At 40.1% G+C, this 247,900-nt stretch overlaps 3 protein-coding genes across 8 annotated transcripts; 1 reads left to right on the forward strand and 2 right to left on the reverse strand.

The window, feature by feature from the left end:
- The first annotated feature begins 3,157 nt into the window (after nucleotides 1–3,157).
- On the forward strand, nucleotides 3,158–20,543 carry INIP (INTS3 and NABP interacting protein). Of its 4 annotated transcripts, none has more exons than XM_060408910.1 (6): nucleotides 3,158–3,199; nucleotides 4,610–4,685; nucleotides 13,063–13,486; nucleotides 14,264–14,366; nucleotides 16,420–16,510; nucleotides 17,835–20,543. In XM_060408910.1, exons 4-6 carry the CDS (start codon nucleotides 14,329–14,331, stop codon nucleotides 17,928–17,930), a joined length of 225 nt encoding a protein of 74 aa, XP_060264893.1. In that variant the 5' UTR covers nucleotides 3,158–3,199; nucleotides 4,610–4,685; nucleotides 13,063–13,486; nucleotides 14,264–14,328; the 3' UTR covers nucleotides 17,931–20,543. The 4 variants fall into 4 exon arrangements, with proteins under 4 accessions (XP_060264893.1, XP_011968582.1, XP_060264892.1 ...); XM_060408909.1 differs by lacking the exon at nucleotides 13,063–13,486 and adding an exon at nucleotides 4,314–4,529 and having other exon boundaries at nucleotides 3,188–3,344; XM_012113192.5 differs by lacking the exon at nucleotides 13,063–13,486.
- A 13,390-nt stretch (nucleotides 20,544–33,933) lies between these two features.
- Nucleotides 33,934–173,992, reverse strand: KIAA1958 (KIAA1958 ortholog). 3 transcript variants are annotated; one of them, XM_027964113.3, is made up of 5 exons: nucleotides 173,732–173,810; nucleotides 109,628–110,819; nucleotides 79,514–79,597; nucleotides 60,725–60,897; nucleotides 33,934–45,776 (listed from the first exon to the last, which is right to left on the reverse strand). In XM_027964113.3, exons 2-5 carry the CDS (start codon nucleotides 110,793–110,795, stop codon nucleotides 44,970–44,972), a joined length of 2,232 nt encoding a protein of 743 aa, XP_027819914.1. In that variant the 5' UTR covers nucleotides 110,796–110,819; nucleotides 173,732–173,810; the 3' UTR covers nucleotides 33,934–44,969. The 3 variants fall into 3 exon arrangements, 2 of the variants coding, with proteins under 2 accessions (XP_027819914.1, XP_027819913.1); XR_009599114.1 differs by lacking the exon at nucleotides 79,514–79,597 and having other exon boundaries at nucleotides 39,327–43,039; nucleotides 43,850–45,776; nucleotides 173,732–173,992; XM_027964112.2 differs by lacking the exon at nucleotides 79,514–79,597 and having other exon boundaries at nucleotides 39,327–45,776; nucleotides 173,732–173,992.
- Nucleotides 173,993–182,125: 8,133 nt separating this feature from the next.
- On the reverse strand, nucleotides 182,126–239,699 carry HSDL2 (hydroxysteroid dehydrogenase like 2). Its single transcript, XM_004004010.5, has 11 exons — nucleotides 239,645–239,699; nucleotides 225,171–225,334; nucleotides 223,954–224,052; nucleotides 217,357–217,471; nucleotides 215,181–215,284; nucleotides 213,437–213,535; nucleotides 204,351–204,545; nucleotides 202,379–202,450; nucleotides 192,970–193,119; nucleotides 189,407–189,535; nucleotides 182,126–182,848 (listed from the first exon to the last, which is right to left on the reverse strand). Exons 1-11 carry the CDS (start codon nucleotides 239,659–239,661, stop codon nucleotides 182,736–182,738), a joined length of 1,257 nt encoding a protein of 418 aa, XP_004004059.2. The 5' UTR covers nucleotides 239,662–239,699; the 3' UTR covers nucleotides 182,126–182,735.
- Nucleotides 239,700–247,900: the final 8,201 nt, after the last annotated feature.

The raw sequence follows: 247,900 nt of genomic DNA on the forward strand, positions 1-247,900 counted from the left end.
GCTTTTAGGCCAGTAAAGTAAGTTCCACAGTGTCTATTACATTATTATATATTTTTGTAAGTCTGAATCATGTCGTGAAAGTGCAACCCAGACAAAAAAGTCTTTCCAGCATTTGGTTTTCAGGTACTCTCACACATGCTCTGAGTGAAAAGCAACGTATTACTTTCCTGTGAAGGCTGCAACAAATGACCACAGACTCAGTGCCCGTAAACAATAGAAATTTATCCTCTCCCGGTGTTGGAGATGAGAAGCCCAAAATCAGTTCGTGCTGCAACTAACGGAGGGGAGAATATTCTTGCTTCTTTCGGCTCCTGGGAGCTGTCAGGAATTCACTGGTTTGTGGCTTCATCATTGCAGTCTCTGCCTCCGTGATCACACATCTCTTCTGCCTGTGTCAGCGCTCCCTCTCTCTCTTATAAGGACGTTTGTGATTGTGTTCAGGGCTCACCTGGGTAATCCAGGATACTCTCCCCACCTCAGTACCCTTAATGCAATCACATCTGCAGAGACCCTTCTCCCATATAAGACAACATTTATATTCATAGGTTCTAGAATTCAGGATTACATACTGACCACAAGGCCTTGGGGGGCTTTCCAGGTGGTGCCCGTGGTAAAGAATCAGCCTGCTAAAATTATTTGACAAAAGGATTAGATGAGCTTTTAAAGCAAAAGTGAGATTCCGGCCTACACACTCAAAAGCATCCTATAGAAAAGGACAAATCATTTAGCCTGTATTTTTATTAAACTTCTATTGAATAAATGAATGGAAGGACACATTTCTGCTTCATTATGTTTAAAGATCCATCAGCAGGTGTACCTGCTTAGCACTCTTCTGGGGATTTTGAGGACACTGGCATGTACTGGAAACCTGGTCCCTTAGAGGTGACCACACTAGAGGAGAGGACATGAAGCGCTACACTGCATTCAGGCTGCCAGGCCCAAGGGGGGCTTAATGAAGTGTCGTGAATCCTCTACATAGCCCACTGAAAACAGTAGGGTTCAGTCTATTTAATTAAAGGGAAAGAACAGTGGCAAAATAAAAGTTTCTATTTTAAGTCAATCAATCTGGACTTCCCTGGTGGTCCAGCTGTTAAGAATTCTGCCAATGCAGGAGACACAGGTTTGATCTCTGCGTCGGGAAGCTGGAGAAGGAAATGGCAACCCACTCCAGTATTCTTGCCTGGGAAATTCCATGGACAGGGGAGAATGGTGGGCTATAGTCAGTGAAGTCACAAAAGAGTTGGACACAACGTAGTGACTAAACAAGTTATCATACTGGCTTCAGAAGGAGGCACCTCACAGACTGTTACCTGGAGTTTCCTTACCAGTTAACAGAGCCCCAGGTCTATCACACACATTCCTTTTGTCTTGGACTTTCCACTAGTGGATATGTAGGATTCACACACTTATCAAACCAGCCAATTCTAAAGGAAACCAACCCTGAATACCCATTGGAAGGACTGGTGCTGAAACTGAAGCTCTAATACTTTGTTCACCTGATGCAAAGAGCCAATTCATTGAAAGAACTTGAGGCTGGGAACGACTGAGGGCAGGAGAAGGGGGGTGACAGAGGACAAGATGGTTGGATGGCATCATCAATTCAACGGACATAAGTTTGAGCAAACTCCAGGATATAGTGAAGGACAGGGAAGCCTGGCCTGCTGCAGTCCATGGGTTGGAAAGAATTGGACACAACTGTGAGACTGTACAACAACATACTTACCTGAACTATTGACTAGATAGATGGGTGACACAGTGGTAAAGAATCTGCTTGCCAACGCAGGAAACTCGGGAGATGCAGGTTTGATCACTGGGTCGAGAAGATCCCCTGGAGGAGGAAATGGCAACCCACTCCAATATTCTTGCTTGGAAAATTCCATGGACAGAGGAGCCTGGTGGGCTATATATAATATAGTCCATGGGATCGCAAAGAGTCTGACATGACTGAGCAGGCACATTGACCAAGATATCCAGTAAAACACAGACCTTTTTTTCTTTTCTAAGAGTTTACATTTTGCAAACTTTATTTAACATTTTCCTTTTTCAAACTGTGGTTTCAGGTCTGACTATCCAATGTACTGATAGACATGCAGCTTTACTGTGCTGGCATCAGGCTATCCCACAAGGAGTGACTTCTTCATCTGAAATGTGGCATATCCACAAATACACATTATTGCAAGTGCACAGCAGTAAAAAAAAATTCCTACAAGTTTAGTGCTTATCTTATGTTTAATTAACTGCAGCCATGAAATTAAAAGACGCTTACTCCTTGGAAGGAAAGTTATGTCCAACCTAGATAGCACATTGAAAAGCAGAGACATTGCTTTGCCAACAAAGGTCTGTCTAGTCAAGGCTATGGTTTTTCCAGTGGTCATATATGGATGTGAGAGTTGGACTGTGAAGAAAGCTGAACGGTGAAGAACTGATGCTTTTGAACTGTGGTGTTGGAGAAGACTCTTGAGAGTCCCTTGGACTGCGAGGAGATCCACCCAGTCCATTCTGAAGGAGCCAGCCCTGGGTGTTCTTTGGAAGGAATGATGCTAAAGCTGAAACTCCAATACTTCGTCCACCTCATGAGAAGAGTTGACTCATTGGAAAAGACTCTGATGCTGGGAGGGATTGGGGGCAGGAGGAGAAGGGGACGACAGAGGATGAGATGGCTGGATGGCATCACTGACTCGATGGACGCGAGTCTGAGTGAACTCCGGAAGTTGGTGATGGACAGGGAGGCCTGGCGTGCCGCAATTCATGGGGTCGCAAAGAGTCGGACACGACTGAGCGACTGAACTGAACTGAACTAAAAGTAGAAAAGTATCCCCGGGATTTGTGTACATCAAGATGCGCAACCCCAAGAAGGTTGTTAAAGCTCGCTCTCCGAGTGCCAACCGCACCTCCGCCTCAGTCCCAACCTAAGTGGATTCACAGTTGCTGCCCTGGTGGCTTTTCTGCCCCCAGCGGTCTGGACGGAATAGCTACTCGCGGTGCTAGGGACCCATTCTGTCTCTGCCCCGCCCCTACGTCACTGCGCGCCCCGCCCCTTTCGGGCCCCGCCCCCGGCCTGCAAGTTCCCTGAGCCTCTCTGGCTGCCACTCTTTGGAAAGGAAGTGGCGTATGCATGAGGTTGGCAGTTAAAGTACGAATCACCGTGAGGAGCGGCAGTTGGGTCCAGGCGGGAGGCGGGACTTCCGCTCCCTCGTGGGTAAGTCACCCGGGGGCGGAAGAGCACCGGGGGCGGGAGGGTTGTGGAGTTACACGTTGAGCTCCAGTTGTGGGTCCTTAAGTGGTCGCGCCCCCTTGGAGAACGCGACCTGACGGCTAGGCGGTCCTGGCTCTTTCGCCTCGCGGTAAGTAGGACCGCCTGGCGGCACCGGTTATGGAGGTGTGTGGCCCCGGCGCTGACTTGCTGCCGCCATCCCATGCTATAGGGTAGTGGCTTCCCCGTCAGCTTTGCCTCCCAGCATTCACTCCCCGTGTTGTCCTGGGTCTCGGCCGCAGCCGCTGCGCCAGCCTCCACGCACGCCCCAGGGACCCTTCTGAGAGGCTGGTACAACCTTGTCACGTCCCTGCTTGAAGTCCCCCATCACAAGATGGCCTTCTTGTTCCTCCCTTCCTAACCCGGTTTTCGTCTGCTCTGTACTTAAGCCGCAGGAGACACCTAACATTATTTTGTTCAAAACCGACATGTGTTTACTAGCTCTTGTCTTTTCGTGCGCATCTTATAAGGCATACCTCGTCACGCCAGTAGAATCAGTTCGTCTCTGCTCACAGAGCGTTGTTTACGCCTTGTAAAAAGCGCGTATTAAACTTTTTTTAGTATTGTTCCTTGAATGAGACAATGAGACAGTGTTTTCCCACTGGATTGTACATTTCATGAGAGCAAGACTAGGGTCTTGCTCATTTGGGATCTACCCAAGGCCTAGTTCAAAAGCACGAAATTTAAAACTAACAGTATTCGCACTAGCTTTGTTACCTTGGGCACAATCTCCCCATTTATAAAGTGGTGATAAATAAAATAACTAATTTCAGTCATAAAGTGTAGAGTGCAGAGTATATACTGGAGAAATATTCGGCTTCTTTCCCTTTTTAGCCTTAAGTAGTATACACAGTAGTTATTAGCTAGGTATCTTAAATGAATCCAGAGGCACTATCGTTGAGTGATTTTTGCTTCCTAGTCCTGTAATCGCATTGATACTATCAATTAGTTGATAGATTTGGTAGTATTTGGTAAACATAACCTAATGATGTAATTAAAGACAGTAATGCTAACTGTCGGTATCAACATCTGCAAGAATAAAAATTTGACTTTCACTAAGTGGGCTTCCCAGGTGGTGCTAGAGGTAAAGAACCCATCTGACAATATGGGAGACATAAAAGACACTGGTTCCATCCCTGGGTCAGGAAGATCTCCTGGAGTAGGAAATGGCAACCCAGTATTGTCTGGAAAATCCCATGGACAGAGGAGCCTGGCAGGCTTTAAGGTCGCAGAGTCAAACATGACTGAAGCAACTGAGCCCTCTAAATAACTTGAGGTATTGCTTTAAGTTGCGTGCCTTTCAGACATATGTTTCTGAAGAGATGAAGATAAGTGTGTACACATTATTTTTCACAGGTGTTTGTAAAGTGCTGACCCCTGAACATAGTTGAAACAGAAAATAGGAAGATGGCAGCAAACCCTTCAGGACAAGGTAAGTGCATCCTGGAATTTCTTTTATTACTAGGAACTTTTGATAGAAAATTAATTTGGGTAGAAATTTAGCATAGGGTAGTCATTGTAGGCAGAATTAAAAATGAATAGCAAAAAAAAAAGACTAGCAAAATAAAATCGCATATTTGAAGCAATTCGATCATTTTGTCTATATGTCAGTCAGTTCAGTTGCTCAGTCATGTCCGACTCTTTATGACCCCATGAACTGAAGCCTGCCAGGCCTCCCTGTCCATCACCAGCTCCCGGAGTCCACCCAAACCTATGTCTATTGAGTCAGTGATGCCATCCAACCATCTCATCCTCTGTCGTCCCCTTCTCCTCCTGCCCTCACTCTTTCCCAGCATCAGGGTCTTTTCAGATGAGTCGGTTCTTCACATCAGGTGACCAAAGTATTGGAGCTTCAGCATCAGTCTTTCCAATGACTGTTCAGGACTTATTTCCTTTAGGATGGACTGGTTGAATCTCCTTGCTGTCCGAAGGACTGTCTAGAGTCTTTTCCAACACCACAGTTCAAAAGCATCAATTCTTTGGCTCTCAGCTTTCTTTATAGTCCAACTCTCACATCCATACATGACTACTGGAAAAACCATAGCTTTGACTAGATGGACCTTTGTTGGCAAAATAATGTCTCTGCTTTTTAATAACCTGTCTACGTTGGTCATAACTTTTCTTCCAAGGAACAAACGTCTTTTCAGTTCATGGCTGCAGTCACCATCTGTAGTGATTTTGGAGCCCCCCAAAAATGAAGTCTATCACGGTTTCCACTGTTTCCCCATCTGTTTGCCATGAAGTGATGGGACCAGATGCCACGATCTTAGTTTTCTGAATGTTGAATTTTAAACCAAATTTTCACTCTCTTTTTTCACTTTCATCAAGAGGCTCTTTAGTTCTTCTTTCTGCCATAAGGGTGGTGTTATTGATATTTCTGAGGTTATTGATATTTCTCCCAGCAATCTTGATTCCAGCTTGTGCTTCATGTAGTCCAGCGTTTCTCATGATGTACTCTGCATATAAGTTAAATAAGCAGGGTAACAATATACAGCCTTGATGTACTCCTTTCCCGATTTGGAACCAGTCTGTTGTTCCATGTCTAGTTCTAACTGTTGCTTCTTGACCTGCGTATAGATTGCTCCGGTTAGGTGGTCTGGTATTCCCATCTCGGTAAGAATTTTCCAGAGTTTGTTGTGGTCCACACAGTCAAAGGCTTTGGCATAGTCAGTGAAGCAGAAGTAGATGTTTTTATGGAACTCTCTTGCTTTTTGATGATACAGCAGATGTTAGCAATTTGATCTCTGGTTTCTCTGCCTTTCCTAAATCCAGCTTGAACATCTGGAACATCTAAATCCTATATTTTAATCTGTGTTAATATTGCTCACATTATAAACCTTAGGTCCTGCTCTGACATTTGTTCTCTTACTTTTTTACTTGAGATAAGAACCACTTTTAAAGAAGTTAAAATTGTCATTGGGCCATATCCATGTTTTTATTTTCATTTGCTTGAAAAACTTTCCATACACATTTCATGTGTGTTAAGAGCTCCCATAAGCCAATCAAGTTAGAAACATCCCAAGTAAGGAGTTTTTGTTTTGTTTAAAAATAAGTTTTCAAAAGCAAAGTTTAATCTCCAGAAAGTATCGGTTCCACCTTGTAAGTGAAACTTACAAACTTACAAACCTACTTGAAAAATTGAAACTTCTGTTTTCCTCTCCATATCAAAAGTAAGCGTCCATCTGACAGATCTTATTTTTAAATTAAGCGTAGTCGTGTTTCATTTTAAACATCATATAAACATGTTTCTGTCCTGCCCACACTCACTGTACTGTCTGTGAGAACCGTCCACCTTGTGCCGCGTGACAGTTGTTTATCTTTGTTATTGCAGACTAGTATTCCATTGCATGAATTTACCAGTTTCCTTATTCGTTTTCCTTTTTGGAGACTTTGGGGTTCTGTCAGTTTGGGTCATTGTGAATAAAGCTGCTTTGACTATTTGTAAGTCTTTTTGCGGATATTTGGATAAATAGCTAGGAGTAGAGCAGTGGAGTGTACTTTACGTTCCCTCTAGTAAAGTGTGATATTTCTGGTTGCTCCATATAGAGCACTGTTGGTCTTTTCAATTTTAGCCATTTTAGAGGGTGTAAAAAAGTGACATCTCATTGTAGTATTAACTTGCATTTCCCTGATGACAAATGTTGAGCACTTTTTAATGTGCGTATTGGCCATCGAAAATCTTTGTGAAGTGTTTGTTCAGACTTCCTTTTGCTCATTTTTTTAAAAACTGTTTTTATTACCAGTTTTTTTTTAAGAGTCTGGATACAGGTTCTGTGTCACTGCTAATTACATCACCTAGATCGTTTTGGAGTTGGTTTCTGTTGACTGCGTTGTTTTTTGTTGTTTTTTTTGGGGGGAGTATGGGTCACATTTGTCTTTTTCTTACTCTAAGTGAAAGTCGCTCAGTCATGTCCGACTTTTTGTGACCCCATAGACTATACAGTCCATGGAATTCTCTAGGCCAGAATACTGGAATGGGTAGTCTTTCCCATCTCCAGGGGATCTTCCCAACCCAGGGATCAAACCCAGGTCTCCCACATTGCAGGTGGATTCTTTACCAGCTGAGCCACCAGGGAAGCCCAAATTTCTTACTACACTTAGTGATTTGTTATGAAATCCTGGGTACTATGACTAATACGTTATAGAGACCCTGGATTCTGGTATATTCCTCTGAAATGTGATTTTGTTCTAGTAGATGGCTTGGCTCAAATTATACTCCAAACAAACTCTTGTTTCCTTTATGTTGGCTGTAGAAGCTGAAATCTTGCTCACTTTTTTTTTTTTTTTTCCGGTCTTAAACAACAGTCTTTATTTTTACACAAAGCAGTCAAAATGGGGGCAGTTCCTCAAAGGGTACTTGGAATTAGAAAATCCATCCTGGGTGTGAAAGTTTTAGTTGCTAAGTTGCGTCCAACGCTTTGTGACCCCATGGACTGCAGCCTGCCAGGCTCCTCTATCCATGGGATTTTCCAGGCAAGAACACTGGAGTGAGTTCCCATTTCCTTCTCTAGGGAATGTTTCCCAGGATTGAACCTGAGTCTTCTGCCTTGTCAGGCAGATTCTTTACCACCAAGCCACCTAGGAAGCCCTTTATAGAAGTGTGGTATTGTAAAAGCCTAGCTGTGGTGACAGCTTTACTGGGTGTAACCAGCTAATGCAGTTCTGTTCTCGCAAATACCCAAGAGTGATTTGTGTGTTCTGTGGACTAATTACAGGTCAGCATTCCCCTGTGGTCTTTGACCTCTTATTTTCAACAGGTTATAGGGATTCAGATTAAAATTTTAATTTGAACCAAAATGAAACTAAGAGAAATCCATTTTGGAGAGAAAATATGCTTCTAAAAGTCACACCGTGAAGTCCAAATGAAAACAAATATTTTTATCTTTCTGTTGTAATAGCACAGATATTCAAGATTTATAATTTTTTAAGCAGTTGGAATAAAACACAATCATTTTTACTGTTGCCTTGGATTGATTCGTAGTCAAATCCACTATGAAACATCCCCTAAATAGAAGCAAATTTAGGTTAGTCCTTTGACTTTTGTTGCTCTTTTGTCAGTGATTTTTTTGGTGTCATGAGCTGTTGCTATTAGACACCAGCAGAGGGAGTCCATATCATGTTCTATAGACTCTGAGACTCTCAGGGAAAATAAACTATTTTTGGAGTTACTGCATTTTACTCTTTATGTTAAATTACTTCTGTACTGTTTATGTGTATTGGGACTACTTATTATGAAGATTGAAGACAAAGTTCCATAATTATCTTACAATAACACCTGAAAGAACAATGACTTTTACAAAAACCTTCATCTGTGTGGTGTAATGTATTAGTGTCTCTACTGTAGGGGGCAGGTCATCTGGAGATCTAGCAGTCTGTCATACTGCAGTAGCCGTCTGAACTGCTAAATTTCACAAGCTCTTCAGACAGTTACTGAAGTCTCTCAATTCTCCTTAGCATTCACCATAGTGTGGAACATTTGATGGGTTCATAATAATTATTTGATCAATAAGTAACATTTTGAGAATTTAATATGTAGAGGCAGATTGTCAAACTGGAACTTGGCCAAGGTACCATTCCTATGGAAAGAGGCGCTAATGACTGGTAAGTATCAGAGTCCCGTGATCATGTGTTGGCAGTTGGGAGATGGCTCTAACCTGATTTTAGCTACACAGAGAAACCTGGTGAAACACCGAGTAACATCCTAGTTCTTTTAGTTCTATTATAGTTACCTCAGAATGCTTAGAGTAATAGCTAGAATTCCTATAATCCAGTGATGGGAACTATTGATTTGGGGCCAGTTTGGATGTTCTTAGCTGTGATTTCAGGATGCTGTGTAGGATTGGAGTAGCATAGCTCTTGGGACCTCAGACCCAGGTTCTTAAACCATCTATGGTCCAGAAGGAAAGCAAATTTACCCTTCAGGCTTGTGCTAAGGTATGCTACCTCTTAATTAAGAATTTATCCTAGTGATGCATAAAAATCACCTTAAAATTCTTGTATTTGTACCTTTTTTAAAGATGAGAGTGTGGATGCAAAGACACAATTTGGAGTTGGTTTTTTAAAGCTAGATTTCTAAATAAAGAAAGCTAGATTTCTTTTTGTCTCATTTCTCATTGTCAAGGCAAAGGCACTACAGTAGTTTTCTGATGCTTAGAGTAATAGATCGATTTCTGGAATTGATCTATAGGCCCAGGTTCAAATAGGAATGAAACTGAATTGAGGCAGAGTGTTATATAAACTAGAATGAGATTGTTTGTATAGTAAAAGAGAGCTTGTGATCCCCGGTCCATTGAGACTGACCTGGGAGGCCAGTCACGTGAGTGTAACCTTGAAAACTGTGCTAATCACTTGTATCCTTTGTAATGGAAACCTGTTTACTGAACGAGAATTGTCAGAATGGGGCTGACAAGAATCTAGTGAGGGGACTTGCCTGGTAGTCCAGTGGCTAAAACGGCTCCCAGTGCAGGGGGCCCAGGTTTGATTCCTGGTCAGGGAACTAGATCCCACATGCCTCAACTAAGACTCAGCGCAACCAAATAAATATATATATTTTAAAGAATCTAGTGAGGTTAACAAACTAAATGATAGAGAACACTGCTGCTGCTGCTGCTAAGTCGCTTCACTCGTGTCTGACTCTGTGCGACCCCATCGATGGCTGCCCACCAGGCTCCCCCGTCCCTGGGATTCTCCAGGCAAGAACACTGGAGTGGGTTGCCATGTCCTTTTCCAATGCATGAAAGTGAAAAGTGAAAGTGAAGTCACTCAGTCGTATCTGACTCTTTGTGACCCCATGGACTGCAGCCCACCAGGCTCCTCTGTCCATGGGATTTTCCAGCCAAGAGTACTGGAGTGGGGTGCCACTGCCTTCTCCGGATAGAGAACACTAAGTGATACTAAAAGTAATAGCTAGTATTTAGTAAGTAAGTAATAGCCAGTAATTAAGTAATAGCTAGTATTTAGTAAGCTTTGGAAGGACTGATGTTGAAGCTGAAACTCCAATACTTGGCCACCTGATGTGAAGTACTGACTCCTTGGAAAGACCCTGATGCTGGGAGGGATTGAGGGCAGGAGGAGAAGGGGACAACAGAGGATAAGATGGTTGGATGGCATCACCGACTCAATGGACATGGGTTTGGGCGGACTCCAGGAGTTGGCGATGGACAGGGAGGCCTGGCGTTCCGCGGTTCATGGCGTCGCAGAGAGTCGGACACTACTGAGCTACTGAACTGAACCACGTGGCAGGCAGTATGCTAGGTGTTTTTTTATATTTACTATATTTCATATAACCATCCTTCAAAGTTGTCATTGTTATGCCTACCGGTCCTGTATAGTGAGGTGATTTTCCCAATATTAAATACTGATAGTACTGAGATGAGAACCCAGATTGAATCTGTGCCCAAGTTCGCTGTTGATTGTTTCCCACACTGCGCTTTTGCTGTGGGTTTGAACATTGTAATTATAGCATCCAAGAAAAAATTGGGAGCTCTAGACTAGGGGCAAAAGACCTCACCTTTATTTTTGCATCTCTTATGCAGCTATTATTAAGCAGAAAATCCTTACTATAAACTCTAAAATATATCAAATCTAAAAATACTAAAGCTATTTACTATAAATAAACTCAGAGAAATGAGTTTATCTGTAAGAGGAAAAGAAAAGTGAGTGAGGAGGAAAGGGTGATCCAAGCAGAAGAGGTCTCATCATCTTATTTAGCCACTGATGAAGACAAGGAACCTCAATAGAAGAAGAGGCAGCAGCTTAAAGGGGTAAGCCCCCAGGGCCTAAGAGAGAGAGAGCTTGAACACAGGGAGATCGCCTGAGCAGACACCAGGGCTTATTCTTTTCCCTGATCTGTGTTTTCAGTAAATTCTAAAAGGTGGCTAAGAGTTGAATAATTTTTTAATCTTGCAAGTTATAGGAAATGTTTGCCACTAACTAGCTATCTAGAAGACCAGATACTGCTACTAATTAATTCAGTTAATAATGTTGTTATATTTTTTACTCTGCGAAGACTTAGACTCAGGCAATCTCTCCTGAATTAGTATAAGCTTGAACCACTGAATACATTTTATGTATCATTAAGGAGGCATAATAATATTCTGCCTGCCTACCCTCCAAAAACGTGGCAATCTGCTCCAGTATTCTTGCCTGGAAAATTCATGGACAGAGGAGCCTGGTGGGCTACAGTATGGGGTTGCAAAGAGTTGGAGATGATTATTCCTTATTCCTTACTTCATACTAATTCTCTCATTGTCCCCTTGATTTAACTGCCTAAAAAGCTCTTGGGTTTGGCATGTCTGTTCATTTCTCTGGCCATGAACAACCTCTCATCTCTAGCTTGTTCTACTGGCTTTTTTCCTCTTGTCTAGTGTATTCTCAGCCTTGTAGCTTCTCTGATCTTTCTACCAGGGGAAGGGTTATTTTGTCCCTCCACCCCTAATTAAACTAATTAATCTAACATTTCAGCTCAAGCACTCCTTCCTGGGGGAGACTGCTTTGACACTGCTCCCCCTCCTTCCCGTCTGAGTCCGGGTGATTCAACATTGAGTCCTACAGTGAATGTTATAAATGCTGATAGAATTTTATTTCTTTATTTCAGACTGCTCATCTTAGACTCTAATTATACATTCATCTGTGTAATTATTTGATAATTTCCTTCTTCACTGGAATGTTTTAAGAACCATGAGACCTAGAGTGAAGTCAGGTTGTGACACGTGGCTGCATTCTTAGCATCTGCCTTAGTGCCTGCATTTATGTAATTTATACACAATAAATAACTTAAAACATGTTAAACTAATAGTTTATTAGTAAACCAGTAAGCTAATTGGAGGAATGGACTCCTCCAATATTAAGCAGCTGTTTTGTTTTTTTGAGGACGGGACACACTAAGCGGCTTGTAGGGTCTCAGTTACCCAGTCAGGAATTGAACCTAGGCTATGGTACTGAAAGCGTGCAGTGCTGACCAGTAGGCCACCAGGGAACCTCCCCCTAAGCAGCTCTCTTAGGGTGATATAGTTCGATTCACTGTAGAGTTGTGAAGAGTATATAGCTTGTAAGATAAGTACTTGAAAGGATTTGAATTTTTAAAATATCTTTAAAAATAATCATTGTTTTGAAAGCAGTATAATAACTGTAATTGGAAAGTATATTATCCATAACCCCACTTATCAAACTAATTTTCATTCTTTAGTTTTAGATTTTTTTCAATAAAAAGATTTCCTATTAGTCCTTGTTAAGTGTCATAGAACTCTTCACACAATGTGAATTATTAGCTGTTAGGTTTTAAGTGCAGTTTGATGTAATGCTAGTTACTCCAGAATATTTTTAGTGACACAGAAATGTGTGGTATTAAAATGTTTCTGTAAATGAATGTGGAAATGAGAGTACATATGATTGTGAATGGAGACAGAGTTATAGTTCTGAAAGTGGAACTTTTAGAGTGTGCTGCATTATAAAATAATTTTATTAGGAAAAAGTTTAGTTATAAAGAAATAGTATTTCCTCCTGTACATGAGATAATATGTTTTACTACCCTCATGCTTCTAAGAATGTAAAAGTTACCTTTAACTTTAAGATACATGTAAAATAACATAAAAGTAAAATACTGAATTATGGCAAGAGATAGTTTGTGTTAAAAAACAGTTCATGTAGTGACTGTAACAGAAGTTAAATTTTATATATCTGTGTCTTTGAGTTAAGTTTGTGCAACCTTGACAGTGGGAGAATCTTGCTCTAGAAAATTACACTTAACTACTTCACATAACTCACCTTCCTGGGTGGCTCAGTGGTAAAGAATCTGCCTGCCAATGTAGGAGACTCAAGTTCAGTCCCTGGATCGGGAAGATCCCCTGGAGGAGGAAATGGCAACCTGCTCCAGTAATCCTGCCTGAAAAATCCCACGAACAGAAGAACCTGGAGGACTACAGTTCATAGGGTCGCAAAGAGCCAGACCTCATGCGAAGAGCTGACTCATTGGCAAAGACTCTGATGCTGGGAGGGATTGGGGGCAGGAGGAGAAGGGGACGACCCAGGATGAGAAGGCTGGATGGCATCATGGACTCGATGGACGTGAGTCTGAGTGAACTCTGGGAGATGGTGATGGACAGGGAGGCCTGGCGTGCTGTGACTCATGGGGTCGCGAAGAGTCGGACACGACTGAGCGACTGAAGTGAACTGAACTGAACTGAAGCATAATAATGTACTTCATGTAACAAATAGACTACCTAGTGTTTTGCCGTAAGTTTCAAATTTGAAATAAGCTATTACTGTTACTTAAGTTCTGTTGACTATATATGTCTATAATATAGTAAATGTTTTGTGCAAAAACTGCCATATAAATTATTTTTGAAAGGTCAAAAAGGAAGTACAGTTCTGGGACATCAGACAAGGTCCGAAGATAGGAGCCTGACAGACCTGACTGAAGCCTTTCCCTTCAGTTCTGTTCCATTTCTCTCTCAGAACTGTTGCTAGTCAGTTGCAATTCTTTGGCTTGTTCCTTGAAAGACTGTGTGTGTCATTTCTGAATGAAAGCTGTTGAGAAAAAGAAATACTGTTTTGACCTGAGTATATCTAATACTTTTCACGATCTCCACTTCCATGAAAGAGGCATTCATAAAGACTCCTAGAACTGAGAACTAAGAAAATCTCCACTTCAGAGATTGACTGAGCAAGGTAGAGATTGGTCCCTGCCGAATTTGGGGCCACAGAGATTTTAAGAAACAAATGCTGTTACCCATCTTTGGTGATTAAAATTCTGTAGAACTAAGTCTTAAAAGTCGTCAGTCAGAATTATACTTTGCTTTTATCTGCGTATAATGCTGTTACAGTTGGTTGAAAATAGGCAATAGAGAAGGAAAAGTGCTTACTAGTTTATTATCCTGTTAGAGAATAAAATTTTGCTTTCTGGATTTCTAGGTAGCCTAGGCTTATAAAGTAGAGCTTTATTTATTAGAGCTTATAAAGCTCTAATCTGTTTTCTTTCTTTCTCATTCCCCACCCCCTCTCTTATTTTAGGTTTTCAAAACAAAAATAGAGTTGCAATCTTGGCAGAGCTGGACAAAGAAAAAAGAAAGTTACTAATGCAGAACCAATCTTCAACAAATCATCCTGGAGCTAGGTATAGAAGAATAACCTGGTTTTTATATTTAGTGATACAAAAAGCATCTTGGACAGAATTAGAATTGGTTGGCAGTGATTTGTTTCTTTAACATTGGAATTTAACATGTGATGTTTTATTTCCTAGTTGGATTTGAAAAAATTAAATTTTAAAAAAATTGTTTAGATTTTAAATATTTTCATTCTAATCAGAATATTTAATTTTCTCTACAGGCTACTTGCAAAAAAAGAAGAGTTTTGTGTTTTTTGGTTGTTGTTATTCATGAAATTATTGTTAATGTCCCACTTTTTAAGCATTATGCCAAGTAGGTAAAATTGAGGTAGCTTAATGATCTTTATTTCATTTCTGCCATCTTAAATCTCTTCCTTGACACCCATTATTCCATTCGGCCACCACCTTAACTTCCCTTTCCCTCTTTCAGGCAGATCTCTTAAAGGAGTTGTCTACCTACACATCTCTGCTCTCTCACTTACTGACTCCCTAGCCCACTACAGTCTGACTTCCAGGCCTCCCCAACCTAGCCCCAAAGAATGGATTGGAGCCCAGGTCACTTGCAACTTCCTTGTGGCTAAATCTGATGAACCAAAGTCCTTTTCTTGTTAGACTGCTTAGCGTTATTTGAAACCACTGATTTCTTCCTTTTCAAAAATGGAGGTGTAGTTACTGTACAGTATTACATTAGCTGCAGGTTTACTGCGCACTGATCTGACCACTACAGGAAGTGACCGTCTGTCCCTACGCAAAGTTATCACAACATTGTCGATCACATTTCTTACGCTGCATATTACATTCCTCTGACCTCTTTATTTTCTAACAGGTTGGTGCCTCTTAATCCCCTTTACCTGTTTCTCCCACCTCACACCCCTCCCCTCTGTTAACCACCTGTTTATCTGTGAGTCTGTTTTCTTTTTTTTATTATTACTGGTTAATTTTTTGTTTTAATTTTTATTGGCATATACTTGATATAAATATTGTGTTAGATTCAGGTATATAGAAGTCTGTTTTCATTTTGTTTTTTAGATTCCACATATAAGTGAGCTCATACGGGATTTGCCGTCACAGATGACAAGCTTTTAATTTTTTTTTATTCCATTGTATACAGCTTCTTCCTCCTTAAAATAGTCTTCTTGGCTTCCATTCATTCACTGTTAGACCGTCTTGGTGTCTATTTTAGACCTTTCTCCACTGCCTGTCTCTTGAGTGTTGGTATTCCCCCAAGTTCTGTTCTAGACCAGTTGCCCAGTCTGCGTCTTTTCACTGGACAGTTGAATCCACTTTCACAGCCTGTTATCTATGTGCTGATAACTTTTACACGCTTACGTCTCTAGCCCATTCCTCTCTCAAGTACCAGACTGCCTCCTGGACATCTGCACTTTGATGTCCTGCAGGCGTTTCACACTTGATGTGTTTCACACTGAACTCATCTCCCCTCTCTACCTACTTAGTATTCTTGGCTTACTTGTTGCCAGGAGTGGTACAGATCCACTAGTAATCAAAGTCAGAAATGTGAACTTTAATTGTTTATTATTCCCTGTCACTTCCTTCTGCAAGCATCTATCATTCTCTTATGTTTAATTTCCTGGCCTAGGAATTGAATTTCTTGATTTCTTTCACGAGGCTGTACATGTCCTGGTACCTGCCTTCCTTCCTAGACTCATTTTTTGACAACCCACTGCTCCCCCCTCCAGACCTCCAGTCCTGCTAAACCATGAATTCCTTCCAATGTGTCAGGGTTGAATCCTGCCTTCATATGCTCCACCATCTGCTTGAAATAGTCAGCTCTTTAGTCTTCATCATAAATGTAACTTTACCTCAAATCAGTTTGAAAGCAGAAGACCATAAATCATTGATAAAAAGGAGATAATCTGAAGCACTAGTAAATAATATGGGCTTTTCCTTATAAATTAATGTAAACAGTGGAAGAAGGAAAGAAGACTTATTCAGGAAGATGTTTTGTTTTTTAAATAATCCCTATATAGAATATCTAATGAAAAATGTGATTCAAAAGTAAAGGAGTCTCTAAATAGTCAAGTAACTAAGATTCTCACTTTAGCATTGCGCTCTCGAGACCCGCCCTCAACAAGGACTTCCGGGACCACGCTGAGCAGCAGCATATTGCAGCCCAGCAGAAGGCAGCTTTGCAGGTGAGAAAAGTGTGACTGACATTCTTATCTCACTGGAGATTTCCCGGGGCTTAGAAACCAGCACAGTTCTTATTTTGTATTTCATTGGAGCAATATCAATAAAAATGTTCCATACATAATTGCAGTGGTTTGCTGATGTTCAGTCATGCCCAAAGGATTTGAAGGACCAATACAGGAGTAATGAAAATATCTTTTATGTTGTTGACGTGGTCATGATTGATTTTTTGCCGCACCTGGCAAGAGACTGCTTGTGCACAAAAGAGTGTAGGATATTTGGATGGTGTGAATGAACTCAAGAAGCTGAACTGGCTGGCTAGTTTAATAGTACATATATATTTTTCAGATTGGTCATGCTGTTATGTTCTTTGATAGTCTGATTTATTGTTGCTTGGATTCTTTTTTTAATGGTCAGCATATCTGTTTTGAGTGGTGCTAGTGGTAAGCCCACCGCCGGTGCAGGAGACATGAGACACACAGGTTCAGTCCCTGGGTTGGGAAGATCCTCTGGAGGAGGGCATGGCAACCCACCCCAGCATTCTTGCCTGGAGAATCCCATGGACAGAGGAGCCTGGTGGGCTGTAGTCTGTAGGGTCGCAAAAAGTTGGACACGACTGAGCAAGACTTAACTCTTAATATGGAAATCTGACAACCCATCATCTTAAAAAAATTGACTGTGATGAACAGTTTTAGTATTTCATTGATCTTGGATAATTTAAGATTCTCAGAGACCTTGGACAAGACATCATTACTGATGATTTTAAGCCTTAGAATCTCAGAATTGCAAGGAACATTACATTAAAGATCATCTCCCTTTAGACCACCTATAAACAGTCCTTTGTTTAGTGACAAAGGACATCACTGCTGGTTTTGTTATTTCCATTCCAGCATTCTCTACAAAATGTTGGCACCTTAATCACCAGTAATCAGCTGCCTTGCCCCTTCTCCTTCCAGCTTCTGCCCTTCTTTCTCACTCTGCTGCTTTATTGACCAAGAGCAGAGCACTCTGGGACCTTGTTGCTAGTTTTCCTCCCCACTTCCAGGAACCAAGTAATTCACGACTTTGACTCAATTACTGACTGATGGGAACCACAAGGAAGAGAGTAGGGAGGATAAATGAGTACCTGGTGCAACTTGTTGATGTGAATTCTTTATTATTGTAGATCTTCTGTGTATTTAAACAAAATTAGCAACAGCGGAACTGGCTTTTAAAACAAATTTGGTCTTAAGCACTCAGAAAGGGTAAGTAATTTTAATGCCTTGGTTGAAGAACTGTGACTCTTAATAACTAAATTGCCTCTTTTTCTTTTTTAAAACCCTTTCTTAGCATGCACATGCACATTCCTCGGGATACTTCATAACTCAAGATTCTGCATTTGGGAATCTCATTCTTCCTGTTTTACCTCGCCTTGACCCAGAATGAAGAAAAGATCTGTAATGGCAGTGACTTTGTAATGTCAAATGCCAAAGCCACTGTCATTCAGTGCTATACAAACTGTGACTTTCAGAATTTGGTGGACTTTTTTTTATATGTTTTGTTTCTTTAAAAGAAAAATATGTGTAAGTGAAAGCAAAAAAAGGAGACTGATGAAAGCTCTGGAAGCTGTATTATCTGGGAACTGATGCTGCTGCTCAGGATTATAATCTGTGTGTAAGGCAGTTTGTTTTTTAATTCTGAATCAGACCCCAGATTGGATGTGGTCACATAACCCACCTTCCAAACTAGTTGGACTGAATATATCATGTCTACAGTAGAGTTTCAAGAACCATTTAAAGTACTTTATAAACAAATGAGGGCGCTGTTTAAAAATGTGAACCAGTAGGCGTAAGTTACATTCACATTTGCTGTTTATAGAATTGATATCAGTGTACCTTTTGTGTTTATAGTCATCAAATCCTAAAGTATCCTTTAACTGGTAACTAGTTTCCCTATTCTCAATTTTAAAAGAAAACCCAAGATGTGAGTAAGTTACCAGCCAGTCGTAAATGCCTTTTATAAACCTATGCCTCTGTAAATTATGTGACTAAATGCTATTAAAAACAATAAGAAATATAGCTTTGAATTTTGTACATGCTCTTATTTAGTGTTACTACATAAATGGTGTACCTGAACAGTTTTATTACCCATTTTTGCTCTAATTAGAAACAAAGTTGAGCCGCTTTTCAGTTAAAGAGGAAAGAATTAGGTTAAGCAAGTTTCTCAACATGATGCATCTTTGAAAAGAATCCAGGATGCTTACTTAAATAGGCAGTCCCCACAACTGACCTTAGTCCTACGGAATTAGTGTCTCCAATTCAAAATAAACTCTGAAAACCATGGGCTAGAGAATTCAGTGTTCATGATATCTAAAAATCTACACATATGTAGGTCCCCGAACCTTAGAGGTCAGTGAGCTAATGGTATTTTTTTTTTTTTTTTTACTTTTAGTAGGACTGAAATTATGTTTTGTACTGTATCACAGATACAGTATTTTTTATAATTGACCTCATCTTGGCCTTAAGTCCCCATCCTGTCTGGTGGTAGGATGAGATTTTACACTGGAAGTTACAGTTTGAGTGAAGAATTAGAAAAAGTTCATGTCCCTTTTTGAACAGATTCTCCTTCATTTCCTTAGGTGTTTGTTCCGTACACTCAGCCCCATCTCACCTAAACTGTAGCAGGAGTGGACAGTTCTAGATACGGCTGTGCCATTTAGATTCTCTCTGTTGAGAATTGGGACTGGTTTTCCTCATTTGCGTGAGTTGGCAGCTGTCCCCATTGTAATGGTCACCGGTACAGCAAAGGTGCCGTTTCTCCCACTGCTGGCGAGCACCCAGGCCTTTGCCTCTGCCTGTCCAGTTCACGCAGCTTGCCTTGGCCCTCCTTTTCTTGAATCAATGTAAGTTACTCTTCCGTGCAATCCCTGAGCTACTGGCATCATTCTAAATCTACTGATGCTAGGGATGTAACATTTTTGGATTGAACAGTTTTTATACTACTGATGCTTCTACCAAACATGTAACTTTTATAACCTGGGTGAGATCTTTTTCCCAGTGGTATCTTTCTGGTCTCAGCCCTTTAAATAGATATCGCCTAAGCATCTGAATCTTTCAGTCCTGACTAGTAAGTACTTCCTCCACCCCTTTCCTTACCAATTCAGTTCAGTTCCATGTGTATTTACTAATGCCTGCTCTGTAAAGCACTGTCCTTTAAGGGGAAGAGATAGTTAAGACCTGCTGTTAAGCCGCAGTGCAGAGGAGCCCACTCTGGTGCAGCAGCGAGGAAACAACATCCAGTGCAGGGCCCGGGAGCGGCCAAACCTGAGCACACACAGTCTAGTCAGGCCTAGAAGTTACTAATGCGGTCTTCCCTGGCAGGGAGAGAAGGTCTGCCCCAGGCAGAGCTCAGGATTTCACCATCAAAGTAGGGACTGCGACAGCAGTGAGGACTGCAGAGGATAATGGGGAGGGTGGCAATGGGCTCCAGTGGTGCTTCTCTCGGGTTGCAGGTGTGGCCGACCCACTTAACCTTAAGGCTTACCTGTCGCTCTGTCTCCTCTGTAAAAGGGGAACAATACACACACTGCCTAATTCATAACTTACCTAGACCAGTACTTCTCAGAGTGCAGGTCCCAATACATTACCAAATTGAGAGGCCAACTAAATGGCTGAATGGGGTACGGCCCACTTTTTTTTTTAATAGAAAATATCAGAGTACATGGCATGTAGAAATAGGGGTTTTGGTTCACGAATCTTCCTTTTCTGTGTGTTTGTGAGTTTACTTTATCATGTGCTCCACCGGCATGTAAGGTCTTGGAGGGCAAGGGCGTTTGTTCTTCCTGCCTGTTTACTACTGTATTCTGCTGAGAATAGTATTTGGCATATAGCAGGTGGTCAGTACTTAATGAAGGAATGAATGAATATGACCTGGATTGTGATGTAAAGGGTGTTTTTTTTAATACCATGAGTCACGGCAAAAATGTTTTGAAAGCCACTTCTAAATAATACAGATGATAGTGCTTTGTATGACTCTGGAATAAAAACTGAAATGACTCAATAATTTCAAAGGCTGATTTTTTTTTCCTGAAAAATTTATAAGCTGTCTCATTAAGTTGTCTTAGGTCTTTCCTTTACTTTGGCAATAAAAACTCAACCTTGCTATGCATTTAAGGCCTGTTGGGGCAAATATTTTGGCAGATATGGTTACATTCAGAAATGGAATATCAACAGAGAGGACATCAGTTCGTTAGGGCAGTTGGTGCCCCTAACTGGAATCCCTTCAGCTGGCACGAGCCCCTTTTCAGGAGCATTGAGTCCAACAGTGTCTGCTCAGTGCCGCTTCCTCACCTCTGTGTGCATAGTAACTACTATGCAGTAGGCACCCACAACTTTTTAAATGAGTAAGTAGAGGATGAATTGTGCTGGAGAAGACTCTTGACAGTCCCTTGGACAGCAAGGAGATCACATCAGTCAACCCTGAATATTCACTGAAAGACTGATGCTGAAGCTGAAGCTCCAGTACTTTGGCCACCTGATGTGAAGAACTGACTCACCGGAAAAGACCCTGATGCTGGGAAAAATTGAGGGCAGGAGGAGAAGATGGCTTCAGAGGATGAGATGGTTAGATAGCATTACTGACTCAATGGATGTGAGTTTGAGCAAACTTGAGACAGTGAAGGACAGGGAAGCCTGGCGTGCTGCAGTCCATGGGGTTGCAAAGAGTCAGATACGACTCGAGCTGAACAACAACGAAAGAATGAACGTGGATGGAGGAGGAGAACTTCACTGTCCTCAAGAATCTGACAGTTTAGAGCAGGCGACACTAGTAGCAAAGGCTAACAGCACACCAGCGGTGAGGAAGGGATGAGTACGTGAGCGTGGAAGGACTAGTGAAGGCTCCTTGCGAGAACAGTCATTTGAATTTGAGATGAGAGATTCAGCCAGGAATGGTGGTAGACCAACATTCACAGCATAGGAAAAACCTGCACAAAGGCAGGCAGGAGAGCTGGTATAGAGGGCGGTGTGAAGCAACCAAAAGTCCAGTTTTGTTGGATTTGTATGGACAGATTTGGATAAATTGGTTCAGTTCAGTTCAGTCTCTCAGTCATGTCTGACTCTGCGACCCCATGAACTGCAGCATGCCAGGCCTCCCTGTCCATCACCAACTCCCGGAGTTCACTCAAACTCATGTCCATTGAGTCAGTGATGCCATCCAACCATCTCATTCTCTGTCGTCCCCTTCTCCTCCTGCCTTCAGTCTTTCTCAGCATCAGGGTCTTTTCCAATGAGTCAGCTCTTCGCATCAGGTGGCCAAAGTATTGGAGTTTCAGCTTCAACGTCAGTCCTTCCAATGAACACCCAAGACTGATCTTTAGGATGGACTGGTTGGATCTCCTTGCAGTCCAAGGGACTCTCAAGAGTCTTCTCCAACACCACAGTTCAAAAGCATCAGTTCTTCAGCACTCAGCTTTCTTTATAGTCCAACTCTCACATCCATACATGACCACTAGAAAAATTGGTATACAGCAATGATTAGAAATGAGGCCAAATACAGGCTGTACTCATTCTAGAGAGTCTGGAATTCCAGGGTGAGGCAAATGTCTCTAGCCTGACATAAAACAGCTGGGAGCAACTGAACATTGTTGAGCACAGACAGGTACAGAGATGAACCAATTAGGCCCTAATCAGCTCTGGGGAAAGGGGAACTAGAGGAATATTTACTCTCAATTTCTATTGAGAATTCAGACAGGCATGCTCTCGTTACACATCCATGCCTCAGCTCTAGTCCCATCCAGCTCTGCTCTCTTCCATTTAGTTCTTGGATCCTTAACCCAAATTTCTTGTTTCCTTACCTCCTTCCACCCCCATCGGCCTTTCTTCTCTCCCACAGCTCTTCTAGAGTGCTACCTCCAAGAACCTTTAAGAAAGAAAAAGCAAGGCATCCTTGCACAGTATTCACTCAACCTGCATGACGGCTCAGCTCATGAGTAGACATTCTTAGTAATCTACTCGTTCCCCCTTCCTAATAGTGTGTGCATGCTCAGTCGCTCAGGCACGTCCAACTCCGCAACCCTATAGACTGTAGCCTTCCAGGCTCCTCTGTCCATGGGATTCTCCAAGCAAGAATACTGGAGTGGGTTCCCATTTCCTACACCAGGGGATCTTCCCAACCCAGGGATTGAAACTGCGTCCCCTGTGTCTCCTACATTGGCAGGCGGATTCTTCACCACCAAGTCACCTGGAAATCCCATCTTCCTAACAATGCTTAGATTTTATTCAGCATGGCCCTTCCCCATTACAGGCAATATGCTGACTGTCTCAGCAACAGGTGGGCCCTACATGCTCCAAACTGATCAGGACAACTCCCTTTCGGCATAGCCAGTTGACACATGGGATCTCACAGACCATGAGAACTAGTTCAAGAGTGGACATGTTACCCAAATTCAACCCCAGTGAGACTGCTGGAGAGGTTTGCTGGGTGTATAGAGATGTGTTTACATTTTTCTGAGACTGCTACTAAAAGCAAGTCATTCTAGATGTGTAAAACGAAATTATGTATTTTTTCCCTGAGTATTCTTGGCAGCCACCATGTGACCATGAGGTGAAACCAGTGTTAGAATGAAGCCACCACCATAAAAGCTGCAACAGAGAAATATAAAGAAACTGGGTCCTTGAGGACATAACTGCACAGCTGAGTCAGTTCCTAAAGTGCTGCCCTTCCTCTTTGGAAGGGTATATATGGGCGTAATCAGCTCTCATTATTGTTTAAGCTAGATTAAAGAAGCTATCTAAACACAGATGTGGAAAATTCTTCAAGAGATGGGAATATCAGACCACCTGACCTGCCTCCTGAGAAATCTGTATGCAGGTCAAGAAGCAACAGTTAGAACTGGACATGAAACAACAGACTGGTTCCAAGTTAGGAAAGGAGTACGTCAAGGCTGTATATCGTCACCTGCTTATTTAAATTATATGCAGAGTACATCATGAGAAATGCTGGACTTCATGAAGCACAAGCTGGAATCAAAATTACTGGGAGAAATATCAATAACCTCAGCAGAAAGCAAAGAAGAACTAAAGAGCCTCTTGAGGAAAGTGAAAGAGGAAAGTGAAAAAGCTGGCTTAAAACTCAACGTTCAGAAAACTAAGATCATGGCATCCGGTCCCATCACTTCATGGGGAATAGATGGGGAAACAGTGGAAACAGTGACACACTTCATTTTGGAGGGCTCCAAAATCACTGCAGATGTTGACTATAGCCATGAAATTAAAAGACACTCACTCGCTCCTTGGAAGAAAAGCTATGACCAACCTAGACAGCATATTAAAAAACAGAGACATTACTTTGCCAACAAAGGTCTCAGAGAAGGCAATGGCCCCCCACTCCAGTACTCTTGCCTGGAAAATCCCATGGACGGAGGAGCCTGATAGGCTGCAGTCCATGGGGTCACTGAGGGTCAGACACGACTGAGCGACTTCACTTTCATGAACTGGAGAAGGAAATGGCAACCCACTCCAGTGTTCTTGCCTGGAGAATCCCAGGGATGGGGGAGCCTGGTGGGCTGCCGTCTATGGGGTCGCACAGTCGGACACGACTGAAGTGACTTAGCAGCAGCAGCAACAAAGGTCCATCTAGTCAAAGCTATGGTTTTTCCAGTAGTCATGTATGGATGTGAAAATTGGACTATAAAGAAAGCTGAGTGCCGAAGAATTGATGCTTTTCAACTGTGGTGTTGGAGAAGACTCTTGAGAGTCCCTTGGACTGCAAGGAGATCCAACCAGTCCATTCTGAAGGAGATCAGTCCTGAATATTTATTGGCAGGAGTGATGTTGAACCTGAAACTCCAATACTTTGGCCACCTGATGCAAAAACTGACTCACTGGAAAAGACCCTGATGCTGGGAAAGATCGAAGGCAGGAGGAGAAGGGGACGACAAGGGATGAGATGGTTGGATGGCATCACCAACTCAATGGACATGAGTTTGAATAGGCTCTGGGAGTTGATGATGGACAGGGAGGCCTGGCGTGCTTCAGTCCATGGGGTTGCAAAGAGTAGGACATGACTGAGCGACTGAACTGAACTGAAACACAAGATGTATGACCTTGCTAAGTGACCTCTTAGGCACACAGCTAGGGGGTGAGAAAGCAGAGCTCCTCCCGCCTCGCCATGGGTGCTGTCCCCACTGCTGGCCTTCTGCTCTCAGTCAACACCACAGTGAGCTGCCAGGACTTCCCTTCCTTGTGGTTCAGCCTCTGGCCATGCACCCACGGCCCCCAACCCTCCCACAATGACGTGTCCTTTCCTGATGATACCCTGCTGTGAGCTCTGGAATTCCTTTTGTTCAGTCACCAAAATACATCTATATGCATGAGCTCTTCCTAGTTCCTGCCTTCCTCTCAAGGTCTACAGGTCTCTGGTGTCTCTCAGGGGTGGCAGATCAGGGGTTCGCATCCCGGCTGCAGGTTCACCTAGTGTCTGGCTCACTGACCATTGCCACTTTAGAATATTTATTTTCTTTCAAAATTCACTTCTTAAAAAATGCATGCCCCCTCCTCCCCTTCAAGACTCCAACGTCGCCATGGCCGAGTATCCTGCCTGGGCGCTCCCTTACCTTCCTTAAGGTCTCGTGTCCTGCTCCAGAGCTGTCTTCTCCCCTGTGTTATCCCTGCTACTGTCCTGGGGATATAGGCAAACACTTCGGTGTGAGCTAATACCCTAGTCTCCCAGGGTTCCAGAGGACATCCTGGGTTCCAGAGACTGCCTTCCCCCTTCTCCAGTCGCCCCTTGGGCCATCCTCCTTACCTGGACGGGCCATACCTCCTTACCTTACCTTACCCCTCTTCCTTCCCAAGTTCCACTGCCATCGTCTCGTTCCAAGCCACCAACATCGCATGCCTAGACTGCTGCGTGTCTGCATGCTAAGCCGCTTCAGTCCTGTCTGACTCTGTGCCCGTACACACTGTATGTACCCTGCCAGGCTCCTCTGTCCATCCAGGCTAGAATACTGGAGTGGGTTGCCAGTCCCTTCTCCAGGGGATCTTCCAGACCCAGGGACTGAACCTGTGTCTCTTACGTCTCCTGCATTGGCAGGCGGGTTCTTTACCTAGAATCACCTGGGAAGCCCCTCTAACTGCCCTTCATCTCACCTCACAGTTGAGAATTTCAACACAGCAGCCAGAGTGATATTCGGCTGGCCAAAGAGTTCCTTTGGGTTTTTCCATAAGATGTTATGGAAAAACCTGAATAAACTATTTGGCCAACCTGATACTTTAAAAATGTAAGTAAGGCCTCTGAAAAGATGATCAGCATCTCTAATCATTAGGGAAATGCAAACGAAAAACCACAACGAGACCACTTCACACTCAGGACGGCTGTTGTAAAACAAAAACAAAACAAAACCCAGAAAACAAGCGCTGGTGAGAATGTGGAGACACTGGCGTGCTATTGGTGGGGATGTAAAATGGTGCAACTGTTGTGGAGAACAGTAGGACGGCTCCTCAAAAAGTTAAACAGAGAGCTTCCCGCGAGCCAGTGATTCCACTTCAGAAGACCTGAAAGCAGGGACTCGAACAGGCATGTGCGCACCCACGCTCATTGTAGCATTATTCCCAAGAGCCAGAGGCAGAAATAACCCAAACGGCCATCATCGGATGAAGGAACCAAGTATGGTATATACATACGGCAGGATATTCAGCCTTAAGAAGGAATGAAATTCTGATACATACTACAACATAGATGAACCCCGCAGCCATGTGCTAACTGAGATAAGCCAGACACAGGAGGACACATATCGTATGAGTCCTCTTACATGAGGTGCCTGCTGCTGCTGCTAAGTCGCTTCAGTCGCGTCCAACTCTGTGCGACCCCATCGACGGCAGCCCACCAGGCTCCCCACCGTCCCTGGGATTCTCCAGGCAAGAACACTGGTTGCCATTTCCTTCTCCAATGCATGAAAGTGAAAAGTGAAAGTGATGTCGCTCAGTCGTGTCCAACTCTTAGCAACCCCATGGACTTCAGCCCACCAGGCTCCTCCATCCATGGGGTTTTCCAGGCAAGAGTACTGGAGTGAGGTGCCATTGCCTTCTCCACATGAGGTGCCTAGAAGAGTCAAATTCACCAGAAACAGAAAGTAGAACAGTGGTTACCCAGCAGCTGGGAGAAGGGGGAAATGAGTTATTGTTTAATGGGTACTGAGTTACACTACGGGTGGTGAAAAAATTCTGGAAATGGATAGTTGTGATGGTTACATAATAATGTGAATGTACTTAATGCCACTAAACTGTAACATTTAAAAATGATTAAGATCGTAAATTTTATGTGTATTTTACCATAATTTTAATGTAAGATCATGTCTTTAATAAGTTTCCATCTAAGAGTAAAGCCAAAATCTTTATAATGGACTACAAATCTACAAAATGTTGTCAAATGAGTTTATTTGTTGGAACAAAGAGAATTTAGCTGAAACAGGCAATCAAAGTTAAAAATTTCTCCCTCTTGAATCTTAATATACTCCCTTTCTCCCTTACAGTTAGTAAGCTTTTCTACTGAGAGGCTGTTGATATCCTGAAAATGGCCAGTGACCAAATGACAATTGGAAATTTGAGCCAAAAGTTATATGTGCTTTCATCTCGTGAAAACTAACAGTTTAGTTAGTTTTTCTAACTTGTATTAGAACTAACAGGTTTGACTGATAATGAACGTTGGTCCCTGGTCCAGAGTGATATTCTCTGCCGCTTTGGTTAGACAAACTAGCCTGGTCCATCCAACATAAAATGGTTTGACCTGAGATGCTCAGCGGTTCCACTCTGCCAGAAGGTGGTGATATTTTCTCAGACCTTGCTGTCTGCCTTAATGTCAAGCAAAAGTAACTTTGAAGAGATCGGGATATCCCCCAGGTCTTCACTGCTGACCCCTCTGCTTGGCACGGTCTTCTTCCCTTTACCCACGCCTTTATCCATGTAGCTTGCTCTCAGCAGTCTCAAGTCTTTACTTAATGTTCTTTTCAATAATGCCTTCTTGGACCACTGTATTCAAAACTTCATCCATCTCAAAACAACCTTGCTTACTTTTTCTCTGTGATACTTGGCACCCTCTAACAGAATGTAATTAACTTTTTAATTATCTGCCTTCTCCCACTAGAATATAAGGGCTGTACGTGCAGATCCTTTTCTGTGTGTGTATTTGTTTGACTGATATATGCCCCCAGTGCTTAGGACGCAAGCATGCTCAGTCACTTGTCGTGTCCTACTCTTTGTAACCCTATGGACTGTAGCCCACCAGGCTCCTCTGTGCATGCGATTCTTCAGGCAAGAATACTGGAGTGGGTTGCTGTACCCTCCTCCAAGAAATTGTCCCAATCCAGGGATTCAACCCACATCTCCTGCATCACAGGCAGTTTCTTTACCGCTGAGCCAACGGGGAAGTTGTGCTAAGGATCAGTTCAGTTCAGTCGCTCAGTCGTGTCCGACTCTTTGCGACCCCATGAATCACCTCACGCCAGGCCTCCCTGTCCATCACCAACTCCCGGAGTTCACTCAGACTCATGTCCATCGAGTCAGTGATGCCATCCAGCCATTTCATTCCCGGTCGTCCCCTTCTCCTCCTGCCCTCAATCCCTCCCAGCATCAGAGTCTTTTCCAATGAGTCAACTCTTCCCATGAGGTGGCCAAAGTACTGGAGTTTCAGCTTTAGCATCATTCCTTCCAAAGAAATCCCAGGGCCGATCTCCTTCAGAATGGATTGGTTGGATTTCCTTGCAGTCCAAGGGACTCTCAAGAGTCTTCTCCAACACCACAGTTCAAAAGCATCAATTCTTCGGCGCTCAGCTTTCTTCACAGTCCAACTCTCACATCCAGACATGACCACAGGAAAAACCATAGCGTTGACTAGATGGACCTTAGTCGCTAAAGTAATGTCTCTGCTTTTGAATATGCTATCTAGGTTGGTCATAACTTTTCTTCCAAGGAGTAAGCGTCTTTTAATTTCATGGTTGCAGCCACCATCTGCAGTGATTTTGGATAGTGCCTGGCAAATTATAACAACTGTTCAAACATTTTAATGAGTAAATGAAATAAGTCTAATCATCCAAAGGGAAAACTGGCATCTTGGTCCCCAGCATGGACCCTCTCCCCAAGCAAATGTACACACAGACATACAAACTATGCCTATAATCTTAGGGGGGTTCCTAGACTCCTTGAAGCCCAGCCATGAGTGCCAGTTAAAATCCTTTGGTCAAAAGGAACATAGCTGTACCTGTTTGGATGATTTTTCAGTGCAATCTTTTGGAAACCATCTCCATGCCACAGATGTTATAACTACTGGGAGTCTCCCAGGAGATTCCAGAGCCTTGCAATATTGTAGCAAACACAGTGAAGCTGGCAGCCATAATTCTGTTAAGAAAACAGGAGTGTGTGCCAACCCCTCATTATTCATTACTGAGCTATTAATTCAAGTTCTCTTAGGAAAACATCCAACAGTGAAAAGACAGGCTGTAAGCAGCCACAAGCTGAAGCACAGCCTCTTGCCTGGTCTCCCAGGTTAGCCAATTCGTGGGGCAAAGGCTGAGCTGCCCCCTTTGAACACACCTGGCTCCTTGGGGACGGGAGTGGCCCTGCAGGTCAACAGTCACCAGCTAGTAGGTCTAGTTCAATGTTGCTAACTCCCGAGGCTGCGCATCCAAGAGCGTCGGCTGCTCCTTAGAGGAGGAGTTCACGTGTCCAGCATGCTGGATGAAAACTGAAGATCAAGACTTTCACAAAGGAAAGGGGTGAGGGCAGAGGAGTGGGTGGAAGGAGAGGGTATGCCAGGCAGAGGCGCTGGCCCAAGGCAGAGAGGAGAGAATGGGTAACAGCACACGCCAGCATCCACATGGAGGATATGGAGCTTTATCAGAAGGACTCTGGAGAGCCATGCGTGGGAAAATGACATAATACGTGCATTTACTGGGATTTTCCAAGGAAGCAGTGGAGGATAGAACGGTGGAGGCACGAAGACCACTCAGGTTGATATCTGTCATCCTGGGGCAAATGGTATGGGCTGACCAAGCTGGTGGCAGAAAGGACAATGGGAAGGGAAGGAATTCAAGGATTATTCCCTGTAGCCCAGATGGTAAAGAACCTGCCTGCAATGCAGGAGACCCGGTTTGATCCCCGGGTTGGGAAAATCCTCCGGAGAAGAAATTGGCAATCCAATCCAATACTCTTGCCTGGAAAATCCCATGGGCAGAGGAGCCTGACGGGCTACAGTCTTTGGGGCCACAGAGAGTCTGACATGACTGAGCAACTAACACTACTAACACTAAGGTGAGCGGAGTTATCCAGAGACGGAAACACAGTGGAGGATGGGAGGGGAATGGGGAAGAGGGAAGACGGAGGTCGGAGAGTAACCGCCAGGATTCTGCCTCGGGCAACACGGTGGGCACGGGTGCCATTTGCTTACGGAGACGTGCTGGTGGGCCAGGGGGTTGGGGAGCCTTTCTCAGCTGGGCTTCCACTAGAGCAGTAAGTGCTAAGGCCTCCACCATCTGGAAGGAATGAACATCTCTCCCCTGATCTAGAAAGGCACTAGCTCTCCTCGGGAGAACTGAGCAAAGAGGAAGTTGAGTCGAGTTCTGCATTCTGTGGTTCAGATGAAGAGCCCCAGTTGAGAAAGGTTTCGATAACATAGATCTGCTTATGCTCAGGCCCTGGGAGTGGATGAAATCACCCTGACCAAGCGTAGAAAACTGAGTCAGTATGAATGAGAGTCAACGGATGAGGTGTCGGAAAAAGAATCGCGAAAAAATTGGGAGACAGCGAGGCCTTAAGTCGTGGAAGCCAAGGAGAACACTGGCACTTGGGAAAGGAGAGGCTGGCCAAGCCACTTCCCACAGGGTGGCTATTGTGTTATGCTGGAGAGGATTCTTGGGGTGTATATGGGTGAACATTTTCAACTTCAGTAGTTATGTATTTTTATCTCAATGTACTGCAAGTAATACAGCATTTATGTGGCAATATAAATAACCAGGCATGCGTGCGTGCTAAGTCGCTTCAGTCGTGTCCAACTCTTTACGACCCTATTGACTGTAGCCCGCCAGGATCCTCTATCCATGGGATTCTCCAGGCAAGAATACTAGAGTGGACTGCTGAGCCCTCCTCCAGGGGATCTTCCCAACCTGGGGATCGAACCCGTCTCTCTTATATCTCCTGCACTGGCAGGCGGGTTCTATCATTAGCGCCATCTGGGAAGCCCATCAACAACCATAGCTAATGGTTATTATTTTTTGACAGTTACCAGGTACTGGTCGGAGAAGGCAATGGCACCCCACTCCAGTACTCTTGCCTGGAAAATCCCATGGACGGAGGAACCTGGTGGGCCGCCGTCTATGGGGTCGTGGAGAGTCGGACACGACTGAGCGACTTGACTTGCACTTTTCGCTTTCATGTACTGGAGAAGGAAATGGCAACCCACTTCAGTGTTCTTGCCTGGAGAATCCCAGGGACGGTGGAGCCTGGTGGGCTGCCATCTATAGGGTCGCACAGAGTCGGACACGACTGAAGCGACTTAGCAGCAGCAGAAGCAGCAGGTACTGGTCATTGTACTAAGTGCTTTATATATGTTAAAATCCTTACTTAATCCTCACCACAACCCTACAAGGTAGATATTGTTATATTCATTTTAAAGATGAAGAAACGGAGGCACAGAGAGGTCAAATACCTTGCCCATGATGACAGAACTAGTAAGAGGTAGACTTGGAATCTGAACCTGAGAGGTTTGACTCCAGGAACTCTGATTTTTGAAGAAGTGCTTATTTCTAGCTTTAAAATAAATTCAAGTTTTAAAAAATGGATTAAAAAAATAGTAAATAACAGAATAGCTATCACAAAGTTGTGGAGGAGGGACATGACTGACCGACACTTGGGCAACAGTGCCCTGTCTGGGTGGTTATGCTAAGGGAGAAATGCATGGCAGTGGACTGTACATAGTCTGCACATATCCTGAGACTACAGAACAAAAGGAGCCATCCAGATCATGCTGTCCCCTGCCTAGGGGGAGACTCAATTATGTCCTTTCAATTCTGGGCCATTATCCTAGGGACCAACAACAGCAACCACAAATATGATATTAACTATTAACTGTCGAAAATGTTATTTGCTATTGGTGGGGGTTAGATTCTTTAATAATGTCCTGAAAGATTCACGGGGTTCTTTAAATGTGACCGAACTCTTACCCATTATTACCATACTTAAGTGTATTAGAAATGTGCTAAATTACTTCCTTGATTGCATTTGGAACATTTCAACAGCTGAGTACATTGTAAATACTCCGGCAGGAATTTTTATTCCTCATCCTTATTTCTTTGGGATCCCATGAGAAATACAAGAAGCTTGTTTATTGCTGAAATACATCTTGTTTAATGTCTTTTGCGTCTGTCCCTGGTGTGTTCCCAGCAAAAATGGTAGTGAAAGTGGTCCTAAGCAGAGCAGGAAATAAAATGGAAACCGAGCAGAAACAGAAAAGGAAATGTGCTGAGGAAGGCAGACAGGCCGCACACCTGCTGGGGCTCCAGGTTCTAATCTGGGAGAGTGAGAAAAAGGAGGTGGAACAGACAGAAACAAGCCAAAAGGCACTGGTCATGAGAGAGATGCTCAGGCATCGAGAAACAATGTCTTGACACCCACCGGAAAGTGGGCGGCACCAGGCCACGGACCCCTCTGTGTCTGTCTGCCCTACACTTGCACCCTTGCTGGTCCTGGCCTGCAGGTTCTCTATTCTTCCAAGATTTTGGTAGCATGTAGTTTCCAGAGCAACACCGTGAGGAGTATTTGTCCTCCAGGCCTAGAAAGCCATGTGCCACCCCAGGCCCTTGGGACCCCAGCTCCGTGTGGCCGTCTTCACAGTACTTTCAGCGTGGTGGATCACATCTCCATCATTAGAGACATGTTGTACCAATCTCCATGTCATACCTAAGACGACGGGAATTAGGAGTTCCCCAGATCTTCTTTCTGTATTAAACGGAGAGACAAAAATGTGTTCCCATCTGGTAGAAATTTCACTTGTTTTTGCCCTTACCGCTCCAACTCAGCATTCTTGCCTGAAAATTTCCCTCGGGTATTATCTAGAGGATCTTTCTTATCAGCATCGTTACTCTCATATTTCCTTAGGTCCTTCTTTTCAGCTTGAAAATTCTGTGATTCTCTACAATTGGTGAGGAGGGTTGGGGAATCTCTATTGAAAGAATTTTTTGTGTGTTTGTTTTAAACCATGCCTTAGAGAAAATTTCAAATATCTAGAAAAACCCAGAAGAGTATAATGAATGCTCCTGTACCCAATGATCTGATTTCATAATGATCTACTCTAAGGCTAGTTTATGTACTATCTACACCTCCACCTTCTCTACCCCTCTGGATTATTTTGAAGCAGATTCTTAACTATTTTAGCATAAATCTCAAGAAGGTGACTTTAAAAATCTAGTGCAGTTTTTAAATGTGGGTTTATATGTGTAATGTTGCCTGCAAATATGGATCTTCTTCAGAAGATGACCTATGGTGCTCATCAAATTTTTTAACTGGTTCAGGAGTCTTTTTAAAAATTATAAGCAAAACAATGAGCAGAGATGAAATTTGCCTTAGGGTCAATAACTGTGAAGGAAACTTCTCATCTTTTCACTATTCTCATCTTTTCACTATTACATTATACTTATCCTTAAGTATTTTTCAGAAACTTGTTTCTTAGGAATGATTTTAACTCTTGTATATCTAGAGAGCAGTAAATTTCAACTTTAAAAGGCTTTAAGATTAAATGCGCTCCCTTAAAACCATAAGTGCCACCTGATGCAAAGAGCCAACTCACTGGAAAAGACCCTGATGCTGGGAAAGACTGAGGGCAGGAGAAGGGGGAAAGAGAAGATGAGATGGTTGGATGGCATCACCAACTCAATGGACATTAGTCTGAGCAAACTCGGAGATAGTGAAGGACAGGGAAGCCTGGGCATGCTGCAATCCGTGGGGTCGCAGAGTCGGATACAACTTAGTGACTCAACAACAAAGTCATCAATACTAATTTAAAGAGTAGAAAACCATTAGAGACATATATACAATGGTCAATATACAGTCGCTGAAATTTACTGCTCTCTAGATATACAACAGTTAAGATCATTCCTAAGAAACAAGTTTCTGAAAAATACTTCAGGATTTGAGAGTTTCCCAAATGGGCTCTCAGCCCGCCTAGTGAAGAAACTCAAGTCAGAGAACCAGAGGGAGAGTCAGTCAGGACTATTTCACCCACAGCAATAGCCAGGAGGCATAGAATACAGGTATAGAGCTGCTCAAAATATCCTAACGTTTTGCAAAATACAAAGGAAAACATATTTCCAGAAACATGCTACTAAAATAAAAAAATCCAGAAGCCATACATACTGCTGATTAAGTTGAAATGACTCAGTTATTTTAATAAAACAGACATAAAATATACATTAACATTTTATTTTTAAAAATCTGGGTTAAACAGTCAAGCTGCATGTACATAAACCAAACCAAACGATACACCAACAGCTTAAAAAAAAACCCAGAACCTTGCAAATCGTTAAGACTCCACTAGACTACCAATGAGAGGGCTGGGCTAAATGAACAAGGAACCCTGACACTCTTATGACAGAAAATCAAGGTTATGCACGCCTTCCCACCCAGGAGATCACGTGTGCACAAAAATAGGAGTATATGTGCAGGCCACACTGGAGGAAGAAAGAAAAAGTTGAAAACGGTACAATAAAATAATTCAAGGTACTGACCATTTCCTCTGTCATTCAGAATGATGTTCCCGGTGTTACGATATTACGGCCAGTGTTAAGAAATTATGGACAGCCTCTCTACGTTAAAAAAAGATCCAGGACAACGAAAACATCAGGACACAGTTTTGTTGCTATCTTTTGGAACATACAACTAGAGAAAGCATTAACATTTTAAATAAAATCATCCTGTTTCTTGTCCAAGTAGTTAAAGTGAACAGACTTTTGTCAGTTACAGCCAAGCAAGAGGAGACCCTGCGAAAGGTTACACTTGGAATTTATCCATAAGAGACTCCTTCCATCTGGAAGAGGTTTTGCTGTGCTTCAGAAGAAAAAGTAAACAAACGCAAAGCAACCCACTCACTTTTCTATCGCTAAATTTAAAGCAAACGTGCTAAGATTGTTGAAAATGTAAATTTCAGTTTCAATTGTCATGACCACTTGGGGGCACAGACAAAACCTTCAAAACACCAGGAAGGACCTGAGCAAGGTCAACGATACTCAGTATTACTGTGTGTTTTCAAGTCTGTCCAGTACAATCAAACGAAAACCAAAACGAAGCAACCCAGGTTTAAGTTCTAACACTGACACTGTAGACCCTGAAAGTAACTTAGTGAGCTCTTTTGTTTTTGTTTTTACTGCTTTTATTCTTACTGTCTGAATTTAAACACGATTCTGTAAAACTTCAAGTACAGCTGAGGAAAACCCCTCAACTGCCTCTGGCCAGTTTCCTGTTGTTGAAACTGAACTTTTCTGGCATTTGTACTCTAAAACAAGTTTCATTTCTCCTGGTCTCTTGTTGCAACACACATTTATCTTCTGTAATTTTCTACTTTTGCACCGGTTGTTAGTTCTGAGTTTGGGAATAGCAGAGAAGCACACAAAGCGGCCTCCACAAGCTCCGGTCTGGGCTCTCAGACCCCAAGAAAAACGTGGGGGGCCCTCCCTGTTCTCACATGGAAGCAAGGGCCCATCAAGACAGTGTTTTAAATGGTAGTGAGGAAAACAGAGCAATTATACTTGTAAAAAGATGTCTAAATATTCTATTTATACTATGAAAGTGAAATAGTGAAAGTCGCTCAGTTGTGTCCGACTCTGCAACCCCATTGACTAATAGAGTCTGTGGAATTCACCAGGCCAGAATACTGGAGTGGGTAGCCTTTCCTTTTTCCAGAGGATCTTCCGAACCCAAGGATTGAACCCAGGTCTTCTGCATTACAGGCATATTCTTTACCAGCTGAACCACAAGGGAAGCCCAAGAATACTGGAGTAGGTAGCCCATCTCTTTCGCCAAAGGATATTCCTGACCCAGGAATCGAACCGGGGTCTCCTGCATTGCAGGCAGATTCTCTACCAACTGAACCATTTGGGATCAAATGGAGGTGATGGAATTCCAGTGGAGCTATTTCAAATCCTGAAAGATGATGCTGTGAAAGTGCTGCACTCAATGTGTCAGCAAGTTTGGAAAACTCAGCAGTGACCACAGGACTGGAAAAGGTCAGTTTTCATTCCAATCCCAAAGAAAGGCAATGCAAAAGAATGCTCAAACTATCGCACAGTTGCACTCATCTCACACGCTAGTAAAGTAATGCTCAAAATTCTCCAAGCCAGGCTTCAGCAATACATGAACCGTGAAATTCCGGATGTTCAAGCTGGTTTTAGAAAAGGCAGAGGAACCAGAGATCAAATTGCCAACATCTGCTGGATCATCGAAAAGCAAGAGTTCCAGAAAAACATCTATTTCTGCTTTATTGACTATGCCAAAGCCTCTGACTGTGTGGATCACAATAAACTGTGGACAATTCTGAAAGAGACGGGAATACCAGACCACCTGACCTGCCTCTTGAGAAACCTATATGCAGGTCAGGAAGCAACAGTTAGAACTGGACATGGAACAAGACTGGTTCCAAATAGGAAAAGGAGTATGTCAAGGCTGTGTATTGTCACCCTGCTTATTTAACTTCTACGCAGAGTACATCATGAGAAATGCTTGGCTGGAAGAAGCACAAGCTGGAATCAAGATTGCCAGGAGAAATATAAATAACCTCAGATATGTAGATGACACCAACCTTACAGCAGGAAGTGAAGAGGAACTAAAAAGCCTTCTGATGCAAGTAAAAGAGGAGAGCGAAAAAGTTGGCTTAAAGCTCAACATTCAGAAAACAAAGATCATGCCATCTGGTCCCATCACTTCATGGGGAATAGATGGGGAAACAGTAGAAACAGTGTCAGACATTATTTTTTGGGGCTCCAAAATCACTGCAGATGGTGACTGCAGCCATGAAATTAAAAGACGCTTACTCCTTGGAAGAAAAGTTATGACCAACCTAGATAGCATATTCAAAAGCAGAGACATTACTTTGCCAACTAAGGTCTGTCTAGTCAAGGCTATTGTTTTCCAGTGGTCATGTATGGATATGAGAGTTGGACTGTGAAGAATGCTGAGCACAGAATTGATGCTTTTGAACTGTGGTGTTGGAGAAGACTCTTGAGAGTCCCTTGGACTGCAAGGAGATCCAGCCAGTCCATTCTGAACGAGATCAACCCTGGGATCTCTTTGGAAGGAATGGCGCTGGAGCTGAAGCTCCAGTACTTTGGCCACCTCATGCGAAGAGTAGACAAAGACTCTGATGCTGGGAGGGATTGAGGCCAGGAGGAGAAGGGGATGATAGAAGATGAGATGGCTGGATGGCATCACGGACTCAATGGATGTGAGTCTGAGTGACCTCTGGGAGTTGGTGATGGACAGGGAGGCCTGGCGTGCTGCAATTCATAGGGTAGCAAAGAGTCGGACATGACTGAGCATCTGAACTGACTGCCTGATTACTTCATGAAAAAATGAAGAAACATGATGCTGTGAGGTGGCGACTGGTTTTCATCTTCTTGTATTAGTTCAGTCCATTTAGTAAGTGAGGACTTTGGGCATTTTGGGATATGTGGCTTCTGGCCATATTACCTATTTAAAAGCAAACATATCTTTCCTCTAGTGGGTAATGATCTGATATTGCAGAGTCCCTTGAAATTATATTTAGTAAAATTTTTTAACCAAGCTTTGTAGGTTGCAGTATATCTTTATAAGAATAGTACATATATGGTTTATTTCCTGAATGTCATAACCAAGAATATGTCCCTTTACACATAAAATGTGTACAACATATAAAATGTTATCATATGCCAAAGTCACAACTTTTCCCCTCGGAATTTCCTATTGTTTCCTGGCACTTGGTGCAACAGAGAAGTCTGGAGTCAGAATGTTCTTTTGTTTTCTGATAGGTAACTTATTACTGTCTGACTGAATGAAAGGCTGCAGGATTTTTCATTCTCTCTCCTTGGTAGTTTAAAATTTTGCCAGGAGGTGATTATGGAACAAATTTCTTTCACTTTTGGCTTGGAATGCAGTGAGACCTTTCAATCTAAACATACAGATTTTCATTTTGTTCAGGGAAGATTTCATTTTTATAATGATTTTTTTTGTCAATCTGGTCTTTTCATCAGGAAAGCAAATGTCAGTGATATTAGCTAATGTTCTGTTTTCTGAATCCATTATCTTTCCCATATTTTCATCTCGTTTCTTTTGAAAGAACATTAGGAAGAAAATACCAAGTTTGTCCTTCACGTTTAGTTTTTTTTTTTTTTAAGCATCGGTATTATTTTCTATTTCCAATGTGGATTTTAATCTGTTACTATGTTTTTAGCTCCCCTGAAATCCTTCTTTCTAGTCTTTTTCACTGTATTCCGCTGTCTTTCTCGCTTAGTCCATCCCCATCTTAAGGTAGCATATTACTGCCGCACAGAAGCGATTCTTCAGTTCCTTCAAATATGACAGAATTCTAAAATTTTGTTCTCTGCAGTAGATCACTTTCATTTTCAAGTGTTCTGGAAGCTATTCATTTTCCTTGATTCAGTCACATTTTTTTTTTAATGCCCCATTTTTTTCTCTATACTCATCCTTAAATGCTGTCAACTCCGTATTTGCCTTTGGTTATGCTATCTGTCCACTTAAGTGTTTGTCAAATCCCTTCTTTTGGATGTACAGGTCGAGGGTAAACAGATGTGCATATTTCCAAGCCCAATTTCTACTTTCATACTTTTCTATTGAAGTGGCATCCTCTTCCTTTTTATTGCTTGGTTTTCTGGATCTCTGATCCTATACTGTAAGTGAAAAATCACAATATTTGCATATTCTGCTACTTGCTTATCTACCGTTTTTGTGTTTTTCTCACAATGCATGATGCCACCGATACACTCTCTCTGCTTTCTGCTCACGTGTTAGGCCTAGGACTTGGACTGAATGAAGAGGAGGTGGGTGGGGAGATGGAAGAGAGGGTGGGATAGACAATCTGGTTAAGAGAAAGGATAAGCCAGTTACTTCTCTAGCCAGGGCTTTGAGTAAGGAGACAGACATGGTTAATGAGAACAAGTATTAAATACCTTTCAGATTTTCTGTTTCACAGAACCTCTGTTTCATGAGTCAAAACAAAAGAAAGCAGTGAGCTACAACCTGAAACGTTTTTTCTCAGTCCGCCTCCAGATGCCTTGTAAATTGTAAGATTTCTCCTATATTCTAGAATTGAGAGGCAGCCTTCTTCTGGGTCTTTATGAGTGTTTTTCTGGGAAGGCTGGAATTCACCAGAGGCTTCTGCTAGCCAGATGTTCTGCCAGACGCAGTCCCATTAATGAATTTTTAAAAATCCAAATCTTCCCAGCTATGGTATAGACGGAAGATTCTGGATTAATTTTCTACTCTTCGCTCCACTACTTATTGTCTTGCTGACCTTGGATGGGCTCTTTAGTATCTCTGGGTTTCCATTTCTTAACGGTAAAATAGGAGGATTTGACTAGGCTATCTCAGAGTTAACAACCAAAACCACCAGAGCCTTTTGTTTTTTTAAGTCTCAAAACAGAAAAACATGTACTCATAAAGGAAAGAACAGAAAATAGCTTTAGCTTAACGATTATAAGAATTCCCTGATGTCAAAATTAAAAAGCAAAAGTAAAAACCCTGAGCATGTAATTGTGACGTAGGTTAGGAGGTCCTTTACATTTCAGCAGTAATACCCATGTCAAAACAGGTATAGTTTGTAAACGACTTGACTTTTATTAGACTAAACTGGCATGATCATCTCCCTTTAAGGTGGACAAAAGATAATACAAGTAATTTACCAGATAAACACAGAAGGTTCTCGATAGGCAGACAATGTCATACTCATTCAGAGAAAACAATCAGGCTTTCCAGGAATTATTGAATTATATAAAAATAATAAATTAGTAAGAAAGCACATACAAGGTATGATACAATATGGTTTGAGAAAGAAAATATTTCCCAAACAAGCAGAAACTGTTTAATTTTTCAAAAGCTCTGTGATAGGGAGTTCACAGGTGGTCCAGTGCTTAAGACTTGGGCTTCCATTTCAGGGGGCACAGGTTGATCCCTGGTTGGGAAACTAACATCCCACATACTGGATAGTGTGGCCAAAAAATAAACATTAAAAAAAAAAAAAAAAAAAAGCTCTGTGATAAATTGACCTCTTTGGGCCTGAAGAAGGTAGTTTAGGTTTGGGGTTTTTGTTTGTTTTTTTTTTTTGCTACCCATGTGAGATCTTACTTCCTGACTAGGGATCGGGGTTGGAGTCCATGTCCCCTGCCCTGGGAGCATGGAGTCTTAACCACGGACCATCCATGCCTCGAGCACTACATTTGGAGTGAGAAGCCTCGGGCTCAAACTTAAGTTCTCCAATTTACCAGCTCTGTGAGACTTAGGGAGATTTACTTAACTCCTCTGAGCCTTGGTTTCTCAGTTAATGGGAATAATTAGACCTAGCTTGCAGAGCTGTTGTGAGAATTAAATGAGAATACAAGGCAGCCGTGAGAAGCACTTACCATAGTCAAATCCGAATCTTTCAGAAACTTATTGGAGTCAATCAGTAACAATAACTATGGCTAAATGTAAATTAACCAAACCTGTTATACTGACCATAAAGTATTTAGGAGCCCATTCTCATCTCAATGTCAGGGAGGGATCTACCTACTTGCTTTTAATATTAATGGAAGCAATATGCATCTACATATAACCCAGTGATCTTTTTCCGGGTCTTAATAACTATTTCCTGAAATTATTAACTTCCAAATGAGCCACATTAGATAAATAATAAAGTATTTTAATTGAGCACAGAAATCTGATTCTGATCAACAATTAAAACACAACGAACTTCTCTGGATTTCTTGGGCTGTAAAGAACTAGAAGTGCTCAAAACCATCATCATAATCTGTGAACTTGGCCAGGACCGGAGACCTCCCCCAGAGGAGTTTCAGGAAACCCCCTGATGTCAGGATACATGGGTACAGAACAGAGGAATTTCCAGATAAACTAGTTCTTCATCTCCCTAAAGCCTCCTCTTCTCTTAGAAAGGGAGTTCAGCTTTCGGTCATCACCAGTCTCCCCCTCATGTTTTTGCTCAGATAATAATTTATATTGGAAAATACAGCAAAGATTCTTACCTAAGAACTCTGCCTAAACAAGTCTGTTTTCTCTTAAAATAGAGCATTAAAAGATCACCTCCAAAGTAAAAGCATTTAAAGATACACATGAATTTGAAACTTTTAATGTATTCTTCGACTCAGGGCTGTTGGTTAACAGTTACTCAGTATGTATGGGCCTTAACTTAGACTAAATTGGAGCTCCTTAGAGAAAATGAGGTAACTCTTCTTTGAGGTCTTCATTGTTTGTATTCCTGGATGGCTAAAGGTAACTGGTAACTAGCTCAAAAACGGTGAGCAATCCAGATTTCAATAAAAGCAACAAAGGGATGTATTATCTGATAACAGTAATATTTAAACATTTTAAGTGTTAACAATACATGTTAATTACCAACAGTAATTAGGTGTTAGCCTAATCTAAGAAAAATAATCAACATTCTGCTGTTTCCAGAGATGAGAAAATATTAATTTTAAGGAGTTGTGAAACTTGAAGAAAATTATTATTCCTAAAGAAAGCATTCCAGTATACTGAGAAGCACTCATTGAGGAGACTGAGTGTATGATCTTGAGGACTTAGGAATTCTGTCTCCTGGTTTTGCCACTTCCTGACTAGATGGCCTTAAGGAACTGCAGAGATATTAACACTGATCACTCTGGAGATGATCGAATCCAATCATCTCGCTGCACAGCTGAGGAAATGGAGTCCAGCACTGACCACCCGAGGAGAGAAGGTGCTGCCCATCTGGCCATCCTTCCTGTATAGCCAGAGGCTTCCGCTTCTACAGGAGGACTATTTTGTCTAGATTCTCTCCGCGGCTGTCTGTGAACATGCTGAAAGAAGTAGGCATAGTGCTTGATGTTTTAATAAGGCTGAATTGAGATAAAAATAAAAGTAACAAGAGTTTCACATTTCTACAAATACCATGTATCAGTCAGGGCAGGTGTAATACAGCACATAACCCAAGGAAAGCTGGGAAATGCCACACCACTGAGGAGAGCAATCCTTTCACAACTTTGGTTAGGTTTTCCCATAACACTCCCCTTGGCAAACACAGTAAACAATGGAAAGCTTTCTCATAAAGCCTCTCAGGGCTTCTCTGAAATTCTTTAACCATTTTTGCTTATATCTGAGGTATCCGGGCTTTGAGGTATAAGAGGTAGAATTTGATGTGTTGGGTATAAATGTGACCAGATTATAAGGTTTGGTTTCAAGTTTAACAGTTTAAAGGAGACTTTCCATCACGGAAGGAATAAGTGGTATAAAGCAGATTAGCTGAATATCATTATTGCTTTCACCAAAGACTGTAACTAAATAGGGAAGACTTATTGCATAATTACTGTGTGTCCAGTGCTGTGCTAAGCCTTTACATTTCAATGAAACACACCCTTCAAGCTGATGCCCCAAGTGTCTCTGGCAGAATAAACTTCCCGGGGGAGACTGGGGAGATTCTGGGGAGGAGGTACCAAGCAAGCAGGGCTCCCTTTAGAGCAGATGCAGAAATATTGCAGGCAAGAGCTCGCCCACAGGACTTGCTGGGTCCTCCCGAGGTACCTTCAGCCCCACCATTCCTGATGGGAGCCACGGCAACTTCTGCCTCTGTGAACACGCGAATTCCCCCTATTCAATTCCACTTATGAATTAAAACAACAACAACAACAACTACAGGTAAGTGGAGAAAGTACTCATAACCTTCCCCTTTCTTATTAGGCCAAGAGGAGAAAATCCCCGAGAACCCAGTGGGTATGATTTAGAGCTGGCTGAAAAGACAGAACGACGGCCTGAGCTCTGAAGGCTAGCGAGCCAGCTACGCAGCCCCCTTAGATCGTCTGACCATGGACGCAGCCATGTAGCAGGACAGGTGTTTGCCAGGTTAGCGGGTTTATAAGGTGTTCCTACCTATAAGTTTAAAGTGTGTGTACATACACACACAGACCTCTACACACAAATACACAGCGGATGGCGCAGAGCAGCACCTGATACCTGTGTTCTTTCTCACTCCCGTTCCTCCAGGAGGCACGCGATGAAGGACAGGACAGTTAGGATGCTGAGATAATGACTCTTTCCTTCCATCAGGTATCACTGGAGATTCTACCTCCTGACTCTAATCATAATCATCTCCTTCAGAACTCTGAGGGTTGAAAGTTCACCACATGGGTGATAAGCGACAAAGCTGAGGCAGACTGTTACTCAGCTGATGAAAAGCCACTACCGACAGGAAGATTATAGCCTCTGGATCAGTTACTACTACTTCCGGAAACGTAAAAATCTGAAAAGATCCCAGCGACACCTAACGGCAATTTTTTCTTGCATCTATTGAAAAGAAAAATGGAAGTCTTATTAATTAGGCTGCAGGCTCTGCCCAACTGTTTCACATAGGTTATATTTCTGTTTAACAGCAGTACTGACAAGAAAAATGACCATTTGCTTTCTTCAAATGAAACTTCCTTTGGGTGTTCAGCAAGTGAGGGAAACTGTACCTCAGGTTCTGTCTCTTTTTAATCAAAACCCTAAAACCCCTATAGGAAACCACGACAGAACAATAGCTTATAATACTGCTTATTACATACTACCTGTAATTTACATACAGACGGAGACATACCAAAGTTAATCTACATTCAGGAAAGATCAACTAATAAAATAAGTGTTGCAGGAACTAAAAAGGGAATAACCTGAAACCTTAAGGCAGCATTGGTTGAGTCTTCTCCATTAAAGGAAGTATTACATATTTCAAGGGTCAGTGAATGATTGTTTAAAAACGATTAATACTAGAACAAAATTTTGAAAAAGAAATATGACTAATTTTAGGACTCCTGCAAAATGAATGTATACTGGAGTTTTAATTGTGGGTTAGAAAGCACACATAGGAACAAAATGGTAAGGTTGTGACAGTCATTCCTAAGATACAAATAAAGATTCCCTAGCAGTTATTTTTATTAATTAGTACTCTTTGGGTTCCTTTTTCATTTATAATTGAGAGCAGTTATGATAACTTTCTGTTAATGTGTGAATAACATACGGTCAGATTAAATCTCACCTAGTGAAATGTGTTCACACTGTGTTAACAGCCTATCACCGTGGTCTGATTTTTACCACTATGTCCTTGATGCTGGGTTTGCTTACCTGGCAGGCTGACACATCACCGTGTCCCAAGCATTGGTGCCAACCTCAAATGATGACATCTCTTGTGGCTGAAAGAGTCATACTTTGACAAATATACTTCAAAACTCTTTAATATAAACACATTTGGGGATTTGTTTTCTCTGCAGCTTATTTTGTTAGTTTTTTTTCCTGGTTAGGCCTGAAAATTACTTTCAGTTGTTTTACATATCCAGTGCTATATGCTGACAGAACAACTGCATGACACAAAGAACAGATCAAAAAAAAAAAAACAAACCTCTAAACAGTGGTCAAACAAAAGCAGCTTTCACAGCACGCTGAGAAAGAAAATGTAGGCACTTCTGCTTCAGGAGGTTTTTCACGTTTTGATCACAGATCGCTTTTCCAAGACACTTTCTCTCACTGCAGGAAGTTCCCTCGAACCACCTAGTTCACTGGAAATCTTGTTCTCACAAGCACTGTTTGGTGTATTTATCTTTTTTCATAAAACTGTCTCCACTGATGCAGAGATCAAGTTCCTCCCAGGGCTAAGAGCAGCCCTGCTTTCCTATCAGCATGACTGAGTGGAGCTCCATGACCTTCCACCAAGCAAGGCTGCATGCTCTGCAGGATCAAGTTATCCACCAACAAAACATGAAGAGGAGTGCCAGGCGCAAGTTCTCTCCTGGAAGTAGTTAATCTGTCTGCCTCTCTCTTCCTAGATCCTCACTGTAATTCATTAAAGTGTTTAGAGTCTTCAAAACATTCTAAAGCTACTAGGCTACTGGGATTTTTTTTTTTAATGACTACTGAAATAGTTTTTTTTTCTTTTTTTGAGAAAATCTGTGCTAAAAAGGCACTAGATAAAATGAACTTCCTTGCTCTTGTGTATGTAGTTATTTATACATTGTATTAGATTCTATAATTTAACAGAGGTGACACACACCTGGATAAAACATTCTAAATCTTCACTTGTCTACTTTCAGTTAAAAAAAACAAATCTGAAGTCAAAGAAACAGGAAGTCCCACACCCTGACCATGAAGTCATGGTCATCCCAGCCGCCTCGGAGCTCTAGCCTTGGCTGCAGGGGGGAGCGCCCCCTGACCAGGATGAGTGGGGTAGTGGCCGGGACGCAGGGGACACTCACTGGCAGCAGCTGTGGGAGCTGAGCCTCCTGGACACCTGAGTGAATGAGACGAAGGTGAAGTTCTCACAGTTTTCCAGCTTGACCTTCTTGGCTAAGTTCGGGACAACTCCCCGAAGAGACCGCAGGCCCATCCTCTGCTCCTCGTACCACACCCTGCCCATGTCTGCAGCCTCCTTCCTGGCTGTAAGGTAGAAAGGGGACTTGGCCTCCATCTGGGTGGGCGGCCGGTGGACGTACATGTACTTGTAGAGGAGGCAGTAAGGACACTGTTTGTGGCCCCGGGAATGCTCGTGGTAGATCTTGCCGTGGCAAACGCGGCTGGAAGCGCTCCGGCTCTCCCGCTTGACGCTGTCTGTCCGGGCGAAGTAGGAATGGTTCTGTGGGTCTGTGAGCAGCTCGATGTCGCCGTACATCAGGTCGGCATGCTCCTGCAGCGTCCTCATGTTCAGGTACTGGCTGTTGTACTTGACCACAGTGGACAGGAGCGTGATAGGGCTGTCATCCCCTAGACACCCCGCCTGCCACATCTCCTCCTCGTCCGAGACGGAAAAGTAGACGATGTTGCGGGAGCGGGCCCCTGACATCCCTGCCTTACTCAGCACCCACAGCTTCTCCTTGAGTTTCTTGGTGGACGAGCTGAAGGTGCTGCTGGTGATGGAGAAGCCCACCCCTGCATTCTTCAGGATGCGGTCCAGGCCTCGGCGGATGGCGTGCAGCGACGTGGCCAGGAAGTCTGAGCCATCACTCTTCTTTACGGTGACGTAAAAGTTCTCGAGCAACTCGTTCAACTTCACTGCAGGGATCTCAAATGAGACAAACACTGAGGTTACACGTTTTGCGGACACCCAGGTAGCCAGACCCCTCCTTCCTTCTCCTGATCCTCACTAGGGGCTGTGCTGGGGACAACCATCTAGAGGGCTGCCTTCTTAGCATGAAATAATGGAAAAAACAGTGAGCCTCACACTGGGAGATCTAGGTTCCATACTAGGCTCTTTAGACATCAGTGTTTCAAGCAACCAGACAGGAAATAATAATTATACCTTCTCAAAGAACTACTGTAATGCTTAAATAAAGTAGTGGACATGAAAGGGTTTGTAAACTGTAATGAACACATATACATACAACATAAGTATATATACACATGTATTTTATTACTGGCCTTTGTAACTATTTGTCTCTGGAAAGCCCTTTCTTCTCTTTTCTAGCAAATCATTTCCTTCCATCCCCTTCAATAAAATCCAACCATCCTCTCTGAACCATGCCTGAATTAAACTGATCAAACTCTGAATCATTCCAACATTAACTTCCTTGATCTCTGCACTGTTTGGCACAGCTGGTATGAAATGTTCTATAGCGAAAGACAACTGACATGTCCAATTTGTACAGCAAGATTTTGCCTTGATTTTTTACCTGAATTTATCTGAATAAGTCTGGAAATATCTCTGACTTAATGCTCCACAGAGTTTCAGTACCAATATTTGCTCAAAAGATATGAAAAACTTAATGATTATACTGACAATTAAAGACTGCTCCTTAGGTATGGTAGGAGGAGCAGGAAGGTTGGCTGGAAAGAAAGCTTTACTTTCAAGAGGGAGTGATAAAGATAAAACCAGACCCTGCTTATTGTCAATTTAGGTTGAATACACGTTCTAGGACAAAAGATCGTCTCAAAACGAAATGTTTTAAAAGTAGAAACTATACAGGTAACTTTCATTCTTCTAAGAGCCCTTGGGTCAAAGAGAAAATAAAAACAGAATTATACATTAAAAATGAACCAAACTGAAAACATTAGATATCAATACGTATGAGATGTCACCAAATACATTCCAAAAACATCACAGCCTTAAATGACTTTGTTAGATACTTTATTGAAAATACGCGAACATTATTCAACACAAAAGGCTAGAAAAAGTAGATCAAATTCAAAAATAGTAGAGTGAATCAATAAAAATAAAACAAATTAATGAACTGGAAAAGACATGAATTGGGATAAAAAATGAAACTATTACAAACTCCTAGCAAATATGACAGAAAGAAAGAGAAAGAAGAGCAAAGGAAATATACATATAGACAATTTCAGAAATAAGAAAAACTATAAGTACCGAAAACAAATAATATTATAAATTTTATTCATATTAATTTGAAAGTATAAATAACCTGAAAAATTCCCTAGCAAAATGTAAGTTACCACAGTTGGTTCAATAAGAGGTAAAAGATCTGAGTCAAATGATTGCCAAAGATGTATGTCACTCATAAAGAAATGGCATTATGGAGTCAATTCAGCTTTTCTTTTGCATTTAAACAATTTCAGAGCACAAAAAAAAGAAGCGTTCTTCATTTTTTTCCCTAATCTAACTCTGACAGATATTATACTAAAAAACAAAGTATATGAATATAAATGTACTAAGTAAAATATTGGTGATTTCCGTTTTGCACGGCACAAATGTTAAACAAAATGCATACGTGTTAGAACCACGCAAACGAGGACATGGCTCTGGGCTACTTATGTTATCACATCAAATTCAGGACTGCAGGAAAGCAATGGACATTGAGACCAGCAGGGATTACGGCAGAGTGTAAGGACGATTCAAATGTAATAAATAAGGTAACTAACTTATTCCATATACTAAGGAAAAATAATATGAACTTGATAATTACTGAAAAATCATTTGAAAGAATGTGCTATCCCATTTCAAATTAAAAAAAATTCAAACCAGGAACTTCCCCGGTGGCACAGTATATAAAAGAATCTGCCTGCCAATGCCGGGGATCTTGGTTCAACCCCAGGTTCAGGAAGATTCCACATGTCTGGGAGCAACTAAGCCAGTATGCCACAACTACTGATCCAGTGCTCTACAGCTGAGAGTCCCATCTACCGGAGCCCACACACCTAGAGCCTGCGCTCCGTAACAAGAGAAGCCACCGCAATGAGAAGCCGGAGCACCACGATGAAGAGCAGCCCCTGCTCACCGTAACTAGACAAAGTCTGTGTGCAGCAACGAAGACCTAGTGCAACCAAAAAAATAAATTAAAAGAAAAAACATTCAAACTAAACTCAGGTTGGAGGAAAAACTATCCTCTTAGTATGATGAAGACTATTTTACAGACATGAACTATAAAAACTATACCCAAGATGAAAACATTAAAATCTTTTTTCACGAAGTGAGGAAAAGGATAAGAATGATGAATATCACTGCTATTACATAATACTGCTCTAAAGATTCTGACCAAGAGACGAAAAAGAAATTACACACACACACATATGTATATATGTATACAGGAAAGGAAACGGACAAAATATAACTATTCTCTGATAATCTAAATGTTGGTCTAGGAAACTCCAAGAGATTCAGTCAAAAAGCCATCAGAAAGAGGAGAGTAGCTGCACATAAAATATAAAAAGCAGTAGCTTTCTTACATACCAGTAACAGTTAATAAAACTTCCAATTACAATGAGCCCCCAAACTCAGCTGGTTTCAGATTTTTATGCTATCATTTGAAACTCCCTACTTGCAGGTATTAACCTCTCTTTGTATTAGCTGGGATTCCTGTGGTTACAAGAGAGACAGAGACCAGACCTGAACAAGCCTAGGCAAAGAGGGCTATCAGAATGGGTGGATTCCAAGGCCTTCAGGATTCCATCTGTCACCTTCTGCTTCTCTGTACAAAGCAGCTGTCTTTATGTAGCCACCTAGCATTCCACAAGGTTTATATCTCACAGTTTCAAATATTAGCAAAAGGCCACCACTTATTTTCAGTAGAACAAAAAATATGAAGGGAGGATTTCAACTGGCCCACTCTTGATCCCAACAACTGACGAAAGCGTGGGCCACTGTACTAGCGTAATGGCTTCTGGGGCAACTACGGGGACGGTAGGAGAGCCCTGTTTTCTTACATAAGAGGTTTTGAGCAGAAAATCACATTACCTTAGTATCTAAAAATAAAACAAGTAACTTCTGATAGCTTCCTGTTGCCTTTAGGGTAAGTTCCAAATCTTTCCCTTATATGCAAGTCTTCACAATCTGCTTCCATACAATAGTAGACTGCTTGCAAAGACAGACACCACGACCTCTCCCCATCCTATTCCTATCCGTTCAGTTCAGATCAGTTGATTAGTTGTGTCTGACTCTTTGCGACCCCTGGGACTGCAGCACGCCAGGCTTCTGTGTCCATCACCAACTCCTGGAGCTTGCTTAAACTTAGAGTCAGTGATGCCATCCAACCATCTCATCCTCTGTAAGTCCCGTTCTCTGCCTGCCTTCAATCTTTCCCAGCATCAGGGTCTTTTCCCATGAATCAGCTCTTTGCATCAGGTGGCCAAAGTAGTAGAGCTTCAGCATCAGTTCTTACAATGAATATTCAGGATTGATTTCCTTTAGGATTGACTGGTTTGATCTCCTTGCAGTCCAAGGGACTCTCAAGAGTCTCCTCCAACACCACAGCTCCAAAGCATCAATTCTTCAGCACTCAGCTTTCTTATAGCCCAACCCTACATCCATACATGGCCACTGGAAAAACCATAGCCTTGACTAGACGGACCTTTGTTGGCAAAGTAATGTCTCTGCTTTTGAATATGCTATCTAGGTTGGTCATAACTTTCCTTCCAAGGAGTAAGCATCTTTTAATTTCATGGCTGCAATCACCATAATTTCATGGCTGCAATCACCATCTGCAGTGATTTTGGAGCCCCCCAAAATAAAGTCTGACACTGTTTCTCCACTGTTTCCCCTTCTATTTCCCATGAAGTGATGGGACCAGATGCCATGATCTTCATTTTCTGAATGTTGAGCTTTAAGCCAACTTCTTCACTCTCCTCTTTCACTTTCATCAAGAGGCTTTTTAGCTCCTCTTCACTTTTTTGCCATAAGGGTGGTGTCATCTGCTTATCTGAGGTGATTGATATTTCTCCCAGCAATCTTGATTCCAGCTTGTGCTTCTTCCAGCCCAGCGTTTCTCATGATGTACTCTGCATAGAAGTTAAATAAATAAATAAGGTGCGAATATACAGACTTGTCATACTCCTTTCCCAATTTTGAACCAGTCCATTGTTTCATGTCTGATTCTAACTGTTGCTTCTTGACCTGCAGACAGTTTTCTCAGGAGGCAGGTCAGGTGGTCTGGTATTCTCATCTCTTTAAGAATTTTCCACAGTTTGTTGTGATCTACACGGTCAAAGGCTTTGGCATAGTCAATAAAGCACAAGTAAATTTTTTCTGGAACTCTCTCACTTTTTTGATGATCCAATGGATGTTGGCAATTTGATCTCTGGTTCCTCTGCCTTGTCTAAATTCAGCTTGAACATCTGGAAGTTCTTGGTTCACGAACCACTGAAGCCTGGCTTGGAGAATTTTGAGCACTACTTTGCTAGTGTGTGAAATGAGTGCAACTGTGTGGTAGTTTGAACATTTTTGGGCATTGCCTTTCTTTGGGATTGGAATGAAAACTGACCTTTTCCAGTCCTGTGGCCACTGCTGAGTTTTCCAAATTTGCTGGCATATTGAGTGCAGCACTTTGACAGCATCATCTTTTAGGATTTGAAATTACTCAGCTGAAATTCCATCACCTCCACTAGCTTTGCTCATAGTGATGCTTCCTAAGGCCCACTTAACTTCACACTCCAGGATGTCTGGCTCTAGGTGAGTGATCACACCATCATGGTTATCTGGGTCATGAAGATCTTTTTTGTACAGTTCTCCTGATGAGGTTGCGAAGAGTCGGACACAACCGAGCAACTGAACTGAACTGACTCTGTATATGTGCCAACTGACTCTGGGTATGCTTGCCATATCTTCTGCTTCTGTTAGGTCCATACCATTTCTGTCCCTTATTGTGCCCATCTTTGCATGAAACGTTGCCTTGGTATCTCTAATTTTCTTGAAGAGATTTCTTGTCTTTCCCATTCTATTATTTTCCTCTATTTCCTTGCACTGATCACTGAGGATCTCCTTGCTGTTCTTGCTCCTCCTTTCTTTTCTCTCCTTGCTATTCTTTTGGAACTCTGCATTCAGATGGATATACTTTTCTTTTGCTTCTTTGACTTTTGCTTCTCTTCTTTTCTCAGCTATTTGTAAGGTCTTCTCAGACAGGCATTTTGCCATTTCCTTTTTGTGGGGATGGTTTTGATAACTGCCTCCTATACAATGTTACAAACCTCTGTCCACAGTTCTTCTGGGACTCTGTCTATCAGATCTAATCCCTTGAATCTATTTGTCACTTCCACTGTATAAACGTAAGGGGTTTGATTTAGGCCATACCTGAATGGTGTAGTGGTTTTCCCAACTTTGTTCAATTTAAGTCTGAATTTTGCAGTAAGGCGTTGTTGATCTGATCCAGTCAGCTCCTGGTCTTGTTTTTGCTGAAGAGCTTGTTTTGCTATAGAGCTTCCCCATCTTCAGCTGCAAAGAATATAATCAATCTGACTTTGGTATTGACCATCTGGTGATGTCCATGTGTAGAGTCGTCTCTCGTGTTGTTGGAAGAGGGTGTTTGCTATGACCAGTGGGTTCTCTTGGCCAAACTTTGTTAGCCTTTGCCCTACTTAATTTTGTACTTCAAGGCTACACTTGCCTGTTACTTCAGGTATCTCCTGTCTTCCTACTTTTGCATTCCAGTCCCCTATGATGAAAAGGACATCTATTTTTTGTGTGGTAGTTTTCGTTATACTCTGCTTTCCAGCCTCACTGAATGCTGTGCCAGTCATATAAACCACAAGCCTCTTTCATGCTTCCAAGTCTCTGCATATGCTACTTCCTCTACCTAGAAAGCTTTTTCCCCCACTAATCTTCTCTATTTGGAAAACCTCTATTCCTTATTTCAGATCTAGCTCAAAATAGAAGACTACTCCAGCTTCCCTAAGCAAGTTACTGCCTCAAGTGGGATCCCACAAATCTTTTTAGAACAAATAACTCTACTTATTTATTTCGTTTTGGTTGTGCAGGGGCTTCACTCCTGCTCTGGCTTCTCTCTAGCTAAGAGAAAGCGGGGGCTACTCTAGCTGCAGTGTGCGGGCCTCGCACTGCAGGCGCTTCTCTTGTCATGGAGCACTGGCCCTAGGGTGTGCTGGCTTTAGTAACTGCAGACACGTGGGCTCGTGAGAGCTGGCTCCCAGGCTGCAGAGCACACTCTCAGCAGTTGTGGCACCAGGGCTTAGTTGCTCGGCAGCATGTGGGATCTTCCAGGATCAGGGATTCAACCCATGTCTCCTGCACTGGCAGGCAGATTCTTTACCACTGAGCCACGAGGGAAGCCCCCCCAATTTATAGGTCTGTCTCTCAAAGTGGACTGAAAGCTTCCTGAAGGCAAGAATGACATCTCATACATGACTGGTTCTTTAGGTTGAAGATCCCCACTAGCAGGTCTGAACTGTTCTCACTGATACCCCATGCACTGACAAACATGGGTTAAAGCAAGGAGTTGACCTCAGAGTCAAGAGAACCAAGCCGAGTTAGGGTGCAGATCATCTCTCTTGATTTATACAAGTTTCAAAGAAAAATTACAGCAAAAGCAATTCCTGGAGAAATGTCAAGGCACAACATTTATATTCTTTGCACACAAGAAACTCTTCATTCTGGCCCATGTTGGCTGCCTCCTTTGTTTTCTCAGATTGTGTTTTGGTTGATGGTCATTCCTCCAGGTCTTTAATTTTTTATGAAGACATTGCCAAAAACTATTTCCCTCCCTAAGCCACTCTGAATAGATTTACTACATTAAATTCACTATGAAAAAAAAAAAGAAAAAAAAATTCACTATGGATTGCAAACCTGGCTTCCTTGATGTGAAAATGACCAAAGAGAAGTAAGAGCTTGGTCACAGGGCAGACGACGCCAGACAGGAAAGAACAGTATAAGAAGACTGACTTGCTGATAAATCCCAAAGTTTTGGAGCTATGTAGTAATCCCTGGCAATTGAAAGAATTCTAAGACATGTAAAACCAAGAGTTACTTTTGGGGAATGCCTCAGACTTCCTTTTGTGATAATCTTGACCAAGGGATGAAGAAAGTGGAGAAAATGCTTGTGAACTAATACATACTCTAATAGGAAAACAAAACAAAATTTCAAGTAACCATTGCTGACAACAAAAATGATTTCACTATTGCAGTTACCAAATTTCCATTTATTGAGAAAGACAGATACAAACTTCAAGAGGCTCTATTTTCTCAGTGAGGCTAAGGAATATATAAATCAATGAGACAGCAACTCTGAGAAAGACGTATTAGTGAGGATTAGATCACATCTATGAAGAAAAAGCACTCTGTGGAACACATTGGTAGACCACAGGGTAATGAAAGAGTGAGACTGGCAAGGCTCACTCTGCTTATTGAGATGACTTGAAGTCTGATCTGATTTCTTGCTTTCCTCCTTAAAAAAAAAAAAAAAAAAGAAAGAAACTAAATTCAAGGTCCAAAGTGAAGTGTTAGCTGCTCAGTCATGTCTGACTCTTTGTGACCTTATGGACTGTAAGCCTGCCAGGCTCCTCTGTCCATGGGATTTCCCAGGCAAGACTACTGGAATGGGTAGAAATTTCCTTCTCCAGGGGATCTTCACAACCATGGATCAAAGCCAGGTCTCCTGCACTGCAGGTGGATTCTATACCATCTGTGCCACCAGGAAAGCCAGCTGCCAGACCATGGTCAACAGCTGCAACTGCCCTGTCTGCTGCTAGCTATGTCTATCTTTAGAGACACAACCAGACTAAAAATACCTTGCACTGGGACCAAAAAAGTGAGAGTAAAGACTGTAGACCTTGATGCCACAGTTCCTTTTAACTAAATACTGCTAATTCTCTAAGAGACTGGCTTTTCTTAAGAATTTATCATTAAAAATATTTAAGCGGCCCATGTGAGACAGAGGATTTAAATACATTTTCCTCTTCATCCACATTCCTCTAGACAACACAGGAGAAACTACCCAGAAGTGATGATAAGGCACACCCAACTAGACAGGTGAGGCATTTCACCACCTGGGATGGATGTATGCTACCTAAGCTGTGGAGGTTGTGGGGAAATGGGGCTCTTTCCACGGATTCCTGCAAGGAAGTGTAAAGTTTCCCAGTAACAGATAACTGTCTTCACAGTGACTTCACAAAGTCTGGAAGACAAGATCCTCCGGCCTAGAAAAGGTTAAGGTTAAGGGCTGAAGAAATGGGGATAAGGCCCTACGAGAATAGATGAGTTTTTATATTTTTATGAATGCAGGTGAACTGTTACATTTAAATTGATTTGCTAGGTTATTACAGTTAAGATACACATACAATTTACCATCTTAATAATTTACAAGTGTACCATCCAGTGGCATTGAAAGTACATTCGCAATGTTGTACAACCATCATCACTACTTATTTCCAGAATTTTTTAAAAAAGAAACTGTGCTCATTAAACAGTAACTCCACCTTTCCTCCTCCTGCCAGCCCCTAGTAATCTCTATTATACTTTGTATCTCTCTAAACTTGACTGCTCTACCTACTTTGCATGAACGGAACAAGACATATTTGTTCTTTTGTGCCGGAGATTTCATGTAGTATAACATAGTCAAGGTTCATCCATGCTGCAAGCATGTGTCAGTACTTCCTTTCTTTTTGTTGACAAATAATATTCCATTGTATAGATACGCTGCATTTTGTTTATCCATTTATCTGCTGATGGACCATCTGGGTTGTCTGGATTATATTTTGGCCATTGTGAATAATGCTACAACAAACACTTGTGTACAGGTTTTTGCATAGATATATGTTTTAAATTTTCTTGAGTTTGTGTCCCTGAATGGAATTTCTGGGGGATACAGTAACTCTATGTTTAACTTTCAGGGAACCGCCAGACTTTCCAAAGCAGCTGCATCGTTTTACTTTCCCACCAGGACCGTGTAAGAGCGGATGAAGGTTCCAATTTCAACACTTGTTATTATCTTTTTCTTTTTCATTCGAATCTTCCTACTGAATGTGAAGTAGAATCTCATGTGGTTTAGGCTTGCATTTCCCTGAGGTCTAATGAAGTTGAGCATCTTTTCATGTGCTTTTATCTTCTTCATAATAACGGCTTACTGTCCTTATCTGCTAATTCTAAAATCTGTGTCAGTTCTGGGTTGGTTTTGATTGATTCATTTTTTTAAGTGATATATTTTCTTGCTTCTTGGCATGTGTGCAAATTTTTGCTTATTTGCCAGACATTCTGAATTTTATTTCTTGGGGTCTGGATATTTTTACAATCCTATAAATGTTGTTAAGGTTTGCTCTAGGACATAGTTAAATTACTTAGAACTCTTGGATCCTTTTGGGTCTTGCTTTTTCTTCATTAAAAAATTAAGATGTAATTTCTATATAACACTGTATCAGTTTTGGTTATATAAATAATGTTTTGAAATATATATATATTACAAAATGATCACCACAATAAATCTAGTCAACAGCCATCACCACATATAGTTTAATTTTTTTCCTTGTAATGAGAACTTTTAAGATTTACTCTCTTAGCAACTTTCAAATACACAATACAGTATTATTCACTATAGTAAACAAGCTATAACATTACATCCCCAGACATTTTGACCACCTTCACCCATTTCATTACCCCTCATTCCCAATGTCTAGCAACCACCAATCTGTTCTGTGTGCTCTGAGGTTTTTGCTTTTAGATTCCACATAAAAGTGAGATCATGCAGTATTTGTCTTTCTCTGTCTGAGTTATTTCACTTAGTGTATAATGCCCTCGAGGTTCAAACATGTTGTTGCAAATGGCAAGATTTTCTTCCCTTTTATGGCTGAGTAATATGGTGTATATACACCATATATTCTTCATCCATCTATGGACACTTCAGTTCAGTTCAGTCACTCAGTCGTGTCCAACTCTTTGCAACCCCATGAATCACAGCACACCAGGCCTCTCTGTCCATCACCAACTCCTGGAGTTCACTCAGACTCACGTCCATCGAGTTGGTGATGCCATCCAGCCATCTCACCCTCGGTCGTCCCCTTCTCCTCCTGCCCCCAATCCCTCCCAGCATCAGAGTCTTTTCCAATGAGTCAACACTTCCCATGAGGAGGCCAAAGTACTGGAGTTTCAGCTTTAGCATCATTTCTTGCAAAGAAATGCCAGGACTGATATCCTACAGAATGGACTGGTTGGATCTCCTTGAAGTCCAAGGGACTCTCAAGAGTCTTCTCCAACACCACAGTTCAAAAGCATCAATTCTTCAGCACTCAGCTTTCTTCACAGTCCAACTCTAGCATCCATACATGACCACTGGAAAAACCATAGCCTTGACCTGATGGACCTTTGTTGGCAAAGTAATGTCTCTGCTTTTGAATATGCTATCTAGGTTGGTCATAACTTTTCTTCCAAGGAGTAAGCATCTTTTAATTTCATGGCTGCAGTCACCATCTGCAGTGATTTTGGAGCCCCCCCAAAATAAAGTCTGACACTGTTTCCACTGTTTCCCATCTATTTCCCATGAAGTGATGGGACCAGATGGCATGATCTTCGTTTTCTGAATGTTGAGCTTTAGGCCAAGTTTTCACTCTCCTCTTTCACTTTCATCAAGAGGCTTTTTAGTTTCTTTTCACTTTCTGCAATAAGGGTGGTGTCATCTGCATATCTGAGGTGATTGATATTTCTCCCGGCAATCTTGATTCCAGCTTGTGTTTCTTCCAGCCCAGCGTTTCTCATGATGTACTCTGCATAGAAGTTAAGCAGGGTGACAATATACAGCCTTGCCGTACTCCTCTTCCTATTGTCTGCTGTTCCATGTCCAGTTCTAACTGTTGCTTCCTGGACACTTAGGCTGCTTCTATGTCTTGGCTATTGTAAACAATGTTGCAATGAACAGAGAGGTGTATATACCCTTTTGAGTTAATGTTCTCACTTCCTTTAGATAAAGGATTGTCTGCTAGTTCATGTTTTGATAATAGCCATCCTAACAGATGTGAGGTGATAGCTCATTGTGGTTTTGAGTTGCATTTCCCCGATGATTAGTGATATCCTACCTTCTCATGTAGCTGGGTCTTGCTTTTAAGATTTGCTGGGTGGGATCAGAGCAGAGCTCAATCCATGGCTAATTCTTCCCCACATGTGATGCAAGACCTTTCTGAATACTCTATTGCGTGAATCCTGAGGTTTCTCCAGTATGGTTGGTGGGGAAAGGCACTATCTCCAGCTCGGTGGAGCTCCAGGCACTAACACCTTTCATTCTTCTAGGTACTGCTTTGCCCTCCTCTGGCAGTTCCCTCACATGCAGATACTGATCAGTATTCAGCTCAATATTTGAGATGGAATATGTTCAGTTCTCTCAGGTTTTCTTTCTGGGTAACTCCACTTTCAAATATTCTGTCATGACAGTCCTAGTCACCTGGGTCTCTCTGGACCCTTAGCTCCATTTCCTCAACTTAGCAAGTGTGCTGGGCTCTGCCTGTATGCCCTCTCCCTGCACCACAGCCCTGCAGACTCTCTCAAGGCAGCAAGGTGGGACACACCTAAGGCTCACCTTGTTTCCCATCTCTCAGACATCACGGCCCTGTGTGTGTTATATAGTAACTTGCATATTAGTTATATCATTTGTCTGCTTTTTTGGTTGTTTCTGGCAGGAGAGCAATCTCCTCCAACTTGGTTGGAAGTGAAAGATTTAACTAATTTTTCTCCTGTGTATGGGTTACATGTTCCCACTTCCTATGAATAGCAACTTCTGATTGGATGCTAGAAGCTATGGATTTTACATTTAATTCTGGATTTGTTCCATCTTTTCAATGAATGTTGTAATTTCTTTTTAGTTGTTCTCATGTCCCCATCCTCCCTGAGTTCTGATTTCTGTCTCCCCTCAACTCAGCAAGATTGCCAGGCTCAGTCTGGGTTCCCCCTCTCTTCCCTGCAGTTTAGATATTGTCTCCAGGCAGAAAGCCTGACAGGTGGTGGCACTCATCTTAGGGATCAAGTCTGTGTTGCCTGTTCTGTTGGAAGACTTATTTCAAACATTTTGCTCAGTTTTCTGGTTGCTGCGGAGGGTAATTCTGGACCCTTCTATTCCCTTACCATCGCAGGTGGAAATGAGCTGCTGGGTCATTTTGATTAGTGTGGTGTTGCTTGTTCATTTTTATAATTCTTTTCAGTCTTTCCACAAACATTACATACATACTTAGCCTATAATCTACTATCTGAAGTTCCTGCTGTCTAAATCCGTTTTCTGTTTCTAATTATTCTCATTCATGGTAGTTTATTTCCTTAAGTGGCACGTGATTTTTTTTTATGAGCACATATTTACTTGATCTTTATTAACTTGTGAAAAATTTGCACCTACATGTTGGATGTTTCCCTTCAAAGATTATTAGCATATGACTCTGCAAGGAGCTAGGGTATGCTATTGACTTAGAACTTCTTTAGACCCGTTCAGGGTCTTCTCAATAAAGGGTTCTTCAGTTTGGCTCCTAGTCGTTTCCCTTCCTCAATGGATGCTATTAACATAAGCCCTGAGGCGAGAGCCTGATTTTCATATGTGCCTACTGCTCACACCACTTGTTTCAGCCCTTGGATGACTCCATTTCTTTTTGCAAAGGTCCCTCACAGTATCTAGGGCACCATGCTTCCAGAAGTAGAAACTTGGATTTCCTATTTCATCTCTTGTTGGTACCCTAAACACAGGCTTCAACTTTGACTTCTATTTGCAACACCTCTGAATTTAGAATTCCAGCTTTAATATTTCCCCCATGTTTTAAACTCATGTTCCCAAATGCTTATTTGACATATACATCTGGTAGATTCTATTTATTATTTGTTTACACTCAACATATCCAAATCAAAGTACATATTTCTCTTTTTTTTTGTCTTAAAAAATGTTAATTTAATATAATTTTAGACTTACAAGAATAGTAGAGAGAATCCCCAACTAATCTTCACTGAGCTTCTCCTAATGTTAATATCTTTCAGAACAGTTATTGAAACCAGGAAATTAACATTGTTGCAATGCTATTAGCTAAACTTCAGACTTTACTCATATTTCCCCATTTTTCCAGTAAAATTTTCTTCCTGTACCAATATAGTCACACATTTCATTTAGTTGTCCTGTCTCCTTCAGTTCAGCTCAGTCGCTCAGTCATGTCCAACTCTGCGACCGCATGGACTGCAGCACGCCTTAGTTTCCTCCAAACTGTGACTATTTCTCTCTTTTAATATCTTCTGTGACCTTGATACATTCTTTGATACATTTGGAAAGTACCAGTTAAGCAATCTGTAGAATTTTCCTCAATTTGGATTTGTCTGCTTTTTTATCATGAGTACACTGAGGTTAAGAATTTTTAAGAAAAAAATCCCATACATGCAGTGTGTTGTCCTAAGCACATGGGAAATATTAATCTTGATCACTATTAAAGTGGCATCTGCCAGGGTTCTCCTCTGAATAGTTACTATTTCTCTCTAGTACATATTTAAGAGGGTCTTACATTGATGCAACACAAAAATCCTGTTTATCCTCACACTTTCACCACTAATCTTGCCATTACCAGTGGATCTTGCCTGAAGCAATTATCACTGTGGTGCTCTATGGTGATTTTATACCTCTCTTGTTCTACATTTTTAAAATTTAATTTAATTTATTTATTTTAATTGGAGGCTAATTATTTTACAATATTGTGGTGGGTTTTGCCATACACTGACATGAATCAGCCACAGGTTTACATGTGTCCCCCATAGCGAGCCCCGTCCACCACCCTCCCCATCCAATCCCTCTGGTTTGTCCCAATGCACCAGCTTTGAGTGCCCTATTTCATGCATCAAACTTGGACTTGCGATCTGTTTCACATATGGTAATAGACATGTTTCGATGTTAGTCTCTCAAATCATTCTACCCTTACCTTCTCCCACAAAGTCCAAAAGTCTATTCTTTACATCTGTCTCTTTTGCTGTCTCGCGTAATGGGTCATCATTACCATCTTTCTAAATTTCATATATGTGCGTTAATATACTGTATTGGTATTTTTCTTTCTGACATCTGTCTCTACACATCCTAGAATTTTCCCTTCCGTTAACAAATGTCAAACATTTCAAGTTAGAAGAGATTTTAAGAGCTTGTTTTAAAACTGGGAAAATTAAGAATCTACCAGATACATTTTTGCTCATCACTTCCAGTTAACTGCTCTAAAATGTTACATTTCTTACATTGCTTCCTGTTCAAAAAAAATTCAGTGTTTCCCTTTCACCTGACCCTTAAGACATCTGCAGATCCTATGGACAGTGTTCTCCCAATTATGACAGTCCCTTCCCTGCTGCTCCTATAATCATCTTTCAAATAAAATCTCTCCTTATAAAGAAACACAGGAAAAAACTTTAGTGGCCAATATTCACAAGGTTTTGGCTTGGCATTTAAGGGTTATCAGAATCTACCTTTATAGTTCATTGTTCCCATACACAAAGCCTCTGCTGCAGGCAGGTAAATATGTCCCTCTGAATTTTACTCTTTCTTACATGATTCATCTAGAAGACTCATGTCTTTATCCAATTCTCTTGAAACTCTACCTCTCTCTCAAAATACAAAATTAAGTTTAAGTATCAATTCCTTTGTCAGTCTCAACAAAGTCAAATTAATTTACCCATCTGGATTTTTTGACATTTAAATTCTGCTTTGTACTGTGGATATTTTTCTATTTTAGGGTCTTTTCAAAGTTTCCCCAGACAGAAAGCACCTGTTCCATGTTCCCCACAATGCTTAGCACCCTGCCTGACACAGGCAAGCTCAGTAAAGCTGGCTGTAAGAAGAAGTAAAGTCAAGAGTTTCTTACCTTGGTGATGTCTGTGTGATCTTTGAGCCCATTGGTCATGCACCAATATCGCCACACATTCAGGGCATACCGCGTGGCTTTGGTCGTGTTTGGGCTTACTGCACTGGTACATAGATCATTCAAGTCATCATTAATATTAAATACAGGAAATTTGTTGAGCTTAGTAGAATAGGCTAGAAAGAAAAACAATAAAAGGCATTAAAATAATTTGCCATTCCCATCTTTGGAGAATTAAATCTTTGGATCATGTTAAATAACAGAAAATTTCTAAGAGACAACCCTTTAAGAAAAGAAAGTTTCTATCAAGTATGTCTATATTAGAATATAGTATGAAATAATATTTCTCGCTTTAAATCATGCAGTATCCTTGGATTTAATCCCCCAAATATACTAACTGATGCACTAACGCAGGCATTTCAGTAACAGTTGTGGAAATATGAATGAGGAGAAACAAAGAATGATTCCAAAATCTTCACTGAAAAAAATAGCATTTCAACTAGAAAGAAGGGAAAGAAAAGGGAAGACAAGTTATACATTCTTTCTCTTTACCTTAAGCACATGAAGAACTGTTATTTTTCTGTAATAGTCTCAAAAGTGTTCTGTGTCATTCTGGGCAGCTTCAAATTAAATGGTATTAGCATATTTCTTTTCACAAAGTGATAGAGAGATTTCAACCCTGACTCCACAACCCATCTGCTAGCTTAGAATCTGAATGGAAGGTCAAGTAGAATATTAAGGAAAGAGAAGGGGTACACCAGACAGGTTCACTTCTGAGAGTAAATAGATTGTAAATTATAACCGCTAAATGATTGTAGATGAAGACTCACTCTTTTTCAATGGTTGCCAAGGAGACAGCTAAATCTACAACCATTAGCTGGCCTTTCTTCACACTCTGTGATCTACTAAAGCTGGGTTTAAACTGTTCAAATTGTTGTCTTTCGATAGAAAAAAAAAGTCAAGGTAAACACCACTGCGAAGTTACAACAATGCCAACTTGTACTCTAACCAGTGATTCTGACCCACTTTGGAATGTTTCCGTATTCAAACCAGGCTCAAAAAGGCTGAGAAATAGCAAAACCCAAAGCTAACACATTACCAAGGTGATCTGCAAAGTGCTTGTATCTGACTCACCTCACCTGTCTCTGCTCCCAGTGAGGAACCCAAACCACCAGCCTCCTGTTTTCCAGAATCCACCTGCGCCCAGGACACCATGTCACACCCTCTCCACACCCTGAGAAATCTCACTCAGGTCTTTGTGTCAATCAAATAGCATGTTTTTTCAATTCCAGTTGCAAACTCGTTCCCCATATAATCCAACTCCCTTATCCTGGCTTTTGGTATGAGCCCCACATTTGCTTTCTTATTCCTTAGAACTAATAATCTAATTGTGCCCGGAAGATCTCTTCAGTTGGTCTATATGCTCCTTAAGACTGTGTCTTCACGCTTTAAGTTGGCTTTGTATTGCTGAACACACAATCTGCTTTAATAAATGCTTAAAGTAAGACAGAAACAATGCTAGAAATGCTTTCCAAAACAGCTGAGATATGCAGGCATATTCCTCTCACCACCCTCCTAAACCGACACATAGCTTGTATTATTTCTGGGACTTGCTTGATATTAATCAAAGAATTCTAGTATAAAATGTACTATTATGCCCAGCACTAATTAAATGCTCACTAATATGCTAAGGATCATATAAATTATCTGCGTCTCTAAGCAATCCTACTGTTATGCCTATTTTACAGGTAAGGAATCTGAACCTCATACACTTAGTAAGTTCATACATCATTAATCCAGTATTTACTGAGGTACTCTCTCTGTACCAGGCACTGTGCTGTCTCAAGTCATGGAGTTGGAAAATATTAGAGCCAACTCCTGGTTTGCTCCTGGGTCCTGCAGACTGCACTCTGGTCACTACACCAAAGGAATCAGGTACTATAGGGATACAGCGCTTAGTAAGGAACACAATTTAGGTACTAGCCATTTGTGCTTCTGAAAAACATCCTTGCCTCCCAAATTTACTCAGGTTAACCTTCATAAGTCTGATTTAAATAACCACTATAGTTTCACTATAGCTTTTCTGAACAATACAAAAATGACTTATTTGCAACACAGCCTAGTCCCTATCACTTTAATATGCATAGGAGTAGAAAAGAGTACATCGTAAGACAGGATGCCTAAGTTTAATTATTACATTAAACAATTATCAGGGCTTAAATAATTTAATTTTCTATCACAGAAACAGAGTCTGTACACTGAAAATGGAAACCAAGTCCTAGTATATAAAGAAACAGGGAAAGAATGCTTGTATACTTACATAATGGGAAAAGAAATTCGTGAAAATAAAACAGCATACACGGTTCCTTCATGACTGTATTTAAGGATTAAATTTTGTCTCTTTAACTGCTTTTTAAAAATTCTGAGTATAAGTTGTAGTGTTGTGCTGGGGACATTTTTAGGAGAGCATCCTCATGGAGAAACAAACGAAAGAAAGAACTTACAGCTGAATACTGGGCAAAGAAGGGACTACTAAAGAAGCCTCTGAATGATTTCCCACTAGAGAACAGGCAAACTCTGAGCTCAGAGTTAGGAGGGGCTGTGGGAGTAGAGCCTAAGGATGGCCGGATCTGAATGATTATCCTACTTTCTATACACAGCTCCCATCATTTACAGCACAGTGTGTAAAGTGAGTGGGTCTGCAGTGGATGGCTACTACCCCCAGGTCAGAGAGAAAAGGGGGCACTGCCTAAGGTAACTCCGGGCAGCCCCACTGGATAGAGAGGGGAAAACAGGAAAGCAGCTATAAAAAGTAAGAAACCCCCAATGTACTCCATCTCTCAGGTAGCACCTCTGCTGTGTCTACACTGGAGAGGGTTCCTGGCTTCCCAGCCTATCTTCTATTTTATACTGTGCAGGGAAGCTTCTTCATGGACACGTCTTTGTCCAGCATTACAGCTGGGTGAAGTCCACCTGCAGAACCCTGTGCTCAACTATTACCCACAAAAGTGAGCTCTGCCCAGGTTCAAACAGGACCCTTGAACATGGTCTAAGGAAATCCCTATAAGCTATCAATGTTAAACCCAGACTTTCATTTTAAAATGTGAGCATACAAACAAGCATCACCTGGCAACTGGGTAAAACTTAAAAGCATGGGAAGTTACCAAGTTATACAAGCAGAGCAACTAATTTCATGTTCCCTATCCTCTACCTGAAAACAGACAATTCAGAAAACCAGGAAAAAAAGAAAAAGAATTTAAAAGATCAATACATAGGTTTGAGAAGATAATGCATACGTAAAACAAGAACAGCTTTTATTGTAAAAGGAAAAGAGAACCAAGGAGAAAAGGGGGTGGGTGGGAAGAACTGGGAGGTTGGGACTGACATAGATACATTATTGACACTAGTCTAAAATAGCTAATGAGAACATACTGTATAACGCAGGGACCGCTAATGAATGCTCTGTGGTGACCTAAATGGGAAGGAAATCCAAAACAGAGGGGACATATGTACATGTACAGCTGAGTCACTTTGCTGTACAGCAGAAACTAACACAACACTGGAAAGCAACTATACTCTAATGAAGATTAATTTTTAAAAAAAAAGGAAAAGAGAAGCACAAGAAAGATCCTGGAAAGTTTAAATGATGGAAAAAACACATTTTAAAAATTCTCCAAAGAGCCGAGTATTAGAATGAATATGGCTAAAGGACAAATTAGTTACTAGGAAGGAATTTTCCCTGAAGGGCAGGCAAAGTAATAAAAAACTGATGAGAGTGAAGTTAAGAGGCATACAAGACAGGCTAATGAAACTAAAAACCCATCTTATAAGAATTTAAAATAAAAAGTTAGAGAATAGGATAAAATAATCCAAGATATATGAAAACCCCATTGATCAAAGAAAGATTTTAATCCTTAGAGTGTTAAGGTCCACGAACTGTCAAACACACACACTGGAAAGACACATACGTAAACATATCTTTGTGAAATTTCCAAAGCTTGAGAACAAAAAGAAAATTCTGTAATCTTTCTGGTGCAGGGGGTGTGGAAAGCCATCGCAATAGTAACAAGAATTAGATTTTTCAGCTGTGATACCAAATATGAAAATACACTGACTCAAGTCTACTCAGAGTTGTGAGGGAAAACAACCAAAATTAAGAATTCTATTACCTAACTAAAACTTGAAAAACAAGTAGAAAAAGAAAGGTATTTTCAATCATAAAAAGAGTATCATCCAAGCACCCTTTCTTAGAAAAAAAAAGTCATAGATATTTGCAAACAAAAGAAAAACTGAATCAAAGAGAGGGAAAGATACTGGGTACAAGGTATAGCGAGTGAGAAGCAGGTAATGTACTCCTAACACCAGGTAATGTGGCAACTGAGCTCAACACAGTTGTTAAGACTGAAAAGAGATGGGGTGTGATGGAACAAAATCTTGAACTAAAATGCCCCATAATTTCAATAATAAGGGAAAAAGAGGAGAGGAAAGATATTAAAAAATATAATTAGGATCTCATCCTCTTTGGGAAGGATAAGGAACAAAGAAGAAAAGAAGGGAGAGATGACCAATGTGAATTAATTATTTATATTAAAAATATATATTTAAATCTGTTAAAAACAAAAACACATGAAAGAAATAACTATTAGAATGTATTTTCAAATAAGAGAGTAAATAAAAGGTTAAACAAAAACAAAAGTCTAACTAACATCTGCAACCTATCAAGCAAAACTTGGGACAAGTTAACAACAAAATAAGGAACCAAGAAAGCAAGCATGATGTAAAGAAGACATACAGATGGCCAACAGGCACATGAAAAGATCCTCAAAATCACTTATCACTGCTGCTAAGTCATTTCAGTCGTGTCCGACCCTTTAAGACCCCATAGATGGCAGTCCACCAGGCTCCCCCGTCCCTGGGATTCTCCAGACAAGAACACTGGAGTGGGTTGCCATTTCCTTCTCCAATGCATGAAAGTGAAAAGTGAAAGTGAAGTCACTCAGTCTTGTCCAACTCCTAGTGACCCCATGGACTGCAGCCTTTCAGGCTCCTCCATCCATGGGGTTTTCCAGGCAAGAGTACTGGAGTGGGGTGCCATCGCCTTCTCCGCACTTATCACTAGGGAAACGCAAATCAAAACCACAATGAGGTATCACCTCACACCTGTCAAGAAGACAAAAAACAGTAAGTGTTGGTGAGCATGTGGAGAAAAAGGAACAACTGTGCCCTGTTGGTGGGCATGAAAATTGGTGCAGCCACTATGGAAAAGCACACTTGTTCTTTTAGACATAAAGCTTATTCCACACTTACCAGACTACAATATAGCATAAACATAACTATATGCACTGAGAAACCAAAACTCTAATAAAATTTATCCAGGAGAGTAAATAATGCTTAAGAAAGGAAGGCAATTATCGCGTTCACATTTTTAGATCATTATAAATTTCAATAAAGTAAAAAACATTCAGTCTGAAAATGCGACCAAATTCAATATTTTTTTAAACATTACCTTTTTAGAATAGTACCAACATTAAATATTTTATACATATTATTTTTAGTAATTTGAAACCTTCTTAGAAAAGCTTATCATTAATTAAAAATAGATGACTAAAACTTTTAAAAAGAAAACATTTTCTGACTTGTAGGGTAAATATTCCTCAACTTAAATTCTAATATTTTTCCCCTACTGGGAAAATAAAATTTGTTACATTTTAAATGTTTAACTTGTAAACACATTTAAAGATGAATCCTTTGTGTCTAGAGTTCTGAAAATACAAACTTAGTTATAACCATTTATAAAGTTGTTTCCAATACAATTTAAAGTATTATAATACAAAAATACAGTATTTCTATTTGGAATATTCAGCTTACTATGAATAAATACTTTGGGAGACTATCCACAGATATGGAAGAAATTTATTTGCACTTTTGCAAAATAATGAACTGTGAGAGAGAACACTATTTTCTGGGGGTTTCTTTATTAAATAATTTTAGTGACACAACAAGGATGTCTGAAACTGATAATTGTAATCACTTTGAACAACCATTCCTATTCCAAAGAACATTGTCAAATGTGCTGAATGCAACCGATCACACACAGAGAACTGTATCTGAACAGAAAAATTTTCCTACAAATGAGGAAGTCTAGAACCTGACATCTACTTAGCTTGGTATGACTTCACACAGCTGGCTGACACAGCTCCACAGATGGACAGAAAGACAAAGTTTGCAGTGGAGACTTCTGCTCCACCAACAGGACTGTTAGGCCTGGGGCTCCAGGAAGCATATGATTAATTAGCTATAAATGCCTTCCGAAAGCATCTTTCCTACTTAGGAGCTTTGTCTGAGTGCTCACATGTAGAAACGCTCCTCCCTGCGTGACTTCCCCTCCTCAGTGGTTAGAAAACAACTGATGCGGAATGCTTTGCTCAGTCTGTGCTGACTATAACCTGGGCTAATGCATGGTGACCAGGACAATTTTTTTTTAAATGTGGTTTAACTTGCCTTTTAAACTGTTTGTTGTAGCTATAAAAATCAGCCAGCTTTGCAGAAAACCATTGAGTAAATGAATGAAGACTAGTCATACCCAACCACAGATAAAACACTATGATTAAAGCACGCTCTCATTATAGAAACATCACTGATGTTCATTAACTGATTTTATTGGATTTTTTTATTTCTATAAGTTTTAGGCTGTACCAACAAATACTGAAAACAATAGAAAGTCACACTACATTAGAGATAACCATTATCACATAACAGAATAAGCCACTGGGACATAAAACTGTAATTTTATTTAGAGCACAGGTACACAGACAAATATGAAGCAAAAACTGAACTGATAAAGATGAAAACATCTTGGTGTTAAAGATCAGTGAGCAGCAAGACAAAAATGAAACCAACAGTATATTCTTAATAACAAAAAAATTCTCCTGTATTATTACAAATATCGAAAGGCAGAGGATTAATTAACCAAGGGTATCACAGTTACACATTTTAAATATTAACAGAAATTTCCCTCTTCCTCAATTCACCTTTCTCTTCCTTCTTTCATACATTATAATTGTAGCAGCTTAAAAAGAGAATTTTAAGTATGGTTTGAGTGAACAGGCACACATATGTTTTTTTCATGTAAATCAATTAAAAGCTAAGTGGCCAGAAAATATATATTCAAATTGACAATCCATCGAAAGGGGGGAAATAAATCCATCTTCAAAGAACAGTATTGTATTTTTTTATATGACTTTTCTAAGTATTAACTGTGGTGATTACATTTCTAAACAGATGCTTAGTGTTAAATTATACCAAATTGGTATATCTATCTTTTTATTTCCAATTAACTTATAAGTGGTAGAATAAAAAGAATCTTAAAGTCATTCTTATAAGAAAGATGGAAGAACTTAAGTTGTATATAGCATTCACTTTATGAAATCACCAAGTTCTTTACATTAACAGATAAATGAGTTTCTATAAGAGATTCTACTGAATCCAAAATGTTTCTAGTCATTATCTAACAGGCCTACGGGGTTATAAGCTACATTTTCAGGTTATAACAAAAAATGTCCAAACTATGAGGCTAATCTGGCAAATCTATGTCTAACTTTAGCAATGAAATAGTTTAAAGTCATGGTGAGAACAAACTCTATAAATTAGAAACCCAATAAATATATATGTATTATTTGATTAAAAAGTTGCCCTAGGCATAAAGGCCTCAGGACAGACATACAAAATGTACAAAAGACCCAAAGAGGGCAAATAAACCCAAGAGCAGGATTCAATAAATGTATCCATAGCTATCTAATAGGAACTATTAGTCATCGTTTCAGGACATATTACGCCAGAATCTTTGGTGTTCATATAAACAGAATTCTAAGTACAAAGATCTCGCCTGAAAACTCCAGATGCAGGAAACAAGAAATATTTTTGTGTCACTGGACAAGGGCATAATTTCTTTAGAACATACATAATTGAATTTCCTTTATTTCTTTGTCACCTCCATTGAGTGACAAATGTTTAAAGCATATTCTGGAGAAAAGGCTCAACATAAAATACACCTTTCTTTTTCTATAAGCAAAGAAGAGGCAGGGGCCTTGATGAATTCATTTTAATATTCTTATAATTAAATCAGCAATTTCAGAAGCAATGTTTTCATATACAGTATTGCCTGTCACCAACAGTCACACAGAAAGCCTCAGTGTAACTCAGAAAACTGTCCCTTTATTATAAGAATATTATAAGTATAAACCCACTGAACAGACAGAAGGAAATCCTGCACTTTAAGTGAGTTTTGCAAAGTTGGTGTGAAAAGGTTCTTTAAGAAGAGCCTTTTTTCTTAACATTTTATGGTATTTCCCTTCCATTTTAAGTGAAAGTCACTCAGTCGTGTCCAACTCTTTGCAACCCCATGGACTATACAGTCCAGGGAATTCTCCAGGCCAGAATACTGGAGTGGGTAGCCTTTCTCTTCTCCAGGGAATCTTCCCAACCCAGAGATCGAACCCAGGTCTCCTGCACTGCAATTGGATTCTTTACCAGCTGAGCCACAAGGGAAGCCTAATAATGTATTAAATACGTATGCAATTTACTCCCATTAAATTTTAATAAAGTAGAATTAACCCACTGAAATAATGTTCTAATGTCACGGAAGTTGGGAATTATTGAGGCAAGTCACAAATATTAGGAAGCAAACTAAAGACAGGTGGGCATGAAAGAATTCTGATGGTCATAAGGCAACCAGGTATGTTAAGTCTAGGCAGATGCTGAATATAAAAGTTAACATTTGGAACTCCAGGGTTTTCATGTTGTTGTTTAGTTGCTAAGTCATGTCTGACTCTTGTGACCCCTTGGACTGTAGTCTGCCAGGCTCCTCTGTCCATGGGATTTGCCAGGCAAGCCTACTGGAGTGGGTTGCCATTTCTTCCTCCAGATCTTCCCAACCCAGGGATCAAACCCGTGTCTTCTGCATTTGCAGGTGGATTCTTTACCACCTAGCCACCTGGGAAGCTGGGCTTTTCATGGTCCCTTATAAACAAAATGAAAATACTAAATACTCCTATTAAATGAAATTCAAATAATATGGCATGATAACCAACAAAGATAATGTATGTGCCACCACAGTCTTCTGTTATTATATTCTTCAACCTAAAATACCTAGATCAAGGGAAATTATGCTGCTACACTGACATTCTATGGAATTTCTCAAGTATCGGGGGGGGGGGGGAGTTTAAGGTGGGGGGGTACTAGGAAAGTTCAGAATTCTTGCTTTCTCTTTTTACAAATGTTTCTCTTCCAAAGAGTGGGGGAAAGTGCGTAAGGAAAGCTGACCTGGAATCGTAAACATGAAGCAAGACTCTGACACTGGCATCACCTGACAGCTACGACATTTCCTTCTGTAGAGGCCACCAAGTGCTGGCTCAAAATTAAACAGCTAAGTACATATTTTCACAAGTCACACACACAAATGTGGACCGGCACAGCCTCTTCGCACAGTTTTCCAGTTTGACTACAATAAGTGATAGCAGCAATGGTGAACAATTCCACATCAACACCACAAACACACATATGAAAGAGCACCTACAACCACATGCAAAATCTCAACAATGACATCACGGAATATACACAATGCATAGACACTGTAATGGTTTTTGGCAAGATGGTTTTTTTTTTTTTTTTCCTGTAACAAATACTTTATAAAACAAAAATTCTTTTGTTATAAATGCTCTTTAAAAAGTTGTAATATAATGAATTGTAGATATAAAAATTCAGTTAATCTGAATGGATTAATGCTACAGTGAAACTGCTACTTCATCCAGCATAAATAATCAATTATAAATTAATTTCTAGTGGAAGTATGCTAAGGTATTTGATTTATAAAATTTAAGAATCACAGAAAGTAAACAGGCATAAAAATCACTTAAATACAGTATGCACAAATACTGTTAGGATTCTATATTGCTGATTCTTCCTAATTCTACTTACCACAAATAAATAAACTATGCCAAAGCATTTTCAAAGCTCCTTAAAATGAGTATAATGATGGAAAAATGTCTAATTCCAGTGTAATACAAAGAACATTAGAACCCTAGAAAAATCCAACTCTGCATTCAAAAGACAAATAATTTCACTGTACCTTTTAACATCTTAGAATTTCATCTTTCACCATCAACTATGATCTGGTAAATATAACTTACAAAATAAAAATTTGTGAGATTTAAAGTATACTTGTTTGAATTCTTATTTAGAAGAGTAATCTGGATAATATTAAAATTTACAAATAGTTTGTATTTGTATATCTTCCTGCTGTAGGCTTTTATTAGTTCCCATTTTCTTTCCCCTTTCTATGTCTAAATACACTTCACAAAATCCTAGTTATGTTGATAAAAATTTAATTGTTTTGATTCAAGATGTCCCAAACCTCTAAGATGATTTTACCCACAAACTAAAAATTTTCCATAGACTAAAAAAGGGCAGAGTACATTCAAAACCAATAATACAGATGCTATATATCTGGATACTTAAAAGAATACCACTTTAAATAAAAAGTTACTTTTTTAAGTTCATAATCTATGACTGGAATTCACATATTTGAAAACTAGTTTGTTTCTCCTCTAGAAATGAAAACTGAATATAAATGGGGTAGGCTGAAAGATGTTAAAGTAAAAGATGACTGATTATATTTAAGGATTATCCCATCAAATCTCAAAAGAAGTTGCTGTAATCCAGGTATAACATTACACAATGAAATGTAAAAGTTCACATGCAAAATAGCCTATCTGGAAACTGGCAGTTTGAATCTATTTCTTAATAGAAACTTGAGAGCTTAAAAAACTATTACAATTTTCAAAACAAGAAAAGGATACCCCTTCTTACTCAGTGGGAATGTAGGGTTGTTCTTCATTTCTGAGCCCTATCTACAGACTGGAAGTCATGGTGTCTGGATTATACTTTGGCTCTGATTCTAACAAAGTGTGTACACCTGGGTATTCATCTCATCTCTCTGGGGCTGCCTCTCTCTCTCCTATAAAACAAGAGGGATGGATTAGATGAGATGTTTCTAATCTTGTTTTCCAGCCTGGCACACAAGAAGGATATGTAATAGAGGTAGTTCATCAGTCTAGTGAGTCTCCAACTAAGAAGTTAGGAGCACAGGGAACATAAGAATTCCTGGGATATCTGTTTTAGAAAGTGTTCCCTATGCAATCTCCATCCATCTGTTTGCCCTCCCTGCCCCCTCCTCCTAAGAAGACATGGTGACTCTTCACAGCACTGAAAATCACCAGGCCAGATGATCTTAGGTCCTTTCCAGGTCTGCTGCTGCTGCTGCTAACTCGCTTCAGTCATGTCCGACTCTGTGCGACCCCATAGATAATGGCAGCCCACCAGGCTCCCCCGTCCCTGGGATTCTCCAGGCAAGAACACTGGAGTGGGTTGCCATTTCCTTCTCCAGTGCATGAAAGTGAAAAGTAAAAGTGAAGTCGCTCAGTCGTGTCTGACTCCTAGCGACCCCATGGACTGCAGCCTACCAGGCTCCTCTGTCCACAGGATTTGCCAGGCAAGAGTACTGGAGTGAGTTGCCATTGCCTTCTCCGTTTCTAGGTCTAGCCTCTATGATTATAATTCACTCAACAAAGATGATGGTTACTTTAATACTCTGACCTAATTAATATTCTGATCAAATTAGCACTATGACCTAACTATAGAGTCTAATTCAATGAAGTCATGGTTTACATAAAAACACAATTTCAATGTATTACAATGCTTTCTTTCAAAAACTAATGCAATCTTCAATACCAAATTATGTGTTTCCTTCAGCCTTGGCAGGCCCAATCAGTCAATTCACAAACAGGGTGGTGTAGGAGAGATTTTGATTATCTTCCTTTTCTGTCTAGAAAGTGAAATCAGAGTTGCAGGCAGTTTAGCAAAAGCATGCCCTCTCTTCTGTTTTTGTATCATTAGAAATACATCGGCCACCATGGGACTTCTCTGGCGGTCCAGTGATTAAGACCCTGGGCTCCCAACGCCGGGGGTCTGGGTTCAATCCATGGTCAGGGAACCAGATACCTCATGCCAAACTAAGACCCAGCGCAACCAAATAAATAGATATATTTAAAAAATTACACCTACCACCAAAGGATGATTACGTAGTACATTTCTTTATCCCAGAATGTTCCATGACAAGATCTTTTAAAATCATATTTTTATCATTTTGCCTTATGAGAAGCTATGCATTCATCACCTCAGCCAAATTCAATGGGGAGAAGCAGCAATTATTTGAATACCATGCATTAAGGGAAAAATGAAACAAAAAATGATCGAGGATGCCCTTGCCAATGATGTGTTTCTTAGTAAGTAACTACATCACATCATAGGATAGATATGGAGAGATATATAATACCTTGTATAAAGGAGTTCTATTTGAGAGAGATCTTTCACACTGATTGATAAAGAACTTGTTAATTCCTTAGTATTTATAACTACTTTTTCATGAATAAACCTTTTAAAAATACCTTACTGTAATAAATTATCATACACTCTCCCAGATTTTTCTCCCTAGGTTTAGAAATTTATTTCTGTTATCACACGGTAGAGAGCTTTTATCTATAGATGTTAAATAGTACAGCTTTATTTTGGCCAGAGGAACAAAGATCAAAACGTTCCTTTCCTGTAGATAAAGAAAACTAATCAGAAGAAAGCTGATTAAAATCAGAAATGTTTGTCTCTAATATCTAAAACTGTGGAGACAAAGTAGAAAAAATTTGAGTGGTTCTAGTTGATCTCCAATACTGAGAATCACAGGATAGCATTTTCCCACAATGTGTTAGTCGCTGAGTCATATCCAACTCTGTGACCCCATGGACTGTAGCTCACCAGGCTCTCCTGTCCATGGAATTTTTCAGAAATTCCCAGAGTACTGGAGTGGGTAGCCATTCCCTTCTCCAGGGGATCTTCCCAACCTAGGGATCGAACCTGGGTCTCCTGTATTGCAGGAAGATTCTTTACCATCTGAGCCACCAGGCTTTCTGTTAAAAACCATTCTGACTGACTAAAAAACAAAAACAAAATAATAACAAAATCCTCTATTAAATAGTTAATTTGCTAGCACTGATTTGGAGAGAAGACTAAACTTTCTGGCAGACTGGCAATCGATATTCAGTATCTGGTGGATGACAATATCAGCTCCTAGGCTTAAGAGATATTCCCTCTGCCTAGAACCTTCCCCTTTTCTGTCTAAATTAGAAGAAACTCTTTAGAAATAGGATTTTTGGTTTACATGGGGTAAAAACAAAGGACAACCATTTGTTAAAATATAATTATTTGTGCATATTCACGTTCATCAGAAGACAAAACTAAGAGTTCTTTAAAGAATGATACAAACTTTTGCTCTCTATTCATAGCTAAGCAAAAAAAAAAAAAAAAGGAAAAACTTTGCTGAATGTTTCATCTCAAAAGAACCAGTTAGAGAGGCTTATACAATTTTATGCCAACAAACAGCCAGGTGAGGGCACTGCTCTCAATTGAGAGTTGAAAAAATATGGATGATTTTATTACACCAGGAATTCCATTTATAATTTATCACTTCAGAGAGTCCACAGAAGCACAGTAAATCATCTGGTGAACAGGCAGCTACAGCAGAAAAGGCCAGTGCTTAATGGTATCTGGATCTAGTTTCAGCTCCTGATGCCCTTATGTATTAAGTGATGTGGGCAACCTATTTGACTTCTCTGGATTTCCTCATTTATAAAAGAGAAATGACGATCCTCTCACAGGACAACTGCAAAAATTAAATGAAACAATCCAGAAGCACTCAGTACCAGGGTACACTGTAAGAACATAGTAACTGGGATAACTGGCACCCACTGACGGTCCTCTGCACACTCCTATGCATGTGTGTGCCTCTGTGTAAACACAATGGATGGTGTAGAAATGGCTTTGTCTTATTACCGATTTTAAAACAGGCTCTAAGGAAGATCCACCACAAAATACTCAAAGCAGTATTACATATTCTACAACAAACCAACACATTAAATGGCTAAATAATGGTCAGACGGTAGGAGTACAAAGTTCGAGAAACTATGTAAAATAGCCCTGGCATAGAGCATTTTGCTGGGCTCTCAAAAATGAAATCAAACTTTCATCACAGTATCTTTTAAAAACCTTTTGAAGGCAGGAACTATTTTACACATCTCTGTACCCCTCTTAGTCTCTAGACACTAGGTTTTCAAGTATTTGATGATATGACTATAAATTTTCATCTTAAAGTCATCTGATTTCACGGCACCTAGAACCTAAGCCATGTGACTTAGATAAATTAATTCAATGAAAGTATCGGCTAACCAAGGAGACCTGATCTTCACTTCGACCATTCTTCTGTAGATCAGAAGTGATTTAACATAGGGAAAAATAACTATAATAAAAATACTTCAAGTACCTGATATATTATACATCATATTCAGACCAGTCCTAACCATGGAAACAGATGGACTCTTAAGAATAAGTTCTGTTGGATAAACATCCTGAATATCTCTAACCTTTCAAGCACTATGTTTGATTAAAAAAAAAAACAAACTGCTACCATCTATGATGTTCAATAGCCAGTCACCCACATGAATATAGAGGAAAAACTAAACTCTGCAGCTATGTCATCCAAATGCTGACAAATGGGTTTGGCATTTTTGTTGTAGACAGAGCCGAACTTCCAGGCATTGGAGGGGCACTAGAAAATGTCTTACATGACATTACACTGACCTTAAAGTGTAAACTTTGCAAACATGGTCTTATTGTTTTTGTATGAACCATGGGACTGCCTGGAAAGGCAACACGTTCAGTTATAGTGAAGACTGCTGGACTGCTGAATTTTTGCTAAAGCACAAACACAATTTTGGCATCTACTACCGCCACAATATGGATGTACGTTTTTTAAAGTTAAAATAACAAATAATAAAATGGCATCTGGCAGTAGTATATCCTCAGTATCGTTTATACAAAAACACAAAATTTAGAGGTAGCTGTCAATAATTTTTCATAATTTAACTATCCCAAAGAGATAACATAATTCAGTGAAAATTCTACCAAGTCACTCTTCGGAAGACAGTTTTCTAAATCATGTCACAACGTTCCTATTTGGTTTAAGTTACCAAAGCAAAATATAAGTAAGTAAAAAAAATTCACAATCTGAATGAAAATGCTAGAGGATTAAACAGGAGCTTTTCACTTTCGTACCTCAATATACACAGATAGAAATTTGAAGTTTCCTAGTTCTGCTTTCTAAGAGCATACTGACTAACCTTCCCCATGACAAACCTACTTTGCTATCAAAAAACAAATTAAGAATTTTTAAAAGTATGTCAATGCAAAATCAAAATGCACAATTTAAATCTTTTATGAGAGGTAACCTGTTAAAAAAATAAATTTTTTTTTAAAGATCTTCCACAGTAGGCTGTCACGTGCACTTCTGAGCCCACTACAGAATAAGAGGAATGTTTTTTAAAAGAACAGGGAGAATGAGGCTCTGCGGTTCAAAATAAGCAGAAGAGGGGCGACTAGGGGACAGTGTGCCATCCTGAAAGATCACTCAGTCTTCCTTTTAATCAGATAGACCTGAGAGATGGGAAGACATCGTGTCCCCATCTCTGACTCAAATCACTGGAAACTAATTACAGGCTGGAACTCAGGTAAACAGAAAAAACTCTGGAGTCAGACGACAGTACCATCTCCTTAGCACGTAACCTGTTATGGATTGATCTCAAGGTAAAATGGAGATAATTAACCTTCTCTTCAAAGTTGTGGAAAGGATTAAAGATTACGTATACAGAAATAAATATGTACTGAAATCTGAATATATAGTTACCAAATAACGGGTTGGCCAAAAAGTTTGTTTGGGTTTTCTATAGGATGTTATGGGAAAACGCGAATGAACTTTCTGGCCAACACAATATTAACAGTGGTTATTTTTGGCTAGCAGATTTGTAAGTATATATTTTGTTTTCTTTATGCTTATCTGGATTTTCTAATTTTCATAAATTAGTACCGCTTCTATAAGGAGAGCATGTACATCACTTAGCACCCACATTGCTGGCACAGACACTGGCTCAAAACTAGTGGCTATCGTCATCACTAACACAAAAAGTCAAAGACAGGTTATCTTCTGGTCTTGCTTTTGGCTGCTTCTCTATGACAGAAAAGTCATGAAATGAAGTTGATTGCTTAAGACAAAGGCCGTGGCAGACTTCCCACTCCTAAGCCAAAGGAAAGGTCACAATTTAGAGAAATGGGTTTATGTGTTTATGACTTAGCGTTGGGAAGAGCTGCCTGGTCATGGGAAAGCTCAGCTAACAGGATGACTCAGCAAAGTAAATCAAAACAAAATTTGTCCTGGTCGTATAATTAAAACATAAAATGCCATCTACCTTCCTAGCTAACGTGAATTACAAGGATGCTTTGAAGAACAAATACTTGCCAACAGGAAGCCCAGATCCAACAAAACAATTAAGACTAGGACTTTTTTTAATGTGTTAATGATTATACAGGATAGGAACCTTCCTCATCTAAACTCTTTTATTATTGTTAAAGTATCTCAAGCAATAATTCACCACAGGCTTAAAAATAAAGACCTTGGAAAAACCACCACGAAGGGTTGCTTAATCAAAATTATAATTATTATGATTGCAGGATTATCACACATAAATGCATTTATATTTACTGTAGCAGAAACAGCACATTTTCAAGAGTGCTTTGAATTCAACTAAATTTGATAACAAAATGTTACCTAAAGTGTGTGTCAATATTCCTTTGATCTCAACGACAGAGTCAAGCAATCCCCTTGGGAAAACAGACTGAAATTCAGTCCTAATAAATAAACAAGTCGGGATTTGGGGTTCGAAGAGTGTAAGTTTTTTTGTGGTCTTGACTAGTGTTTCTCGATTTTCAGTAAGACTTTTCCATTCTCTACTCTCTATGTTTGATACACAATCTAATGCTTGGGAACATTTCAAAGCTTTGGTAGTTTTTAAAATTTCTTGTAAATCTGATAATAAAACTTCATTTACATTGATTTCTTAGAAAACAACTAAAAAATCCTATCCAGGTTCAAGAGTAATAAAAATGAGCTAGTAACAGTCTTTTTTGCCATAATATTGGACTTTGCATATTAAAAATTATATAGCTTCTAAAAAGAATGGCACCTTTATTCCCATCTTCTAACCCTCTTTGCCCCCACAACAAGTTAGCTAAACATCTAGATTTTCATAAATTGAAAAAAATGAGGCAGAGAAGTTAAAATATAATTATGCTTAAAAAAAAAAGCATATAAAAATCTGTCCAGTTTATATCAACATTTTCATATTCTGGACCTGACAGTTTTGTGTAAGCAGGCAAGTTAGTGTTGTCTCCTCCTGATTAATGGAGAATTTTAAAAATTAAAAAGATACTGCCATTTATTAAATAGACTAAAAATGAGAGGTGGGGTGGGAAGGAAAAGCAAGAGCTGAGGACACAAGCATCTAGGCTGACTCTCAGTTTCCTTTCTGACAGTTTAAAAAAAACCCCAAAACAAAATTCCTTCTCTAGTTTGTGTTGCCTGAGAATATGGTTTTGTAAAGTCTATAACAGTAATTACATTTCATCACCACAAGTACGTTTGTTTTAAGCCTATAAATACTATGTCAGTAATACTAAACTATCTCCATTGACTTATTTGTAAAAAGAAAAATATATTATATATTTATATTTGTATAAAGTTAATACTGAGGGCAGAGGAAAGGGAACAAGAACCAGTGCTTAATCACAGTTTGTCTGGACACAATAACCAGACTGGGATCTTGCTCAAGCCACCTGGTCAAGCCGTGTCTGAGGACGAGTCATAGGAGGCAGAGACGATGAAATTGCCACTGTTGGAGTGCCCCGCCACTGACTGGGCGGCCTGCTGGCTCAGATTGTTACAGATAAGCACCAGCTGGTTGCTCTGGGCCTCGGACAAGGTGCTGCAGCTCTGATACACACTGAAGTTGGTCTTCCTGCCCGGGATGTTCCCCTTCTCGCACATGGTCTTCACCATCTTGGCCAGCTTGTTCTTGCCGAGGGCCTGGCAGTTGTACCAATGCAGAGCCGCCAAGTTCACGACTGGCTTGATGGACAAGTAGAAAGGGGCATCCTCATAGCGCATGGCAGGAGGCCGCCGCTGGGCATACTCCTTATAGTCCTGTACCGGGCAGGTCTGCGGCGCGTGCTGGGTGGCATACACACGGGAGTCTGTGCCCCCTCTCTTGGTTTTGGCATTTAGGTCGCCAGCGTCTTGGCCCATCCACTCCAAGTACTCCAGTCCCGTCTCTGTTACCCGGAGCCGAATGTCACCCCACTTCAAGGTAGACCCGTGGAAGCCTGTGCAGTGCCCAAAAGCTTTTGTGTTGTTGAGCCAGACGAGGTTGAGCAGACCCTCAGGGTTATAGCGACTTAGCAGCCCTCTCTTTCGCAGAATGAGCTCATCAGCAAAGGTGAGCTTCATGGACTTGTGTGGCTTATTTCCTTTTCCTTTGCAGCGGAGTTCAATCTGCTTCTGTTTGAGTGCCTCTTGGGAGCGCTTGAATTCCTTATCCCTGGTGATACTGTAGCCATATCTGTGTTCTTTTAGGTACCGTTCAAGTCCACATTGGTAATTGGCCAAGCTGTTGGGTTCATACTCGGATCCATCCTTCTGCCTGGCATCCACAAAGAAAGAGGCCAGGTAGGCATCCAACTCCTTGCAAGGGATGACATAAATCTCTCTTGTTTCAGAAGGATACTTGGAGATGAGGAACTCCCGGAAATTGCGGAGCGCAGTCTGCGTGCTCCGGATGGTTTTCTCGTTCTGCTCCCTGCTGAGCTCAGCTGCTCTTTCATCCTGGTCTGCAACAAATTGGGGAGGGGAGGGATAGAAAGGGTGTTCATGAGTTCAGACAATGCACTTTCTACTCTGAAATAAAGTTTCCTTTTATAATGAAAAGGGGAAGAAGGAAACAATTTTACAGAGATCACTGATAAATGTTATTTACATACCTGTTGCATTATAATAGCCAACTTCAGTTTCACAAATGATGTACTAGACATGAGATGACTCAGTATCATCAAAACAAGCTTCTCATGTCACTGGCACATAGTTTAGTGCACGAAGATTTGTGGAAAGAGTGAAATTAGAGGTAGCCTTTGTTTTAGGGGGGAAAGAAAAGAAAATAATAGAAATGTGCTATTTATCCTAATGCAGTGTGCAAGGGCCCCATGAGAGCAACATACTCATTTTGAACCACTTCATTTGTGAAACTAGAGGTTATAGTGGTTCCATTTTATTAAATTAAAACAAAAATATTCCAATTTGTTATTCAGCATTAACTCTATAGAGATCTATATTTAATAATTACTAAATAGATCATTTATAGCAGTTAATGTGATATTCTACAGCAATTCAGGTAAACACAGTTTATAAATATTTTGTATGTAATTACAGGGCAGATTATAAAAAGTGATAAAAAATATTCTATGTTTTGCAAAATGAAAACAGACCCACAGAGAACAAATGGGTAGTTGTCAGATGGTAAAGGAGTGGGAGGGGGGGCAAAATAGGTGAAGGGGAGTAAGAGGTATATATAAATAATTCACAAGGATGAAATACACAGCATGAGTACGGCCATGAATAGTATAATAACTGTGTATAGGGACAGATGGTTACTAGATTTACTGTGGTGATCATTTCATAATGTATTCAAATGTCAAATAATTGTGTAATATACCTGAAACTAATATAATACTGTACATCAACTATATTTCAACACACAAAAAATCTGGTGTTTTGGGAAAGTAATGAGGATAAAACTTCATAGCTATAAAGATAGGACAATGAAATCTGAGTAAGGCTATTATAAATAAGATATGTTAGGAGGTAGTTTCCTGGATAGTTTTATTTTATTAATTTATTATTTATATTCTGCCACCTAAGACTGGAGGTACCTCTTTCCATTATGAATCACTCACTCATGATTAAGTAATGTTGCTCTGGAATAGCAGTTCTCACACTTCAGTAAGTTTCAGAATCACTTAAGATGCTCAATCAAAATCAGATTCCTAGGTACAGGCCCAGGAATCTGCATTTAAACTGACACCTCTATGCTCAGGGTAAGGGTCAAGAGAACACACTTTGAGAAAAAAGTTAAAGTGTTTACAGCTTATGAAGGAAGCGCTACTCTGTTTTACTAGATTTTTTTAAAACAATGGTTAAATCCAATGGTATCACTGAAATAATTTCCTCTCAATAACATGTAATTTAAAATTGGGATGTTAATATTAACAATGAAAACATCTGTCAAAATTACCACAATTATGTCAGACATGGTCTGGGTGAAACTCAGAAATTCTAAAAATGAAACCATCCTAAGGATGTTGAGAGGCAAACACTGAGGTTAATTTAAAACAACATAAAAACATAATTTCTGACTCTATAAAGTATAAAATCATTTTATCCCAATTATCCTATTTAGGAAAACTTTAATTTGTAAGGCTGTTCGGTGGGAAGTCTTTGAAATAACCACAAACAATAAGAAAAATAAAATTTCTAGTAAGTTGAATTTTATTCATAAAGCACACTATTTTTATATTGTACACATTTATGAATGTCCATATTATTTTAAAATGACAGTTGTAAGGTATAACCGCTAAAGTCCTCATAACTTTATAAAATGAAAAAAAAATCACTAAACTAGCTAATTAGATATTTTTATAGGCATATTTTTGAGTTACTTCCAAAATTCCAATACACAACAGTGTATTTTACGCTTCATTAGACTTAACTTTTGGCTGTGCTATCTTCTTCCAGTTGAAACTGTTTCTGGATCAACAATAAAAATGTGTATCTTTCCATTAGGAAGGTGAAGCCACCTTAACCTTTTACCACGCTGACTTCCCTGTTTACATGCAAAGCCAAAGTGGTCAGCACATCTGTTCACTGTGGCTACTTGTTCAAACATTTATCACAAGTTTTCAAACTTTAAACAAAGACTTTTTCAGAAATAAGCATTCACAGACAACTTTAGGGGAAACATTTCCAGTTCGTCAACTTTCACATGGAATCTTCTCTAAAACTTATTTTTCTCAGATGAAGATCAAGTTTTCCATCTCAAACCTATTATGTTATGTACTCTGGGGATATCAAAGGCTTTGAGAAGCCAAATAAAATTTAAATTTAGTTTAAGGCAGGTACTAACATATTTTCCCCTAGATAGCCATGTAGCTGTTAATTAAGAGGCGATCAAGGTTGTAGAGAAGGCAACGGTCAGCATAATCTTTCTCCCTTAGGGATCTCTTGATTGCATTATAGGAGTGGGAGCTGCGTAGCTAAATGATTATTCCTTTATCTGTGAATGGCTATAACTTTACTGTGCATCCACCTTTTTTTCTTCTGGTGCACAGTGTGCCTTTCCAAGTCATAAACTCAAGCATCTCTCCACTGTCTATCACCATGGCAAGTGACTTCCTGCAAAGACAGCAAGAGTGCATGTGGGTCTCCTTTCAGCCCTTCTTCCTCTACTACTCTCTGGTGTCAAACAGGGTCCAGGGAAGCTCTGATCACTAACCCAAGCTCCCCATTCCAGGTCTTTAAAAGTGATTATTAATTTTTTCATTTTTTGGCCACATCCCACTGCATGTGGAACTTCCCTGTCCCGGGAGCAAACCCATGGTCCCTGCTATGGAAGTGCTACCACAAGAGAAGCCCAACAGTGACTGTTAATTCTGCCACTCAGCAGAAGGAAACTGAGGTCTCACACCTCCATTTGATAGTTACAGTCATACTTCTGTTAGCAGCATATCCAAATCCCTGTTTCATCACTGCATTTGGCAGCCCTTCTTTACATACCATGGTTCCAGCCGAAGATTTCTAGTTTTATTTGAGAAAATGTTTATTTCTGCTTCTTTTTGTCTTGAAGTGCTCTCAAAGAGAAGTCAGAATTTTGATCCAGCTCTTTGTATCTGAATGAGACTGCTGCAATTTCAGTTAATCTTTAAAATTTTATTTTTGGCCCACACCACACAGCATGTGGGGTCTTAGTTCCCTCATCAGGGTTGAACTGGGCCCCCGCATTCCAAGTGCAGAGTCTCAACCATGACCGCCAGGCAATTTCCAACTGCTGCAACTTCTAGCCCCTGACTTGGTGCCTTGTACGTAACACGGATCCCATAAGTGTTCACTGAATGCTTTCTGATCCATGAAATATACTCTATGAAGCAGTGTTACATTCCTGAAAGATTCTGGCATTCATCAAAAACTCAGCAAACTTCATGAAATTTTGCTTGAATGTATGTGGTAAGAAATAGAATTTGGATTCTAAATAACAACAAAAATTGTTTTCAACACAAAGATAAAGATCACTTTTTATTTTCTTAAAAGAAGTATGTATATGGTTTAGCAGGCAAACTAAATGAGCCACTGTCATTAATGAAAAAAAATGCACTGAGATGAGCAAAATGCTTTTATTGTATCAAGGAAGTTGTGATTAATAACAAATTTTTTAAACTGAATGTGGGTAAAATCCCAAAGGTCTTGAAAACTGGATGAAGACGACAAGGTGGCAGTCTAAAATATGCAAGCACAAATTTTATTTTCTAAACAGATCGGGCATTTAACAATTAGAAACGAAGTTCTACAAGATGAATGAGTAAGCATCAGAATCACGTTTCCTACGCCTACCTTGACCCGCACATACCAAACGGCCTAATCAACGTTAAGTACCCAGACCTAAATGTAGCTTGGCCCTGTCTCCACAAATCTGCTCTTCCACTCAGTCAGTGCCTTCACCACCAGCCTATGTTCCCTAGCCTGAAACCCGAGTACCACCCTTGACACCTGCTTTCCCTCCCTGCGACAGCTAATCCATCAAGTCCTGCTGGGCCCGCCGCATTTCAAGCACACTTAATAAGTAACTAAAACATGTCAGGAATTAAGTAAACTGAGTCTGAATGGATGAGTGTTTTTGTGGAATGTATCACAGACTGAGGGAAACAGACAATAACACAAATAAATAAATTTTAGACAAACTGACAAGTGCTATGAAGAAAAACAACTCAGTACTCTGAAAAAGAGTTAAATGACCTGCTTAAGGATGGATGTTCCAGGGAGGACTCTAAGAAGACCTTTCAGGTGAGACTTGAAAATGAGAAGCCGATCACACAGAGTACAGGAGGAAGAGCAGGGGAACAGCGCAAGGAGCTCCTGCAACGGAAACTGAGTTAGAAGACCTGAAAGAGCGTCAGTGTGCCCAGAGAAAAGGGATCCGAGGGAGAGTGGCACGAGGAGGGGTCTGAAAACCCACAGGCCAGATGTTGCTGGGTCGTGTCTGTAAGTCATTATTAATACACTGCATTTTACCCTAACAAAACTGGTTGCTCAGAATTTTTTGGTCAGAATCGTAATACTCTATTATGATATAAACCTATCTCCTCCCATGCTAAGAAAATCTTCAACAAACTCTGCTCTATATTAAAATAGGGGTTAGTTCACATCTGGATGAGCTGGTGGAAACATTCCCAGACAATGAAATGATCCATAATGTGAACCTCTTCAGTGGAAGCAGAAGGTCAGAGCCGGGGGGAACAAGAGAACGTCCGAGTCAACCCCCACCTCCCCTCCAAGAAAGGGTATTAGAAAAGATATGAAGTTTTAAAGCAGATAGCTTTTCTATACTTATTTACAGTCTCTATGCCCCATTAATTACATTGCTTTTCATGTATTTATCATCTGTGAATTCTGAGTAGCCAGCATGTGTTCCAGCACCCCAGAGCTACCAAATGGTGACTGGGTTTGAAGACTGCCTGAATATGCACTAATAGTTTTAAATCCACAGATCCTGCACATATATTTTAAACGACTCAATATCTTGAATTTTGGTCTAAGTCTGATATAAAAATGGAGAACTTTTGGATATGCATGGCTTGCAAAAATGGATTTTAAAAAGGTCTGCCTCTCCCCCAGACCTTCAGTTTAGATTACCTCCCTTCTCACCACATAAGCCTGCTGGGCTACTGTTTTAGGGGTGCTTGCTATCACTATCACCAGTATGGTTTGGGCTATAAGTAGGTTGAGTGGGTAACCTTAGTACACAGAAGATGCGAGTGGCCTTGGTTCTTCAGATCAACGGTTGCTTATTTCTTGCCTGTACCATCCATAATATTTATTGCCATAATACTTATTATTAAAACTTACTCAAAGTTTCTAAAAAGGAGAAGCCATCCCATAAAACTCGTGTAGTGAAATGGGCCTTTGACAAATGTAGCCAACAGACTGAAAGGTTTTAAATTACTGACTTTCAAGGGATCTATGATTTGGAGAAGGGCCCCGGGACTCTTTGGAAAGCCTGCATGAAGTTTTTATGCAGAGTTTTTCTGTACTTATTTACATAGTCTCCATGCCCCATTAATCCAATTATTTCCTCCCTTGTTAGAAGATAGCAGGAAAAAACAGGTAACTAGTTCGGTATCCTGTGTTCTCATTTAATCTGAGGAGATTTATATTAGATTTAAACTCAGAGGGTTTACTTCTACTGCTGTGGCACTCAGTTTAACAAAAAATAAACTTAGCTATCTCATCCCTTTCGTGATTTTATTAAAGCCATACATCTGAAGCAACAAGAAACATTTAAACATTTCCTGATGTTTAACTTTTTAATTCAATCAAGAAGACTATTTTGTCTTTTTACTTGATAGAGAAATGATGTTCAAATTCTCTTTATAAACCAGTGAAAGATAAGCCCATAAGCTTATTAAATAAAAGTATATTTTAAATTTGAAAAGTAAAGAAGAAAGTAAAAGAAATCTGGTGAGCAGATTTATATTTATGAGGCTGCAATGGAATTAATATTTAATCCACATGTGTGAGTACACACTGTGCCCCACCTAGCATTTTAAGACGACTTGTCGACAAAGGCAAGTCTCTGATGCTTACACAGATGGGATCATCATTAGAAGAGATAAGAAACACACATAAAACTAATAAAAAAGACCATGCATGATTGTGTAATTAGGCACTGAGTTTGTGGCATGAGTTGCAGATCCTACAGGAATTCAGAAAGAAAAGAGAGAGAAGTCAAAATGAGTTTGAGATGGGTTGGAGCTCTATACGATGGGGGAACAGAGATTTGGGTTAGGTATTAAAGGATGGGCATCACTTGGTTAAGCAGAACGGGAGGGTAGGACAGTCCAGGAAGAAACTGCATGAGCAAAGGGCAAGGGATGGCAAGGTTTGTGTTCATGAGGACTGTGAAACACTGATCCTGGTTCGCGAGTGGGAGAAGGGCTGGAGTGGGGAATAAAGCCAGGCCAGTAGGATGTCTTATATAGTAATTATAAAGATATACATTAAGGAAAGGAGACCGAATATACTAAGTACAAAGATCCTCCACATGCTAAGAAAGCTACTTCAAAAAGTAGAAGCTACTTTAAAAAAAATCAACCCAACATGTCTCCACCTCTGACATTCTCTACTCCTCTTAGGCTGTTATTTTCTTCCATATACCTGCTACCATCTAACATAATATATATTTACTCAACAACCTGTTTAGCATTTATCTCTGCCCAGGTGAGCTGTGAGCTCTGTAAAAGCCAGGACTTTGCTGCTTTATTCCCAGGGTCTGAAAAAGCTCTTGAGAAGTAGGAGCATTCAATAATCATTCATATTTTGTTGACTGAAGTAACATCAAAGCTGAAAGGACAGTTACTGAGATAACTCTGTATGCATAATTATACAATCTACTTTAGACCAACTGTACTGACTGCATTTAGAAAGAACTAAAAATTAAAATAGGCGACATAAAATTCAATTTGGGGACTCACAGAGTCTCAAAGTCACTTTATCCTTTATTAAGGTTCTTCAGAGTCAGCTGTGGTCAGGAACGGTGATCTGGATGTCTGTAATGATGAAATGACTTATAAGCCCACTGCCAGCTTTTCCTAGGGCTATTTCCTTAAGAAATAAGGATCTATCAGCTCTCACACAAATTGCTACAAGACAGTATCTTTATCTTACTATCGGAATAAGGAAAAAACAAGCAGTAATTCTCTAATAGTACCAGAAATCAATATATCCCCCCAATCCTGACCTCCACTTTAAAAGAGATTATACTGGCATTTTGGTGTCATCCATCCACTAGGTTCTTACTTCTTCTATACATATGTTCATTTGATATAAATTTTCTTATGACTCTATGTTCAAGGAAAATGATCTTGGTATTTTACAAAAATATGCCCTGGTTGGTAATCTTATGATCAAGGCCTACTTTAATTTTGTCAGGGGATCCAAAGTCATATTTGTCAACATTCATGTTTCATTTTTAAAATACAGCAATAGATTCTAACCTCTGTAAATTTATTAAAAAAAAAAAAACACACACACACAAACAGGTATATTTACTTTATAGGTAGAAAAGTGCAATACCCTTATAACTACCATAAAATGTATTAAAAAGTCAATGTCTTTTTTCTCCTTTAAACACTCAACTCATTGCACATTTCAATGCTTTTTCCTTAAAACCTTAAAACTTAGGCTATTTTCTAGGATTGTTAACATCACTAATTGAAGCCAGACTTATATGCTATTATAGCTATCTGACCAGCAAATTATTTTTATGCTTGGTTAATCATTTCCAATAATGGAAGTAAAATATATTTCTTACATATATACTCAGGAGCATGAAAATTTAGCACAATAGTACCAGTCAGTCTGGTATGATTTTTGATAGTATTTTTCACTGAAGCAGAAATCACTTAAATAAACATTAGTCATCTGCTCATTTCTCCTGGTTGTACAGCATGTGACTCTAGAATCTCTGGAAAATTCTCTCCTTGATAAAAATTTAGAAATAAAATAGAGCACGAAAAACACCAGTATTTATTAAATAAACAAAGTGCAGGCCGAAGAAACTGAGGCCTCTTCCTCACCCATATTCACTGCTGTCTGCATATATGAATTAAATCAGGCCAAGGAGCTATGTCTGTTGGAAGGTAAGGTAAGACATCACTTGTGTAAAGACTAGGTACTGACTTGCTGCTGCTGCTAAGTCGCTTCAGTCGTGTCCGACTCTGTGCAACCCCATAGACGGCAGCCCATCAGGCTCCACCGTCCCTGAAATTCTCCAGGCAAGAACACTGGAGTGGGTACTTGCAGATCCCTGCAACAAGGAATTAATTTATGGCCAACAGGGTGCAGAGTCTCCATTTTTAATGAGTTCTCAGGTGGTTCTAATAGAGCTGTGGGTGAATAGGCCATGCTTTGAAAAACAGAGCTTCATCTCTACTTCCCCCTACAAGGCCTAGAAAATGACTCTTCTTTCAAATAAGCCTCAGCCCACGTCTCAATTAAAGCAGCTGCCACACTGCTGGGATGGCCAGATTTTCCAATCTGAATGTTTTTATGTCCCAGACAGAAGAGGTGCTTCCTAAATGTTTAAGTGACTTCTATTAAGTGAAAAATACTATAAAAAATCATACTGGACTAATATTGTCATCCAACAAAATAATGGATGAGTCAAAGAATTGTTTCCCTCTGAAACCCACTGGATTCAGATTTTTTCTTTCATAATGCCTCCAAATTTATTAAGTTCAACACTGCTTCCCTAATTGCCAAATATCATTTTTTAAACTCTAACCTTGCCTGCTCCATCCTTCAGGGCAGTTGATGTAGGCAGTGTAGTGAATGGTTAATGGCTCCTGCTGATAAGAACACCTATGTTCAAATCCCAGCTCTGCTGCTTAACCAGTTATGTGAATCTGCATACGAGGCTGCAAACTTAAGCCTCGGTTTTTTCCACTGTTAAATGGATATAATAGTTGTACCTATGTCTTTAGAGTTGTATGAGAATTAAGGTCAGAAAGCAAACCACTTACCTCAGTGTTGGACACATAAATAATCTAATTTAACTCTTTATACATATCACTGCTGAGAAATGTCTTCCAACTCACTAAATCAACGTCTTCCTACTTCACTCGAGTCCTTCTCTATTGATGCTTTAATCTCTAGCAAATATTTACTAATTCTTCCAAGACAGATTTATAAAGGCCACCAACACTGGGCATAAGTGAACATACCCCACCATGGGCACATGGAAACAACTGGAGTTAACATCTATCTCTAAAACAGCTCTCAGGAGACCTTTCATTCCACATGACCTAGAATCCTGTGATTTGACAAGCTCAGTGTGTCACTGTAAGAAGAGACGTGTGACTGTATGAATTCAGTAAGGTACTAGACAAAGGTATAAGCATGGAATTCTCTAAGAATGCTGCTATTTTGAATTAAATGAAGAAAATGAAGATTTTTCCTCAATTGCTCCTTCTACTCAAAAAGAGATGCAGTGACCCAACCGTAATGCAGTAAGTCTCGAGGGCAGCCCCGTCAGTTAGGGAAGCTCGAGCCCAGCCATCCTGGCTTACAAGGGAGTAAATTCAAACAGGCTTCACAAAGAGGAGATTCAACATTCCGTGACAAACTAAGGAGACACAAAAGGCAAAAGGGAGACCAGATGACAGGCGTGAATAAAAACTAGACGAAGCTTCTCAAATCTCAAACTTAATTTCAAGTCACAGAAAATAAATTTAGCATTCCAAAGGCGAAAGCATAGAACGAGAGAATAAATATTGTACTGTATTAATCACAATAAGGAGCACTTTCATCTGGGCCAAAATATATTCTTAAATCAACCTTCGAATGTGGCTGCATTTTCAAGCTTAGCAGCATGAAACCCACATGACTGTAATTAATGTAATAAATCATGTTGTGGAATCTTCTGCAGAACCTGACAGTGCTCATTGATATACTGCTTATTAGGGACTAGAGACTTCTCCTGCATTTTTTTTTTATTATACTGCCAGAGACACTGAATCAACAATACCTTCTGATGTGTCTGAAGTATCTGCTGCCGGTGTGATACTTAAAATATACAGTGAGCTGCTATCAGACTTGGATATACAACACATAATACCTGATTTCCAAAAAGAATTTGGTTTTTAATTTTTACTTTTCTTGACTTAGGTCAGTCATAGAAGATACATGGTTTCATTAAAGATGTGACATTCATATTTTCCATGGTTTCAGTCATGAAGTCACATGCTTCAAAGCATGACTTTCCTATTCACTTTATTTCATGATGACTCCACTATAAACTAAGTGCAGAATACTGTTAAACAGGCATTATTTTATCAACCTCTTTGTGTCCTTTCCCTTTCAAAATCTGACTCCTAAGTAAAATGTTCTTGAATGTTAACCCCTTTTCAAAAGTAAAACAGTCCTTGTGCAGTTCAGGAATTCATCCATAAATGCATTTTACTTCAGTGGGTTTACATACTCTTAAATATGCTTTGCATATGTAAGCATTTTCTAATTTAGAAATACTGAAATTTTTAAAAATACATTTAAAAATTTTTTTATTTTTAATGGAGGATAACTGCTTTACACAACACTGTAAAACAATTATCCTTCAATTAAAAAAAATTTTTTTTAAACCCACACTAAAAACATAAGGCTTAATGGCCCTTTATTCACACGGGTACCTGTTTACCTGAGGAAAAGATCATGTATACTTCCCCTAATAAAAATAACTGTATTCATTAATCATGAAAGTAACACATTTAATAAAAAAATAATTTTATTCATTTTATCATTAAAGTAACACACTTACTATAAAAAATTTCCCCAGAAAATAAAGGTTAAAAAAGAGAGAAAAACTGCCCATAAATCCATCCTTCAAAGATAGCCACTGGATACATTTTGGTACATATCTCTTTAATTTAAAATTTTAATTAAAAATAGTATTCTTTAATCACCAAGAGTCTGGTCCATTCTGTATTAACTATACACTTCTCTTGCGATTTTTTTTTCCTGAAAATATTGCTCTGTCTCACATTCAAGAGGAAAACTTTAACATGGTAATTCCTGGATAAGTTACTATTTCTGATATATTCCTTTTGATCATCTGAAATGACATATTTTAAGACTTTAGTAAGAGTTTAGAACTGGATTTATTATCCACCAATTTCATAGAAATTCCTTTCTTAGCTGTTGAGAATTCCCTATGTCCACTCTTGCCCCCTTTCAAACTGTTTTCCACACAGCAGCCCTAATGAATTTTCCTAAAAGAAACAGGAAATGAACGTTCTCTCTTATTTTCTTTCTGGAAATTTTAGTATTTGCATATTTGGCTCACCACTTAAGAAAAATATATTTGGTGCTTCAACACGATATATCACACACAATGCTATATCACACCGTTCTAGGCACATCTGTACACGTCTCCTCAACTGTTAAAGCACTTTAATTTTCATCCCCTAGTGGTGGAGACAATTAGACATAAAAGCAGATGGAAACTGGAACTAAGAAAGAGGAGTAAAAGTTTGGGGGAAATGAAAAAAACTAAGGGAAAACATGCTAAGAGGCCTGTTAAGTGCTAAAATGATGAATGCTGAAATGTGTAGGAGAGGAGTCCCCATGGTCAGTAAGCCTAGTGGTGAGGAGCATGAAACTTGGGAACCAGACTGCCTGGGTGAGAATCCCAGCTCTCCCATCCTCTTATTGTATGACCTTGGGCAAGTTCAACCTTTCTTTGCCTTAGTTTATTCACCTGCGAAATGGAGTTAATTATAGTCCTAACTTCACAGAGTTGTGAGAACTGAGTTACCAGAAGTAATTAGTGAGATAATAAGCAGTCTGTAAGTATTAGCTATTATAACTGCTATTCTGCATGCAGTAATCAGAGAGCTAACCGTATGTGACCCTGCCTACTGAAGAGGATTTTGAAAGCAAAACAATCATCACCATTTGTTAACAGTTCATCAGTATGTCAGTACCGAGTATTTGAAAAGTGATTGTTCATGAGTTTGCTGAAATTCTGTGGCTTCAATGAGCGAGAACAAACTCAAGCACAATACATGAGGCAACATTTGATGAATTTAGGAGATGAAATGGTATATCACAATGGAAATGGTTACAGGAAACTTCTTTTTTTAGAAACCATTTCTTCCTTTAAATTACCATGCAATTTACAGAACTGCATATCTTAATTAATAAGGATCAAAATGTGACGGTATCTTTTACTGAAAATGCATAATACAGTAAAAACCACAAAGGAATTATTTATCAACTTGGAAACAAAAGATGTACGGCACATAGAGTAAAAGAAAACAGATAACATGTAAAAATGAAAATGCACAAAACTCTAATAAATTACCCCCTCCTTTTCTGAGTGATGCTATTAATATTCATTAGATTCCATCCAAGAAGTAATAACCCATTGGATAGGAAGATGCCAATTCTTCTTAATTGAGTCAATGGATAATAACAAAACATATTTTTGAAAAGTTCATTATAAAATAAAAATTTTAATATTTATCTATATGGGATGGCTTTCTATTGCACATTTATTAGTACAGGAAAATAAAGCCCTTTTCTTAACAATGAGATGGCTGTTTTCCATTATATAAAATAATAACTTAGCAGCAGTAATTATAACAGTATGAAGGTGTTGAAAAGCTAGTGACTTGTAACATAAATCTGAATATACTCGAGACTAAAAATATTATATGAAATATCATTTCAGGTATTAAGAAATATGTATTTCTTATTCACTGAACCAAACCCTAAAGTCAAATTTACAGGCACAGCACATTCTAGGATCATAAAGATCCTTTATTTTTCTTGCTGAATCAAGTTAGGTAAAAAATTAAGTAATACTTAGATTATCTATTTTTTTAATTTCTCAGGGCGTGACATCAGCAAGGTGGCCAAGTAAGACATTCCCCCCCGTCTCCCAACAACAATTTGGCATCTATCCATGTACACAAGTGCCTTTGTGGGAGCTTTGGGACTGGGTCAGAGACTGTGAAACCCTGGTACAGTCCAAGACCAAGGATGGCTGTTTTGAGAAGGCAAGCTTGCGCCCAGGTGGCTGACTCGCCGACTATGGTCCTGGTTACAAAGCCAGAAACAGTTCCATATAGTGAGGGACTCAGCTACACCCCCGTCTGGCTTCGATCCTGTCACCAGCACTATGTGCCAACAGACGCAGGAGGAGTCACACCCGCCATAGGGGGGGTAACAGTGTACAGATCTTGGTTCTGGCTGTGGACCCTAAGTGCTTACAGCTTCTCCTGGCTGCGGTGTGGAGCCCCAGAGGGAAGCCCACTCAACTTAGTCTGGAGATTCTGAAAGGGCCTGCAATAGGGCTCTGGCCCATCCCAGCCACAGACACTAAGAGTCAGGTTGACATAGGGACCTCACAGGAGATACTCTCATCCATGCCCCTGGAAAATCTGAGGGGACCCTGAACTTGGCTCCAGCCCCATCACAGGAACAGGCCTGCATGCCCAAGGACACGGAGGGAGATGCCCCTGTTCACACAACTGCAGATCCTAAAAGGGCCAGACAAAACTGCTAAGAAAACTGAACAAACACGTCATGGCGGGAGAGCTAAGGCCTCCAATGTGGTGCTGGTGTCTGAGACCTGCATTTGGATGCCTGCTGACCAGTCACCAATTTTCCAACTCCTCTCTCTACAAAGAGCCCTGCCTGGCAATTCCTACATTTCACTCAGGAAAGGACCGAAGGGAAGCAAACCTATTTACACAACTATAGAAGAAACCAACACCAGATTCCTGTCCTGTGTTCTTCAGTGGGAACAGACAATTAGATCAGGCATCAGAAGAAAAGTGGCTGCATTGAAGAGAAGAAAGAAGAAAAAGGAACATAGAAAATAAAGGAAAAAAATTCAAAGACAGAAAGTAATTTCTTTAAATCAAATTCAAATTCTCAAAGAAGATCTGATAAATTATAACTATAATCTTCATAAAAGAAACAAGTACTAACGGAATACCTTCAAAAGTATTTCAGAAAGGAATTTTCAGCAATTTAAAGACTCAAAGTTTACTTCCTACCTATCCATTCTTGGGAAATTATTTGATGAACTCCAACAAAAAAAAAAAAAAAAAAAAGGAGAAAGTAAAGGGAAACATGAAATCTAGAGAACAGTGGTTACAACCCAGGGGAAAACTCAGGATAGGTGGGAGGGTTACCTTGGGCTTACATTAAATCAGCTTGTCCAAACTGCAGCAGCAAGGCTGAAGGCCCAGTGTGGGAACGTTGGAGGGACCACAAAGCTATGTAAGAGCACACTGTTCTTTTGTCAAAATATGCTACCAAAATTTTAGGGAAACACACACACACACACACACAAAACCCTCAAACTAAAATAATACCGTATTTCATCGACTGTAAAATGCACTTCTTCACATTTTAACATTTCTGAAAGTATGCTGGGACACACTTAGAAGTTAGAAGTTAAGTCGCTCAGTCGTGTCCAATTCTTTGCAACCCCATGAACTGTAGCCCACCAGGCTCCTCCATCCTTGGGATTCTCCAGCAAGAATACTGGAGTGGGTTGCTATTTCCTTCTCCAGGGGATCTTCCCGACCCAGGGATTGAACCCGGGTCTCCCGCATTAGAGGCAGATGCTTTAACCTCTGAGCCACCAGGGAAGCCAGTGAGAACTTACTCTCTGTACCAGGCATTGTTTTAAACCCTTTACATGGATTAAGTCATTAATCCACATAACAGCCCTTAGGAACATTCTCCTTTCGGTGTCCCAAATGCTATGAAATTCATCAAGATGAAAAGTAATTCAATCTTAGAACACTAATAGTTATGCACAATATGTACACTGTCAAAACAATATAAATGGTTTTGGATATTTACAGTCAACCTAAGGATGAAGAAAAGACTAGTTATGGCCACAGAAGAAAATGAAAATACTGACAATCCTGTGAAGTTAAGATGATGACAAGGAGAGGGGGAGAATAGTAGACAGCAGCATATGAACACTAATACCTTCACCCTTGGGTTGAGAAAGCATATTTATTTCTTCTTTCATTATCTTTAGTTTTCTGTTGGTAACTGTTTTAATGACGTTATAATCAAATAATGGGAGGGTAACAGAAAGTGAGTTAAATCCTCATCACTGATAATAAGGAATCTGAAGGTATTTTCTGAAGTTGATAAACCAAGAAAAAAAAAATCAAGAAACAGAAGTATAAACAGTTTATTTCAAATTTTGGAAGAACTGAAAATAGAAAGACTCAAAAGAAGTTTCCTTTGAAGAGTGGAATTATGAGGTGATGAAAGATGAGGTGAGATTGTCCAACATTTAGGACTGCCAAATACATTAATAACTTTGACAAAAATGAAGAACACTGAAAAAGGCAATAAAATTATTGTTTTTGTCTAAGAAAGCAATCAAAGTTTTAAGGCAGTACTGAAGAATCAGGCTGCTACGTGTATCACAACTGAAGTCAATAAAGCACCTAGGATGCACCAATCATTAAGTCAGATTTACTGTTCTCTGATCACTGTACTCATCACTGTTCTCACCTAAAATAAAGCTTAAAATTACCTTGCAGTCACAGAAGCACAACTCACCATTTTTGCCATGTTACATAAATACTTTTTCTGGGTCTAATACACCCTTGGGAACACAAGCCATTAGTTATATAAATGAGATCCAGACTGAAAGAGAAGTTATCGCTGGGCCTAAACTACAGTGGGTCACCTGCACTCTGCCCACCCCTGCAGAGACCCAAGACAGTCAGGCAGCTCAATCTGGGAGGAGTGGGAGAAGGCCGCTGCTTCTCGCAGTAAAACAGAAACAGGGATGACGTCTGGAGCTAACTAAGACTGCGGCACTCTGACACTGACTTGTCTGCCCACAGGCTGTACATTATTTCATCTCTCCAGACCACAAGGAATGAATACCATGGCTAGAAAATCAAGGTCAATGCCGCCTCAATTCTGAACTGGCGCCTGGTTTCCTAGCAGTCTTACTCAAATCCAAATTCACTGAAGAGAATTAGATCTTCAGGTTTACAGCAATTTGCTAGGCTGCTGTATCTGGATGCATTTTGCCTATCTGGGAGGTCTCCATCATATGCTGATGAGCTTTAAACATATAAAAACAATAGTTTTTGCTACTTGTACTGGTAAAATAGAAAAATGCTTCTATTTTAAAGAAATAAAAAGTCAACTGGGAAGATTTTCCTGTAAAATATTAAGACAAATGATACTTAAAAAGGAAGTGAAGCATTGGGAAAAAAAAGCTGATAAAACTGATTAACTTCTCAGAAAATTATGCATTTGTACAACTCAGAGCAATTAACTTGATTTTCTACTTCTGCCTTTCAGAAAACTAGTAAACAATTATATTTGTAATTCTCAAAGAAAGATCATTAGTTGTCTGTAAAAATAAGCAATATTACAAGTTTAACTAAGTTCATGTTATTTTTAGGTATGGAGAAAGTGTCTCAAATAAATTATGATGTGAAATAGGTTGCCTGTAGCCACTGTACTTTTAATTCCCAGCTAAGAAAGACCTTCCTTTCATTTATCATAGTGGCCTAATTGTTCACTTCACCACTTTTAGCCATATATCACCCTCGTCTTCATATATATGCTATCTAAAGGCAAACAATTCAGTCTTCTTATAAAGTCACAGATAGTTTAACAGCATCTTAGCGCAGGACATATAAGACAAGTTTTCATTTTTTTTAAAACTAGGAAGGTTCTGAGAGAGGAAGAGTTAACACGTCTGTCTCCCATTTAGAGGGCAGGCAGAGGAAGAACCATGCTTTCGTCTTGTTCATTAGCTGTTCATTGAGTAACTGCAGCACCCAACCTGGACCTGGCCTTTGGTAGGCCATTTGGTAGACATTTGTTGAATAAATGGTCACCGCATGTTTCAGAATTTTTAATGGCTGTTTCATCCTATATACAGAGAACTTTGAATATATTATAAATATATTATAAAGTCCTGAAGATCTTTCAGTGTTACTGAAATCAGTGTTGTGCCTTGGACAGAGAATACAAAGGCGGCAACAGAGATCACAAGAGGCCAAACACTCAAAAGTCACCAAGTCTAATTTCCAAATCACCCACCTGTCTCCGGCCCTCCAGTGCCTTTGCTGTTGCCTCATTTGAGCATTTATTGCCATCTCCCATCTGAATTATTGCAATTTTTACCCTGTAAAACAGTCCTCAGTCCCAGTCCCTACTTCCCCACCGCTATCAGGGTGATCTTCTAAGCTCACACAGAGGAACTGCGTTCCTTTGCTCTCCCTGTAAGTTTGTGACTTCACGTGCAAAGTCCTCCACAGGTGGCTGCAGTCCATCTTCCAGCAGCAGCTCTCCTGGCCTCTTTGAAATTGACTCACACCACACTGAGACCTTTGCCTCCCTGCATGCCCATGCGCCAGTCTTTGCTCATGTTGCTCATCACCCTGAAATACCCTTCCCTGTGTCCCAAAAGGCTGAGGCAACTGCTTTTCATGTATCCCACAGCATTTTATATCCCTCTTAGATATGGTCTTGCTGGTCTGCTGCCTCCTCCTCTACACAATGATATTCTGGGGTCAGGGAATCTGCCATTCATCTTTTTATCTTCACTAGTCCTGTCATAGTGCAGATCTTGCAATAAATGTTTAATAAACTGAAGTGCAAGCAACTTGTCCGGAGGTTTAGTAGAAAAAGAGACCGTGATACATGCTTCTTGCTTCTGATTAAGAGAATCCTTCTATTAAACCCTACTGCTAAGTAGCTTCAGTCGTGTCCAACTCTGTGTGACCCCAGAGACGGCAACCCACCAGGCTCCCCCGTCCCTGGGATTCTCTAGGCAAGAACACTCGAGTGGGTTGCCATTTCCTTCTCCAATGCATGAAAGTGAAAAGTCAAAGTGAAGTCGCTGAGTCGTGTCTGACTCTTAGCGACCCCATAGACTGCAGCCTACCAGGCTCCTCTGTCCATGGGATTTTCCAGGCAAGAATACTGGAATAGGGTGCCATTGCCTTCTCCATATTAAACCCTAGGTCTTCCTAAAAATGATTCTCAGAAAAAATAATCGCTTTATGATATACTCTAGCAGCCCAAACTTTGGAAAAGTGATAGGCATGACCTAAAAATGAAAGAAACAATTTGGTGTGGGCTATTCCTACACCAAGACAGCCAGAGATAGAGACCAGGGACCAGAGTACCAACCGTTTCTCTCTTAGATAAACAGTAGGAAACTACACTTTTGGAACTCCAAGCAAATCTAGTACCTCACTTCCAGTCAGTAAACTAAAGCAAACAATCTCTTCTGCACGGAACTCAAGTAGTGTTGATCCTGGAAATGAAAGTACTATATATATAGATAATACAGGACATTTTGCTTTTGTGGTTTTTATTCATTCTAATAGAAGAACTTAAAAAATAATTCACCCATCATAATCATGAGGAAAGCCATAGTGAAATCTGTGAGACTAATTCTCTAATTCTTTGTCTATAAACAAGTATACTGGGAGATAATGTTAGTAAAGTTTGCTTTCTTACCAAAAAACCTTCTATATTCAGTAATAACAATAATGTCATAATGCCTTTATCTCATAAATATTCCACTATCAGCTTGATGCTTCATGAGCTATATTATAAAAGTGAAAGTGAAAGTGAAGTCTCTCAGTCGTGTCTTTGCAACCCCATGGACTGTAGCCTACCAGGCTCCTCCCTCCATGGGATTCTCCAGGCAAGAGTACTGGAGTGGGTTGCCATTTCCTTCTCCAGTACTCACATTTAAAAACATACAGAAAAGTAGGCAGAATACTAAATTATGCTTACCAATGAACCAGATGGCTTTATATGGATTAATTTAACCCTTATATCAACCCTAGAGAATAGATCCATTATTTTCTTCATTTTACAGATGATAAAGCTAAGAGACAGAGACGTTAAATGACCTGCCAAAATCACCCAGAAAATAAGTAACGGAGCTGGGACTTGAATCTAGGCAGTTGTGTACCCAGATTTTCATAATGAAGCACCATGCCTCTATTACCTGTATATAACATGAACTTGTGTTTCTGCCGGACTTAATACATGTTAATAACGTAATATCTATCCCATGGTTTTAAGAGAAAACATCATAGATACATCTCAAGTTTCCGTGTACTCAATGTCATCCTTCCTCTCTCCCAAAGGCACACATCGTGTACTGGTATGCCTCCTCCCAGCCTACGTTTCGTAACTACATGTGGTATGTGAGAATGTAATATACAACAACACACAGTGAGGTTTATTCACTTTTTAAAGTATGGTACTCTAAATATTATTCCGCAACTCCATTTCAAAGATATATCTATACTAATGAATGCAGATCTGGCTGATGTATATATTCCACTGAAAAATATATCACAATTTATCTTCTGACAGGCACTAAGGTTGTCAACCGATTTTTTCTTGTTATCACAAACAAAGGTGCAATGTACACCCCTGTACTTTCTCCTATTATATGTGAGGAAGTTTCTCTAGGACAGATGCCTAGAAACTGGACTCCAAGGTTGTATGATATGCACACATTTAACTTTATAAGATACTATAAACTGCTCTCCCAAGTGGATGTGCCAAGTCATATTGCCACCAGCATGTTCTCTATAGTTGAGGCAACATTTGCAGTAAAGTTCATAATTTCTGCCTTTCTGATGGTATCATATTGCTGTTTTACTTTGCATTCCCTTGATTACCAGTGAGGTTGAGCATTTTTCATATGTTCATTAACTATATGGGTCTGCTCTAAGCGCCTCTTCATTTTCCCTTGCTCATTTGCCTACTGGATTATTTGACCTTTTCCCTACTGATCTGTGGAAGTTCTTCACATATTCTGTGTATGAATATTCTTGGTTATGTGCATTAAAATCATCACACAGGTTTAACTGCTTGTCTTTTAACTTTATGATATCCCTTGTCCCAGCTAAGATTTTAATAGCTGTCAGCATTTTCAATCTTTTCCTTTATGGTCTGTGTACTGTTCCCAACACCAAGGCCACTTAGCAAGACTTCCTTAAAGCTGTTTCAAGTTTTATATTTTCATATTTAGATCTTTATATGAGACTTACTGTCATGCCTGATGTGAGGTAAGGATCTAATTTTATCTTGTTCTACAGCAAAGCCCAACTGTGCAATGCCATCCACTGCCTGGTGGATCCCCCCCCCACTGACCCATGGTGCCTCTCTTTCACACACAGTCCCCACACATGTGTACGCGTGTTTCTGGGCTCTCTACTCTGTTCCATCACTCTGTTTGTCTATCTTTTTGGTCAGACTACTCCACTGCTATTATTACAGCTTTATGATAAGTTATATGTAAGTTATCCTAAGTTATAAACTATATTATACAAGGTAGAGTGGGTGTTCATTACTGTCTTGGTAAAACTTTCTTTGTAAAAACCTAAATACTTTGAAAAGACACGACAATATAATCAATTTTTTTTTTTAGAACAGAATGAACGTATATACTTAGTCACACTATCTCCTCCCTATCCCTTTCCCCAAGTGTAGAAAACAAGCCTAAAAACTAACTTAAAACCACAACTTTTGTCTTTCTTAAGAACTACAAAAAAGGAAGGAAAGAAGGAAGGAGGAAAGTGCCCCTCAGCCAGAGGCTGGAGACCACCATCCCCAGTTCCTTAAACTCATTCTGATCACAGGTATTCTACTACCCATGATAAAACCTAAGACAACTCCCATCACCACCACCACTCTGAGAACTGCCCTTTGATCAGCTGGGGAGAAGGGAATCTGTGACGCTTAGGCAGCGGACAGGAGATCCTGTGAGACTCAGGCAGGGGAGTAAAGAGGTGGTTATCTTGTCCAGAAACAGCTGAGACCTGTGATGCGCAGTGCAAGGGTAAAGGGGAGCCTCCAAACGGCTATGGGAAGGGGTGCTGATAGAAATATCTTAGCGGGTTCAGAGTGTCAGCAACACGTTTAAGGATATGCAGTTTCATCAAGGTTTTGACCTGCTCTTTCTTCCTGTGGACATGAAGTCCATATCATAATGGGAGAGAGGGACCTGATTTCTTCCCTGTGCAATTAGGTGAGTTGAATGGAACAAAGTCATTGTTTTTAGATGATGTTGCAAATACCAAGCAGTGAGTCCTGGAAACTCCTGGGAGCAGGTATTTAACTTACCCCAGATACGTTCTCAACATTGACTACCTATCAGCACATGGCTGCATGGTATGGTGCACAACGCGTTGGGATTGAAGAGAAGAGTGCTTAGTAGCTCCATTAAGCCGCCCTGAGCATTACAAGAGAAGAAGTACATGAATAAACTAGGTAAGCATCTAGTCCACTTACCTTCTTTTAAGAGGTCTACGACAAACTGTGGAAAATTTTTAAAGAGATGAGAATACCAGATCATTTTACCTGCCTCCTGAGAAACCTGTAAGAAGGTCAAGAAGCAAGAGTTAGAATGGGACATGGAACTACAGACTGGTTCAAAATTGGGAAAGGAGTACATCAAAGCTGTATACTGTCACCTTGCTTATTTAAAATATGTGAAATGCCAGGCTGGATGAATCATGAGCTGGAATCTAGACTGCTGGGAAAAATATCAACAACCTCAGGTATGCAGATGATACCACTCTAATGGCAGAAAGTCAAGAGGAACTAAACAGCCTCTTGATGAAGGTGAAAGAGCAGAGTGAAAAAGCTGACTTAAAACTCAACATTCAAAAAACTAAGATCATGGCATCCAGTCCCATCACTTCATAGCAAATAGATGGAAAAAAAAATGGCAACAGTGGCAGATTTTCTTTTTTTTTTTTATTCCAAAATCACTGGGGATGGTGACTGCACCCATGAAATTAAAAGATGCTTGCTCCTTGGAAAGAAAGCTATGTCAAACATAGACAGCATATACTGAAGGACAGGGAAGCCTGGAATGCTTCAGTCCATGGGGTTGCAAAGAGTCAGACATGACTTACCAACTAAACAACAACAAGAGGCCTAATGAAACAAAGCTCACTCTCCCTTATTAGAGCTTACCAAACTTTCCATATTTTTGCCACTCACTACCAAAGGCAATTCAAGGGTAAAATTATCTGGAGGTTATATTTCTCCAGCTTCTTTGTTTAAAACAATGAAAGCCCAGTCTAGCTAGTTTAGGCAGAAAAAGAATTTAATAAAGGCCACATAATTTCCCAGAACACCAAGAAACCAGATATGGAGATGGTCAAGCCATTGATTTGCCCTGGTGGAGACAAACCAGCCAGCAAACTCCAGCTTAGGCCTCGGGGGGTGGAATCCTGTTCCTGCTGCCTCTAGAAATTGGACTGTATTTTATAAAACAGATTCCTATAGGGACCATTTTATTTATTTATTTATTTTTGCCCATGCTATGCAGCATGTGGGATTTTATAGTTCCTCTAGCAGGGCTCGAACCCATGCCCCTTGCATTGTAAGCGTTGAGTCTTAACCACTGGACGGCCAGGGAAGTTTTAGGTACCTCTGATTAGAGTCTAGAGTGAATGCATTTGAATGGCAAAGCCTCAGGTCACAAGACTGTGCCCTCACTGATATATCAACTTGGAGAAGAGAGTTTCTGGCCTCTCCAATGGGGTCGTGCAGATACACAAAGGAGGGAATTCTCTCAAACAGGAAGTGTTCAAAGTCACTGTGCAGTCAAAAGGAGTAACAATGTGCCATCTAACGTGGAACCTGCATTTCCTACATCCCTGCTTCTCAAGTTTCAGTGTGCATACAAATTACCTGGAGATCATGGTTAAAATGCAAATTCTGATTCTGTGGGTTTGGGGTGGAACCTGAGAACCTGCATTTTTAGTAAGAACCCAGGTGATACTTGTTCATGGGCCATTTTAGTAGATGAATGAATGTTAATCAGAATCAGAATCTACTTGACTATTCAAGAGTATGCAGCACAATCTAATAACAGTAACAACGACAATGAAAATAATAATGATGGAGACTACTATTCACTGAATGTTTATCATATGTCAAATACTCTGTCCAGTGCTTCACCTAACTTTGCATTTGGTCCTCAAACAATCCTGTGAGACAGACAGTTGCTATTACTTTTCAAATGAAGACACTGCGTGTCAGAGAAATGAACTGAGTTAAGGTCACAAGGCCAGTAGGAGACAGGGCTGGGAATTTACCTAGGCATGTCTGACCCAAACCCTGAGTGGCCAAGCTCTACTATCTCAGCGCCCACACTCCCTGCCACCAATCCTCAGATAAGCACCCCTTTATAACAAGCAGGGAAATGATGGCATAAACTAAGCCTGACTTTCAACTCTGCTTCTCTTAGCTTTCAGAATTCATGTTGCAGGTCTTCCTGCAGGAAGGTACAAGAAAGACTGTGCCTAAGAAAGCAAATATAGTATTGGTCCGTCTGATAAGAAGAGTCATATATTTCTTGTGGAATAAATAACTGTATAAAATTATGTTTGCATGTGTATGTATGTATACATATGCATACATATACACATAAGCATATATTTACTTATGCATATTTTTATCCCTTAGATTAGAACACTGTTCTAGTACATCCAGCATTTGAATGATATATATATAAACAACTCTATCTGCCTCACAAAGAAAACTAAATGTCCAAAAACAACAACAACAAAAGTTCACCCTGTATAAATAGTAGTAGGTGGAGAAGGGAAAGGCTACCCACTCCAGTACTCAGGCCTAGAGAATTCCATGGACTGTATAGTCCACAGGGTTGCAAAGAGTCGGACATGACTGAGCGACTTCCAAAAAAGAAAAAAGTAGTAGGTATCTCTGGTATGCTGTCTCTTTCAAGATTAGAATGGCCCGGGAAGAACACTGCCATCTGACCCCCACAGTCAGCTGTGTGGTCTGTGTAGAACTGGTCTCGGTATCCTTTCCAGGGTAGGAGTTTGACGCATCACTGGAAACAAACTAAACGCTCACTGACAGATGAATGGAGAAAGAAAATGCGGTCCATGTATACAATGCGATACTCAGCTCAGTTCAGTCACTCACTCGTGTCCAACTCTGCAACTCCATGCACTGCAGCACGCCCGGCTTCCCTGTCCATCACCAACTCCCGGAGCCTACTCAAACTCACGTCCATTTCGTCGGTGATGCCATCCAACCATGTTATAATCTGTCATCCCCTTCTCCTCCCACTTTCAATCTTTCCCAGCATCAGGGTCTTTTCCCATGAATCAGCTCTTCACATCAGGTGGCCAAAATATTGGAGTTTCAGCTTCAGCATCAGTCCCTCCAATGACTATTCAGAACTGATCTCCTTTACGATGGACTGGTTGGATTGCCTTGCAGTCCAAGGGACTCTCAAGAGTCTTCTCCAACACCACAGTTCAAAAGCATCAATTCTCTGGCGCTCAGCTTTCATTATAGTCCAACTCTCACATCCATACAAGACTACTGGAAAACCATAGCCTTGACTAAATGGACCTTTGTCAGCAAAACAATGTTTCTTATTTTTAATATGCTATCTAGGTTGGTCATAACTTTTCTTTCAAGGAGCAAGTGTCTTTTAATTTCATGGCTGCAGTTACCATCTGCAATGATTTTGGAGCCACCCAAAATAAAGTCTCTCACTGTTTCCATTGTTTTCCCATCTATTTGCCATGAAGTGATGGGACCAGATGCCATGATCTTTGTTTTCTGACCGCTGAGTTTTGAATCAACTTTTCCACTCTCCTCTTTCACTTTCATCAAGAGGCTCTTTAGTTCCTCTTCACTTTCTGCCATAAGGGTGGTGTCATCTGAGTATCTGAGGTTATTGATATTTCTCCTGGCAATCTTGATTCCAGCTTGTGCTTCATCCAGTCCAGCGTTTCTCATGATGCACTCTGCATATAAGTTAAATAAGCAGGGTGACAAGATATAGCCTTGACATACTCCTTTTCCCATTTGGAACCAGCCTGTTGTTCCATGTCCAGTTCTAACTGTTGCTTCCTGACCTGAATAGATTTCTCAAGAGGCAAGTCAGGTGGTCTGGTATTCCTATCTGCTTCAGAATTTTCCAGTTTGTTGTGATCCACATAGTCAAAGGCTTTGGCGTAGTCAGTAAAGCAAAAGCAGATTTTTTTTCTGGAACTCTCTTGCTTTTTCGATGATCCAATGGATATCGGCAATGTGATCTCTGGTTCCTCTGCCTTTTCTAAATCCAGCTTGAACATCTGGAAGTTCACGGTTCACATACTATTGAAGCCTGGCTTGGAGAATTTTGAGTATTACTTTGCTAGCGTGTGAGATGAGTACAATTGTGTGGTAGTTTGAACATTCTTTGGCATTGCCTTCCTTAGGGATTGTAATGAAAACTGATCTTTTCCAGTCCTGTGGCCACTGCTGAGTTTTCCAGATTTGCTGTACTACTCAGTCATAAAAAAGAATGAGATAATGCTGTTTGCAGCCTGGTGGCTCAGACGGTAAAGAATCTGCCTGCAATGCAGGAGACCAAGGTTCAGTCCCTGGGTTAGGAAGATCCCCTGTAGAAGGGAATGGCAACCCACTCCAGTACTCTGGCCTAGGAAATCCCACGAACAGAGAAGCCTGGCAGGCTACAGTCCATAGAGTCACAAAGAGCTGAACACAACTATCACACACACATAGATGCAACTAGCAATTATCATACTAACTGAAGTTAGAAAGACATACCATATGATAGAACTCATATGTGGAGTCTAAGATACGGCACAAATGAACCCCCCTACAAAAGAGAAACAGATTCACGGACATAGAGTGACATAGTGTGGCTGGATAGGGCAAGGAAGAGGGATAGACTGGGAAACTGGGATTGGTAGGGGTTCCCTGGTGGCTCAGACAGTAAAGAATCAGCCTGCAATGCAGGAGACCTGGGTTCGATCCCTGGGTTGGGAGGATCCCCTGGAGGAGGGTATGGCAACCCTCTCCAGTATTTCTGCCTGGAGAATTCCATGGACAGAGGAGCCTGGAAGGCTACAGTTCATGGGGTTGCAAAGAGTCAGACTCAACTGAGCGACTCAGCACACAAATAGAGGAAACGATTACATTTAGATGGATAAATAACAAGGTCCTACTGTATAGCACAGAGAACTATATTCAATATCCTGTGATAAAAGATGGGAAAGAATATAAAAAAGGAATGTATGTATGTGTATAACTGAATCACTTTGCTGTATAGCAGAGATTGGCACAATACTGTAAATCAGCTATAGTTCAATTAAAAAAGGGAGAGTTCCTGCACAAAATCATAAAGGAAGCTGTGTGTATATATATATTTAAGAAATATACACATAGAAACTCAACTTACAATGCAATAAAAATTTAAATTTGTGACAAATGTTCTAAATTTACATAAAAATCTCAAAAATTAATAGAATCCAAACCACTTCGGGATAAGACAATAATTCTTCTAACAATGGATATCCTCTTTACGCATGACTGCTAAGATTTGAGTTGAGCTTTATAACAGAGCTAACATGAAAATCAGCAGTTTTATCCACACCTTGTTAACATTTTATAACGCTATGAGTTTAGTCCTGAATAGAAAAGAAATAAGAATGGCTTTCCAATAGGGAGCCAGATTTTAGGGGGAGGGGCATGCTGTAGCCTACGGGATCTTAGTTCCATGACCATGGACTGAACCAAGAGCCATGGCAGTGAAAGCTCTGGGTCCTAACCACTGGACCACCAGGGTGCTCCCAGAAAATAGAATTTAAATGGTATCAGTAAAACTAAACAAAATGGACAGTTTATTCTCGTTTCTGGCTGACTCAATAGTCATTTGTCAAATTATTTATTTTAAAAATATTATTCAAAGATACACAGTATTTCTACAGTGATCTGATAAATACTTAAGCGAATATAACATCCATTTTAAAAGTACCCAATGTTGCTTTCAGTTAGTTCTTCTAGAACCTTTCCTTGCTTAGTCCTAAGCATGCTTTACATATTAAGTGCTTATAGTCCATCTACACATATTCATCCACATACATTTGGATGTGCTGGATTCTGAATTTCTTTTTTAAAAAATCTATGTTTCAAAAAAATTTATTCTGTTACTATCAGGACTTTCCTGGTGGCTCAGATGGTAAAAAATCTGCCTGCAATGCGGGAGGACCTGGGTTTGATCTCTGGATTGGGAAGATCTCCTGGAGAAGGGAATGGCTACCCACTCCAGTATTCTGGCCTGGAGAATTCCATGGACAGAGGAGCCTGGCAGGCTACGTTCCATGGGGTCACGAAGAGTTGGACATGACTGAGAGACTTTCACTTCACTTCATTTTATTACAAATTGGCAAAAAACACAAATACTGATAAATAAATAAAACTTTCAAGAGCACAGAACATAGTTTGGGCTCCACAGAACAAAGGTAAATTGTAAATTAACTTTATATATCTCTCAGTAAAGAAGAGTATCAATCAGATTTTAATTTGTCTCATTGATGCTTCCAGTTCAGAAAGTGTTTCTCCAAAGCCAATAATTTCCTAATAATATAACATCCTTCACGGAACAATGGATCAAAATATCAGGATCACTCCTTAGGAAATTCCTATTACAGTTAGTTCAAGCTTTAATTTCTAATTTACTATACATGTACAGTGGACTAATATCCACTAGACAGATGCAAGGAAATCTTGCAACTTGCTTTTTGCATGGTTAAATTATTAGGATATACAACACAAGTGGCAGTTTTACTAAGCTGTTTTGTTATACCGGACCACTGTGTAAGATACATTTCTGAATTCTACCCTCAAACATAAAGTAGAATGTAGAAACTGTTGTCAGGCTATCTCCTATTTCACACACAAAAAGGGGAGGGGGACAAATAAACTAGATTCCCAACTATTTAAGTGAAAAGGTACTACTTATATCTTACAGGTATCAAGAATCAGATTTCTTAGAAAAAACTTTCACTGGCCTAATAAAGACAATGTTGTGTCTTATGATGTGAAGATTAGGTCAAAGACCATTTTGTGATTAAGTGATTGAAGTAAAACAAGAAAGGAAGGACAAGGAAAAGACAGCCCAAGGGATGGGGGAAAATAGTTACAAAATGTATATTTAATAAAAGGCTTAAAGCTAGAATTCACAGAGAACCCTTACAACTCACCAATAACATGGCAACATAACTAGAAAAGGGGCAAAGGATCAGAATGGATTTTTCTCAAAAGAAGATACACAAATTAAAACCACAACAAGATACCACTTCACACACCCAGCAGGATAATTTTTTTTTTTTTTTAATGGAAAACAAGTGTTGGTGAGCATATGGAGAAACAGGAATCATTTCAAATTGTTGGTGAGACTGTAAAATGGTGAAGATGCTTTGGAACACAGTTTGGCAGCTCCTCAAAAAGTTAAACATAGAGTTACCATATGACCCAGAGATTCCACTTCTAGACAGTTGCCCAACAGAAATGAAAACGTCAGTTCAGTTCAGTCGCTCAGTCGTGTCTGTATGTCCACACAAAAACATGTACATAAATGACATTAACAGCAGTATTTACCACAGCCAAAAAATGGAAACCACTTGTGTCCATCAGTTGATAAAGAAAAAACAAAACGTGGCCTATCCGCACAATGAAGTATTATTTGATAATGAAAGGGAAAATAATGCTGATAGACACTACCACATAGATTAACTTTAAAAAAAGTATGCTAAGTACAAGAAGGCTGTCACGAAAGGTCATAAAATAAGAATCCATTTATATGAACTGTGCACACAGGCAGATCTATAGAGACAGAAGTAGATAGGCAGCTGACAGGGGCTGTGAGAAGGGAGAAAAAATGACCGCTAACGGGTATGGGGTTTCTTTCTGGGGTGATGAAAATATTCCAAAATTAGACAGTGGCGATAGTTACACAACTCTGTGAATATACCAAAAAATACCAAATTGTAACACTTTAAAAAGAGTTATTTTAAGGTACATGAGTTTTATCTCAATAAAGCTGTTTTTTGAAAAGAAAGATGAATAAACTGAAAACCATAATTCTGAATCAGATATGAGTATTTTCATTGTATATTTTATTAGTAGTGTCAAGATTATATTTGGAAATTATAAATTGAAGATTTCCTTTTGGAATCTTAAGGCTGACACTAAAATGGAGAAAGCATGTCTGCAAAGCAATGTCATTTCAGGAAGTTAGAGGGTAAAAGCATGGATATCTCAGGCTTCCAGAAGCTTTTCCTAAAATACATGACTTTATGAGAAGAACTAAAATGAAACCACGATGTGCCACGAATGTCTGCTTTCTCCACAGCCCTCTGCATGTCTGTTCATCCCTTCCATGTTTCTGCTTCTGGCCTATCAGATTTGAATCATGAACCCAAAACCATGACACTCAAGCCCCTTCTATATAACAACAGCTCAGATTAAATAAATACTGAATGCTAGAATTACAGAACGTTTAGAATGTTAGAATTACAGACAGGGGCCTCATACAACTATTTTCTTCTCCTCTCAATCCATTCTAGTTAGATCCATGTATTTCAGAAATGCAAGTTATCTGATTATTATATATTTTGAGAAAAAATATAAACTACTTCTTCTAGATATATTTGTGTGTTTTGTTTTGCTTTTATTTTTAAAAACCTGTCTTAAATTGCCACACCACTAAAATGAATAAAGTGCTAAATTGATTCCAATAAATAATACTGGCAAAAAAAATATTAGGTTTATTGTCATTATATGCCTAACCCAACATCATTTTGGCTTCAAAACTATAACCAAATACCTTGATACTGATAGGAGAGCAAAGCTTTCAAAAATCATTTTACTATATAAAAATTCAGCTTCAGATCAGATATAAACCTTAAATCTACCCATGTGATATCAACAGTACAATCCTACAGCTGTCCTCTCAGCCCTGAGGTACACCAACTGGATGATGAATTTCCTTTTTATATCACCTGAGTATATTCTATTTCGTTATTTCTATCTTTCTGAGAATAACAAAGGCCCAAATTCTAGCAAATTGGGCCAACGGTTTTAGGAGTGCTGACGGCGCACAACTCTCTGATGCACGTGAACGAGGGACTCTGTCGCCTCACGCGCCATACCTGGTATGCACTGTGCCGTGGCCTCGGTGGTTATGGTTGGAGCGACTGGGGGCTGCTGCTGACTGGAGCTCACTTCTGGCTCTGTGTTAACTGAGGGAGAAAGGGCCACCTCACAGGAGGAGACCTGGCTGGGCAGATGGGACAGGAACTCTTCGGAAGCAACTTGTTCATCCTGTCCCGGCAGCTGCAGGGCAGACAAAGGGATGCTGATCTGTTTGTTAGGATGGGATGTGCTCACGGGCATCTGCATGGCCACGTGCTGGCTGGTGCCATGGGCACCAGGGGGTCCCCTGTTAGGTGAAGCCAGAGATACCCTGGTGGTCTTCTGGACGACTGGTCTAGACATCACAGAGGGGGATGCAGACACACCATGTGGGTCCAGCTCTGTGCTGATGGCGGATGTTACGTGGGAAATCAGCTTAGCAGACCCTAAGGAGGGCCCAGCATGAGCCTGAGACTTGGGTTTTGCCATCTGTGTCAATGACAGGGCTGGTCCATCTACCCCTCCAGTCAGCTCTGCATTTGCCACAATGTAGTAATCTTCGGGAATCTCTTGTTTGATCTTCTTAATGATGACATCACTGCTGCATTCATCAATCATTTGAGTCTGGGAGCTCGAATGGAGAGAAGATGGGACTATTCCAGGCCTTTTTCGCGCAATGCTTTGAGGCCTCTGCGGTTGGGGTTCAAAGTCACTATCTTCATCCGTCACAGAGGACTCACAAACCATGTCAAACAGAGTGTTTTCATCTTCATACTCTTCAACCGCCTCATCCAGTTCAGAGGGCTCACTGCAATAAGAGAAGTCACAAGAGTCTCTGGTCCGATTACAGTCTAGCTTCGCTTTCACTGGTCTCCCAGGGTACCTTTCAACGGGGCTAGTTTGAGTCTCAGAGGGCACGCCAATTATACTTGGACTATCAGAGTTAAAACTTCTGTTATCCTGGAAACAGACCCTTTCTTGGGAGCCAGCTCTGCAAGTAGCTGTCAGTGGCCAGTGATAAGCGTGGCCTGCACTACAGCCCCACATTGCCGTCAGGTTCCCATGGGAACCTTCTGAAAGTAAGTGTTTCAGGTTTGGAATGAGGCTGCAAATGGTCCCATGGCTGTGGGCCCAGCTGACCAATTTGGATAGATTCTCAGATGAGGTATGAAGGCAATCCTCCATGTTACAGGATCAGCAGTGTCTTTCCTAAAAGGAAATAATCAAAATAAGAAGCCATTATTACCCAATATATTCCCAGATCTCAATCACTTCAATTTCCTTGAACTATGATTAGGTGGCACCCAATAAGAGTAATAGTTAATATCATGTATATGGGCAGAGACTGGAAGAGAATGTAGGGGAAAAGTAGAAACAGTTTATGGTTTCTGGCTGTGGGATTTGAGAATTTTCTGTTATTTCCTTTATTGTTATTAATATAATGTCTGTGTGTGTTAGTTGCTCAGTCATGCCCAACTCTTTGTGACCCCATGGACTGCAATCCACCAGGTTCCTCTGTCCATGAGATTTTCTAGGCAAGGATACTGGAGTGGGTTGCCATTTCCTTCTCCAGGGGATCTTCCCAACCCAGGGATCAAACCTGGGTCTCCTGCACTGCGGGCAAGTGAAAAAAAAAAAAAAAACAAGCAATAAAAAAAGAGGTGAACTTTTTCATAGCACATTTTACTTTCAAAGTTACAGAGAGACAGGGTCAATTAACCAGGAGGATGAACTTCCAATTTCACCTTCCACCACCATAAACTCCATCACTAGAGGAAGAGTCAACAAAGGCTAAGATCCATTCTAGGATGGACGGGAGAGAAGGGAAGTCTGGCTGTATTCTGCTGGATACCAGAAAACAAATGACATTACTGGGAGTCCCTGAAGGAAATGTGGGGCTAAATCTGAGATGTGGGGAAGAAAAATCTTTTAACAGAGAAGGGAAAACAGACTGAAAAGAGAGCCACTAGAGGCCCCTGCTGGGATGGGGTACAGGCAGGCTGCAGACCAGAAGCAAGGATGGGTAGGCCAGGTGCCAGACCCTAACCAAGTCTTAGGAGCAGGCTTCCCATCTTCTTGCTGTCTGAAATTCCTGAAACACTGCCTTTATCTCACAATTCAGAGGTAAAAAGATTCATCCAGTCTATTTTACCATCTTAGGTTCCTATACACACAAGTTGGTATATAACCAACTACCAAATAGAAATAATTCATTCTTTATTGGACAGAGGTCAAAAAGAATACTTGTTACGGGTCCTTGATTGGGTAAGAGTAAGGACAACATAACAGGCAAAAAAAGTGGAAAAAGGTACAGACGGAATCCGTGTGTGATTGGAAATGTCTAACAAGGCTGTCAGAAGGAAGACCCTGGGCAGAACCAGCAAGAAGGAAGAAGGATCTGGATGTGTGTGCCCTGGTCATCTGCAGCTGGAGTAACAGCAGGCACCTCGCTGGTAGTGGGCTCTGCACTAAGGTGTCACGGTCCAACGGCAAGGCCATGTGACCATCCGGAAGGGTGCACTTGAGCCTCTATTTTCTGCCCTGCGTCCATGGCACACCATCAGCAGAGTCTGGTAAACTCAAACCCTTTAACATGTTTCGTAACATGTGTGCGACAGCCTCTCTAATACAGCCATGGCCACAGTCAACGTCCCAAGCCTCATTTTCTACTATGGCCTTCTCGCGCATTTCTTGCGGCCTCCTCCTCCCTAAACACAGTTTCTCACTGGCCCTGGGCTGCTAAAAACCTTCTTTGCCTTGATATGCAGCCGCCTTCTTTCTTTACCTGGAAAACCCATTCAGGGATGACCTCAGGACTACCTTCTGTTGAAGTCATTCTAAACCCTCTTTGCGCCTCAGAGATTTTAATTCTCTTCCTGTACTTCCATCATCTCAAAGAACTTGGCCTTTACTGTACCATTATCACTGACTTTCTTATCCATCTCCCAGACTTGCCTAAGGATTACCTGAGGACAGGGACTATGACATAATTTTTCATTCATCAATGAGGACCTACTTAGGGATACAGAAACTAATAAGATATGGTTGTGCTTGAGATCTCATAATCTATTGTAGATGCTGAAAATATGAATTAAGAGTGAATGAATAAATATATAAATACTGGAAGCACCATCCACACTAACAAACTGAACATATAAGACCCTCAAATAAGAAACATGAAATTCCCTATGACTTTTATTGTAATCATTTAAGGGATAAGAGGACTTTCTCCCCAAGGGTGTAAACAGAAACACAGCTGTCTTGTGTATGTAGGAGAATAATACATGAACAACCAGATTTTATGAAGCAGCACAAACTGGGAAGATCCCCTGGAGGAGGAAATGGCAACCATTCTGGTGTTCTTGCCGGGAGAATCCTTTGGACAGAGGAGCCTGGAGGGCTACAGTCCACGGGGTCGCAAAGAGTTGGACACAACTGAGCGTTTGAGCGCACAGACACAACAAATCAAAAGAACAGGGACTGGTGTGGGAGTCAAGAACTTCAAATTTTCATTCTGGAACTTATGTCTTTGGCCTCTAATAATTCACTAATTATATCTGAGTCTAAAATGACAGGACTATGATCTTTAGGCTTCTTTCATGATCTAGTAATTTAGGATCTTATTTCATTTATATTCCTTTCATATAACTTTAAAGTAGAAATGCAGATAAAAGAGAGACTGGGGGAGGCGCTGGTATTTGTTTTTTGAGCTTTCTTAACATACCTGCTTGGTTAGTGTGGCAGAGACTTCTATTTGCCTACCCAGAATATCCATTCTCTCTTATTTATTACAGAGTCCCAGTCTGTTGGGGCAGCAATATGCTCACCTAAAACATATTTCCCAGCTTCCTTTGATATGGAAAATATCATATGACACAGTTCTAGCCAATGATACGCAAACGGAAGTCACGGGGTGGGGCTTCTGCCAAAGGCCTCAGAAATAGACTTGTCCGGTTTTTGCCTTTCTCCCTTTGTCCTTTCCTTTCTTCCTTCTGGGAACAAGGACGTGATGGCTGGGCCCCCAGAGGTCATCTAAGGAACAGGAATTAAGGACTTAAGGATGGGAAATAGCCAGAGGAGCTTGGTAATACAATGGAGCCACTGCATCAGCTCCGAACTGCCTAAGATTCCTTGTTACGTAAGGGGAAAGATTAAACCCTGATCTAGCTTAAGTCACTGCCACGGAGTATTTGATTATACAAAGCTAAACTCAACTACTAACACAAAAAAAGAATATTCATCTCTGGGTTTGGAAACCTTACAGCAGAATCCTTCTTTTTCTTTGCACTATACCCCAGGACAATTGTTTCTCAGACTGGATTCAACAAATGAACCTTGGGAGGGCTATAATTTTATGTCATAATGTTAACCCTTTTCATTTTTATCAGAATAAAATACAATTAATATAAGCATATTATGAATCATTTAAATCTTATATCTAAGTATTGCCTTGTAATTTTAGTTCTGCTTTGCCTTTGTATCTACCTATACTCAAATCAGTGCCCATAATCATAGAAAGTGATATCATTCAACTCTCATTTGTTGGGAAATCTGTTCATGATGCATTCTTTTTCACCAGGTATAAATACAAAACTACTTTTCGGCATTAATAATTGCCAAATGAAAAGTATTATGATTTGACATCAGGAAAATGGCATATTGGAAGGACTGATGCTGAAACTCTAATACTTTGGTCACCTGATGCAAAGACCTGACTCATTAGAAAAAGACCCTGATGCTGAGAAAGACTGGAGGCAGGAGGAGAAGGGGACGACAGAGGATGAGATGGCTGGATGGCATCACCGATTCGACGGATGAGTCTGAGCAAGCTCTGGGAGTTGGTGATGGACAGGGATGCCTGGTGTGCTGCAGTCGATGGGGTTGCAAAGGGTTGGATACGACTGAGCGACTGAACCGAACTGAAATGGCATATGTGATGGTGAAGTAATATACCTCTTTAAATGTCACAAACTAACGAGAAAAGAAGTAAATGATACATGCTCATAGGAAAAAAACCATATACATTATGGCACAGTATTTAAATGATAACAGTTCAAACTGTAAAAATGTGGCAGAATCAAAATACAAAACTGTATATGGCTGTGGAAGTCAAAAGTACTTACTGTCCAGGTAAAAGTTACCATACAGAAGTTAAATAGTATGTTTGCTACAGACCCAGAGCCAGAAAAAATTTATAATTAAAAGGCAAAGTGGATAAAATTTTATATTTTATTAAAAGCTTAGCCAGTTAATTCTATAATAATCATTAACTTTAAGAACAACAGGTAGTAATAATAAGTCATTTTTATTACATTCTGAAACTCACTTGCAATCTCATGAAGAGGCTCTTAAACTTTTCTTAAGTACCATAAAATGAAAATATTTTTCCAGTATTACTATTAATATAATTTAACCAGGCAACCAATGTTAACTGGTAGTTATGAGAACATAATTAGCTAATATTTAAGGTACTTAAATGAACTGAGTCTAAGCTGACAAGGAATAGCTATCAATATACTACAATATATTCTAAGTTTATACAAAAGAGAATCAAAAATAAGGCAATCAAGGTATTTTCAAACTACTGAGAATGAGCACAGCTAGCTCTTACAATGTGGATTTGAACTGTGCAGGTGTACCTATACACTGGTATTTTTCAATAGTAAGTAGTACTACGCTACTATACAGTCAATGGTTGATTGAATCCATGGTTGTTGAGGAGCCACAGATATTGAGCTCCTACTATAAATTATATACAGATTAACCCAGAAGCAGTTCAAGGATGAACTATAGTTTCTAGAATATACTGATTTCCATCAGCAGTCTGATGAAAAGCTCTATGCTCAAAAATAATGCTTTTTCTTTATTTTCAAGAATTCAAAATAACTTCAAGAAAGATCTTCCCAAATCTTATATGGGTGATGGTTGGATTAGACACTCAGCGTTACAGATTATGGGACACCTCATTTAAAAATGAACCTTAAGGAGGCCTGCCTAGCAGAATCTAAGTTAAGTATGAGATCTAATTATCCTAAATCAGCAAAGCTATAAAGTTATTATCACCATACTGTATGTTAACTTAGGTAAGCAGACATTCTATGCATTAGTATTCATATTGTTAAAGCCAAAATCAGAAACATATTAAACATAGAATCAGACTTGCTACCATCAAACCTAACATTAATCATTAGGTTTCAGAATGACAATATAAAACAATTGTTATAGTTAATATTTATTAAGCAATTATTGATTGCCAGGCACTACTCTAGGACTTGACATGTCAAGAATTCTATCAAAAATCCTAATAAGTTAGGTAACTTATCATCTTGGGAAAAATAATGTTAGAGCCAAAATCTGAACTTCAGTCTTAACTCTAGAGCCCGTGCTCTTAATTAATATACTATACTGCTTCCAGCAATGTAATAGTAGAAAAATACTATCTCAAGTCTAGTCCTCTAGCACATAAATGTTGTTACCTTGAGCCTATGCTGGTTTTATAGTTTTACTTAGTTGAATTTGTATATCTTTTCTGATTTATAGCTTTATCAGAACTATAAGCATGTATTTTATGTATAAACATACTTAAGTAACATTATGATAAAAAATAACTTAAACTAGCACTAGGTATAAAGAAGATTCATGAAAATATTTTTTTCAAAAGTTTGAACGAAATTTTTTGTAGAAAGAAATGGTATAAAAAAAAATTGTCACTTTTCCAAAGCCTGACAAAGTGGGCTACCAGTCAAATACTGTGAATATCTAGTTGGCTTTTACTTGACTTTGGTTATAACAATCACCCCACAGTTGTTGCAGTCTCTCTCTTTATGAGGTAGTGAACCTTTCAAAGGATCTGTTATTTTAACACCATTAAATGTGGTGGTAGTTTAGCTGCTAAGTCGCTAGTCAGTAAGTCCAACTAGGGCAACTCCATTAACTGTAGTCTACCAGGCGCCTCCATCCACGGGATTTCTCAGGCAAGAATACTGGAGTAGGCTGCCATTTCCTTCTCCGGGGGATCTTCCCAACCAGGGACTGAATCCGAGTCTCCTGTGTTGCAGGCGGATTCTTAACCAGTGAGCCATCTGGGAAGCCAATATATTAAATACTTAGGAATAAATCCAAGACTTTCATACTGAAAACTACAAAACGCTATTGAGAGAAATTAAACATGACCTAAATAAATAGAGATATATACCATGTTTGTAGATTGGGAGATTACAATATTCCTAGGATCAATTCAAGATCAATCAATTCAGGATCAATTCAATCCTGAACTGATCTACACATTCAATGGAATCCCAATGAAAATTCTACCTGACATTTCAAGTAGAAAATGCCAAGTTAATTCTAAAATTTACATGGAAATACAAATAACTTAGGATAAGCAAAATTCCAAGAACAAAGTTGGAAGACTCACTCTACCTGATTTCAAGACTTAAAATGATTTCCAGCTCAGTAATCAAGATCATGGGGGTACTGACAAAAGAAAAGACACATACATCAATGGAACTGAGGAAGGATCTAAAAACAGACCTACACATATTTGGTCAACTGAATTTTGACAAAACTGTAAAGATAATTCAATAGGAAAGGAAAGTCATTCCAACAAATAGTGTTAGATCAACTGGATATCAATTTTTTTAAAAATCAACCTTCAGTTACACTACACATAAAAATCAACTCAAAATGGATCAGAGATCTAAATCTAAAACCTAAAACTAGAAAACTCTGAGAAGAAATCATAGACCATCTTTGTAAACTTGGAGTAGGCAAAAGTTTCTTCGGATGCAAAAAGCACTAGCCATAGAAAATTTCTAATAAGTTTTACTACATCAGTTGTTAATGGAGTGTAACCATTAGGCCTTAGCAGGGATAGAGAAGCGATCCATTAAACTTAAACACACTTAACATAGTTACTTCTTTCAAGAGTTCCCCTGAGTAACATTCAATGCAAAGGAAACTTGGGTATGGTCTAAAAAGTTCTGACGATGTCTCACTAAACTAACAGATCAGTGACTTAAAAACCCAGAAATAAAAGAAAATAAAACAAAAAATGGGAAGTACTGGCTCTTTAAAAACAAAAAAATAGAAATAAGGTTACTCTGTGTTTTCTTATTTACTGAGGATGACATAGCTTTCTATTTTGTTTGCCCACTAACTAGGACTCTTAGAACCTAAGAAGTAGATCACATAAGCTTAATTTTTCCATATTCCCATTAAAGGATACAATTTATTATATAGGTTAAATATGGAAAACTACTCAAACAACAGAGATTTTACAAAAAAAAAATCTGAAGAAAAAAGCTACAACATTAATGTACAATAGTGTGCAGAAAGGAGGTAAACTTAAAACAGAGTAAAGGATACAGGGTATTTACTGCTATTGAGGCCTACAATGTGCTTTCCAAACTTAAAATACATCTATTGTTTTAAAACTTCCACATGTAAATTATATAAATTAATACAGACATTAAAAGTGGACTTAAAAATAAAGAATTTGGAGAATATAATACTTGCTTTTACTTTTAATATAGTATATTTATTAATTTTCAAATGTCACAAGTACCATGTAACTATTATGTAATTTTTGGAAATAGATAAATCTAAAAGATACTTTGTACACAGTAATTTTGAAAATCACACTAAAAATATTTTAATTATATACCATGAATGTATAACATACATTTCATTTATATTTCAATTCAGTACATATCTACTGAATACTTATAAGCTAAACACTGGAGTAAGTTGTATCCCCTTCCAAATATATATTTTAGTCCTAACTCCCACTACCTCAGAATCATCTTACTTGGAAATAGGGTTATTGCAGATGACAGTTGAGAAACAGTTAAGTTTCGATGAGGTCACAGAGAGGTAGCGTAAGCCCCTAATCCAACATGACTGGTGTCCTTGTAAGAAGACAGTTACATATGGAGAAAGCCATGTGACAGTGAAGTGAAGGCAGAGATTGGTGTTATGCAGCAGCAAGCCAAGGGATACCAAAACCTGCCAGCAAGCCACCAGAAAGAAGCTAGAAGAGCAAAGAGTCCCTGTAGTTTTCAAAAGGAACGTGGTCCTGCCAGCATCTTGGTTTGGGACTTCTAGCCTCCAGAACTGTGGGACAATAAATGTGGGGGTTTTTTAATGCCACCCAGTTTGTGGTACTTTGCTAGGCAGCCCTGAGAAACTAATGCACATTGTGTGAACCATTCAAAAAAAATACACAAAACTAGTGTTCCTAACTTCTAGAAGTTCAGAGTTTAGTAGCACACTATGTAAGTCAATTAATTAATAGACTATAATACAATGTAAGTAAATGTTTCAAGTATGGGGATAATGATTAATTCTACTTCTTGGCTGAGGAATGCAAAGGAAGTCAGGATTTGCTTCCCCAAAGAGATTCTACACAAAGGCACAGTGACTGGAAACAATATGGTGATTTTAAGGAACTATAAGGATTCAGTTGTGACTTCCCTGGTGGCTCAGACAGTAAAGCGTCTGCCTACAATGCGGGAGACCTGGGTTCAATCCCTGGGTTGGGAAGATCCCCTGGAGAAGGAGATGGCAACCCACTCCAGTATTCTTGCCTGGAAATTCCCATGGACGGAGGAGCCTGGTTGGCTACTGTCCATGGACTCGCAAAGAGGCGGACACGACTGAGTGACTTGACTATCTATCTATATCTATCACTATCTTCACTATCACTATCTATCTTCACTACTACTATCTATCTATAAGGACTCAGTTATTACTGGCTTGTGATATATAAGATGAAAACAATGGAAAAAGATTAAACTGCAGAATAATGGAGGGGCAAAAGCATGATGATCAAAGAGCTTGAGAGTCTACCTTGTGAAGGACCTAAACCAGAAACAAATACATGGGCGAAACTTGTATACAGATCATTTCTGAGGCAGATTAAAAGGTAGCAAGGGGCAGAGGAGGCTATCTTAGAAGTCTAAACCAGAAGCCTAAGGAATTAAAAACAAAGAGAAAGAGAGTACAGATCTGTTAGAAGATAACCGGCAGCAACTGGGGATGAACTGCTTTTGAGGAACAAGGGTGAAAAGAGACGCTAGAATAATTTTCAGGTTTCTATCCTGAGGGCCAGCTAGAATAGATCTGTTCTCAGTCAAGACAAATATCAGAAGAGGAAGAGCAAATGTTTAGGTTAGAAGTGATGATCTGTTCCATTTCCTTTAAAAAGTAATAGACTCAGGAATCACTGATATTAATAGCATAACATGAATAATCTATGCAATTTACACATAAAAATCTCCCAATTTATCTCCCAGGTAGACAAGTATGCCTTTCTATGAAGAGTATATACCTTATCTGACTTTGCAACACGAGTTAAGGTTATTTGAATACTGAAAACCATTTCAGTTGACTTTTAAAGTCATTTTAGTCAGGTTTCTTGGGTGAGAGTATAAAACATGTGCCTTCAGAGAGATTCACTGTTCACCGAACTTACTTCTCTGAGTCAAATGTAAAACGTCACCTGTGTCAATTAAGCATTGCGAAGCACTGGCTGCATCCTGGAAAGAAAAGGGTGATACACAGTCTGCATCATCACAGAGCTTAGTCCAGAGGCCAGCCAAACGATAAAACAAGAAACTGCACAAGGGTAGTAACTGCTACAAAGAGACAGAACATGGTGTTACAGGAACACAAGGCTTGGGCATCTAATCTGGACCAAGACGAGTCAAGAAAAGTTACCTAATGATGTGCAAGCTGCGTACAGAGGGGTGCACAGAAGCTAGTGTGGTGAGAGGCAGGAAAAGCGTCCCATTTGAAGGTTCAGAAAACACAGAGAACAACGATGTTTGAGAAAATGGAAGTTGTTCAGTACGGCTGAATCGAAGAATCTAAGGAGGGATCCACAAGGAGTGAAGAATGTGCAAGAAGCATCTGAAAAAACAGGTAAGGGCCAGTTCAAGAAGATTTTCTAGACTATGTATTAAAAAAAAAACCCGACTTTGGGCTTTATTATAGAGATGATAAAAAAGTATTCTATGATTACAAGAAAGTGACTTTTGAATCATCATTCTGGTAATAGTTGGAAGTGGGCCAAGCTGGAGATAAGGATCCAGATAGGAGAGAGAATGCAATAATTCAGGTAAGATATAATGGTAACCCACCTTCGACAGTGGTAGGAGGGATTTTATGAGAATGACAGATTTGAAAACCAAGTTAAGATGCAGAAGATGAAAGATCAGATTTGGGAGGCAGAAGGAAGGAAGAACTTGGCCACTGAGAAAAAGTTTGGTTTATGCCATGTTACTTTGAGGTGCCTTTAAAGGGAGGTATCAGATAAACAACTGAATATACATATAGTTCAGTTCAGTTGCTTAGTTGTGTCTGACTCTTTGCGATCCCATGGACTGCAGCACATCAGGCCTCCCTGTCCATCACCAACTCCGAGAGTTTATTCAAACCTATGTCCATCGAGTCCGTGATGCCATCCAACCATTTCATCCTCTGTCGTCCCCTTCTCTTCTAGCCTTCAATCTTTCCGAGCATCAGGGTCAGTTTCCCAGCAAATGAGTCAGTTCTTCACATCAGATGGCCAAAGTACTGGAGTTTCAGCTTCAGCATCAGTCCTTCCAATGAATATTCAGGACTGATTTCCTTTAGGATGGCCTGGTTGGATCTCCTTGCAGTCCAAGGGACTCTCCAGACACTTCTCCAGCACTACGGTTCAAAAGCATCAATTCTTCTGTGTTCAGCTTTCTTTATAATCCAACTCTCACATCCATACATGACTACTGAAAAAACCATAGCTTTGACTAAACGGACCTTTGTTGGCAAAGTAATGTCTCTGCTTTTTAGTATGCTGTCTGAACTTTAGCCTCTGCTTTTTAGTATGCTGTCTAAACTTTAGTATGTTGGTCATAACTTTCCTTCCAAGGAGCAAGCATCTTTTAATTTCATGGCTGCAGTCACCATCTGCAGTGATTTTGGAGCCCAAAAAAATAGTCTCTCACTGTTTCCACTGTTTCCCCATCTATTTCCCATGAAGTGATGGGACCGGATGTCATGATCTTAGTTTTCTAAATGCTGAGCTTTAAGCCAATTTTTTCACTCTCCTCTTTCACTTTCATCAAGAGGCTCTTTAGTTCTCTTTGCTTTCTGCCATAAGGGTGGTGTCATTTGAGTATCTGAGGTTATTGATATTTCTCCCAGCAATCTTGATTCCAGCCTGTGCTTCTTCCAGCCCAGTGTTTCTCATGATATACTCTGCATGTAAGTTAAATAAGAAGGGTGACAACATACAGCCTTGACATACTTGTCTCCCCATTTGGAACCAGTCTGTTGTTCCATGTCCAGTCCTAACTGTTGCTTCCTGACCTGCATACAGATTTCTCAAGAGGCAGGTCAGGTGGTCTGGGATTCCCATCTCGTAAAGAATTTCCCACAGTTTGTTGTGATCCACACAGTCAAAGGCTCTGGCACAGTCAATAAAGCAGAAGTAGATGTTTTTCTGGAATTCTCTTGCTTTTTCGATGATCCAACGGATGTTGGCAATTTGATCTCTGGTTCCTCTACCTTCTTTAAAATCAGCTTGAACATCCGAAGTTCACGGTTCATGTAGTGCTAAAGCCTGGCTTGGAGAATTTTGAGCATTACTTTGCTAGCATGTGAGATGAGTGCAATTGTGTGATTGTTTAAGCATTCTTTGGCACTGCCTTTCTTAGGGATTGGAATAAAAACTGACCGTTTCCAGTCCTGCGGCCACACAGTTTTCCAAATGTGCTCGCGTATTGAGTGCAGCACTTTCACAGCATCATTTTTTAGGATTTGAAATAGCACAACTGGAATTCCATCACCTCCACTAGCTTTGTTTGTAGTGATGCTTCCTAAGGCCCACTTGACTTCTCATTCCAGGATGTCTGGCTCTAGGCGTGTGATCACACCATTGTGATTATCTGGGTCGCGAAGCTCTTTTTTGTATAGTTCTTCTGTGTATTTTTGCCACCCCTTCTTCGTATCTTCTGCTTCTGTTAGGTCCATACCATTTCTATACTTTATACATATAGATCAGTATCAAAAGATGGATAAAAGGAATGATGTAAAGTATTTACGAATATTTTTCCACAATCATAATATAGAGGATAAAAACTGGACATACAAAATGACATTAGCATTAGCCTGGTGAACTCTGAACTCAAGGATTTTGAGTTCATTTAGGGATTTACTTAAATTTGGTCATGGTGCTGGGGAAAAAGACGGGGGAACGGTCACTTTGGCAATTGATGGCTAATTTTCCTTTATCTCAGTAGTGCACATTCCCTCCCCCATTTCTATTTCTTTATGCAGGAATTCAAGATGAAAGGGAATTAAATGCATGACCTTAAACTGACACTGCAGAAACACCATCTGACAAGTGTCAATGTTGAGATTACCTGAGAGATGGGACGCAGCAAATCAAAATAAGGATTACAGGAAGACAGATACAAAAGGAAGTTGAGGTCACTCAGGTGCAAAGCAAAGAATCAGCAACATTCTCCAGTGACTAAGGTAGATAAAGGGATTTCTAAGTCTCCCAAAAAGCACCTCACTGGTAGAAGTTGTGGATAAGTCTGGTTAAGTGAAGGTCACATCAAACTTTCTAGAAATCCAACTACCCTCGTCCAAAACCAATCTTACATTAAAAAAAAAAAAAAAAAGCTAAAGTAGTTGTGTACACAGACTATTCTGGAAGTGTACAAAGGGACATATCATGTAGGCTGGGATAGCACAGGGGTTAAGAGCAGGCACTCCACTGCCAGATCCCTGAGTGTGCATGGTAACTCTACCACTTGCTAGCTACTGACCTTGGGCAAGTTACTTCACTTCTCTGCACCTCAGTTACCTGATCTGTAAAATGACAGTAAGAATAGCATCAACCTCAGGGACTTCCCTGGTGGTCCAGTGGTTAAGACTCGGTGCTTTCACTGCAGAGGGCGTGGGTTTGATCCCTAGTCCGGAAAACTAAGATTCCACATGCCTCACAGCATGGCCAATGAAAAAAGACCACCACCAACTCCATACTGTTACTGTGAGGATTAAACTTTTCATACTATAAAACACTCAGAACAATTACTTGACAACTGTTCAACTGAAATTAGGGGCTTTCCCCCCATTTTGGTGGTCTGAATATTGCACAGAGAACATGAGATACAGCACCATACACTCATGGAAGGATGAGATCAAAAAGACAAAAAAAAACACCACTACAGCACTGTATGCTTGGTCAAGAATGAGCTCCTCATTTAACTTTCTCAGACTCTTCAGATTAACACAGACCCATCAAAGTTCATTCCTAAATTCAGAGCAGCAACACAGAACAAGGTTCAGTTACCCTGACATCGCTGGGAGTCATGCAAATAGATCCTTAGACTCGATACAGGACTTATTCTGCATCTACCTTAAAAGTTCAGTCCCAGGGTTTCTAAAGAGCAATCTTCTGGACTTCCCTTTATCTAATAATACTGAATGACCTTAGGCCAGCAGGCACTAGGAATACTAGTGAGCAAGACAGTCATGCTCTGTCACTATACAGAGCTCAGGGTAGCAGGGTGAGAGGGGACAAACAACTAATCATACATGAAATACTTCTGTTGCAACTGTGATAAAAATTTTGCAAAGTCATATATATTGAGTGCTCAGTTCAGTTCAGTTCAGTTGCTCAGCTGTGTCCAACTCTTTGCGACCCCATGAATCGCAGCATGCCAGGCCTCTCTGTCTATCACCAGCTGCCGGAGTTCATGCAGACTCACATCCATCGAGTCAGTGATGCCATCCAGCCATCTCATCCTCGGTCGTCCCCTTCTCCTCCTGCCCCCAATCCCTCCCAGCATCAGAGTCTTTTCCAATGAGTCAACTCTTCGCATGAGGTGGCCAAAGTACTGGAGTTTCAGCTTTAGCATCATTCCTTCCAAAGAAATCCCAGGGCTGATCTCCTTCAGAATGGACTGTTGTATCTCCTTGCAGTCCAAGGGACTCTCAAGAGTCTTCTCCAACACCACAGTTCAAAAGCATCAACTCTTTGGCGCTCAGCTTTCTTCAAAGTCCAACTCTCACATCCATACATGACCACTGGAAAAACCATAGCCTTGACTAGACGAACCTTTGTTGGCAAAGTAATGTCTCTGCTTTTCAATATGCTATCTAGGTTGGTCATAACTTTCCTTCCAAGGAGTAAGCGTCTTTTAATTTCATGGCCACAATTGCCATCGGCAGTGATTTTGGAGCCCCCCAAAATAAAGTCTGACACTGTTTCCACTGTTTCTTCATCTATGTCCCATGAAGTGATGGGACCAGATGCCAGGATCTTAAGTTTTCCGAATGTTGAGCTTTAAGCCAACTTTTCACTCTCCTCTTTCACTTTCATCAAGAGGCAAGTTCCTCCTCACTTTCTGCCATAAGGGTGGTGTCATCTGCATATCTGAGGTTATTGATATTTCTCCCAGCAATCTTGACTCCAGCTTGTGCTTCTTCCAGCCCAGCGTTTCTCATGATATACTCTGCATATAAGTTAAATACGCAGGGTGACAATATATAGCCTTGATATTGAGTGCTAACAGAGTGTAAATCCAGAGAAACTTGTTCTAGTCTGCGAAATCAGTGAAAGCTTCCCTGAGAAAGTGGGATCTAAACTAAGAGCTGAAGGATTAGTAGGAATTCATAGATGAAGGTGGAGGGGGCAAAAAGAAAGAAGAGATCACCAGGCAGAAGAATAAGCATAAGCAAAGGTCCTAAGAAAGGTTCTGAAATCCCCCCTTATAAAACCACCCTTAGAAACTACCCTGCCACATCCCAGACCACCGCAGAGGGCCAGGCTAATAGACGCAGCAACGGGAAGCAGTTCTTACCCAACCCATTCCACCACAGTTCACCTGCTTCCTCCTAACAAATGCTGTTTACCATCTCTTTGACTCTTTTAGTTTTAAGTCCTAACTTAAAACACACATTTATATCATACAAGCCAGTTACTCCTTTAGCAGGAAAATAAGTAATTTTAAAAATAATTTTAAATAAAATTTCTACTCTTATGAAAAATAAATACCTCAACCTTAGTCAATAATTTGGTACTGATAGTATATCAAAAATGCTTTAAAAATATTAATGTATCTAAAATACTTACCCATTAAAAAGCTCCAAATTCTTGATCACTCCCAATTATTCATGATTTTAATTTCTGCAGTTTATACTAAGCATAAGTGTCTACTACTATTAGAAAAGGACTAAAATTAATTACAATTACAATGGCATTCCATTCATTCAAAATGTTCCCTGTGTTGACTAGTAGTATTACTCAGTGGCATTTTTAAAGTGGCTTTCCCATCAATGAACATGATTTGAGAAGATGATTCAGGCTTTACAGCCCACTCAAAGAAGCACAGTAAACAGAAAAACTGAAATTCTATCTCAAAGTGACTGATGTTAACAATTCTAAAGCTGTCCTTAAATTCACACAGCCTCATCCTCCTGACAGAATTTTCCAGGACGTAAAGGTCTAATAATGAAGAATCTGTCCTAGAAGCTGAAAATACAGCCCCGTCTTGGTAAGCGGGGTAAAGGAAGGCTGACACCTGATTTCAGAGAACACTGTGCAAGAACCCGCTGCTCTACTGACCACTGGAACTGCTCTGACCAAGGTCACCAGTAACCCCATGTCAACGACTTCAGCCGACACTCCTCGGTTCTCTCATTTAGCTTCTCAGTGGCTCTCAGAGCTGTTCCCTGCCTTACTAGAAACTCTAATTTTCCTTGGATTCCATGATACTGCCTTGTTACTTTCTAAGTTTTCTTTGCTGGGATGCATCATCTTTTTTTTTCACCTTCAAAATTATAATTTATCAGTGGTCCTAGCATTCTTCTTGTATTACTCACTTACCAGATGATGCTTTCATCCATCCCTACAAATCTGGTTATCAGGTACATACCCTGATAATTAACATCCAAATTCATACTGCAATAAATGGCATTACCATCCCTTCACTAGATGAAGTCCAAACCCTACAAGTCACCTTTGACTCCAATATGTTCTTTACATCTCTATGTAGGAAAAAATGGGAACAGTGATAGACTTTATTTTCTTGGGTTCCAAAATAACTGTGGACAGTGACTGAAGCCATGAAACTAAAGGCTGCTTGCTCCCTGAAAGGAAGCGATGACAAACCTAGACAGCATATTAAAAAGTAGAGATATCATTTTGCCAACAAAGGTCTGTCTAGTCAAAGTTAACAGTTTTTCCATTAATCATGTGGGAATATGAGAGTTGGACCATAAAGAAGGCTAAGTGCCAAAGAATTGATGCTTTTGAACTGTGGTGTTGGAGAAGACTCCTGAGAGTCCCTGGGACTACAAGAAGATCAAACCAGTCAATCCTAAAGGAAATCAGTCCTGAATATTCATTGGAAGGACTGATACTGAAGCTGAAACTCTTAATACTTTGGTCACCTGTTGCAAAGAGCTGACTCACTGGAAAAGACCGTGAAGCTGGGAAAGATTGAGGGCAGAAAGAGAAGTGAATGAGAGAGGATGAGATTGTTGGATTGTATCACCAACTCAATGGACATGAGTTTGAGCAAACTCCAGGAGATAGTGAAGGACAGGGAGGTCTGCGTGCTGTACAGTCCATGGGGTTACAAAGAGTCTGACACAACTGAGCACTGAATTGAACTGAATTCTATGCAGAGGAACCTCCACACCTGGTTCAATTCTAAGACCTCACCTCTGGCCACTTGTTTCCAAAACTACTAGATTTTACAAAGCTTCTAGTTTATATTACTGCTATACTTCTAAAGCTTGTAATAAAAGATGAAACATTCAGACAAAGACATATTTTCTTTATGCATAGTAGATAAATCTTAAACATTTAAATGTGGTAATACGTTATTTAATAAGTGTAGATATAATTACATAATATACAGCTATATATATAGCTATGTAATACATAAATTAGTTCTTATATCTTAACTGATTCTTAGGAAGGCAGGACAGGTCTTTCTTATTATCGTGAAATATTTGCTCCTGGGAATGAGATTGTGAAACTACTATATATATCTTATTAACAGTCCCTCCATTCTGACTTCCATTTTTAAGAAAGAAGATGGTGAGTACTGAAAGGGTAATAATTGTTTCAGATGAGATGGTGAATAAGTGACAGGAACTGAGAATGTGAGTAACCTATTTTTGTTCACAAAGCTAAATATTTTAGAAACTCTGGAAAAGGTTTAATAGGTATCATGATGACTTGAATTTCAGGGCACTGGTAACAGGACTAAATCCTCCAATTTAAGACCATAGCATTCATCTGTGTAAATACTCAGAGAAAGAGACCATTTCCCTAAGAAATGCAAATAAATTTAAAAATTCATATGGTTTTGGTTGAGAAGTACGGTCCCTTTGCAAAAGCACAAAAATTCCCTTGCTTTCGAATATATTTCTATAGTTTATATTCTGATTCACTGCTCTATGCATCTATTTGACAATACTGAATCATTTAAAATCCCAGTAGCTGAATATGTTCTTATATTTGGGAAGACAAATCCCTCTTTGTTACCCTTACATTTCTAAAGTTTTTTCTGATTCTTAATTTTATGGCCAAGTTGACAAATTATCATGTTAAATGTTTGTTCCTAGTAAGCTTTTAACTATGTTAAAAATGTGTTCTGGGTTTCTTAATTAAAGGATGTTGGATTTTATCAAGTATTTACTCAACTATACATGTGATCTTTTTCCTTTTTTACATCATAAGTTACATGTAGAGATTTCTCAGTCTTGACCAACCCTGCATTTCTGCCCCTCCTCCTCAGTTTCTGTCATTATACCACCGCTCAGGTGATGGTCCTGGACCCTGTATCCACACCAGGCTCAGTGTGCTCCCCAACCCCCTGGCCCATCAGAAAGGGATGATGTGATGCAGCGCTGCAAACAAATGGTACTCAAGCTTGATGCCAACTTGAGCTCTTTCATCATTCAGTAAGAGATAGCTCCTCCCTTGCACTTTCACAGCTGCATCTATTTCTCCATAACCCCAGGTGCTAGAGAAGGAAGATTTTCCTTGTTTCAAATTTAGTACTAATTCTCCAAGCCAGGCTTCAGCAATATGTGAACCGTGAACTTCCAGATGTTCAAGCTGGTTTTAGAAAAGGGAGAGGAACCAGAGGTCTTGAAAAAGCCAGAGAGTTCCAGAAAAATATCTTTCTGCTTTATTGACTATGCCAAAGCCTTTGACTGTGTGGATCACAATAAACTGTGGAAAATTCTTCAAGAGATGGGAATACCAGACCAGCTGACCTGCCTCTTGAGAAACCTATATGCAGGTCAGGAAGCAATAGTTAGAACTGGACATGGAACAACAGACTGGTTCCAAATAGGAAAAGGAGTCCATCAAGGCTGTGTACTGTCACCCTGCTTATTTAACTTATATGCAGAGTACATCATGAGAAACACTGGGCTGGAAGAAGCACAAGCTGGAATCAAGATTGCCGGGAGAAATATCAATAACCTCAGATGTGCAGATGCCACTACCCTTATGGCAGAAAGTGAAGAGGAAATAAAGAGCCTCTTGATGAAAGTGAAAGAGGAGAGCGAAAAAGTTGGCTTAAAGCTCAACATTCAGAAAACAAAGATCATGGCATCTGGTCCCATCACTTCATGGGAAATAGATGGGGAAACAGTGGAAACAGTGTCAGACTTTATTTTGGGGGGGCTCCAAAATCACTGCAGATGGTGACTGCAGCCATGAAATTAAAAGACGCTTACTCCTTGGAAGGAAAGTTATGACCAACCTAGATAGCATATTGAAAAGCAGAGACATTACTTTGCCAACAAAGGTCTGTCTAGTCAAGGCTATGGTTTTTCCAGGGGTCATGTATGGATGTGAGAGTTGGACTGTGAAGAAAGCTGAGTGCCAAAGAATTGATGCTTTTGAACTGTGGTGTTGGAGAAGACTCTTGAGAGTCGCAAGGAGATCCAACCAGTCCATCCTAAAGGAGATCAGCCCTGGGTGTTCTTTGGAAGGAATGATGCTGAAGGTGAAACTCCAGTACTTTGGCCACCTCATGTGAAGAGTTGACCCACTGGAAAAGACTCTGATGCTGGGAGGGATTGAGGGCAGGAGGAGAAGGGGACGACAGAGGATGAGATGGCTGGATGGCATCACGGACTCGATGGACGTGAATTTGAGTCAACTCCGTGAGTTGGTGATGGGCAGGGAGGCCTGGCATGCTGCGATTCATGGGATCGCAAAGAGTCAGACACAACTGAGTGACTGAACTGAACTGAATTGAACTCACCCAGGCTGACAATTTTTTGGTAATCAACTCCACATTATAACACATTAGAACATTAAGCATCACTGTTTCATGAGGATGTAGGGCGGGCCGGGGGAGAAAGTCCAGTGATTTCTGATTTACAGACTTCTCAGGCTAAGAGTGGCTGCTTCATGTGATGACTCTGGTTGACACAGACTTGGCCCCCGTGGGCTGGCAATCTGTTTCTATACTTGCATGCACGTTAGGTCTATAAACGCTAAGAATGAAGTACTCTGAACACAGTGTGAGCAGACAAGGTATTAGAAACTGGGAAACTTGTGAAGGCTTAAAAACAAAAGCCTCTGTCATTCTGCCAAACTTTTAAAAGTATGACAACTTGAAGAAATACATTCTGTGGCATTTCTGTGAGGAGCATTCACTTACTTTGGGCCCGGAGTGAATTAATGAGCTAAATTCTCTAAAAAATTATTGAGCATTCACTCACTATTCTCATGAAGTACAAGAGTCCTCATTATCCAGTTACATTAACCATGACCCTATAATCATGAGACTGTGAAGAGAAGCAAAAGTTGTCATAACACAAATACTCATCAATGAACTGACCAGTCCTCACTCCCTCTCTAAATACTAGAACCTACTTCTGGGAACCTCTTTATGTCACTCTCTCATTTTCGGACATGGCAAATACCTAACCACATAAATGCCCCCAAAGTGAAAGCGCTAGTCTAGTCACTCAGTCATGTCTAACTCTTTGCAATGCCATGGACTGTAGCCTGCCATGGCTCCTCTGTCCATGGAATTCTCCAGGCAAGAATACTGGAGTGGGTAGCCACTCCCTTCTCTAGGGGAGCTTCCCAACTCAGGAATCAAACCCAGGTCTCCTGCATCACAGGCAGATTCTTTACTATCTGAGCCATGAGGGAAACCCACATAAAAGCAGAATGAATGTAAACTGAAATTACAAACATTTCCAAAAATGCATGATTTGAACAAGTTGCTGAAAAATGCTGGAGAACTACTTTAATCACATGCAAAACCATTTTTACAAATTAATGTATGGCAGACTCAGACAGCAAGCGTGGAGGATTCTCAAAGATGATACAGTAGATATTTCAAAAAAGAGTGAATTAAATCTGGTATTAAGAGAGGCCCTTAGGGAAACTGAAGAAACCAAGGACATTTCTGCAAAAACATCCCTTTTCCTGACCTGGCTCCGTGAAATGAAACTGGCGAAGCACACTGGCTTGTGCTCTTATATAATTTTGTCAGAAAAGCATGCCCCTCAAATGACCGTTCCAGCTACTTGTTCATTCTAAGGGTTAGCACAGAGCTTCAGTTATATAAATTTTGTTACATACAAGATTTAAAAAAAATATTATTAATTTAGGTTTTCCCCCAAGTTGAAGCCTGTATAATAAAGAAAAGTGTTAAAAAGGAAAGATTCTAATTACATGCTGGAACATGGAAAGAAATTCTAATTACATGCTACAACATGGATGAACCTTAAAGATACTATGCTAAGCGAAATAAGTCAGTCACAAAACAACCAATACTATATAATTCCAGTTATATGAGTTATCTGAAACAATCAAATTCAAAGAGACAGGAAGTTGAATAGCAATAACCTGGGGCTGAGGGAGACTCAAATGGGGAGTAACCATTTAATAGGTACATATAATTCAATTTAATATAATTTCAATTTCAGATAAGAAAGTTCTGGAGATGAACAGTGGTGTTTTGACTGCATAACAATGTCCAGTGTGAATATACTCAATACCACTGAACTGTACACTCAAAATGGTAAATTTTATCATAATTTTTTAAAAATCACACTAAATCAGGAATAAAACATAATTTCCTTAAACCTTAAAGAAAACAAAAAAACAAACAAAAAAGCCCATGCAGTAAAAGGTTAATTCAGCAGGCTGCTGCTGCTAAGTCGCTTCAGTCGTGTCTGATTCTGTGCGACCCCATAGATGGCAGCCCACCAGGCTCCGCCGTCCGTGGGATTCTCCAGGCAAGAACACTGGAGTGGGTTGCCATCTCCTTCTCCAATGCATGAAAGTGAAAAGTGAAAGTGAAGTCGCTCAGTTGTGTCCGACTGTTAGTGACCCCATAGACTGCAGCCTACCAGGCTCCTCCGTCCATGGGATTTTCCAGCCAAGAGTGCTGGAGTGGGGTGCCATTGCCTTTTCCAATTCAGCAGGCTAGGGATGCTCAAACCCTGTACATTCAATGAAAGGAGAATTAACCCTTTACCAACTTCTGGGAGATAACCCCTAAATTCCTGGAATACCCTGCCTGATAAAGAGCGTTTTGTATGCCTGAGACTTTGGGCCACAATATATATTCTGACCTATGCATGGCTTCTCCTCGACTTCACCCACCTGCCTTTTCCCTTAGCTAGCTTTAATCTATATTCTTTCACTGTAGTAAATGGTAACAATGAGTCCAAGAGCTTTCTGAGTTCTGTGATTCCCAGAAAGTCATCAACCCTGGGAGTGGTCTTGAGGACCACTCAAGACAAAGCTCCCATCAAGTCCTCTCACTAGCTACTATAAAATTTTTGTCCCTAATTTAAGCAGGTGAACATTAATGCCCTTTCAGTGCCAATTACCCTCAGCTAACAAAGACCTCCCTTACATAGCCTCATGAATAATCCTTAGTAGATGGGTAACCAAGAAGAGTTCAGACATGACAGAATAGCTGTTCTCAGTCACAGTGTTTTACCACGGTATCTACTGATAAACAGATTTGTTACTAGTTATAAAGTACTAGAGTTGTATAGACTGTTTACCTGTCAGTGAATTTACCCTAGTGTGTATTCAGGGTTTGCCTAGTAAAATCACTCTCTATCAGTCTCCAAAAAGCCAAGGAGAAGACATTCCAATTTTCTCAACATGGCTTTTTGAGGCATGTGGATGGGCCCTACTAGTGAGGCTTACTGCTCTAACCTAATTCATTCCCATTCAAAGGCTGAGCTCCAGCCATACTCATTCATTCTTGTTTCTAGCTGTGGTATCTTAACTAACTTCAGATATTTACAAACACTGCTCTATTTTTTTTTTTTTTTTTTTTTTTTTGCCTAACTAAACATCATCCTACTCAATCTTTGCAGCTTGTGAGGTTTTTCACCCATCAGCACTACTGACATTTGGACAGGAGAATGCTTTGTTGTGGTGACTGTTCTGTGCACAGGATCCTTGTGCATAGGATCTATGTGTAGCATCCTTGGCCTCCACCCACTAGAAGTGAGTAGCACACTCCCTCCCACTCAAGTTGCGACAAACAAAAATATCTCCAGACATTGTCAAATGCTTTCTTCTCTCCCAATTCCATGAGAATCAATGATTTAGAGGTATTTCTTCAACCCCATTCCCCCCACCCAAAGGCTCTGTACGTGCCACTTCACTGGCTCCTCTGGGACTTGATGTTACCCTACTTAAATGTCCACCTCTGTTAGAGTGTTAACAGAAGTGGCTTTTCAAATCCACTCTGAGCATGATTTTATTCATTACACTTTCCGCTCTGAGCCCAGTGCCAGGCACATAATGAGGCCTCAACAAATACTTAGACTAACTAAATGGATAGGGTTGGGATATGCAGTGTCAGAATTATAGGGAGGAAACAATGTTGAGTAAAGGCAAGAAGGTGGGAAGTTCAAGATGTACACAGAAGAGCAAATATTTTCATTTGCTTGAGAATGGAGTAGGTAAGGAACATGGCAGAAGGAGTTAAGAAAAAGAAAAATAGATTCAAATAACATGGAGAATTACAAAGGCCAAGCTAAAGGGCCTGAACCTTACTGGGAAGAAGAAAGCAGGGGACTGAAACTGATGCTATTTGCTATAGTCCCTTCCATGTGACAGTCCCTTGGACTGCAAGATCAAACCAGTCAATCCAAGAGGAAATCAACTCTGAATATTCATTGGAAGGACTGATACTGAAGCTGAAGCTCTGATACTTTGGCCACCTGATACAAGGAGCTGACTCACTGGAAAAGACCCTGATGCTGGGAAAGACTGAGGGCAGGAGAACAGGGCAGCAGAGGATGAGATGGTTAGATAGCACTCAATGGAGATGAATTTGAGCAAACTCAGGGAGACAGTGAAGGACAGAGGAACCTGGCGGGCTAGTCCGTGGGGTTGCAAAGAGTCAGACATGGGTGAACTGAGCATGCATGACATCTGACGTTGAGAGGGTTCTAAATTAATTTGCCAAAAAACTATTCACTAGGAGCCAATTCATAAACAGATCAATTCACTAAGTGTACCAAATTTATACTTTCACTCTTTGAAGATTCCAGTGAAATTTCAGTATTTGCTTTAGTATTTAGTATTTGCTACTTTGCTTCAAAGCAGCATTTTTAGAACTATTTAATTTACAAAAAAAAAAGCAAGAGCTATAGAGTGGTTTAGTTTTCTTATGAATATATTCTTAACAAATATATTCAATAAAAGCGAATATATTCTTTTTAAGATTATATTCATGAATATACCCTCCTCATGAATATATTCACAATATATTCTTCTTTGCCCTACTGGGAAAATGTTTTAACGCAGGTTAAAAATTAATGAATACCAATATATTCACGAACATTTTCACAAGTTCATATTCATATTCATGAGCTACGTTCTTGACCATACTGGGCCATTTCTGAACCTGGTTTAAAATTTAATGAATGTCAACACTATTCATTAAGATGATATTCATATTTCATCAGCATATATTCATATTCATGGCCTGTACTCCTGACCATATGGGAAGTTTTGAGTTCAGTTTAAAATGTAATGAATATCAATAGATTTGTTAAGAATATATTCATAAGACTATAATCATATTCACTGTATATATTCAAGAAGAGTATTATTTCTCAAGGCAACTAACCTATCCAACGTTTTAACCTATGACAAAATGAACATTCCTTTAAACAGTGCCAAGAATATATGTTTTTATTGGTGAATTGGCATGCTTCCCTCTAGAAGGGCTTTTATCTCCAAGCATACATTAGCCCTAGGATTTACCCAATGAAACCTATTTGGGCATGCACCAGTACTATCCCAGTATTTCTTGGATCTCTCTGCTTTTCTTCTTTTACTCTAACACTCTATATTGATTTGGCATACATTCAGGACTAACAGGATTTTTTTTGCCTGAATGTAAGAACTTCTAGCAATCCTATCAGCTGATTACTCCTCTCTGCCTTCATTAATCATTTCTGTTCTACTTTTTAGAATTGTTTTTCATCAGTTTTTTTTTCCATTTAATTCTCTGATTTGATTGTTCTTTACTTAACTAAACATTTAACTGTTAGAAGAAAATTTCATTAATCTAATAAACAGTATTTATTCCAAAACATAAAATCTTAAAACTATAACGAGATTGCCATCAAAAATTAGAAATTAATAGTCTAATCATCATTATCATTCAAACTGCTCAAAATGTGCTAGCCTACCTCTACAACACAAGGACACAGTAAGAAGATGCCTGTGAATGAGGAGAGATCTCATTAGACTTCAGATCAGCCGGTGCCATGACTCTGGACTTCCCAGCCTCCAGGATTAGCACCCCAAAGTTAATGTCTTTTTATGATTAAAAATATTCTGGAGAGCAGCCAAGATGGAGGAGAAGAAGGACCCTAAGCTCACCTCTTCTCATGAGAACACCAAAATCACAATCTGCAGAACAACCATCATTATTAGAAAAGACTGAAATCCACCAGAAAAGATCCTCTACAACTAAAGACATAAAGACAAAATCACTAACAGGAGGGGCGGACTCACGATATAATCAAACCCCAGACGCCCTCAGTGGGCGACCCAGAAACTACAGAATAATTATATCACAGAGGTTTTCCTGCAGGAGTGAGAGTTCGGAGCCCCACAGTTAGGCCCCTGACTGTGTGGGATCCGGCACCAGAAAGAGGCGCCCCCAGAGCATTTGGCTCTGAAGGCCAGCAGCAGATGACTGCAGGAGTGTCACAGGATTGGGAGCTTGAACACATTATCTTAATGGTCCATGGATGGACCTTGAAAACATTATCTCAAGTGAAATAAGTCACTTATAGGACTGACAATGAAGTGAAAGTGTTAGTCATTCAGTCGTGTCCGACTCCTTGTGACCCCATGGACTGTAGCTCGGCAGGTTCCTCTGACCACAAAACTCTCTAGGCCAGAATACTGGAGTGAGTTAGCCAGTCCCTTCTCCAGATCATCCTGACCCAGGGACTGAACCCGGTCTCCCACAATGCAGGCAGATTCTTTATCATCTGAGCCACCAGGGAAGCGTACATATCACTCTTACATGAAATGGGCAGAGTAGGCAAACCTATGAAGACAGAATGTAGACTACTGTTTGCTTACAAACAGGAGTGAGTTTGAGGGGAAACTGAAAGTAAACACTAACACATACCAGGTTTCTTTTCAGGGTGATAAAAATGTTCTCATTGACTGAGAGCGATCGGATTGCAAAATTCTACGAATATGTGAAAAACCATTGCGTAATTAGCTTAAATGGGCATATCTATAGTATGTGAAATATAACTGAAAGTTATTAAAAACAAATTAGTTACAGTGATATCAACTGATGTCTTTTTTAAAGGTATTCCCCAAAGTATGCTTATATAAGGAAAGCAAGATGCAGAAAAATGTGCATATAATTTCATCTCTGTAAAACAAGACAAAATTGCACATATGAATATATGTGTATGTGTAATTATAAGAGCATGGAATAAATATGGAAGGCTACATACAAGGATGTCAGTATGAGTTACCCAGATAGGGGGTGCTAATGTGAGGAGAGGGTAACAGGAGGGTAAGGGTAGTAGCCATGCAACAGATGGTCTGTTCAGACAAACTGTGCTTAAAAAGAAAGCCACGATGTGCCATGTCTGCAACTTACTTTCAAATGGTTCAGTGAGAAAGTACGCATGGGCTTATGCACACAATTTCATATATACACGTGTATATACACATACACATAAAGATGGATAAAGTCAACATGACCACAAGTTAACAGTAGTTTTTTATTATATGATATATAGTTATATCTCAATTTTGAAATAATTTTTGGAAAAGCTAGGTTTTATTGCAATGATTTTGAAGGCCTACTCCAAGGGCCATTATTACGAAAAGAAACACTGCAGTTTTGTAGTTTTTAATCATTTTTGTGTATGACCAATCCCATTATGAAGAATTCATGGGCATTCTACTAAAAGGTACATTCCGCTATCAAGACACAGGACAAGCTGACACCACACACCGGCACACCAACAGACTGGAGGAACTAATAACCCTCACATCATGAAATGAGGGTACTACTAGAATGCAGACCCCGGTTTTGATGTTGCAATCCTAACTCCAGAGCTGAGTTACCAAATACTATGGGAATGACACCACTATTTTATATGTGAATCAGAATCTTCTATTAAAACACCCCAGGAGGCAACCAAGGAAATAATCACTCCAGTCTTTCTTCTCTTGCATGTCAAAATATTTCCTAGTGGCACACAAGTGTCTTATGGAAAAGAAGAAATCTTCTTCTGGCTTAAAGCCAAAATAATGTTCCTTTGAATGTATCTCTAAACATAAACTTGGAAAGAAAAGTATGATCTACTTTTTTTTTTAAGATTTTACAAAAAGAAAAGATTATAAAATGCATCTGCCTTTGCGTTCAGTTCAGTTCAGTCGCTCAGTCATGCCCGACTCTTTGAGACCCCATGAACTGCAGCACGCCAGGCCTCCCTGTCCATCACCAACTCCCGGAGTCCACCCAAACTCATGTCCATTGAGTCGGTGATGCCATTCAACCACCTCATCCTCTGTTGTCCCCTTCTCCTACTGCTCTCAATCTTTCCCAGCATCAGGGTCTTTTCAAATGAGTCAGCTCTTTGCATCAAGTGGCCAAAGTATTGGAGTTTCAGCTTCAACATCAGTCCTTCCAATGAACACCCAGGACTGATCTCCTTTAGGATGGACTGGTTGGATCAAGGGACTGGCAGTCCAAGGGACTCTCGAGAACCTTCTCCAACACGACAGTTCAAAAGCATCAATTCTTTGGCGTGCAGCTTTCTTTACAGTCAACACTCACATCCATACATGACTACTGGAAAAACCATAGCCTTGACTAGACGGACCTTTGTTGACAAAGTGATGTCTCTGCTTTTTAATACACTGTCTAGGTTGGTCATAACTTTCCTTCCAAGGAGTAAGCATCTTTTAATTTCATGGCTGCAGTCACCGTCTGCAGTGATTTTGGAGCCCAGAAAAATAAAGTCAGCCACTGTTTCCCCATCTATTTGCCATGAAGTGATGGGACCAGATCCCATGATCTTAATTCTCTGAATGTTAAGCTTTAAGCCAATTTTTTCACTCTCCTCTTTCACTTTTCTTTTTCACTCTCCTCTTTCACTTTCATCAAGAGGCTTTTTACTTCCTCTTCACTTTTTGCCATAAGGGTGGTGTCACCTGCATATCTGAAAGTAAAAGTGAAAGTGAAGTCACTCAGTCGTGTCCGACTCTTTGCAACCCCATGGACTGTAGCCCACCAGGCTCCTCAGTCCATGGAATTTTCCAGGCAAGAGTACTGGAGTGGGTTGCCATTTCCTCCTCCAGGGGATCTTCCCAACCCAGGGATTGAACCCGGGTCTCCTGCACTGCAGGCAGACGCTTTACTGTCTGAGCTCTTCCCAGCCATCTTGATTCCAGCTTGTGTTCCTTTCAGCCCAGCGTTTCTCATGATGTACTCTGCATACAAGTTAAATAAGCAGGGTGACAATATACAGCCTTGACGTACTCCTTTTCCCATCTGGAACCAGTCTGTTGTTCCATGTCCAGTTCTAACTGTTGCTTCCTGACCTGCATACAGATTTCTCAAGAGGCAGGTCAGGTGGTCTGGGATTCCCATCTCTTGAAGAATTTTCCACAGTTTATTGTGACCCACGCAGTCAAAGGCTTTGGCATAGTCAATAAAGCAAAAATAGATGTTTTTCTGGAACTCTCTTGCTTCTTCAATGATCCAGCGGATGTTGGCAATTTGATCTCTGGTTCCTTGGCCTTTTCAAAATCCAGCTTGAAAATCTGGAAGTTCATGGTTCACATATTGCTGAAGCCTGGCTTGGAGAATTTTGAGCATTACTTTACTAGCACGTGAGATGACTGCAATTGTGTGGTAGTTTGAGCATTCTTTGGCATTGCCTTTCTTAGGGGTTGGAATGAAAACTGACCTTTTCCAGTCTTGTGGCCACTGCTGAATTTTCCAAATTTGCTGACATATTGAGTGCAGCACTTTCACAGCATCATCTTTCAGGATTCAGGATTTGTGTTACTCTTGCAAAGTTTTTGAAGGCTGGAACATGTTTGTAAACTGCAGTCACCTACACCCAGAGACATCAGTCTGCAAAAGCTCCTCTGCAACATCCAAGGCTCACTTCACCTCCCCTTCACCACCACAGGCTAAAAAAATATAATAATAATCAAAGCAGATAGCACAGGTATTTTTAATCCAGAGAGGCTCCCCAAGGTATCTATTGAGGCCATCAGTCTCCTATGAGAGAAATGTAAGGCTGTCCCTCAAAATGTGGTCCCTCTTGTTAGCAGCTGTGGCAGCAGCAACAGCAGCAAAGCAGCTAAGACTTCCGTGGCCTTTGAGGCCCTGTGTCTCCATCACTGCCCCAGGGGAGTGATGACATTACGAAAGTCATGGTTTCAATACATCAACATCAAATGTTAACCTCTGATCCATTTGTGTGTATAACTGAAGGAAAATCTATTAAAGGTTTTAAATGAAATAGGATATAGTCTAAATCTGTAAGCTGTATTATTAATATAAAAATAAGAACTGGCTCACCAGATCATTAGTGGAGAAACCAACCAAATTATGGAATATTTTTTAAAGGCCATTTAACTTTCAATATTCAGAATGGGGCAAACAAATTCTCAACTAATAGAAATCCTTTTCCCAAAATTCAAAAAAATGCCCTCATTTCCTCATTAAACAAGTAACACATGCCAACTTTTTTTTAAATTGGAAAATAACAGGAAAGCTGTGTCACGCCACAGAATAAGAGACAGAACAGGCATCCACTATTAACAATTTCAGTTTTTACCTTCTAGTCTTTTATTTGTACTTGGGGTCAGTCAGATTTCCTTTTAAACAAAAGTTGTAATCAAATTAAATATTACTGTTTACATGCCGTTATCTTAAGCATTTCCCATGGTGTTTTATAATCACATGTCATTCGTTATTCCATCAGTTGTAACTCAAGAATAAGCTGAACATATAATACATAATGGAATTACTGACAGTTTCATAACAGTCTCTGAAATATTTAGTTAGAGATAAACATATGAAGAATTCCAGGCTTCTAAAAGCTAAACTTAATTTCTGGCAAGCACGACTGGTAATTATAACCAAAAGCCAAATATTATGGAGTCCTTTTTTAGACGAAGCAATCTTACCACTCAGCATACATAATCACTGAAACACTTCCAGCATAATGATATCTGCTCAGCTACTGGCAACCATAAATTTCTCTGAAAGCCAGAGAAATGTAAAAATTCTCTAATATGAGTTGCAAAGCAAAAATTACATCTGAACAAACTGTAAGTATAAAACTGATCATAAACATAATATATTCTGAGAAAACTCACACTCATATATTCATCTATGAGAAGCAGCTAGGCTTCCCTGGTGGCTCAAGTGGTAAAGAATCTGCCTGCAGTGCGGGAGACCTGGGTTCGATCTCTGGGTTGGGAAGATCCCCTGGAGAAGGGCATGGCAACCCACTCCAGTATTCTTGACTGGAGAATCCTCATGGCCAGAGGAACCTAGCAGGCTACAGTCCATGGGGTCGCAAAGAACTGGACATGACTGAAGCAACTAAGCACATGAGAAGTAGCTACATAAATCATTACAGAAATAAAACCAATCAATATTGAAAGATGTTTTATCTACCTAAAATAAGTCTTAAATTCATCACCTGCTCAGTAGTGTCCAACTCTTTGCAACCCCATGGACTGTAGCCCACCAGGTTCCTCTGGCTTTGGATTATCCTGGCAAGAATGAGTAGGTAGCCATTTTCTTCTCCAGGGGATCTTTCCAGCTCAGGGAACTGAACCTGGGTCTCCTGCATTGCAGGCAGATCCTTTACTACCTGAGCCATCAGGGAAGCCCTGTAAGCACGTCAAATTATTTTCAAACTCTATATGAAATCACTGAAGGGAAACTAAATTTTCAATAAAAAGGATACTCAAGCACCCTGATATTATCAGAAAATAAGAAAATGCTCAAAGCACAGACCTATACGAATATGCCAAAGGAACACAGAACCAATTCAAAGAGCTCCAAATGGCCCAAAGTAGAACAATTTGAGCAATAAAACAGAGCAGAATTGGATTACAAACCAAAGTCATAAAATAAATATACATCAGTCCATACTGATATAAATAAATGATTACCAATAAATGAGAGAGTAGAGACAAGTCTACTGTATAGAAGAATTCAGAAAAACTTATGTAAATGCAGCGTCCTCAAGAAGGTGGAGCATCATTCCCTAACCCTTAAATGTGGGATCCACACAGTGACTTCCTTCCCTAAAGTAAAGAATGGTGGCCAGGGAAGAGGGGAGTACTTTAATCTGTAAAAACCTGATAAATACTACCTCAGCCAAGTGATATCTGAGTCAAGGCCTCAACAGTGATAATGCATGCTGATAGCATGTACCATTAATACGATGTGATGAAAATGGCACTTTACCACTGTAGTCTTCTCCCCCAAGAACCCATAATTCCCATCTAATCATGAAAAAAATATCAGACAAACCCAAACTGAGGGGCATTCTCAACTCTACAGAATGCACCATCACTCCTGAAAACTGTCAAGGTCATCGAAAACAAAGACTGAAAAACTGCCACAGCTCAGAGAAGCCAGAAAGGGTATGACGCCAAATGTAATGGGGTCATGACTAGGATCGTGGACAGAAAAAGGAGATTAGGAAAAAACTAAGGATTCGGAATAAAGAACGGACTTTAGTTAATGGTAATGTATCAGTATTGGTTCATTAACTCTAACAAACGATGCTCCTAATGCATGATGTTAATTAATAGGGGAAACTGCATACGGGGTGAATGAGAACTCCTTCTTACTACCTTCACTGCTTTTCCGTAAATCAAAAACTATTCAGAATTAAAAGGGCGTGTACCCATGCACATACATACTCACACACATGCACAAATACACAGATGACCCTTGAACAGCGTGGGAGCTAATCCAGGTATCATTTATCATTGGTCCTCTCCATACCTGTCCTTCCTCCATGACCACAGATCCACCCAACTGCAGGCCATGTAGCAGTGTAGCATCTACTACTGAAAAATATCTGAGTGTAAGTGGACCTGTGCGGTTCAAACGTGTGTCGTACAAGGGTCAACTGTGTGTGTGTGTATAGAGAGAGAGAGAGAGATCGAGATCAAAATGGATATACAGGGATAGATAGATTACACACACATCTAAGTTATAAGACAGCAGGGACTTTGTTTTTTCACTACTCATACTCCACTGTTCTCCAGGGATTCTAATAAACATTTTTGGAATGAATAAATGAACATTTATGTTATGTAATGTGACACTGGTTTTATTTCTATAATTTCATCCACAAAAAGAATACAATATAAGCTATCACCTAACACTAGCCAAGAAATTATAAAACATTAACAGATCCATGCAACAAACATTTTATCTTTAATCTAAAAACTGTGATGGATGTTGGGGATTCAAAATCAAAATATACAAAATTCACAGTCTAATACTGAAAAACAAAGTTAAGTAGCTGGTCAGTTTATAGATGACAAAGACAGAAAATGATTAAGTATCAGGGTCTTGCTTTGAGTACCGTGGGAGTGCATAACCAAAGCGCATCTAACTCTACGTGAGATGGTAGGTGGAGAAGGATTCATAAACAAAGGTCAGGTGGGCCCAAACAAGTTCTGTCTAGGGGGTACAAAGCATAGTGATGGCTGGTGCTTGAAAGGCAAAGAGGACCAGACAGTCAAGGGGTCTAGGGAATCTCTAGAGGGTTTTAAGGAAGACAGTAGCATGGAAAGATGGGTGGGACAGGGTTCAAGCAGAGTGCTATCACTTGTGAAGTTGTGGGAGCAGATCAGACAAAGATGGTGAATTGAAACACAGGGGAGGGGACAGAGTTAAGAACTATTTAGGAGGTAAAATATCAAGTTTGACAATTATTGAATATGGATGGTGATGCCTCTTAACTTACTTCTCCATTTTACCCCTTGCCATCTTCAATCCATTCCCCCCACAGCAGATATAATTATCTTTTTAAAGCAGGGCTTTCCTGGTGGTCCAGGGGTTGTGAGTATGCCTTGCAACGCACGGGACACAGACTCCGTCCCTGGGCCGGGAAGGTGCTACATGCCATGGGGCAATCCAGCTCATGTGCCACAACCGCTGACCCTGTACCCTACAGCCCGTGCTCTGCAACAAGAGAAGCCACCACAATGAGCACCTGCCCACTGAGATGGAGAGCAGCCCCTGCTCTCCGCAACTAGAGAAAGACCATGCACAGCAACAAAGACCCAGTGCAGCCAAAAATAGCTAAATACATAAATAATGTTTTTTAAAAACCTCACCTGCAAATATTGCAGATTTTATTTTAAAAAAATAAAGCAGATCATCTCACCCTTGCAATTAAAACCTGCCAATGCTTTCATATTAGATATTCCAAAATTAAATTTCTCATTGTGGTCTCCAAAAGGTAACATAATCAAATTCTTGCTTTCTTTTCCAACTTCATCATGTGCTATCCTCCTCCAGCTACAATGCTTTTCTTTCATTTCCTTAAATACATCAAGCTCCTTCCATTTTAGAGCCATTGTTTCTGCCTGAAATATTCTTTGTCTATTTGTTCCATGGATCTCCACTTAAATGTTACCTCTCAAAAGGTTCAAAACAAAAAGAAGGTCTCTTTCTTATCAATTACTCTCCATCACAGCATCCTGTTTCCTTTTTTTGCACTTAATATAATTTACAAGTACAGCTGATTCTTGTTATCTGCAGTGGTTATGTTCTGCAAAGTCACTGCACTAAATTAGTGAATACTGAACTCCCAGAGGAAATATACAGTTAGGTTCCTGTGAGCCTCTGGTCAAAAACTTTTCACCAACTGAACAACACATGATTTTGTTTTATCTGTGTTTCTTTTTAATGATACCTATTCAATACACAAACAGTATTGATTCACGAACACTGAATTCATGGCCAACAGTGCTATAACTCATGCCTGAACAAAGCTTTTGTTGCTATTCACACTAAGTCGTGTCCAACTCTTTGTGACCCCATGGACTACAGCACGCCAGCCTTCCCTGTCCTCTATCTCCCTCAGTTTGCTCAAACTCATGTCCACTGAGTTGATGTTGCCATTCAATCATCTCATCCTCTGTCGTCCCCTTCTCCTCCTACCTTCATTCTTTTCCAGCATCAGGGTCTTTTCCAGTGAGTCAGTTCTTCCCATCAGGTGGCCAAAGTATCAGAGCTTCAGCTTCAGCAGCAGTCCTTCCAATGAATATTCAGGGTTGATTTCCTTTAGGATTGACTGGTTTGATCTCCCTGCTGTCCAAGGGACTCTCAAGAGTCTTCTCCAACACTACAGTTTAAAAGCATTATTCTTCGGTGCTCAGCCTTCTTTAGGGTCCAACTCTCACATTCGTACATGACTAATGTAAAAACCACAGCTTTGACTAGATGGACCTTTGTCGGCAAAGTGATGTCTCTGCTTTTTAATATGCTGTCTAGGTTTGCCTAACAAGTATTTTCTCTGTAAGAGACATCACAGCTTCTTGTGCTTAGGAATACTACATAGCACTCTGGTACGCTCTGGGGCCACAAACAGCAGAAAGACTAACGAAAGCACAAATACGCAAAAAACACATGGCACCAAAAAGACCATGAAAAAGAGATCTGTTTATAGTATGACAGTTGAAATAAGAAGGTCAAATGTTGCCCTGTTCAGCTTCAGCTGGGAATGTGTGCATCAATTCTAATTTTTCGCTGCTCTGTGCATGTCTGTGAATGACTACAGAAGTGCAGCAAGTACCGATTTCAGTTACAAACTAATGTTAGCAAGTACGCAGCTTCACACATTATGTCAGAGACCAGGAGTGTTTGTCCTCTTAGCATCTGGTACTCAGTAGACATTCAATAAAAATTCAAGAATAAATATATGCATGGATGTCTAACAGGTAGGTGAATACAGAAACCTGAAGGTCAATCAGAGAAGAAGCTTAAGATAAAACACAGACGTGAAATAATCACAGATGTGGTTAAATGCTGGAAAAGAATTTAAACAAGGTGCTATATGATATGGGCTTCCCTGGTAGCTCAGGTGGAAAAGAATGTGCCTGCAATGCAAGAGACCCCAGTTCGATTCCTGGGTCGGGAAGATCACTGGAGAAGGGATAGGCTGCCCACTCCAGTATTCTTGGGCTTCCTTGGCGGCTCAGACGGTAAAGAATCCACCTGCAACGTGGGAGACCTGGGTTCAATCCCTGATTGGGAAGATCCCCTGGAGGAGGGGATGGCAACACACTGCAGTACTCTTGCCTGGAGAATCGCCATAGACAGAGGAACCTGGCAGGCTACAGTCCAAGTGGTTGCAAAGAGTCAGACACGACTGAGCAACTAAGCACAGCTATATGATAGAGAATTACTGAGGAGACTTAATTAGGATGGTTCAGGAAGTTTATTCTGAACAACTGACTCAAGCTGAGAACTGAGAAATATGAAGGAGCAAGTCGTGATGCTGAGTGAGGGGGGAATTCCAGGCAAAGAGAACACGGAGCGTAAAGAAAATGAAGCAGGAAGTGTCTAGAAAATACTTTCTATTTAAAAGCTGAGATGAAAAGGTGGCTATATGACCGTGTCAGTGCCTGAATGGCTTCATCACAAACACCTCCCAAGCTTTCAGAACCAGCAACTTCAATCAGTTTAGCACCTGCCAGAAATGTACAAATGGAGTTAACTTTCACTGAACTCTGTGAAAGTGAAGTGGCTCAGTCGTGTCTGACTCTTTGCGAGCCGTGGACTGTAGCCCACCAAGCTCCTCCGTCCATGGGATTCTCCAGGCAAGAATACTGGAGTGGGTTGCCATTTCCTTCTCCATAAAGAAGTTGTTCTCTGTAGAACAACTTAAATAAATATGGACATCAAGTCTCCTGACAGTCAAAGATTAGGATGGCACTGAGCCGGGAAAATCCCATGGATGGAGGAGCCTGGTGGGCTACAGTCCATGGGGTCACGAAGAGTCGGATACAACCGAGTGACTTCACTTTCACTTTTCACTTTCATGCACTGGAGAAAGAAATGGCAACCCACTCCAGTGTTCTTGCCTGGAGAATCCCAGGGACGTGGAGCCTGGTGGGCTGCCATCTATGGGGTCGCAACACGACTGAAGCGACTTAGCAGCAGCAGCAGCAGAGGGGAATTAATTCACAGGGATAAGTCAAATAAAAAATGTAAAGGGAGTTTTCCAACTTCTCCCACTCCCAACGCCGTTAATAACAGGGCCTGAATCCCTTTGTTTTAGTCCTTCTCTTTGTGCTCACTCAGATTCAGTAAGTTAAGGGAATGTTTGTTCCTATTTTAACTATGCAGTAAGTCTGCAAGACAGAAACTGAGAAATAATCAAGGGCACAATGTGGCTTCTCTCATCCAGAGGAAGCACAACTGTGGGACCCTATGAGGACTAGAAAATTACATACAAGATAGATACATAATAAATTTCCCTTCATGTAACAAGTACTGGGCAAAACTACTTTTATATATGAATAATTGCAGCAATAAACACCGATAAAGCAGGAGTAATGGCATCATTAGGAACAACCAAATAATTCAGGCAACAAACAGACCACCAGTGGTCCCGAGAATCAGCCTACTTCACCTTACTGAGAACAAACCATTATGAATAGATGGAAACCACAGGAAATGCTCATTTTCTCAAGATTTGTACATTTATACTCGATCAACTGCTGTGGATTCCAGGAGAGAATGTACTTCTAGGGTTTATGGTCCTGAGAGGATGGGCAATGGGTGAATAATGGGAAATCAGAATTAAGGAGAAAAGGAAACGTCACAGTCAACTCAGAGTCAGCACAGTGAAATGTTCTCTGCTTATTCAGTATATAGAACACCTGTCCAAATACCTGTAGTGATGCAATTATCTCTGACACACCAGTTAAGAGTCAAAATGTGTTAAATCTGCCTTACATACATTGTGTTGCAACCTTCTGTGGAGGGAACCTGGGGAAATACTATACATGGCAAGTCTCTTCTAGAAGACTGAGGTCCACAGATGGTAAATCAACTGGTACAGACTACAATTAATGATTTTATCATAAAAATAATGCTTTTATAATTAGGTTTTCAGTCAGTTCAGTTGCTCAGTCGTGTCTGACTCTTTGTGACCCCATGAACTGCAGCACGCCAGGCCTCCCTGTCCATCACCATCTCCCGGAGTTCACTCAAACTCATGTCCATTGAGTCGGTGATGCCATCCAGCCATCTCATCCTCTGTCACCCCCTTCTCCTCCTGCCCCCAATCCCTCCCAGCATCAGTCTTTTCCAATGAGTCAACTCTTCTCATGAGGTGGCCAAAGTACTGGAGTTTCAGCTTTAGCATCATTCCTTCCAAAGAAATCCCAGGGCTGATCTCCTTCAGAATGGACTGGTTGGAACTCCTTGCAGTCCAAGGGACTCTCAAGAGTCTTCTCCAACACCACAGTTCAAAAACATCAATTCTTCGGCGCTCAGCCTTCTTCACAGTTCAACTCTAACATCCATATATGACCACAGGAAAAACCATAGCCTTGACTAGATGGACCTTTGTTGGCAAAGTAACGTCTCTGCTTTTGAATATGCTCTCTAGGTTGGTCATAACTTTCCTTCCAAGGAGTAAGTGTCTTTTAATTTCATGGCTGCAATCACCATCTGCAGTGACTTTGGAGCCCCCCAAAAATAAAGTCTGACACTGTTTCCACTGTTTCCCCATCTATTTCCCATGAAGTGATGGGACCAGATGCCATGATCTTCGTTTTCTGAATGTTGAGCTTTAAGCCAACTTTTTCACTTTCCTCTTTCACTTTAATCAAGAGGCTTTTTAGTTCCTCTTCACTTTCTGCCATAACGGTGGTGTCATCTGCATATCTGAGGTGATTGATAGTTCTCCCGGCAATCTTGATTCCAGCTTGTCACCCAAAAAAATTCATTTAGCCCACTGCACTGACCAGAAAATACAGAACTAATACTTCTACTTGAAACAGCCAATTAAAAACTTTACCATTACTTCTATGAGAAAATGCAGTCCTAATTTACCATAGATACTAAGCAGATAGACATCAAAACCCTATCCAGCGAGACCCCTGAGGTTTCAGTGCAACACTAGGGTCACTGAAGTCTTACTAATCCTCTCCTGCAGTGGCTATTTAAAGTAAAACTTAATGAAATATAATTAAAATTTTGGTTCCTTACTAGCCACATGCAAAACGCTCAACAGCCTCACAAGGCTAACGGTGATCACAGCAGACAGAGCAGAGAGAGAGCGTTTCTAGAGTATTTCCATCATCCACACGAGGCTAACGGCGATCACAGCAGACGGTGCAGAGAGAGAGCGCTTCTAGAGTGTTTTCCATCATCACAGCGAGTTCTAGACAACACCACTCAACATTTGTATGAAGGAAAGTGTCTCAGAGCACCATAAAAGGGTTCTCTGGGAACAGATGGTAGTGATGATAGCACAACGGTGTGAATGTACTTAACGCCACTGAACTGCACACTTAAAAAGGGTTAAGATAGTAAATTTTATGTTACCCACCCCCAAAAGGCAGATTTCTCAGTTACATTCTCCCCTCATATTCCAAGGTGTGGCACAAACTGTGGCTAGTTACTAAACTGAATCCCCGTCAACTGTGGGGCTCACCAAAGCCAAGAATTTGTAAGTGGTTCTAAACATATGAAAAAAGGCTAATGCCTGCAGTCCATGTGCAGGACCGCTACCCATGCTCTGGTTTTGAGATTTCACATATCCTTAGTTGGATCCACCCACATTCTGTTTCAACAGCACTGTTATTAGATTGTTCTCAAGTCCACCCGCCCCAACACACACACACAATTCCCCCTTCAGAGATGTTAATCCCTTGGCACTAACATCGGTGCCACCATTACATCTTTTTGGCTTAGAATACATGGGAATATAGATGGGAAATGATGGATCAATACTGAAAAAACGTTGGGGGTGGGAGGGAGTCTCAAGAGGGAGGTGATACATGTATACTTATAGCTGATTCACAATGGTGTACAGCAGAAACCAACACAACTTATAAAGCAATTATCTTCCAATTAGAAACAAATTTTAATTTTTAATTAAAAATAAAAAAACTGAAAAAAAAGAGCTGAAATCATCAAGAGACATAAGATGGGTGGAGAGAAACCAAAAAACCCACAAAATTCCATTCTTTAGAAATTCAAATTAGAAATGGTAAATCAGCTTGCTGGACAGAACAAGGGCAGCAAAAGCCTTGTGTGTGTGTGGGGGGGGGGGGGGGGGGGGGGGGGGAGGTTGACCAAGGCCCCAAGGTAAGAATAGCTCAAAATCTCTGTAACGTGATCTACAATTGCACTTATTATTCGACTACAAACCTCAGTGCTCCCTCGGTTATGAAATCTTACTCAAAAATCTGGCTTTAACCTATGAGGGGGGGTTGCCCATTTGGAACATATTTGATATATACAGGGACTTCTAAGTACATAACTCTCCACATAAGCAATGCCTACCCACCCAAAGGTCCAAGAATAAATGTGGAGCCATTTGAATCAGAGCCAACTTTATCACGTATTTCCATCTGGGGTTTTGACTTAGCATGTTCTTTATAGAGAGAAATGCTAATAACAACTTTATCAACCATTCTTAGGTAATATACACTGAATTTTCTGTGGTTCTGATAAAATACCCACACTTAAACCTTTCCAGTCTGATGGAACAACCTGCCTTTGAAAGAAGCCAACTCTCCAGAAATGGCACCATATGTGTGATGGGGGCTCAACTGCAACAATAGAGCAACTCACTCAGATGCACTGCTGGATGGATCCTGAACATGCCAGCCCTCATCCCAAACACAAATCTTAAATGTAAGAGCTACTTTCAAATTTCCATTCATGACAAAGTTCCTGTTATGTCTGTCTGTTAAGACAGAGTAGGACAAACTTAAAGCCTTTTTTTTTTTGTTTTTGATTTAGCATGTTCTTTATAGAGGGAGAAATGCTAATAACAACTTTATTAATTAACAACTTTATTATCAATTCATGAAAAGAATTTAAGATACACATTACCCCACAGGTCTTTATCTCATTGACCTGCTGCACACAGTGGGTCAATACACCACGCACAAGCTTTGGCATCAGACAGATATGTTTCAAATCCTGGCTGCAGCAATTACTAGCTGTATAACTTTGAACAATTCACTTAACCTCTAAGACTCAATTTTCACATTTTAAAGATGAAAATAATAGTAACAGTACCTTGATTTTACGGCTGTAGTAAGATAACATAAGTAAAAGACTGACATCATGTCCAACAACAAAAAAGGCTTTTAGAAACTTCTCTGCACGACTGCCACTGCCCACTCCAGTCAATCACCTCTCCAGTTCTGCTATATATTCAGCACTTAGGCCACACAGTCCATCCTCAATAAGTGGTCACTATTATTTTTTCAGTAATACACGGCTCATCCAAATTAGCCCTATCCCCTGACCTCACCTCTGCTAGTTTGCAGATTCACTGACCCCATCTGCTCACTAATTATGGCACCTCAGAGTATACTCTTCAGCTAGCCAATGCCCCTTCCTCTCTCCACATGGCACCCTGACACCCCCTCAATAGCTGATCCGGCAGTGCCTGCTAATACTGGGCCAGTTTCATAGAGTTCTAGACTGACAACCTATACTAAAATGACATTAGATCACATGTTCATATACACACCTTCCAGAATGATTTTGCACAAAGGTTCACTTTTAATCATTTTTAGAAAAACATTTCACTAAGAAATTCTAAACTACCTTCCCTAGGACTTCCGCAAATGTAAAACAGGATGAGGAAATTTCAGGCCCGAGACCAGACTGACAAATGGCTTAAATTTCATGTAATCTAGGACAAAGCTTCTAATGCCACATGGTTTGCTTTAAAATCAACATATCTAATAATGCATGTATCTGAAAAATCTCACCATCTTTCCAAAACCATCCTCTACCCTTAGCATCTGATTTTGACATCATTTCTCAAATTAGGAGTCATGAGCACCAAAAAGAAATCAGCTTCTGATGAGTGGCTGTAATGACGGGTGGCTATGATGACAGAAAAGATACTGGCCAGCTGTCATCACATAGTCCTGTATCTTGCTGATTTAGGTCACCCACACTTGTCACCTTGAGCACTCCCACTTGACTCTAAAAGAAGTCTAGGCCATGTTAATTCAAATTTTCATTCTACCTATTGTGACCAAAAGGCAGATGCTGAATACTAGGTCCACCTAATGAGACTTGAGTCCCTGTACCGGTGCCACGGGCAGCTATACCAAAGACCCACTAGAGGCTAAGCCAAGTCCTTCTGAATTAGAATATTCATCTTACCCACATGTAGACTCAGGGCTGCGTAAAGGGGATAAGCTTTATGGCTACACCCAAGGATCAAGCCACAGAAAAGGAGATAGGACAGATGGAAATAAGGAAGCTGATCCCAATTGAGCTCAACAAGGGTCAGGGTCTATGTCAAAGCAAGCAATGAGAAAGACTGCACATTTCAAGCCAATCATGTCCACAGTATGGAACCAAGGAGGAGGGACTCATTTGTGGTTCCTTAAAAGGCACCAGGAGCTGAGACAGGTGTAGGAAGCATAGCAACAGGATAGATATCCAACAAGGTTCAGGCAAAGGAAAGCTGGCCTAGAGCTACTTAGAGATGGCAGAAATACTAAATACCAAGACAGTATTAAGACTTGGATGGCTATTACTGGAGGGCAGTTATCAGGGATAAAGCACTAAAGCAGAATGTGAGCTACCTCACCAGCAACATAAAATATTAGAGGACAACAAAAATCTGTAGTTTCTTAGGGAAAAGCTATTCAAAACCAGAATTCTATGTCCAGCAGTGATCATTCAAGTGTATGGACCAAAACAAAGTCATTTCATTCAGGGCATTTAAGGGTATAAAATAATCAGCCCAATTCACTTTTACTGGGGCCAAAAACAGAGACTGTATTCTGATAACATGAAAATAAATAAGAATAAAGATTCAAAACAGATAAGAGAAAATCAGAAAAACAGAATCAGACCAGAATAAATTTTTTTTCAAATAGAGAATACACTCTTTTTCAATGAGCACAGAACCTTTCTGAAAAATGATAATGTAATATGCTAAAAAGAAACTCTCAAAGTTCCAAAACCCCAAAATCATATATAGATCAGGGAATTCCCTGACAGTTCAATGGTTAAGACTCTATCCACACTCTTATCACTGAGGGCCTGGGTTTGATCCCTGGTTGGGGAACTAAGATCCCTTAAGTCATGTGGCATGGCCAAAGAATAAAACAAAATACATTAAAAAAAAGAGACCCTATTATGATCAAAACGTAACAAAACTGAAATTATAATAACCAAAATAAGAAGCATTTTTAAAATACTATTTTAAATAGTAGTGTGTAATTTAGAAATACAAGACTCTAAGAATATCACACATTAAAACCCAAGGAGAACAAGAAAACTTACGGACCCAGGAAGATGACTGCCTTATCTGCTTTAGAAAATTAGAAAAAATGTTTCAAAAGATTGAAATTTTTAAAAATTAAACATTAAACAAGCTTGATCATGATACAAAAAAACAGAAGGAAAGAGATTATAAGGTAAAAGGAGAAATTAATAGACTCGAAAACAAAACAAAGGAGGAGATGGCAACTTAGCAAGTCACATCTAAGGGAGAATAAAGATCAAATATAAACATCATTTAGTAAGCACCTCCTAGCTCCAGGTCGGAGAAGGCAATGGTGACCCACTCCAGTACTATTGCCTGGAAAATCCCATGGACGGAGGAGCCTGGTAGGCTGCAGTCCATGAGGTCACTAAGAGTGGGACACAACTGAGCGACTTCACTTTCACTTTTCACTTTCATGCATTAGAGAAGGAAATGGCAACCCACTCCAGTGTTCTTGCCTGGAGAATCCCAGGGACAGGGGAGCCTGGTGGGCTGCCGTCTATGGGGTCGCACAGAGTCAGACACGACTGAAGTGACTTAGCAGCAGCTCCAGGTACTATATGCCAGAATTGGGGACAGAATTGAAAAGGACCAACATATGCTGGCTAGGTCCAAACCACAGATGGTCTAGAAAGGTTTACTAGAAGGAAAACTTGACAGCATTTCTAGCTTCCATTTTTAATCTTTGTAGTTTGACTTTGTTCTTATTGGAAACTGAAAGTTTACATTTATTTGTATTTAATAATACAAACTTTTGATGATCTGGGCTTTTTCCTCTTTTAGAATATAGTGAATAGTTACACTGAAAAAAATCCATGTTATTTCTCACAGTTTCAAGTCTTGTTTATTTCTCTGTTTCTTCAGTTTTCTTTCTGATCAGTGCTTCTGCTTCCCCTGCCACTCTCTTATCTGTAGGTTAAGCTTGGGGGTGTTAATTTACAAAGGATGCCCACAATTCTTGACTGCAAAAATGTTCACCTAGGACCAATGTATCTACTTAGCTGGAGTACAGAGTGTTATATAAGTGGTGGTAAAAGCATCAGATATATGCTGTTGTTTTATCAGACATACTAAATAATGCACAACTAATTCAAAATATCAATTTCATTCTGTCTCTAGTTACTCGAGATTATGCTACATGCATTATCTTATCTACAACTGAAGGGTAGTACTTATACTCAAGGCCACTGCTAGACTGAATTAAATCTCCTTGTAAATAATATACACGTAGTTTATCTACCTCTGTCTTTTCTATTTTCCATCTTAAGAGTCTTTAAAAGGTAAAAGCAAGTTGAATTTTCTGCTTCCTCTCTATTAGCCAATTTAATCGATCAAGCGAAGTGTAAAATAGCAAAAAATTGTTTTCACTTTGCCATTTTCCCAAACACATGAAACTTAAGAACTCTTTGATCTTAATTAAGATGACATTACCGAGGGGACTGAAACACCTCTCCTCTATTATACTGGTCCACTTCCCACAATATTGCATAATTAGGAACAAGAGACAAAGTGATGTATTTATATTAGCACTTACTGAAATACTAATTAAACGCTTTAATAATTCAACAATTACATGAACATAGTCCAATGGGATCAAATCATTCCCAAGCAGTTACTGTTTTATCAGAAACAAGTTAGTATAAAAATGTTTTTGAGCTCTAACAGGTACAACAGCACTTCTCATTATCATCACTTGTAGCAGCAATATTTAACTGCTGGAAAGGCCTGAAGGAACTGCACGATTTGAAATTTGTTTTCATTATCACCACACCTGTTTTGCTTCTCTTACACAGTATTTATTCTTCCAATAAGCAATCATTGAACCACTACGTACCAGGCAGGAAGGCACAAATTATTACAGAAATGTTTAGAAGAGACACAAGGATAATTCAAAATGGCAACAAATTCCTAAAGGCCATCTATAGTTGCCTTTGATAAGGCTTTTGTTATTGTCAAATAACACTTAAATACAAAAGCATGTGATGTCTCACTGTGTCCAACACGTAACAACTAGATCATAACTTGCCATTTGTGACAAGTGGATGGATCCAAAGGGTATTGTGCTTAGTGAAACGTCAGACACAAAGACAAATACTGTATCATCTCACTTATACGTGGAATCCAAAAACCAAAACAAATAAACAAAGCAAAATGAAAACAGACTCTCAGATATAGAGAGCAAACCGGTGGTTGCCAGAGGGGAAGAGGCTGAAGGGTTTGGCAAAATAGGTGAAAAGAATTAAGAGGTACAAACTTTCGGTCATAAAATAAACAAGCCAAGGAGGATACAGTATATAGCACAAGGACTACAGTCAATAATACTGCAATAACTTTGTATGGGAACAAATGATTACTCGACTTACTACAGCGACCATTTCATAATGCAGGTAGATATCTGATCAATGTGTAGTACACTTGCAACTGACAATATTCTACATCAACTTACATTTCAACTAAAAAAATTAGATGATACTTTCAAAAGGATCCTAACAGTTCGCAATGCTATGAGCATAATCTCAGACATCATAAAGAAACCTCTAATTTGTGTTAAATCTCATGTTAGCATAATAATAGTATAGATTAGGAAAAGCCACCTGATGTCCTATAGAGCAATCAACAAAGAAATAAATAATGAGTTAAAAACAACAAGGAATGATATTTCTTCTGCTTTCTTTGAATGTCACTTATTTTAATTCTATGATTATTTTGTTTATATTTATTTTATAGTTTTAGCTCTTACATATTGTTGTTGATCCATTTTGAGTTAATTTTCACATTATGGCAGTCACTATGGAAAACAGTATGCAAGTTTCCCCCAAAATTGAAAATCAAGTGGCCATATGATTCAGCAATCCCATTCTTGAGCATGTATGCAGACATAACTCATATAGAACTATAATTTAAAAAAATACATGCACCCCCATGTTCACAGCAGCACTATTTACAACAGCCAGGACATGGGAACAACCTGAATGCCCATCCATAGATGAACGGATAAAGAAGATGTGGTACACACACACACACACACACACACACAATAGAATATTACTTAAGCCATTAAAAAGAATGAAATAATGTCACCTAGAGACCGTCATACTGAGTGAAATAAGTCAGAGAAGGAGAAATATCATGACATCCTTTATATATAGAATCTAAAAAGAAATGATACACATGAACTTACTTACAAGAGAGAAACAGACTCGCAGACTTAGGCAATGACCTTACGGGTGCCAGGCAGAGGGAAAGACGGGGTAATGGGTTAGGGAGTTTGGAATCAATATGTACACACTGCTACATTTAAAACAGATAACCACCAAAGTCCTACTGTATAGCACGGGGAACTCTGCTCAACGTTACTTGGCAGCCTGGATGGGAGGGGGTTTGGGGGAGAATGGGTACCTGTATATGTGTGACTGAATCCCTTTGCTATCCACCTGCAACTGTCGCAAAATTGTAAATCGGCTATACTCCAATAAAAAATAAAAAGTTAAAAAAAATTTTGTGAAATAAGTCAGAGAAAGACAAACACCACATGACTTCACTTACATGTGGAACTTTAAAAACAAAGTAAGACAGAAAACCAAAATGAAAACAGACTCCTAGATACAGAGAACAAACTGGTGGATGCCAGAGGAGAGAAGGCTAGGGATGGGGGGTTAAATGGGTGAAGGGGATTAAGAGGTACAAACCTCCAGTAATAAAATAAGTAAGCCACAGGGATGCAATATACAGCGTAAGGAATTTGGTCAATAATACTGTCATAATTTGTATGAAGACAGATGATTATTAGATTTATGGTGACCATTTCATAATGCATGAAAATGTACATCACTATGTAATAAATCTGAAACTAATATTGTACATCAACTACATACTTTTAAAGCAATAGCAAAATGGTAAGAATATATTAAAAACAAAACAAAAAACAAGTCTCAAATGTTTAATAATATATATTTTTAAGACATGACTTTCAGCTGCTGTCTCACCTTCCAGCTAGACTGAATCAGATTTTAAACCATCCTTATGGCATTGTACATATGCAGGAAGCAAAGACAATCTATTGAAGCAAAGCAGTGTGTATAAAAGGGCTCAATTAAATGGTGGAATGTTTCTTGTAAATTAAAGCCCTACTGAATAATCATCTTCCATGCAAATTACCTTTCATGGGGTGTTCCAACAATGTGCCATCATCATATGTAGCCACTTTAATACATGCTTATTTGTAATGCTTGACATAATGAATTCTCCCTCTTTATTCCATAGAAATGAGAATGAGAATTTAAGCTTTTTAATTTTTCCTTGCTAGACTGCCTTTGTGAGTGCACCAGTAGTGAGACACTATTTTCTCAAAACCTATCGTGCAGAAAAATGATTTATCCATATGCACACTACTAGCACATTTATCAGAAACAGCAGTTTAAATGGATTTCTGATGAATTAAAAAAACCATATTATCCTCTCCTCCTTCAACAAAGTAAAATTTCCCTGGATGCCCATAAGCTCACTCTCCTAATCCTTATTTCAAATCTTTAAGGTTTCCATCCTTAAACAAAAAGTCATATGCTAAAACAAAATACACAAAATAGAATCTGTTAGCATAACGCATCAGGGTCCACATATTTCCTAAAATTTATACAAAAGCAGATGTTGCATGTGCAAGTATGTACTTTCTGAGAAGGCAGTTTTTTATTCTTTTCAAAAAGTATTTCATTGAAATATTACTGACTTATAATGTGTTAATTTCTGCTGTACATCAAAGAGATTCAGTTTTATAATGTATACACACACATGTTCTTTTTTCATATTAATTTTCTATTATGGTTTATTCTAGGGTATTGAATATAGTTCCCTGTGCTACATACAGTAGGACCTTGCTGCTTGCGAGTGCAGAGTTTTTAATCTGATTCCTAAAGGGGTGAAAAGAAGACAAAAAGATTAAGAATTAATAAGTAAAGCTAAAAGATATACTCTCACAGAGTCATAGTTAATGGTACAAGTACAGAAAGTTTGACTGATGTCCAGTGGATACAAACTTAGTTCCCTTGGTGCTAACATGCTACATGTTTATCACACAGAACAAAGATTTCTACTCAAAAGGATCAAATTAAAATACTCATAGTCATTTCTTTAAACCAAAAGAGAGATCCCACATATCCTTCCTAAGCACTCCAGATTAATTACATGCATTTGAAGTATCAACTGAAGCCCTGAAAAGAATAACTGACAAGGGTGTTAAGGAGGGACTCTGAGTCATATCTGAGGACAAGAGCCCGGTGTACCAGCAGAAGGCTGGTCAAGACAGGCTAATTCAGTGGCACGGTTTCATGTTTCACGAAGGTCTCTGTAAACATAAGGTTTCCTTCTCCTCCCCCTAAAGGGTCCTCAAAGTCCTTAGCTTAACTATTAACTAAATCATAAACACTGAACTACATTTTAAAAAACTCAGAAGTCTTTCCAATCACTTTAATATAATGAACTAGAAAAATTCCCAGGGACCTGTAGGTTCAATTAAATACCACAACTGCTACAACAGTAATATACTACTAAGGGAGCCCTGTTAGGAACTCACTACCAAAACCGCTACACTTCTAGCTAATAAGCACCATAACCAGGTTCTATTCAAAATTAATGTGCCCCCAGAAACCCTAAGTAACAACGCATGACTTTGCAAGGAAGGCAGAACTTTCTTATAAAGCTAGTGTGGCAGAAACACTGCTGACTGTATCTGCACTGATCCAAATATGTTTAAAAAAATTTTTTTAAGAAAAGCAACTGGAGGAAGGACTACTTCTGAAGACACAGCACTGAACAATATCAACACTGCAAAAAAATTTCAGTTTTTTCCAAGTGAGTATAAAGCAACAGAATCTTATGCAATCCACAAATAGGCAAACACACAAAATACATTAGGGACATTCTATGTGTATAAAATTATCTTTAACTAAAATAAAGAACACGAAGGAAAACACAATTAACTTTTTTCCCCCGCATTTCTTTTTTTATAAAACATCACAATACTCTGTAAGTTAAATTTTATTTTTCATATTTCAAACTTTACCAAAAGCTTTCCCATAAGATATTTTGGAAACTGTCATTTTCTAGGAAAAACACTTAAATTGCTAATTCTTAAATACAACCATTACGTGAGCTCAATGGCCTTTAGCCTGAGTTTAGGGAACACCCAAATACTAGAATCCTGGTTACATACCTCAAAGGACAGAGTGACAACCTCATGCATCACTCTCTATTTGATCTCCTTTCCCTACTGTGTGTCCATTTAAATAGAGTTCTTTACTGTCCTGACCTACATAGTTACAAAGCAAAGTTCTTGCATGCTCCAGTAAACAAGCAATCTTTCCCAGAGGTGGCTGGACACTGTCCTTTACCTTTTACCATTCATTCTGCCCCACGATTCACTACATGACCCACTTAGACCTAAGACAAGTTTCTCCCAGTGAAATAAAAATAAGCATTATTTTCCATGAACTCTGATAACCATATGTAAGGGTTTATAGTGTAAGTGCTACAACTGCTGCTGTTCGGTTGTTCCGCCGTGTCCGACTTTGCAACCCCATGGACTGCAGCACACCAGGCTTCCCTGTCCTCCATCATCTCCATCATCATCTCTCTCTTGCTCAGACTCATGTCCATCGAGTCGGTGATGCCATCCAACCATCTGGTCCCTTGTTGTGCCCTTCTCCTCCTGCCCTCAATCTTTCCCAGCAGCAGGGTCTTTTCTAATGAACAACATAGCGTGAGTGCTACGGCAGCACACTGTTTGAAGCCACTGTGCGGATTCAAAGGATTAGGTCGTGGTGCTGGAGAAGACTCTGGAGAGTCCTTTGGACTGAAAGGAGAGCATACCAATCAATCTTGAAATTAACCCTGAATATTTGCTGGAAGGACTGATGCTGACACTGAAGCTCCAGTACTGTGGCCACCAGATGCAAAGAACTGACTCACTGTAAAAGACCCCGATGCTGGGAAAGATCGAGGGCAGGAGAAGGGGGCCACAGAGCACGAGATGGTTAGATGGCATCACCGACTCATGGACATGAATTTGAGCAAACTCGGGGAGACGGTGAGACAGACAAGCCTGGTGTGTTGCATGCAGTCCACGGGGTCACAGAGGCGAACACAACTCAGCAACTGAACAACACATTCTTAATAAATTCCTATATGCCAGCTTTGCGACCCCATGGACTGTAGTCTACCAGGCTCCTCCATCCATGGGATTTTCCAGGCAAGAGTACTGGAGTGGGTTGCCATTTCCTTCTCCAGGGGATCTTCCCAACTCAGGGATCGAAGCCAGGTCTCCCGCATTGTAGGCAGACGCTTTTACCATCTGAGCCACCAGGGAAGTCTACATGCCAGCTATGAAGTCAAAGTAGAGAGGCTTACACAGACTTTCAATAATACAAGTATCTGCTGAACTTTATTTTCTCTAGGCTCTTGTGTTTAAATGCCTTCCCTTGTAGATACCTAAAGCTCGATAATAATCTGTCCTATATGCCTCACATTCTGCTCACATAAATTCATTTAATGTTCACAACAACCATATGAGGTATATACTTAGTATGCAGTGTGCCTCAGTAGTGTCCGACTCTTTGTGACCCCATGGACCATAGCCCGCCAGGCTCCTCTGTCCATGGGATTCTCCAGACAAGAATACTGGAGTGGGCTGCCATTTCCTTCTCCAATACTTAGTATTATATCCGTTTTATAAATGTGAAACTAAAGCACGGAGAGATTAAGTACCAATAAGGACCAGAAACAAAATTTAAACTGAGGCAGTCTGAGCCCCAAATGGTGATCAGAGGGTATGGAGATTTGGGGGCAAAAGTTTTTTTCCAAGAAAAAGTTAAATGATACACCACTGAAATCCTGACTCTGGTAATCTCCATTAAGATATATTTTTGAAATATCTAAGAATATATTCTATCCAGAAGTAAAAACCGTAGTCAGGAAAGAGATTAGAAAACTTTTAACTCCCTCCTTTTTGTGGGGGGCGGGTGGCACACCGAGCAGCACGTGGGATCTTGGTTCCCAGACGAGGGGTGGAGCTTGCACCCCTGAAGTGGAAGTGCAGAGTGTTAACATTTGGACCCCCAGGAAATTCCCTTAACTCCTCCTGATTTAGTTCAACGTTGAGTTTTTCTGTGCCAGCACGAGAGGTGGAGTGGCCGGGTTTGGGGGGAGGTGGGGGACTGAATCCGACAACCCCAAATTACTCGTAAAGAGCATTTTTCTTCCTTCCCATAGGCCCTTTTGGAGAAGGGAATGGGAATCCACTCCAGTATTCTTGCCTGGAGAATCTCACGGACAGAGGAGCCTAGTGAGCCACAGTCCATGGGGTTGCAAAGAGTCGGACACGACTGAGCGACTAACGGTAACAGTCCAAAGAATTCATTACTATCACCATATTTGCTACAACAGTTCTGTGCTGAGAAGGTATCAACAGAACAGATTTAGACATTATTATCTGCAAGGATTTTCAAGTTAAAAATTAGGTAAATTATTAATCATAAAAATCACTAAAGTATTAAGAAAACCTCAGAGTAAATGGTACTGAAGCATACAAACACCTACAAAAAAGAACTAGAAGCCCAAATCCTTTCTCTCCTCTTGATCATTTTCCTATCCATAAAATATAGGGGCTAAAATGTAAAACAGATCATTCCTACAATGTACAAACACTGAAAAATCAATCATTAAAAAAACCAGCTATGGGGAACCCCCTGCGGGGCTCAGTGATTAGAACTCCTAGCTTTCATTGCCGAGGGCCTGAGTTCAATTCCAAGTTGAGGAGCTAAGATTCTGCCAGCCATGCATGTGTGGGTGAGTGACCGAGTGTGTGTTTGTGTGTCTGTCTTAGTCACTCAATCATGTTCGACTCTTTGTGACCCCATGGTTACTCTTTGTAACCTGCCAGGCTCCTCTGTCCATGGAATTCTCCAGGCAAGAATACTGGAATGGATTGCCGTTCCCTTCTCCAGGGGATCTTCCCAACCCAGGGATCAAGCCGGGACCTCCTGCATTGCAGGTAGATTCTTTACCGGCTGAGCCACTAGGGTGGAACAGCCAAAAACAAACACCCCAAAATGCAGCAACTCCTCAGATGATTTAAGACACTGCTGCTTACCAGCAGATTACAATCAACTTCAGGAGGATCTAAAGTACTCAATTTCTAAACTATTCAAAGACAAAGATATCTTTTAAGTTTCTTTAAAATCCTTTTAAGTTTTAAAATATGTTTATTATAAAATATGGCCAAATTATAAGCATTGGTGCTATAGTGGTGAGCATAGCTGCCTTCCAAATTATAGAATGTTTAACAAAAAGAAAAATATAATGCACAACCCAGGACACTAGCATTTTAGGGTGTTTTCTTCCAATCTTTTCCTTATGCATTGCTTTACATAACTATCATTATTAAAGAGAGAAAGAGGGAGGGAAAGTAGAAGAGAGAAAGAGCTTTTTTTAAACCTGAACAATTTACAGCAGGGATTTTTCATGCTGCCACAAGGCCCTACATGATCTGTCATCTCCCAAACCCCAAGAACCTGTGCAAGCACAGCCCTTGTAACTCTTCCCTCCTCCTCTCCGCAGCAGCCCCTTGCCTATTGCTATTCCTAGGACACCAGAGTCACACTTCCAACTCTAGCCTTTTGTACTTTCCGTTTCCTTGGCCTCAGAAGTTCCTCCTCCATCTACCTCAGTGTCAGGTCCAGACACTTATTTTAGGTCCTCGCCCAAAAGCCATTTTCTCAGTGAAGTCTTCTTTAGCAACTGAAATGTCAAGCCCTCACCCTGAAATGTTTCGCATCTCCCTTCCCTGCTTTACTTTTTTCCATCTTAGCACTTACCCCACTTCTGTGTTATTTTCCATATTTATCTTGTTTATTCTGTCTCCTCTACTGAAAGTTCAATGAGGGAAGGAATTTTTCTACTAATTTCCTGACACTTAGAAAAGTGTCTAAAATAGCAATGCCCAGTAAATATTTGCTGGATAAAAAACCTGCATAATCACCATTTTAAATGGCTACGTTCTAGTCCATCAAATGTTTATACCAGGATTTACCTAATAATTTCCCTTATGATGGATATATTGGTTACTGCCAATCTTGCACTATTCCATATAATGCTTTATTGCAAGGGTTATCAAGTTTTTTCTGGAGAGGGTTAGGTGGCAGACATTTTCTATAACTTAAATCTGCCACTACTACTACTACTAAGTCACTTCAGTCGTGTCCGACTCTGTGTGACCCCACAGATGGCAGCCCACCAGTCTCCCCGTCCCTGGGATTCTCTAGGCAAGAACACTGGGGTGGGTTGCCATTTCCTTCTCCAGTGCATGAAAGCGAAAAGTGAAAGTGAAGTCACTCAGTTGTGTCCGACTCCTAGCGACCCCATGGACTGCAGCCTACCAGGCTCCTCCATCCATGGGATTTTCCAGGCTAGAGTACAGGAGTGGGGTGCCATTGCCTTCTCCAATCTGCCACTAAAACACCACAAAAACAGCCATAGACAAGGAATGGCTGTGACTGGACTGGGGCTGCGTCAGGCCAGATTTAGCCTGTGGTCCCTGGTCTCTGCTTCCCCAAATCCACTTCTGTAGTATCTTTTCCTATCTTTGCAATTGCTAGAATCCATAGATAAATGGGTATGAATACATTTACGGTTCTTGATATATTTTATCAAACTGCTTTTCAAAATGATTAACATGAGGAAGGGAAACAATAACAGAGACACAATGACCGTGGTGGTGTCGATAGATACGACTACTTTGAAAAACAAACAGTATTCACCAAAGCTGAACACATATATACTCCATTACTCAGCAGTCAGAGTATCTGTTTTTCTTCAGAAAGGCTGTGTTAGATACTGGAAGGAATAAAAGAGGTTCTGCAAGGGTGCTGATAACACTGCTCATTGATCACAGCGCTAGTCACAGGTCCAATCTGTAAAAATCTATCAACTGTACACATGACACATTCATTTTTGGATGTAAATTATACTTCAAAGGGGTTCATAACGTGCCATCCCCTAAACTACGCTGCTTTGGCACACTCATTATTTTGAACTGATGGCATTTGAGAATTATCAGATGCACAAAAGGCTCTCTGACCTCCCTCTTTCTACCTAAAAGCAGGTCATGAAGTTTCCCATGAGAAAGATGCCCTCTTTATACAGGAAAAGAAGAACATTATCACTGGTAACTAGGAGTCAATGCCAGAATGGATCTAAACAAACAAACCTACTAAAATAACCCTTACCTTCAATTAAGTGTCCCCCATTTACTTCCTAGTCTGACAACTTACAGGCCCTAGCTAAAATTCCTTTGCCTTATGTCTTCTCTACAAATTTATCATTTGTTAAAAATACACAAAAGCTCCCAATCCTAACTGCTCCTTTGGGTCTTCAATTTCCTTATGAAGACTCCTGTGTGCACATAAAAATATTAGCCAAATTTGTATGCTTTTCTCCTATTCACTTGTCTCCTATCAGTTTAACTCTTAGGCCAGGAGCTGCATTAGTCTTTCCTTGGATCAGCTGTAAGAAAAGAAAACTTGGGGGGCAGTGAAAAAATCTTGAAAATGTCTCTACTATCTGCTTGGATTCATCCAGATGCTAAGAGATGATTCCTCTGGGAAATTTCCAAAAGCAACTGAAATGCCACCTTTACTTAAACTACACGTGGGGTCCATTTTCATTAAAAAGGATTAAAATCTTAAGTTTTGTCCAGGAGTTAAATTTTAGTTATACAGAAATGCTTCAATGTAGAGTTTCTTGTTTTCTCAAGATGCCACATAAATAAAGAATATTATTGAATCATAATTGTCATGAAAATGTTAACAACCTAAGTTAGAAAAGAATTAAACTCTCTGAAGCAAATATATAAGGGCTTATCATTATATTATAAAACAGACAACTACAAAAGTTGTTAAATTACTGCTTATCTTCTTTTTAAACCTACACAGACACCTGTCCTCTTCAATCAATAGGAAAAAATAATAATATCCAATCTAATAACAAAAAATCATTCAAAGAAGGAATAAGGAGTTCTAAGCAAGCAGGATAGTGGCAGAAGCTTAGTTTTGGACTCTCCTCAAATTTACTCAAAAAAACAGATGGAGCAGACCAAGATATAGACCCACACATATGCTCAACTAACTTTTTACAAAGGTGCAAAAGCAATTCAATGGAGGAAGGATAGCCTTTTCAACAAATGTTACAGGAGTAATTGGACATCCATAGGCAAAAATGAACCTCGACCTAAACCTCACACCTTAAATAAAAATTAGCACAAATTGGATCATACACTTAACTGCAAAACAACACAGGAGAAAATCTCTGAGATTTAGAGCTAGGCAGAGAGTTCCTAGACTTGAACCAAATGCAAGAGCCATAGAAGGACAAATTGGTAATACTAAAACTTTTGCTCTGTGAAAGCCCATGTGAAGAGGATCAAAAGACAACTATACACTGGAAGAAAGGATCTGCAAACCAAATCTCTGACAAAGGATTAGTATCTAAAACATATAAAGAACTCTCAAAAGAGTAAAACAAGCAAAGAAAAAATCCAATTAGAAATAGACAAGACATAAACAGACATTTCACAGAAGAGGCATATACAGATGGCAAATAGGTATGTGAAATGATGTATAACATCAGCCATTAAGAAAATGCAAATTAAAACCACAATATTATTAAACACACATCAGAACAGTTAAAATAAAAAATAGCAACACCACCAAATGCTAACAATGATGAAGAGAGATTGGATCACTTATGTACTGCTGGTGGGAATATAAAATGGTACAGTCACTCTGAAAAAGTCTGGCAGTTACTTAAAAAATTAAACCTGTGGATTCCCCTGGTGACACAGTGATTAAGAATCTGCCTGCCAATGCAGGGGACACAGGTTTCATCCATGGTCCGAGCACTAAGATCCCACCTGCTGCGGGGCAACTAAACCTATGCGCTATAACTGGAGAGTTTGTGCATCACAACAAAAGATCCCACAGGAGGCAACAAAGACCCCACGTGCCAGAACTAAGACCCAACACAGCCAAGAAAGTAAACATTACAAGAAAAAATATAGCAAATATAAAAAATTAAAAAGAATTTGAAGGAAGAGACATCAAAGATAAGCAAAGAAGATTCAACGTAAATTTAACAGAAGACCTCAAAGAAGAAAATAAAAAGAATGAAAATGAATAAATACTAAAATACAGAACTGATGAAAATATTTATTTAAAAAATTGAGCCAACATAATAAAACACACTGTATATCTGGAAAACTTAACAGAACAGACAACATTTAAGATATATTCTAGTAAAATTATCTGCCTTTAAAGATGAGGGGAAAAGGTCTTTTGGGGATCTAGGGCAAAAGATAAGACACTTAAAAACAAAGAAAATCATACTGGTATTAGACTCTGACAACAACATTTTTTATCAGAATACAACATAGTAAGACTTAGCAAACTACAGCTTATGGGTCAAATACAGCCAACTTTCCAGTTCTGTAAAGAAAGTTTTGATTGGAACACAGACATGCTTGTTCATTTATATATTCTCTAAGGCTGCTTTTGCACGGATGTTCATGTTGTGTCTGACTCTTCGCGAACCCATGGACTACAGGCCCCCAGGCTCCTCTGTCCATGGAATTTTCCAAGCAAGAATACTGGAGTATGTTGCCATTTCCTACCCCAGGGGCCTTTCTGACCCAGGGACTGAACTCGTCCGTGTCTCTTGCATTTCCCGCACTTGGCAGGAGGATTTTTTGCACTGATATGGCACAGTTAAATAATTGTGACAGTGACCTATGGCCCACAAAGTCTAAAATAATTACTATTTGGTCTTTTTAAGGAAATATTTGCTAAATCCTAAAACAGAATAGCATATTTAAGATTCTTGAGGGAAGAAAATGCAGGCTAAGTAATTATATTCAGACAAACTGACCTTCAAGTACAAAAGCCACGGATAAACAGTTTTAAATAAGAAAGACAGAGATAATACTCACATGAGCTATTTATGAGGATTCATTGAGTTTCAGACTATCAAATGATTACAGAAGGCTTAACATAAGGGCTTATGCTATAAACTGAATATATGCACCTGCAGAACTAAACCAACGATGGGCAAAGCTCACAGAGCAGTATGTGATTTGTCTGGGGCAAACCGCAGAACTGAGAAATCTTGGGGAGCAGGAACTGACTTAAGAGCTTGATTATATACGGAAAATAGGACTGAGAATAAGGGAGAAGTCACAGATAACGCCTCAATTTCTGGACTGGGAAAAATGGATGGAAAGAACCACTCACTAAGCTAGGGAATACAAGACAAGACACGGATTTTAAGAGAAAGGTAAGTCAAGGTTGGGGCATGTTGAATGTGAAGTGTTTCTGGAATATCATATCACTGTGTCCAGCTGGTTGGTACATACATCTGAAATTCAGCAGAGATGCCCTGAGTGGTTATCAGATTCAAGAGTCACCAGCCAAGGAAGGTGTGAAGTGATCAGAATGGTGTGTAATTTACCATGCAAGTTATCAAGAACAATATCTGAAAAACAACCACCAAAAGAAACAGGTTCTTAGAATTCGTAAGAAAACAGCATCAGCAGTTTCATCATATTTGGCTCCACTGAGATTCTCTTGCATTTGAAACCAATGATTAAGACTTTTCTACTTAAAACTATTCAAAATAAAGCATTTAAAAATAATATGAAGAGTGAATAAAAACAAAGCCTTTAACTACCCATTTTGTTTATATTTAATGCATACGAAGTTGATGATGTTGCTGTCTATTGGGCCCTGCACTCAAGTGAAAAAATGATGAGTAAAAAAGGTATTAAAAAGATGAAAATGACTATAAAATTATACACATGGAGTGAAGTATGTATGTATGCATGTATGTATGTATGAAAGACAAAGTGAGTGAAAGTCGCTCAGTTGTGTCCAATTCTTTGCAACTCCATGGACTGTAACTCGCCAAGCTCCACTGTCCATGGAATTCTCCAGGAAAGAATACTTGGAATGGGCAGCCATTTTCTCCTCCAGGTCGATCTTCCCCACCCAGGGATCAAACCCAGGTCTCCTGCATTGCTGGCAGATTCTTTGCCATCTGAGCCACCAAGGAAGCCGATGAAAGACACCGGTGAAAGAACAGGCTGTTAGGAGCTGTGACCGTGTTCCCCCCACTCCATACACTGATGTCCTAACGCCCAGTACTTCAGAAGGAGACTATATTTGGAGATCGGGCCTTAAAGAGGGCATTAAAATAAAGTGAGGTCATTTAGCTGAGTCCTAAGGATACAGAATCATGTCTCATCGGAAGAAAGGAGATTAGGCACATAGGAAGGACCTATGAGGCACATAGGAAGGACCATGTGAAGATATCTTAGGAAAACAGGTATCTACAAGGCAAAGAGAGAGGCCTTAGAAGAACTCAACACTGCCAACATCTTGATCTGGGACTTAGAGCTTTCAGAACTGTAAAAAATGAATACATTTTTGTTGTTTAAGTGACCCAGTCTATCTTACTTTGTTTCTGCAGCCCTTGCAAATGAATACAGGCTGGAGAGAGAAAGTAGTGTCCTAGTTGGGTAAGAGTTCACAGATATTGATAATAATCCAGTATGTACGAAGCCTCAAAATAGCAAAGTAGAGCTTTTTCTATGTGGTGACTTTGGCTTATACGCAGCAATGAAAATGTTTAAATAGCAAGTATTTACAAGGGAAAACAGGGAAGATATTGACAAGGGAAAAGTGAAGGGATGCGATACTGGCAATTAGAAGAGGACAGAAAAGGTTAAAGGGTCAATTTTGAGGAAAACCAAGAAGAGACAGACAAATCCAACCAAGATGTGTCCTATTCCTGAAATCTGAATTAAGTAAAAAGATAAATAAAATAATCCAAAAACAATTCAGCCAAGCAAAGGAGAGTAAAATGAAGTGTTAGTTGCTCAGTCGTGCCCGACTCTTTGGGACCCCACGGACTGCAGTCTACCAGGCTCCTCTGTCCATGGGATTTTCGGGGCAACAATACTAGAGTGGGTTGTCAATTCCTTCTCCAGGGGATCTTTCTGACCCAGGAATAGAAACCGGGTCTCCTGCACTGCAGGCAGATTCTTTACCAGCTGAGCTATGAGGGAAGCCCTATTTATAAAATAGGCTGTCAGGGTTTCCATACTGGGGTGGGTAGCCTTTCCCTTCTCCAGGGAATCTTCCCAACCAGGCTTTGAACCCAGATCTCCCGAATTGCAGGCGGATTCTTTACTTGCTGAGCCACAAGGGAAGCCCAAGAATACTGGAGTGAGTAGCCTATCCCTTCTCCAGTAGATATTTCCAACCCAGGAATCGAACCAGGATCTATGCATTGCAGGTGGATTCTTTACCAACTGAGCTATCAAAGAAGCCCAATGGGGGCAACTCTGGATAATTCTCCAGAATTCGAAAGAATTTTTTTTTAATTTCAGCTAATGGAATCCTTGATGATTAACAAATAATAATCAATTTTCAGGCATCAAATGAAAAGATACTTGCAATGGGTATTAAAAGATAGACAGCAAAAGGAGAAGGGGGCAGCAGAGGATGAGATGGTTACATAGTATCACCGACTCAATGGACATGAATCTGAGCAAACTCTGGGAGACAGTGAAGGACAGGGGAGACTGGTGTGCTACAGTCCATGGGGTCTCAAAGAGTTAGACATGACTTAGCCACTGAAAAAAAGCAATTTATGGAATTCTTTGGAAATTACTTGTGTGGGTTTAAAACACACACACACACACACACAAAACCAAACAGGTAACAGTCACTAGCAATTGCACTACTTCTTGCCCTTCATCCAGAGGTACAGAGGCCCTAGAGAAAAGTAAGGTGGAAGGGAAAGCTATTCTCCAACCTGAAGATCTGCTCCCTGATGTCAGGCCAGTCCACATTCAAGCAGATCAGAGGGGGGGGAAAGCCAGGAAGAAAATGCAGCATCTTATGGTAAGACTCTTAACGTTTAAAAAAGTTTCTTAAATAATTTAATGCCTTCTTAGAGTTTTTAAAAGTTCTTTTTCACATAAAGTTGCACAATTTATCTTTTGAGACATCTTTTGATGCTACTTTTCTTTCAGTACAAAAGGACCAATTACTGATGTCCTAGACCACATCCCTTTGCTTTTTATATTAAGTGTGATAAAGTGTTTCTGAAATACATCTTCTTTGTCACTAAAGACACTGGTTTTACCAATATGCAATACTCAAAAATCTCTTAAGTGTGAGACTGTGAGAGACACACCTGAATAATGCTGCATAAATTGTCTTTCTCTAGAAAAGGGTATTAAACTTTGTTGACACTGGCTACAAAATGAAATGCAAAAATTTGCATTTTCAGTACTTTTAGTTTCTTGACCTTTATTTGAATTTGAGACTAAGCTTTACCAAACAACAGAATTTACACTGTAACTAGCCAACCACAGTCCTCATTATGGAATCTACGGAGTGCATTTGTTACCTAGGAAACAGAGGAGCGCACAGGCAGAGTGCAATTTCAGTATAGTTAAAGAATTCTCCAATCATGCTGGTAAATAAAGTCCATAAATCAACTAATCAGAAGCTAAGTCAAGAAGTACCACAGAAGGTTTAAGCTCTATGGAAACTTTTTTCAAGGCAAAAAAGAAAACCTGTGGGGTTTCTTCAGGCAACTATGTGGATCTCTTCAGTAAATATTATGAGCAGGTTTCTTTACAAACACAAACTGTCAAAAAATAAACTGTTCAAAATAAATGGCTTCTCTCCAGTCTTCAGCTTCTCTATTTTTGACAGTATTTAAGAGAAAAATCTTCTTTAGAGCCAGCCTCATACATCTGGTAGCAGAATATTAATCCAAGAATGAATTCTGCATTTTTCCACGAGAAGCAGAGTATGTACTGCTCTTGAACAACGCAGGGCAATAAAGGCTGGACTGAGAGGTCACTGTCCGCACCTCTGACAGTCAGGGCTGCTTCCCCAATCTACAAAAGGCTGCCTGAAAAGAACTTGAAACTCACCGAAATTATATAAAGAATATAATTGTTAACTTTGCAGCTTCCCCCGTGGTGATTACTAATGATAACACTAGTCATTTGAGGGTTCCAGGTAACATAAAGTAGCCATTTTGAGTGTCCTTTAATGGCAACACACTAATAACTAACAAACAGGAAAAGACTAGAAAAGCCTATGGATTTTAAAGCCTATCAAATTTATCCATGGACAACTTAGTGTTTAAAAAAAAAAGAAAACTGATGAATATCAGATCCTACTACTCAGCTACATTTAAAAATCCAGATTTGCACAAATTCACAATTTCTGGAAGTAGCATTTGTCATAATCGAAAGCAGCAGAAAAAGTTTAAACCATGAGAATGTGAGAAATAATTTACATCTTCCTAAACCCAGGGACGGGGGAGCCTGGTGGGCTGCCGTCTATGGGGTCGCAAGGAGTCGAACACGACTAAAGCGACTTAGCAGCAGCAGCAGCAAACACCAATATACCAGCAGAAAAATTAGTTGAAATATGAAAGATTATCTGGAATGCTTTAACTAAAACAGTACTGTTATTTGTAAAAAAGCAAAATATTTAATAGTAATAATATCTACATATCACAGTCAAAAAACAAACACAGACAAAAAAACTAGGTGTTATCTTTTAGTCAGCCCAAATAAATACTCCATGCCAATCCCAGAAAACTGTCAGACACAGCTGCAACTCTGCCAAGCAATTCTCAATGCCAGGCCACACTTTCTTAATGTTTAGTTTACACAGTGACTCTTTGTTAAACCTTAATGCCACAACTGACAGCCATGTAAACCAATACAATGTGTTAGCTTACCTTTCTTAATACTGGGAAGAGCTGATGAAGAGTGTGTATCTGAGAGCTGAAATCATGGGAGTGTTTTAGAACTCCATTCCATCATTCATGATAAAACCTGAACAAATTTCTATACTTAACCTCTTTGGACCATCCTTATTAGAAAAGGAAGAGGCATCCTGCTAAAGGGTTTTACCAGTGCCCAGCATGGAGCCCTGTGCAGAGTTTAAATTCATTTATCTCATCTAGGACAGAAGTCAAAGCAGGAACTAATTAAAGAGGCTGACATGATCTTTGTTAGATATAGCCTCTTCTAAGTTTTAAGAGTACAATAATGTACACTCTAGGCATATACAAAATTAGGCATGCAATAATATTAATCTGTTAATGTAAAACTAGGACAAGAATCTAGGATACCTTTTCCTCCTAGAAAAAGACCACTATTTTAGGCATACTTAAACTGTCTCCTCTTTATAATGACAAAAATCAGTTTGCCTAGCTGATGCTACTGTATATTGTTTTCTGATAAATTTCTACATCTTACTTAACGAAAATTTAAATAGCAAACATTTTTCCACCATAATATTCCTTCATGTTTGGATGATAAATACTTTTTATTTTTTAAGAAAGATCCCATTTCCTATAAATAGCTATAGATATAACTTAGTGTCCACAAAACTTTTTTTCTTAATCTCCTTGGTAATCATCAGATTTAAGTTTGTCAATAAGGATTCTCACACAATAGGCCAAAAAAAAAAAAAAAAACCCTCCAGAAATGAGCAGGTAGACGGAGGTTAATGCAAAGATATAAATCCATAACTGCGTTAAAAATCTGAATAATTAATTTTCTGGGCGCTTACTCGACTTTATTGAGTATCTAAAAATACATAGCAACCATCCATGAAAAACTGAGATAAATAATATAAATCAGCAACACCATCCACGACACTTCAAAAATTTTATCTACCATATACAACCCAATAGGTTATAAACAGAGAATACAGAAATACATCGAATAAAACAGGGAGAGCATTATCACAGGGGGAAATGATTAGTTCTAACATTCATGTTCTCCCCATATGTCGTGAAAGGTCTCGTATCTTAAATAAGCGAAAATAAAGGTTTTAGCCTGAACAGAAAGCTAGATAATTGTTTATCACACTCCAGTTTAACTAATCTACACGACGGAAGCTGTTTCTACCTGATTTGCTTGTTAACTATGTAATAGGTAGAAGATTCTGTCATGTTAATCCTAAGGGGTCTGGGAAATAAAACTTTACCCTCTAAAGTTATATATATACACAAAATATACATATATGTAAAATCACAGCCATATTCATCTTTTATTTCTTGCCTTTAAGTCGCCTCTTAATCTTTAAAGAACGAAAAAGAAAGAAAAAAGGAAAACTACCAGAAAACTACAAAACGTTCTTTGATTTTGATTTTCGTCAGCCCAACCTCCTCCTACCGAGGGAAATCTATATCTCGACGTATTTGATAACAAACACAAACCACTGTGCGCAGCCTCAGACCGGGCGGGGGGGCGGAAGAGCCCTTCGGAGAAAGCCCTCCTCCGTTAGAAACAATAAATAAGGGACCGAAGCGATGCACGTTCCTTCACACACGCCCCAAAACGCACCTCGGCGAGCCTCGCGTGGGGGAAACAAGTCGGGCCAGGGCTCTGAAAACACCTCTCTCCCTCTCGCTCCCGTAACCTCCTCGAGACTTGGCAACTAAGAGAGCAGATCTTTTCTCTCCCCTTCCCGCCCTCCTGCCCACCTCCAACAGACCCTGGAGCTGGAGCCGGCGAGCCAGACTCGCAGCGCGCCCGCGGCCGCTGCGACAGGAGACCGCCGGCGGCGGGCCGGCCCCGGAGAGACAGCCCAGAGCCGCGGCCCCGCCGCCGCCGCCGCTCGCCCGGTCGCCGGGGGTCTCTACCCGTTTCCCGCCCCCCCGCAGCCCGTCGCAGGCGACGTCCGGCCGCCCGGCTCTCAGCCCTGACTCTCGCCTTTCCGCGCCCCCGCCCCCCTACCCCCGCAGAGGAACAAAAGGAGGGTTCAGCCGGGTCACCGCTAGGCCGCCGAGGGGGCGGCGGCGCGGACCCCAGTGCGGCCGCCCCCCACACAAAGGGGCCGCCGACCCCGGGCGCAGCGTCGGCGCGCTCGTCCCCGCCCCGCGCACGGGCTCTCACCCACCTGCAGGTGTCTGTGCGTCTGTCCATAGGAACGCGGGCAGCGAGGGGGGCCTGCGGGAGCCGGGCAGAGCGGGCTGGACGGGGCGGGCCGGAGGGGAGGGACGAAGGGAGCGCGGCCGCGGGGCCGGAGAGCGAAGGCAAGTGGAACAGGGAAGGCCACCGGCTCGCCACGGACGGCGGGGAGGGGGGCGGGGGGCGCCAGCCTGACTCGGCCGACCGGCGCGCGCCGCTCCGTGCGCCGCGGGCTCCGCGCGCCGGGCTCGGAGCGCGGCGGGCAGGCGGGGGGCGGGGCGCGGGCGGGGCGGGGCCGGCGCGCGGGGCGGGGGCTCGGACCCCGGGCTCCAGCCGGCACCGGAAACGCGCCGTGGTCCGCGAGACCCACAGGAAGTGTGTAACGGCACCTCCCACGACGCGCACCGAGCCTAACGGCCGTCGCTGCCCGGAGGCGGTGTGCACCGACCTTCCTGCTACACACACGCGCGCGCGCGCACGAGCTCGGTCTCCGCAGCCCGACAGGTGTGGGAGCCACGATCCCCAGTGAGTTCTCAAGTGGGCAGCACCCCTTTCTGTCACACTTCCCGGGCCAGCGGTCTCCGCTGCCCCTCGGAGCTCTGTACAGCTGCACCCTTTTTAAAAGCCACAATCAGACCTCCTTGCAAGACACTCCGTTGGTCAGGCGTGTGACACCTGTTTTAACGCGCTGAGTGGAGTCACCTCTACACCCAGGCATTGGCAAGAACACCTCCTATCGACAGATGTGCAACCCACAGTCACGTTGCGTGGTGGAAGTTTCTAATCCAACTACAATCACACGCACCCATCCCGTGGAGGGAGCTGGATCGCTGAATAACACCTAAAACACACTAAAACCTGGGAAGCATACAGTAACACCACCTGCATACCTGGGCACAAGGGAGGTAAGGCTGGACCAGGTGCCCTCCGCTTTTATCTAGCAAACGTGGCACGTTCTTTGTGCTTGGGGTTCACACTAAGCGCTTAGTGAATACTGATTTACCTAATCCTAAAGATGCTGCGAAGTGGGTGGGGTTAGCACTGCCACTTTGTAGAGGAGACACAGAGATCTTAGAAATCAGCCCAAGATCACAGAGTAGCTGGAGGAACCCAGATTCATCCCAAGTAGTATGCCTCCGTGCTCTTCTCTTCCTACAGCAGTCTCCAAAGTAATAATAAATGATAATAAATAGCGTTTAAAGTATATCTGATTAGCTATACGTAGTAGCATCCCACTCCAGTACTCTTGCCTGGAAGATCCCATGGACAGAGGAGCCTGGTAGGCTGCAGTCCATGGGGTCGCTAAGAGTCGGTCGACTGAGCGACTTCACTTTCACTTTTCACTTTCATGCACTGGAGAAGGAAATGGCAACCCACTCCAGTGTTCTTGCCTGGAGAATCCCAGGGACGGGGGAGCCTAGTGGGCTGCCGTCTATAGGGTTCCACAGAGTCGGACACGGCTGAAGCGACTTAGCAGCAGCAGCAGCAGCAGCAGCAGAGTATTATTCAGCCTTAAAAAAGAAATCCTGTCACATGCTACAGCATAGATGAACCTTAAGGACACTACACCAAATGAAATAAACCAGACACAAAAAGGACAAATACTTTATGACTTCACTTGTATAAAGTACCTAGAGTTGTCAAAATCATGGAAACAGTATTATGGTGGTTGCCAGAGACCGAGGATGGGAATGTGAAAAGTTACTGTTCCATGTATACTTTTAGTTTTGCAAGATGAAAAAGTTCTAGAAATCTGTTATACAACAGTGTAAATATCATTAAACCACTGAACTGTACACTTAAAATTGTTAAAAGAGTAAATTTTATATTATTTGTTTTTATCACAATGAACTTTTTAAGAGCAGTCCCACTTGTTTCAAGGATATTTCCATCTTGATGAGTTTTTTAAATAATGCAGGCTTCCAGCTATGATGAGGTACTTGGTTGAACCAAGTAACTCTCCCACAAAAATACTATAAAATGTGCATTTTTAAAAAAGGCTGTATAAATCTGTTACATAGCAACCACCCAGGCAGCCAAGAGTTGAGAGTCCCAAGAACCCAGCAAGAAGGGAAACACACTGAAGTGAATACTCCATCCTCAGCTACCTTTCCTTCTCAGAGCTTTGTTGATTTGTGTCTTGAAGTATAGAAACCACACAGAGGCACCCTAGTACTTTCAACAGTCTGATTGGGCTGGAGATACAAATTTTGGAGATCAGGTCTATCAGGGCAGCTTGGACTTGAGAGGCTAAGATTCCAGAAGAAAGGCAATCACAGTAAAAGGAGTCAATCACTGTACATACCATTTCACCTCAAAGTATTTGCTGATTCCTAACCTGTTCATGGAAGAGTCAAAAAGTTAGGAAATAAAACAGAAAGCAGTTTGTTAAGAGAAAAAAAAAATCTAAGAAATCTTTGGCCATCTCATGGTGGTTGTATCACTGGTAAGAGAAAAAACAAGTTATTGAAAGGGCAAAAGTATTTGCAAATATCTGAAAATAACATATATCCTGAATATATATCAGTTCAGTTCAGTCGCTCAGTCATGTCTGACTCTTTGCAACCCCATGGACTGCAGCACGACAGGCTTCCCTGTCCATCACCAACTCCTGGAGCTTACTCAAATTCATTTCCATTGAGTCAGTGATGCCATCCAACCATCTCATCCTCTGTTGTCCCTTTCTCCTCCCGCCTTCAATCTTTCTCAGCATCACATATATATAGAGCTCCCAAAATTTCAATAATAAAAACAAACAATGGAATATAATGTGGGCAAAGATTTGAGCAGACACTTCATCAAGATATACACATGTCAAAAAAGCACATGTAAAGTGGCTCAGATGGTAAAGAATCTCTGTAATGTGGGAGACCTGGGTTCAATCCCTGGGTTGGGAAAATCCCCTGGAGGAGAGCATGGCAACCCACTCCAGTATTCTTGCCTGGAGAATCCCCATGGCAGAGGAGCCTGGTGGATTACAGTCCATGGGGTCGCAAAGAGTCCAACAGGACAGAGCAACTAAGCACAGCAAAGATGCTCAATTGCATCAGATTTGGAAGTTAAAATACAATGAGATACCAATACTTAATAGAATGGCTGAAATTTTAAAGACTGAATATATCAAGTGTTAATGAGCATGTGGAGAAATGAAATCCTATACATTATTAATGAAATGTAAAAATAGTACAACTGATTTGGAAAAAAGTCTGCAATTTCTTAGAAAGTTAAATATACAGATATCATATGATCCAGCCATTTCATACTCAAGAGAATACAAGGACTCGGTACATGAATATTCATATCAGCTTTATTTTTAATAGCTAAAAGCTAGAAACTACCCACATGTCTATTGTGGTATATTCCTATAACAAACTACTCAGCAGTAATAAGGAATTAACTATTGATATAGATAATGACAAGAATAAATCTCAAAGTGATTGTGCAGATTGAAAGAAGTCAAACAGAAAAGAATATATACTATATGATTCCATTAAAATAAAATTAAAGAAAATGCAAACACTTGTTGTGTCCTCACTTGGTAAAAGGGATCAGCTAACTCTCTGGGGTCTCTTAGGGCACTAATGTGGTCCACTGGAGAAGGGAATGGCAAACCACTTTGGTATTCTTGCCTTGAGAACCCCATGAACAATAGGAAAAGGCAAAATGATAGGATACTGAAAGAGGAACTCCCCGGGTCAGTAGGTGCCCAATATGCTACTGGAGATCAGTGGAGAAATAACTCCAGAAAGAATGAAGGGATGGAGCCAAAGCAAAAACAATACTCAGCTGTGGATGTGACTGGTGATAGAAGCAAGATCCAATGCTGTAAAGAGCAATATTGCATAGGAACCTGGAATGTCAGGTCCATGAATCAAGGCAAATTGGAAGTGGTCAAACAAGAGATGGCAAGGGTGAACATCAACATTCTAGGAATCAGCGAACTAAAATGGACTGGAATGGGTGAATTTAACTCAGATGACCATCATATCTACTACTGCGGGCAGGAATCCCTCAGAAGAAATGGAGTAGCCATCATGGTCAACAAAAGACTCCGAAATGCAGTACTTGGATGCAATCTCAAAAATGACAAAATGATCTCAGTTCATCTCCAAGGCAAACCATTCAATATCACAGTAATCCAAGTCTATGCCCCAACCAGTAACAATGAAGAAGCTGAAGTTGAACGGTTCTATGAAGACCTACAAGACCTTTTAGAACTAATACCCAAAAAAGATGTCCTTTTCATTATAGGGGACTGGAATGCAAAAGTAGGAAGTCAAGAAACACCTGGAGTAACAGGCAAATTTGGCCTTGGAATGAGGAATGAAGCAGGGCAAAGAGTAATAGAGTTTTGCCAAGAAAATGCACTGGTCATAGCAAATACCCTCTTCCAACAACACAAGAGAAGACTCTACACATGGACATCACCAGATGGTCAACACTAAAATCAGATTGATTATATTCTCTGAAGCCAAAGATGGAGAAGCTCTATACAGTCAACAAAAACAAGACCAGGAGCTGACTGTGGTTCAGATCATGAACTCCTTATTGCCAAATTCAGACTTAAATTGAAGAAAGTAGGGAAAACCGCTAGACCATTCAGGTATGACCTAAATCAAATCCCTTATGATTATACAGTGGAAGTGAGAAATAGACTTAAGGGACTAGATCTGATAGATAAAGTGCCTGATGAACTATGGAATGAGGTTCATGACATTGTACAGGAGACAGGGATCAAGACCATCCCCATGGAAAAGAAATGCAAAAAAGCAAAATGGCTGTCTGGGGAGGCCTTACAGAGATAGCTGTGAAAAGAAGAGAAGTGAAAAGCAAAGGAGAAAAGGGAAGATATAAGCATCTGAATGCAGAGTTCCAAAGAATAGCAAGAAGAGATAAGAAAGCCTTCTTCAGCAATCAGTGCAAAGAAATAGAGGAAAAGAACAGAATGGGAAAGATTAGAGATCTCCTCAAGAAAATTAGAGATACCAAGGGAACAGTTCATGTAGAGATGGGCTCAATAAAGGACAGAAATGGCATGGACCTAACAGAAGCAGAAGATATTAAGAAGAGGTGGCAAGAATACACAGAAGAACTGTACAAAAAAGATCTTCATGACCCGGATAATCACGATGGTGTGATCACTCATCTAGAGCAAGACATCCTGGAATGTGAAGTTAAGTGGGCCTTAGGAAGCATCACTATGAACAAAGCTAGTGGAGGTGATGGAATTCCAGTTGAGCTCTTTCAAATCCTGAAAGATGCTGTGAAAGTGCTGCACTCAATATGCCAGCAAATTTGGAAAACTCAGCAGTGGCCACAGGACTGGAAAAGGTCAGTTTTCATTCCAATTCCAAAGAAAGGCAATGCCAAAGAATGCTCAAACTACTGCACAATTGCACTCATCTCACATGCTAGTAAGGTAATGCTCAGAATTCTCCAAGCCAGGCTTCAGCAATATGTGAACTGTGAACTTCCTGATGTTCAAGCTGGTTTAGAAAAGGCAGAGGAACCAGAGATCAAATTGCCAACACCCCCTGGATCATGGAAAAAGCAAGAGAGTTCCAGAAAAACATCTATTTCTGCTTTATTGACTATGCCAGAGCCTTTGACTGTGTGGATCACAATAAACTGTGGAAAATTCTGAGAGATTGGAATACCAGTCCACCTGACCTGCCTCTTGAGAAATCTGTATGCAGATCAGAAAGCAACAGTTAGAACTGGACATGGAACAACAGACTGGTTCCAATAGGAAACGGAGTATGTCAAGGCTGTATATTGTCACCCTGCTTATTTAACTTCTATGCAGAGTACATCATGAGAAATGCTGGACTGGAAGAAACACAAGCTGGAATCAAGATTGCCGGGAGAAATATCAATAACCTCAGATATGCAGATGACACCACCCTTATGGCAGAAAGTGAAGAGGAACCAAAAAGCCTCTTGATGAAAGTGAAAGTGGAGAGTGAAAAAGCTGGCTTAAAGCTCAACATTCAGAAAATGAAGATCATGGCATCCAGTCCCATCACTTCATGGGAAATAGAAGGGGAAACAGTGGAAACAGTGTCAGACTTTATTTTGGGGGGCTCCAAAATCACTGCAGATGGTGACTGCAGCCATGAAATTAAAAGATGCTTACTCCTTGGAAGGAAAGTTATGACCAACCTAGATAGCATATTCAAAAGCAGAGACATTACTTTGCCGACTAAGGTCCGTCTAGCCAAGGCTATGGTTTTCCCTGCGGTCATGTATGGATGTGAAAGTTGGACTGTGAAGAAGGCTGAGTGCCGAAGAATTGATGCTTTTGAACTGTGGTGTTGGAGAAGACTCTTGAGAGTCCCTTGGACTGCAAGGAGATCCAACTAGTCCATTCTGAAGGAGATCAGCCCTGGGATTTCTTTGGAAGGAATGATGTTAAAGCTGAAACTCCAGTACTTTGGCCACCTCATGCGAAGAGTTGACTCATTGGAAAAGACTCTGATGCTGGGAGGGATTGGGGGCAGGAGAAGAAGGGGGCGACAGAGGATGAGATGGCTGGATGGCATCACTGACTCGATGGACGTAAGTCTGAGTGAACTCTGGGAGTTGGTGATGGACAGGGAGGCCTGGCGTGCTGCGATTCTTGGGGTCACAAAGAGTCAGACACGACTGAGTTACTGAACTGAACTGAAACTCTATCATGAGGACTCCCACCCTTGTAACTAGGTGGCACTAGAGGTGAAGAAACCCACCTGCCAATGCAGGAGATATGAGACGTGGGTTCAATCCCTCCATCAGGGATCACTGAAAAACACCCTGATGCTGGGAAAGATTGAGGGCAGGAGGAGAAGGGGACAGCAGAGGATGAGACGGTTGGATGGGCATCATTGACTCAATGGATATGAGTTTGAGGAAACTCTGGGAGGTAGTGAAGGACCGGGAAGCCTGGCGTGCTGCAGTCCATAGCACAGTCGCAAAGAGTCATGACTCAAGAGTCTGAACAGTGAACAACAACACAAAGTAGGAGGATTTAAAAAATTTTTTGCTTTTTTAAAGAAAGAGATGAAACAAAGCATGACCTTATGTGACTGTCCCAGGTACAAAACCTTCCTGGGTTCTGTAGGCTTCCTTCAGCCTCCTTGACCTTTACTGAATTACAAAGGGCAGATTCAAACAGTTGCTAATCAGAGAACAGAGGGGAGGCGAGGCGAGGCAAGGCGAGGTGCAGTAGTCAAGAAACACTAGTGCCTGTTGGTCCAGTGGTTAGGACTTCAACTTCCAATGCAGGGAGTTCAGGTTTGATCCCTGGTTGGGGTGCTAAGATCCCACATTCCTGGAGGTAAAAAAACTAAAACATATAACAGAAGCAATATTATATCAGATTCAATAAAGACTTTAAAAATGGTCCACATCAAAAAGAAAATCTTAAATAAGCAATAGTGCAAGCTTGGGGCAGGGTCCTGGCTCCTCCTAAAGGGATACATATATAACAATACCTTTGATTTTACTGCAGGAACTAAGGCTCCCCCTCCCAGGTGGAGAATGGTTAACTTCAGGCTGAGATCAAGATTCCTGAAACACCTCCCTGTTACCTCACTACCAACTAATCAGAATAAAGTCACACACTCTGCAGCCCTCACCCCAAAGTTTGCCTATTAAAAACTTCTCCCTGAAAATAATCGGGGGGTTTGGGTTTTCTGAGCATGAACCACCCAATCTCCTTGTTTGGTTGGCCCTGTTATAAACCTTTTTCTTCTCCAGACTCCAATGTTTCAGTTTGTTTGGCCTCCACTGTGTGTCAGGCACAGGAACTTGTGTTTGTAACATAAATATAAATGAGTTACTATATTACTTTGCTAGAACTACGATAACAAAATGCCACAAACTGGGTAGCTAAAGCAACAGAAATTTCTTCCACTTCTGGGGGCTCGTCTGAGATCAAGGTGTCAGTAGGTTCGGTTTCCTCCGAGGCCTCTCTCCTTGGCTTGCAGGTGACTGCCATCTTGCTCGTCCCACATGGTCATTCTCTGTGCTGCCTTGGTTTCGGTGTTGTATCCAAATTTCCTCTTACAAGGATACTAGTCAGAATGGATTATGCTGCTGCTGCTAAGTCGCTTCAGTCATGTCCAACTCTAGCGACCCCATGGACTGCAGCCCGCCAGGCTTCTCCATCCATGGGATTTTCCAGGCAAAAGTACTGGAGTGGGGTGACATTGCCTCTCCACGAATGGATTATGACCCACCCTAAAAGCCTGGTTTTAATTTAATCACTTGTTTAAATTCCTCCAAACACAGTCACATTCTAAGATTCTCAGGGTTAGGACTTCAGTATTTGAAGGGGGCATACCATTCAGCCCGTAACCATCTATTTTAATATTATCATTTCAAAACACTGTGACCAAGTGCATGCTTCTGGAAAGAAATTATTTTATTTTAGGATATCTTTACATAATTTAAAATAGGATCTATACTGCAATTAGTTGAATTATATCAATAATATTTTCCTATAGGTAACTTACATTTAGAAAGGTAGTCAACAAAATGAAAAAATGTTTTTGTTTAATTCATATTCACAAACAGTATTTATTAAGTAGTCTATTATATGATTTCTCTGAAAATGCACTATAAAAGATCTTTTTTAAAACAAATTTTTAAACCTAAAATATCATTAGTATACAATCCTAAACTGAAAATTTTAAAACAGACTAGTCTCATTTTACATGGGAAGAAGATATGAAAAGAGTTATTGTTACTGCCTGACCCTAACTGATCACCAATAATACTTTTCCTAGCAGATGATGGTATATGAGATACAGGACCACTTAATGATGCTTATGTTTGGTTGGGTAGCTGTTTTAATTACAATTTCAAATCTTATAGATACAGAAATTCTATTTTTTTTTTTTCCAGAACAAGCATATCCTTGTAATATAATGGGGGTGAAAAGAAACATTCAATTTTAACTGTTGAGCCCTTTTACTTTTCGAGCTTAGCAGTCAACATATTTTCTTTTCTCTTTATAGCTTGGAGTTCATCTGATTCATTAGCTTCTCCAATTTGATTGCCAGGGCCATGTTTCCTTTAATCTTCAATTTTCCTGACATGAATGCCATTGTTGGTTTTAGTTTCCCTAAAATGAGAAAATGAGAGAAGAAAAAGCAGCATTAATGCCCTTAGGGATATACCACTTCAAGAACATGCATTATAAAAAAGAATTTCTGAGTTCTATAAAGCTCTAAAGCACAGAAATTTCTTTTATACCAATTTTTTTTATCAGTGTCTTGGGAATCCTAACTCCTTGATTTAGATTTTAACAGTATCTTATAACAGATAATATAAAAACAACAATCAACAAAAGATGTCAAAAAGCTGAAGATGCAACATGTATATGTTAGTTACACAACACTGAAGAATAGATGGCCCTCAAATAAGTTGTAGTAAACAAATACTATTTTAATTAATTTTTCAACCTTTGTAGATCATTAAAACTCTTAATATTTCGAGTTTAGATTCAAAAACTCAAATGGCATAAATGAGTATAACCTTTTTAAGAAATGACAGTAAGAGTATAGATACAAAGTATGTCTCAACAGTATTTTAACCACAGAAATGCCAGAATATACAATGGTGAGCATTAAAACAGAATTGTAGCTAGTAATAACATAATAAATAGGAGCTCCTGGAGGGAGAGAACTTTGCTTTTGTTTGCTGCTTTCACTTCTGGGTCTTTTCACTGTTAGGCTTCAGCTAAAAAACTGCACCTTGCTCTCTCACTCTCTAGTAAAACCCACCATACACAGCTTCCAATCAGCTTTACAGAGCTTTGCCTGTGAAGATGAATGGACATCAAATGGAGATAAATATCTTTGATATATATATATAGATCACTCCAAACCAAAAACAGATGAAAGCAATTTGGGGGAAACAGAGACTGCAGGTGAAGGTAAAATGGAAAAGAAGTAAATAAACAAAATTCATGTCCTCATTGATAAGAGAAGCTGTAATAATGTATCAAGAACTGGATGCTGGAAGAAAGGGTCGGGGAGGAGCAGAAGCCCTGGAAAGGGAGAAAAAGAGGAGGGGATGAAATGCAGGCGAGAAAAGAGGAAGGAAAGGAAGGGGGAGAAGCAGGCGAAAGGGAACAGAATCGGGTAGAGTGAGGAAGAAGAAGGGGACAATAAGAACAAGAGAGAAACTGAGAAAATGTGAGTGAACTCTTGGAAATTAAGATTTTGATATATCAACAATATTAAAATATAATAAAAGGAGACACTTGCAATCTTCTTCTGGTCACAGCAGCCAATCTCTTTACTGCAGTACTCCTCCCACTACTAAATAAGCCTCTCTCCACAAACTAGTACCCCCCATACACACAATAATCTTTTCAAATGAAGTCTCTCCTTTCTGTATACATATATATGTAAAGTGAAAGTCGCTCAGTCATGTCCGGCTATTTGCAACCCCACAGACTATGCAGTCCATGGAATTCTCTAGGCCAGAATATTGGAGTGGATAGCCTTTCCCTTGGGGATCTTCCCAACCCAGGGATCGAAACCAGGTCAACCACACTGCAGGCTGATTCTCTACCAGCTGAGCCACAAGGGAAGCCCAAGAAGACTGGAGTGGGTAGCCTATCGCTTCTCCAGTGGATCTTCCCAACCCAGGAATCTAACTAGGGTCTTCTGCATTGCAGGCGGATTCTTTACCAACTGAGCTATCTACAGATATATATGTATATAAATGTAAAGGAATACAAAGGAAAGTATAAGAAGGCCCTAAATGTGAGGTGTTTACATCGGAGATTTAATATTTCCTTCAGAATGTGAGAAGTGAGAAAACTGAGAACTAACAAAGAAATAATATAAGATACATTCCCAAAGAGCCCATCAACTATCCAGGCAGATGAATGAAAAATGACCAGACCAGTTAGGATCATTGTGAAGTTTCAGAACACTACAGAGAAAGAGACCGTTTTGATTCCAAAACTTTCAGAAAGAGGAGTTGATACAAAAGATTAAGAATAAAGAATAATAACAAATCCTCCATGGTAATCTTAGAAAATGGAGCAATGACTTCAAAATTCTAAGGGAAGATGAATTTCAAGCAGGAAATCTCTACCCAGAAAATAATCAATTCCACTCTTAGGAATCAACCCAACAGAAATGAAAATATATATCTATACAAATAGGTATATGACAATATTCACAGCAGCATTATTCATAATAACCAAAAACTGTTTGAAAGTGAAAGTCGCTCAGTCTTGTCTGACTCTTTGCAACCCCATGGACTATACAGTCCATGGAATTCTCCAGCCCAGAATATTGGAGTGGGTAGCCTTTTCCTTCTCCAGGGGAATCTTCCCAATCCAGGGATTGAACTCAGGTCTCCTGCATTGCAGGCTGATTCTTTACCAGCTGAGCCACAAGGGAAGCCCAAGAATACTGGAGCGGGTGGCCTATCCCTTCTCCAGCAGATCTTCCTGACCCTGGAATAGAACTGGGGTCTCCTGCATTGCAGACAGATTCTTTACCAACTGAGCTATGAGGGAAGCTATTTAAAACAACTCAAATGCCTGCCAGCCAGTGAGTGGATAAGTATGAGCTATACCCATATAATGGAATATTATTTAGCAATGAAAAGGAACTGAACTATTGATACATGCTACAACATGATGGATGAAATAAAAGAAAATGAAAGACTATATTGTTTAATTTCATTTATATGAAATGTTCAGAAACAGCAAATCTATAAACAGCAAGTCAGTGTGGGCTGGCTGGGCAGTAAAGAGGAACTGACTGCAAAGAGACAGACAATTTTGGAGGGAGTTACAGAAATGTCCTCAAACTGGATTATAAGTGATGTTGTACAACCCTATAAATTTACTAAAAATCATATACACTTACAGTGAGTGGATTTTATGGTATGTAAGTTACACTTTAACAAAACTGTTTTGAAAAATACTGCTGCTGCTGCTAAGTCGCATCAGTCATGTCCAACTCTGTGCGACCCCATAGACGGCAGCCCACAAGGCTCCCCTATCCGTGGGATTCTCCTGGCAAGAACACTGGAGTGGGTTGCCATTTCCTTCTCCAATGCGTGAAAGTGAAGTCGCTCAGTCGTGTCTGACCCTCAGCGACCCCATGGACTACAGCCTACCAGGCTCCTCCATCCATGGGATTTTCCAGGCAAGAGTACTGGAGTGGGCTGCCATTGCCTTCTCCAGAAAAATACTGGTAGTAAGCACAATTTTATATGTATGAGTGTGTGTGTGTGTGTATGCGTGTGTGTGTGTGTGTGTGTGTATTTCTCCTCCCAAAATACTAATCAGGTAAATCTTGTACAATTTATTTTCTTTCTGTTATAATGTTTTGGAGAAGGTAATGGCACCCCACTCCAGTACTTTTGCCTGGAAAATCCCACGGACGGAGGAGCCTGGTAGGCTGCAGTCCATGGGGTCGCCAGGAGTCAGACACGACTGAGCGACTTCACTTTCACTTTTCACTTTCATACATTGGAGAAGGAAATGGCAGCCCACTCCAGTGTTCTTGCTTGGAGAATCCCAGGAACGGGGGAGCCTGGTGGGCTGCCGTCTATGGGGTTGCACAGAGTCGGACACGACTGAAGTGACTTAGCAGCAGTAGCAGCAGTATAATGTTTTACCATACAGTGGCCTCTACTGGCCAAAAGGAGAGATTTTTGATATTAATAACACATTCACTATATAGATTAGGTCACAGACATGGCTATGGTTTCTTAAAGGAGAATGCTTAGGATATGAGAACTAAATTGCACCAGTTCAAAGGAGAGTAGATGGGATAAAGAGTAAGAATGAAAAGACATAAGAAACAGAAACGAAGCTTACTGTTCCCAATCTGAACTGCTACTACAAATCTTGTAAGAAAAAACAAAAAATATATGTATATATAAATTACTCATTTAGCTGAATGACCTCCCCCAGTCAATCCAGGGGCATATTCACAGAAAAACATAAATGTAAAGTTCATTGTTACAAGTTTATTCTACATAAATAAAATGTAAATTAAAGAGGTCACTGGATTCTTTCTCCTCCGAAGGGCAAAATACCATGATTTAGAAGAGCAAGAGCTTGGGAGTTAGCTTGGATTCTAATCCTAACTCCAACATTGACTCACCTACCAAGTGACTCTGTATTTATTATTTAATTCATCAATAACTCAGCCTTTCTTTTTATAAAATGGAGAAAATCTTGTATCTCAAGCCATTATTGGGAACATTGCTTAACTCAACAGTAATCATATACATGTGAACTATAACTAGTTGTGAAATGACAATAATATTTTTTTAATTTTTAAAGATTTTTAAGTTCAAAATATATTTATAAGGTTCAAAATCTCCAAACATTTATTGAGCATCCAAAGCACTGTGTTTAAGCCCTATAGGGAAACAGATTTTGAAATACTAAACAAACACTAAAGAAACCATTAAAAATGATTACAAAGATAACTCTTTGTTAACATTAAAAGATGTTATAATGTAATAAGTGAAAAAGGTTACCAAACAATGCTATAATCATGTTTTTATAAGCACACATACATATTTATATACATTCAAAATATATATATAGGCTTCCCTGGTGGCTCAGAGGTTAAAGCATCTGCCTCTAATGCAGGAGACCTGGGTTCGATCCCTGGGTCGGGAAGATCCCCTGGAGAAGGAAACGGCAACCCACTCCAGGATTCTTGCCTGGAGAATCCCATGGCAATCCCAAGGAGGAGCCTGGTGTGCTACATACAGTCCATGGGGTTGCAAAGAGTCGGACACGACTGAGCAACTTAACTTCTAACTTCTACTATATATATATATATATATTATATTTATAACATATCTACTATATAGATTAGGTCACAGACATGGCTATGGTTTCTCAAAGGAGAATGCATTTAAACCAAACATATTTTGCTTAAACTTTAAACTAAAAATCAACTGATGGTCATTCTTCAGTAGTACAAAAAAAATATTTTTATTTACTTTCCTTATTCCTAAGCATATTTTCTAATTTTTGAACCACGAATATTTAGCATTACTGTTTAAAAAATGGAGGGCGGGGAGCAGATGTTGAAGAAACCTCAATCATCAGTAACATCATACACATCAAACACAAACTGGCTCTGATAGTATGTAGTCCATGAGCATCCCGGGCTAGAAATGGAAAACGAGACTTACACAGCACAGAGCACATTCTGACTGATCTTCAGTTTATGAAGGTTAAAAGAGAACAAAGAATAACATTCATAACTTAAATGAATCTTTAGGATCTTGAGGTTAAAATATTATACTTTTGTTTAAAGTGCTACTATTTCAGTATTTGAGCTGGTGGCTCAGATGGTAAAGAGTCTGCCTGAAATACAGGAGACCCATGTTCAATCCCTGGGTCTTCCTAGGTTCAAACCCAGGAAGATCCCCTGGAGAAATGGCAACCCACTCCAGTATTCTTGCCTGGAAAATCCCATGGATGGAGGAGCCTGGCAGGCTACGTACCATGGGGTTGCAAAGAGTAAGACACAACTGGGCAACTTCACTCTATAAGTACATGTGTTAATTAACTACCCATCTGGAGTTGTGTTGCAGAGTAGAAAACAGAAAAGATTACCCTAACATTTTTCTAGTACAATTAAAGATACATAGGCAGAATAGAAAATGATGTACAAGCTTCTCTTGGTTATGGATTCCTCAGAAACAGGGTCACTGGGCCATGGGATATGGCTACATTTTCCTATTACAGTAGCTGGCAAGATTGAAGCATGATCTTACTCTCTATAGATGAGCTGCAGCTAAGTTCAGCACCTCCAGTTTCCAAGCTGTTATTGGAAATGGTATCTTAGTCCAACTGGCAGAAATGAAGTCTACCTAGGAGTTCTTCTGATTTATCTCTCGGTTCCCAATACTGTCTTATTAGCTTTTCAGTCATGCAAAAAGAGTATTTTGACATCTGTGCCCCGTTGTTGGATTAATTTGAAGGGTCAGTAGAGGTAACGGTAAGAATCACCTTTCCAAAACTATGTACTCTTCAATAAATAGTCACTAAGACTGCACTGCTACAACATGTTTGAGTCTTGATTATTTGAAAACGGATAAAGCAAAATGTAAAGCAGAATATTAAAAAGCAGAGACATTACTTTATTGACAAAGGTCCGTATAGTCAAAGCTATGGTCTTTCCAGTAGTCATGTATGGATGTGAGAGTTGGATTATAAAGAAAGCTGATCACCAAAGAATCGATGCTTTTGAACTGTGGTGTTGGAGAAGACTCTCAAGAGAGAGTCCCTTGGACTACAAAGAGATCAAACCAGTCAATCATAAAGGAAAGCAATGCTGAATATTCTTTGGAAGGACTGATGCTGAAGCTGAAACTCCAATACTTTAGCCACCTGATGTGAAGAACTGACTCATTAGAAAAGACCTTGATGCTGGGAAAGATTGAAGGCAGGAGGAGAAGGGGACAACAGAGGATAAGATGGTTGGATGGCATCACCGACGTGATGGACATGAGTTTGAGCAAGCTCCGGGAGCTGGCAATGGACAGGGAAGCCTGGCATGCTGCAGTCCATGGGGTCGAAAGAGTTGGGACATGACTGAGTGACTGAACTGAAAGCAAAATGTTGGAACAAAATTTTTCTTGAGCAGTCAACGAGCAAAATTTAAAAACTCACCTGAAAACATTTTTACAAAATCATCAGTAGACATACTCATTACCACATCTGCCTGATCAGAAGGCTCTCCATATCCAACATTACCACCCTTGCTTTTAAGATCAAGAAACCATGTTCCACCATCTTCACCTGCACAGAAAACAAAGATAGAAATAAATGTCAATGAAGCTCTGTTCTTCTTAATAACTGTACAGTTAGAATAATCATACGTAATGCTGTTACCCAGGCTGAAATTCCCAGGCCTCTATAAAACTCAATATTTAAGAACTTATTATGTGCCAGGCACTAGGCTAGGCTCTGAAGACTCTGCAATAACATGGTTCATACAAAAGACAAAATGGAGGGCAATGTGGAGTCAGGAAAGTCCAGCCAAAGCAGAGATTTAAAAGGTAGGTAAGAATTTGCTAGAAGAGGAACTGGAAAAGTACAGAAGATAGAAAGACAGTGGATGGTGGCCTCAGATGAACTCATAAGGCAGTCCCTGTCTTTATTCTACGGGATATGCCATGGAAGGAGAATGGCATTAGGTTTGCACTTTACATAGATCACCCTAACAGCAGTGTAGAGAATACTATGTTGGAGAGGGATAAAGAGGATGCAGAGGGACTTCCCCGATGGTCCAGTGGTAAAGAATCTGCCTGCCAAGGCAGGGGACACGGGTTCAATCCCTGGTCTGGGAAGATTCCACGTGCTGCAGGGCAACTAAGCCCATGAGCCGCTACTACTGAAGCCTGCCTGCGCTAGAGCCCGTGCTCCACAACCAGAGAAGCCACCGCAGCCAGGAGGCCACGCACCGTAACTAGAGGAGAGCCCCCACTCGGCACAACTGGAGAAAGGCTGTGTGCGACAGCGAAGACCCAGTGCAGTCATACGTGAATAAACAGAGGATGCAGGGGCCAATTTAGGAAGGGACTGGGGTTGTTCAGGAGCCTGAGGATCTATGCCTGGGCCAGGATCACAGCAGGGAACATGGGTAAAAGTTGGCATACGTGAGTGAGAACTTACTAAAGCAGGACCACAGAATTAGGTGACGGATTGCACATGAAGAGGGAAAGGTAGGGAGGGTGCAGAAGAATGATTTACTTTGCTAGATTTTGGCTTGGGAAGCTGGATAAATAATGGTGGGGTTTTGTTTTGTTTTGTTTTCTGAGAGAGGACTATTGAAGAGTAGATTTAACAAGTAGTACCAAAGGCGGGTATTGGGAATGATGAATTATTACGAACATTTTCAGACTGAGGCATCTTTGTGATAGCTGGGTGAAAATGTCACATGAAGTCTGACCACGCTGGAGAGATACATAAGGAACCAGCTCTGATGGTCACTGAAGCCATGTGAGTGCTTGGGGTTTTCCTAGACAAAGTCTGTAGAATACAGAGTTCCAAGACAGTGACCTGAAGAACATCAACATTTAAGAAAAGGATGGAGAAGCATCTAGCACAGGAGACTGACAAGGCATGATGACAGACAGAGAAGAAAAGCAAACGGACATTTCCAGAAGGAAAGTGTGGTCAACAGTATCCAATGCTGCAGAGTGGTGACAAGGCAAGAATGGCAAATGCCCACTGGTGACACAGAAGTCACTGAGGACTCTGGTGAGAGCAAATTCAGTGGGATGGAGGAAAATGACACCAGAGCAGAGAGAACTGTACGTGAAAATAAGTTTGGCTCTGATAGGGAGAAGAAAGATGGGAGTGGGCAGTGTGATTGGAAGGGTTATTACTGCTATATATTTTTTTAAAGATAGAATAGACTTTGGGAATGTTAAAAAGCCACTGGGAAGGAGGCTTCAGGACAAATAGGTGGAAGAGACAGCACATATTCCTGAAGGAGGCCACAGAAAATGGGATCTAGAATTTTGCTACTCCAACTGTGATCCATGAACTGCAATACTGTCATCACGTCAGAAATGCAGACTTCAGACCCTACCTCATACCTACTGAATCAGATTCTGCATTTTAGCATGCCCTGTGGGAAGATCAGTACGGATCTTAAAGCTTAAGATGCACACATCTGGAGCTGAGCTCAGACCTCCTGGGAGGGGAAGATGAGAGGTTTATCGGTTTGGTATCAGATGGCAGGAAGCTAAATAAATTCCTATCTGTTGGCTTCCCTTATCTCTGTGAAAGAGGAGGTGGGATTATCTGCAGAAATGTGCAGGAAAGTGGTAAAGGGAGAGAGAGGAGATTTGAAGAGCACCGGAAGGTTTAAAATAGTCACTGAGGCAAGAAGCTGACTATGGAAACAATGAATTCTGATGTGCTGCTTAGACCCCAGGTGGAGAGGGCCAATGATGGATTTTTATTGGTACAGATCCACTGGTGCTGTGACTCCCCTCCCCACATTTTCCCAGCAAGACTTGGCAGCCTGGACTCAAGCGCAGAGCAGGTAGACAGTCTGATCATCCAGGACTAGGATTTTGACAGTCGGTGACACAAGCAGTAGGTGAGGAAGTTTAGGACATAGGCAAGACAGTGACTGAAGCAATGGACTATGGGTTCTAGGGAAAGGAAGTAAAAACAAGAAGATGCAGATGGATTAAGATAAAGTAGAAGTGATAAAGGATAAAAGAATTGGTAATGTCAAAGTTTGTGTGCAATGGGACTGTGGTAGCTAATTCTTAAAACTATCATTAACATGTATTAAAACTGTACTGAGAAGAAAAATATTGAGAGATTTTAAAAGCTGACTGCATTCAGACTGATCAGAATAATCTCAATAATTAAAAAACAGCAAGAGAGTTCCCTGGCAGTCCAGTGGTTAGGACTCAGTGCTTATCACTGCTGTGGGCTCAGGTTAAGTCCTTTGTCAGGAAAGTAAAATCCCACAAGCCATATGTGGTGCAGCCAAAAAGAGAAAAAAAAAAAAAGGCAAGGTGCCCATGGTTAATAAATTACTGTATTATACTACCTGTCTTCTAAATAAGATTTTCTCTCAATATCATACACCAAGATGTTAACACTGGAAGTATCCATAAGGAAATTTTATTTTACATATATCCATATGTACTGATATTAACTTAAAAATACAAATCAGAAGAACTACAAAAACACGTAGCAAACAAGTGTATCACTTATATGTGGAACTACCAGTTTAAAACAAGTAGATATAATTATAGGTTGACATATAGGAACCCCAACATAACCACAAATCCAAAGCTTTGATGTTGGTGGTTTAGTTGCTAAGTCATGTCTGATTCTTGCAATCCCATGGACTGTGCCTGCCAGGCTCCTCTGCCCATGGGATTCTCCAGGCAAAAATACTGGAGAGGGTTGCCATTTCTTTCTCTGGGGGATCTTCCCAACCCAGAAATCGAACCCGGGTCTCCTGCATTGCAGGCAGATGATTTACCAACTGAGCTTTGATAGACGCACAAAACCCAAAAAGAAAACACAAAAATACAAATCAGTAGTTATCTGCTCTTCTTAAACGTCTACATTCTAGGGTAAAGGTTCTGGATATAGCCATCTATCCAGGTGATTACTAGTAGAAGCTAATATACTTTTATAGAAAACACCCTACTTTTTTTCAATAAAAGCTACAGATTACCAGAAGTAACCCTTACCTGAGAGTTCAAACTGATAGATGGCTTGAGTGGCTTTAACAACGTCATCACTGAGTGAGTCCTTAACAATTCTGAATGTTTCTTCCACAGCTCCAGAACGTGGTTTTGGTGGTAGCTGCATCTTCTCTTCTTTCAATTCTGGAACAGCACCTATAAAATGTTATTGATGTAAGTGCTTTAAGGCCCAGGCAATGTAAGGTCCCACACAAAATTAACTAATTAGCAGAACAGACTTGCTACCATTTGACCAGAATGACCTTAAATATGTTCAGTGTCGTCTTAAAAGCACAAATCAAACATATGGAATAACAACCAAACACATCAATTATATTGCAAATGTAAATGGTTTATACTCTTCAAGTAAAAAGCTCTCAAGATTAGGTTAAAAAAATTCCAAACAATACAGTGTTTATAGTAAATAGATCTAAACAAACTACTGGAGTTTTAGTGGTAACAATCACTCCTTTATCATCGCCTCTGAGTGCTAAAACCAAATGAGCAAAGAACACCGTGGAGTCAGAAAGATGGAGATCAGAATATCACTATATAAATTAGTGGAACTGAACTGGAAACTGCAGCTTGAATCAACAGCCAAGTGAACTCCTCAACAATTTTACCTCTAAATTAAACGTATTCACCTAGTCTCTTCAGCACTGGGTTGGGAAGATCCCCTGGAGAAGGGAAAGGCTACCCACTCCAGTACTCTGGCCTGGAGAATTCCATGGACTGTATAGTCCATGGGGTAGCAAAGAGTTAGACATGACTGATCAACATTCACTTTCACTTCATCCCTGGATTGAACCTGCCTCCTCCTTTCAGGGAATGGAAATGCCTCTTTAAGTAAAAATCATGTAAAGACTGAGAATAGCCTACTCTGAAAGAAAGAAGGCTCAAAATGTCTTAAGTCACACAAACTCATTACTTTTCCCAATTTCAATCCAATTGGTCCCTCCCACTTAATGCAGAGAGAGATCAAACCACATATAAGTTTCATGAAGGCCCCACTGCCTAGAAACCGAGGCCATGGGAATACAGGTTGCAACATTTGTATTCACTTAAACCACTGGCCATGACCATTCAGCATATGATGGACCAGGGGAGAAGATCTGCAGGGCACAGGACTGTTCGGATCCCTTAGTATGAAGCTGTCCGTCAATACGAACACATCTTTATTTATCCTCTTGGAATCATTTGTGGGCAGTTTGGCTGCACCCAGAAACAGGTGACAGTAATTTGTTATTTAACTCAAAGGACAATCTGTACTTTAGGCTGAAGATCAGTTCTCCATCTATTTCCCAACTCAAATTATACCCAGTCATATTGCCCAATCGGAGAAGGCAATGGCAACCCACTCCAGTACTCTTGCCTGGAAAATCCCATGGATGGAGGAGCCTGGTAGGCTGCAGTCCATGGGGTCGCAAAGAGTCGGACACGACTTCACTTTCACTTTTCATTTTCATGCACTGGAGAAGGAAATGGCAACCCACTCACGAGTTCTTGCCTGGAGAATCCCAGGGACAGGGGAACCTGGTGGGCTGCCGACTATGGGGTTGCACAGAGTCGGACACAACTGAAGTGACACAGCAGCAGCAGCAGCAGCATATTGCCCAATATAACTCACCAAAGGCTATTAAATAAAATCTAATCAGCAGCACAAAGATCTACCTAGGACAATATAATCAATTAAAAGTATCTTAAATTTGTTGAATACAAATTACCTTCCATTATGCTTCCACAGACAAATTAAAAAAACAGTAAAAGCCTTCTCCTTTTCTAAAGTCCAGCAGATATTAAAGGTGAAATACTTAAGATCCAATGACTATGGAATTATTATTTAGAAGCCAATTTAAAAATTCAGGTATATATTTCAATATTTAATGCTGACAGTGCAGTGAGGGAGATACTCACATACACCCAGTATTTATAATTCTGGAAGGAAACTTGGTAATATGTGTCAGGAACCCTCCCATTGCCTGATCATCCACTTTTAGTGATCTACTAAAAGAAAATGCTGTAACATTTATACAATGGTCTAGGGCAACGGCCTAGAGTGCCAGGCTGCGACGGCTGGAACGGCCGAGAGGAGCTACCCCACGTCCGAGGTCAGTGGCGGCCTGGAGGAGACACCCGGCTCCGAGGTCAGGGGCGGCGGCCGGGAGGAGCTACCCGGCGTCTGAGGCCAGTGGCTGTGACCCTGAGGAGTCACCCATGCCCGAGGCCAGGGCCAGCGCCCAGGAGGAGCAACCCGAGGAGTGGTGGCTGCGAAGGCACAGGAGGGCCTAGAGGAGCCATCCCACGCTGAAGGTCAGGAAAGGCGGCGGTAAGGAGATACCCCTCGTCCAAGGTAAGGAGCAGTGGCTGTGCGTTGCTGGAGTAGCCATGAAGAGATACCCAACGCCCAAGGTAAGAGAAACCCAAGTAAAATGGTAGGTGTTGCAAGAGGGCACCAGAGGGCAGACACACTGAAACCATACTCACAGAAAACTAGTCAATCTAATCACACTAGGACCACAGCCTTGTCTAACTCAATGAAACCAAGCCATGCCTGCGGGCCAACACAAAACGGGCGGGTCATGGTGGAGAGGTCTGACAGAATGTGGTTCACTGGAGAAGGGAATGGCAAACCACTTCGGTATTCTTGCCTTGAGAACCCCATGAACAATAGGAAAAGGCAAAATGATAGGATACCAAAAGAGGAACTCCCCGGGTCAGTAGGTGCCCAATATGCTACTGGAGATCAGTGGAGAAATAACTCCAGAAAGAATGAAGGGATGGAGCCAAAGCAAAAACAATACCCAGCTGTGGATGTGACTGGTGATAGAAGCAAGATCCGATGCTGTAAAGAGCAATATTGCATAGGAACCTGGAATGTCAGGTCCATGAATCAAGGCAAATTGGAAGTGGTCAAACAAGAGATGGCAAGGGTGAACATCAACATTCTAGGAATCAGCGAACTAAAATGGACTGGAATGGGTGAATTTAACTCAGATGACCATTATATCTACTACTGCGGGCAGGAATCCCTCAGAAGAAATGGAGTAGCCATCATGGTCAACAAAAGACTCCGAAATGCAGTACTTGGATGCAATCTCAAAAACGACAGAATGATCTCTGTTTGTCTCCAAGGAAACCATTCACTATCACAGTTATCCAAGTCTATGCCCCAACCAGTAACACTGAAGAAGCTGAAGTTGAATGGTTTTATGAAGACCTACAAGACCTTTCAGAGCTAACACCCAAAAAAGATGTCCTTTTCATTATAGGGGACTGGAATGCAAAAGTAGGAAGTCAAGAAACACCTGGAGTAATAGGCAAATTTGGCCTTGGAATACAGAATGAAGCAGGGCAAAGACTAATAGAGTTTTACCAAGAAAATGCACTGGTCATAGCAAACACCCTCTTCCAACAACACAAGAGAAGACTCTACACATGGACATCACCAGATGGTCAACACTAAAATCAGATTGATTATATTCTCTGAAGCCAAAGATGGAGAAGCTCTATAAAGTCAACAAAAACAAGACCAGGAGCTGACTGTGACTCAGATCATGAACTCCTTATTGCCAAATTCAGACTTAAATTTAAGAAAGTAGGGAAAACCGCTAGACCATTCAGGTATGACTTAAATCAAATCCCTTATGATTATACAGTGGAAGTGAGAAATAGATTTAAGGGCCTAGATCTGATAGATAGAGTGCCTGATGAACTATGGAATGAGGTTCGTGACATTGTACAGGAGACAGGGATCAAGACCATCCCCACGGAAAAGAAATGCAAAAAAGCAAAATGGCTGTCTGGGGAGGCCTTACAAATACCTGTGAAAAGAAGAGAGGCGAAAAGCAAAGGAGAAAAGGAAAGATACAAGCATCTGAATGCAGAGTTCCAAAGAATAGCAAGAAGAGATAAGAAAGCCTTCTTCGGTGATCAATGCAAAGAAATAGAGGAAAAGAACAGAATGGGAAAGACTAGAGATCTCTTCAAGAAAATGAGAGATACCAAGGGAAAATTTCATGCAAAAATGGGCTCGATAAAGGACAGAAATGGTCTGGACCTAACAGAAGCAGAAGATATTAAGAAGAGGTGGTAAGAATACATGGAAGAACTGTACAAAAAAGATCTTCACGACCCAGATAATCATGATGATGTGATCACTCATCTAGAGCCAGACATCTTGGAATGTGAAGTCAAGTGGGCCTTAGAAAGCATCACTATGAACAAAGCTAGTGGAGGTGATGGAATTCCAGTTGAGCTATTTCAAATCCTGAAAGATGATGCTGTGAAAGTGCTGCACTCAATATGCCAGCAAATTTGGAAAACTCAGCAGTGGCCACAGGACTGGAAAAGGTCAGTTTTCATTCCAATCCCAAAGAAAGGCAATGCCAAAGAATGCTCAAACTACCGCACAATTGCACTCATCTCACATACTAGTAAAGTAATGCTCAAAATTCTCCAAGCCAGGCTTCAGCAGTACGTGAACCGTGAACTTCCTGATGTTCAAGCTGGTTTAGAAAAGGCAGAGGAACCAGAGATCAAATTGCCAACATCTGCTGGATCATGGAAAAAGCAAGAGAGTTCCAGAAAAACATCTATTTCTGCTTTCTTGACTATGCCAAAGCCTTTGACTGTGTGGATCACAATCAACTGTGGAAAATTCTGAGAGATGGGAATACCAGACCACCTGACCTGCCTCTTGAGAAATCTGTATGCAGGTCAGGAAGCAACAGTTAGAACTGGACATGGAACAACAGACTGGTTCCAAATAGGAAAAGGAGTACGTCAAGGCTGTGTATTGTCACCCTGCTTATTTAACTTATATGCAGAGTACATCATGAGAAATACTGGACTGGAAGAAATACAAGCTGGAATCAAGATTGCTGGGAGAAATATCAATAACCTCAGATATGCAGATGACACCACCCTTATGGCAGAATGTGAAGAGGAGCTAAAAAGCCTCTTGATGAAAGTGAAAGAGGAGAGCGAAAAAGTTGGCTTAAAGCTCAACATTCAGAAAATGAAGATCATGGCATCCAGTCCCATCACTTCATGGGAAATAGGAGGGGAAACAGTGGAAACAGTGTCAGACTTTATTTTGGGGGGCTCCAAAATCACTGCAGATGGTGACTGCAGCCATGAAATTAAAAGATGCTTACTCCTTGGAAGAAAAGTTATGACCAACCTAGATAGTATATTCAAAAGCAGAGACATTACTTTGCCAAGTAAGGTCCGTCTAGTCAAGGCTATGGTTTTTCCAGTGGTCATGTATGGATGTTAGAGTTGGACTGTGAAGAAGGCTGAGTGCCAAAGAATTGATGCTTTTGAACTGTGGTGTTGGAGAAGACTCCTGAGAGTCCCTTGGACTGCAAGGAGATCCAACCAGTCCATTCTGAAGGAGCCAGCCCTGGGATTTCTTTGGAAGGAATGATGCTGAAGCTGAAGCTCCAGTACTTTGGCCACGTCATGCTAAGAGTTGACTCACTGGAAAAGACTCTGATGCTGGGAAGGATTGGGGGCAGGAGGAGAAGGGGATGACCAAGGATGAGATGGCTGAATGGCATCTTGGACTTGATGGACGTGAGTCTGAGTGAACTCCGGGAGATGGTGATGGACAGGGAGGCCTGGTATGCTGCAATTCATGGGGTCGCAAAGAGTGGGACACAGCTGAGCAACTGAACTGAACTGTATATTCACTCAACATTCACTCAATACTAAGTTGCTATTTCAAAAATTTGTTTTTGAAGACATGGATAATAGGATATAATATTAATTAAAATGAAGCATATACAATTAAATATAATATGATCCAATCAGGTGAAATATATATTTGTGGATATGAATTTTAAGTTACATTTTCAGAAAATTTAAGTGACTGGAAAGAAATAAATCAAGACAAAAACAGTATTTATATTTGGACTGCAGGTTACACATGGTTTTTAATTTTTCTTTATTCTTTCTATACTAAGCTTTTATATATAAATTAATTTTTAAAACATCAAAATTGATTAAAGTACTTACAAAATCTATTATATGTGGACAAAGTTATATTAAAGTGGTAAATGCACAGTCAAAATTATTTTATTATTTTTAAAGAAATAAAGTATTAGCCTAGCAAGCATAAAAAGAATGAAAATATGCAATCTCAAAAGGAAAACAGAAAAGAAAGAAATAAAGCAAGGAAATTTTAAATTAATTAATCAAATGGCTGCATTTTTGTGAATATATTAAAAATTACTTAACTATATACTTTAAAATGGTGAGTTTGGGGTATATGTAGATCATACCTTAAAGCTGTAATAGAAGTAATGAATCAGTAAAGAAAAAAGAAGTATGAAAAATGAAACAAAATTTAAAACCTCGTTCTTAACAGCAAAAAATAATAAAATACACTAAAATTGAACTTTCTAGAAAACTAATCCAAAAAAAGGAGAGAAAAATAAACTCTAAAAAGGGATAAAATACACAAAAATCTTAACTTATAAATGAATACTACATGACAACACTTAAATAAATTTTAATACTTTAAATGGCTGGTTCTGGATTTTTTTATTTTAGAAAAAATCATTAATTGACTGAGAAAGAAAAAATATTTTCAAAGAAACAACTTCAGAAGACTCAAATTACTTACTGAGACATTTCAAACCTTCAAGAAAAAGAACATGGAAAAAGAAAGTTACCCAATTGACGCCATATTCAAAACAGAACAAAAAATAATATATAGGAAACAATAACAAAAATTTAGACATTAACCTAAACTGATAAAAAATCTTAACCAACATCTAACATCTTACTTATGGATAAAATCTAAAGATTTTCTCAATAAAATTAAGAATAAAAGAAGAATACCTAAAACAAATAATTTCAATAAATATTTCCAAATGCTTCTGGAAGTTTGAGTCAATATATTAAGATACATGCCAGAAATAATCCTGTAAGATACTATTATATGCAGATAATAAGTTTGACCACTTAGGAAATTCAAGAAATTACTCAATGATAATTATACCAACTTATGTGTATAGACAATTTGCTATATAAAATTCACAACATGATACTCTATCATACCTAACCTCATGATACTTGTATAAGGAAAGTAAGAGATGAGAAAACTGTTTCAGAGAGCTGAAGTGACTCGTCCAAAGTCAGAGACAAAAGTGGCAGGGACAGGACTGATACCCAGATCTGTCTTACTCCAAAGTCTATGCTTTCAGTAACTGTCTCGAGAAACTATTAGAAGTCTAAAACAGAACAAAACAAAAACTCATGAAGGTGACCAGATATAAAGTCAACATAAAAAGTTAGTTTCTCCTTATTGTTTATAACATATCTTGTTTCAGAAAGCACTTCAGTATGCTTAATAATTTATAAACGTAATTCATGATTAAAGTAAAAAGAAGTGAGTGAGGCTCTAAAAATGGCGACTGAAATACCCACCCAAGGTTACACAGCAGTAAGTGGCACAGCAGGAATTCCAGCCCAGGCGGTCTCACTGGGTAATATTCCTCCCCACTGTGTTCTACGTCTATGTAATTTTTATATAGCCAACATACAGGCTGAGCACAGCACTAAGGCATACACTCAGCAGAACTGCACCCAGCAGAGGCTGCTAAAACTGCAGGAGGCAAAGACAGGCTTGCTTCATGTTTCTGGAGGCAGGAAACATATAGGGATGCATTTGGTTTTAGAAGGCACATCAGACAGAACTAAGTTTACCATACAATAACTGTTGGAACACCTCTCTTACTAATAGGTGACTAATTTGGGTGACTTGTCCATTAATCAAGATATATCATCTGTATCATCTGAGGTGCCAAGGAGATGGCAATGAAAACTTCAGTGTAGTCTTGAAAGACACTTGCCAAGGGATAAACTGCACCATTTATCACCTAGACTATGATGACTGCACAAGAGAATAAAACTATAGGAGACAAACAAACCAGTAGTATATTTCAAAGGGACAGGCAGTAGACAACAAATATGGAAACTTTGGGGAAGGAAATGAAATCAAGTTCTCCTAAAATGAGTTTAGTAAGTCTATGATTAACCTCTACATCCAAAACTTCATTCCTTTGCTTGTTTCCTCTGATCTCAATTCTGTGCTAACTGAATACCAATTAACTAGAGTCAACTAAAATTCCTGTTGTTGGTAACATCACTGATGTATTAAAAATGCTGCTGATAATGATAATGTGTTATCATTAACACACGAGATGAGCTAACAGGCCTCTGAGCCATGGACCACCTGGCCAGAGAATCCTAAACCAGAGACATCCTGACTCCCGAAACTACAACCTAGAAATGTCACAGAGGACTTCCCTAGTAGTCCAGTGGTTGAGAGTCCACCTACCAATTCAGAGGACACAGGTTTGATCCCTCGTCTGGGAAGATCCCACATGCCAGGGGCAACTAAGCTGGTGTGTCACAGTTCGACTTTCTAGAGCCCATACGCTGCCACAAGAGAAGTCACTGGAATGGGAAGTCCATGCACTGCCATGAAGAGTAGCCCCATTCACCGCAGTTACAGAAAACCCAAGAGCAGCAACGAAGACCCAGTGCAGCCAGAGATATTAACTAATTTAATAAAAAGATTAAGCTGGAAATAAGGTTTGGGACTAAAATGCATTGCAGTAAGGTTCTATAGGTTTGCTAAAGGTACAGAAGAAACGTTTTCAACTTTCTAACCGCCATCTAAAAAAAGTCACTTAGATTCACAGAGTCTATAATATAAAAATAAGGTGAGGGTCCAGAGGAAGCACTGCTATTCTTGTTAATAAACTATGAGAGAAATTCTAATGGATTTTCACTGAAGAGTGTTTTTTTCTGACACCTTTCAGTAAGTTAGTGGCATAATGCCAGAACACAAAGATTAAAATGTAAACTCTGGACCAATTTAAGGGAGCTGTTGTTTCTAAATTACAAAATGAAACAAAGAAACCCAAACCTCCTTTGAAGTTAATTACATAGCACAAACTCTGTGAATGGTGTCAGATGTACATAACATGACACATTTTCCTCAAAATAAAATATCAACACAAAACACCTAAAAATGGTGCCAAGGAAAAGAAATAAAACCATTAAAAAGGTGCATTTTAAAGATAATTTTTTTTCCCTAAATGAAAAGAATATACTGAAAACTTCTCACCAGTAGAAGGAAAAAAAAAAAACAAAACACCTCCTTTGCTAGAATTAACTATGACATTACTTATCTAGTTTAAATTACAAAAATAGGGAATTCCCTGGTGATCCAGTAGTTAGGACTTGGCACTAAGATCCCTTAAGCCGTACAGTGCGCTGCCCCCTACTTCCTGCCAAATACAAAATAGTTTAAAAGCAGAAATGTACAATTCTACATTTTGGAAGATATACGTAAGTTGGTAACTTTATTTTCCCACAGAAAATCCAGTCTACAACTTACCATATGAGTCTGCTTTCTTTGTAACTATAGCTGGCTGTTCATCCAAGAAGAAATCTGGTAACAAAGGATGACCTGAAAAATTGATCCCCAAACAATCAGGTTAATGGAACAACTTCTGCATTCAGATTTTAACATCTGTTTAAGAAATATTATATGTTTTTATTATACTGATCATTCTGGAGCTGTGGAAAAGACTCCCAGGAGAAGTATCAAACTCCGACCTTCATTAAGCTACAATGCTTTTCCAATAACTTAGTTATCCTCCTCTCCTATGGAAAATTTCATCTTTAAAATCCAACCAAAGAGTGGTTAAGCCCTCAACTGCTCTCCCCAGAGCTTTCTACCCCTTCTCATCTACCCATGCAACCCTTATGTCCCACCTCCCTCCAAAACACTCTGGGCTCATTTCTTACCTGGTCCCCTTAAGACAAGGGGGTTCCTCATTAAGAACTTGTTTTCCATCTCTGTCAATGTGTGTCTGTCTTTCCCTCCCAGAAGATTAAAAAAACTGGAGGGCAGGGATGCACCAGTCCTTGTCGTATCGTAACACTTAATTGTAGTAGATAATCACATTGTTTCCAATACAATATGATAGAATTTTTAATTGAATTTAAAATTTTGTGTACAATGACACTATTTTTAAAACCTAAAGTGACAGTTTCACTATATGAGGATCCAGAAGACCTGGGTATGGTTCAGGTTCTGACACTTATTAGCTGACTGCTCTTAGGCAAAGGCTTAATCTCTTTGGAACCTCCTTCCACTACAAATATTAATTATTGAATACTCTGATTGAACCACAAGCCAGGCACTGGGCCAAGCACATGATATACATTTTTGCATTTAGTTCTTACAAAACTCCTGTGTAGAAGCTATCTTTCCCGTATTTTAACCGATAAAGAAAGTGAGGCTCAGAGGAAACAGGTGACCTGCCTAAGGCCACCCCGCTAGTGAGCAGCTAAACAGAAGTGGGAACTGGGTTGTCTCCTCCCAAACTCCACAATTCCTAATCACTGTACGATACTGCTTCCTTCACAGGACTGCTGTGAAAGTTAAATAGATACTATATATAAAAATGTTTTGTTAAACTCTATAGAGCTACTTCCAGAGAAGGCAATGGCACCCCACTCCAGTACTCTTGCCTGGAGAATCCCAGGGACGGGGAAGCCTGGTGGGCTGCCGTCTATGGGGTCGCACAAAGTCAGACACGACTGAAGCGACTTAGCAGTAGCAGCAGCATAGAGCTACTTCATTCTTTCAGACTGAAGAGACAGGGACGATACAAATAGAAACATGTGGTTTCTGTCACCAAGGAGCTCAACTTAATTACTAATATTTAAAATACACTTCTGCACAAATAAAATTTCCATTTGGGACTATGATTGTCTATCATACATTATATTTTATATGTAAAGTAAAAATGCATTATCATCACTATCATCCCCTGCAGTTACAACAGGAAGAATTATTTTTGAACAAGGGGTCTTCTGAGAACTCAAATCCCTGCCTTGTATGTAAGGCAGACCCTGTTCAGTTATCTTCACCATTCATCATGAAGCTACATTCAGACTGCACTTTAAGAGATAACATTTGGAAAGAGACAACGAAGTTTTTGTAAGAAACTTATCACTGAATCATCTGTACCAGGTGCTTGAACAAAATCTCTACTATGTTATTTTAAGACCAATTTCAGAAACCATTTTTCAGTTTTGGCTTCACGATTTAGAAAGGGTTAGAAGCTGATGGGACCTTTTCTGTATATCTGTTAAAAAGTCTTTGGGCTCACTTCTGTTTTCCCTTTCTCTTTTTTGAAAGTTGTGTTAGTCTGGGTCTTTCCCTTCCCTGGGAAGACAGTTTTTAAAAAGGGTGTATCAATGTTATAATCACATAAACACGTACACAAAACAGATGTATGTCCATCGCAGACAACGTGGACAAACACATCACTACTTTTTAAAACGAAATGCATTACCTGGTGTAATGGCATAGACATCAAAATTTTTTATTCCTTCTTCTTTTAAGATATTTTCATCGATAATAAAGTTTCCCGTAAAACTTTTTGGCTTTTTGAAAATGCAATATGCAGCATCTGCAATGATGTCAACTTTTCTACACTGGCTTTCGATACCAGATCCTCCCAGCATATCCATAGCAGCGGTGTGGATGGCTGTAGAGAAAACAAACACACACATACCTAACTTTAAACAGAGTAACAGAGCTATGTGAGGAACAAGCAAGACAATTTATCTCTTTATAACTCAGGTGATGAAAACACAGTCCAGAGAGCTTAAAGGATTTGCCCAATGTTTTACGGACATAACTAGGCAGACAACACGTGTGTCTCACTCTACACAACGCTTCCTTATATAGGACTCCTTCATGAGACTCACAGCAAAATTAGATTGCTGATTAAGAATGCTCAAAGAATTTGCATACCATTCTTGAGAGACAAGAAAGCCGGTGAGGAATACTAACAAGAGCACTGAACTGTAAATCAGGTCAGTGATATGTTTATGCCAACTATGCTGAGATTTTTGGCAGGCCACTAATAGCATCTTCTGGCTTCAGTTTCCTGTCTCTAAAATATGGAGTCCCTTTCCTAAGCTTATTTTCTCTTTTCCCTCCACTAGAATAAAGAAACATTGTCTTTCTTGTTTATCACTGTATCCCTAGTGCCTAAAACAATGACAAGTATACCATAAACATTTGATAAATACTGATTGGACTTGAGGGCCCTTGTACATCCAGATACTACTGTCATTTATGAAATACTAGAAAATAAAGATAAGGAAATAGAAAAAAAAAAGTGGGTTTTTTTTTTTTTTTTTTTGACTGCACCTCACCTCACAGTTTTGTTCCCTGACCAGGGATGATGAATCCATGTCCCATCCAGGGGAAGCTCTGAGTCTTAACCACTGGACCACCAGGGAAGTCCCAAGGAAGAATTTTTAAATTATCTATAATTCTTCTCCCCAGAGAAAATTATTATTAATGTTTGTACATGATTTCCACTGTTTTAGGTGCATATGATTTTTAGTTAATTGATTAATTTTGGGTTGCACTGAGTCTTCATTGCTTTGAGCGGCTTTAAGTGGAGGCTACTCCTCCTTGCGGTGCCAGGGCTTCTCACTGCGGCGTCTTCTCTGGTTCTGGAGCACAGGTTCTAGGGCTCGCAGGCTCAGTAGCTGCAGCCCTCAGGCTTAGATGCTCTGAGGCACGTGGGATCTTCCTGGACCAGGGGTTGAACCTGTATCTCCTGCACTGGCAGGTGGATACTTATACACTGTGCCATCAGGGAAGTCCCATACATACAATTTTTAAATTATGTTTTTGTGAAGTAACCTGAAAACTCTACCATTAATACTACATCATTAATTATGTGCTGTCAAAGTGGTGAATAGTAACTTATCTCAATTTACACTTAAAGCAACGAAAATTGATTTGTTTAAATGTATTTTAGGCTTTAATTTCTAGTAATTTAGATAAACGCCTCTCCATTCTACTGTTAAACCACCATTTGAAATCATTACTTACTGAAATAACCTATGTAATTCAGTCCACAAGATGAAAAGTTTGTAGTTTTTAAGAGCCGTTGACTCTTTCTTATTCAACAAATAGTTATTGAATGTTATATAAAAAAGTCAGGCCCTACTGGAGGTACTGGGGACAGATGAGTGGACAAAGCAGACAAGGTCCCTACTTTCATGGCAATTACCTCCTAGCATGCTTCCCTCTTTCAAAGTGTACACGTGAACTCGGGGAATTTCTCAAGTGCACCGAATTAGAAGATACCTCTCCACATTGTAACTAAAATTCCTTTTCTAGGAATATATTTTTTAACTTTACCAATAGCTCAAGAGCTCTGGCCTCACTCTTGAAGTGGTACCTTACGAATAAAAAATAGCAGCTAACATTTATTAAGTGTCCCCTGTGCTGAGCATGCCGCTACATACTTTACAAACACTACCTGAAGTAAGTCCACAAGGTATGTACCATTATTATCCTCACTTCGCAGATGACAGTATTCAGGCACAGAGGGGCTAAGTAACTGTCCAAGGCTACAGGAGCTAGGATTCAAATAGCTGGCAGCTTGACCTCAGAGCCAGGCCCTTAGCCGCTATGTGATTAATGGGTCATACTTTGTTAATCAACATTTGTAGAGTTCAGTTATCATCGTATTCCTATAAACTGAAGAATTTTTCTATAAATATTTCAATACAGACAATGAGACCGTATGCATACATACACACGCCACTCTCACTGTATACTATATGAATGGTATGCAAAGTCTTAAAAATTATTAAGAATATGTCATATAAGTATATACATGTCATGTACATGTGTGTGTGTGTATTCACACACACACGCAATATAAGATTAAGGGATGGTTTCCCAAACAACCTATCATTACTTTAACGACTTTTCTATGGAAGATACAAACAAGGCATGAATAAACCCCCTAAATCAGCAAGTGAGCCATGCAGTGACTCTCAGCAAAAGTTTTGCAATGTCAACAGGCCAACCCAACAGGTTATACAACTGACAATAAAAACAGATTAACAACAGGATGAATCAAAGCAAATTCCCCAATGATTTCTGGCAAAAAAAAAAATCAAGATTTATAATGAAAGCTGATATGCCTTGGATCACAAGAATCCTAAAAGCAACCCTGAAACTTAAGTCTTATTAAGCAATAACTGGAAAGTATAGCTCTCCTGATTACAGCTTGGTATATGAAAAAAATTTCTGTCTTCTAATCACAAGAAATAATTTTAGTTTTTCCTTTTTTTAAAAAATACTTTACTGAAGAGATGAATACATATTTTAACCATTTTCAATCATATGTATATATATTTTAACCAGTTTTTTGCTGGAGTGCATGCAAAGTCACTTCAGTTGTGTCTGACTCTTTGCAACCCTATGGACTGTAGCCTGCCAGGCTCCTTTGTCCATGGGATTCTCTAAGCAAGAATACTGGAGTGGGTTGCTATGCCCTTCTCCAGGGGATCTTCCTGACCCAGGGACTGAACCCTCATCTCTTACATCTCCTGCATTGGCAGGCAGGTTCTATACCACTAGCACCACCAGAGAAGCCCTTTTGATGGGGTAGGTACATGTTATTGGTTTTCTTTCAGATTAACCTTTTTAAAAAATTTTATTTATTTATTTTAATTGGAGGCTAATTACTTTACAATATTGTAGTGGTTTTTGCCATACATCGACATGAATCAGCCACAGGTGCACATGTGTTCCCCATCCAGAACCCCCTCCCACCTCCCTCCCTATCCCCTCCCTCAGTGTCATCTCTAGGCACCAGCCCTGAGCATCCTGTATCATGCATCGAACCAGGACCGACAATCTGCTTCACATATGATAATATACACGTTTCAATGCTACCCTCTCAAATCATCCAACCCTTCTCCCACAGAGTACAAAAGACCGTTTTTTTACATCTGTGCCTCTCTTGCTGTCTCGCATACAGGGTTATCATTACCATCTTTCTAAATTCCATATATATGTGTTAGTATACTGTATTGGTGTTTTTCTTTCTGACTTACTTCACTCTGTATAATAGGCTCCAGTTTCATTCACCTCATTAGAACTGATTCAAATGTGTTCTTTTTAATAGCTGAGTAATATTCCATTGTGTATATGCGCCACAGCTTTCTTATCCATTCATCTGCTGATGGACATCTAGGTTGCTTCCATGTCCTGGCTATTATAAACAGTGCTGCGATGAACACTGGGGTACACGTGTCTCTTTCAATTCTGGTTTCCTTGGTGTGTATGCCCAGCAGTAGGATTGCTGGGTCATAAGGCAATTCTATTTTCAGTTTTTTAAGGAATTTCCAAACTGTTCTCCATAGTGGCTGTACTAGTTTGCATTCCCATCAACAGTGTAAGAGGGTTCCCTTTTCTCCACACCCTCTCCAGCATTTATTGTTTGTAGACCCTTTGATAGCAGCCATTCTGACTGGCATGTGATGGTACCTCATTGTGGTCTTGATTTGCATTTCTCTGATAATAAGTGATATTGAGCATCTTTTCATGTATTTGTTAGCCATCTGTATGTCTTCTCTGGAGAAAAGTCTGTTTAGTCCTTTGGCCCATTTTTTGATTGGGTCATTTATTTTTCTGGAATTGAGCTGCAGGAGCTGCTTGTATATTTTTGAGATTGATTCTTTGTCAGTTGCTTTGTTTGCTAATATTTTCTCCCATTCTGAAGGCTCTTTTCACCTTGCTTATAGTTTCCTTCGTTGTGCAAAAGCTTTTAAGCTTCATTAGGTCCCATTTGTTTATTTTCAGGTTTATTTCAGATCAACCACTTTTAAGTGTACAGTTCTTTGGCATTAAGTACATTCACAATGCTGTGCCACTATCACTGCCATCCATTCCCAAAACTTTTCAAAATATCTTTTAAAAAAATTATCTCAATAAATTGGTTTATAATAGTATAGATGTTTCAGGTGTTTATATCTCGACTTCTGTACACACTACAGCATGATAGCCACCAAAAGCTTAGCTTCCATCCATTACCATACAGTTAATCCCCTTTACCTATTTCACCCTCCCCCTCCCCTTTCCCTCTGGTACCCGCTACTCTGTTCTCTGTATCTACACATACACATATATTCTTCTATGTGCTCACTGAACCAAAGATACCATTAATTATAAAGTGTAACCACCAAGGCAAAAAAACCCAAGGCAAAAAAACTATAATACATCAACTATATATGAGCAACCTGGTATCAAAGATGTAAATGTGAAAACATGGGCATCTCAGAATCAATGAAATATGGTATAAACTGCTTGACCTAGTTGATAAGTAGGTCCCTTGAAAATGGAAACTAGTTTTGGTTTTGGTTTCTAGTACCATAGAGGCCGGCTGCCACCTTGACCTCCCTGGTTAGCTGACTTTTCATGTCTGGACCACGCTATATGGTCCAGAAAGAAAAGATGTGTCTTTTAAATAGAGGCCTCAGAAACAGCGAGGAGCCTGAACACTCTCTCAAATCCATTTTCATTGCCTCCATCATAAATAATGCAAAATCTAGCTAGGTTTCCTGCCTCCTCTTTCCACAGTCTTACAAGTCAGCCTGTTCAGATGCCAAATTAAACTTCCTAAACCTCGTCAACAAACCACTGCTCCTCTTTGTCTTCTGCTGATTATTGCTCTCCTGCCTCTAAAATTCTAAAGTGACTCTCTACGGAATACAGGTTAAAATTCAAGCTCCTAAACTTGGCAACCAAAACCCTTGGACTTAGTCTGTCCATCTCACCCACAACTTCACACCCACCCAACATTCAGGCCTATCCAAACTATTCTCAGTTGCTCCAGTTCAGAGGGAAATAAAAAGTCCACACCCCATGATAGATACACCATAATGATTTCTTGCAGTTCCACCAAACACCCAGTATTTTCCCATACTTCAGACTCTATTGTTCCCTCTGCCAAGAATGCCTTGTTCAGTTCTCCTTGTTAATTCCAACATCCTCAGTCTCACTTCAATTGTTTCATTAAAAGACCTCCCTTTCTGACTTTTAATCTGAGCTACATGGTCCTCTTTCTATGTTTCAAAAGTATCCTGTATGTAATTCACCACGCCATGTGTCATAAGGAGCATGACTGTAAATTCAATTCACTATATTATACAAGTCTAGGACCCAAATGATACCAGCGGTTCCAAGATGTCAAGTAAACCTTCTATTAATAAAATGAACATCTCAACTAAAGCAAAGATCTAGGCAGTGAGCTGATTTTTCCTGCCAATCCTGATAATGTCCTTCATATTCCAAGTCATACAATATTCTTCCCCTTTCTTATATACACCTTTTATTTGGAATGTCTATTATGGACCTACATGGAAGCTCATCATACTGCATTCATTCATTCATCAAATATTAATACTTATTGAATGTCTGCAGTGATGATAATAAAATGGACAAAACAAATACTATATCTTTAAGAAGCTTTTCTAGCAAGAAAGACATTAAACAACTGTTGTTATTGTTATCAGTAATTTAACTTCAAATGCTGTAAGTGATGTGAAGGAGATGTACAGATACTAACTTTCTGACTCTATCAACTTTAACAACAGCAGTGATTAAGGCAGGGAGAGGAGGCTGAGAAGGGATGAGAGAAGGAAAAGAAGCTAGAAAAAGGAGGCAAAGAAAAGTCCAAGTTTTAAACTGTTTTACTGTGATTCAGAATAAGTAACAATTCTTATGAGCAAGACTAAAAACACATAATACCTACACATAAACATATGCATATTTCATTTATATATGATATTCATATATAAGTTTTAAAGTTTACCAAACAACACTATTACAATGTGCAATACTCTCTAATATTCTCTATTTCATTCAATTAAAAATAAAATGAAACAACAACAAAATTCTGGCTGCTATCTACTTAATCAGTTTCACAATCCACCAAATTGATTTCATGCCTCACTAAATTGATTTCATGACTCACCAGTGAGTCTTGACATGTAGTTTGAAAATACCGTAGAAGCAGTTTTTTCATTCTCATCTTTTGCCTCATTGCAACAAATACCACACTCCAGAAAATCTTAAAAGAATTTTGTCTGCTAGAGTAACATAAGGGAAACAAAGAAGCAATAAATCATGGTTCTGCTACCCTGGTAGATCAGGAAATAAAGGAATCTTGGTCAAACTGCAGATGGAATATTTTTAAAAACTGATTCCTCATAAAAAAGTTAAAAATAGAACTGCCACATGATCCAGCAATTTCACTTCTGGGTATTTACCCAAAGAAAATGAAAACACCAATTCAAAAATATATATGCATACCCATGTTCACTGCAGCATTACTTACAATAACCCAGATACGGAAGCAACCTAAAAGGCCATCAATGGATAAATAAGATGCGGTGTTATATAATACATACACACACAATGGAACATTACTCAGCCATTAAAAAAATGAAATCTTGCTACCTGTGACAACATGGATGGATTTAGAGCATGTTATGCTAAATGAAATGTCAGACAGAGAAAGACAAATATCATATGGTTTCACTTATGTGTGGAATCTGAAAAACAAAATAAATGAACAGAACAAAATGGAAAGACTCACAGAGGACAAACAGGTGGCTGCCAGAGGAGAGTGGGGTACAGGGCGGGCCAAGGCAGCTGAGAGCGATGAAGAGACACAGACCTCCAGTTACAAAATGAATGAACCACAGGAATACAGCCTGTAGCACAAGGAACACGGCCAATGTTAGTGGAGCGACTCTGCACGGGGACAGACGGTTACTGGACTTATCACAGTGATCCGTTCACCATGTATGCAAGTATCAAGTGACGAGGGAGTACCCCTGCAGCTACCAGAAATCAACCATGCTGCTGCTTTCTAGTCACTAGGTTGTGTCTGACTTTTCTGCCACCCCATGGACTGTGTAGCCCACCAGGCTCCTCTATCCATGGGATTTCCCAGACAAGAATACTGGAGTGGGTTGCCATTTCCTTCTCCAGGGGATTTTCCCAACCCAGGGATCGAACCCGCATCTCGTGCACTGGCGGGCGGACTTTTTACCACTGAACCACCAGCGAAGCCGTACATCAGCTATAATTCACATAAAAACCTTTTTTAAAAACAAAAAATTCCTGGAGTTCTTATTAGAAAACAAAGATGGTGATTACAGAGCTGGGTGCAATGGCTAAATTTTCCTAACAGTTACATTAGCAACATATCCCAGGGCTCCATAAATTCTGCCCCACAGCCTCCTGTTCTCTCAGCTTCAGTACCATAGACCATTAGGCCTGGGGCTGAGGAAATCTCCTCACCTAGCACACAGCAGATGGGAAGGGAAAGAAACTCCTCCTCTGTTCCTAAGCTACAACTCTGGGTCATTCCACACTGCTATGCGTGGCAGTTCCATTCAAGAGTACATCTAGGGCTATTATAATTTGCCAAAATACTGAATTAAATATTCTTTTGCAGACAGCTCTATCAACCGACTCATTTACGAGGTGAAAAGGCCAAAGAGGTGTCCCCTGAACCCTGCACAATGTCTGCCCCATGGCAACTGTCTACTAGGTATTTGTTGAGTGATGAACGAACAAAACAATGCCAGAAAGAAGAAGAAGGGGAATAAACAATATCAAGGTCTTTAGAAGATATAGGAATACATTAAATGACCCATTGGGGAGAATCAGGAAAATCCTGTATTGACCCTAAGGAGCTTCCCTGGAAAGGGGTCACACTAACTTCCATGTTGGAGTCCTGATGTTAGTGCAACAAAGGTTCCGTTCTTTTTTTTTAAGTGAAATGAAAAAGTGATTCCCACTGTGTTTTCTCTTTTTCATACTTTTGTGGGGTAGGATTGTCATTTACAGTGAGGAAAATAAAAGAAGTTAAGGTTTTCATAGGCACTATTAAATATATGAAAAAAGGGTATAATAAGAAGTTTTTTTTTTTCTTTTTCCTCCTTTAAGCTGTTCTGATATATAAGTGGAGGATAAGTAGGACAAGCCTTCCCTTTCTGTCATTTCCGTCCCCTCATGTTTATACAACATATTCCCTAACCTGCAAGCCATCAGCTTCCACTGTACATTTAACTCAAAAGCTGCATACAAAGCCCAGCCATAAGCAGGTTACCCTGTTACCTAAAGGGGATCCAGACACTCTGTGAACTCAGAACTTATGTGAAAGTACAGAAAAGTCAGCTTTTCATAAAGGAAAAAGACAAATTAGTAAGAGTACAAGAAAGTAAAGAAGCATTTTCTGGGATGTGTGAAGAGAAAATAAAAGTAACTGCAAGAGAATCTCAGAATTTAAGGCACCAAAGACAAGAGTGGAAAAAAGCTTAGGGAAGCGCAGCTGGCTTCCTATTGGCTTTTATGAGACTCTTCCAGTGTTAGTGTTTCTAAGGGTCTTTCATATACAATAAAAAGCTGAACTTATTTCCAAACAGACTTACTGAGGTTTCCTTTTGATGGTCTACTCATTTGTACCCACCCCACCCACCCAAGAGTGTCTAAGATAATAAATGAGAATGCAACAAATGGATTTCTTTTGTAAGTACATACCTGTTTTAGGCCACAACGCATTGACTGCAATTTCACCTTTAAATTCTTCTGCCATTCCAAGTACACACATAGACATGCCATATTTAGCAATAGTGTAAGCTGAAAGAAACCATCAAGAATTTAATTAAGAAACAAATTAATTTGTGAGTATAAATAACCAATTTCCTTCTATTACTGTTTTTCCTTGATACATTTTTCAGAATTAGTTAATATTTACATTAGGACAAAAACTTTGGGCTTTTCTGGTAGCTCAGATGGTAAAGCGTCTGCCTACAATGCAGGAGACCCGGGTTGGATCCCTGGGTTGGGAAGATCCCCTGGAGAAGGAAATAGCACCCCACTCCAGTATTCACGCCTGGAAAATCCCATGGACCGAGAAGCCTGGTGAGCTACAGTCCATGGGGTCGCAAAGAGACGGACATGACAGAGAAACTTCACTTCTTCACTTCACAAAAACTTTTAATGTACTATTTTTAAAAGAACAGTTTTCTATGTAAACAATTTTATATATATCAGGGATGAACTACTTTAACATATTTCTATCTTAGTAATTGTTTAAAAGAACAGAGACAGTAATAAACTTTTATTCCTCTGAATATCATGGGGATAAATTACATTATTGTTTCTTTTTTTGTCCTTTTTTCAATGAAACTGGCCATTTAAAGGAAAACTACTTCTAGTAAAACATAAACAAAAGGTTGCAAATTCATTTAACTGAGTCAATTAAAACAGAACTTGTTTTAGTTTTGTTCTATGGGTTCTTATTCCGAATGTCCTCCTTTCCAAATTTTATGGAATTATGTTGAAACAAGGAGTAGGTATCTGATACAATAATCTCAGAGGAGGCACCTGTACATAAATCTTGTCATTTAGCATGTGCGTGTCTGCTCAGTCACTTCAGTCGTGTCTGACTCTTTGCAACCCTATGGACTATAGCCTGCCAGGCTCCTCTGTCCATGCAATTCTCTAGGCAAGAATACCGGAGAGGGCTGCCATGCCCTCCTCCAGGGGACCTTTCTGACCCAGGGATCGAACCTATGTCTCCTATATTTCCCGTATTGCAGGTGGATTCTTTACCCCTGAGATACTGGGGAAGGTCTGTTAGTTAGCATACTCATCTTACATCATTAGATAGGTGTGAAAAGTAAAGTATTTCATGGACAGTTTCTTTTTTTAAATTTTATTTTATATGAGTTTATCAACAATGCTGTGCTAGTTTTAGGTATACAGCAAAGTGATTCGGTTATGCATACACACATATCCACACCCTTCCAAATTCCTTTCCCATTTAGGCTGTCACATAATATTGAGCAGAGTTCCCTGATCCAGACAGCAGGTCGCTGTTGGCTATCCATTTTAAACATAGCAATGCATACTTGTCAATCATGGTAGTCCTAATCAACTTTATTGAAGAATAAGTTACATACAGTAAAACACACCCACTGGTACTTGAGGGAGCTTTCCAGGATGGTGGATATCCATATCTTCATTTGAGGTTATTCAGGTATATCTATTCGTCAAAACTCATCAGACTCAACCATTAACAACTATGCATTTTATTTAATGCAAATTATACCTCCATTTAAAATATGACAGATAAAAGATTAAGAATCTACTTACCAAAATGCTACCAACTTCTGCAGAGGAAATTTAATGTTAACACTATGTACAAACTGTGATTACATCATTGATACACTGATTTAATGTAAAACAGATTGACTAAACAAGTCATCCCCTCACCTACCACAGTGCTGTTTGAACCACAGTGGATTCAGGTTCAGAGGTGGGCTGAGATTGAGGATATGAGCAATTTTACTCTTTCTCAAATAAGGAATGCATGCTTTAGATCTGAAAGCAAAAGAAAACACAAGTCAAACTGCTAGCTTTCTAACAGCTTCATTACTTTTTAAAATTATATGTTAAACTACTTCTACAGAGCAACTGAACTTGTTCAGTAACTTATAGGATACTTTTGTTGTTTTTTTTTCCATTTATCGAAAATGACGATAGCAAAAGCAACTAATATTCATCCTTTGAAACTTTATATAATGGCCTGACAATATGATCTGCCTGATGAAAACAATCAAGTAAGTTAAGTAGCATATTAGCCTTAAATCCAACTTAGATTATCTTCAACTACATCATTCCAAGTCAGACAGACCTGGGTTCAGAGTCTCCTTCTGCCCTTCACTGTGTGATCTGCAGCAAATATAGGTAGTATTCTGATTCTCAGTTTTCTCATTTGCAAATGCTGGTAATACTTGCTACTATCTAGGACTGACCAAGGGATTAAAATGAGACAATATATATGAGGTACTTAGAACAGTACATATATTAAACATGAAATAAACAACTGAAATTATTAGTATTCACATTCTAAGATTTTTTTCATCTTAGTAGGTATGGTACTCCTACCACAAAGGAACTGTAAGTTAATAACATTAACTCCCAACACATTACCAAACTTAATCTGTGCCAGCACGCCATGCAATATTTCTTTGGGGGCAATCTTAGTTGTTTTTTTAAAATCCCATTCAAAAAGGTAGGTAGGTATTTTATAAAAGACACAGGTCCAACATTTTAAAATATTTAACCATTAAGCTATAATACACAGCTTAATAACATACTGTAGCTTACTAACTTCATAGTGTTTAGTTTTATTTCACATTCAATAGCTTCTAGGACTGGAAACTAGTCCATTCTTCTTAAGTCAGTTTCTTTCCTATCAATGTACAAAATTCTTATTACCATCTGCAACGTCATTTTAAGCTTATAAACCAAATACAATTAGTATCACTAAAGTAAAGCGTTTTTGTACATATTGTTTTTCCATTCCAGAGATACTTCACATTTACGGGGGTGAGAAAGAAGGACAAACAATATTACAACTGATAGTCATTAGAACAGTGAAGCCGCACCTCAAAACATCAATAGGAAACAAGCAACCTATTCCAAGCAGTAAGACCATATTTCACACTCAAAGGAAAGAGTTCATTTCATTTACATTATAAACATGAGCTTCTCCTTTGATCTATTAGACAAAACCTTTCCACCAGCACTTTGCTTGCCTAACCCTCAGCATCACTAACCCTAACCAGGTACATTTTCCATGGCAACATGCCCTATCTTACTCATTATACTGAAAACTCTTAGCGGCACACTTGGATACTAGTATCTTGAGCTTAATAAAGCAGCTAAGTTCACTGTGTGCTAGGCACTGATTCTTAGCTTTCACACAAATCATGTTACTTTGAGTGCTGTAAGCTCAAAGGCCTACAGGGCATTTGAGTAAATGAATAAGGTGAGCTGGGTATAAGAAAGATCAACTGTTCAAAAATACAGTTGAGCCTTATTACAGAATTTCTATAAGCATGCATTTAACATGATACAAACACATATAATACTGGAGATGATAAGCTAAGTGTTAGTTGCTCAGTAGTGTCTGACTCTTTGCGACCCCATGGACTGTAGCCCTCCAGGCTTCTCAGCCCATGGAATTCTCCAGGCAAGAATTCTGGAGTGGGTAGCCATTCCCTTCTCCAGGGGATTTTCCCAACCTAGGGATCAAACCCGGGTCTTCTGCACTGCAGGTGGATTCTTTACCATCTGAACCATGAGGGAAGCCCATTGGAGATGATCTGTTTAATTAAAACTTAGAAACAAAAATAAGGATTGACTAGATCAAACTGATTACTAACCTATTCAAATATGTTCACAACTAGTTCTCTGACAAAGCACTGCAACACTCATAGCTATTTTTTTCTTTTAAGTATTTATTTATTTGGCCGCTCCAGGTATTAGCTGTATCACGTGGCATCTAGTTTCTGACCAGGGATCGAACCTGGGCCTCCTGCATTAGGAACAAGGAATCTTAGCTATTGGACCACCAGGAAAGTCTCTCCCACAGCTCTTCAACTTACGTAAGATAGGTGCCTCTGGTGTTGACGTTCATCATCAAATCCACTTTCTTCGTAGGTGTTTCCAATGTGTTGGTCAAGCTAATCGCACTGGCATTATTCACCAAAATATCAATTCCTGTTTTCAAATAATCAACTTCTTAGTAATGTCATTTAGACTTTACAACAGAAAGAAATAAACAATATTTATATAGTTGAATCCTGAGTTCACAAACACTTTTAGATAATATGACTGACCAATTTACCAGTGTAGGACTCAATAGCTATGTCAAAACAGTACGCAAATGATTTTCACTGGCACTATGAAGACAGCCCATCATCAGGGTTCCACAGGAAAGTACAAGGACGCTTAGTCCTCAGTAGTTTGTAGCTTCTGTCCTTATCTGTTCTCTTAATTCCTGATCTCTTAATTCCTCTTTGTCTCCAGGAACCTTAGGCCAACTGCCTTAAAGTTTTCCCTCCTCTCCAGCATCTTTCCAAGGTCTGCCTTCCTTCCAAGGACACCGGTCTCCCTCCCCCCTTGAAGGCCCTTACTTAAATGAAAGAGCTCCTTTCTGGTCTTGGAACTGGGAAAATAGAAATGACTGAGAGTTTCAATTCTAGGCAAATCATCAAAATACATAAACTTATACACAAAATAAATTAAATCTAGAATCATAATTATTTATGCATATTCTATCTAGTCCTTATCCATATGTAACATTTATGGCTACAAGCTTAAATAACGTTAAATGAAAATGGTAAAATACAAAAGCATCTCAACATATTTTTGCACTTCTACATGGCCTTCATAATTCATTCTTTCCAAACTAAACTACAGTTGATTTGCCACGTCAATTTCTGATATACAGTAAAGTGACTCAGTTTTACATATATATACATTGTTTTTTCTATTCTTTTCCATTATGCTTTATCTCGGGATATTGAATAGAGTTCCCTGAACTACACAGTTGGATCTCATTGCTCGTCCACTCTTATATGTAATGGTTTGCACCTGCTGATATCAAACTCCCAGTCCTTCCCTCCCCACCCCTCTCCCACCTGGCAACCACAGGTCTGTTCTCTGTGTCTGTGAGTCTGTTTCTGTTTCACAGATAAGTGCATCTGCATCATATTTTAGATCCCACATATAAGTAATACTAGAGGGTATGTCTCTTTCTGACTTATTTCATTTAGTATGATCATCTCTAGCTGCATCCACGTTGCTGCCAAAATTCTTTTTAAAGAACATTTAATATTCTGTCAAATAGATATATGACAATTTCTATTGCTGAGGTTAGACTGTTGCCATAAATGTCTTTTACTATTCTCTTGACTTTGCTTTGCCCCTCTCTCACATTGTGTGAATAATGGTTTAAATGAGGTTATTATGAGTGGAGTGAGTGATAGTCGCTCAGTCATGTTTGATTCTTTGCAACCCCATGGACTGTAGCCTGCCAGGCTCCTCTGTCCACGGAATTCTCCAGGCAAAAATACTGAAGTGGGTTGCCATTTTCTTCTCCAGGGGATCTTCCCAACTCAGGAATAGAACATGGGTCTCTGAATTGCAGGCAGATTCTTTATCATCTGGGCCACCAGGGAAGCCAACTATTAAGAGGCATTTCTAAGTTTAAAGACAGGTCAACTTGAAAAGTATTAGCAGATACATGCTTGACTTTATCTTATAATCCACAGACAATACATTAGAATATGTAATGAATCCATACACCTTTTCCAAAGGAATACCCAAGACTGAAGTAGCAATAAAGTTATAAATGACAATCAACAATCAGATGAAATAATTTAGATGAAGCTTTATCTCTCGAAAAGATGAGGACTGGGAAAAGTGGTCAGAAAGGAGATACAATGTGCTTTTAACTTTGTATAAAAAATAATGTTCAGTTCCATGTTGCTGAACATAGTTCTGTCTTTGCCAGATAAATCCTCTAGTGAGCCCCAAAGCAAATGAAAGTAGATGAGGACTGAAGCTTCAGATTGTGAAAACTAGATCTGACTTGTCAATGATAAAGAAAAAAAACTGGGTCCAATTAAGAGGTAACAAAATTTTTAGACTCAGATGAGCCAAATAAAAACATTAGGTTGGTGCAAAAGTAATTTAGATTTTGCATTGTTGAACTTTGCCATTTGATATTAAAATATATTCTTAAATAAATGTGGTTATGTTATACATCATTTTAATGCACATTTCTTGCTAATGAATTATTACTTGCTGTTTATTTTATTTGTATTTTAGACTATGGAAATAATGTTGGACAAAAAGCAAAACTCAAGAGATTTTCTTATGTAAGTTCAAAATGGGTCATAAAGCAGCAGAGACAACTCACAACATCAACAATGCATTTGGCCCAGGAACTGCTAATGAACGTTCAGTGCAGTGGTGGCTCAAGAAGTTTTGCAAAGGAGATGAGAGCCTGGAAGATGAGGAGAGTAGTGGCCAACCATCAGAAGCTGACAATGACCAACTGAGAGGATAATTGAAGCTGGTCCTCTTACAACTACACGAGAAGTTGCCCAAGAACTCAGCATAGACCATTCTGTGGTCATTTGGCAGTTGAAGGAAACTGGAAATGTGAAAATGAAAAAGCTTGATAAGGGGGTGCCTCATGAGCTGACAGCAAATCAAAAAAATCATTTAAGTGCTGCCTTCTCTTATTGCATGCAACAACAACAAACCATTTCTCGATTGGATTGTGACGTGACAAAAAGTGGATTTTATACAACTGGCCATGACCAGCTCAGTGGCTGAACCAAAAAGAAGCTCCAAAGCTTCTTCCCAAAGCCAAACCTGCACCAGAAAAAGGGTTACTGTTTGGTGGTCTGCTACGAGCCTGGTTCACTACAGCTTTCTGAATCCCAGCAAAACCACTACATCTGAGAGAGATGCACAGCAATCGATGAGATGCACAGAAAACTGCAATGCCTGCAGCCAGCACAGGTCAACAGGAAGGGCCCAGTTCTTTACAACAACACCTGACTCCACATAGCACAACCAGCGTTTGAAAAGTTGAGTGAACTGGGCTACAAAGTTTTCCCTCATCTGCCATATTCACTTGTCCTCTAGCCGACTATCACTTCTTCAAGCATCTCAACAACATTTTGCTGGGAAAATGCTTCTACAACCAGCAAGATGAAGAAAATGCTTTCCCAGAGTTCGCTGAAGCCCGAAGCATGGATTTTTATACTACAGGAATAAACAAACTTATTTCTTGTTGGCAAAATTGTGTTGACTGTAATGGTTCCTATTTTGATTAATAAAGATTCAGGCTCTGAAACCATAATTACTTCTGCACCAACCTAACAGATCAGGGACGGGACTTGCCTGGTGGTCCAGTGGTTAAGGTTCCAGGCTTCCAATGCAGAAGGCACAGGTTCAGTCCCTGGTTGGGGAACTAAGATTCCACATGCCACGTGGTACAGCCAAAAAAAATTTTTTTCAATGAATCAGGGCACAATGGTGGGAAATGATACAGAAGAAAAGGCATGTACATATGCCTGCTGCAGAAAAAAAGATGGCAGGAAAGATTATATCTGTGTTTTATGAAACAGCATAATCTACTCAAGGCCTAAAAACTCTGAAGATGAAGGAAGGCAAGGTGATTGGCAGTACTATGTGGCAGAGGTCCCCGAGGGGTACAGGGAAAGCATCATCCATTGCTCAGGACTTTGTTAAGGATAATTCCCTGGCAGACAGAAAAGTTAGGAGAATGGTAAAGTCTTCTCTAAAAGGCAGACTTCAAAGGCCTACAAAACTCCAAACCACACCGTAACAGCAGCAACCACAGTATGGAACTGAAACCAAACAAACAAAAAATGAAGGCTTGGAAGATCTAGGGGTAAAAAGTACAGAGAGGAAAAAAGAGCAGGCCGTGAATCATCTCACAAATGTGACATCATCCTGATTAGGAGGGAGCAGCAGCTGAGCTGTGGAGCAGAGCTCACCAAAGAATTAAGATTCTACATCGTTATGCCAGAAAAGCAGAGGTTCATGGGCAAATGGAAAGCAAAATATTTTAAATACATCAACGCGGATCCTAAGGAGAAGGGAAGGAAATGTTAGGGAAGATTCCAAAAGAGAGGTAACTCCACCACCAATTTGCACTTTAGCAAGAAAACAGAAGTGTTTCAGATGCCCATCTCAACAACAGGTAGGAAAATACACTGGCAGATTTTCTGCCCCCAAAGATATGAAGAGTATATCTTCTCTCTTTTTAAAGTCTTCACTGAACTTCTTACCATACCACTTGATTACGTTTAGGTTTTGTGGCTGCGAGGCATATGGAACCGTAGCTCCCTGACCAGGGATTGAACCGGCACTCCCTGTATTGGAAGGCAAAGTCCTAACCACTGGACCACCAGGGAAGTCCAAAGCATACCTTCCTGACTGAAGATTTCTACCAACTCAGCTACGTTCCAGGACATGAATGCCAAATCAATTAATATGGATCGACTGGCTTCTGAAGAAACAAACAACAAGATTTGCTTTTGTCCCTTTCATTTTCTCTGTCTGTTCCTGGGAAAGTAGATCACGTGATAGACAAAGCTGGATCAACCCCACACTGAAGACACTGAAGGAATGATGCCAGGTTCAATGGAAGACAGTCTAAGCCATAGTGGCTAAACCAATCGAGACCATCCATGCATCTGAGTGAAACTTCCTTGGCTGGGACAAAACAGAGTTAGGAAATTGGAGAGGAGAGATTTCTGGGCTTTGATTCTTCCAAGAAAGAGATTCCAGTTTGGCTCTTTCAATTCTCTGTGGCAACAACAGGAGAAGAAACAGACTTGTGAGATGCCAGCTACTCTGCAAGAGCCCCAGCCTGGAAAGGGGAGGTCCTCACGTTTTGACACCCAGGTGCATATTTTCAGACTCTGCCATCACTAATACACAAGGTGTCACTCCTTCTGGTGAAGCAGATCAGACAACACAGCTAGAATTCAAGATGGGAAGCTAAAAAGGAGGTGAATTCTGGGCTTATATAGTATGGCTTTCAGTATTTATGATTAATGTCCATCTTGACCCATTTCAGAGGTTTCCTGGGACAACACCAGACAACAACTGAACCAGTCATGTTCTCTAACAGAATTAGAGGCAGAAACTAAGACCGAGAAAGGGTGCAGACCAAGGCGGAAGCAGTCCTCCCCTAAATTCCGGTGGTCTCGTCGCCAGACAGGGTAAACTCACTCTCAGCTGGCAGAACCAGTGGATCAATGCAAAGAACTAACCCTGGATGCATACAGAGAAAGGAAAAGCTCTGTTCTTCTACCCTCACCACCTTATGCCTTAGTTCCTCCCTAAAAAGGAGTGGTTAAACTAATTAGGTTAAATCCTAATTGGCACTAATTGGTCACTTTTCCTAGTAGGTAGAAGTGTCACTTTCAAACTAATTAGGTCAATTTTCTGAGGAGGTAGAAGTCATTTTAGATAAAGGTCCCCCATGTGAATGTAGCTTCTTCTCCTTCTTCCTTCATATTTGGGGCCCTAAGAGTAAGAAGAAGAAGAAGAAGGAAAAAAAACACCCAGTAATTTTGCATTCTCTCTCGTCTTCTCTCAGGGGCATTCATATTACTTTGGGAAAGGTTGCCAGCCAGGGGTAATATTTTGAATTTAAAGGACGAGATCCCATTTGAGTCAAAGTTTTGTGCTCCAGTCCAAAAGAACATAGCACTCTGCATTGGGGGTTATAAGCATGAGATTTGCTTCCAATAAAGCATTACTTTGTTCCTCAATATCCTCTGCATATACATAGAGTCTCTGGAATATTATAAGAAGAGAATGGTAATGGTTTGGACAGGATTTGGACATAGATAAATTCCATGCTATAATACCATCAAAGTCTTAGTTCAACTCCCGATACTTGCCTTCTAGAAGATTATGAATTAATTGGAGGAAAAGAAAAAAGCACTAAGATCTGAAGTTTTACAAGAAGAGGACCAAAGGAATGTTTTAGGAATTCAGAGAAAGAAAAATGTACATTTCTGATTACTCGGCATAGTCGGGAAATTGGCTTCGTGAAGTAGATGAGATTTAAGCACAAAAATTTCAAAAGCAAAGAAGGGAACATTTCAGGAAGGGTTGGAGGTGGAGTGGGCACTGGAAGAGTTTGAGGAATGGGAAGAGAAAAGGTGAAAAGGCAAAAAAAAAATCAAGGTAAGGAAATGGAAGCAAACTGTTTTGTCTGGATTAGGGAGTTTACACAGGCATATAGAAAGAAGATGGAGTCAAAACAAGTCTGTTAACATCAGAATGCAAAATATCTTGAAAGCCAATAGGTAATCTGCACTTTACTCAATAAATATTAAAAAGTCACCAAATGATGGGTTACATGAAGACAAGTGGATGGGTCCTGGTGCATATGTTATGGTCAAGGTCTTAACTCTACCTTGGATGAGAGATTGGTTATATTAAAAATAACTTTTAACAATTATTCAATTACTCATCAGATGGTTTTAAGCTATGCTTCTGTAGGAACAAATATTTATTTCTGGCTATACTCTGAAGACTTAGAGAGTAAAAATATCAAAAGAAAGTTAAAAATTAAAACAATAGTTATACCAATACTTTACCAATATTCAATAATTATCTCAGAATGAAGGCACTACCTCCAAATTTTTCCACTGCCTTCTCCACAGCACTGCTGATTTGCTCTTCATCTCTTACATCAACAATACATGGCAAGGCCTTTCCTCCAGCTGCTTTGACTATAAAGGATAAATAAAGATGCATTCAAATATTTAAACTTTCATCAACACCAAACCTCTGATATGAGTCAAAAGGAAAAAGTACCCCATTTTCAGAAAATCAATATAAATAACTATGTCTTCCAATTACTAGCAACTCTGTCCTACTGTAGGACAGACTGAAATCATAGCCGTCTACAGACTAGCCAGGTCAACTCTATTTAAAAAACAAACAAAAAAGAGGGCAATTTTAAAAAATGCTATTAAAAAGAAATAAGGGGGGAAGGTAATTTAAAAGATGTTTACTATGGAAAATTCCTAAAAATGTACAAAAATAAAGAATAGTATAATGAACTATCATGAATCCATCAACTATCTTCAATGATTGATAATGTTTTGCAGTAAATTTATCTACCACCAATTCTGTTTCGTTTTTTGCTGGTATATTTCAAAACAAATCCCAGGCATCATTTCATTCATAATTGCTTCATCTGTATTCCCTTTATATAACCACAGCACTATTAACATAACTAACAAAACTAGCATACCAGCTGAAGCTGAAGCCCTCACTCCTGGCACAGTGCCTTGAATATAAGCACTCAATAACTATTTGTGTTCCCTGGGCTCGATAACAGCCTAGAGGGGTAGGATGGGGTGGGAGATGGAAAGGAGGTTCAAGAGGGAGGGCACATATGTATATCTATGGCTGATTCATGATGATGTACGGGAGAAACCAACACAGTATTGTAAAGCAATTATCCCTCAATTAAAAGTAAATAAATTTTTTTAAAAGAAAAAAAATAACTGTGATCTGAAAGCACTAAAATAATGACTTGCAAATTATGCAGAGACCAGGTAACATGGAGCGTTTTTTTGTTCACACTATACACCTCTTAAATTCTTTCCTCTGCTTCCACTCCTCTGCTCTTTGCTCTCATCCAAGAACCACTGGCTTCATGAGATATGATTTTTAACAGGAATCGCTCCCATTACTTAAAAAAGCTGGGGAGGAAAATGATCCCCAAACACCACTCTAAGGTGACAAAATATTTCTTTAACCAGATAAAATTATTTTTAGGATAGACTTCAGATAGATATAATTAAACTTTCCAGCAAATTCTCTATTTATTGAAACATACTTTCTTCAGCAGCAGTATAGATGGTGCCTGGAAGTTTGGGGTGTGCCTGGGCGGTCTTCGCAGCAATGACTATGTTTGCTCCATCCTTGGCTGCTTTCAAAGCAATCGCTTTGCCAATGCCGCGGCTTGCACCTGTGATGAAGACAGTACATCCTGCTAACTTCCTGCAACAGAACAAATGTGGCCTTATTAGAAATCTCAAAGTTTCTATTTATGGATATCAATACCGAAAACTCATGCACATGTTCGCAAAACATGTTTCCTCTTCTATCAAACTTTCTCTAAACCCTCCTCCTTCCCCATCTGATACCTGATTACTCCCACTGTATAATGATCTATAAATTATTATAACTGCAGTGGCCAGATTTGCTATGATTTCTGCAAACAAAATCTGCTCAAATGAGTAAATCTTAAAAAGAAATGAGGAATTAATGAACTACATGAACATATATATATTTTTCCCCCCACAGAAAAAGTGTTAAAGTTTATTTTTGAAAAATTTGTAAAAAGACCTTACTTTTGAATGGTGGGATTATGAATAAATTTTATCATAGTCTTTATATTCTTCAGGATTTTTCAGTTTTCTGCAATGAATATATGCCACTTAAAAGGAATTACATAAAAGCTAATAATTATTTAACAGATGCTCATCATTGCTTATAATAGCTAGAGTGGAAACAACTTAAATGTCCATCATCTGATGAATGGATAAAGTAAAATGTGTTATCTATAACTGATCATAGGGACTGTAGCCTTGTCTAACTCAATAAAACTACGAGCCATGCCGTGCAGCGTCACGGTGGAGAAGATTTTCTGACAAAACGTGGTCCACTGGAGAAGGGAATGGCAAACCACTTCAGCATTCTTGCCTTGAGAACCCCATGAACAATATGAAAAGGCAAAAGATATGACACTGAAAGATGAACTCCCCAGGTCAGTAGGTGCCCAATATATTACTGGAGCAGAGCAGAGAAATAAATCCAGAGAGAATGAAGAGATGGAGCCAAAGTAAAAATGATGCCCAGTTGTGGATGTGACTGGTGATGGAAACAAGGTCCGATGCTGTAAAGAGCAATATTGCATAGGAATCTGGAATGTTAGGTCCATGAATCAAGGCAAATTGGAAGTGGTCAAACAGGGGACAGCAAGAGTGAACATGGACATTTTAGGAACTAGTAAACTAAAATGGACTGGAATGGGAAAATTTAACTCAGATGACCATTATATCTACTACTATAGGAAAGAATCCCTTAGAAGAAATGGAGTAGCCATCATAGTCAACAAAAAAGTCTGAAATGCAGTACTTGGGTGCAATCTCAAAAAAAACGACAGAATGATCTCTGATTGTTTGCAAGACAAACCATTCAATATCACAGTTATCCAAGTCTATGCCCCGACCAGTAATGCTGAAGAAGCTGAGGTTGACTGGTTCTATGAAGACCTACAAAACCTTCTAGAACTAACACCCAAAAGGGATGTCCTTTTCATTATAGGGGACTGGAATGCAAAAGTAGGAAGTCAAGAGATACCTGGAGTAACAGGCAAATTTGGCCTTGGATTACAAAATGAAGCGCGGCAAAGGCTAACAGAGTTTTGCCAAGAGAATGCACTTTTCATAGCAAAAACCCTAACAACACAAGAGAAGACTCTACATGTGGACATCACTATACGGTCAACACAAAAATCAGATTGATTATACTCTTTGCAGCCAAAGATGGAGAAACCTTATATAGTCAGCAAAAACAAGACTGGGACCTGACTGTGGCTCAGATCATGAACTCATTATTGCCAAATTCAGACTTAAATTGAAGAAAGTAGGGAAAACCAGTAGACCAATCATGTATGACCTAAACCAAATTCCTTATGATTATACAGTGCAAGTAACAAATAGATTCAAGGGATTAGATCCGATAGATAACAGTACCTAAAGGACTATGGATGCAGGTTTGTGACATGTACAGTGATCAAGACAATCCCCAAGAAAAAGAAATGCAAAAAGGCAAAATGGTTGTCTGAGGAGGCCTTACAAATAGCTGAGAAAAGAAGAGAAGCTAAAGGCAAAGCTAAAGGCTTCCCTGGTGGCTCAGAGGTTAAAGCGTCTGCCTCCAATGTGGGAGACCCGGGTTGGATCCCTGCGTCGGGAAGATCCCCTGGAGAAGGAAATGGTAACCCACTCCAGTATTCTTGCCTGGAGAATCCCATGGATGGAGAAGCCTGGTGGGCTACAGTCCACGGGGTCGCAGAGTCGGACATGACTGAGCGACTTCACCTTCACCTTCCAAAGGCAAAGTAGAAAAGGAAAGATATACCCATCTGAATGCAGAGTTCCAAAGAACAGTAAGGAGAGATAAGAAAGCCAATGGTACCCCACTCCAGTACTCTTGCCTGGAAAATCCCATGGATGGAGGAGCCTGGCAGGCTGCAGTCCATGAGGTCGCTAAGAGTGGGATATGACTGAGCAACTTCACTTTGACTTTTCAGTTTCATACATTGGAGAAGGAAATGGCAACCCACTCCAGTGTTCTTGCCTGGAGAATCCCAGGGATGGGATTACAATCCCAGGGATACCATTACATCCTGGTGGGAGGCCATCTATGGAGTTGAACAGACTCGGACACAACTGAAGTGACTTAGCAGCAGTGATCAATGCAAAGAAATAGAGGAAAACAATAGAATGGGAAAGACAGAGATCTCTTTAAGAAATTTAGAGATACCAAGGGACCATTTCATGCAAAGATGGGCACAATAAAGGACAGAAATCGTGTGGACCTAACAGAAGCATAAGTTATTAAGAAGAGGTGGCAACAATACACAGAAGAACTATACAAAAAAGATATTCATGACCCAGATAACCACGATGGTGTGATCACTGACCTAGAGCCAGACACCTTGGAATGCTAAGTCAAGTGGGCCTTAGGAAGCATCACTACAAACAAAGCTACTGGAGGTGATGGAATTCCAGTTGAGCTATTTCAAATCCTAAAAGATGATGCTTTGAAAGTGCTGCACTCAATATGCCAGCAAATTTGGAAAACTCAGCAGTGGCCACAGGACTGGAAAAGGTCAGTTTTCAATCCAATCCCAAAGAAAGGCAATGCCAAAGAATGTTCAAACTACTGCACAATTGCACTCATCTCACACACTAGCAAAGTAATGCTCAAAATTCTCCAAGCCACGCTTCAACAGTATGTGAACCATGAAATTCCAGATGTTAAACTTGGATTTAGAAAAGGCAGAGGAGCCAGAGATCAAATTGCCAACATCCGATGGATCATCGAAAAAGCAAGAGTTCCAGGAAAACATCTATTTCTGCTTTATTGACTATGCCAAAGCCTTTGACTGTGTGGATCACAATCAACTGTGGAAAATTCTTAAAGAGATGGGAATATCAGACCATCTTACCTGCCTCCTGAGAAATCTGTATGCAGGTCAAGAAGCAATAGTTAGAACTAGACAGGGAACAACAGACTGGTTCCAAATAGAGAAAGGAGTACCTCAAGGCTGTACATTGTCACCCTGCTTATTTAACTTATATGCAGAGTACATCATGAGAAATGCCAGGCTGGATGAAGGACAAGATGGAATCAAGAATGCTGGGAGAAATATCAATAGCCTCAGATACGCAGATGACACCACCCTTATGGCAAAAAGCGAAGAATTAAAGAGCCTCTTGATGAAAGTGAAAGAGGAGAGTGAAAAAGTTGGCTTAAAACTCAACATTCAGAAAACAAAGATCATAGCTTCCAGTCCCATCACTTTATGGAAGATAGATGGGGAAACAATGGAAACAGTGACAGACTTCATTGTGGGGGGTTCCAAAATTACTAAGGATGACTGCAACCATGAAATTAAAAGATGCTTGCTCCTTGGAAGAAAAACTATGACCAACTTAGCATATTAAGAAACTGAGATATTACTCTGCCAACAAAGGTCTATCTAGTCAGAGCTATGGTTTTTCCAGTAGTCATGTATGGATGTGAGAGTTGGATCATAAAGAAAGCTGAGTGCCGAAGAATTGATGCTTTTGAACCGTGGTGTTGGAGAAGACTCTTGAGAGTCCCTTGGACTGCAAGGAGATCTAACCAGTCCATCCTAAAGGAAATCAATCCTGAATATTCATTGGAAGGACCGATGCTGAAGCTGAAACTCTAATACTTTGGCCACCTGATGCAAAGAACTGACTCATTGGAAAAGACCCTGATGCTGGGAAAGATTGAAGGGAGGAGGAGAAGGGGGTGACAGAGAACGAGATGGCTGGGTGGCATCACCAACTCAATGGACATGAGTTTGAGCAAGCTCCGCGAGTTGGTGATGGACAGGGAAGCCTGGAGTGCTGCAGTCCATGGGGTCACAAAAGAGTCTAACACGACTGAGTGACTGAACTGAACTGAACTGAAAATGCGTTATATATCAATACATACAAAGGGATACATTCAGCAATAAAAGGGAATGAAGTACTGATCTGTGCCACATGGATGAACTTTGAAAACATGCTCAGTGAAAGAAGGCAGTCACAGAGGCCTTTGTAATATATCATTCCATTTATATGAAATGTCCAGAAGAGGCAAACCTATAGACACACAAGGACTAGTAGCTGCCTAGGACTCGGGGTTGGAAAGAGGAGGGGTATGGGGCTTCTTTCTTGGATGACAAAAATATTTTTAAGTTGACTGTGGTGTGTACACAACTCTGTGACTATACCATTTAATTGTATACTTTAAATGGGTAAATTGTGTGGTGCGTGAATTACATCTCAATAATGATGTTTAAAGAGACATTACTTTGCCGACTAAGGTCCGTCTAGCCAAGGCTATGGTTTTTCCTGTGGTCATGTATGGATGCTAGAGTTGGACTGCGAAGAAGGCTGAGTGCCGAAGAGTTGATGCTTTTGAACTGCGGTGTTGGAGAAGACTCTTGAGAGTCCCTTGGACTGCAAGGAGATCCAACCAGTCCATTCTGAAGGAGATCAACCCTGGGATTTCTTTGGAAGGAATGATGCTAAAGCTGAAACTCCAGTACTTTGGCCACCTCATGTGAAGAGTTGACTCATTGGAAAAGACTTTGATGCTGGAAGGGATTGGGGACAGGAGAAGAAGGGGACGACACAGGATGAGATGGCTGGATGGCATCACTGACTCCATGGACGCGAGTCTGAGTGAACTCCGGGAGTTGGGGATGGACAGGGAGGCCTGGCGTGCTGCGATTCATGGGGTCGCAAAGAGTGAGACACGACTGAGCGACTGAACTGAACTGAACTGAACTGAATGATGTTAAACAAACAAACATAGAAAGCTGGCAAAGAACTCTGGGTATTGTTCAAAAGATTCTCTGATCCCAATGTGAGGAAAGTTCTTCATGCCCATTCGTTTTTTAATAAGATATCCAACCACCCACTTTTAACTTTCTACTTATTCAGGTGTTAGATGAGAAGAAAACCTGTATTAAGTCAGAGCGGGAAACCCACTTTCTTGTTTACTTTCTAAAGGCGTATAAAGTTTAAGGAGAAGGCTGAGAGAGGGCAGCAAAGTGACAATGACAAACAGAAAAAGGGGCAGCAGCCAGAGGCAAGGGCAACAGATAAGCAGGCTTGTTAGCAACAGAATGTAATGCTTCTGCCAAGATCAGAAAGACTACACTTTGGAAGCAAGTTCAGAGGTAAAAGTGGGAGAACGGCTTCAAAATAAGATAGAAACGGTTTAATAAGAAAGAAGGGGAATAAAGAGGTGCTCTTTTTACTATTTTTAGTAAAAAAAAACCACACACACAAAATACAAAAAATATATATATATAATGTATAAAACTTAAAGATCAAAATAAAATGCATACCAAGAAATAGAATATTATCAATACACTAGAAGCCACCTGTCTACTCCTCTCTATTCTTCTTCCTTTTGACCCACAAAGTAACAACTATTTTAAATATTATTACTAATTTCCTTGCCTTTTTTAAAAAAATTATTCCTAATACCTACTTATCTATGTCTAAGCCAGGGGCCAAATCCGACCCTCCATCTGTTTGTGTACAGTGCGGGAGCTAAGAACAGTTTTCACAGATCAACACATATGTGTATGAACACGTATGATTGATTTGGAACCCCAATTCAGCAAACACTATTTCCCTATTACAAATTGAACTGTATTCACCAAAATACAATTGTACCTCCCTGTCATAGATTGAATTTTATCAACCAAAGTGTTAATGTATTTTGAAGTCCTAACCTCCAGCGTCCCCAAATGAGACCTTATTTGGAAACAGGGTTGCTGCAGATGTAATTAGTTACACTGAGGTCATAGCGGAGTAGAAAGAAAAGAAAGTGAAGTCGCTCAGTTCTGTCTAACTCTTTGCGGCCCCATGGACTGTAGCCCACCAGGCTCCTCCACCAATGGAATTTTCTAGGCAAGAGTACCGGAGTGGGTTGCCATTTCCTTCTCCAGGGGATCTTCCCTACCCAGGGATGGAACCTGGGTCTCCCTCATTGCGGGCAGACGCTTTACCGTCTGAGAGTAGGGTGGATCCTTAATTCAGTATGACTGTGCCTTCATAACAGGAGGAAAGACGACATAAAGACAGACACACAGGGAGGACGCCACGTGATGACAGAGGTGGAGAGTGGAGTAAAGCAGCTGCCAACTAAGAACGCCAAGGACTGCCGGTGATCACCAGAGCTAGGGAGGGGCAAGGGGTCTACTCATAATTTCAGAGGGAACACTGAGATCGCTAGGGCACTGCTAACACCTGGACTTCAGACTTCAAGTCTTCAGAACTCAAAAAAATAAATTTCCATCTGAAGCCACTCAAAAAAGAATTTCATTCTTGTTGTTGCTGTTTGTTGTTTTAGTTGCTAAGTCATATCTGACTCTTTTGTGTCCCCATAGACTTCAGTGCACCAGACTCCTCAGTCCATGGCGTTTTCCAGGCAAGAATACTGGAGTGGGTTGTCATTTTCTACTCCAGGGGATCTTCCCTACCCAGGGATGGAACCTACATCTCCTGCATTGGCAGGTGGATTCTTTACCAGGGAGGGATCAAGGGAGCCACCAGGGAAGCCCAAGAACACTGGAGTGGGTATCTTCCTGGGTATCTTCCAGGGCATCTTCCTGACCCAGAAATTGAACCAGGGTCTTCTGCATTACAAGTGGATTCTCTACCAGCTGAGCTACCAGGGAAGCCCTTCATACAGTATATGTCATTACATAGTTTGCTTCTTTCACAAAACATGGTTTGGAGACTTATCCATACCGGTGTAAATAGTTTCACTTACTTTATTTAATAGACAATATTTTGCATATGAGCATATCCATGGGATCGCAAAGAGTCAGACACGACTTAGTGACTGAACTGAACTGAACTGATACTATAAGGTATTTATTCATTCTACTGTTTATGGACCTTGAGGAGGGTTTCCAGTTTTGTTTTGTTTTGTTTTTTTTCTATTATGAACAATGGTGCTAAAAGAATCTTGTACACTTCTTCCAGTCACACATACAAGAGTTTCCCCAGGGCATATACTGACCGATGAACTACATTTTCCCCCATATGGACAACCAACAGTTCCAGTCTGAAAAGCCTATCTTTCCCACAGATCTTGAATGCCAGCTTTGTCATAGACTGAATCTCCAGAAATAAACATCTATCTCTAGGCTCTCTCTTCTATTTAATTCGGTTAAATGGATTGCACTATCTTAACAGCTTTCTTGGCTATACTTGGATCTTTGCTTTTCCACATAGTAGAAATTAGCTTATTTAATTGCATAAGCAAAATCAGTTGGGGTTTTGATAGAATTCAATGGACAGAGGAGCCTGGAGGGCTACAGTCCATGGGGTCACAAATAGTCAGACACAACTGAGCAACTAAGCACGCAGCACAGCAATGTGAGAAGAACCACCATCTTTAAGACACTGAGTGCTCCAGTCCATGAACATGGTATTACTCTCTGTTTCGCACCTGGAACCACAGGATGTCCCTCTGTAATCAAAGGTAATATTCTGACCATCCAATCATGGTGTTATCAGATTTTCCCACTATTTAATTACTCTAGTTTCCCTTGCAATCAGTGCAAAGTTACTTAAAGACCATTTTTTAATTATTACAGAATTTTCAAATATTTTCAAAAATACAGAAAATAATGTGATAAGTATCCATGTTTATTTAACAATTCAACAACAATCACAATTTTGAAAATAATTATCAGAAAGCAAACCTCAGAAGTTATTTAATTTCACTTACAAACGCTTCAGTATGTACCTCCAACTTTTATATAACAATGTCATTATCACAACTAAGAAAAGTAACGGTAATTCCTCAAAATCAACTAGTACCCATCTTTATGCAAAGTTTCACAATTATCTCAAAAATATCTTTTTACACTTGGTTTGATTAAATCAGGAGGTGTAAGGACTTCACATTGCATTAATTTGTTACAGATACACCTTGAGAGATTGCAGGTTCAATTCCAGACCGCCACAATAAAGTGAATACTGAAATAAAGTGAGTCACACAAACGTTGGTTTCCCAGTATATAAAACAGTTACATTTACACTGTGGTCTTTTAAATATGCCTAAAAAATATACATATTTTAATTTAAAACTATTTTATTGCTAAAAAATGCTAACCACCATCTGACAAAGCAAGGTTCCCATAAACTTTCAGTTTGTAAAACACAAAATATCTGCAAAGGGCAATAAAGGTACAGCACAAATAAAATGAGGTATGCCCGTACATCTTACAAGTCTCTTATAATCTGTAACAGATTTTAGATTTTCTTTATGCCATTTATTTGCTGAAGAATATACGTCTGTAGAACAACCCATATTCTGGATTTTGAAATTCTCATTTTTATAGCCATTGTACTGTACTTGCTGACTTTTTTACTTGTGCGCGTGAGTGCGTGCTAAGTTGCTTCAGTCGTGTCCTGCTCTTTGCAACCCCATGGACTGCAGCCCACCAGGCTCCTCTGTCCATGTGATTCTCCAGGCAAGAACACCTGGAGTGGGTTGCCTACCCTCCTCCAGGGGATCTTCCTGACTCAGGGATGGAACCGGAGTCTCTTACTTCTTTACCACTAGCGCCACCCGGGAAGCCCTTTTGTTTGTGTGCAGAAATCTAATTTTTCTCATTGACTTTTGTATCCTGACAGTGTATCAGACTCTTATTGAATCTAGTAATTTAGTTATACATTATTTTGGTTTTCCAGTTAGATAATCATATCATCTGCAAATAATGACAGCATTATTTCTTTCATTTCAAGCCGAATAGTTTTTCTTTCTTTCTCCTGCCTTATTTACTAAAGAAAAAAAAAAAAAGTTTCCAGATGGAAGGTCAGAGGTACAGGAAGGAATAAAAGCCAAAGATAATTAAGTACAGAAAGCAAAAAAAAGTTTTTATACTGCTAATTAGCAATAATATAAATGATATAATAAATAATAACATCTGGAGGTTAAAATAGAATTAAAATAAATTGTTACAATAACAAAAGTTAAAACTGGAATGACTGAAGTTCAACTTTTTTAGGTCCTTGTATTGTTTGTGGGAATGATAAAATTTTATTTACTTCAGACACTGGTAAGTTATACACACCTTTAAACTGTCTATGTTAAACATGATAAATACAAATTCCAGGTCTTAATAGTTTTTGTGACAAGAATGGGATTCTAACAAAGACATGGCTTTCTAACAGAAAAAGGACAAGAACTCTGTTAAGACAGGTTGTAAAGTGAAAGTCACTCAGTTGTGTCCAACTCTTTGCTACCCTGAGGACTATACAGTCCATGGAATTCTCCAGGCCAGAATACTGGAGTGGGTAGCCTTTCCCTTCCCTTCTCCAAGGGAAATCTTCCCAGTCCAGGGATTGAATCCAGGTCTCTTGCACTGCAGGTAGATTCTTTATCAGCTGAGCCACAGTGGAAGCCCAAGAATACTGGAATGGGTAGCCTATGCTTTCTCCAGCAGATCTTCCTGACCCAGGAATTGAACCTGCGTTGTAGGTGGATTCTTTACTAACTGAGCTATCAAGGAAAGACAGGTTAGAGAAGAGAAAAAGACCCCAGACACTCTTACTCACGGCAGAGGGGAGGGTAAGGATCACTGGTTCTTCTGCTAAAGAATCAGACCAACAAGAGGTGACATATTAATATTTATTAATTTTATTAATATTTATTAATACTGTAAGATGCAACAGTATTCAAATTACTACACTAATATGACTATCAATAATAAATCTACCAATTAAAGTTCAAGATTTCTTTGTACTCTCTTGTCCTTAGAGCAGATGTCTCTAAAGGTATACAAATTACTATGTTAAAATTATTTGAATTATTTTTCTATGTATATTTATGTGAAAAGCTTGACATATAGTTAAGGTCCTCTGTTTATGATGACAGTCCACTTTAGTTTATCACTACAAAACCTGTACTTTATTTAAAAGTCAAATCTGGATATTCCCTGGTGGTCCAGTGCTTAGGACTCCTGTGCTTTCACTGCCAAGAGCCTGGGTTCAATCCCTGGTTGGGAGAACTAAGATCACATAAGCCGCACTGTGTGGCCAATAAAAAAGTCAAAACCTTATAAATGTGTATATTTAAAGAAGTTCAATCCTTTGCCTACAGATTCCTTAATTTCCACTTACCCTTATTATATTTCTTTTTTTTAAATATGCAGACACACATAAATATATAAAACATATCCTGTGTGTGTGTATAATTTTCCCTTCCTTTTTATACAAAAGGTAGTATACATAGTGTTAAAATAATTTTTAAATGTAAGTATTTAGATGAAAATGTCCCAATTATTGCTTTAAAAAGCCCTATCCACAGCAGATACAAACTATTACATATAGGAAAGATAAACAACAAGGTCCTACTGTGTAGCACAGGGAATTGTATTCAATATCCTGTGATAAACCATAATGGACAAGCATATGAAAAAGAATGTTCATATCCTTTTCCATTATGGTTTTGAGAGAGTCAATTCCTAGGCAGGTTGATAAGAAGTCCGGGGGTCCCCGAGGAGAAAAGGGGTCTGGGGTTCTCGAGGAGGAGGAAAGGACAAACTTTTTTTTTTCTCTACATTTCTTAGTCTTAATCACATAAAATGGTTTGTTTTTTTAAAAATTTTTTAGCCCAGAACCGATGATAACACAACAAACAACTCAGTTTCAACTTTGTACTGCTGCTGCTGCTAAGTCACTTCAGTCATGTCTGACTCTGTACGACCCCATGGACTGCAGCCCACCAGGCTCCCCCGTCCCTGGGATTCTCCAGGCAAGAACACTGGAGTGGGTTGCCATTTCCTTCTCCAGTGCATGAAAGTGAAAAGTGAAAGTGAAGTCCCTTAGTTGTGTCTGACTCTTAGCGACCCCATGGACTGCAGCCCACCAGGCTCCTCCGTCCATGGGATTTTCCAGGCAAGAGTACTGGAGTGGGGTGCCATTGCCTTCTCCGAACTTTGTACTAGGGATTATATAACAACAAAGGATCCTGCTTGAGGACAGTTTCTCCTTCCTGAAAACCTTCTGATTAACCCTGATATTTCAGAATGTATATTATGAGAGTGGGTCTCGTAGGATCTTTCTATTGTTACATTCTAATCCGTTATCCTAAAATGTAAATTGTGGGAGTGGGTCTGGTAAAAATTTGGTACCATTCTTTTGATTTACTGTAATAACTAATTTAAAAAGTATATAACTCCCTTGCTAACACTAGCAAGGGGAGGCATTCTCCGACCCCTTCTGATGTCTATGTCAGAAGCCTTCTCTGTCTCTTTTCTTACTTTAATAAAACTCCGCTACACAAAAGCTCTTGAGTGATCAAGCCTGGTCCCTGGTCCCAAAGCTAACTCTTCTTCTTCGGAGATGACGAATCCAACATCGTTCACCATAAGCCATCAGTTTATATATATACATATATATGTTTGTGGGTTTCCCTGGTGGCTCAAACAGTAAAGAATCTGTCTACAATGCAGGATACTTGGGTTCTATCCCTGGGTTGGGAAGATCCCCTGGAGAAAGGAATGGTTGCCTGGAGAATTCCATGGACAGAGGAGCCTGGTAGGCTACAGTCCATAGGGTTGCAAAGAGTCGGACACAACTGAGCAACTAACACACACATATATGTTAGTGTGTGTGTACATATATATGTATAATTGACTCACTTTGCCATACAGCAGGAATTAACACAACATTGTAAATTAACTATACTTTAATAAAATAAATTTAAGAAAAAAAAAAAAGGCTCTACTCCTTTGCCTTTGGTCCACTTGGATTGACTCTCAGTAGGATGAAGGGCATTTTCATGCTCAAGGTCTCAGGCACTGGCAGAAACAAGGGCAAAGTCCGCTTTCCTCTTAACCTGAAAACCACCTGGTCTATACCTCCATTTCTAAAGCATCAGAACCAGAGTATAGAAGGTGAGAAAGCAGAAAGATTCCAAATTCCTCATTACTACTGGTAGATGACTAAAACTTGCCAATGCAGAGTTAGCACTACAATTTACCAAAATTCCCTAGTACCTCAAAATCATGGTAAATGTGATGAATCTTTAACTATTGAAAGAAAAAAAGCAATCACTTTGAAAAACACTATACAAGTTAAAGTTCATTTAGAAAAATAAACATCTGACAGTAACAAAGAAAATTCTGAAAAAAAAAATCCAGTTGAGGCAGGAACTAAGCCTTCTGAAATACTAAAACACTCTATAAAATTAGAGTAATTAACATAATTTAGCACTGGTACACGAACAGATAGACCAAAGTAATAGAATAAAAAAGATCCCTATGCATACAAGAATTCAGAGGTGGAATTTCTGACAGAAAGAAAAAATAACTAGTCAGTCAATGGTGCTGGAACAATTGTACAGCCAGCCATCCATCTGAACCAAAATGAAGTGGGTTTCCTAACTCACTTCCTATGCTGAAATCTGAGTCCGGGGGAAAAAAGCCCACAAAAATTCCAGAAGAATATTTACAAATTAAAAAAAAAAATCTTTGTTTAAGATGGCTTTTTATAGCTTTGTCACAAAAAACACAAAAGTCTTAAAAGATAACTTGATTATCATTGATAACTGATTCAATAAAACCACATGGTTCTGCATGATAAACATATAGGATAGTCAAACTCAAGATGCAATGAAAAAACACTGAGAAAAAATTTCTAACATGTATGATATAGAACAAATTACTTTTCAGTAGAGAGATCTCAGAGATCAATCAAAAGCCTAACTGTGTAAGCCAGGCAAAGGAAAAGATACACAGATGGTTTTAAACCAGGGTTTCTCAATCTACACTACTGACATTTTAGACAAGATAATTCTTTACTGTAGGGGGCTCCACGTGCCTTATAAGATGTTTGCCAGCATCCCTGGACCCTCCCATTAGATGCCAGTTAGCACTCCACTCAATTGTGACAATAAAATGTGTTCCCAGATATTGCCTAATGTCTTATGGGAATCAAAATTACTCAACAAGAACTGCTGCTTTAAACATATAAAAAGATCTGCTTCCTCACTCTTTGGTGCAGATTTTAACTATAATGAGATGACATTTTTTTCTCTAGTTAGATTTTTATTATCAAAACAGGTATTTTTATTATCAGACATTTTGCTGTTTACCAATGTGTTGGGTTAGGAAATCGCATTAATTCTTTTCAGTGTGCAACCTCTTCGGAGGGCTTTTGGTATTAACTATCAAACTTGAAATGCTTACACTCTTTGATCCAGCAGCTTCATTGCCAAGAATTTATTATGTGGATACACTCAAATATGTGAAAAACAGGTGAATACAAGGATAATTATGGCAGCAAAGATGGAGTAACAAAAAACTAGAAATGATCTGGTATCCAATGATGGGGGTAGGTTAAATAAGGCTTCTCAAGTCGAAAAAATTCTGGAAACTGGTTGCACAACAGTGCAAACATATTTAACACTACTTAACTGTACACTCAAAAATAGTGACGATGGCAAACCTTATGTGTATTTTAGCACAACTCAGTATCATCTCAAAGTAAAAAAAAAAAAAGCCTCCCCAAAAGACACTCATCCTTTAAGGTTAGCTTAGTTTGTTACTACCTTGAAATCCCTTTTTAAACACCCCTTATTTTCTCCTTCCAGAATTGAGAGTTCTGAGCAAGTCATTAATTGCACAAGAGTTCCGGTGACCTTTCACCCAGAACTCGCGGCCTCCAGCCGGACACGCAGCTGTATCTCTAAACCCAAAGTTGGGACCAGCCCTAGAGGCGGCGGGATACCTCACTCCGGATCCTTTATCTATGAGATTTTAACACGACTGCCACCCCCAAGTACATACCTCTGCGCTACTTTTCACAAGTTACCGCAGGTTAGAGGAACACTGCATCCAGGGCGAACCAGCGTTCCAGATCGCTCCGAGTAGTATCATTAATCCTCCCACCGCCACGTCAGGGCCACCCAAGCCATCCACTCCGCCCGGCCCGGTTTCCTCCCCCACGGCGCGAAACTACTTACCCAGTGTTGGGCAACATGATTGCGGCAGATCGAAGTCAGGGGCGACAACGGACTCAACGAGCGACCACAGAGAAGCTGATTTTCCCCCAGCATTTAGCCCCGCCCCAGACCCCGCCCCCGGGGCCCGCCCCCGAGCTCTGCGGGAGGTGCTGGGCGCTCCAAGAGGCGGGAGGTGGCTGAGTGCGCCTGCGCACGCCGTGGGCCTCGCTGGCGGGCGGCGCTGGTTTCCTTCTCTCCGCAGCCTGCCCTCTGGCAACCACTGCTACGCGCAAGCGCTGAGAAACAACTCCGCCCCGCCCCTCCTGCGGGGGTCTCTATGGTGACAATTGGTCTCCAGCCTGCGCGTCTAGAGGTACTGGGCGCGTCAGCCGCCAAGTACGCCTTTTCCCGGCTTATGAACGTTTCCCCGCCGCCACGCAGAATTCCTTTGCCGGGGTGGGGTGGGGTGTGGTCATTTGGGATGTCCATTAGGGACCCTGAAGGCTGAGATACGGCTTCTCAGCGGACTTTGGTTCTTGGTCCCCTTGCCGTCCACGCTGGCACCACGCCCTCGGAGGCCCGTCTTAGGAACGCTTTTCCTGGGCAGATAAACACTTCTCCTAGAAGCCGGCCAGCGGCGCATTTCGACTCTCCCACTGAATCTGGACTAAAGCCAGCCGGACTGCAGCTAGACAGCCCTGTAGTGAGGAGTAGCTTCTGAATCAGAGCTCTGCAGTAGTCAGTCTTGCCGAAGAACTCAGAGTTAACTCTGATTGTTCTACTCTTTGTCAATATCTCGGCGAGGAAACACCCAGGCTCAGTGCTGGAATAAGGTGAATTCTGGGACTTAGTATTGCTTTTGGTAGTATACCTTGGACATAACTCAGCTACCCTAATGAACTAGAGACTAGCACAATACTTTTAGGGAGACGAGAAGAAATTCTGTTTTGAAGAGGTTCAGTTCAGTTCAGTCGCTCAGTCGTGTCCGACTCTTTGTGGCCCATGGACTGCAGCACTCCAGGCTTCCCTGTCCATCACCAACTCCCGAAGCTTACTCAAACTCATGTCCATCGAGTCGGTGATGCCATCCAACCATCTCATCCTCTGTCCTCCCCTTCTCCTCCCGCCTTCAGTCTTTCCGAGCATCAGGGTCTTTTCCAAGGAGTCAGTTCTTCCCATCAGGTGGCCAAAGTATTAGAGCTTCAGCTGCAGCATCAGTCCTTCCAGTGAACATTCAGGACTGATTTCCTTTAGGATTGACTGGTTTGATCTCCTTGCAGCCCAAGAGTAGAACAGGGTAGAAAAAGGGTGAAGAGGTAGAACAGGATAATGTTGTTATGTGAGGACTAGCTGAAGAAACTAACCTGGAGATAGGATATGGACTCACCAACTCGATGCACATGAGTTGGGGTGAACTCTGGGAGTTGGTGATGGACAGGGAGGCCTGGGGTGCTGTGATTCATGGGGTCGCAAAGAGTCGGACATGACTGAGTGACTGAACTGAACTGAACTCTCCCTTTTATCAGAAGCCGTGAATATCTCTATTTACTCATTTATATCACTTTTGAGTGTCATAGGCATTTGAATTTTCCATCTATGATATGGTCCTTAGAGACTCCAGAGAATTTACTTACTCAAGAAGTATTAGCAACTGTGGGTGCTAGTCAATGGAGATACAGGTGGACCAAACAAAGGCAAGGTCTCTCCCTATGTAAGAGGAATAAGGAGTAACCAATGTGTTCTTTAGGCTGACCAACTGTTTGCAAACCCATGGACTACAGCCCATCAGGCTCCTCTGTCCATAGGTTTTCCATGCGAGAATACTGGAGTGTGTTGCCATTTCCTTCTCCAGGCAGTCTTCCCGACCCAGGGATCAAACCCCTGTCACCTGCAGTGGCAGGCAGATTCTTTAACACTGAGCCACCAGGGAAGCCTGTGTTGAAATATTAGGTGTTCTGAAAAGAGTGATGATAGAAACTGTTAGAAAAAAATACTCTCCATTCACTCAAGAACATGAAGACAACCTACAGGGTGAGAGAAAATATTTGCAAATCATACATCTGATAAGGTATCCAGAATCTATAAAGAGCTCTTAAAACTCCAGCAATGAAAAGATGAGCAACCTCCAATTTAAACATGAGCAAAGGACCTCAATAGACATTTCTCCAAAGAAGACATGTGAACAACCAGCAAGCACATGAAAGGAGGCCCAACAGCATTATTTATTAGGGAAACTCAAATCAAAACCACAGTGAGATTTCACTATACACCCACTAGGATATCTGTAATAGAAAAGATGGAGCAACTTTCCTGGCAGTTCTGTGGTTAACATTCCTCACTTTCACTGAAGGAGGCATGGGTTCCAACCCTGGTGAGGGCACTAAGATCCTGCATGCCACCTGGTGCAGCCAAAAAAAAAAAAAAAAAAAAGTTGGAAAATACTGTGTTGGCTCATTATTAGAGAAATGCAAATCAAAACCACAATGAGGTACCACTTCACACGAGTCAGAATGTCTGCGATCCAAAAATCTGCAAGCAATAAATGCTGGAGAGGGTGTGGAGAAAAGGAACCCTCCTACACTGTTGGTGGGAATGCAAACTAGTGCAACCACTATGGAAAACAGTGTGGAGATTCCTTAAAAAATTGCAAATAGAACTACCTTATGACCCAGCAATCCCACTGCTGGGCATACACACCGAGGAAACCAGAATTGAAAGAGACACATGTACCCCAATGTTCATCGCAGCACTGTTTATAATAGCCAGGACATGGAAACAACCAAGATGTCCATCAGCAGATGAATGGATAAGAAAGCTGTGGTACATATACACAATGGAGTATTACTCAGCCGTTAAAAAGAATTCATGTAAGAATTAAATCGCCAGTCTATGTCTGACGCAGGATACAGCATGCTTGGGGCTGGTGCATGGGGATGACCCAGAGAGATGTTATGGGGAGGGGAGGTGGGAGGGGGGTTCATGTTTGGGGACGCATGTAAGAATTAAAGATTTTAAAATTTAAAAAATAAAAAGAAAATACTGTGTTGGCCAAGATGTAAAGTAGTTGACACCCTCAAACATTGCTGGTGGAAATGTAAAATAGCACAGCCACTTTGGAAAATAGTTTTGCAGTTCCTCCAAAAGTTAAAGCATAGTTACCAGCCACTGGATGTCTACACACAGAAGGGCAATTCCATTTTTGGGTATATACCCAAGAGAAAGGAAACGTGTTGAGACTAACCACTAGATGGCACTGGTATTTTAAAATTCTCAATTATATAATACTGCAAAACGTTAATTTGTTAACAATGTTGTGATATATGTTATAATCTGATTTGGATTAAGGCAAAAATAACAAATTTCTTTATAGGTTCCTTATAAAGGGGAAATAAGAGGACGCATAAATTTTAAGTTCCTTAAAATAATGCTTTGTATCAGTAAAACAGGATGTGATGGTCTAATCTGTATTACTATTTTTTCAGTTATCACAGAATAAGCAACTGTGTCTTTGGTTGTTTGACTTCTAAAGTCCATCAAGTTTAATTCTTCAGTGTTAGTGGTTTTCAAATACATAGGAGATTGAAAATGAACTTAAATTGAAATATCAAAGGATATGATGTTAAAAGGGGCATTCCAGGTGGCACAGTGATAAAGAAACCTCATGCCAATGCAGGAGATTCAAGAGACTCAGGTTGGACCCCTGGTTGGGGAAGATCCCCTGGAGTAGGAAATGGCAACCCACTCCAGTATTCTTGCCTGGAAAATGCCATGGACAGAGAAGCCTGGTGGGCTACAGTCCTTTGGATCCCAAAGAATCAGACATGACTGAGCACACACACATGATGTTAAAAACAAGTTTAATCTTAAATTATCAAATAAGGACTCTTCTAACCCTGACCTTGTATAATAATATATATTTTTAAAGTGTGTAATGCACTCGTTTGTTGACCACAACCCACATAAATAAATTTTTCATCCAGACCTAGTAAACTTTTCTATTTAAATCCATTGTATACCACCCTGTTTTTTTTTTTTTTTTATAAGTTGATTGTAACCTACAACATTATTTCAATGACTCATTCATGGATCATAACCTACCATCTGGAAAACACTGCTTTAGTGTGCTGTAATTTGCCATTGTAATTTTTCAACTTGCCTTTTAAGATATTTTAGGTTCCTTCAGTCAAATGTAAAATTATTAATTAATGGTTAGAAGCCAACAATGGAGAAGGCAATGGCAACCCACTCTAGTACTCTTGCCTGGAAAATCCCATGGACGGAGGAGCCTGGTGGGCTGCAGTCCATGGGGTCCCTAGGAGTCGGACACCACTGAGCAACTTCACTTTCACTTTTCACTTTCATGCACTGGAGAAGGAAATGGCACCCCACTCCAGTGTTCTTGCCTGGAGAATCCCAGGGCCAGGGGAGCCTGGTGGGCTACCGTCTATGGGGTCGCACAGAGTCGGACACGACTGAAGAGACTTAGCAGCAGCAGCAGAAGCCAACAATCCCATGTGACTAACAGCAGGTGCTTTCAAGGGCATTTGAAGAGTCAGGGATCACTTGAAACTTTCATTTCTTTCACCCACAAGATAGCACACCCTACTTTAGAAGGTGAAATGGAGAAATCCTTGGGGGGTTTTGAGTATATAACAGTTGTTTCTGACAATGGACCAAATCTTCCCAGTAGGACCCCTCGCTACACCTTTTGTTGCTCAGTGACTTATTGCCACTCATTTAAGCAGCAACAATAGGATAGTAACCTCTTTGCTGTATTATAATGTCTATATTTTTCTCGTAGTATATTATTCCAACAATCTAACAAAAGTGAAACTTTCTCTGTAATATCACCCTTGAGAGATAATCATTGTTAATAGTTTGGCATGTATCCTTTGAAATTTTAATATAGATTTTGATTGCATTTAAAGCAAAAGGGTGGATCACAACAAACTGTGGAAAATTCTTAAAGAAATGGGAATACCAGAACACCTTTCCTGCCTCCTGAGAAACCTGTATGCAAGTCAAGTAGCAACAGTTAGAACCAGACATAGAATAGAGTGATTCAAAATTGGGAAAGGAGTACATCGAGGCTTTATATTGTCACCCTGCTTATTTAATTGATATGCAGAGTACATTGTATTACATTCCGGGCTGGATGAAGCACAAGCTAGAAGACTGCCAGGAGAAGTATCAATAACTTCAGACATGGAGATGACACCACCCTTATGGCAGATATAGAAGAGGAACCAAAGAGCCTCTTGATGTGTAGGTGAAAAGAGGAGAGTGAAAAGACTGGCTTAAAAGCCAACATTTAAAAAACTAAGATCATGGCATCTGGTCCTATCACTTCGTGGAAGATATATGGGGAAACAATGGAAGCAGTGACAGACTCTTCTTTCTTGGGCTCCAAAATCACTGCAGATGATGACTGCAGCCATGAAATTAAAAGATCCCTGCTCTTTGAAAGGAAGCTATGACAAACCTAGACAGCATATTAAAAAGCAGAGACATCACTTGGCCAACAAAGGTCCATATAGTCAAAGCTATGGTTTTTGCAGTAGTCATGTACGGATGTGAGAGTTGCACCATAAAGAAGGCTGAGCACTGAAAATTGATGTTTTCAAACTGTGGTGCTGGAGAAGACACTTAAGACTCCATTGGACTGCAAGGAAATCAACCCTGAATACTCATTGGAAGGACTGATGCTGAAGCTGAAGCTCCAATACTTTGGCCACCTGATGCAAAGAGCTGCCTCATTGGAAAAGACCCTGGTGCTGGGAGATGGAGGGCAAGAGGAGAGGAGAGTGACAGAGGATGAGACGGTTGGATGGCATCACCAACTCAACAGATATGAGTTTGAGTAAACTCCGGGAATTGGTAATGGACAGGGAAGCCTGGTGTGCTACAGGCCATGCGGTCGCAAAGAGTCGGACACAACTGGGTGACTGAACAATAAAAAGCAAAGGGGAGATTGTTAGTGTTATTCACTTAGTCATGTCCAACTCTTTTCGGCCCCATGGACTGTAGGCCGCCAGGCTCCTCTGTCCGTGGAATTCTCCAGGCAAGAATACTAGAGTGGGTAGCCATTCCCTTCTCCAGGGGATTTTCCCAACCCAGGGATCGAACTCAAGTTTCCAGCATTGCAGGTGAAATCTTTACCATCTGAGCCACCAAGGAAGCCCAAAAGGGATATTATATATACTCTCGTTTTGGAACCTGTTTTTGTTTTCCTTAGTGTATCAAAACATCTCTTCAAATTTACACCTAAAAGTTCACCTTAAATTTAAAAAATTAGATGTGTTATCCACCCGGGTCCTTGAACTCTTTAATCAACAGAAATTTATAAGAGGCTGGAGGAGAAATTCAGGCAAGGCTTTCCTGGGACTTGTACTGCAGCACTAGGGAGAGAAAACAAGTTACAGCTGCCCTTGTTTGCTCTCCTTAAATGGAGTGAGGGTAGGGGCAGTTCCATGGGTCTGGCAGAAGGGGTGGCTTAGGTGGTCTGCCACCCTTGTGGTGGTGCTGTGTGCACAGATCACGCTCAGTACCCTGCTTTTGCTCCAGGCACCTCAGGAGTGGCCGTTGGTTTGTGGCCTTTTTGTATCATTGTTCATAATCACCCTGACTGCCATGCATTCAGCTGTTTTTAGTCCCGTATAGTTTCTTGTATTCTGTTGCTCCATGAGCTCCTTTTGTCCAGGCGCAGGCACTCCAGTAAAGGGTCCCTGATCCCAGGTCCCAGAGTATCTTAGGTTCATGGTTTTCTTTTATATGAATGTACTCCAAATTAATTTTACCTCTTGTGATGGTATTTCAATAGTTTTTATTTTTTATAAACAGTATTGCAATAAAAGCCATTTATTCAATGTCTTGTTTAGCAGTGGATACGTTTTCTAGTTCTGGCAAATGTGAGGTCTGCTGGAGAAGGTTTTCTGACTTTTAAGAGAGAGACCACCGAATATATCACCTTTCTTCTTCTAATTTAATTTCTGGACATGATGCTTGGAACAGCTGCGTTGGTCTTGAAACCACGAGAGGAACTAGCCTTCCCCTTTCCATAGCTCCTTCAAAGTTGAACTTTCTCCTATAATATACAGGAAAGGGAGACAGGGGGCAGTTGTCTGAGAACCCACCTAGGTCTTCACCTAGCTTTCTGACACTCCCCCTGCTCAAAGGCACAGTGTGGGTTTTCCTCACTTTGCAGCTAGCCAGCTCTTACAATTCTTGGAGACAGTTCCCTCAGTAGACAACTGCTTCCTTGCCTGAGTACAAGCAGTGGAGTGGGTGTGTGGATCAGGCCATAGTCCGTTTTTCACTCTGTTGGTTTGTTTACTACTCAATTCCCACACAGCTCTTTACCAAACAGCTGAGGCTTACATGAGGGAACTACCATCTTTTTGTGTGCTGTGTGTGCTAAGTCACTTCAGTTGGGTCCAACTCTTTGCAACTCCATGGACTATAGCCCGCCAGGCTCCTCTGTCCATGGAATTCTCCAGGTAAGAATACAGGAGTGGGTAGACATTCTCTCCTCCAGGGGATCATCCCAACCCAGGGATCGAATCTTGGTCTCCTGCATTGCAGGCAGATTCTTTACCATCTGAGCCACCAGGGAAACCCATCTCCCTCTCTCTCTCTGTATGAAACTGCTGTCAGACTTATTTGCCTACTCATTACACATTCTCCACTTCTTATCAATGGTATACCTCTATTATTAGAGGTGGCAGTATGCCCAGTATAAACATTGCATCTCTCAAGCCTCCCTTGACTAGGGGTGGCCATGTGACCAAATTAAGGCTAATGAGGTAAGCGGAAGATATTGGGAAGGACTTCTGGGAAAACTTCTTTAAAGGGCTTCCAGACATCTTATGATATTAAGAATGAAGCTGTGTGTTTGCATAACAGAACATAAAGGAGACTGGATCTTTGATAAACATGGAATGCCATTACAGCCCTGAAACCATTACTTCTTTTGCACAATAAATAAATTTTTATCTAGGGCACTATTATTTTTTGTTTTCTGTTTAATGTATCTGGACCTAACTCTTAAATGATACTTTGTCTCAAGGCAAAGTATCAAAAGACTATAAACAACTGAAGGGAGTTCCCTCTGGAACCAACAAGATCCCTAGCCTTGTTCCTTGGTTTCATATCTGCATTTTTCCCTGAGAGCATTAGTTTTGTTCAAATTTCCTTCTTTAAAATTGTCTTTAATATTTCCACCACTTTTCAGGAACTCCCAAGCCCTGCTCACAGGAGTTGGTCTCATGCTAAGATCCA

The sequence above is a fragment of the Ovis aries genome, chromosome 2 (assembly GCF_016772045.2).
Source record: "Ovis aries strain OAR_USU_Benz2616 breed Rambouillet chromosome 2, ARS-UI_Ramb_v3.0, whole genome shotgun sequence".
Taxonomy (NCBI): Eukaryota; Metazoa; Chordata; class Mammalia; order Artiodactyla; family Bovidae; genus Ovis; species Ovis aries.

What these genes read in the sequence shown, in the direction of transcription:
- HSDL2 (XM_004004010.5), bottom strand. An exon ending in TGCGTTGTGGCCTAAAACAG is followed by an intron (nt 204,546 to 213,436) that starts GTATGTACTTAC and finishes TTTTCTCTACAG; the next exon opens with CCATCCACACCGCTGCTATG. An exon ending in AAAGAAAGCAGACTCATATG is followed by an intron (nt 193,120 to 202,378) that starts GTAAGTTGTAGA and finishes AACATTTTATAG; the next exon opens with GTGCTGTTCCAGAATTGAAA.
- KIAA1958 (XM_027964113.3), bottom strand. Translation starts at nt 110,795, where the DNA reads ATGGAGGATTGCCTTCATACCTCATCTGAGAATCTATCCAAATTGGTC. An exon ending in CACGGCACAGTGCATACCAG is followed by an intron (nt 79,598 to 109,627) that starts GTATGGCGCGTG and finishes AATTTGTTGCAG; the next exon opens with ACCAGGATGAAAGAGCAGCT. An exon ending in GACTGCGCTCCGCAATTTCC is followed by an intron (nt 60,898 to 79,513) that starts GGGAGTTCCTCA and finishes TTTTCTTTCTAG; the next exon opens with CCTATTCTACTAAGCTCAAC.
- INIP (XM_012113192.5), top strand. Translation starts at nt 4,661, where the DNA reads ATGGCAGCAAACCCTTCAGGACAAG. An exon ending in AGCAAACCCTTCAGGACAAG is followed by an intron (nt 4,686 to 14,263) that starts GTAAGTGCATCC and finishes CTCTTATTTTAG; the next exon opens with GTTTTCAAAACAAAAATAGA. An exon ending in ACAAATCATCCTGGAGCTAG is followed by an intron (nt 14,367 to 16,419) that starts GTATAGAAGAAT and finishes TTCTCACTTTAG; the next exon opens with CATTGCGCTCTCGAGACCCG.